This window comes from Oncorhynchus masou, chromosome 17 (genome assembly GCF_036934945.1).
Source record: "Oncorhynchus masou masou isolate Uvic2021 chromosome 17, UVic_Omas_1.1, whole genome shotgun sequence".
In the NCBI taxonomy this organism is placed as follows: Eukaryota; Metazoa; Chordata; class Actinopteri; order Salmoniformes; family Salmonidae; genus Oncorhynchus; species Oncorhynchus masou.
Window position 1 is genome coordinate 18,257,882 of NC_088228.1, and position 288,358 is coordinate 18,546,239.

The 288,358-nt window shown below is 43.9% G+C and overlaps 6 protein-coding genes across 16 annotated transcripts in view; 1 reads left to right on the plus strand and 5 right to left on the minus strand.

Annotated features, from left to right (window-relative positions):
• LOC135558636 (paired box protein Pax-3-like) overlaps window positions 1–5,991 on the minus strand; it is a 45,125-nt gene extending 39,134 nt beyond the window's left edge. The window contains exons 1-4 of the mRNA XM_064992585.1: window positions 5,711–5,991; window positions 4,869–5,104; window positions 4,182–4,308; window positions 3,533–3,679 (exon numbers count right to left, since the gene is read on the minus strand). Of these exons, the coding sequence (XP_064848657.1) occupies window positions 3,533–3,679; window positions 4,182–4,308; window positions 4,869–5,104; window positions 5,711–5,795 (595 nt within the window). The 5' untranslated portion in view covers window positions 5,796–5,991. The remainder of the gene's footprint in view (window positions 1–3,532; window positions 3,680–4,181; window positions 4,309–4,868; window positions 5,105–5,710) is intronic.
• A 12,537-nt stretch (window positions 5,992–18,528) lies between these two features.
• Window positions 18,529–19,982, minus strand: LOC135558171 (uncharacterized). Its single transcript, XM_064991909.1, has one exon. It carries the CDS (start codon window positions 19,687–19,689, stop codon window positions 18,907–18,909), a length of 783 nt encoding a protein of 260 aa, XP_064847981.1. The 5' UTR covers window positions 19,690–19,982; the 3' UTR covers window positions 18,529–18,906.
• A 32,546-nt stretch (window positions 19,983–52,528) lies between these two features.
• On the plus strand, window positions 52,529–74,860 carry LOC135558637 (fatty acid CoA ligase Acsl3-like). 4 transcript variants are annotated; one of them, XM_064992587.1, is made up of 16 exons: window positions 52,529–52,720; window positions 52,938–53,033; window positions 58,650–59,173; window positions 59,435–59,612; window positions 59,721–59,830; window positions 60,663–60,801; window positions 61,090–61,240; window positions 61,500–61,623; window positions 61,759–61,830; window positions 62,025–62,164; window positions 62,756–62,928; window positions 63,111–63,185; window positions 63,378–63,569; window positions 63,703–63,817; window positions 67,954–68,111; window positions 68,308–74,860. In XM_064992587.1, the coding sequence occupies exons 3-16, from the start codon at window positions 58,811–58,813 to the stop codon at window positions 68,463–68,465; spliced, it is 2,148 nt and encodes a 715-aa protein (XP_064848659.1). In that variant the 5' UTR covers window positions 52,529–52,720; window positions 52,938–53,033; window positions 58,650–58,810; the 3' UTR covers window positions 68,466–74,860. The 4 variants fall into 4 exon arrangements, with proteins under 4 accessions (XP_064848659.1, XP_064848662.1, XP_064848658.1 ...); XM_064992590.1 differs by having other exon boundaries at window positions 58,653–59,173; XM_064992586.1 differs by lacking the exon at window positions 52,938–53,033.
• Window positions 74,861–81,010: 6,150 nt separating this feature from the next.
• Window positions 81,011–129,285, minus strand: LOC135558638 (enhancer of polycomb homolog 1-like). 4 transcript variants are annotated; one of them, XM_064992592.1, is made up of 16 exons: window positions 129,007–129,285; window positions 127,380–127,472; window positions 126,469–126,993; window positions 105,406–105,562; window positions 99,427–99,572; window positions 98,893–99,099; window positions 96,456–96,604; window positions 94,442–94,598; window positions 94,045–94,209; window positions 93,670–93,759; window positions 89,956–90,104; window positions 89,367–89,731; window positions 83,750–83,874; window positions 83,440–83,581; window positions 82,706–83,078; window positions 81,011–82,411 (listed from the first exon to the last, which is right to left on the minus strand). In XM_064992592.1, exons 4-16 carry the CDS (start codon window positions 105,539–105,541, stop codon window positions 82,339–82,341), a joined length of 2,277 nt encoding a protein of 758 aa, XP_064848664.1. In that variant the 5' UTR covers window positions 105,542–105,562; window positions 126,469–126,993; window positions 127,380–127,472; window positions 129,007–129,285; the 3' UTR covers window positions 81,011–82,338. The 4 variants fall into 4 exon arrangements, with proteins under 4 accessions (XP_064848664.1, XP_064848665.1, XP_064848663.1 ...); XM_064992593.1 differs by lacking the exon at window positions 126,469–126,993; XM_064992591.1 differs by lacking the exons at window positions 126,469–126,993; window positions 127,380–127,472; window positions 129,007–129,285 and adding an exon at window positions 124,868–125,290.
• Window positions 129,286–132,593: 3,308 nt separating this feature from the next.
• LOC135558639 (integrin beta-1-like) lies at window positions 132,594–174,537 on the minus strand. 5 transcript variants are annotated; one of them, XM_064992596.1, is made up of 15 exons: window positions 174,141–174,537; window positions 153,378–153,444; window positions 152,824–152,909; window positions 144,898–145,120; window positions 144,400–144,570; window positions 143,915–144,159; window positions 143,402–143,557; window positions 139,777–139,962; window positions 138,854–138,994; window positions 137,860–138,062; window positions 137,418–137,656; window positions 136,914–137,136; window positions 136,518–136,753; window positions 135,891–136,057; window positions 132,594–134,036 (listed from the first exon to the last, which is right to left on the minus strand). In XM_064992596.1, the coding sequence occupies exons 2-15, from the start codon at window positions 153,442–153,444 to the stop codon at window positions 133,971–133,973; spliced, it is 2,409 nt and encodes an 802-aa protein (XP_064848668.1). In that variant the 5' UTR covers window positions 174,141–174,537; the 3' UTR covers window positions 132,594–133,970. The 5 variants fall into 5 exon arrangements, with proteins under 5 accessions (XP_064848668.1, XP_064848667.1, XP_064848669.1 ...); XM_064992595.1 differs by having other exon boundaries at window positions 174,151–174,536; XM_064992597.1 differs by lacking the exon at window positions 174,141–174,537 and adding an exon at window positions 169,828–169,869.
• An 11,443-nt stretch (window positions 174,538–185,980) lies between these two features.
• LOC135558641 (neuropilin-1a-like) lies at window positions 185,981–267,341 on the minus strand. The gene is made up of 18 exons (XM_064992600.1): window positions 266,668–267,341; window positions 265,804–265,978; window positions 238,367–238,548; window positions 226,536–226,763; window positions 223,817–223,981; window positions 218,417–218,583; window positions 212,938–213,093; window positions 212,350–212,494; window positions 209,692–209,926; window positions 209,443–209,539; window positions 207,447–207,591; window positions 202,399–202,569; window positions 199,331–199,378; window positions 196,881–197,027; window positions 196,365–196,693; window positions 195,635–195,728; window positions 190,335–190,388; window positions 185,981–190,051 (listed from the first exon to the last, which is right to left on the minus strand). The coding sequence occupies exons 1-18, from the start codon at window positions 266,735–266,737 to the stop codon at window positions 189,762–189,764; spliced, it is 2,898 nt and encodes a 965-aa protein (XP_064848672.1). The 5' UTR covers window positions 266,738–267,341; the 3' UTR covers window positions 185,981–189,761.
• Between the last annotated feature and the right edge of the window lie 21,017 nt (window positions 267,342–288,358).

Here is a 288,358-nt window from a genome sequence, read left to right on the forward strand (position 1 = left end):
CCAATTATTACATGTTGACTGCGTTCACCATGGCAGATTTGAAAGAACTGGGCTTATTCAATTTGGCACCGCAGGACTCCATTTGAAGAGAAGTTATGCCTTTGACTGTTTGTATTTTCTTTTTTCTCCCCTCCCTCCTCTCTCTCTCTCTCTCCCCCATTGTTTTAAATTGAATCTGTAAGAGAAGGCCACTCCTCTATCATGAAATGGGTTACTTTTACTTCGCTAAATGAGGCTAAAGGAGTGTCATTAGTGATATAGTCAGACAGACTATACAGAGGAACGGTGTCATTAATTAGGAGCCACTTACTGGGATAGTATTTATTGATTAATAAATGTAACCATCTCTTCTGTTCTGGAGGCACTTTACATGCCAGTATCCTTTATGGAACTTGCTAATGCAAGATTTGGGTGGATATGTTTCTAGATATTTTTTTCATCAACATTAATTTGTTGTTAAAGATACTATGTATTTCCTATTTCCTGTACTAATGCCTCTCACTGCTACTTCTAGTACAAGGTACAACCGTTTTTATAATGATAACACAACCATTTTAATTAAGGACACGCAGTAAATCAATTGTATATAGTTATATTTTATTTCCGCTAAACTTCATTATTACAGTTAAACAGGAAGTGGAATCATTCAACATCAGATTCATTTCCTGATTAAAAGCGCAACATTTCCTATTTGCTTGGGGGCATCCTTTTCCCAGAATGCTCTAGGTTCCCTGTAATACCATGCAGATATAGTAGCTACGCAGTCCCAGTATAGATACTTTTATCCCGGCCACAGAACTCTGCAGTGGCCTTTTACCAGACAAATAAATCTAAACGGAGCAGCTTTGATCTCGGCACTTAAGGGAAGCCAACAATGGAGGCCGAAGAGAAAGGGGCAGAGAGCAACAGTCCTCTCTCCCACCACTATCGCCTCTACAAACACCTACTTAATCAATATTTGGCCAGAAGACACAGTCCTCATACCCAAAACAGCCTTTTCATATTCTAATTAAGAGCTTTAAAGGACAAAGAAAACAACAAGACCAACTACTTCCACAGACACACAGAAGAGGGCAAAAGGAAAGTCATATTTTGAGATAAAACGTTTCAGATATGCCATTATCAACAGTTGAGTTTGCACTGAGTTTATAAGTTGATGTAGTCATTATGGATAAGATAATGTTGCTAATGCGGGTGATAATGTAACATGAGTTCCAGGTACTGAAAGCAAAATACCTAGAATAATCCTTCCATAACACTAAACTATTTCTGTTGAAATAGATAACACATCAAAACAATTACTTTTAGTTCATTCAGATGTTTGGAATATAATAGGCTGTAAATCATACTGTGCCCATAATAACATTTTAACATCACTTGTTGCAACGTTTTATTATGCCTTGCTGGTCCTGACTTTTTACAATGTCTTCATCCGGTTCATAGGCCTATCTCAGAATATCTGCAAGGCTGTCTAATCTATCTAAACCAGGCATCGAAACGAATAGATTACAGAGAAAATTGGGGAGAATAATATCAGATATCGAAACACAATCATAGGAGCACCATAAATACAACAAAATACAAGCCTACAAATTCGTTCCAACCCTGCAGGAAAGACCTTAACCAAACTGGCAGAGTCACTTTTAAAGGTTAATAAAGTCAATTGACTATCCTGATCTGTATTCGCGATGCCTCGCCTGGAAAGAGGGAGGAAAGCGGTTATATTGCATGAATGCGCGCGCCCCGGGCGAAGAGGAAGGGGGCGGGCTTTGTCCGGAGATGAAAGTGGGGAAAAATAAAAGGTTTGAGTTTAATCTACTAGAAAAGGTTTTCACTGCGATGACTGATGCAGTACGGACTAGTAAAACCATGCGTAAAAGAGTGATGTGGGCTCAATCATTTGAGGATGCTTGGAGGGGAAGTTCAATTGTTTTATATATATGTTTGATAGTTATATATCTAATGTGGCCTAGAAGTATTTGCTATAAGTGGAACGAAATAGATATATTTAATATATATATATATATATATATATATATATATATTTATATATAAACAAAGCAGGCAATGGGCACTGGGCACTTCAGACATATTTTATGAACTACTACATTACCAACAATATTATGCTCACATTTCTAGAATTGTAGAACTATGTAAAAAAAAGTAAATAAGCATGTCGATTCCATTTAGCCTACTATAAGCATAATGGGAAAGGCCTATGATATCATAGAGCCTTCATTCCCCAAAACCCAACAGGTCACCAATCAACAGGTGTTCGGGGAAAATCCAGGTCACAGGGAGAAAGTAGATGCGGTCTCTTTATCTCGGACTCGGAATGGTAAACGCCATCTCCTGACGCTGAGAAACACTCCAAAGTAACATTTTGTAGGTGAAAACGGTATTTTTTTTCTCTGGGCGCGCAGTCTATAAAACAGGCCATATTTGCTATCGGTGTTATCTGAATTATTCATCGCTTATTGCGGGTCCAAAATGTCTTCTCCCAGCCTTTTGTCAGCTCATTTTTTCTCCCTTTCTCTCCACATTTTGAAAAGCTTTGGCGTCTTTTTGTACACCACTGAGCCGCTTGCTATAGCAGACCTTTGTGCGCGAGATGCCGAAGTGTGAGTCTCAATGGACTCTCGCGCCTTTGTCTCCCAAGTTCATCCTCAAGTGCCGGATTGTGTGCAGAGGAACCGTCTCTTTTTATGGGGGACGGAACTGTTGGGCAAATGTTTGATCAACTTCATATGGAAACGTTTGGCTTTTGTAAAAGTTTCGTTTGGAAATAATAGCCTACAGGCATACAATTCAGAACTCAAAATTCATAAACAATAGACTATGTTGCAAAAATGTACATAATAGTTCTCTGTCAAGTGCCATTGGTTTTTGAATGTAACGTTTTTTTATGTTCAAGTTAAAAAATATATAATATACACAAGACTCATTCCGCTTTATAAACCAACCGTAGCCTAAGAAAACAAATTTAAAAAACAATTCTGGTCAACAGATTTACTAAACAATTTCTGGGCGTATATCATTTATTCCAACTTTATTCAATGCATGATTGGAAAATTGCGTAATGAAATGGAATAACTGAAAATGAAAGATAATTCCTATTTCCACAAATCAAATTGTAGGACTATTCCAATTCATGATTATACTTTATTTAGGCTACACCAACTGAGTCTTGTCTATACTCTGAATTGAAAGTATCGTTAAGAGACGTTAAGAGACGATTCCCCATTCTCAATTTCCCTAAATGTTCCACCAACAGACTCAAGAGGCCAACAAATAAACAAACATTTACGAAACTTCTAAAGAATAACTCTACACATATTTTACCACAACCAAATATAGAAAACTGAGAGGGGAAAAAAGTATACGATGGTACTAATTCTGAAATAAAAAATAAGTAGGCCTATCTGTATCATAATTGCACACTTGTCCAATAGAACTCAACATCGTCGCCTAGGCCACATCAACATCGCCAGTGCTCTGCACTGCTTTAAATTAAATTAAAACCATTACTTACATCTATCCCCGAGGATGCCGTCGATGCTGTGTTTCGCCCTTCTTTCGTTCTCTTCCAATTCCCTCTTCTCGATTTCATCATCGTCCTCCTCGTCTTCTCCTGCACCTCCCCCGAATTTACAACGCATGGTGCGGCTGATTGAACTCACTTTCGAAACAAAATATAAAATGATAGGCCTACGTTATTTTTTAAATGCCTGCAGGAATACGGGATAATGAGCAAACTTATGTCAAAACAGGTATGAGACATACTAACATGCCATTCATATTGCCATTATAGCACCGGGTGATTTGTTCACACATGGTATTCATATGTTGTTGTTTTAGGCAATGCATGGCATACTTTTCAACTTTCAGATAAGTTTACATATACATTCAAATACTGTTTTCGTTATTTAGCCAACTGCGGTTATGATTTCTTAGGCCTAGGCTAGTATATCCTCTCTTGCCGAAATATTTGAGGCATTGCCTTTTTTTACTACGCAAACGTTTAGACGATTTCAGAATTTCAAGTAGGCCTATATCCTACCGTTCATGTTTGTTTATTATGAATGACATTATTTGAAAAGTGTAGATATATTCAAATATGCATTTTAGTAATGTTGTACGTATTACAATTTGGTCAAGAAAATCAAATAAAATGTAACTACCTGAGGGGACGTTGTTTCTGTCGCAGATGCCGTCTTTGAGTAATGTATCCCTGATTTCCCAGCTGAACATTCCCGGGTTGTCTCTCCTGTATTCCTCGATCTTCTTATCCACGTCTGGGGTGGATGTCTGCTTCATGCCAAGAATGCATACACATTTCTTTCAATATATTGTTGTCGCAAAATACGGTTTCCTTTCTGAATAAATTAGACATTGCACAATATAAAATAAGTACCCTAAGGGGTGTGCCTATGCTTGCTTCGGTTGAATTTGATTGTTTACTTGGTTTATAAAACCAAGTGTTTTGACTCTACATCCACTTGCTGGGTTAATAGAGTGTGTAAAAGTGCACGTAACCCCCCCCCCCCCCCACACACACACACACACACAGATGTCCTTATCAAATTTTAAAAAGTATGCTATTTCAAATTGGGAATTAATTAATAGCGTATGACAATTCCATAAATTATACCAACTGTAGGCCTACATTATTACGTGTCCTTTTAGATAGCACGTTACTTTTATGGCCTGTCATCTCCCATTAACTCTCTCGTGTCGTTAGTGATGATGACAGTGTTAGAGCATATGGGCTTGGTTTAAAGTTGAAACAATACAAAATAAAATATTCTGCTATTAATTATCGTTGCCTATTTCAGGCAGGTCTTGCAATCCGGTTCTAGGGCCCTCACCTTCGGTTTGCTGCCTCCGATGGCCCCGGGCCTGATGGAGCCGGTCTCCTGATACCGGCAAAGGATTTTGGACACGCAGCCGTGGGAGACTCGGAGCTGGCGGGAGATGACACAGGGTCGAATGCCGTGGTGGGCCATCTCCACGATCTTGTGGCGAATGTGGTTGGGCAAGGGTCTGCCGTTAATAAACACTCCACCGAGTTGATTCACCCGGCCCTGGCCTAACGGGGTAGAGACTGGAAGGAGGGAACGCATGTCATTCAATAATAACAATTACTTCAACAAAAATAACAACAACAGCAAAAAAAAAGCCCAAACAATCAGGCCTATATTTATTCATTCAACCTTTATTTATCCTGATTAAAACGAGGCTGTTTTTCAAGAGAGACCTGTTGCAAGAACATTTGTTGATATCTAAAATACCATTTAATCTAGCTAGATATAGGCAAAGGGTTGATTGGTATTGTTTTTACACTAGACCTAATTAATAGTGCACAGTGTAGCTACATCGATAAATATCAAAATCATAACATGAGCATTGTCGTTGTTTTGATAACAGCTGCTATGTCAATTCAACGGAATCATGGATTGCTACATGGCCTAGTAGTGTAGCCTAAAATGTTTGTCACTGTCAAAATGCTAGTTCGTGTGTAGCCTAATTGTCTGTTGAAAGGCAAACAAAATTATTTGTAGACGAACAACAATTTTGCATCTGTTCGAAGTTGACAAAATATCAACACTTGCTATCTGATTGAATCAATTACAAACAAACAAAATCTTCCAACACGCAAGAAACATGCACTTGGTTCCATTTGGACCCATATTTATTTGCAACTGCCTACCTTCCAGAGAGTAGCCTCCCCGCGGGTAGTTCTGGTGGTGTGTCGGGCGCATCATTCTCGGTATGCCCCCGGCTAGAGCTGTCATGTCTCCTAAACCTCCGCAAACAAAGCTTTGCGCTGGACCAAAATCAACACCAAAACGGGAACTTCAGAACAATTCTGGGATCCCCCAAAAAGTTATAGACTACACTTTGGCTTTGATGGAGCAACAGGACAGCCTCCACGTCCTAGGGAATAGCAAGTTGCTTCGTCAAAATAACAACAACATGCAAATAAAAACACAAGATAAATCCTTTGAGAATGGTGCATTTGTCGATATCCAATATGGAGAGTGAAAATAGTGAACGTTTGACAAAGCGATGTTTGCCTCTGTTGAAATTGGAAGACGCTTAGTTGGAGTTCTTGTTGACACTTGATGTGAATTGAAAAGATGCGTGGAAGTGAAACATTTTAGAAGATGTTTCTCTCCTTTCTACCCTAGTCTTTCCAGGCCTCTGATTGGCGTAGAGGTGAAAGTCCTGAGGGCCGAGGAGACTTTTTGATTGGCCGACAGAGGAAAATGTATCATGTCGTGGCCTCACTGGTTCAAGGCGATGTGTTTAGAGTCTTGCTGTGCCCTCGAGCTTTTTGTTTCACAGGATCTGATCCAGGATCAGCCCTCCATCCAATACATTATATCTGGTCCAACCATGTCGATGGATGAAGATGCGTCTTTCACTGAAGGCTACGCTACCCCCTGAGTCTGTAAGTAAACAATCACTCATGTATCCATTTATTATGATGTGACTAAAATCACATACACAAACACAGTTTGTTAATGCTATGCACAGTGATGCTACAAACACAGGAATTTATTGTACTATTTAGACAGTATTGAACTAATTAGAATAAAAGGAGCATCGCTCGGTCGACCCAGCAGGATATGACGCCGGGAGTGCAGTAAAAGTTGTCTGTAGCGAAAGAAGTACAATTGTGTGAAGACATTATTTATAACTTCATGAGTGTCAACTGCCCCCCCCCCTCTTTCTCTCTCTCTCTCTCACACAATTCAATTCAAATGTTTTTTTTTGGTATGCATGGAAACATGTTTACATTGCCAAACAAGTGAAATAGATCATAAACAAAAGTTAAATAAACTATCAGAAATAAACAGTAAACATTACTAATAAATAAACATAAATATCGTGTTTGTTCACTGGTTGCCCTGTCCTTATCTCTCGCTCTCGCGCGCGCTCTGCATCTCTCTCATCACACACACGCGCGCGCATACGCACAAGCACGCACGCACACAATTCTTCCCAGTTCAGAAGCGCAGTCTTTGTGGAGGCTAATTGAACACGTCCCGTCAGTCAAAAGGCTTCTTCCATTCACCACTCCAATCAATCAAAAGTATCGAGATCATTCCAAAATATGCCTTTGAGTTAGTTCTATGCAAACAACGGTTTATTTGTCTCAAAATTCCACATAGCCTAATATTACCCACCGATTGTTTGGTCACATTTCCAATCAGTAAACTGAACGAAAATACAGTTTTGTATGAGGATATGTATATGAGAGATGTAGGGTGGATCGGGGTTAAACGTCCCCCTCCTGTAATTCTCATAGAAACCACTTTACCTGGATGCCACTCGTCTTGCTCAACTTAACATTTCTCTGTCTCAGCTCAACTTTTTAAATCACTCCAAAAAAACTATTTTGAGGTTCATTTATCTGTTTTTTTGTCATTTAGAAAATATACGACCTGTCCAAAGTATGTGGACATCCCTTCAAATGTGTGGATTCCTCTATTTCAGCCACACCGGTTGTTGACAAGTGCATAAAATTGAGCACACAGACAAGCAATCCCCATAGACAAACATTGGGAGTAGAATGGCCTTACTGAAGAGCTCAGTGACTTTCAACGTGGCACCGTCATAGGATGCCACCAACAAATCAGTTTGTCAAGTTTCTGCCCTGCTAGAGCTGCCCTGGTCAACTGTAAGTGCTGTTATTGGGAAGTGGAAACGTCTAGGAGTAAGAATGGCTCAGCCGCGTCTGTCCTCTGTTGCAACACTCATTACCGAGTTCAAAACTGCCTCTGGAAGCAACGGCAACACAATAACTGTTCATTGGGAGCTTCATGAAATAGGTTTCCATGGCAGAGCAGCCACATTTAAGCATAAGATCACCATGTGCAATGCCAAGCATCAGTTGGAGTGGTGTAATGCTTGCCGCCATTGAACTCTGGAGCAGTTCTCTTGAATCACACTTCACCATGTGTCAGTCCTACGGACAAATCTGAGTTTGGCGGATGCCAGAAGAACCCTACCTGCCCGAATGCATAGCGCTGACTGTAAAGTTTGGTGGATGAGGAATAATGTAAGGGGGCTGTTTTTCATGATTCGGGCGAGGCCCCTTGGTTCCAATGAAGGGAAATCTTAACGCTACAGCATACAATGACATTCTAGACAATTCTCTGCTTACAACTTTATGACAACAGTTTGGGGTAGGACCTTTCCTGTTTCAGCATGACAATGCCCCCGTGTCCAAAGCGAGGTCCATACAGAAATGGTTTGTCGAGATCGAGACCCTCGGTAGGCCAGTTGTGCACAAGTTCTCATTTACAACTGCGACCTGGCCAAGACAAAGCAAAGCGACAAAAACAACGACACAGAGTTACACATAAACAAACGTACAGCCAATGACACAGAAGAAAATAAAAAAATCTATGTACAGGCAATCAATGTAAATCAATGATACCTAATATTAGCATTTTCCAAATCATTGTCCAAATAGTAAGTAACTTCTTTGAGTTACACAATCCATTTTGAGAACTTCAGGATGATTTGGACAGGAAGGGCGAATATAAAAAGAGGGACAGTGGATCAAAACCTCATCATAGCGGGTATATTAATAGTGAGATAGTACAATGCCATTTTGTTCGGATATCTGATTTATCTATTTAAAATAGGATATCGTAGCTATTAAGAGTCAATTATTTAAAAATGTTTTTGCCCGTAGAGGGGGGGCGTTTTGACCTGATAGTGGGGCAAAACGCCCCCTTTCTAAAGATTCTACTTTTATTGAATAACAACAACAACAACAACAAACATTTTTGCCCACTTATTTCCGTTCAAAATGTGTTTGCCTAAGGATAGCCAGTATGCACATATCTAAATATTTTTCTGTCAGAAATTTGACATTTCTTAAGGGGGCATTTCCCCTACAGGCTACTTGTGGCAGTCGTGGCTGTTTGGGGCATGGAATATAGTCAACTTGATCAACAATTCATAATCCCACATTAACTTTTTTGTCATGTTTTTTGTTGTTGCATTAAAGGGATTTAGGCATATCAGCAGCTATTACACTATTGTGCTCTATAAAAGGCCAATAACAACGTGGTCAACTCCAACAGATTGAGCCCTACAACATTACTGTGGTTGATATTCACCACAGCTGAATTTTGTTGACAAAAATACTTCTGTGTATAAACAGAAAAGTGTATTCGAGAGTGGTTTTCCTTCGGAATATTGGATGGCATAATTGCCATCTCCGCATCTCTGAGTGCGCGCCCGGGTGCACCGCGGACCGTAATAAGAGGTGATTATGGAGCGTCGCGGTCCCTGGCGCTCCCTAACCGGATTAAGGCCGTCACTGTGGAGCAAGGAGCCGCCATACCAAGCTGGAATCTCCACAAGGGAGAGCGTCATTGGATCTGATTTTAATTGATTTGCTGGGATAGCTGAACACTAATAAATGCTTCTGATGAGTAGGCCCTATGCCTAAAGCTAATCATAGCCTAGTATTTGCATAATGGTGTCACTTCTTTATCAATGGGAATAACTTCGTTATATGTCGTTTTTAGCGATGTCCCTGAGGTGTTAAAAAAGAGCAACAGATGATTAGTGTCTTATTCATATATCTACATATTAAAAAATACATGGAATATTAAGCATATTATTTTTACTATTATATTTGGGGCTCTTATTATTTCTGATAAATATCAATTAATAATAAAACATTGTATGATTTAAAAAAATCTCACACAATGTTAACTATGGAGATAAACAGGCATAATAATAATAATAATAATAATCGTTAACATTGTTATTGAATATCCATTACTAGTATAGGCTACGGCATTAAAAATCATTAGGAAAGTGGTTGTTTGCGGCTTTTCTTGTTCCATGACCATTGCTGTCGTTTTTGTCACCTGAGATCTAAAAAAACCTAACAGAAGAAGAATGACTGTTAGCCAAAAGACATCTTAGAGATGGAAATGGTGTATCCCATAGTTAATGAAGGCCTGCTTTTACGTTCAACTTTTGGGGAACTGAAAAGTCTCTTCCAAATGTTGTCTTTCTACAATTGAACGCACGAGGGGAATATGGTATGGACACGGGAGTTATTTCACGTGCAAATGGAGAAATTGCTCTCTTTCTCAGAGTTTCAGCACAAAAGTCTACATGTGGAACTTCTTCGCCTAATGGTCGACTAATTCAACATTAGGACCATGCATGACCTATGGTTCAACCACACGTTGGTGTAACTAACACATCCTTGCAAATGTTCGATTATTGACACAGAGACATGAGAGATCATTTGACTGTTTTGTGGTCTTGTTGAACTGTGACAATTAGCCATGTTTAATAGTCGGATGCGTATGCGTTATTTAATCTAATGTACTAATATGGTAAATATATCTGATAACACGATTATTATTCATTTTACGGGCATGGGACTTAACCTTCCAATCGTGCATTAACAAAACATGTTGGCCTGTTAATAACCTAGTAATAATGATAATAATAATGACCAATCATAATACAAATAATAATATATCATAATAATATATTGTGACATTTGAAACATGCACTACAGTGAGATCACTGAAAAGTGTATTTCTTTGCAGTTTTCTAAAGAAATGGCTACTTCTTACAGCAACAATCCCAGCATGTAGCCTGATAATGTTTTTGTTCACAGGGTTCGAGGTGAGATACATTCCCCTTTCCTCCTACACAAATACATCCACGGAACATGAATGACTTACTGAAACTCTATATCGCCATAAAAGATGGAATGGTGCAAAAACAAAGTTATGATACGAAGTTTGATTATCATGAAAGGGATACTGGATATCCGTGTCAAATCAATTAGTGAAGGGGAAAATCTAAGTCAGAAATTTCCTCGATCAGTCAGAAATTTCCTCAACAAAATGCATCGAAAAATAAAGACCAAAATGCCGCAGTGTAGAAAATAAAACTTGTAGTATTCAGTGCAGGCTCAGAACCAACATAACCTTGTGATGTATCAGAGAGGAAAATGAATTTAAAAACAAGAATAACAACAAATCTGTCACGTATAGGTCGGGAGGAAATAAGAAAGTACCGTTAGGAATTTGGTCTGGTTCTGATATCAGAATGATGTCATTTTCGATATAATAAACCCACATCTCATGGTATTTTGATTCATTTATTTATTGACGAGTTCTTTCAATTATGAAAGATGACGTATGTTTTTGGGAAATTGTAGCCTAATATAAATATATTGTTCAAAAGTATAGTTCAATCTGACCCTTTAATAGCAACAATATAACAGTATGAATCAGAAAAAACGTCAATTTTGGAGGTTTCGAGTTTTTCTTTTCAATGATCCCTTTTAAAGTCAGTGGTGCAGAATGTGGAAACCTTATCATTCTCCCATTATGATGACAGAATACCATGCGTTTACAGTCGGAACTTGTTGCTGTGATGACTTTACACACTGTTTTCAGGTCAGTAAAATAAATAAGGAATGGTTGATAGCCATTTCCCATTTACTTTGTGTGTAAACAACGATGTATTACGTCCACAGATAAATGTTTGCCACTCTGACAGGGGCGGTAATTCTCTCATGAAAGTAACATGATTTTATATAAACCAAGTACTGTCATAGCCAATTTTTGTGTAGGCTATAATGTCCCCAAGATATGATATGTGTTAAAACAATAGCCTATCAGCATAGCCCGGTCAGAACTTTAGCTCTCAATGCAGTCATATATGGATATTTGCAAAAAGGTTGCAAACAAAGAATAGCTTCACAGGGACAAAATATTCTTATGGTTATTGGTCAATTGGTTGCCCATATAGCCTGCAGGTAAGGTCGGACTTGTGGGCTTAAGCTCATTCAACAATGGATACGTTATGTCTAATGTGTTTGATGTTATCAATTACATGCAATCTGAGGCCCGTCACCCAGAGCTCAAACTGGGGGCATTTTGCATGACAGTGAGCCATATAAAGTAGACTTGGTGAGCAGAAGAAAGAGAAGAAGAGAGAAAGATGAGTAGAGGGTCATGGGAGCCCTCAGGCCATGCAGCAGTTTACTTTAATACTATTAATGACCATAGATGATGACTGGAGACAATGGTGAGTTTATAGTTTATTATCCCTATGGTGAACTCATATGGCTATACCTACAACCCCATGCATAGCCCTCCATCTATACCCCCAGGCTACTGTGTGAGCACCTTGGCCCTCCTCCTGTATACCCTAAATTAAACCATAAGCTCTCAATTGACCTTTCACCCTGCAGGAGCCTGGGTCATCCTCGCTCTGATGTTGGCATCTTGATGTCAAATACCACTGTATACCACAATATAAGCTGGTTCATTTTAAAATAATTACACTACTGTAATAGTGAATCACATGCTTTCACACCAACACAGTCATGAACATTGCACGACAAAGCATCTTTCTCCTCAGGAGGCTGAAAAGATTTGACATGGGCTCTCAGATCCTCAAAATGTTTTACAGCTGCACCACCGAGAGCATCGTGACTGGCTGCGTCACCGCTTGGTATGGCAACTGCAAGACGCTACAGAGAGTAGTGCGTCTTGGATATAGGTCTTTAATAGGTCTGTAACAGTTTGGATCTAGACCCCTCTTCAAAGGGGAGATGTAGTGAGGGCCTCTTCAAAGGGGGAGACACTCTAGACCCCATCTGTTAAAGACCTATTTCCATCCTGCCCTGCCTTTCTAAAATCTTTGAAAGCCAAGTTAACAAACTGATCACCGACCATTTTGAATCCCACGTACCTTCTCCGCTATGCAATCTGGTTTCCGAACTGGTCATGGGTGCACCTCAGCCAAGCTCAAGTTCCTGAACGATATCATAACCACCATCGATAAAAGACAGTACTGTGCAGCCCTCTTCATCGACCTGGCCAAAGCTTTCGACTCTGTCAATCACCGCATTCTTATCGGCAGACTCAACAGCCTTGGCTTCTCAAATGACTACCTCGCCTGGTTCACCAACTACTTCACAGACAGAGTTCAGTGTGTCAAATCGGAGGGCCTGTTGTCCGGACCTCTGGCAGTTTCTATGGGGGTGCTGCAGGGTTCAATTCTCAGGCCGACTCTTTTCTCTGTATACATCAATGATTTCGCTCTTGCTGCTGGTGATTCTCTGATCCACCTCTACACAGACGACACCATTCTGTATACATCTGGCCCTTCTTTGGAAACTGTGCTAACAAACCTCCATACGAGCTTCAACGCCATACAACACTCCTTCCGTGGCCTCCAACTGCTTTTAAATTCTAGTAAAACTAAGTGCATGCTCTTCAACCGATTGCTGCCTGCACACCTCCCGCCCGACTAGCATCACTAGTCTGGACGGTTCTGAGCTAGAATATGTGGACAACTACAAATACCTAGGTGTCTGGTTAGACTGTAAACTCTCCTTCCAGACTCACATTAAGCATCTCCAATCCAAAATTAAATCTAGAATCGGCTTTCTATTTCGCAACAAAGCCTCCTTTACTCATGCTGCCAAATATAACCTCGTAAAACTGACTATCCTACCTATCCTTGACTTCGGCGATGTCATTTACAAAATAGCCCCCAACACTCTACCCACCACTGCAACCTGTATGCTCTCGATGGCTGGCCCTCACTACATATTTATCACCAAACCCACTGGCTCCAGGTCATCTATAAGTCTTTGCTAGGTAAAGCCCCGCATTACATCAGCTCACTGGTCACCATAGCAACACCCAGCATGCGCTCCAGCAGGTATATTTCACTGGTCATCCCCAAAGCCAACACTTCCTTTTGGCCGCCTTTCCTTCCAGTGCTCTGCTGCCAATGACTGGAATGAATTGCAAAAATCACCAAAGCTGGAGTCTTATATCTCCTTCTCTACCTTTAAGCATCAGCTGTCAGAGCAGCTTACCGATCACTGTATCTGTACACAGCCCATCTGTAAATAGCCCACCCAACTACCTCATCCCCATATTATTACTGACCCTCTTGCTCTTTTGCACTCCAGTAACTCTACTTGCACATCATCATCTGCACATCCATCACTCCAGTATTAATGCTACATTGTTATTATTTCGCCTCTATGGCCTATTTATTGCCTACCTCCCTACTCTTCTATATTTGCACACACTGTACATAGATTTTTCTATTTTTTTTCTATTGTGTTATTGATTGTACATTTGTTTATGTGTAACTCCACAGAGTTGTGTTGTTTTTGTCGCGCTGTTTGCTTTATCTACGACAGGTCGCAGTTGTAAATGAGAACTTGTTCTCAACTGGCCTCCCTGGTTAAATAAAGGTGAAATAAAGCATTGAACTGTTATGCTTATTGTGATATAGTTTGATATACGCAGAATTCAATATAATTCCCAATACAAAAACCAAATGATGCCCCTGGTGCATTTGGAAAGTATTCAGATCTGTTGACTTTTCCACATTTTGTTACATTAAAGCCTTATTCTAAAATTGATTAAATAAAATCAAAATCATCAATCTACACAATACTCCATAATACCCAAAAAATATATATAAAAATATATATACTTATTATTGCACATTCCACCACAGATGTTTCTACAACTTGATTGGAGTCCACCTGTGGTAAATTCAATTGATTGGACATGATTTGGAAAGGCACACATCTGTCTATATAAGGTTTCACAGTTGACAGTGCATGACAGAGCAAAAACCAAGCCATGAGGTCAAAGGAATTATCCGTAGAGCTCCGAAACAGGATTGTGTCAAGGCACAGATCTGGGGAAGGGTACCAAAACATTTCTGCAGCATTGAAGGTTCCCAAGAACACAGTGGCCTCCATCATTTTTAAATTCAAGAAGTTTGGAACCACCAAAGCTCTTCCAAGAGCTGGCCGCCCGGCCAAACTGAGCAATTGTCAGGGAGGTGAACAAGAACCTGATGGTAACTCTGAGCTCCAGAGTTCCTCTGTGGAGATGGGAGAAACTTCCAGAATGACAACCATCTCTGCAGCATTCCACCAATCAAGCCTTTTTGGTAGAGTGGCCAGACAGAAGCCACTCCTCAGTAAAAGGCACATGACAGCCTGCTTAGAGTTTGCTAAAAGGCACCTAAAGGACTCTGAGATCATAAGAAACAAGATTCTCTGGTCTGATGAAACCAAGGATTAAGTTTTTGGCCTGAATGCCAAGCTTCACGTCTATAGGAAACCTGGCACCAGACCGCTGCTCCCGAGTGGCGCAGCGGTCTAAGGCACTGCATCTCAGTAAAAGAGGCATCACTACAGTCCATGGTTCGTATCCAGGCTGTATCACATCTGGCCGTGATTGGGAGTCCCATAGGGCGGCGCACAATTGGCCCAGCGACGTCCGGGTTTGGCTGGGGTAGGCCGTCATTGTAAATAAGAATTTATTCTTAACTGACTTTCCTAGTTAAATAAAATAAAAATGCTGTGGGGATGTTTTTCAGTGGCAGGGACTGGGAGACTAGTCAGTATTGAGGGAAAGTTGAATGTACAGAGAGATCCTTGATGAAAACCTTTTCCAGAGCACTCAGGACCTTCGACAACGACCCGAAGCACACAGCCAAGACAATACAGGAGTGGCTTCGGGACAATGTCCTTGAGTGGCCCACCCAGAGCCCGAACCTGAACCTGATTGAACATCTCTAGAGAGACTTGAAAATAGCTGTGAAATGATGCTCTCCATCCAACCTGACAGAGCTTGAGAGGATCTGCCTATAAGAATGGGAGAAACTCCCCAAATAGAGATGTGCCAAGCTTGTAGCGTCATACAAGACTCATGGCTGTAATCACTGCCAAAGGTGCTTTGACAAAGTACTGAGCAAAGAGTCTGAATACTTATAGTACCAATCAAAAGTTGGGACACACCTACTCATTACAGGGTTTTTCTTTATTTTTACTATGATACAACACATAGGGAATCATGTAGTAACCAAAAAAGTGTTAAACAAATCAAAATATATTTTCTATTTGAGATTCTTCAAAGTATGAATGAGTAGTTGTGTCCAAACTTTTGACTAGTACTGTATGTAAATGTTATATTTCAGTTTTTTATTTTATATTTATTTGCAAAAATGCCTAAAAACCTGTTTTGGCTTCATGGGATATTGTGTGTAGATTGATGAAGGGTAAAAACAATTTAATAAATGTTTTAATAATGCTGATATGTAACAAAATGTGAAAGAAGTTAAAAGGTCTGACTACTTTCCGAATGCGCTGTAGCTACATATTGGTACGATTCCTCATAGAAATAGATACAATTGTATTATGGTTTTCTTGACAGTCTACTAATTTTCGTGGTTGTAAATAGAACTATACGTATTGGAAACGTGTTTATTGAAGTCTGGTATTGCTTCCTTTATTACATGGGTCGAATTTGACCCACAGAAGTGTATTGTGCATATCACAACGAGTTGCTGTACTTATGAGCGGTTTTCTATGTTTGAAGAGGGCCTAAAGGCGTATTTATTTAGCAAGACAGCTGTGCATGGCTGCATCTCACTGTAGCAGGCTGTATGTTTTGGTTATTTAGATCTCCAGTCGCCTTTTGTTTACTGCGTTTGTTTACTGTTAATGTGACAAGCCTAAATATAGCTCGTGACATGCCTTTATGGATCAGATGTTTTGTTTACTGGGCTTATTTGGTACTGCTGTTTTGTTCTGTTCGCATTAACTCGTTCTCATTCACAGTTGTGTCTTTATTCTAAGTCAAACTGTTATTCACTATGTTTGTTTGCATGCATGAATAACAAGGCTACTACTTTCAGCATTTAGTTTGCATTATTTTAGTAAGACAGCTGTGTGTGCGGCTGCATTCACATAAGATGTTTGTAATAGGTGAACTACCCTATCTATCTTGTAGCCTTGCTTTAGTGTGTAGGGCGCTGTCCATTGTGCTGATACAGTACAGCGGAGATAGGCTACAGATTTCGCGTCCACCTGTCACTTCAAAAACCCTCAATGATTTTGGAGTCTCAGCATTTGTTTATTGTTGTATAGCGCGATATAAGCAGAATTCATTATAATTCCAAAATGTTACCCCCTCGCCGATTTCAACTGCCCTCTTAGTCACTTTATCCTGACGCTCAGTCTGGTGTGTTAATTTGTTTGAGTGTGTGTGTCTCTGTATGTGTGCGCGTGTGCGTGTGCGTGTGCGTGTGCGTGTGTGTGTGTGTGTGTGCGTGCGTGCGTGCGTGTGTGCGTGTGTGTGTGTGCAGGGGCGGACTTGGACGAAAAAAATCAGAACTGGCATTTCAAATACACTGATCCATTTTTCCTCGAGGCCCCCATAACGGCCATTCTTTTTATCTTACGGCCCTGGGGCCCATTTTTTCCCTTGAGCCCCACTGTTAGCCAGATAATGATCATTTTGTGCAACAAAAAAAACATATCTTAGACAGGCGCACGAAGCTAAAGATGGACCAGCCCATCTGGCATTTGCCAGAAATGCGTGTATGCGTTTGTTCTTTTTTGTGCGTGCACATGTGTGTACAAAAAGTACTTATCACGTCGTCGTGCTGTAAGAAATGTCCCACCATAGTGCCTCATCAACCTGTAACCGAATACCTTCACCATTGTGGGAGTAGATTTCCCCCATCAACATTGGAACCCCATATCTCTCCCTAATCTAATTGCGAATAATGTCATTATTTCATCTCTCCATCTAGGGAACTCGATGGAAAATGTTTTAGTGTGAACAATATTCACTTTGACATGGAGTGTATTTCCCACCATGAGAATAAGAAAAAGGGATACCAAGTAGAGGACGTGGGTAGCCTACCATCTCTGCTTGATGATGTGGAAAACTCTGCATTGTTCTCTTTATAAGACCAGAACCTAAAACAGTACATTCTGTCAGTGTAAAGGCTTCCAATGATAGGTTTTTATAGTAGCTTAGTGTATAACAGATTGTGACAAGTACATTGAGATTCATGCAGCATCAGTGAGCTGCACAGAATTCAGTCGTTTCATTGTATGAAACATTGTACAGTGTAACTGTATGAGCCACAGGAGGGCGCCAGTGGTAATCCTTATTCTGATTTGAGGCTGGGATTCGCACCCTCTGGGCCCAGTTTTTCAAAGGTTATCTATGCGGAATTCGGCTATCGGATAGGATTAAATGCATAGAAATGGAATAAATAGAACGGCAGTCCCCATTCATGTCAATGATTTGAGAATTCTGTTCATTCTATTTCTATGTATTTAATCCTATCCGATAAGCGAAATCCAGATAGATAACTTTGAAAAAACTGGGCCCAGGTGAGGCAATGTAGTCATAACAATCCATATGAACTACAAATACATGTACACTTATCCAGTAATGCCAGATCAGAAAGGAAGGAAAGGGCTGGCAGATCAAGACTCAAGGATCAATTATATTACAAATATAACACATGAGCACTGCCTGAATCAATGTCATATAAGACCATCTGAAGGGCTACATCCCAGGGTCCGGCTAACTAAGAAACTGCTCTAAATCCTTTCTGCCATCAAATAGTACTAACCTATAACTAACAGCCAGGACAGCAAGGGCAGATGACAATTGTTCATTAGCTTTATTCTTTGGTTAATGTGAATATAGGTGACACATTTGACACAGAAGAACACACAATCTGACTATGAGTCATGACCTAGCCTACATTCAGGGTGACATGACAGGCCCACCAGAGGCAGACGTGGAACACAATGTGATGCAACACTAAATAGGGCAGACATTTTACACAATTAAATTGGTCCAATAATATGGGATCACTAGCATGTGATACACCCCCTTCTATGTCAACCAGGCTACCGACAGGAGTGTATCGTGGCTTATTTGTTTTGTATAACACACTTGAATATATATAGTATACCCTACACTTAATAACTGACACGTCAATAAATTAATACAACGAAGTGAACACATTTTAAATGTAATCTCATAAAACATTTACATGTCTCCTGCTGGCATTGGAGGAGGCAGCACGCCCGGGTTCCGGGTCAGGCCTGTATCTCAACCAGCACACCAACCACGTCATAACAACAGAGAACATGGCCATGATGCTGGCTACAGACAAACAGATAGGGCCGACTGGAGACGGAGGGTTGTTGAAGTTATGCACGAATATGAGTCCCAGAAACAGCAACACAAGCATGGAGACGAAGCCGAAAATGGCGCAAACGCAGCCTGTGGTTAGCACGATGCGCCTACAGTTCTGACAGCTCTCGTATCCAGCACTTTCGTAAGAGTTCGCAGCGGTATTACCTCCGACCACAGCTACAGACGGGATAGCCTGGTCCTGCGCAGCTACGGCTGCCTCGTTCGCCACCTCGCGGCGGTACGCGGCAGTGAGCGCTGGGTGCAAAGGAGGAGGATACGGTGGCAGGATGTCCTGCGGAAGACTGTCGTCCTGGATGTAGAATGGATAAGCATCGGTGACTTTAGTGTTGTTGGGGAGGTTGTGTATCCTGTACTCAGGCACCGGGGTCCGGTGGCGACAGAGAGGGCAGCCGATGCGCCATCCTCGGTCCTCACGAAGGTGGAGAGTATTCAGACACTCCTCACAGAAAGTGTGCAAACATTCCAGAATTTTGGGCGTGCGACGGTCCAGGTCAAAGTAGTTATAGCATATTTTACACTCATATTCCTCATAGAGGGAAACATCTTCATTCACCTGCGCCCCGATTCCTTTAGTTCCTGCTACATTCGGCGCCTCTGCCATGTCATCCTCGAATGTTTACATGCTCAAAATAACTTCTGATGTGATGTAATCAAATTATTTCCACTGCCTCTCACCCGGGATCACACAGACGCAGTGAGTTCCATCGCCGCCATTCTGTGTGGTTTTGTTATCATCAAATCCCGGAATAGAGATATAATACCGTAATATGACGCAATGGGAATTTGATGAGGTAATGCTGGGGGTTTCCTAGCTGAGTCGGTGACGAGGCGGCAGCAGTTTTAGCCCTCTCTCTCTCACAGAGGACAGAGCCGCATTCACGGTTCCCTTCCCCCGCTGCTGAAGCTCGGCATGAACCAGAATCTAGATTAGAGTCGTTCCCCCTGTAGAGCTGTTTGGTTCACAAATCTGGGGCGCAACTGGGGTACTGGCACAACCCAGAACAGTGCCAGATTAGGCTACATGATCAGATTATTCAGGTTTAAACCCGTTTAGATCAAAACCTGTTGCATACTTAAAGGAATTAACCCTTACAGCAAAACACCTAATCTATCCTCCTGCCAAGTACCTATTTGCGTAGCCTACAGCCTATCTGAACAAACAAAAACAATAGGCCTGTTCGTCGTTTTAGAGATAGGCCTACATCTCGTCGTTTGAGTGAAATAGTTAACAATATCTTTATTGTGATCAGTCCGCGCACTGCTGTTTTAGACATTTCAGCACCACACTTGGTGGACAGCGCCAGTGATTCTAATCAGCACCATGCGACGACACCTCCCGCCTGCTCAATCAAATCCTATTTTATTTTATTTGTCACATTCACATGGTTAGCAGATGTTAATGCGAGTGTAGCGAAATGTTTGTGCTTCTAGTTTCCCGACAATGCAGTAATAACCAAGGAGTAATCTAGCCTAACTATTCCACAACTACTACCTTATACACACAAGTGTAAAGGGATAAAGAATGTGTACATACAGATATATGAATGAGTGATGGTACAGAACGGCATAGGCAAGATGCTGTAGATGGTATCGAGTACAGTATATACATATGAGATGAGTAATGTAGGGTATGTAAACATAAAAGTGGCATAGTTTAAAGTGGCTAGTGATACATTTATTACATAAAGATGGCAAGATACAGTAGATGGTATAGAGTACAGTATATATATATGAGATGAGTAATGTAGGGTATGTAAACATAAAAGTTGCATAGTTTAAAGTGGCTAGTGATACATTTATTACATAAAGATGGCAAGATACAGTAGATGGTATAGAGTACAGTATATATATATGAGATGAGTAATGTAGGGTATGTAAACATAAAAGTGGCATAGTTTAAAGTGGCTAGTGATACATGTATTACATAAAGATGGCAAGATGATGTAAATGGTATAGAGTACAGTATATACATATGAGATGAGTAATGTAGGGTATGTAAACATTATATTAAGTGGCATTGTTTAAAGTGGCTAGTGATACATTTTTTACTCATCCCATCCAGAAAAAATGCTTACTCAAATTAGTTTTATGCGATTTTTGCACCCTGTCATAGTTTATTGACCAACATGGGCAGCAAATAATGAAATAACTTATTTTTTTAGCCAGTGCAGACAATCTGAACCAGTATCATAGGCAAATACCGACACAAAGTGAGTCGATGTGGAGTGTGTAGAATGTGATTTCAGAATGTGCAGTGTAGGCTTCTCGCTGTCTGTGTGTATAGCCTGAAGATGCCTTACACTGCATCATACAGTAGGGCAAAAAAGTATTTAGTCAGCCACCAATTGTGCAAGTTCTCCCACTTAAAAAGATGAGAGAGGCCTGTAATTTTCATCATAGGTATACTTCAACTATGACAGACAAAATGAGAAGAAAAAAAATCCAGAAAATCACATTGTAGGATTTTTAAGGAATTTATTTGCAAATTATGGTGGAAAATAAGTATTTGGTCAATAACAAAAGTTTCTCAATACTTTGTTATATACCCTTTGTTGGCAATGACAGAGGTCAAACGTTTTCTGTAAGTCTTCACAAGGTTTTCACACACTGTTGCTGGTATTTTGGCCCATTCCTCCATGCAGATCTCCTCTAGAGCAGTGATGTTTTGGGGCTGTTGCTGGGCAACACGGACTTTCAACTCCCTCCAAAGATTTTCTATGGGGTTGAGATCTGGAGACTGGCTAGGCCACTCCAGGACCTTGAAATGCTTCTTACGAAGCCACTCCTTCGTTGCACTGGCGGTGTGTTTTGTCATGCTGAAAGACCCAGCCACGTTTCATCTTCAATGCCCTTGCTTCTGATGGAAGGAGGTTTTCACTCAAAATCTCACAATACATGGCCCCATTCATTCTGTCCTTTACACAGATCAGTCGTCCTGGTCCCTTTGCAGAAAAACAGCCCCAAAGCATGATGTTTCCACCCCCATGCTTCACAGTATGTATGGTGTTCTTTGAATGCAACTCAGCGTTCTTTGTCCTCCAAACACGACGAGTTGAGTGTTTACCAAAAAGTTCTATTTTGGTTTCATCTGACCATATGACATTCTCACAATCTTCTTCTGGATCATTCAAATGCTCTCTAGCAAACTTCAGACGGGCCTGGACATGTACTGGCTTAAGAAGGGGGACACGTCTGGCACTGCAGGGTTTGAGTTCCTGGCGGCGTAGTGTGTTACTGATGGTAGGCTTTGTTACTTTGGTCCCAGCTCTCTGCAGGTCATTCACTAGGTCCCCCCGTGTGGTTCTGGGATTTTTGCTCACCGTTCTTGTGATCATTTTGACCCCACGAGGTGAGATCTTCCGTGGAGCCCCAGATCGAGGGAGATTATCAGTGGTCTTGTATGTCTTCCATTTCCTAATAATTGCCCCCACTGTTGATTTCTTCAAACCCAGGTGCTTACCTATTGCACATTCAGTCTTCCCAGCCTGGTGCAGGTCTACAATTCTATTTCTGGTGTCCTTTGACAGCTCTTTGGTCTTGGCCATAGTGGAGTTTGGAGTGTGACTGTTTGAGGTTGTGGACAGGTGTCTTTTATACTGATAACAAGTTCAAACAGGTGCCATTAATACAGGTAACGAGTGGAGGACAGAGGAGCCTCTTAAAGAAGAAGTTACAGGTCTGTGAGAGCCAGAAATCTTGCTTGTTTGTAGGTGACCAAATACTTATTTTCCACCATAATTTGCAAATAAATTCATTGAAAATCCTACAATGTGATTTTCTGGATTTTTTTTCTCATTTTGTCTGTCATAGTTGAAGTGTACCTATGATGAAAATTACAGGCCTCTCTCATCTTTTTAAGTGGGAGAACTTGCACAATTGGTGGCTGACTAAATACTTTTTTGCCCCACTGTATATACTTTAACTGTTTAATCCCAGCCCCAGGCTTTAGGTTACACTCAGACTCGGTTTGTTGTTCTGCACACACACACACACACACACACACACACACACACACACACACACACCAATAAGACTAGAACCTCAAATGTATGGATCATCAGGTGAATTTCATGTGTTGATATGTGATATAGATTAGGCTGTATCTGACAAATTGGAGGTAAATGAACACCATACCTTGAATAAACATTTTCAGATGTCATTTTATGTTTTTATTGATGTTCTCATTATTGTATTTTGCCAATATCACAGTGCTGAATGTGCATCTCTTTGACATGATAATTTAAGTGAAAAATGATCCATAACCCTTGACCTGTCTGAGTTAACCCTTAGGTACAGATTTGTATTATGTTGTCAGCCTCCCTGTTAGCTAGGCGTGTTGGAACAAAGCACAGGTTAAGTGTTCAGTGTCTGACAGAGCCTCTGAAGGAATTGGTGTGTGTGATTGTGTTGCATATTCTGTGGGAAGTTGTACATGAAGCTGATGTGTGTGTGTGTGTGTGTTTGGTGTGTGTGTTGTACGTGAATGCATTACTTACGTACACGTTCATATACTGTATGCATCTGTGTGTCTGAATGTAACCTACAGCCTGGGGCTGGGATTATACAGTATAAGCAAAACAGCTTTCAACTCAACTAGCACCACCAGCTGCAATGTAGCCAGGCTACAAACAGCAGGACCTGGTCCCTCCCTGTACCAACCCCATCTCATTTGGGATTAACTCTACCCCAGTTCACCATGGGGTTGTCTGTGCCTGTGGAGGCCATAGTGGAGAGCAAGGCTGATGACTGTAAGGGTTTGTAAGCAAATAAAACTGAGAAGTAGGAGGTGAGAACAAGGAGTGTAATAAAGGTCTTAGGCAATGGAGGAAGAGTGGGCCAGGATCTCCTCACTGCTCAGAACTAGGGTTCATCTGATTCATTTGTGTCAGATATACAATTCTCTTCTACAGGGTTTTACTGGTGGATATGTATTGCTATAATCATCTGGCAACAATGTTGTTTCATTGTAAAGTGTGATTTTTTCATGAATTTGCATAGATCCATTCTCTTCCCAAATTACTCGACCAAATATCATTATGGCCTCTCATGCTTTCTACGGTTGCAACTAGTGAAATATTAATGAGGCTGTGGAATGGGATCTCTTTCTCACTCTTTGTCTCCTTGTGTGTGTGTGTGTGTGTGTGTGTGTGTGTGTGTGTAACTTAATGGCAACATTTCTTTAATGGAGGTAAATCATGGTCATTTAAAAAATAGCATTAGTTGAAGTCAAAATGTCTTTATCCATCTTGTGAAAAGCTATTGGATGAAACGATCATAACAAATGCAGCATAAAGCAGTACATCGCCCTCTATTCTCCTATCAGAGATCTCCATTGTCCCCGGGGGGTAACTGTTCCCCAAACTCTCATTTTAACTAGTCATGTTCCCTCTCTGACTGATTCAGATATAGAACATGCCTGAAAGAATTCTGGCAACAAAGTGGGTATTTGTTTCCCGTTTGGTATTGTTTTAAGAGGAGACTGGGCTGGGTAGTTAAAGTCTGTCTCTTTCATGTCCCTCAAAGGGGCTCCTTCACTTGGTCATCCAGCCGGTGAAAAAGGGCACTTAAATGCCAACGTGACAAAAGCGTGAGAAGAAAGAGAGGGTGCCAGGCTACTGGGCTGCCATTGGGGAGCCATAGATAACACGGTGTCTGGGAAAGGGGGCTTCGTTTGGGAGAGATTGCAGGGCTTAAAGTTAAAGATGACTTTGAAATCTGCACTCCACCTCCTCTCTGTCCTCCTCCCTCTTTCCCTCCCTCCACCAGCCACCCTCTCTCTGAAAAATAAATCTGCCGCCAGAGAGCAGGGGATGTGAGCCAGGAGAAGATCCTCTTTAAGACGACAGAGAAGGATTCTTTTGTTCCCCTAATCCTCCTCGCCTCTCTTATCCCCCTCCTTACACCCCTCCCCTCCCCTTGGCACATTTCAAGCCCAACTGGACGTCAAAGGGGCTGCATGCTCAGGCAGGGACTCAATGGTTACATTTCTCATTCTACTTCATCACTCAGAAGAATGGGATAATCTGAGCGTTATTTTTTTATACATTCCCTCCCCTTGTTTTTTAAGGCTAACAGACACAAATATCTGTATTTGGGACTTTAATTGTATATCTTCATGATTCTAAACTGCTCTCAACTGTAGCTGGCAGTTCACCAGAATTTAGCCAGCATTTACGTTAATAGGAGCTTGATCTTTGCAGTCTTGCTATGGAAACCATACAATCATCTCTTTAACAGTGTCATAGCAACCATAATGAGAAACATCACCCCAATTTCTTGTAATGTAATCTAATTCCAATCATTCATACAATTCCCCATTGACACTTTACCATTCATCATATATTATGGTGGGTATTAGAGAAATGACTAAACACATTACTCATCATCATAATCATGAAGTGATCACATGACATGGGTCAATATTGGTGCTGCTCAGAGTGACTCCCAAGGGAGAGTCTGTCAGCTAGTCTAAGCTTGTCAGGGAGAAGAGGTCATCACCTATGGTTAGGTCTCAGGATACTATGCATTTCCCTCTCTTCCTCTGTCTGCCTTTAGGGTCACCACTAAGTGTGCACCTAGGCACCACTGCAAGCAGCTCAAGTGTGTGTCAGTGTCATTATCAGATTGGACATACATATTTACAGAGGAGACGAAAGTGCTTCCTCGGTTTATAACATCTGCCCTCTGATGGTGGGTGAATCATCTTGATGACCTAGATGAGAAAGGAATAGCCTGGGGACATCTATTACTGCCTCCTTGTACACACAGATGCTGTGTGTGTGTGTGTGTGTGTGTGTGTGTGTGTGTGTGTGTGTGTGTGTGTGTGTGTGTGTCCATTGTTTACATGAGTATGTTGGGGAACCTAACCCTATTAGACACATGGTCAATATACACCATGTGAAAGGATGATCGTTCTTGCTTTAATAAGCATGCCAATGCCCTGGAGATGTTTGGCTGTGCTGAGTGGATATCATCAGTCTAGGGTCAGGGGGTCAAGAGGGGTTACCTGGCCATTTCACTTGCATGTCGTTTCTAAGGTGAGCATTCGCTCTGTAGCTCTTTCCACACGCGAAAATCCGAATTAAATTTCACACTTTCACATTACAACCCTATTTTCAGAGCTGTAGTAGTCAAGGCCGGTCTCGAGACCATATATTGAGTGTCTTGGTCTTGTCTCGGTGTCGGGTACATTTGTACTCTGTTTTTACTTGGTCTCGGACAGTGAGGACTCGTAATTTCTACCCGAGACCAGCCGAGACCAGCGGAGTAAAAAACTCATAATTATCAGTTTCCATTCATAAAACCGCTTCTCCTGGCCAAATATATACACTCATTTCTTGAATCATTAATACAGTATCTTAACAGCCTTTATATATATTATAAACATGTTGGCGAACCTACAGGCCTTCAGTGTGTGACAGGTTCGTGATTCTGAAAGGACAGCAACCCTACTGATGCTTACCAAAGTTGAAGTGGAGGTATAGGACTTATCAATTATGTAGTACAATAGAGAAACCATGCACAAATTAGCCTATACAGTCGCAAATCACGTGAAATATATTCACATGCGCTCCGAACACAGCCTAGTTTCAGCGGAATATTATCTGCAGGCAGGCAGCATGAGTGTGCAGCTCTCAGCTGTTTTTTGTTGGCATAGAGCAGCTCACAGAAGAATGACATCGGTAGCCGGTAGGGTAGGAAAGACGTTTCAACTTATGATATTTACCAGTAAATGCTACCGAAGACAATAATGAGTATGCACACCAGATATTGAAAAAGTCCGAAGTATTGGTTAGAAGGCTATTTGTGATGCGCAATTGTCATCGTGCATCAGGGGCGTAGACATGGATGGGCCTGGGTGGACAAAGGCCCAGACACTGGGGAGCCAGGCCCTGACAGGCCCACCCAAACAGATTGATGTGTTTTAAGCATTGTTGTGGACTTAGACGATCACATTTTTGTATTTTAAAAAAATAACATTATTTTGAGAGTGAAAATCTGAAAAATCTATAGGAAAACTAAAAACGGGGTGCCTTTCCTTTGCTGGGCGGGCCATTTGGAAACTTTTTGGCAGAATTTGAGTATACCCACTTCTCCAGGAACCACTACACCACTGAATAGGACAGATGGGAAGACTGCAGTCACACACAGCATGATGTTAAAGGATAAGAAGTCCATAAACTCAGACATAATAAGCCAGTAGGTTCCAATCATAAGAATACAAAAACACAATCATTAGGCATTTCCCAATATTTGTTTGCTGCCTCCATTCAGGGTGCACTGTTTCAGTTTCAATGACTCACTATTCTGGACAAAAAAACAGACAAATGTAACAGGCTGGGAATGTCAATACAATCAAACTAGCAAGGGCAAAGATCACAAGTCAGTCACAACGTGGCTAATAGGCTAGCGTATCTATTTATATAGCAAGCTAAAAATACGGAGCCTAACGTTAGCTAGCTAGCTATCTTCTAGGAGGATGTCATGTCATGCCATTAGAGGAGTGGGTGAGTGACTTTTAGCTATACACAGCTAGAGATGCAGGTAGAGACCCTGCTTTGCTTCAGAGGCAAGCCAGCAGTGGGATGCAGGGTGGTATGCTGCTGGCATCTGGTGCTGGCATCTTGCCCTGGCAAGCATTTGTTGTTGAACTTGTTGTTGATGTGCATAACTGAGGGAGAGAGAGCCTACCTTGTCATGGTGTGGTTGATCAATAAGACTGTAAAGTTCCCAAATGTAAGAGGACTCCTCCTGTGGTATTTACATATTTGCAGAAATCCATTCAGGTGGATCTTTTGGCAAATGCGTTCTAATGATCTAAAGTCGCTCTGTTGCAACTGCCTGTAAACACACAGTCCAGTTCAAAGTGAATGATGGCAGGTCCTACTGCCTGTAAACACACAGTCCAGTTCAAAGTGAATGATGGCAGGCCTTGCTGCCTGTAAACACACAGTCCAGTTCAAAGTTAATGATGACAGAACCAACTGCCTGTAAACACACAGTCCAGTTCAAAGTGAATGATGACAGAACCAACTGCCTGTAAACACACAGTCCAGTTCAAAGTGAATGATGACAGAACCATCTGCCTGTAAACACACAGTCCAGTTCAAAGTGAATGATGACAGAACCATCTGCCTGTAAACACACAGTCCAGTTCAAAGTGAATGATGACAGAACCATCTGCCTGTAAACACACAGTCCAGTTCAAAGTGAATGATGACAGAACCAACTGCCTGTAAACACACAGTCCAGTTCAAAGTGAATGGTGACAGGCCCTACTGCCTGTAAACACACAGTCCAGTTCATAATGAATGATGGCAGGCCCGTGTGGCAAATGGCTTGTTTGTATAAAGGTCTACTGTAGCTCTGATTGGCTATAGTGCACCAGTTTGTGTAGAAGATGTGAATAAGATGTGTATAAGATGTGAATAAGATGTGAATAAGATGTCATGTTGCTAACATGCTGTCAGTTCCACTTTAAATGCAACAATGCTTCAAGGGTGCTGCAATAGAAAAAAAAACTTCCACTCACCAGGTGATTATCATTTTAAACTTAACTTCTTGTTGAATGTTATTCTTGAAAGGGGAGAAGCTAAAAAATTAGCATCAACATCCTCTTTGGCAACACCTTCTGTAGTTGCTGAAAACTGGCATACAACAAAAGCTAGCTAGCTAGACCATGGGAAAACCACTGATATCGCGCAGTGACCTGTTGTCCTTCAATAAGGCAAAAGTTTCCATAAGTTTGGTAAAAAACGGTCCTATCCATTAAGTCAAAATGTGATTGGTTGATTAACTGTCACTCCACAATGTTCCCCTACACAGTTGAATGGCAAATGCCTTTATCTAGCTTCTGACGGCCTAGCCAATGGCTGATATAGCTAGCTAAATTATTTCCCCATAGACCAGCAAAGAGAAATTCTGATTGGATATGTTTTGCTCTTCAGTGTTAACCCTTTCCTTTCCAACAACTGAAGTGATTAAATCAGAATCATCATTAAAAAATATAAATATAATTGTCATTATTATTATATCATTATAATCATTGTTTTATGAATCCTTAGAGATTTTCTGAAGTTGTAGAAGGCCAATTGTTCCCCACTGTGTTTGGTTTAGTAATCATTTGTAGAGCGTCTCTATTTTACCTCAGCAGCATTTATTAACCATTCTGAATGTCTAAAGAATCCATATGTTGTTCTGAAATATGAACACAGAAATACTGGACATTTTCAACTCGTATTATGGAATTGGACTCGCATTTTTCTGGTCTCGGTCTTGACTCAGTCTCGGACCCCTCAGTCTCGACCCCCCCCCCCCCTTCCGTCTTGGTCTTGAATCGGTCTCACTTTAGGTGGTCTCGAACCCAACACTGCCTATTTTGCTTTATCACCCATCCTCTCCCATCTCTCTTCCTTCCTTTCTTTTTTACTGCTTCCCCCTTCTACTTCCTCTCTCCCAGCATGAACCCCTCCCTCTCTTTTTTCAGGAGCCACCCTGCAGGAGTGAAACCCCAGCCTTTCTGGGGGAAATGAGGAGAAGAAAGGGGAGAGGAAGAGGATGGAAAAAAAGAAGAAGAGGGAGAGGAGGATGAGAGGAGCCTCTGGCGTGGGTCAATAGGCTGATCGTTGTGCAAATGGATCTCTTCTCTCTGACCAGTTACCTTGTTCTATTGTATCAGCTGTACAGCTGTGGGGAGGGAGCATGACACCCAGAGGTATGAGAGCTGCATTGCAACATTTCAAGCTCTTATACAATAGAAATGGACATTAGATTAATTTTCCAAAAGTTCATATACTCTTAAATATAACGGATTGAATCAGAATGATACTTAACCAAAATTTGGAAAAAAAATAATTATATTTTAAAGGAAATGCATTTCAGCAATAGAGCCTTCAGTTATAGACAACGAGACTGAAACAGGAACCACAACAGCATGAGGCTTATTTTTACTGTTTTTTGCTCATTCAAATAACACTTTTACTTTATCCCATGTGTTTTGGGTATTTAGATTCTCTCTTGGATGATAGGTGCAAAACTTTTGTAAGCTATAATTGTAGATCGTGGTTCCCAGCACCAAATGATAATAACAGCTGGTACGCGATGTCTAATATTAAAGAAGTCTCGAGGTATTGCTCGCCTGAGGTAGAGTACCTTATGATAAGCTATAGACCACATTATCTACCAAGAGAGTTCTCATCTGTATTATTCGTAGCTGTCTATTTACCATCACAGAACGAAGCTGGCACAAAGACCTCTCTCAACCAACTCTTTAAGGCCATAAGCAAAGAAGAAAATGCTCACCCAGAAGCAGCGCTCCTAGTGGCAGGGGACTTGAATGCAGGCAAACTTAAATCAGTTTTGCAAAGTTTTTACCAACATGTCACATGTGCAACCAGGGGGGGAAAAATCCTAGACCACCTTTACTCCACACACAGAGATGCATACAAAGCTCTCCACCGCCCTCCATTTCACAAATCTGACCATAATTCTATCCCCCTGATTCCTGTTTACAAGCAAAAACTAAAGCAGGGAGTTTCAGTGACTCGCTCATTACGGAAGTTGTCAGATGACGTGAATGCTACACTACAACACCATCATTAAGTTTGCTGACGACACAACAGTGGTAGGCCTGATCACCAACAACGATGAGACGGCCTATAGGGAGGAGGTCAGAGAACTGGCAGTGTGATGCCAGGACAACAACCTCTCCCTCAATGTGAGCAAGACAAAGGAGCTGATCATGGACTAGAGGAAAAGGGGGGCCGAACAGGCCCCCATTAACATCAACGGGGCTGTAGTGGAGCAGGTCGAGAGTTTCAAGTTCCTTGGTGTCCACATCACCAACGAACTATCATGGTCCAAACATACCAAGACAGTCGTGAATAGGGCACCACAAAACCTTTACCCCCTCAGGAGACTGAAAAGATTTGGCATGAGTCCCCAGATCCTCAAAAGGTTCTACAGCTACACCATCGAGAGCATGCTGAATGGTTGCATCACCGCCTGGTATGGCAAAAGTCTCAGAAACGTGCAATATCTAAAAATGCATTATTAGGCACACAGTCAATTAACTTGAAGTTCAACATCTCTTATCTCTATTCAAAATGTTATCATTTTATTCTCAGAAGCGGGTGATGGGTGATTGATCTCCGTAAAGTTGATGAATGTCAGAGACAAATAGAACTGTACTGCCCAGTTATCAGAACATTATACATTTATAGTGCCTACCTACGGTGCATTCGGAAGGTATTCATATACCCTTCAGTTTTTCCACATTTTGTTACGTTACAGCCTTATTCTAAAATGGATTCAATTGTTTTTTTCCCTTATCAATGTACACACAATACCCTATGACGTCAAAGCAAAAACAGGTTTGTAGAAATGTTTGCAAATCTATTAAAAATAAAAAAACTGAAATATAACATTTACGTAAGTATTCAGACCCTTTACTCAGTACATTGTGGAAGCACCGTTGGCAGCGATTACAGCCTTGAGTCTTCTTGGGTATGACACCACCAGCTGGGCACACCTGTATTTGGGGAGTTTCTCCCATTCTTCTCTGCAGATCCTCTTAAGCTCTGTCAGGTTGGATGGGGAACGTCGCTGCACAGCTATTTTCAGGTCTCTCCAGAGATGGTCGATCGGGTTCAAGTCCGGACTCTGGCTGAGCCACTCAAGGACATTCAGAGACTTGTCCAGAAGCCACTCCTGCGTTGTCTTAGCTGTGTGCTTAGGGTCATTGTCCTGTTGGAAGGTAAACCTTCGCCCCAGTCTGAGGTCCTGAGTGCTCTGGAGCAGGTTTTCATCAAGGATCTCTCTGTACTTTGCTCTGTTAATCTTTTCCTCGATCCTGACTAGTCTCCCAGTCCCTGCCACTGAAAAACATCCCCACAGCATGTTGCTGCCAGCACCATGCTTCACCATAGGGATGGTGCCAGGTTTCCTCCAGACGTGACACAGAGTCCTTTAGGTGCCGTTTTGGCAAACTCCAAGCGGGCTTTCATTTGCTTTTTACTGAGGAGAGGCTTCCGTCTGGCCACTCTACCAAAATCAAATCAAATCAAATTTTATTTGTCACATACACATGGTTAGCAGATGTTAATGCGAGTGTAGCGAAATGCTTGTGCTTCTAGTTCCGACAATGCAGTAATAACCAACAAGTAATCTAACTAACAATTCCTAATCTACTGTCTTATACACAGTGTAAGGGGATAAAGAATATGTACATAAGGATATATGAGTGAGTGATGGTACAGAGCAGCATAGGCAAGATACAGTAGATGGTATCGAGTACAGTATATACATGTGAGATGAGTATGTAAACAAAGTGGCATAGTTAAAGTTAACGCTTCGCGTTCCTACCATAAAGGCCTGATTGGGGGAGTGCTGCAGAGAACATTGTCCTTCTGGAAGGTTCTCCCATCTCCACAGAGGAACTCTGGAGCTTCTTGGTCACCTCCTGAGCAAGGCCCTTTTTCCCCGATTGCTCAGTTTGGCCGAGCGACCAGCTCTAGGAGGAGTCTTGGTGGTTCCAAACTTCTTTGATTTAGGAATGATAGAGCCCACTGTGTTCTTGGGGACCTTCAATGCTGCAGAAATGTTTTGGTACCCTTTCTGTCTCGGCGCTCTACGGACAATTCCTTCGACCTCATGGCTTGGTTTCTGCTCTGACATGCACTGTCAACTGTGGGACCTTATATAGACAGGTGTGTGCCTTTCCAAATCTTGTCCAATCAATTGAATTTACCACAGGTGGACTCCAATCAAGTTGTAGAAACATCTCAAGGATGATCAATTGATACAGGATGCACCTGAGCTCAATTTTACATCTACTATGTAAGTAAGGTATTTCAACAAAGAAAAATCATTCTAAAAAACTGTTTTTGCTTTTTCACTCTGGGGTATTGTGTGTAGATGTAACGGATGTGAAACGCTCGCTTAGTTAGCGGTGGTGCGCGCTAAATAGCGTTTCAATCGGTGACGTCACTTGCTCTGAGACCTTGAAGTAGTAGTTCCCATCGCTCCACAAAAGCCGCAGCCCTTTCAGAGCAAGGGGAACTACTACTTCAAGGTCTCAGAGCAAGTGACGTCACCGATTGAAACGCTATTTAGCGCGCACCACCGCTAACTAAGCTAGCGTTTCACATCCATTACATGGATAGATGAGGAAATTTTAAATTGAATCAATTTCAGAATAATGCTGTAAGGTAATAAAAGGCGGAAAAGTCAATGGGTCTGAATACTTTCCGAATGCACTGTACTTTCTGTGGCAAGTGGACAAAATGATTAAATCACGCTACAATAGCCTACATTCCCCTCTGAGCATTGTTGTTATTGTTCTGCTATTTTTTATTATCATATTGTACATAGACTTCTGTGTGACCGACCGGGCACTGTCAAATAATTTGGTTGCAAAATTTACTGGACTGCCATACACATTAGAAGACCCTGCCTACACCATAGTATAATTATTGCGATGCATAATTGCCATGGCAATTTTGAACGTCCAGTCAATTAGCGTTATGGTTAATGTAGTCATTTTAAATATTCAAAATTGACGCTGAATCTCCCATAGTAACTGTGCCATTCCTAACACAAAAACAGGGTATGCAAGAGGACGACTCGCTTCTTTTGATCGTAAAATGAAGAAAATAGGAGCATAATTGTAGGAGAAGACCCTCCCACAGCTGAGATGCTCAAGGTATTATAATATACAGTGGGATCCGAAATTATTGACGCCCTTGATGAAGATTAGCGAAAATGTGCCTACTATATAAAATAAATAATTCAAATACTGAACTATATTGTATGCAAACATTTTGGCAAAATTATATTATTTTTTAGGCTACTAATACAATTGCTCAGTGAAATAGATTTTGTTTAACAAGTAATATTCGTTTTTCTCAAAAAGGTAGGGGTCAAAAGTATTGACACCCCTGGTTTGCAATACCTTTCAGTACCTCACCTTGTGAGGATAACAGCACTTAACCTTTTTTTATTTGTACCGTCCATCATAATTTACATCCAATCACAGAAAATCGCATGAGCAATTCGACACAAATAAATAGTCAATACACACACACACACACACAAAGGAAACACATCGGAATGTAAAGTGGCCAGTGGCATGTAAGAGGAGAACGTGCTTCTTTTGTTCGTAAAATGAAGATAATTGGAGCATAATTGTAGGATAAGGCCCTCCCGCAGCTGAGAGGCTCAAGGTATTAAAATATGCAGTGGAATCCAAATTTATTGACGTCCTTGATAAAGATGAGCACAGATATTTGTATACAATAAATCATTCAAATAGTGAACTATATTGTATGCAAAAAAAAATATGAAAATTATATTATAGGCCTACTAATACTGCTCAGAGAAAGATATTTTGTTGACAAGTAATACTTTTTCTCTCAAAAAGGCAAGGGGTCAAAATGATTGACACCCCTGTTTTCATTACCTTACCTTGCGAGGATAATGGCACTGAGCCTTTTTCTCATGTTTAGAGAACACTTTGGGAGGGATCTTAACCATCACTCCATACAGAATCCTTCCAGATCTTTGATATCCTTCATCTGCGCTTATGGGCTGCCCTCTTCAATTCTAACCACATGTTTTCAATGGGTTTCAAGTCAGGAGACTGAGATGGCGAATGTGGCCAAAGAGCTACATTTTCATACCATAGAACAAATGTAAAGAGTGTGTAAAGCTATCATCAAGGCAAATGGTGGCTACTTTGAAGAATCTAACGTATATTTTGATTTGTTTAACACTTTTTTAATTACTACATGATTGCTTATATAACACATGTGATATTTCATAGTTGATGTCTTCACTATTATTCTACAATGTACAAAATAGTAAAAAATTATAAACCCTTGAATGAGTAGGTGTGTCCAAACTTTTGACTGGTACTATAAATCCGGAAAGAAATTGTTAATTGGTCACAAAATCACAATTTTGCAATGGCCATCTGTCACATGGGCTGACGCTGGAGAGACGAAGCAGGTACGGGGAGTCAAACATTTAATAAGGAACGGACATGGAACGAGACAGGAACAGCGTCAGCATACGAGTAAACACAGACAAAAAACAATAAATGCAGCTGCCGGGGAACAGACCAATGGAACCTACAAATATAGGGGAGGTAATAAACAGGCGATGAGTGAGTCCAATATCGCTGAAGCGCATGAAGAGGGAAAACAGGTGTGCGTAATGGATGATAGGAGCACGTGATGCAGGGCAGCCTGGCGTTTGAGGGCGGGGGGCGGGAGCAGACCTGACACCATCTCAGTCTCCGGACTTGAAACCCATAGGGGTAGGACTCCATAAGAACAAAGGAAGGACATCAATGATGTACAAAGGATTCGTTATAGAGGATGTGTTCTCCAACTCATGGGAATGTGTTCTCCAACTCATACACCATCTTATGAAAAGGCTCAGTGCCGTTATCCTCACAAGGTGAGGTATTGGAATGTATTGAATACAGGGGTGTCAATCATTTTGACCCCTACCTTTTTTGAACAAAATTACTTTCACTGAGAACTTGTATTAGTATAAAATAATATAATTTCCAACATTTTTTTGCATACATTATAGCTGAGTATTTGAATTATTTATTTTATACAGTAATTTTTGCTCATCTTTATCAAGGGTGTCAATCATTTCAGACCCCACTGTAAATTATTTACAGTTTATAATAATGCCTGGTTGGATCTTGAAATGATCCTAAAAATGTTAGATTTTTAAACTAATAGCCAGCCTATCAATTTATATTCCCGTGTCTATGTTCTTCCTTAATTGGCTGTCAATGTTGTGCAATGTAACTGCTATAGACTAAACGTTTGTTTATGAATAAATTATTTCCTGTTTATAATGGTTGGAATCCAACTTTTGGATGAAGAAATGATTGCAGGCCTATGTTGCAAATGAGCACAAACTAAACCACATGGTTCAATACATCTGACTTGACTGTTGATAGAATGTGTCAATGTTTTAAAACAATACATTGTTTTAATGTATTTTTATTTATTTGTTGGGTCTAATGCAAAACATAGTTGAATATTGTATTTTGCCCTGTGACCCATATTTCCATAAGAAATCAAACACCTCCCTAACGCTAGGCCAATTGTGCGTCATCCCACAGACCTCCCGGTCACGGCAGATTGCAACAGAGCCTGGGCGCGAACCCAGGGTCACAGAGCAAAATACAATTTTCAACTCTGATTTGCATTAGGCTACTACAAATTGAACAACATTTGTAACACATCTGATTAGTGCATAATAAATTCAGAGACAATAACATAATAATTTTGATCTGATTACCATGTAAAATCACCAGGTCGCTATTACAATTATTATTTTTGTCTATTTCTTTGTGCGTTGGTGAGGAAAACAGGTCTACGTAGCCTACTAAGTCTACACTAACGTAAACTCATGTAAACTCGTACATCGCCTTGGTCCGTACAGTTGCCCTTATTTTAGCTCCCAGTACAGCACCCTTAACCACTGCACCACCTGGGAGGCAGTAGTACTTTCTTAGCTACAGTATACATATCTCCCTGGCATATTACATAATTTATGAAGCAGCATACAATACATTTTTGGGCTCACATTGTTGTGCTCGTCTCACTTGAAGAGGAAGGTGGTGCGGCGGTCCTCCAAGTTGTTTTGAGCGAGGCACAAATCATGCTTCATTGACAGCATGGCCAATGTTGAAGTTAATAATTAAAAACTTGGAAAAGAGCCCCTTAATCCCATATTTGGGACCACACAGACACTGTCACTGATTCCTACCAAACCAATCATTGAATTTGCGATTTCCAACTTGTTGTGTAATGTTTATGTCCAATGGCGTAGCCAGGCGTAGATGTTCTGTCCTGACGATGCACGGAAAACGTTGCACGTTGGACAATAAAACGGATGATAGAGGCGGATTACCCACTCACCGACGAATTATCATAAAACACCCCGATCTCCGCCCCCTGTACCTCCGTCTTTTCTTCACGCAAATGACGGTGATTTGGGCCCAGTGACTCATTAAAAAAAGAATCTTTGTCCAGTTCAAGATGAGTAATCACTGTTCTGATATCCAGAAGCTCTGGAAGAGACGGTAGCAGCAACATTATGCAGAAAATAAGTTACAAACAATGCGAAAAAACACAAAATAGCACAGTTGGTTAGAAGCCATAAAACGGCAGCCATCCCCTTCAGAGCCATTCTTTTGGCCTAATGCAAATCAGAGTTGAAAATTGTATTTTGCTCTGTGACCCATATTTCCATAAGGCTTCAAGATCATGATAGGCCTAGTTCAATTTTGAAAATGTACACTTTTACATTGAATTCATGGATTTTTACACCGGAGGGTTCCAGGAATGATTATTTCCCCTATTACCACCCCTGATTACAACTATATTTATTTGGTTGACTGAACTGTGCATTGATATTTTAGTAAGCTTGCCATGGAATAGCCTATCCTATGCTCCCCAGTCAGAGTATGTGAGCAGGACGGAACTTGGAGCAGAGTAAGGAGCGGAGCGTGCCCAATTTGACTGGTGTATGGAGAAAGATTTCAAAGGCTGGAGCCTCGGCCTTCTAGCCCTCTCCATTTCGCTCCCTTCACGAGCTCAGGGCATGCCTGGTCCAGCATGCATTTGTAGTCTACATGTGTGTTGCTATTTCCCCTTTCTTTAGCTACTGTCATGGAGTTAACAAAATAATTTCATACAGAAACTGATAGAATGATACTGATACAAAGGTGCTAAATCAAGGTGACTTACGAAGATGAGGACCAACACCAAGAGAGGGAGTGCGGTGATTTAGTGTCCACAACTAAATAATCATTTTGGAATCTGAAAATACGCTTACGTAGTACTTACTACGTGCACATGCTAAAAGAAAAGAACGAGGTAGGTAGATAACTGAGGGTGTCATTGTAGCAAAGTATTTAGAAACTAAAAATCAGATCTCTTAAACATTTCCTTAGTTTTCTTTCTATTCTCTATACAATAGGACAGGGTTCGTCAACTACAGGTTTGGCCTCGGGACAATTTTTTTCTGAGATAATAGTTGGTGGGCCAGAACATAATTAGTATATAATATTATCACAATGAATTTGTCTACACTACAAATTGAACAACATTTGTAACACATCTGATTAGTGCATAATAAATTCAGAGACAATAACATAATAATTTTGATCTGATTACCATGTAAAATCACCAGGTCTCTATTACAATTATTATTTTTGTCTATTTCTTTGTGCGTTGGTGAGGAAAACAGGTCTACGTAGCCTACTAAGTCTACACTAACGTAAACTCATGTAAACTCGTACATCGCCTTGGTCCGTACAGTTGCCCTTATTTTAGCTCCCCAAAAACGTAATACTTCTAGATCAACTGTAATGTCAATACCATTGTAAAGAACAATTTCACCCTTTCCAACAGAATCTATTACATGACCTAAACGCTGCCCGTTTCTGGATAATTCAAGCAGGCAATGAGCCCCGTCGGGTCATTTTAAAAATGGCAGGTGGGGAAGCGAAACTAATGTGTGATAGTGAGAAGGAGAGATGTTGTGTGGGAAAATTGCTTTTTTTCACTCGATCTGTCCAACTTATCACCTTATCGCTTCTAAAATGTAAATAAAACACTAAAGAGTTTATATAATGTGTCATTACATACCTATTTGAACGTTTGTGTCAAATTTGAATAGGGTTTTTAGGGCGGTGCTAAAGTTATCTTAGAAGTATCAAATCAAATCAAATTTTATTTGTCACATACACATGGTTAGCAGATGTTAATGCGAGTGTAGCGAAATGCTTGTGCTTCTAGTTCCGACAATGCAGTAATAACCAACAAGTAATCTAACTAACAATTCCTAAGCTACTGTCTTATACACAGTGTAAGGGGATAAAGAATATGTACATAAGGATATATGAATGAGTGATGGTACAGAGCAGCATAGGCAAGATACAGTAGATGGTATCGAGTACAGTATATACATATGAGATGAGTATGTAAACAAAGTGGCATAGTTAAAGTGGCTAGTGATACATGTATTACATAAGGATGCAGTCGATGATATAGAGTACAGTATATACGTATGCATATGAGATGAATAATGTAGGGTAAGTAACATTATATAAGGTAGCATTGTTTAAAGTGGCTAGTGATATATTTACATCATTTCCCATCAATTCCCATTATTTAAGTGGCTGGAGTTGAGTCAGTGTCAGTGTGTTGGCAGCAGCCACTCAATGTTAGTGGTGGCTGTTTAACAGTCTGATGGCCTTGAGATAGAATCTGTTTTTCAGTCTCTCGGTCCCAGCTTTGATGCACCTGTACTGACCTCGCCTTCTGGATGATAGCGGGGTGAACAGGCAGTGGCTCGGGTGGTTGATGTCCTTGATGATCTTTATGGCCTTCCTGTAACATCGGGTGGTGTAGGTGTCCTGGAGGGCAGGTAGTTTGCCCCCGATGATGCGTTGTGCAGACCTCACTACCCTCTGGAGAGCCTTACGGTTGAGGGCGGAGCAGTTGCCGTACCAGGCGGTGATACAGCCCGCCAGGATGCTCTCGATTGTGCATCTGTAGAAGTTTGTGAGTGCTTTTGGTGACAAGCCAAATTTCTTCAGCCTCCTGAGGTTGAAGAGGCGCTGCTGCGCCTTCTTCACGATGCTGTCTGTGTGAGTAGACCAATTCAGTTTGTCTGTGATGTGTATGCCGAGGAACTTAAAACTTGCTACTCTCTCCACTACTGTTCCATCGTTGTGGATAGGGGGGTGTTCCCTCTGCTGTTTCCTGAAGTCCACAATCATCTCCTTAGTTTTGTTGACGTTGAGTGGGAGGTTATTTTCCTGACACCACACTCCGAGGGCCCTCACCTCCTCCCTGTAGGCCGTCTCGTCGTTGTTGGTAATCAAGCCTACCACTGTTGTGTCGTCCGCAAACTTGATGATTGAGTTGGAGGTGTGGGTGGCCACGCAGTCGTGGGTGAACAGGGAGTACAGGAGAGGGCTCAGAATGCACCCTTGTGGGGCCCCAGTGTTGAGGATCAGCGGGAAGGAGATGTTACCTACCCTCACCACCTGGGGGTGGCCCGTCAGGAAGTCCAGTACCCAGTTGCACAGGGCCGGGTCGAGACCCAGGGTCTCGAGCTTGATGACGAGCTTGGAGGGTACTATGGTGTTGAATGCCGAGCTGTAGTCGATGAACAGCATTCTCACATAGGTATTCCTCTTGTCCAGATGGGTTAGGGCAGTGTGCAGTGTGGTTGAGATTGCATCGTCTGTGGACCTATTTGAGCGGTAAGCAAATTGGAGTGGGTCTAGGGTGTCAGGTAGGGTGGAGGTGATATGGTCCTTGACTAGTCTCTCAAAGCACTTCATGATGACGGAAGTGAGTGCTACGGGGCGGTAGTCGCATTTTTCCGTTGCAGGCAGTGTCAGTGGCACTGTATTGTCCTCAAAGCAAAAAAGTTATTTAGTCTGCCTGGGAGCAAGACATCCTGGTCCGTGACTGGGCTGGATTTCTTCCTGTAGTCCGTGATTGACTGTAGACCCTGCCACATGCCTCTTGTATCTGAGCCGTTGAATTGGGATTCTACTTTGTCTCTGTACTGACGCTTAGCTTGTTTGATAGCCTTACGGAGGGAATAGCTCCATTGTTTGTATTCAGTCATGTTACCAGACACCTTGCCCTGATTGAAAGCAGTGGTTCGCGCTTTCAGTTTCACGCGAATGCTGCCATCAATCCAAGGTTTCTGGTTAGGGAATGTTTTAATCGTTGCTATGGGAACGACATCTTCAACGCACGTTCTAATGAACTCGCACACCGAATCAGCGTATTCGTCAATGTTATTTGACGCAATACCAAACATGTCCCAGTCCACGTGATGGAAGCAGTCTTGGAGTGTGGAGTCAGCTTGGTCGGACCAGCATTGGACAGACCTCAGCGTGGGAGCTTCTTTTTTTTAGCTTTTGTCTGTAGGCAGGTATCAGCAAAATGGAGTCGTGGTCAGCTTTTCCGAAAGGGGGGTGGGGCAGGGCCTTATATGCGTCGCGGAAGTTAGCGTAACAGTGATCCAAGGTTTTTCCGCCCCTGGTTGCGCAATCGATATGCTGATAAAATTTAGGGAGTCTTGTTTTCAGATTAGCCTTGTTAAAATCCCCAACAACGATGAATGCAGCCTCCGGATAAATGGTTTCCAGTTTGCAAAGAGTTAAATAAAGTTCGTTCAGAGCCATCGATGTGTCTGCTTGGGGGTGGGGGGATATATACGGCTGTGATTATAATCGAAGAGAATTCTCTTGGTAGATAATGCGGTCTACATTTGATTGTGAGGAATTCTAAATCAGGTGAACAGAAGGATTTGAGTTCCTGTAAACAGCGGCTTTGAGAATGATGATCGCATGCAATGATTAGCAAAAAATGACTAGGTATCCCCCCTCACTGTCCATTTCTTGTTTTTAAAGGATGGGAGAAGTGCTACACCTGGTGGAGAGAAATTGTAAGACATAAATAGTTGCTTTATGCTGCTGTACGTTACGACATGACGCCTCGATGTAACTGAGGGTCCGTTTTTTAAACTTTTCTCCAATACTATAGAGCCATTACCATGTCGATCAACGCTTGAATAGAACCTAGTTCACACCCCCGATTTTGAAGTCAACACAGTCGTGACAGTCCCATTAGTTTTCTTTGTAGCTTCGTTTGAATGTCGCGGTTACGCACATTTGTACGGAATGGGGTGAGTTTACGTTACTTTTCTACGTCAAAATTCGTTCAAAACAATTAGCTTGATAGCAAGACAAAAAGTCACTCAAAAAGTATCAAAGAAAGGTAGATAATGAAAATCGAAGTTTCATGGAATAATGTACATGCGTTATCTTACCATCTTTCCCAATGCCAAGCCAGTGTGTCTTATTTGCAATGAAAATGTCGCTGTTTGCAAAGACGTCATTAATTAGCATGTCCGGCCCCGCCTCAGACAGGGCCGGACGCAGACACATTGAAGAGTTAACTGCAAGCTACACACACACACGGTTGACATGTTATGTCACTTAAACGGGTTACATATGCAGTTACAAGGAGGGAAAACAGTCGTGGACATGGTGGAAAAACTTGAGGCCTTTATTATTAGGAAGCTTGAGGTTTTCGATTTGGACATGTCATCTGGAAGACTACTGCATTTCAGCACACTGAAGAAACGACAGGCAGAGGGACCAGGCCACAGCATTGTCACAGAGGTGATGGAAGATTTCATCAAGCAGCTGAGGAACAACTTCTCCACCAGATTTGAAGACTACAGCATGCCCAAGGATATCATTGCGTTTGTACGTGATCCGTGGAGAATTCAATTCAAATCAAATCATATGTTTTTATTTTTTATTGATTACATTCATGTGTTTACCACATGTTATTGCGGGTGTAGCGAAATGGTTGTGATTCAAGTTTCGACAGTGCAGCAATATCAAACAAGTAATAGTTAACGATTTCACAACAAATACCTAATACACATAAATCAAAGTAAAGTAATGGAATTAAGAATATATAAATATATGGAGGAGGAATGTCAGAGCGGCATCGACTAAGATACAGTAGATAGTATAGAATACAGTATATACATATGATATGAGTAATGCAAGATATGTAAATAGTATTATTATTAGTGTCATTATTAAACGTTATTAAATTAAAGTTATTAAATGATCCCCCCCTTGCTAAGAAAATGATACCCTCGCTGGATGAGGCCGAAATTCAAACTGAGCTGATTGAATTCCAGACCGAGCCAAATCAGGGAAGAGCTCAGGAGTGCGGAGTCCTTGTGTGCGTTCTGGGTGACATGCTCAGAGGAATACAGCACATAAAGAAGCGTGCATTTTATGTGGTAACAATGTTTGGATCGACTTACACATGCGAGTCCTCATTTTTCTATATGAACGTAATATAAACTCACGACAGGAATCCGGCTTTCACATAGGTCAATCGAAGAGTACCTACGCATCAAAATCACATCCATCTCACGGTGGATCGCTCATTAATGTCTCAATCAAAATTACGGATTGCCTCTTGTCCGCTCATCCTTCCCTTATGCCATAATTTGTACATCTCAATTGTCAGTAGAACCACATTTTTTAAGCAAGTCAGCCATATCAGCTATGTTTTTTTTAAACATGCAGTAAATTAGGCTGAATGAATTGTTTTGCTGCCAGACAAGGCTCTGTTGATAGGCAGGTGTGGCGGTGGTAAGGATTCACTCCATGGTGCTGAAAAGAAAGCTCTGCTGTTGGGACAGCTTTATGTAGGTCCTAACGGTTTCTGTGCACTGTTTGTCACCGTTATAGTGCAATTAATGTATTGTTTAGTGTTGTGCTGTGGAGTGGTTTTGCTGGCATACATCTAAAAAAAAAAAAAAAATTCTAGCAAGATTTACATTACACAAGATTTAATATCGTTACTGATCTCATGCGACATCCACAAGATCGTGTCCGAGGGGAAATTATTAACTTAGTGGCCTATATGACTGTATTTGGTAAATACTAACATTACTGAGTGCTTATCCAGGGATATTTAGGTCTCAAACTGACAGTATTTTCTGTTTGTTAAAAGAGCAGGGCAAGCAGTCTCTCACGAAACAGATATTCAGACACAGACATTGACTTTTTTTCTTTAAATTATTGTTTTATGTAAGATGCTACATTTTTTTCCGCTCCACAAAATGGGCCGCTGCCTACCTTATTAGTTGACTGTCTCCTGCATACTCTCTCCTTATGAATTAATTGAACATGTAACATTTGTATTGTTTAGGTAGGGTAACTTCCTTCTTTGCATTTGGGAGGTTTTTTTTAAAGTAAAAAAATATTCAGAATACATTTTTTTGGGGGGGTGGGCAAATAATATACCCGAGCCAGCGGGCCGCCAGTTGGGGAACCCTGCAATACGGTAATTGATTTTGGCCCAATAGGCCTGCATATTCCCTCGTTCAATGGGCATTCCGTTTTGATTGGGTTATTTTCCTAAAAACCTTTAAGACTATCTATAGAAAAAAAAACTCTGCCTGTCTGCCCAGCCTGCCCAGCCTGGCAAGTGGCACCATCGCATGAGCCTGAAGCCACAGACTGGCCAAACTGGTGATTCTAAAAATGAATTCTAAAAATGAATTCTAAAAATGAATTCTAAAAATGAACTCAAAGGCATTATTAAGTCATTTTTCGTTTAATATGTATTTCATTCTAAGTAGGTCACTGCCTATATGCGCAATTTATAGACTATAATGATTTAATATAACTAAATGTTGTAAATGCTGAGAGCTTTATTTCCCAAATAGCCTATTGTGTCACCCTCGCAAATGCTTCACAGTGTATTTCTTTGTAGGCTTAGGCTATAGCCTTCAAATAATTGAAATAATATAGCCTAAATAATTCATTTTCGTTCCTTCTTACGCTCCCTGTCTGGCGCCTGACCTATTTAGTGTTCATATGCTGTATAAGGACATGGAGCACCTGAGCGCTCAACTCCGCTCACTTGCTCTGTTCTCAGTACCCAGGTTATAATTTATTGCAGATTCATGTACAGGCGTGTGCCTTTCCAAATCATGTCCAATCAATTGAATTTATCACAGGTGGACTCCAATAAAGTTGCAGAAACATCTCAAGGATGATCAATGGAAAAAGGATGCACCTGAGCTGAATTTCGAGTCTCATAGCAAACAGTCTGAATACTTATGTAAATAAGGTATTTCATTATTATTATTTTTTTATACATTTGGCAAAAATTCTAAAAACCTGTTTTTCACTTTGTCATTATAGGGTATTGTGTATAGATCAATGAGGAGTTTTTTTTTGTATTTAATCAATTTTAGAATAAGGCTGTAACAGAACATTTTGAAAAAGTAAAGGTCTCTCAATACTTCCCGAATGCACTGTATGATAAAATAAGACACTACATATAAACACATTAGAGAAGTATATGTTACATGATTAGATAATGAAATATTGGTTAATTCAAAGTAACAATTCATAGAGATCAATATGTAAACATTACACAAGATCAATACATTTTGGTGTTTGTCTGACTTCCTTGCAGAGGGTACATGGAGGAGAGGCTCCCCTGACAGATTCTCTTAATGCCCTGTTTGGGATCAACGGGGATACAATTCTTCAGGCCCTGGGTGATCAATCTAGCTCTTCTGGCTTACCTGGATTGGCCAGATCTGTTGTCAGAGATGTTGTGAGTCAGGTGAGCCATGCAAGCCACTGAAAAGATATCTGTTATCTCTGCCAAGCTACAATGATTTGGTCACTGGACAGGTTGTGCCACAAGCAAAGACCACTCCATCTAAGGAGGACAGGGACATTGAGGCTTGCCTTACACCATTGTCAGGAGAGATCATGGCTGTCATGGTTGACTCAGGCGAATGCCAGGAAAGAGCAAGGAACAATGGATGTGTTTGTGACATCACACACAAAGTATGTATTTTGGCATTACGGGATTGTGTTGGTCGTCTTAATCTGCAAAAAATCTATCTCTGAAAGCGATTGTATACTCTGGCAACATGTTGAGGCAAAACAATCTCGTACTTTCACCTTCTGCTTGGATCTCCTTTAATGTCAACCATTGAGAAACTCTCTAGTGTTGACCTGAAGTCAGAAGCCTCAATATCAAGAGGTTCTTCTGAGACTTCAAACAAGAGCTTCCAATGTGGTGCTGCCATTTCTGACTTAAAACTTTAGTCAAATCTAATCCAATTTGATTTGTTACATACACATGGTTAGCAGATGTTAATGCGAGTGTAGCGAAATGCTTGTGCTTCTAGTTCCGACAATGCAGTAATAACCAACGAGTAATCTAACCTAACAATTCCACAACTCCTACCTTATACACACAAGTGTACATAAAGCTATATGAATGAGTGATGGTACAGAACGGCATAGGCAAGATGCAGTAGAGTACAGTATATACATATACATATGAGATGAGTAATCTAGGGTATGTAAACATAAAAGTGGAATAGTTTAAAGTGGGTAGTGATACATGTATTACATAAAGATGGGAAGATGCAGTAGATGATATAGAGTACAGTATATACATATATATATGAGATGAGTAATGTAGGGTATGTAAACATTATATTAAGTGGCATTGTTTAAAGTGGCTAGTGATAAATTTTTTACCTCAATTTCCATCAATTTCCATTATTAAAGTGAGCTGGAGTTGAGTCCGTATGTTGGCAGCAGCCACTCAATGTTAGTGGTGGCTGTTTAACAGTCTGGTGGCCTTGAGATAGAAGCTGTTTTTCAGTCTCTCGGTCCCTGCTTTGATGCACCTGTACTGACCTCGCCTTCTGGATGATAGCGGGGTGAACAGGCAGTGGCTTGGGTGGTTGTTGTCCTTGATGATCTTTATGGCCTTCCCGTGACATCGGGTGGAGTAGGTGTCCAAGAGGGCAGGTAGTTTGCCCCCGATGATGCGTTGTGCAGACCTCACTACTCTCTGGAGAGCCTTACGGTTGTGGGCGGAGCAGTTGCCGTACCAGGCGGTGATACAGCCCGACAGGATGCTCTCGATTGTGCATCTGTAGAAGTTTGTGTGCTTTTGGTGACAAGCCGAATTTCTTCAGCCTCCTGAGTTTGAAGGGGCGCTGCTGCGCCTTCTTCACAACGCTGTCTGTGTGGGTGGACCAATTCAGTTTGTCCGTGATGTGTACGCAGAGGAACTTAAAACTTACTACCCTCTCCATTACTGTCCCGTCGATGTGGATAGGGGGGTACTCCCTCTGCTGTTTCCTGAAGTCCACAATCATCTCCTTTGTTTTGTTGACGTTGAGTGTGAGGTTATTTTGCTGACACCACACTCCGAGGGCCCTCACCTCCTCGTCGTTGTTGGTAATCAAGCCTACCACTGTAGTGTCGTCTGCAAACTTGATGATTGAGTTGGAGGCGTGCATGGCCACGCAGTCGTGGGTGAACAGGGAGTACAGGAGAGGGCTTAGAACGCACCCTTGTGGGGCCCCAGTGTTGAGGATCAGCGGGATGGAGATGTTGTTACCTACCCTCACCACCTGGGTAGCACAGAGTATTTATCAGCACCTGCTGAAAAACCTGAGAGTTTTTCAGTCAGCATCCGCAATTGGATCTGAAAACCACTGTTGCATCGATGGCACAAGCCAAGAAAAGCATCATACAAATCTTGGATACCATCCAGAGGACAGGTCTTGGATACCATCCAAGAGGACAGGTCTTGGACACCATCCTTGAGGACAGGTCTTGGACACCATCCTTGAGGACAGGTCTTGGATACCATCCAAGAGGACAGGTCTTGGATACCATCCAAGAGGACAGGTATTGGACACCATCCAGAGGACAGGTCTTGGACACCATCCAAGAAGACAGGTCTTGGACACCATCCAAGAGGACAGGTCCAAGAGGACCTCAGGGGAGCTAGTACGACTCCATGACAATGTGGGAACGGTGCTGGTAAGTGTGGAGCTAGTTCGCAATGAGGACAATAAAGAGAGGGGATTGGCAAGAGCCTCAAAGGCGTTCATCTCATTTATCTACAGTGTCAAAGGCCTCAAGGCCTCAAGGTTGCAGAAATTTTACAATACCCCCATACTCCCAGGAACTCCAATATCAACTGAGTTGCTTGACAATAACTTTCCTGGACAATCGTTAGAAGCACATGTATTGAGTGGCCAAAGAAAAACCATGAATGACGTGGTGAGCATTATCATTGAAAATCCTGAAGTGCAGCAGAAGATTCCTTCTCCAGACTCTGATCTAACAGGGCTGGAAGAACTTATCTCAAAGGAGAAGATTCATATATTGTATCATGACATTGTGAATCAACTTGAGAGCCTCATTCGGGGGCAGAACAGCATCTGACTTATCAAATCGGTGGCATTCGACTATTTAACTGCACAAGGAGAGAAAACCAAGCGGGGAAGCCCTTCTCCTCCAAACTCATCTAATGTTCACTGAGCAGTCAGTGAAGCGACTGCTGCTTCCTTTGATGTTCCATCCAGAGCATCAAGCCACCGAAGCTCAAGTTCCACTACTTCTCAAATGACTGTTCTAGATGGTAGTAGCTCTCTGGTGTCTGGCAGTTCCTCACAGATTCACAATGATACTAAGAAAATGTTCACAAGGGCAATCTGTCACCGAGTAATGGACAACGTATCTGGTGCCTCTAGTGTCACAATGGAGGCGGAACATCATGGAAAAGTGACTCTCCCAGCTGAAATTTGACCAGTTAAAGTGGCCGACAACATCCATAACAGAGAGGCATCTGTCTTAGCCACTGGATTTGAGGAGGCCCGGAGTGATTCCAGTTCTTCTCAGGCTGTGAGGAAAAGTGAGGTTCAGATTCCTCCCAAAGATCACCAAGTTCAGAATAACCTCAAGGTAGGCCTACACCAGAAATGTTCCTGGTTTGAGTTTCATTATGAAGTATTGTTGTAAGTTGTATTAGATATTAATAAAGGTAGGCCTATTTGTTATCTTGCTCCACAGTATGAACATGTAACAAACGTAACAAACTTCATACTTGTCTCGTTTTCAATGAACAACCCTTTGAATTGCTGTTGTACAAGTTATGGGGTTTTAAGAATGTCCTTTGTGATTAATTAACATTTTCTTTCTTTTCCATCAAGCGCGGCAACAAAAAATTAAGTCCAGCCCTCCGAGGAAGCATAGGAAAAGATTAAGGTTCCCCATGAGGAGGAGCATTGCATAAGTAAGTCTGTCAGCTAATCTATAATGTTATCACAGTTCTATTGTTGCCATGACACCCTAGTAGCAGCTGAAGTACCTGATAATTTTGTCTTCTCTCTCTTGCACTCCGCATACTGCCGAAAGCGGGAAATTATTCCATCCACCTCTCAACCCCAGGAGAAGAAACAAAAACCCTCCATCTTTGTCAGGATGTACTCGACCAATAACAAAGGCCTTTGCAACTCCTTCAAAAGTTCGTCCATCAAGTAACAATTGTATCAACAAGAATCCCGGGAAACATATTCCAGTTTGTGTTAGCGAAACAATCCTGTAGCTTAGTATCTGCTTCATCGGACCACTTCCTTATTGAGCACGTCACTGGTACTTCCTGTTTAAGTTTTTGCTTGTCAGCAGGAATATGGTCAGATTTGCCAAATGGAGGGCGAGGGAGAACTTTATATGCATATCTGTGTGTGGACTGAAGGTGATCTAAAGTTTTTTTAGCTTCTAGTTGCACAGGTGGCATGCAAGTAGAAATGAGGTCAAATGTATTTCAGTTTTCCTGTATTAAAGTCACCAGCCATTAGGAGTGCTGCCTCTGGGTGAGCATTTTCTATCAATAGGTCTGTCACCTCTGACTCATTGAAGTAGAAGTCCTCATCCAAATTGAGGGTAGGGATAGTTGTTATGCTGTCCTGAAGCTCTTTTCGGTCATAGGAAACAATGGCGGAAACATTATGTGTAAAAAAAGTTCAGATGAATGCAAAGAAATGGTGGGAGGAGCTATAGGAGGATGGGCTCATTGTAATGGCTGGAATGGAATAAATGCAACAGAGTCGAACATGTGGTTTCCATATGTATGATGTGTTTGAACTGTTCCATTTATTCCATTCCAGCCATTACAATGAGCCTGTCCTCCTATAGCTGCTCCCACCAGCCTCCTCTGAGCTACATGTAGGCGTATCTAATTATAGACAAGTTGGGTAACACAGCCTACCAGATGTCGGAAATTATATGCAGAAAAATATATAAATATGGGTGAAAGTATTAGGCCGAGTTGACTGGCAGGGACCGTGACGTGCACGGAAGGCAGTGGACATCAATCAATTCAGGCTACAAGTATGCCTAATGAAAATCACTGAATGTCATTACACTTTTCATGTTTTAATAGACGTCTCTTTACATTCATCAAATGGCGTGTGCATAGTGCACTGTTTTAGATGCTGGAATCATTATAGGGTGGATCGCACGTGCGCAGACAGCCTACTTTTCAAAGTGATTTGTTTGACAATCAGATAAAAACATCATGCCTGGTTGTGTTCGTGCCACATTAAAAGGTAATACATTTGTACATTATGCTCATTAAAAAAATCACATAGGAGGCCCTACACCCCTGTCAAAAAATTGTTCCGCCATCCCTGCTGTCCAGCTGTTAAATCAAATTTAAAGCCAATTCTGAAAATGCGATCCAGAAGCTTCATATGGAGGGTGTGACGCAATTGCGGAGCCTCCCGAGGCTTGAAAGGAGGCCAAATGAGCTGCATAGTCAATCCAACATCTGCATTGACCATGCAGCATTTACGGTGATAAGGCCTCTGCAGAAGTCAGGGCATTCATATGTCTTGCGCTTATAGGAGCAGTGCAGAGCTGTTGTGAAGGAAGTTGTCAAAGAGGTGAGTCTGTGTTTATACAGGATCTCCCACTCGCACCTACCGCCACACAGTCTTCTCAATGCTGAGCTACACAGAGCTATACGGAGCCCTCCACATTGTTACAAAAGTTGCGAGGCACACAGCAATGTGGTACAGAGCTTGATTTGACCTCTGCATGCCTCCTGAGGCTACGCAATTGCGTTACACCCTCCGTACGAAGCCTCAGACCATATTATGGATAAACCATGAATTGGCTGTAGAAAGTGCTGCATGGCCAATCTGTGTCTGCATTGGACGTGCAGAATTTATGGGGATATGGCCTCTGGACATTCATACTTGCGCTTCGCAGAGCAGTGCAGAGCGGTTGTGAAGGAAGTTGTCAACGAAGTGAATATGTGTTTATACAGGACGTACCGCCCCCAATCATGTCAATGCGGAGCTATACGAAGCCCTCCATATTGTTACAACATTTGAGAGGCGCACAGCGAAGTGGTACGGAGCTTGTTTTGGCCTCTGCATGTCTCCGGAGGCTCCGCAGTTGCGGCACACCCTCCAAAGGAAGCCTCAGACCACATTTTCAGATCAAGCATAAATTGGCTTTTACAATGCGGAGGGCTCCACATATCTCCATATAGCTCCACATTGACATGATTGGTTGACGGTAAGTGAACATCCTGTATAAACACAAACTCAACTTTTTGACAACTTACTTGACAACAAACATGGAGAACTTTGATGAAAGACTAAAAGAACAAGTCCTCAAATAAAAAAAACATTGTTATGATACCTCGTGTTGGGTTTTCAAAGACAAGAATATGAGGGACTGGGGATATATACTGTAAAGAGGTCAATGCAATCCAGACCAATGCAGACCAGGGTTTGAGAAGTCAATGAGAGAAGTAAAAAAGTACTCCTTAGTTCTACATTTTCTCAAAATCTAAAGGCACAACCTAAATTCGAGCCAATGTCTTAAGTAGTTGAACATGTTATTACTCCAACCTTGTGAAAGTGACAAACTGACACATTATAATTTTCATCAAAAACAACTTTATATCAAAGGAGTGCCTTTGACATGACGGCCTGGATATGCACAGTAGGGCGCAAGAGGACCGTTAGACCCGATGATGTGCTTCGACACATGAGCTTAGTTTGCCAATGTCGACATTACATCTCCTACAAGTGTAATCTGGGATTTATATTGGAGAAGCAGTTTTATCTTCATACTGTACTGTCTTTGTCTACAGACTTTCGATCAACGTTCTCCATTGTTTGTTGTCAAGGAAGTAAGTTTGTGTTTATACAGGATGTACCGCCCCCAACTACCGTCAACCAATAATGTCAATGCGGAGCAATATGGAGCCTTCCACATTGTAAAAGCCAATTTATGCTTGGTTTGGAGGTTCCATAACAGGTTGTGACAACACTTCCTTGACAACTTGCTTCAGAACAGCTCTGCTCTGCTCCACGGAGTGCAAGAAGTAGGAATGCCCTAACTTCTGCAGAGGCTGTATCACAGTAAAAGACTCTGCATGTTCAATCAGACATCTGCAGTGACTGTACAGCATTTGCTGTGGTGTGGCCTCAGCATTCATACTTGTGCTTTGCAGAGCAGAACTGTTGTGAAGGAAGTTGTCTTGGAAGTGAGTTTGTGTTTATACAGGACCCCCCACCTCCATCTACCTTCAACCAATCATGTTAATGTGGAGCTATATGGAGCCCTCCACATTGTTGCAAAATTTGTGACTCATGGCAATGTGGTATGGAGCTCGATTTTGGCCCCTGCAAGCCTCTGGAGGCTCCACAATTATGTCACACCCTCCATATGGAGCCTCTGGCCCACATTTTCAGATCAAGCATACATTTATAGATCATCAGATCATTGCACTGGCCTTGCTCTGGCGTGCTGACCCTCGTGAAGTCATGAAGTGGTAGATCATCATCATCATCACTATCGGCACATTCGGCAGGTCCTCTCTGAACGCCAGTAACCCCGTTGACATCACTGCTGCCTCTAGCACGCGCCACTTTCAGCGGTCCAATCGCAGACAGGAGAACTGCCTCTGTCTTGACAACTTTCTCCCCATCACTTCCGGGCTGATAACAAGGGCCATACATGCCCGCAGATTTCCACTAAAATCTCTTAGTTTGATGTATACATTGGCACCATTGCTTTGATGTTTGGGCGTGACATGATGACACAAGCCAGCAAATGATTTTGGTGTATTGACGAAATTATTCCAAGAGCCGCGAGAATAGCGGGCGAGAAAGAGGTGAGATTGCATTGTCTGTGCTCTCGATTCTTGCAGATGTGCTGCAATGTTAGCTAGCTAACGTTAGCTGGCTAGTAATGCCCTTTCGTAGCTTGCTACCTATCTTTCGACAGATCAAATGTTATTCTTTGTAATTGAAATGAGACCAATGCCAGCTGGCTTTGGTCGAAACGTCTTTTTGGTATTAGTTAGCTTGTCGTGTGTCTCTAATCCACAGCACACCTGTAATGCCGGGCTGATGATGGTGATGCTAACGTCGATAGCATTTGATAGGCGCTGTCTTGCGTCCCTCCACCTGTCTGGCAGTGTTAAAGTAAGCTGCTATGTAGCTAGCTAGCATAGACGGTGGTTGTGACAAAAGGGATTCTTCATGGCATTTTGAGTGTATTGATCTACCCATTTATGTCACGTTTGATTGCATTTTATTAGGGTTGTTTGTTAAATAACGTAGGCTATATGTTTTTGTCTGTTTTATCTAACTAGCTAACATACCGGTAGCATAACAGATAGCTATAGTCTGACTGTGTGACCCAGTTTAGGATGGTCAGGTACCTTGATTTGATTAACCTATGCCAGTATGCCAGCAACTGATGCTAATGCACCACATGAGCCATAGTTCACATATAGGTAACTGTTGTGCAAACTGTTTATGATGACGCTGGTGGATGGTGGTGGATTTCTCCAGATTATCTGTCCTTTTTTGTTTTTAATTAACAACAGACACTATCTCTCTCTCAAAGACTCTAGGAATGTTGTCTTTACTTTCTGGTCGAGTGAAGGTAGACAGTTTACACAGCAGAGTATGCCTTCTGGGTGATAGAGAGTTCTGTTTTTGAGAGCAGAACCAGACTTGACCTAGACTTTCCCTAACCTTAACGAAAAACAATGACTCATTTGTTTACATTTACAGGAGTAGGCCTAACTAGATATTTCTGTGCTGTTCGGCCTGAATTTCAGTTTGCATCCCATTAAGCCATATGGTCTGCCAGCCATTATTACTGTGTCATGACTCATGTACAGGGAGACACAGAGTAGCCTAAAACTTGACTGGTTGGTCTTCTGAGGTATGTCCTTAGGCAGTTATTAGCGGGCAATTCCACAGTAATAGAGTGACACCGAGACTCAGATTTTTTTTCACTTTAAAATGTACAGTGCATTCGGAAAGTATTCAGACTTCTTGACTTTTTCAACATTTTATGTTACAGCCTTATTCTAAAATTGATCACATTGATGAGGGGGAAAAAACAATCTACACACAATACCCCATAATGATAAAGCACATTTTTTTGGAAAATGTATTAAAAATAAATATCTGAAATAAACATTTACATAAGTATTCAGACCCTTTACTCTGTACTTCGTTGAAGCACCTTTGGCAGCGATTACAGCCCAGAGTCTTGGGTATGACGCTACAAGCTTGGCACACCTGTATTTGTGGAGTTTCTCTCATTCTTCTCTGCAGATCCTCCCAAGATCAATCAGGTTGAATGGGAAGTGTCACGGCACAGCTATTTTTAGGTCTTTCCCGAGATATTCGATCGGGTTTATGTCCAGGCTCTAGCTGGGCCACTCAAAGACATTTTCCTGAAGACCCTCCTGCATTTGGGGGCGGCGGGGTAGCCTAGTGGTTAGAGTGTTGGACCAGTAACCGAAAGGTTGCAAGTTCAAATCCCCGAGCTGACAAGGTTAACCCACTGTTCCTAGGCCGTCATTGTAAATAAGAATTTGTTCTTAACTGACTTGCCTAGTTAAATAAAGAATAAATAAATAAATTGTCTTGGCTGTGTGCTTAGGGTCAATGTCCTGTTGGAAGGTGAACCATTGCCCCAGTCTGAGGTCCTGAGTGCTCTGGAGCCACTGAAAAACATCCCCACAGCACGATGCTGCCACCACCATGCTTCACCGCAGGGATGGTGTGAGGTTTCCTCCAGACATGAAGCTTGGCATTCAGGCCAAAGAGTTGAATCTGGGTTTCAGACCAGAGAATCTCGTTTCTCATGGTCTGAGAGTCTTTAGGTGGCTTTTGGCAAACTCCAAGCTGGCTGTCATGTGCCACTCTACCATAAAGGTCTGATTGGTGGAGTGCTGCAGAGATGGTTGTTCTTCTGGAAGGTTCTCCCATCTCCACAGAGGAACTCTGGAGCTTCTCGGGGAGAAGGTGACCAAGGCCCTTCTCCCCCGATTGCTCAGTTTGGCCGGGCAGCCAGCTCTAGGAAGAGTCTTGGTGGTTCCAAACTTCTTCAATTTAAGAATAATGGAGGCCACTGTGTTCTTGGGGACATTCAGTGCTGCATATTGTTTTTGACCATCCTTCCCCAAATCTGTGTCTAGACACAATCCTGTCTCGGAGCACTACGGACAATTCCTTAGATCTCATGGCTTGGCTTTTGCTCTGACAAACACGGTCAACTGTGGGATCTGATAGACAGGCGTGTGCCTTTCCAAATCATGTCCAATCAAGAGAATTTACAACAGATGGACTCCCAACAAAATTGTAGAAACATCTCAAGGATGATCATTGGAAACAGGATGCACCTGAACTCAATTTTGAGTCTCATAGAAAAGGGTCTGAATACTTATATAATAAGGGATTTCTGTTTTTATTTTTTATATTAAAAACCTGTTTTTGCTTTGTCATTATGGGGTACTGTGTGTAGATTGATGTGGAAAAAGTTAACTTAATCCATTTTAGATTAAGGCTGTGATGTAACACAATCTGGAAAAAGTCAAGGGGCCTGAATACTTTCCAAATGCACTGTATGTCAAGTAAAAACCAATGATTGCACATTTCCAAAAAATGTAACAAAAAACACATTTACTTGAACAAGGTGCAGATGCAAGGTTTGGTAACAGAATGGCAGTTTGTGCTGTTTGTGCCGTGATTCTGTTATCAAACTTTGCATCTGCACTGGTCTTCAAGTAAATGTGTTTTTGTACACATTTCTGTGGAAATTGTTAAGTTGTTCATGTGCAGAGTTGTAGTGTTTGTTGAACTTTGCTGTCATCGGTTTTTGCTTGACATACATTTTTAAAGTGAGAAATCTGAGTCAGTGTCACACCATTACCATGTAATTGCCCTAACCTCTAGCCTCTCTACTATAGAGGCTGGACCTGTATATCTGCTCTCGGGTGACAAAGCCTTGAATTTCTGGTGAATGAATCAACAGAAATTTGACGAAGGGCTGTGGTACTTTGCATCAGTAGCTTGAATATCTTATAGTATTCTGACTTGGTGATGTGTGCATCAACATCATAGGCTGCTGGTTTAAGAGTCAAGAATGCACGATCATTGACCGGGGTACAGACAGATTTCTCTTCTGGAAGGTCATGGGTTAGTTTAGCCTCAGCCTAGCTTCCCACACAACATGTACAAATACCTACTTATTAAGGGAAGTGTGTGTAACAGGGTTATTCTACTTCTCTACATGCACAACTAGGCCTATAGTCTCCCTTGAGGTTAATTACTTTTTATGGAACAAAATCTCTTGGGAGGAAATCTAGCTCAAGTATAGTAGCAATGCTCTCAATGTGTTATGGAACCCAATCCTAGTTTTGAAGCATGAACACTGAGATAAGGCAAAGGGCTCGACAATTGCAGAAAGAGACACTAAGATGTGATCAAAACAACCACAGATGGTTGAATCACAGCCTTATGGATATAATCTGTTATCTCTTCAATTAAGCATTTGTGATGGTAGTAATTAGAGGTTGACGATTAATCGGAATGGCCGATTTCAAGTTTTCATAACGCTATTTTTGGGCGCCGATTTGCAGATTTAAAAAATATATATATATTTTATACCTTTATTTAACTAGGCAAGTCAGTTAAGAACACATTCTTATTTTCAATGACGGCCTAGGAACGGTGGGTTAACTGCCTCGTTCAGGGGCAGAACGACAGATTTTCACCTTGTCGGCTCGGGGGATCCATTCTTGCAACCGTACAGTTAACTAGTTCAATGCAATAACGACCTGCCTCTCTCGTTGCACTCCACAAGGAGTGCAGGAAGGTAAGTTGCTAGCTAGCATTAAACTTATCTTATAAAACACAATCAAACAATCACTAGTTAACTACACATGGTTGATGATATTACTAGATATTATCTAGCGTGTCCTGCGTTGCATATAATCTGACTGAGCATACAAGTATCTGATTGATCGGTGGTAGGCAGAAGCAGGCACGTAAACATTCATTCAAACAGCACTTGCGTGCGTTTTGCCAGCAGCTCTTCGTTGTGCGTCAAGCATTGCGCTGTTTATGACTTCAAGCCTATCAACTCCCGAGATGAGGCTGGTGTAACCGATGTGAAATGGCTAGCTAGTTAGCGCGCGCTAATAGCGTTTCAAACATCACTCGCTCTGAGGCTTCTAGTAGTTGTTCCCCTTGCTCTGCATGGGTAACGCTGCTTCGAGGGTGGCTGTTGTGTTACTGGTTCGAGCCCAGCGAGGAGAGAGACGGAAACTATACTGTTACACTGGCAATACTAAAGTGCCAATAGTCAAAGGTTAATGAAAAACAAATGGTATAGAGGGAAATAGTCCTATAATAACTACAACCTAAAACTTCTTACCTGGGAATATTGAAGACTCATGTGAAAAGGAACCACCAGCTTTTATATGTTCTCATGTTCTGAGCAAGGAACTGAAACGTTAGCTTTCTAACATGGCACATAGTGCACTTTTTACTTCTCTTGCATTATTTAAACCAAATTGAACATGTTTCATTATTTACTTGAGGCGAAATTGATTTTATTGATGTATTATATTAGGTTAAACTAAGTGTTCATTCAGTATTGTTGTAATTGTCATTATTACAAATAAAATAAATTGGCCGATTTAATCGGTATCTGCTTTTTGGTCCTCCAATAATCGGTATCGGCGGTGAACTATCATAATCGGTCGACCTCTAATAGTAACACCGTAAAGATAAGTACCAGATTCTACAAACCATAAACAATAGCATAGCCCCATGCACTGTAGTCTTATCTAGCAATAGTAGCCTAATAGTAGTAGTAGAAAATGTTGTTATTATTACAAAGAAGGTTGGTAGCACAGGTTGCCAATCTGTTTAATACCAAATAGAAATCGGGAATCCGCATTTGGGGAAAATCTTTAAATGCTGGACTAGACTGACATGTTGTAGCCTATTGGGGAATGGGGAAATTCACGTTGTTAATATTTGAAGAAGTGTTGTTCTGATGTTAGGCCCAGGGTACAGTAGGCAATATTTTCTGATAAGGTTTAGAGAGGTGTGGATGGACATGGGTAGGCCTAAAGTTTTTTGTTTGTTATTCCACTGCAATAGACCACGTATTTGTTTCCCAGCAGTGGCTGAATATCCTTTGTAAACAGTTTGTTATTTCAACCACAGTTATGCTTTGTGTAACGGAGACCCACCAAGCCCAACCCAACCCCAGGTCGTATTTTTTAGGGAACATCGTAGTAAAACATTTTGCAACAGAAAACAAACATTTGTATTTCTTATTGGACAGGTTTAAATCGTCCCACCCTGTTTCTTCCATTTGGTGCCAAATGAATGACCCACCCACCCCTGGCTTTTGTGTCCTTGTGCCAGAGAGAGCGAGAGAGGAAGTGAACAGGAATAGTGCTGCTGACCAAGGAAGAGGCTGAGGAGAGAATAGGGATGTGCCTCCTCCCCAGACATTGATTTATCACATTTTCCTGCCAGTCTACACCCTGTCCCTGCAGCTGGCTTGTACAGATAGTATACAGACCCAAACACAGGATGGTGCAAGATACACAACCCAACAATACAGTTTGGTAGAGCTTTGTCTGCATGCCATATTGTTGATTGGTTGTTGTTTTGTAGGTTCACCGTTGATTAGGTGTTATCTGATACCTGCTTGCATAGCATGACTGCCAGTATTGGTACGTTACTAATGTTTTGTAACCTGACTCTTCTACCTAGCAGTGTCTGTTAGTCCGAGCAGATCCACCAAAGGGACCACCAGTGCATGAGAAGGAACACAACCAGTCTCCAAAAGAAGTATCTGGGTGTGTCCCTCACCCTTCCTGCCCTGCCCACCTCATCTGACTCCACCCCCTGACCCTTGAACCCTGACCTGCAAGATGAAACTGAAAGAGGACATGAACCCGCTGCTGCTGCAAGTCTTCCGCTCAGTGGTCTGGGTCTGCTCTTTCATTACCTTCCTGCCATGGTACTTCCTCTCGGGTGCCGACACCAACCTAGACCGGGCACGGCGGGTCAAGGCGCGGTCGGTGAGTGGGCGTCCAGCGGGCCCTTACCGGGCGACCAACCAAGCGGGCGGTATCCATCAGAAGCTGGTGTGGTCCTTGCACCTGGGGGTTGACACCCTGGACAAGGTGATGGTGCACGGGGCGACCAGGTTCCCAGAGAGGGACTGCCTGGGCACCAGAGAGGTGTTGAACGAGGAGGACGAGCTCCAACCCAACGGGAAGGTCTTCAAGAAGGTGAGGAAGAGAGGGGAAAAGTGGATTTGAATAGCTTTCTGGATGTAATGTGTGATATGTTGTGTTTTATGTTGTGCATGAGAAAGCCTCCTCACTACTGTTGCAGTAGTAGTAGGAGGACATTAGATGGCACTGTCTGACCACTTTTGAACGCTGCAGAGGTTGTGTATGACTCTGGTTTTTATAGTTAATTCTGGGATAATAGTGCTGTCGGTGTGTGACTGTTTAGTAGCGCACTACTAGTATGTGTTATTTGTGAAGGTTATCCTAGGGGAGTATCAGTGGATGTCGTACGAGGAGACCTACCAGGCAGCAGTGTGTTTTGGCAGTGGTCTGGCTGCGCTGGGCCAGAGGCCTCAGTGTAACATCGCCATTTTCTGTGAGACCAGGGCTGAGTGGATGATAGCAGCACAGGCCTGCTTCATATACAACTTCCCATGTGAGTGGTTATGTGACAGACCGTAACACACATTATAACAGCACAGAAACACACTCACACACCTTCTTTCGTAGGATGAATCTCTAACCCAGTGTGTTATTCTACCAGTGGTGACGTTGTACTCTACTCTGGGCGGAGCGGCCATCGCCCACGGTCTCAATGAAACAGAGATCACCCACATCATCACCAGCAAAGACCTGCTGCACAGCCGTCTCAAGGTAGGCTCTGCTCGCCTTGTCCTGATTACTTCCTGCGATGCCATATGAGACAGTACAAACTCCAGCCAGATATTGAAATATGCTCACATTTTAAATGGTGTTACCCCATGTCCTGTTATGGAGAACTAGGTGGTTTATATTGAAAATATGCCCACATGTTATGAATACGTTCACCCATAAATATGCATTGGAACTAGGGCTGTTAACTTTAACGTGAGATGTTTATCGGCTGAATGTTTTGGGATGCTGTTAATTGCGTTTCCATTTCTTCACCGCACGGATCCTTTTAAGCGTACGTGTTTCCGCACGGACCATTTTAAGAGCTGGAGATTGTGTGCCTCTAGCCACAATCATGTAGAAGTTACGCCAAATATTACCGGACCAATGTTTTTTCAACGGATTCGTGCGTGAGCCTCTCTTTTTTTGTTTGTTTTGTTTAGCTAGCAACCTGATAACTGACTAGTCCCCTGACTAGGCTATGCACATATTTGGCACAGGAAGAACTGAAAAAGAATAGGGATACTCAAAGAGATGCTTAAAATGTAGGCTGCATATGCAAGAGTGGTGTGTGTGAAGTTCTCTGAACAGTACAGATGGTTACAGTATTTTCATAAGTGTTGGACAAGTTTAACATTTCTTTGTATCCATAGAGCCAGTTCTTTTCTTTCCTATAGTCACACGTATTTACAATGCCTGACGTGTTAACAGTACTTAAAGCTGTGTGTGTGTGTGTATGTGTGTCTGTCCAACTGCAATGTAGTCGATCTCAAACACGCATTTGATTTACTCAGTCAATAGCTACTTACTCTTTCCTCCTCCCCTCTCCTCCCAGGCGATCCTGTTAGAGGTGCCTCGGCTGCAGCACATTATCGTGGTGGACAGTAAGCCAACCAGCTGGCCTGGCTTCCCCCGCGGCATCATGGTCCACAACTTGGTCGCTGTGCAGGAGCTGGGCTCTCGACCTGACAACAGTAAGGCGGAGGGTGGGGGTGGGTAGGTTGTATGTTGGGGCCTATGTGATGTGTGACACGGTATAGTACTTCTTCCCTGTGTTCTTAGTGACTCTGTACCCATATGGTGATATGTACCCTCTCTGTCATAGCTTATCAGATTGTATTAGCCCTGTGCGTGCGCTCTTGACAGAAAGATATCCGTACTCTGATGCTCCCGCATTGTGCAATGTTCTGACCGAAGGTCTTGGTCTGTGTGACCTCTAACCTCCCTGCTGCTCCCCTCTCCGTCTATGTGGCTGTGTGTAGTGGCGGTGGCACGCCGGCAGCCCCTGCCCTCTGACATCGCTGTCATCATGTACACCAGCGGCTCCACCGGCATCCCCAAGGGTGTGATGATCTCCCATAGCAACATCATTGCGGGCATCACGGGCATGGCAGAGCGCATCCCAGACCTGGAGTACGTACAGAGCACTAGGGTGTCTTCTAGATTCCCTCTCTCTCAATGCCTCTTTCCCCTCATGTGCCCTGATCACTGTCTCTCTTTTTCTCTTTTCATTATTCTCTCTTTGCCAACTTTTCCCCTATAGTATGTCAACCTCCCTCTCTCTCGTTCTCCTCTCGTCTCTCACCTCCTCAGCGTCTCCTTCCCTCTGTAGTATGTTGTGTGTCTGTATGTTTGGCTGTTGAATAAAATTGTTTTGTTTCCATTCGTGCAGTGAGACAGACACCTACATTGGGTACCTACCGCTGGCTCATGTTCTGGAGCTCAGTGCAGAGATGGTGTGTATCTCTCACGGCTGCCGCATCGGATACTCCTCCCCACAGACGCTAGCAGACCAGGTACACACACACGCCAAGCACACACAAGCCAAGAAATAATCCCACGCATGCCAAGCACCACCACCAGATCTCTTCTAAGCTCTCTTCCTGTTCTCTGCCCTCTCACTGATCCACTCTCTTCTCTCTCCATCCCAGTCGACAAAGATTAAGAAGGGCAGTAAAGGAGACACCAGTGTTCTGAAGCCTACACTCATGGCTGCTGTACCTGTAAGCACCCAATCAGACCTCTTTTACATGTCCTTGTCTCCAAAGCTACCATAAAATATATAAACGGTTAATATTAAACACCAGTGCAAATTCTATGACCTGAGTAAGATACACAGAACGTTTTGGCATGGCCCCTTTAATTGAAGTGGTATTTTTCCTCTTTCCTTCTCTGTCCCTCTGTCTCCCTCCTATAGGAAATCATGGATCGCATCTATAAGAATGTGATGACCAAGGTGGAGGAGATGAGCAGTGTGCAGAGAACCCTGTTTGTGTTGGCCTACAACTATAAGATGGAACAGATGACCAAGGGCTACAGCACCCCGCTCTGTGACAGGTAACACACACCTGTTGCGCAGCAAAAAAACGAATGTGCAAGCACGTGCGCATACACACACACACACACACGCACACACAATGAGTAATGATTGATAGACTATAATTCCACTTTTTCCCCTTTCACTTGCTCAGTGGTGCGCACAACACACAAACCAATACTCTCGATGTAGCTTGGGGCGTTGCTGTGGGGGGGTTCTTGCATTAAAAAGAAACATACGGTTCATACAGATTTTTATTGTGTGGTGAATGACTTGTTGTTTGCCTTGGTGTTATAGTTACAGTGCCATCAGAAAGTATTCATACCCCTTGACTTATTCCAATTTTTTTTTTATGAATTTGTATTAAAAAAATCCAAAGAACATAATTCCACTTTGACATTATGGGGTATTGTGTGTGTAGGCCTGTGACTAAAAAAATCTCAATGGAATTCATGTTTAATTCAGGCTGTAACACAACAAAATGTGGAAAAAGTCTGGGGTGTGAATATTTTCTGAAGGCTCTGTATCCTCTATCTCACTGTCATATCCTCTTTTCAGACTTATTTATTTTCTCTCTCCCCCCACCGCTCTCTCTCTCTCTCTCTCTCCAGTCTGGTGTTTAGGAAGGTGCGCTCGTTGTTAGGAGGTCACATGCGGGTGCTGTTGTCGGGCGGCGCGCCCCTTTCTGCCGCCACACAGCGCTTCATGAACATCTGCCTCTGCTGTCCCGTGGGCCAGGGCTACGGCCTCACTGAGACCTGTGGAGCTGGCACCATCAGTGAGAGTAAGAGGGAGGGTTAGAGGGAAGGTAGATGAAGGAGGTCTAATAAGGAGGGAGGGAGGGTAGGATGTAGACTCCCGCTGCCTAGGAGAGCGGGATGGGGCGTGATGGAGAGAAAGCCAAGTGATTGTAAACACTAGTGTGCTATGCTATTTTCTCACACTTATTTTTTCACTCTGTGTCAGTGTGGGACTACAGCACAGGCCGGGTCGGAGCTCCTCTGGTCTGCTCTGAGATCACCCTCAAGGACTGGGAAGAGGGTGAGTACATGGCATTGGGACTGTAGAATGGGTGATCGTAGGGGAGGGCTGGGAAGAGTACAGGTGAGACTGGAGGGTGGATTTCGGTGGGTTCGGCCAGGAGGTTGGAGGTTAGTGGGGTTGGGGGCTTGGGTGAATTGGAAGGGGTGGCACTGAAAATAGCCCTCATCTTCTTCTCCTTCTCTTCCCCAGGCGGTTACTACAGCACAGACAAGCCCAACCCAAGAGGTGAGATTGTGATCGGCGGGCCCAATGTGACCATGGGTTACTACAAGAACGAGGTGAAGAACCGCGAGGACTTCTTCGTGGACAGCAACGGCCAGCGCTGGTTCTGTACAGGAGACATCGGGGAGCTCCACCCTGACGGCTGCCTCAAGATCATCGGTGACGAACCAGGCGACCAAGAGAACATTCTAGACTAGAGACCCCTATCTTAGGCGCAGAACATGTTGTCATCAGTAGTGGAAGGGGGATTGTGGTGTGTGTGTGTGTCTAACAATGTGTTCCTCTTGTGTAGACCGTAAGAAGGACCTGGTGAAGCTCCAGGCTGGGGAGTATGTGTCTCTGGGGAAGGTGGAGGCCATGCTGAAGAACTGCCCTTTCGTAGACAACATCTGTGCTTACGCAAACAGGTAATCATTGCACATATTACTTTATATGCTACCCGTGTGACTAGACTCTATATAACACTCCCATACCTATTTATATGGATGGTGAAACTGACACTTTTAATTTGGCGCTTTACCTCAGCATTTTGGATTTGAGTTCAAATGTCTCACAGTACAGAATGTCACCTTATATTTGAGGGTATTTTCATAAATATCTGTTTTACTGTTTAGAAATGAAAGCACTATTTGAAGGTGTTAAGACAAATGCACTTATATGTAGTCAAAAGTTGACTATTTGTTTCCACAGTCATTGCAGGCAATAACTACATCAAGCTTGTGACTGCATACTTGTCGGATGCATTTTCAGTTTGTTTGGGTTGTTTCGGATTATTTTTGTGCCCAATAGAAATGAACGGTAAATAATGTATTGAGACATTTTGGAGTCACTTTTATTGTAAATAAGAATATAATGTTTCTGAACACTTCTACATTAGTGTGGATGCTACCATGATTATGGATAATCATCATTGAATTGTGAATAAAAAGTGACTCCAAAATTACGCTACATTATTTAGCATTGGGCATGACATAATCTGAAACGCAAACCAAACCAACTGCAAATGCATCCCATAAATGTGTTGCGTGCTAGAAATTTGGGACCAAATACTCAACTTTTGACTACTTTAATAAACTACAAGTGAATTTGTCCAAATACTTGAATCCTTCAAATGGGGAGACTAGATACATAGTGTATTTATTTCCAAACAGAAAACAGATGGGTGTGAAAACACCCTAAAATATAAGGTGACATTCTGTACTGTTGCCTCATATGAAACACTTGATCTCAAATCCAAAATGCTGGAGTACAGAACCAAATTAAAAGTTTTAGCGTCACTGTCCATATATATACTGTACATAGGGGATTTATTAGGATCCCCATTAGCTGCTGCCAAAGCATCACATGAAACATGACATAATACATAGGACAAGGCATTATTAGTCAAGGACTGAAATACTTCCATGTAAAACGTGTCACACAGCCTGCATGTCACTACATACAGGATTCAGAAAGTATTCGGAACCTTTCCTTTTTCCAGTTTTCTTTACTTTACAGCCTTATTCTATAACAGATTCAATTGTTTTTTCCTCTCAATCTACACGCAAAAACTGGTTTAGAAATCTTTGAAAATGTATTAAAAATAAATAACTGAAATATAACATTTAGATAAGTATTCATACCCTTTACTCAGTACTTTGTTGACGCAACTTTGGCAGCGATTACAGCCTCGAGTCTTCTTGGGTATGACGCTACAAGCTTGGCACACTTGTATTTGGGGAGTTTCTCCCATTCTTCTCTGCACATCCTCTCAAGTTTCTCTATAGATATTAGATCGGGTTCAAGTCCGGGCTCTGGCTGGGCCACTCAGGGACATTTAGACTTGTCCCAAAGCCACTCCTGTATTGTCTTGGCTGTTTGCTTAGGGTCGTTGTCCTGTTGGAAGGTGAACCTTGGCCCCAGTCTGAGGTCCTGAGCGCTCTGGATCTGTTTTTCATTCAGGATCTCTCTGTACTTTGCTCTGTTCATCTTTCTTTTGATCCTGACTAGTCTCCCGGTCCCTGCTGCTGAAAAACATCTCCACAGCATGATGTTGCCACCACCATGCTTTAAAAAAATAATTAGTATTTTTTACTTCACTGTAGGGATGGTGCCAGGTTTCCTCCAGACGTGACGCTTGACATTCAGGCCAAAGAGTTCAATCTTGGTTTCATCAGACCAGAGAATCTTTTTTCTCATGGTCTGAGAGTCCTTTAGGTGCGAAGCGGGCTGTCATGTGCCTTTTACTGAGGAGTGGCTTCCGTCGGGCCACTCTAACATTAAGGCCTGATTGGTAGAGTGCTGCAGAGATGGTTATCCTTCTGGAATGTTCTCCCATCTCCACAGAGGAACTCTGGAGCTCTGTCAGTGACCATCGGGTTCTTGGGCACCCCCCTGACCAAGGCCCTTCTCCCCAGATTGCTCAGTTTTGCCGGGCGGCCAGCACTAGGAAGAGTCTTGGTGGTTCCAAACTTCCATTCAAGAATGATGGGGACCTTCAATGCTGCAGACATTTTTTGGTACCCATCCCCAGATCTGTGCCTTGACACAATCCTGTCTCTGAGCTCTACGGACAATTTATTCAACTTCATCAACTGTGGGACCTTATATAGCGAGGAGTGTACCTTTCCAAATCATGTCCAATCAATTGAATTTACCACAGGTGGACTCTAATCAAGTTATAGAAACATCAAGGATGGTCAATGGTAACAGGAATAAAATGTAATTAATCAATTTTAGAATAAGGATGTAATGCAACAATGTGGGAAAAGTGACACACTGTCTAATACATAGTACAATACAATATATATCAAATGGCTCTCTCTTCACAGTCCCCTTTGTGCAGTAATGTGTTCTTTTATCTATTTTTTTAGTGGTTTTATTGTTAGCTAGCTTTTAGTTTTTGAGATATTTAGCACCAGCCTATTGCTAGTTACCCTTTCTAAAACTGACTGGAGCTCTATGTTAAGTAACTGAGTTATTTATTTTACTACTGCTGCCGACGTGTATACTCTTGAGCCATCAGCGTACAGACACACAGGCTTTATTCAAAATCAGTGGAATGTCATTTGTAAAAACAAAAATCAATAATAGTCCTAGCTGGCTGCCCTGCGGTACACCATAGTCAAATGAATTTGCATGAGTGTGGCTTACATTAACGAAAACCCTCTGTTCTATTAGATAAGTAACTCAATCCATAATAAGGCAGAAGATGCAAATCCATTACACCTATGTTTTTCAGCAATAGGTTATGATCAATGACATCAAAAGCTGCACTGAAGTCTAACAAAACAGCTTCCACAATCTTCTTACTATTAATTTCTTTCATCCAGTCATGTGTCATTGCTGACCTTGTTGAGCCCTTCCTATAAGCATGCTGAAAGTCTTAATTTGTTTTCTGTAAAATAACATTCTATTTGATCAAACACACATTTTTCCAAAGTTTACTAAGCACTTGTAACAGGCTGTTTGAACCATTTAAAGGGAGCTCTGCTATTCTTGAGTAGCAGTGACTTTTGCCTCCTTCCTTGTCTGGGCGCGCACTCTGTTTTCTAGTCTTTAATTGAAGATGTGGCAAACAGGAGTCACAATGTATTCCGCTACCAACCTCAGCAATTTACCACCCAGGATGTTGGTACCAGGGGGTTTGTCCTTATTTATAGATAGCAACAATTGTTTCACCTCTTCCACACCCACTTTTTGGAACTCAAAACTACAGTGCTAGTCTTTCATTATTTGGTCCATTATGCGTGAATATGAAGGCTCAGCATTTGTTGTTTGCATGTCAAATTAAGTTTGCTAATGTGGTTAGCAATATCAAAGGGTTTTATGAGCAAGCCATCTGCCTCAATGAAGGATGGAGCTGAGTTTGCTTTTTTGCCTAGAATTTAATTTAAAGTACTCCGGAGCTTTTTACTATTATTCTTTTATATAATTTGTCTTTGTTCCATAGTATAGGTTATTTTTGTTTAGTTACGTGATTTCTCAATTTACTGTGTTTGCCAGTCTGCTGTGTTGTCAAGACTTATTTGCTATTCCCTTATTATCTGTCTCTTTGTCAACTCTTTCCATCTCTATTTCTGTGTCCATCTCCTGTCTGTGCCATCCACGTTCTCTCTCTCCATCCTATATCCTGGGGGTTCCCAACCTTTCCCCCTCATGGACCCCTATTTCAACGAGATGTGTTAAATGCACCACCAGGTTCCTGTAATTCAACGTAGTTTAACATATCTATTGTTGGGTGTGCTATTACATGGTAATAATCTACGAAATTAAGTCTTGCCCATATTTGATGTTATTTCCCTCCCAAATATGTTGTAATATTGTAATTCCCATTCAAAGTGAAGCACCCCCCCTCAAATCAATGAGGCCCTGCTATTCCCCCAGGACACTTTGGCGACCCCTAGGTTGGGAACCACTGCTCTATCCTATTCTGACTCATCTTTCTCTCAATCTCTACCTTTTATTAACTCATAGTATTCTTATTAATCTAATAATATAAAATGGAAATACAGATCTACTGTATTGGCTTAATAAAACTAATGCTACTTCCCTCCTCTCTTAGTGACCAGTCATATGTGATTGGCTTTGTGGTGCCCAATCAAAAGCAGCTGACAGTGCTGGCGGAGCAGAGAGGGTTACGGGGCAGCTGGGAGGAGATCTGTAACAACCCTGACATGGAAAGAGACGTCCTCCGCATCATCACCGAGGCCGCCCTGTCAGGTAGGATGGAGGGAGGGAGGAAAGTAAGCGTTAGTTAGGGAAGACTGGGGAGGGAGGGAAGAGGAAATGGAGAAAGGGGAGACTGATAGAGAGAGGAAAGGGGTTTCTGGTTGTATCAAGAGTATTGTTTCTCCTCCTAACCCTCCCCCATCTTCATGGTCATGACGTATCTAAAGTCCAGTGTTGTTTCCCACAGCCAAACTTGAGCGCTTTGAGATCCCTAAGAAGATCCGTCTTAGTGCAGAGCCCTGGACCCCAGAGACTGGCCTGGTTACGGACGCATTCAAACTCAAACGTAAGGAGCTCAAATCACATTACCAGGATGACATCGAAAGGATGTACGGTGGCAAGTAACACACACACACAGAGGGAGAGAGGAGGAACGACCCATTGTACTTCCTCAACCTCTTGACTTCCCTTCCGACTAGTTACAATCAAACGGAAAATAACTGTCAGTCAATCCAGACCCCCAACAAAGACGGAGAGGCCAAGCCAGTTGGAGTGACATCCGTTGCTTCTCTTCTTCAAAGGTTTTTCTGGGTCTGTGTGTTGCTATGATGACGATGGCATCGTTGACATGACCCGGCGAAGACACAGGAAATTACAAGTTTGTACAAAAGACTGCTTCGGGCACTATGTCCCCCCCCCCCCCCGGCATGTGTGTAGTCCAGACACCCGATGGGAGACTGGTTTGTTGTTGTGTTACTGTGGCCTGAGTCGTGTTCGGAAGAAAACTGACAAACGGAACGACTACCTAAACTTGTCCAATAAGAAACACTTGTTTTCCGTTGCAAAATGTTTTGTTGCAGTAAACACCAATGAATATGACCCTGAAAAAGGAGGCCCTTCGGTTTAAATGTCCCATATCCAGGTTTGAGTCTATGCAGGGATCTCTTTTCTTGTATATGTTTTTTTTGGGGGGTGTAGTGATATTTGTTGTTCTGTTCATGTTTCATTACGGTTCTTTAACTTATACAGTTTGTCTTCATTCGCTTCCGAAGCCATTCAATGAACATCCTGTGTCTGAGAGAAGTGTTTCAAAGCCATGAAAGATTTTTTTTAAAGCAACTTGCGTTCTTAATTTGCTTTTCTTATATTTTTCTGAACGGTTTGTTTCTCTTTTATATTGTTTTTTTCTCCTGTTTCTATTCTATTTCTCTATTGGTTCTATTCTATGGAAGAGTATGTGTTTAGTGATTTGACTAGATGAAGTCCTGTCACTCTTTTTTTCTGTGTTAGTGATGTCATCTCCTTCTGGCTCTGTTCCTCTGGCTGGCTGATGTGATGTGCCTAGGTTGGCTCGTAGAACCTGTTTGTCATAAATAATCAGTGTTGGGGAAACTACTCTGAAAATATAGTTTACCAAGTTACCAATTACTTCATACTGGAAGAAGTTAGGATACACTAAAGCTACCCTTCAGAAAACTATTTCAGTTAGGTAGAATATAGTTAACTGCATATCTAAATCTGAAATGTCAGTTACTACAAATGGCAAGACGGATCACTCTGGAGTCAGATGTTAACTGAATGTGTAAATTTGCCTATTAAAAACAAAAACTGTTTCAAGGGATAATTAGGCAGATCTGATGCTGAAAAAGAAAATGATTTTCTACTTCCATCATAATTTATTTTCACAAAAAATGTAGTATGTAGCCTAGTTTCAGTAGTTAGCTGCACCACTACATGGCAAAAAAGTAATCAACTACTGAAAACACTACCTCCATTTGAATTTAGTTCACCACTAAGCTACTGCAAAATGCTGTTAAATTACTAGTTAAACTACATGTAGTTCACTTCTCCCAAACTCTGTGAATAATGTAGTCTGATCCTCTGACTATTATTGGGATGCATGAGTTAACCAGAGCAAGAAGAACTGATCTGGGACCAGGTTAGTAATGATGGTGAAGTGTCCAAGGTGGCTTCAGGGAAGTAGAATGAAGTTGCCCCCAAAGCTAAGTTTTTCTTGTCTCCCCTGTGGTTGTGGTAAGGATAAGCTGATCCTTGATCTGTGCCTAAGTGCAACTTGTCATCATGGGCTGTCAATCCCACTGAGGCTCTTATTTCTATCACTTAACCAGCAGGGGCCAACATATACATATATACATATATACATACATACACACATATATATATATATATATATATATATATATATATATACATAGTTGAAGTCGGAAGTTTACATACACCTTAGCCAAATACCTTTGATTGTTTTTCACAATTTCTGACATTTAATCCTAGTAAAAATTTCCTGTCTTAGGTCAGTTAGGATCACCACTTTATTTTAAGAACGTGAAATGTCAGAATAATAGTAGAGCGAAGGATTGATTGATTTCATCACATTCCCAGTGGGTCAGAAGTTTACATACACTCAATTGGTATTTGGTAACATTGCCTTTTTAAATTGCTTATTTTGGGTCAAATGTGTTGGGTAGCTTTCCACAAGCTTCCCACAATACGTTGGGTGAATTTTGGCCCTTCTGACAGAGATGGTGTAACTGAGTCAGGTTTGTAGGCCTCCTTGCTCATACACACTTTTCAGTTCTGCCCACAAACTTTCTATAGGATTGAGGTCAGGGCTTTGTGATGGCCACTCCAATACCTTGACTTTGTTGTCCTTAAGCCATTTTGCCACAACTTTGGAAGTATGCTTGGGGTCATTGTCCATTTGGAAGACCCATTTGTGACCAAGCTTTAACTTCCTGACTGATGTCTTGAGATGTTGCTTCAATATATCCACATCATTTTCCAGTGTAGTCATTGTTAATGTTGTAAATGACTATTGTAGCTGGAAACGGCAGATTTTTTAAATGGAAAATCTACAGAGGCCAATTATCATCAACCATCACTCCTGTGTTGTAGCGGCACGTTGTTAGCTAATCCAAGTTTATAATTTTAAAAGGCTAATTGATCATTAGAAAACCCTTTTGCAATTACGTTAGCACAGCTGAAACTGTTGTTCTGATTTAAAGAAGCAATAAAACTGGCCTTCTTTAGACTAGTTGAGTATCTGGAGCATCAGCATTTGTGGGTTCGATTACAGGCTCAAAATGGCCAGAGACAAACTTTCTTCTGAAACTTGTCAGTCTATTCTTGTTCTAAGAAACTGAAGATCTTGTACAACGCGGTGTACTACTCCCTTCACAGAACAGTGCAAACTGGCCCTAACCAGAATAGAAAGAGGAGTGGGAGGCCCCGGTGCACAAATGAGCAAGACGACAAGTACATTAGAAAGTCTAGTTTCACAAGTCCTCAACTGGCAACTTCATTAAATAGTACCCGCAAAACACCAGTCTCAACGTCAACAATGAAGAGGCGACTCCGGGATGCTGGCCTTCTAAGTGACCCCAAACTTTTGAACAGTAGTGTATATATAATAATGTCCAAACGTACAGCTAGGGGTGTGTGTGGTTTGTGCGTGTGGCTGATGTTTGGGTTTGTTTCTGTGTGTGTGTGTACTTACTGCCCTGAGCTTGTTCCAAGTTCCCCATTTTTCTGAAGCCCACTGGATGCCCACTCACATGATCTGTGTCAGTCTGTTACCTTTCAACGTTTTCTCCAGTAAAACAATGGTACCTACCTACACTGTATGCTGCTCAACCAGGTCTGTAGCTCCATAAACCATATCACATGAACTATCTGGCTCCGTAAACCACAAAACCGTGTAAAACTGGCTCAAACCTACCATGTTACTCCTGAAAATGATGTCCAATGTAACTCAAGCATGTCTCCAAGAGAACCAATGAATTGTTGTCCAGATCTGTAGTTGTTTGGAAGACTGTGTGTCATACACTGGCACTGTACTCCATTGGACCCTTCTGATAATACAGTAATACATCCTCCTATTTCTATGTTACAGCTCTGTTACTATGATTGATGAAATATAGATTAAATGTGCAATACTTATACGAAACACAAATTCTAAAACTAAATGATGTACTGGAAAAATGCAGAGAGAGAGAGCCCCTCCACAGTGTATGAATGTATGGGTGCGGGCCTGTCTCTTTCCAGACAGACAGAAGGGCAGACAGTAAACATTGTTATACAAGTAGGAGCGTAGTCTCTATGGAGTGATATTAGTGCCAACAGAAATGTAATCTGAATTCAATCATTTTAAATGTAATCAAATTTGTTGGCACTATTATGACTAAATACCAATTTTTCTGGATTGTGAAAGTACTGTGCTGATGACGATACCCAATTATATTGGGGACTCTGTCGTGAAGACTAATATTTTGGCCTTAAATGTTGTGAATGTAAAAGAAAAGAGACACTAATCAGGTTTCCATCCGAGCTTCTTATGCGAGTAAAGTAGATCAGATAAAAAATGTCACGACAGGCCTGATGGAAACAGGAAATTTGCAAATGTTGACACAACTAAATAGGCCTTGCGTGGGAACTTTTTGTGTCAAACTAATTATGGAGGTGGAAACGCTGTTATGCGCAAATATTGATATAATAACCATGTCTAAGTAAACTTGGAGTCGTGCAATGGAATGTTGTGTGGTCCTCCCACTACGACTTGGAAAAGCATGCAGTTTATTAGGCTACAGATGAAATAAGTTATAATGAACTTCACAGGGTGGTGAAAGTGCACAGTGATGAGCTTGATACTCTTTTCTTATTCTTGTGACTTGATTATCGATGACTGGCTGCCATTTGACAAATAAAAATAACCTCACTCTTTTGTCCCTAATAATCTCATGTGTAGGCTCTACCCGCACTTTATCTGCACGCTGTTGTTTAGAGCGCAAGTGCCAAGCCCAGTGTGCACATTCACCATATAATGCAACATTTATTGTGACAAAACCATCAGTAGTTTAAAATGTGATGGATTTTTAAATATTTTTTATGTACACTATGTCATCACGCATACATCTGTACATCTTTTTATGCAGATTTTAGAATATTTGCATGAAAATCTGTCACTAATTGGATACAACTTTTAGCTAATGATGAAGAAAAAGGTACTGCAGGTGAACAGTGATTTGGGTTACATGATTCCGTGTGAATATATTTACATGAGTTTTATCGATAAGGCCAACTTTGATTAGGTATTTGTCAAGTTATTTTGGATACGCACTTCAAAGGTATGTCAGACATCCTTCCCCAAAAGAACCTTTCTATGGATTTGATTTCAGGAAGATCAAAAACATCATAAATATCTTTGGGTCATATGTATAGGCTGCCTTATTGTATCTGTTGTCTGCAAATGAATTGCTGTGTTTGATTTGTGCAATGTACAGCCTAGAAGAGGAACAACTTGGGTATTCAATATTTTGTCAACGGCTGTACATTTTGAAATGTATTGACTTACATTTCTTGTATTTGGGATTGCAGGCGATTTAAAAATATTTATTTTTAACAAGGGTCAATAACACTAGTGGTTATCCTTAGTCTCAACTGGAGTCTTCAGCTGTCCCAATTAAACATTTCATCACTTGATTTGTCAACAATTCTGGGCAAATAATATTGTGAAGTCCAAAGACAGTTTAGTCTGGTGAATTTGAATTATTTATACTCATTATCTGTGAACACAGCTCTGGTACACTCACAAATCCACTGATAGTATGAACAAAGTCAAAGAAAGTCCCCTTCTCAGAGGTTTGATATCGCTTGGAATATATCAGCATTCAAACACTCCCCTGTTTTGAGTCTAAAATACTGCTACTGTTTACAAATGGGGAACCCAGATGCAGGCTAGTTCCCTTCTTACATTTCCTGATATTTCCTTCTCTGGACATTTCATTGGTTCATTGTATTCAACTCCCAACCAGTCGATCCAATCTGCTGCTCTGCTATCCCATACCAGCCTACAATTGGTGGGTTGCCTTGTTACACGGGTCAGAAGATTTCTACATGGTTCATAGGAATATACAAAGTGTTTTGTCCGAGTGTTTGTCTCTGAGGATACACGTGTATATACATAATGTGTCCTAGTAGTGACGTCATCCACACTACTTTGGCATCCTTTGGCATCCGGTACATCAGTGTGGTGTACAGATGAATTTGACCACTCCTATTGTTTCTCGTACTGTAAATATGTTGGGAGGGGAAGGGTTAATATGATCAAAGCTTTTGAAAATATACCAGTTGTACAGGTGTAATACCTCTGTTGTTGACCAGTTTTGGGGGTCTTTATCATTCTCCTTTTGTGTGGGTTACTGGCCTTTTCACAAGTGTCTCGTTCCTTATTTATTTGTAATTTGGCCTTGTCAAGAAAATACAAGTTTGTGATTGGTATAAAAATGATCATATTTGTATGTGTTCCGTTTCATTTATAGTTATGGGGATTATATAGATTCTTGTGGGTGTCTTTTTGAATGATTCTGTACATGTATGTATAACACCTGTACATTCCATCACAGACAGTGACCCTCACAACGGTCCTAAGGTTAGGAGTATTAATGTAGCAGGTTAGGAGAATTAGGTTAAGAAAAGGGTTAGGGTTAGCTAAAATGCAAAAAAAAATTCAACTTTTGATGTAAATTTGACAAGCTGGATCCCTATTAGCTATGACCAGCTTGAGTAGAATTGTCTTGAAGCTAGCGTTTCTATGGCAACGAAGCCCAGAGGAAGTGTGTTTTTAAAAATATATATAAACTAGGGTACAGGGGAGGAATTCCTACACCGGATATCTTGTTACACCTGTTAAGTCATTGATAATCTGCCATTTTTTTGTAATTTCATTAAGTTATAAGCAGGGTCATAGCTATATTCAATAAAATTCACAAGTTGATTTAACCCTTTATCATGGTCGGTGTCTTGACTGTTTGTCCAAAATCGTATGACATAAAACATGTACTTTTCTGTTCTTGCATTTATGGCTGTATAAATTGTTGTCATATATTAAGCATTAATCAGTTACATTAGACATTGAACTTGAACCATGTAAGAATTCTGGATCTAGCTGTGTCACGAGCTTTTTACTTTAAATATATTTAAATATAGCGATCTCAGAAATGCAGTGTAACTACGTAACATTTTGTGTCTCCTTATGTTACTTGGTAAAAACAGTTTGTGCACACAAATCCAAAATAATAAATGCAGTTGATAAAGCAAATGCTTCAAACCCGAAAGAGACACCTTGATACTTCAAACCTAAATCGATGCTGTCATTTACGTGGTTCTTCAAAAATGAAGCATACTTGTTGGATGCAGTAGAGGTGTCATAAAACCTAGCGGTCCAAGGTGATTTTATGGAAACATTTCAAATAAGGGCTGTGTTTCGTGTAGGTTACCCTGGTGTGCCGTTTTGATAATCATGTAAATCTCTCTCGGACACGGTGACTTTTGTCAATATATTTGGCTCTATTTACTCTGATTCGAAGATGCACATTAGCATCAAAGTAGACATGCAACACTACAAATCCCCGCACGTCATCTGTAGTTGACACCAACAGGTTTGTGTCAATTTAAAACTTGCACAAGACAGTTCACAGAATTTTAAAGAAATGTAGCCAACAGTATTTCCACAGGTTCTTATCGGTTTCTTCCAGATCATAACATGTTGTAGTTCTTTATGATAGCCACATTAGCAGCTAATTAGCATTTCATTTTCGGGGGGTAAATACAGGCGAATACAGTGGGGCAAAAAAGTATTTAGTCAGCCACCAATTGTGCAAGTTCTCCTACTTAAAAAGATGAGAGAGGCCTGTAATATTCATCATAGGTACACTTCAACTATGACAGACAAAATGAGAAAAAACAATCCAGAAAATCACATTGTAGGATTTTTAATGAATTTATTAGCAAATTATGGTGGAAAATAAGTATTTGGTCACCTACAAACAAGCAAGATTTCTGGCTCTCACAGACCTGTAACTTCTTCTTTAAGAGGCTCCTATGTCCTTTACTCGTTACCTGTATTAATGGCACCTGTTTGAACTTGTTATCAGTATAAAAGACACCTGTCCACAACCTCAAACAGTCACACTCCAAACTCCACTATGGCCAAGACCAAAGAGCTGTCAAAGGACACCAGAAACAAAATTGTAGACTTGCACCAGGCTGGGAAGACTATTCAGTGCAATAGGTAAGCAGCTTGGTTTGAGGAAATCAACTGTGGGAGCAATTATTAGGAAATGGAAGACAAGACCACTGATAATCTCCCTCGATCTGGGGCTCCACGCAAGATCTCACCCGTGGGGTCTAAATGATCACAAGAACGGTGAGCAAAAATCCCAAAACCACACGGCGGGACTGAGTGAATGACCTGCAGAGAGTGAATGACCTGCAGAGAGTTACCAAAGTAACAAAGCCTACCATCAGTAACGCAGTAACACACTAGGGGCGGCAGGGTAGCCTAGTGGTTAGAGCATTGGACTAGTAACCGAAAGGTTGACAAGCTGACAAGGTACAAAATCTGTCGTTCTGCCCCTAAACAGGCAGTTAACCCACTGTTCCTAGGCCGTCATTGAAAATAAGAATTTGTTCTTAACTGACTTGCCTAGTAAAATAAAGGAAAAATAAAAAAACGCCGCCAGGGACTCAAATCCTGCAGTGCCAGACGTGTCCCCCTGCTTAAGCCAGTACATGTCCAGGCCCGTCTGAAGTTTGCTAGAGAGCATTTGGATGATCCAGAAGAAGATATGGTCAAATGAAACCAAAATATAGCTCTTTAGGTAAAACTCAACTCGTCGTGTTTGAAGGACAAAGAATGCTGAGTTGCATCCTAAGAACACCATACCTACTGTGAAGCATGGGGGTGGAAACATCATGCTTTGGGGCTGTTTTTCTGCAAAGGGACCAGGACGACTGATCCGTGTAAAGGAAAGAATGAATGAGGCCATGTGTCGTGAGATTTTGAGTGAAAACCTCCTTCCATCAGCAAGGGCATTGAAGATGAAACGTGGCTGGGTTTCTGTACAGCACAATGTGACACCAGCTGATGTAAGAAGGGCTTTATAAATACATTTGATTGAAATTTGATATGTAAACTTCTGACTTCAACTGTGTGTGTGTGTGTGTGCGTGCGTGTGCGTGCGCGCGCATACATAACTGCAGCAGTCTGGTTCGGATTTGTACCGGTCCTTTTGGACAAGTCAGTTAAAATGACATACCTGAGACAATCAGGTCTGACCCAGACCCATGACATTATTTAGAATTCTGGATCCGGACCATCTCAAATCCTGGATAGAGTCTTGGGTATTCGGGTGCAGATGGATCTGTGAAGACCTCCTATAGACCTCTAGACCATAAGTGTCTGTTTCCTCAGCTCACAGGCTTTGTTTTGTGTGCATGTGTTTATGTAGTGTGCACATGTGGTACAGTATATTTAGAAAGTATTCAGACCCCTTCACTTTGTTACAGCCTTATTCTAAAATGGATTGAATACATTTTTCCCTCATCAATCTACACACATTACCGCGTAATGACAAAGCAAAAACAGTTTTGTAGGCATTTTAGCAAATTTATAAAAAATGTAAATACCTTATTTATGTAAGTATTCAGACCCTTTCTATGAGACTCAATTTACCTCAGGTGCATCCTGTTTCCATTGATCATCCTTGATGTTTTTACAACTTGATAGGAGTCCACCAGAGCAAAAACCAAGCCATGAGGTCAAAGGAATTGTCCATAGAGGTCAGAGACAGGATTGTGTCGATGCACATATCTGGGGATGGGTACCAAAAACATTCTGCAGCATTGAAGGTCCCCAAGAACACAGTGGCCTCCATCATTCATAAATTGAAGAAGTTTGGAACCACCAAGACTCTTCCTAGAGCTGGCCACCAGGCCAATCTGCGCAATCATGGGAGAAGGCCCTTGGTCAGGGAAGTGACCAAGAACTCGATGGTCTCTCTGACAGAGCTCCAGAGTTCCTCTGTGGAGATGGGAGATCCGTGGAGATGGGAGATCCTTCCAGAAGGACACCCATCTCTGCAGCACTCCACCAATCAGGCCTTTATGGTAGAATGGCCAGAAAGAAGACATTCTTCACTAAAAGGCATGACAGCCCGCTTGGAGTTTGCCAAAACGGCACCTAAAGGCTTCTCAGACCATGAGAAACAAGATTCTCTCGTTTGATGAAACCAAAATGGAACTCCTTGGCCTGAATGCCAAGCGTCACGTCTGGAGGAAACGAGGCACCTGGCCAATAGGATCCCTACGGTGAAGCATGGTGGTCGCAGCAGATGTTTTTCAGTGGCAGGGACTGGGTGACTAGTTAGGATCGAGGCAAAGATGAACGGAGCAAAGTACAGAGAGATCCTTGATGAAAATCTGCTCCAGAGTGCTCAAGACCTCAGACTGGGGCGACGGTTCACCTTCCTACAGGACAATGACCCTAAGCACACAGCCAAGACAACACAGGAGTGGCTTCAGGACAAGCCTCTGAATGTCCTTGAGTGGCCCAGCAAGAGCCCAGACTTGAACCCGATCGAACATATCTGTAGAGACTTGAAAATAGCTGTGCAGCGACGCTCCCCATCCAACCTGGCATAGTTTGAGAAGATCTCCCCAAATACAGGTTTGCCAAGCTTGAAGCGTCATAAGACTAGGGGCTATAATCGCTGCGAAACGTGCTTCAACTACTCTTTTCTCTGTATATATCAATGATGTCGCTCTTGCTGCTGGTGATTCTCTGATCCACCTCTACGCAAACAACACCATTCTATATAAATCTGGCCCTTCTTTGGACACTGTGCTAACAAAACACCAAACAAGCTTCAATGCCATACAACACTCCCTTCTGAGACCTCCAACTGCTTTTAAATGCAAGTAAAACTAAGTGCATGCTCTTCAACCGATTGCTGCCCGCACCCTCCCGCCCGACTAGCATCACTACCCTGGACGGTTCTGACTTAGAATATGTGGACAACTACAAATACCTAGGTGTCTGGTTAGACTGTAAACTCTCCTTCCAGACTCACATTAAGCATCTCCAATCCAAAATGAAATCTAGAATCGGCTTCCTATTTTGCAACAAAGCCTCCTTCACTCATGCTGCCATACCCTCGTAAAACTGACTATCCTACCGATCCTTGACTACGGCTATGTAATTTACAAAATAGCCTCCAACACTGTACTCAGCAAATTGGATGCAGTCTATCACAGTGCCATCCGTTTTGTCACCAAAGCCCCATATACTACCCACCACTGCGACCTGTATGCTCTCGTTGGCTGGCCCTCACTACATATTCGTTGCCAAACCCACTGGCTCCAGGTCACCTATAAGTCTTTGCTAGGTAAAGCCCCGCCTTACCTCAGCTCACTGGTTACCATAGCAAATCCCACCCAAAGCATGCGCACCAGCAGGTATATTTCACTGGTCATCCCCAAAGCCAACACTTCCTTTGGCTGCCTTTCCTTACAGTTCTCTGCTGCCAATAACTGGAACGAATTGCAAAAATCACATCTCCCTATCTAACTTTAAGCATCAGCTGTCAGAGCAGCTTACCGATCACTGTACCTGTACACAGCCAATCTGTAAATAGCACACCCAACTAACTCATCCCCATATTGTTAATTATTTTGCTCCTTTGCACCCCAGTACCGCTACTTGCACACTCATCTTCTGCACATCTATCACCCCAGTGTTTAATGCTATACTGTAATAATTTTGCCACTATGGCCTACTTATTGCATCACTCCCCTTATCCTACCTCATTTGCAAACACTGTATATAGACTTTCTCTATTGTATTATTGACTTTATGTCTGTTTATTCCACGTGTAACTCTGTGTTGTTGTTTGTGTCACACTGCTTTGCTTTATATTGGCCAGGTTGCAGTTGTAAATCACTCAATCAATTACTGACAGTTGTGGCTGCTGTGTGTGATGTATTGTCTCTACCTTCTTGTCCTTTATGCAGTTGTCTGTGCCCAGGAATGTTTGTACCATGTTTTGTGCTACTACCATGCTTGCTAGGTTGTCGTCTTAGGGCTCTCTATGTAGTATTGTGTTGTCTTTGTCATGATTTGTGTTTTTAATCCCAGTCCCGCAGGCCGTCATTGTAAATAAGAATTCTCTCTTAACTGACATTCCAAATTAAATTAAAGTCCACCACCCAATGAACATCCAGCCCACTTGACACAACTGTGGGAAGCATTGGCATCAACATCCCTGTGGAACATTTGACACCTTGTAGAGTCCATGCCCGACATATCGAAGCTGTTCTGAGAGCAAAAGGGGGTGCAACTCCATATTAGGAAGATGTTCCTAATGTTTTAGACACTGCACCACTTCTGACCAGAGCCGAGCCCCATTACATTTTAATCCAGCGTTTCCCAAACTCTGTCCTGGGGACCCCAAGGGCTGCGCTTCTTGTTTTTTTTGCCATAACACTACACGATTCAATGAATGATCTCAAGCTTTGATTTGAATCAGTTGTGTTGTCCTAGGGGAAAAAAACTAAACGTGCAGCCCTTTGGGTCCCCAGGATCAAGTTTGGGAAAAATGGTTTTAGTCATTTAGCAATGCTCTTACCCAGTGACTTACGGGAGCAATTAGGGCTAGGTGCCTTGCTCAAGGGCACAGATTTTTCACCTAGTCGGCTTGAGGCCTGGTAAGACATTGTTTACTAGATAGGGTTGCCATTTGGTATGTCATTACCAGTTCCAACAAATCTCTATTAAACTGTAGTTTAGATTAACCCATTACCACTAAACTCAGGGTCACACTTAACTAGCAAACAGAAGAAAACCGACCAAAACACCAGAACTTGTCTCATTGGACATTGTTTTCGGTTGCAAAATGAATACAACCCTGCATCTCCTAGGATCTGGAGTGAGGGTTTCCCTAGGTACAGATCTAGCATCAGCTTCCTCTCCTCCAATCCTAACCTTTACCATTAGTGGGGGAAATGCAAAACTAAACCAAGATCAGTGTCTAGGGTAACTTCACCCTACCATGAACACATGGGACAATGTGAATTTGAGACAAAAAAACAAGACATGCTGGTCCAAACAATGCCCTGGGTTTTATTTGTGAGAATTCAGGAGGATTTTCTCATTCATTTAGAGGGTCTCAAAGAAAAAAACTCGTGGATCAATTATGATGCCATTGGAATGGGCATTCAGATTGTGGTACAAAAACTAACCAGTAGCCTTGCTAAGTACCGTACTCTTCACAGAAGAGAGCTTGTATTTCCAAGAGGAAGGCACCCGATACGTGTTGTTTACCTCGGCCTGGCAGCCTTCAGGAGAATTATTCATAAAGCAAAGAAATTTTTATACATTTTTCCTTGTTATGTATAAACTGGAATGATACATGTAGTCAAACAGTTACTGCATTCGTCTCCCTTATATTTCATCAACAAGTAACAAAATAATGAAGTTTCATTAAGGAGCATACAATCATTATCAAAAAAACGGAAGGGGGGGTTACAAAAATATATTTTAAAAAATTCACAAAATAATTGGGGAAGGCATCTTAAACACAGGTAATCCGACAACAAACCAGAGCTAAATCATAAAAGCAGCATTAACCCAAACAAACTAGTGCTTAGATAAGTCAGACAGCAGTGACTTCTGAGAAGAAACTTCATCCTCATTTTGTTACTTGTCTCAAAAACAATTAAAACTGGAAGTTCTTAACAACCGATTACCCACCGACTGACAAACTGATGCCTTAAATCCACAGCCACCAACTCTGTATGAATGCATGTCACCATTTGTTTCCATGATACAATGAACCAACAACCAGGAATCTGTGAGAGGACCACCTGGTTATGTTCACAATACACAAAATACAGAGAAGTTCATAGCTACCTAAACACATTGACTACAGCACGGGAAGCAATGAGGGAAGAGTTTACAAAAAAAATATTAAAACAAAAACAAACTGATTTTTTCCCCCGAAACACTGCACAATAAATAGATAACAGCAGGTTCCACACCATGCACTGACGTGACGACACTGTTGTACAACTCCTCACACCACTTGCAGTTTGTCTTTTGAAAATGTTTAATCCCAAGTGCAAAACATCACAAATGAACAATCTGTATTCAAGTAATGTTATATACAAGGGTGGTAGGGTATTACAATATGCACTACTGTACATACAATTGCCATATTCATAATTTACAAATGTTGATATTTCTTAACAGTAAAAAAAAGAGAGAAAAAGACAAGCATTGCAATTAAGTCCCAACAGTTGCCATGGAGACAGTGTTGCATGCTGTGTGTGCGCATACCACTGCCCCTTCGTTGCATTCACAACTCTATGATGCATAGCACCTAAATGAGTTCCCGGCTGAGCCCTTAGTCCTGCCTGTGTTCGGAGGCTACGTGACCTCCATGGCCACTGTGTTGTCCGATATGCTGTTTAGTGCTGGCTTGTCTTGATCCTGATTTTCCCTGGATACAGGTGGAGAGAAAATATGAACAAATCAAAATCAAAGACTGCTCAACAATATCTACATTCATTATTGACTCAAATGGACTGGTAGGTAATATTCCTGAAGCAGCAGTTTAAGCCACGGTGATCTGAACACTGAGTAATGGTCCATTTCTCTACATTGTGTCCCAAATTGACTATTCCCTCTGTAGTATACTACAGCTCTATCAGAGCCCTGGTCAATAGTGCACTATGAAGGGATTAGGGTGCCATTTGTGACAGGCACACACATCCATTCCCTCTCCCCCTCTCACCTTGGCACAATGTCCATTGACGGGGTGTTTGTGGAGACCTTGGGCATTTGACAGTTAGCGGCCAGCTTTAAGGCAGATGACGACACAGCGACGTGGGCGTGGCTTAGTGTCCGGGGTATGTGGCGCTTGGTGAGGGCCCCCCCAGCAGGACCCCCGAGTGAGGACATGCTCAGACGGAGGTTGTTGTTGTTCCCCATCAGGACCTGAGTGGCGGTGGACTTGGCAGCATTGGTGTGGGGGGTGCCGTTGTTGAAAGTGCTGGGCAAGAGGAAGGGGGAGGAGGGGGTAATGGTGGTCAGAGGGCTAGGGGTGGAGGTGGGGGCAGCAGGCGACAGAGATGCTGTGCTAGTGAGGTTCAAGCCCTTGTAGACACCTGTTGGAAGGGAGAACAGAACACAAATCATTAAGTCTGCAAGGTACTCGCTGAAGCTATACAAGCAGTATCCCCTTTGATCAGTTCCAACCTCTTGTTTGCTTCTGTCAAAGCTCTGCGTTTCATTGGAAAAGCACTTGCACGTCTCAGATTACTTGTTGCAGGAGAGTGGGAATTATTTGATGATATGTTGAAAGAAAAAGAAACTTGCACACTAACCTTACCAGATTGACATTGGCTACATACCGGCCTTATGGCATTGGTCAGTTTACAAAGTAATACCTACAAAAGCAATGTGCGAGTTTCTCTTTTCGTTCAAGCTCTTCTTTTAATACAAACGCTTTGGTGCAGTCAATGTTACCTGAGGGTGAAAGGACCCCGTTGACCCCACACCCCGGCCCTTCCTCATCCTTAGTCTTCAAGGCCAGCAGCTGGTCTGTGGTCACCAGGGCAGTTGCAGCAAACTGGGCACTGGCAGAATCTAACATCTTGGAGACCAGAACCTGGAAGAGGAGGACAGCAAGAACTTATTAACACAAAACTGAAGAGACTACCTGAGAAGGACAGAGAATGGAACATGCATCTCAAGAGTAGGAGTGCAGATCTATGATCAGGTCCCTCCTATATCAGTAATCGAATAATGAATAGCCCAGGTCAGAGAGCAGGCTAACCTGTGTGCTGTTGGCAGTGGAGGAGGTGCTGTTGGCTTGTTGCTGCTGTTGGATCTGCTCAAGCTGCTGTTTCTGCATCAAGGCCAGCTGCTCCTGATGCTGCTGGTATTGTTGGGCGGTGAAAGCTGCATGAAACGGAGAGAGAAAAGAGAACCGGTCACTTCAATATGGGGTGCAACCAATTTTCTGTCCAATCTTTTTGTCACTGTGCAAATTTCAGGTCTGCTGAGCACAAACTTGAATGTTGTGAAAATTCTGTGCAACTTCCAGCATGCGTTTACTGTGAACACAGAGGTTGAACCCGCTTTAAGTTAGTTTCAGACATTGGTCAAGTAGGCTACTGTGGATGATCATAATGTAGACCTACCATAAAAAAACAATGGGGAATGCATCCCATAACATGGAAATAGGTGTTCTATCACTCAGCCTATAATAGCAGCCAATGTAGACCTATATTCCATGAGACTTTTGAAATAAAAACCACGCAGGGCTCGACATTAACCGGTTTATCCACTTGTCCTTCAGACAAGGTGACTGAAAATGTGTTGTTTGATGCAAGAAACCACTTTACAAAATAAAATGCATTTGTATTCCCATACCATTATTTCAAAGAAATCAGAAATGATGCTACCCCTGTGCCCTTTGGCTACTTAGCTTATTCAAGCCAGTCTCAAAATACAACACTGCCGGTTGAAGAACAAAAAAAAGCTCTTTACCCAACTCACTTTTCACATAGGTTTAGAAATGTACATGTCCTGTGTTCTGTACTCTTGTAAGAAGCAATCACTACCCCATTGCTCACTACAAATGAGCTATAACTGGGCCTCCCTAACTAGTAAAGGATATGAACAAATGTGCCCAAGTCGCTACATGCGCTTGTTTTGAAAGCGAGAGCTGCATCTACTCACGACTGCTCATACTAGTTCAAAGTGACTGGCACAGATGCATTATGGCAATGGTCTATTTGCATATAGGCCAACTGCAACTCTGATTGGTTACGACACACCGATCTGTGTAGAGTACGGGCCTGAGTTGTGACTGTCAGTGCAATAGAATCCTACTCCGATGTGTTATGCCTACAACAAAATGTCATGCAAAGTTTTGCACAGTTCCTTTTGTTTCTGGAATGTTGCATTGAAAGCTTAGAATCAACACAATATTGGCCACTAGCATAAGGAATTGTTTTAAGATGGTCATAACAAGGATTATTTATAGTTAGGATCGAGGCAAAGATGAACGGAGCAAAGTTCAGAGAGATCCTTGATGAAAACCTGCTCCAGAGCGCTCAGGACCTCAGACTGGGGTGAAGGTTCACCTTCCAACAGGACAACGACCCTAAGCACACAGCCAAGACAATGCAGGAGTGGCTTCGGGACAAGTCTCTGAATGTCCTTGAGTGGCCCAGCCAGAGCCCGGACTTGAACCCAATCTAACATCTCTGGAGAGATCTGAAAATAGCTGTGCAGCGATGCTCCCCATCCAACCTGACAGAGCTTTAGAGGATCTGCAGAGAAGAATGGGAGAAACTCCAAATACAGCTGTGCCAAGCTTGTAGCGTCATACCCAAGAAGACTTGAGGCTGTAATCACTGTCAAAGGCACTTCAACAAAGTACTATGTAAAGGGTCTAAATACTCATGTAAATGTGGTATCAGTTTTTTTGCTTTGTCATTATGGGGTAGTGTGTGTAGATTGAGGATAAAAATAAATCAATTTTAGGGCTGTACCGTGACAAAATATCCCCTTATTTTAGGCACCAAACTATCTCCATAGATACACTTCCATTCATTTTTCAAAATGGCACCGGGGCCGTCAGACAAGTCTCGAGGCTGCTACTGGCAGAAAAGGCTGTTCAGACTTCAGACGAATCTTGTGGGCATCCAAGAGCAAAAAGGAGAACACCATCGTATTCATGAGAGACTCGTCTTTCAATAGTGGTCATAAATGGTTTAGGCCAAACCGTTTGGACACCACACACCATTTTGTGAAAAGACCCATTTTCGGGATGTCTCATGGTCTGATAAACATCACTCTAGCTCTGCTACCTTTCAGCACAGATGCGGAAGGGAGATATTGACGGATGTGGTGATTGAGACGCAGTGCACGGAACCCGCTAGCGGGCTGAAATTCCACAACATATAGTGATCGCTACATAGTCATATTAAACATTCATGAAAATACATGTCTCCAGTCATGTTTGGTTTCACTGCAATCAACTGGTTTGTTTGTAACTCAATCAAACATGATGGGTCATTTCGCGGGACATATTGACTGAAAGAAACAGATTTGAAGACAAGTCATGACATCATTGTGCACCAATGATTTACCCGCTGTTTCGTTGATTAACTGTATTTTAACCCAATGACCACTGATCGTCTTGAAATCTAGCTGGGTAGATAGCCAATGAGCTGAGCTAAACGGCAATACGCCATGTTTATGTGTTGCAAGACCAACCCATGTAGTAAGCTCCAGTGTAAAGAGAGTCATGCGCTATTGAATTTTCATACTGGAAGGAGCTACACATATTACACACGCATTGGTTGGTGAGCGTGCAGATTCAGTTTATATATCAATCATTATGGCGACTAAGTCAGGGAAAGCTAAATCTAAGTCTAGATATACAGATATTACACATAATTTTAGAATAAATTGATTGGGAAGGTGAGACCGAGATTGTTGTAGAACGATTCATTTAGCGATTGTGCAGGAATATTTTTTGAACGGGAGAGGACATCGTTTTGGACTGGTAAGTTCTTATCATGCTAATGCCCTTGTTTGAAATTAATATAAAATATGTGATTCTTTTTACATTTTAGAAGCAATAAATAAACATGTAATGTCATGAAATGTGAGATGCGTGTGTCTGCCGCCCCACCCAAACCCACATGAAATAGCGTATTTGATGCTGTTGAGGGGAGGGCAGGACCACAATGGCCAAAGTGGAGACAGTAGATACAGCTGGTGTGTTGTAATATAATAAAGACAGTAGATCTAGCTGAAATGTCATAATATAATAAAGACAGTAGATCTAGCAGGTAATAGTAATAATCAATATATTCAACCTTAGATATATATGAGAGAGTTTATCATACCTGTTGATACAGGGCTCATATGTGAAACTATTCTAACTTAACATTTGTCTTTCACAGTGACACGGACTCCGAATGGGAGTCTTATCCGGTGTCCTGTGTGAATTTAAGTATGCTCTCTAATTCTCTCTCTCGAGGACCTGAGCCCTAGGACCATGCGTCAGGACTACCTCGCATGATGACTCCTTGCTGTCCCCAGTCCACCTGGCCTTGCCGCTGTTCCAGTTTCAACTGTTCTGAAGGGGACTGGCAACCCCTCATAGCCTGGTTCCTCTCTAGGTTTCTTCCTAGCCATTGCTTGCTGTTTGGGGTTTTAGGCTGAGGCTATATAAGTAGATTTGAATTGATAAAGGACTGAGGGTCTTCCAAATATTGAAAGTGTATAAATAGTTACCCATGTTATTTTGTAAATATATATATATTTTTTTTTTATCAATAAGTTTTTTTTCCCCTTCCATGGGGCAGGGGTGTTAGAATACCATTTTGGTATTTTGTATATAGTTATTTGTTTCAAAATGTATACCTTCACCAATTTGGCCACTTGGGTACATTTGGGCTACTTGTGTGGGACACCTGGGTGACTTCATGATAAATGTCATGTAGCATTTTGGAAGTTATCATTCTGAAACTTTGCACAAGTACTGTTGCCCTCTTATATTTTTCACTGAAATTGTCCCCATCATCCTATCTGAATGTTTGTTTTATCTTGTTCGTTTTAAAGATAAAACAATTTTAAAACATACGTTTTTTATTTTTGTGTTATATTCTCCTACATTCAATTCACATTGGGGTATGTCTTCAGGCGGAAATTGCACAAAGTAGGGGGGAGCTGTAGAGGTTAATCAGCTTCTTGATATGCCACACCTGTCAGGTGGTTGGATAATCTTGGCAAAGGAGAAATGCTCACTAACAGGGATAAACAAATTTGTCTACACTATTTTAAAGAAATAAGCTTTTTGTGCATATAGAACATTAATGATCAACACTAAATGCTGTGTTCATATTTTTGTGCAGTATACATGTATGCAGGGGTAAAAGTGACAAGGCCATCAGGATGGATAATAAACAGATTAACAGCAGCCTATGTGAAGTATGAAAGTGTGTCTGAATGAGGCATCAATATACGTGTGCAAATAGCCTGGTTAGCCATTTGATCAGCTGTTCAGCAGTCTTATGCCTTGGGGGGTGTAGAGGCTGATCAGGAGCATTTTGATCCCGAAATTGGCGCTCCGGTCTAAGGCACTGCATCTCAGTGCAAGAGGCATCACTACAGTACCTGGGTTGAATTCAGGCTGCATCACATCCGGCAGTGATTGCGAGTCCCATAGGGTGGCGCACAATTCTCAGAAACAGACTCAATGAGGGTGGTATGAGTGCCCGACGTCCACAGGTGGGGGTTGTGCTTACAGCCCAACACCGTGCAGGACGTTTGGCATTTGCCAGAGAACACCAAGATTGGCAAATTCGCCACTGGCGCCCTGTGCTCTTCACAGATGAAAGCAGGTTCACACTGAGCACGTTCTAGAAGAAAAAAAATTAAATTTTTGCATCTGAGCTCCAAGAGTGTGCGGCTCTCTTTTATTTTTATTTTCACACTGAGCACGTGACAGACGTGACAGAGTCTGGAGACGCCGTGGAGAACGTTCTGCTGCCTGCAACATCCTCCAGCATGACCGGTTTGGCGGTGGGTCGGTCATGGTGTGGGGTGGCATTTCTTTGGGGGGCCACACAGCCCTCCATGTGCTCGCCAGAGGTAGCCTGACTGCCATTAGGTACCGAGATGAGATCCTCAGACCCCCTGTGAGACCATATGCTGGTGCGGTTGGACCTGGGTTCCTCCTAATGCAAGACAATGCTACACCTCATGTGGCTGGAGTGTGTCAGCAGTTCCTGCAAGAGGAAGGCATTGATGCTATGGACTGGCCCGCCCGTTCCCCAGACCTGAATCCAATTGAGCACATCTGGGACATCATGTCTCGCTCCATCCACCAACGCCACGTTGCACCACAGACTGTCCAGGAGTTGGCGGATGCTTTAGTCCAGGTCTGGGAGGAGATCCCTCAGGAGACCATCTGCCACCTCATCAGGAGCATGCCCAGGTGTTGTAGGGAGGTCATACAGGCACGTGGAGGCCACACACACTACTGAGCCTCATTTTGACTTGTTTTAAGGACATTACATCAAAGTTGGATCAGCCTGTAGTGTGGTTTTCCACTTTAATTTTGAGTGGGAGTCCAAATCCAGACCTCCATGGGTTGATACATTTGATTTCCATTGATAATTTGTGTGTGATTTTGTTGTCAGCACATTCAACTATGTAAAGAAAAAAGTATTTAATAAAAATATTTCATTCATTCAGATCTAGGATGTGTTATTTTAGTGTTCCCTTTATTTTTTTGAGCAGTGTATATATAGACTTGTGTGCTTGTCTATGGAATGGTGTGTGTGTGTATATAGACGTAGACTGTGTGCTTGTCTATGGAACGGCGTGCGTGCGCAGATAAACCTATAACCTCAGGCCCTACTCACCAGCTGTGGGGGCCGTGTGGCCAGCTCCTCTCAGGGGGCCAGTGGTGCCAGCCAGGGTAGCGGTGATACGACTCTGGCCCCTGCCCAGCCTCCTGAACAAAGGATCTGTGACTGTGTTGTCCTCGTCGTGTAGTGATAGTGTCCGGGGCCTAAAGTGCCTCCATCGGCTCGACTTAATGTTCAACAGTATCCGACTGAGGTCCGCAGAAGAGGAAGAATAAGAAGAGGTTCTGTCCGAGGTATTTGTTTGTGAGGTACTTGCAAACTTGTCTGTGACTGGAGAGTGGGCAGGCAGGTCAAGCATTTCAGAGTCCAGCCCATGAAATACATTGTCAAAGTCTGTGTGCGCCCTGTCCAGCAAAACCCTGAGGGAGAGAGAACAGGGTTAAGTCCTTCTGTTAGCAAGGCATTCATTCATGCCATTGGTCACAGAAAACTATTACATTGATCTCACATCAACAGATCTTAATATGAATTGGAGAGTGGTTATATTTGTCCTGGCCCATCACTCAGCTGTTTACCCAAACAGTGGCGGGGGCAACCCTCCGTTTGAATCCCAGATTGACCCTTTCACCATACAGTAACCTACCTGCCCCCCCGTCCCAGGCGGCGTCGTGCCATGCCAAGGCAGCGTGGTGGCACGGTGAGAGTGGTGAGGCAGTAGCGGTAACGAGTGTCTCCCAGACCTCCCTCTGACGGACTGACCCACGGCCAGCTGCCGCAGTGGTCCAACCGAGACTAGTGAGACAGACACAGGAGGAGCCATTAGACATAGGACAAGTTTTAGACATGGTCTCTAGCTCAGTAGAGCATGGCGCTTATAACGCCAAGATAGTGGGCTCGATTCCTGGGACCACCCACACGTAAAAACATGATGCACTCATGACTAACAAGTCTTGGATAAAAGCGTCTGCTAAATGGCATATATTATTTATAATGCAAGTTACAATACATGGCCAGACAGAAGGCCACAGGGACAATATGATTACATGTGTGTTCAATTTCCTGCATTATGTTTTGAATTAAATACAAAAGTATGTGGACACCCCTACAAATCAGTGACCTCGGCTACTTCAGCCACACCAGTTGTTTGACAGTTGAATAGAATCGAGCAGACAGCCATGTAACCTCCATAGGCCATTCTACTGGCAATATTTGTCTAACTGAAGAGCTCAGTGACTTAACGTTGCATCGTCATAGGATGCCACCTTTCCAACAAGTCAGTTGATCAAATGTCTACCCTGCTAGATCTGTCCCGGTCAACAGTAAGTGCTGTTATTGTGAAGTGGAAACGTCTAGGAGCAACAACGGCTCAGCCGCGAAGTGGTAGGCCACATAAGGAATAATGGTCTGGGGCTGTTTATGGTTCGGGCTAGGCCACTTAGTTCCAGTGAAGGGAAATCTTAACGCTACAGCATACAAAGACATTCTAGATGATTCTGTGCTAGTGATGCACCGATACGGCATTTTTGGCTGATAGCGATATCCAATATTTTTCTTGCACCCAAAAATTATACTAATAACAGATATTTAAAATGTTTGTGGCCTTTTAAGCATTCTAGTACAGTTAAATAGTTACACAGTGGTCTAAGGAACTGCATCTCAGTGTAAAAGGCTTGAAAGACACTTGTTCGAATCCAGGCTGTGATTGGGAGTCCCATACGGCAGCACACAATTGGCCCAGTATCTTCCGGGCCATCATGGTAAATAAGAATTTGTTCTTAACCGACTTGCCTAGTTAATTTAAAAAAAGTTAACCCAAAAAGTTTTGGCATTTACGCATGCCCCCATTACCAGTAAAACATAATCAAAACGTATTACCTTCACTTACTTGCTGTGCTGTTTCGTTCATTTGTTCAGTCGTTTCATTCTCAACCAGGATTTCTATGGAATGCCGTTTGGGTCTTTGCGTGTCAAAAAGAACACAGTAGCACTGCCAAAGCATCATTTGTTCGACCGCAACTCCTGGGGTATCTAGCTTTAGCTTGGTACCTAGCTAGCACCAATACAACCAACCTAAAAACAATGACCAGTAGAAACTGCAGTCATTTTCATTATTCTTAATGATTTAGGAGTCTTTGTGATTAAGTATTAGCTAGGTTGCCACTTGTTGCTCGGCTATTGAAATTGAACTTCAGTTCATGAAAAATAAATACCTAGGCAGCTACTAGCATAATTCTACTATTTGTATTCATTTGGATCACTGTCAATGACATACCTCTATTTGAAGGCAAACCGTAAATTCCACTATTGTGTCTAATCCTTATTGTGGCTAGCGTCACAACATATACCCGGTCCGGTCGAGTCTCACTAACCAGATGAAGCTAGCTGGCTGCTTATAACGTTAGCTTTGGGCAACAGGGTTAAGTAGCTGCCTAGCTATTTATTTTTCATGAACTGAAGTTCAATTTCAATAGCCGGCTTTTCACTCTGGCAACCTAGCTAATACTTAATCACAAAGACTCCTAAATTATTGTTAAGAATAATGAAAATGACTGCCGTTTCTACTGGTCAGTTTTCAGGCTGGTTGTATTGGTGCCAACTACTCCAGAAGTTGCTGTCGAACAAATGCTTTATTACCAACGCGGTATTGTAAATATTGTTCGTGGTCGGTGTTTGCAGACTTTTTTTGTACAGCTTTGACAGTGCTACTCTATCTTTTTTGACAAGCAAAGTCCCAAACAGCATTCCATAGTATGCATATCGTGAAGCTAATAGCAGTGACACTATTACTGTGTAACACCGGTAGGGCAGCATTTGAAAAATAGCGCACTTGGTAGTGTGTACCGGTGCTCGACCTGTCTGCAAAAGCCAACATCACTCACGACAGAGAACGCTTGATTGCAAGGGCAATGAAATTCATTATCTTGGCTTTACTGGATTTGTCTTTGAGTTGTCTTGCCAATATGTTCTTACTCTTTCAAATGACTGCTCGACCCACACAGCAGACGTGTGGGCTAGTTTAAGAATGCTGTGTTGCACGTGTAGTGCAAACTTTTACGTGGCGTTATTACATCATGTACCTACGTTATATAGGTATGCACGGTAGCTTTGACATCGGTTTTTAATATCAGCGTTAACCTCTTGAAACTAGGGGGCACTGTTTATATTTTTGGAAAAATAACGTTAACAAAGTAAACCGCCTATTTCTTAGGACCAGATGCTAGAATATGCATATAATTGGATAGAAAACACAGGCGAAAGCCTAAGAAAAATCCAATCAGGAAGTGACTCATGTTTTGAAACCGTTGTGTTCCTATGCACCCCTATTGGCCACTGAAAGGGATATCAACCAGATTCCTTTTTCTACGCGTCTCCAGCATTTTCACGTAGTTTCATGCCTTTATGTTGAAGAATGAGCGTAAACGACTACATTGCGTCAGTGGCCAGCTGAGGGCTCTCAGAGTGATTCTTGCGTAAAAGACAGAGGTAGTCATTTTTACTCGCTCCTACTGAAAAGCCAGGTTGATATATTATTGAATAGATATTTGAAAAACACCTTGATGATTGATTATAAAAAACGTTTGCCATGTTTGTCTATATTATGGATATATAATGTGTATTTTTTTCGGCGTTGTCGTGGATTTTTGAACATAACGTGACAAACAAACGAGGAATTTTGGGTAAAAAAAAAATCTTTATGGAACAAAAGGAACATTTGCTGTCTAACTGGGAGTCTCGTGAGTGAAAACATCCAAAGCTCAAAGGTAAACGGTTAATTTGATTGCTTTTCTGATTTTTGTGACCAAGCTTCCTGCTGCTAGCTGGACATAATGCTATGCTAGGCTATCGATAAACTTACACAAAAGCTTTTCTTGCTTTGGCTGTAAAGCATAATTTCAAAATCTGAGATGACAAGATGATGGCTAAGCTGTTTTTTCACTATATTTCACTTGTGATTTCATGAATATGAATATTTTCTAGTAATATTTTTTGACCGTTGCGCTATGCTAATTAGTGTAGTTGATGACAATTCTCCCGGATCCGGGATGGGTAGTTCCAAGAATTATTAAACTAGACATCAGAACGATGTTGGCATTTTTAGCTAATGTCGCCCAATTCCGATATGTTCACCAATATATCGTGCATCCCTAGTTCCAACATCTAGTGAAAAGCCTTCTCAGAAGAGTGGATGCTGTTACAGCAGTAAAGGGGTGGACCAACTCCATATTAATGCCCATCATTTTGGAATGAGATGTTCAACGAGCTTTTGGTCATTTAGTATATAATGTACAGATATTGGGTACAAAATTAACTTGTGTAAATGTACAATAATGTTATCAGATGAGTAATTTATACTCACAGCATAATATTGACAGCCTGCTTTCCTTCGGAATGAAAAGGAACCATCAGGGTCATTCTCCTCCTCAGCTTCTGAAGAGCCGGAGTGCATCTAGAGAGGGAGAGCAGTCACAGGTCACCAAAATTACATTATGACCAAATAAAAAAAGTTTCCCACACAGATGTCCAAGGGCCAATCCCAAATCCACCCTAAGCACTTGGAGATTTGACAGATGACAATAATATGGTCATAGCACCATCTTGCCCTCTGATAGTCTAGGTGGAAGTCTCAACATATTGCTTATACTAATCAAATCCTCTCAGATCTACAAGTGCATAGGACGTTGGGTTGCGTCCCAAATGGACCCCTAGGCCCATGTCTAACCGCTCTGCCTACCTGGGAGTGCAGCTCATCATCTGAACTGGGGAAGTCATACTGGTGGACGTCCTTAGCGTTGAACACAGAGGGGCCAGAGTAGTGAGGGGCAGCAGCTGACAGGGGTAAGACTTTAGGCTTCCTCTCATACTTCCTCTTCTGCCTGATGACCTCAGTCTTCTCCGGCTAGAAGGGAAGGACAGACATTTCAATTTGTCACTCACTTGCTAGCAATTTCTTGGGAGGGAAAGCAGGAAAAAAACTTGAGTAATTGGCCCGTAGGATCAGGTCACTGTCTCCATTGTGATCCAAAAGGCAAAGCTGATCCTAGATAAGCAGCACTCCTACTAGGAGACACTAAGTGAATACGGGCCAATGAGAGATCAACCTATTTTTTCTCTCTAACTCACACACCCACCTTGGACTTGTACTCCTTGAGGTCCATGTGGTCCTGATGTCTATACTGGTTGCTGTTGGTCAGCGGCGCCAGGGGAATAATATGGGCAGGCTTGGCCAGAGCTCGCTGGGCCAGCACTTCAGCCATGATCTCACCACCGAAGTCTGACATAACGTTCCTGGAAGGGCAAAGGTCAAAGTCATAATCAACAATTTTAATAAAATGACTGGATTTCAATCAAATCACCAGACAATCAAAACTCTTTTGTAACAGAAGTACAACTCTATTAAACAGATCCTAACTATTCCACTACAGTAGTACCATAGAGATCCTATAGGCCTAATCAATGTTGGCAAGATGTCTAGCAAACATACACTGCTCAAAAAAATAAAGGGAATACTTAAACACAATGTAAATCCAAGTCAATCACACTTCTGTGAAATCAAACTGTCCACTTAGGAAGCAACACTGATTGACAATAAATTTCACATGCTGTTGTGCAAATGGAATAGACAACAGGTGAAAATTATAGGCAATTAGCAAGACACCCCCAATAAAGGAGTGGTTCTGCAGGTGGTGACCACAGACCACTTCTCAGTTCTTATGCTAGCTGGCTGATGTTTTGGTCACATTGCTGGTGGTGCTTTCACTCTAGTGGTAGCATGAGACGGAGTCTACAACCCACACAAGTGGCTCAGGTAGTGCAGCTCATCCAGGATGGCACATCAATGCGAGCTGCAGCAAGAAGGTTTGCTGTGTCTTGTCAGCGTAGTGTCCAGAGCATGGAGGCGCTACCAGGAGACAGGCCAGAACATGAGGAGACGTGAAGGAGGCCGTAGGAGGGCAACAACCCAGTAGCAGGACCGCTATCTCCACCTTTGTGTAAGGAGGAGCAGGAGGAGCATTGCCAGAACCCTGCAAAATGACATCCAGCAGGCCACAAATCTGCATGTGTCTGCTCAAACGGTCAGAAACAGACTTCATGAGCGTGGTATGAGGGGCCCGACGTCCACAGGTGGGGGTTGTGCTTACAGCCCAACACCTGCAGGACGTTTGGCATTTGCCAGAGAACACCAAGATTGGCAAATTCGCCACTGGCGCCCTGTGCTCTTCACAGATGAAAGCAGGTTCACACTGAGCACGTGACAGACGTGACAGAGTCTGGAGACGCCGTGGAGAACGTTCTGCTGCCTGCAACATCCTCCAGCATGACCGGTTTGGCGGTGGGTCGGTCATGGTGTGGGGTGGCATTTTTTGGGGGGCCACACAGCCCTCCATGTGCTCGCCAGAGGTAGCCTGACTGCCATTAGGTACAGAGATGAGATCCTCAGACGCCCTGTGAGACCATATGCTGGTGCGGTTGGACCTGGGTTCCTCCTAATGCAAGACAATGCTACACCTCATGTGGCTGGAGTGTGTCAGCAGTTCCTGCAAGAGGAAGGCATTGATGCTATGGACTGGTCCGCCCGTTCCCCAGACCTGAATCCAATTGAGCACATCTGGGACATCATGTCTCGCTCCATCCACCAACACCACGTTGCACCACAGACTGTCCAGGAGTTGGCTGCCACCTCATCAGGAGCATGCCCAGGCGTTGTAGGGAGGTCATACAGGCACATGGAGGCCACACACACTACTGAGCCTCATTTTGACTTGTTAAGGACATTACATCAAAGTTGGATCAGCCTGTAGTGTGGTTTTCCACTTTAATTTTGAGTGAGACTCCCAAATCCAGACCTCCATGGGTTGATACATTTGATTTCCATTGATAATTTGTGTGATTTTGTTGTCAGCACATTCAACCATGTAAAGAAAAAAGTATTTAATAAGAATATTTTATTAATCTAGGATGTGTTGTTTTAGTGTTCCATTTATTTTTTTAAGCAGTGTATATACCCAAGCAGATATCTACATATGCACTGTTGTATACATTATTTTACCATATTTGATCAGTTTCCAGAATGAACGTTGTCCTGGCTAAGATGACTGGCATCCGAGCAACATGACTTAAAGTACATCTATGAGTAGTACCCACCTCTTCTCTACGATCTCCAGGGTGAGGTGCAGCAGCTCTCTCTTGCTCTTCTCCCTCCTCTTGATCATCTCCAGGATGGTGACGGCTCGGCTCAGGTCCCGCCGCAGTTTCAGCATCTTCTCATACCCAGCCTCCTCGTTCTTACGGTTCTGAGGGGGGCAATTTCACCATTAATTAACTAATCTGCTGTCAATAACCTAGGGTAAGCCTATAATCAGTTGAAATGGAAATGCGTAGGGGTACACATACACACTTGGGGCCAGTTTCCTGGACACAAAGCCTAGTCCTAAACTAAAAACCATGCTCAGCAGGAATTTCTAATGACCAGGACTAGGCTTTATCAGTGTACGGGAATCTTGACAACTACCCATTATAATATTATCAGAGACCTGGCCGTGCGGTGCCAGGACAACCTCCTCTCCCTCAATGTGATCAAGACAAAGGAGATGATTGTGGACTACAGAAAAAGGAGGACCGAGCACGCCCCCATTCTCGTCGATGGGGCTGTAGTGGAGCAGGTTGATAGCTTCAAATTCCTTGGTGTCCACATCACCAACAAACATGGTCCAAGCACAAAAAGACATTCGTGAAGAGGGCACGACAAAACCTATTTCCCCCAGGAAACTAAAAAGATTTGGCATGGGTCATCAGATCCTCAAAAGGTCCTACAGCTGCACCAGAGAGCATCCTGCCTGGTAAGGAAACTGCTCGACCTCTGACCGCAAGGCACAACAAAGTAGAAGTTGACCGATTATTATTTAACGCCGATACCGATTATTGGAGGACCAAAAAAAGCCGATACCGATTAATCAGCCAATTTTTTGTTATTTTTTATTTGTAATAATGACAATTACAACAATACTGAATTAACACTTATTTTAACTTAATATAATACATCAATAAAATCAATTTAGCCTCGAGTAAATAATGAAACATGGTCAATTTGGTTTAAATAATGCAAAAACAAAGTGTTGGAGAAGAAAGTAAAAGTGCAATATGTGCTATGTAAGAAAGCTAACGTTTCAGTTCCTTGCTCAGAACATGAGAACATGTGAAAGTTGGTGGTTCCTTTTAACATGAGTCTTCCAATATTCCCAGGTAAGAAGTTTTAGGTTGTAGTTATAGGAATTATAGGACTTTTTCCCTCTATGCCATTTGTATTTCATTAACCGTTGACTATTGGATAAAGGCACTTTAGTGTTGCCAGTCTAACAGTATAGCTTCCGTCCATTTTCTCGCTCCTCCCTGGGCTCGAACAAGCAACACAACGACAACAGCCACCATCGAAGCAGCGTTACCCATGCAGAGCAAGGGGAACAACTACTAGAAGTCTCAGAGCGAGTGAAGTTTGAAACGCTATTAGCGCGCGCTCACTAGCTAGCCATTTCACTTCGGTTACACCAGCCTCATCTCGGGAGTTGATAGGCTTGAAGTCATAAACAGCGCAATGCTTGACGCACAACGAAGAGCTGCTGGCAAAACGCACGAAAGCGCTGTTTGAATGAATGTTTACGCGCCTGCTTCTGTCTACCACCGCTCAGTCAGATACTTGTATGCTCAGGCAGATTATATGCTCAGTCAGATTATACGCAACGCAGGACACGCTAGATAATATCTAGTAATATCAACCATGTGTAGTTAACTAGTGATTATGATTGACTGTTTTTCACAAGTTTAATGCTAGCTAGCAAATTACCTTGGCTTACTGCATTCGCGTAACAGGCAGTCTCCTTGTGGAGTGCAACGAGAGAGAGGCAGGCCGTTATTGCGTTGGACTAGTTAACTGTAAGGTTGCAATATATTTTTTTTTAAATCGGCGCCCAAAAATACAGATTTCCGATTGTTATGAAAACTTGAAAAATCGGCCATTACAATTAAATCAGTCGACCTCTACTACAGAGGGTAGTGCGAACGGCCCAGCTGCTATCCAGGACCTCTACCAGGCGGTGTCAGAGGAAGGCCATAAAAATTGTCAGACTCCAGCCACCTTAGACTGTTCTCTCTGCTACGCTACCGCACGGCAAGTCTATGTCCAAGAGGCTTCTAAACAGCTTCTTTACCCCCAAGCCATAAGACTCCTTCCTGAACATTTAATCAAATGGCTACCCAGACTATTTGCATTGCTGCCCCCCCTTTACAGTGTTGCTACTCCGTTATTTTCTATGCATAGTCACTAATAACTATACATGTACATATTACCTCGACTAACCACTGCCACCGCACATTGTACCGGTACCCCATGTATATAGCCTCGCTATTGTTATTTTACTGCTGCTCTTAAATTATTTATTATTTGATATATATATATTTTTTTTAACTGCGTTGTTGGTTAGGGCTTGTAAGTAAACATTTCACGGTAAGGTCTACTACACCTGTTGTATTCAGTGCATGTGACAAATAAAATTTGATTTGCCCTGGTCTAGAGGTGGGATCCTACCTTTCTGGTCTGCATCTTCTCCGTCCTTCTGCGAAAGGCCACGTAGGGGTCTGAGGTGCTGGAGCCATCCCTCTTCTCCTGCTTCACAGTGGGGTGCAGCGTGCCGTGCGTGCCGTTTTTCCTCTTCCTGGTCCAATAGTCAAACACTTCCTTAATCAGCTCGTCATCCTCCTTCAACAGCAGCTTGGCCTCCTGTAGGCTCACCGCCTGATCGGGGGAAGAGGTGAGGGAGGAGCAGGGAGTCACATTTGTGAGGCGGCAGGGTCTCTGTTCTGATCCCGATTGTAGAGTAACAATTTCTGGTTTCTGTAGCGTGACACAGCTTGATGTGCAAGACAGTACACCCCCAGGACAGGATGCTAGTCTGATGCTATGACTGCCCATTGTAGGCTACTCCCGCTTATCCCATCAAATGGCACCCTATTCCCTGTGTAGTGCTCTATTTTTGACCAAGGCACTCAGGGCTCCCGTCAAAAGTAGTACACTATATGTAGGGAATAGTGTGCCATTTAGGATGCAGAGTCCAAGACTTACCTGCTGCCCACTGCCTTTCTCCAGACGGTCGACCATCTCCTCAAACTGCAGGAAGGTGATCTCCATCTTCTTCTTTAGCTTGTTCACAAACACCTCGTCTTCTGTGTCCAGGTCATAGTCCGGCTGCTCTGTGTCCAGGGTGAAAGCTACAGGTGAGAGAGGGAGAGGTGAGAACTTCAGACATGAGAATGGAGTAGAGATGGGGTGACAAATCTAAAGTTAGACAGACCATACCGATTATTTTCACAGGTACTTTTGCTGATATTGTTCATGACGATAAGTAGTCTATACTAGAGAAATGTGAAGTTTGAAATGAAATATGTTTGCCAATATGGGTGATTGATTGTTAAGAGACTATCGAACAACTGGAACATTTGAGTAAATGAATGTCTTCTGAGTGCAACCATATGAAGATCAAAAGGTAAGGGATTCATTTTCTCTATTTCTGAGTTGTGTAACTCTTCTGCTTGGCTGGTTACTGGTTTAAAAACCTGTTAGAGCTAGGGCTATTTTTTTCAACATTTTGTTAAAAATCGCGCAAAATTTCAACGTCCTGCTACTCATGCCAGGAATATAGTATATGCATATGATTAGTATGTGTGGATAGAAAACACTGAAGTTTCTAAAACTGGTTAAATCACGGCTGTGACTATAACAGAACGTGTGTTGCGGGCAAAACCCCAAGGAAAACTGATCACCAAAAAAAAAAATATATCAATCCGCCAGTTGCCTGTATTGTCTATGGGAAGAGAAAATAGATGGCTCCCAGTTGACAATTCCTACAGATTCCACACAATGTCGCAAGTCTTGGCAATTGGTGTGAAGTTATTCCTTGGTTAAATGAAGAAAAGGCACTTCCTGTCATCAGGGCATCACAAAGGCAGTTTTGGTAGAGAGAATATCGACCATCATTTCAAGACATGCTGCTATTGAATACAGATCGCCCCGTGATGAATTCAATCGCTTATTAACGTTTAATAATACCTAAAGTTGGATTACAAAAGTAGTTTGAAGTGTTATGTCAAAGTTTATATAGGCAACTTTTTAATTTTAAAAAATGACGTTGCTTTTGAAAGTGTTTTTTCGTGGATCACAGTCTTCATAAATGGACATTTTGGGTATACATGGACCGATTTCATCGAAAAAAAGGACCCAATTGTGATGTTTATGGGACATATAGGAGTGCCAACAAAGAAGCTCGTCAAAAGGTAATGAATGTTTTATATTTTATTTCTGCGTTTTGTGTAGCGCCGGCTACACTAATTGTTGTTTACGTCCCCTTCAGGTATTTCGGGGTGTTGCATGCTATCAGATAATAGCTTCTCATGCTTTCGCCGAAAAGCATTTTAAAAATCTGACTTGTTGGCTAGATTCACAACGAGTGTAGCTTTAATTGAGTACCCTGCATGTGTGTTTTAATGAAAGTTTTGAGTTTTAACGAGTGCTATTAGCATTTGGCGTTGTGCATTTCTTGTTGGCAAGGTGAGACGCTAGCATGTCGGGTGGCTCTAAGAGGTTAATTAACCTCTTGAAGCTAGGGGGCACTATTTTTATGTTTGGAAAAAACGTTCCCAATTTAAACGGCCTATTTCTCAGGACCAGATGATAGAATATGCATACAATTGACAGATTAGGATAGAAAACTCTAAAGTTTTCAAAACCTGGGCTCTGAGTGAATTGTGAAAAGAGAAAGGTGGCCATTGTTACTCCCGGTCCTGGTGAAAAGCCAACTGTCCCGGTTGATATATTATCGAATAGATATTTGAAAAACACTGAGGATTGATTATAAAAAACATCTGACATGTTTCTGTGGACATTATGGATATAATTTGGAATTTGTGTCGACGTTGACGTGACTGCTCTTTCCGGTGGATTCCTGGGCATAACGCACCAAACGAACGGAGGTATTTGGATATAAAAAATATATTTATGGAACAAAAGGAACATTTGTTGTCTAACTGGGCGTCTCATGAGTGAAAACATCCGAAGATCAAAGGTAAACGATTAATTTGATTGCTTTTCTTATTTTCGTGACCAACTTACCGGATGCTAAGTGTGCTTATTGTTTTGTCGAGCGATCAATAAACTTACAAACGCTTGTATTGCTTTCGCTGTAAAGCACAATTTCTAAATCTGAGACGACAAGTGGATTAACAAAAGGCTAAACTGTGTTTTGCAATATTGCACTTGTGATTTCATGAATATTTTCTTGTAATATTATTTGACTGTTGCGCTATGCTATTCAGCGTTGCTGATGACAATTATACCGGATCCGGGATGGGTGGTTCAGAGGTTAAAATCCAAAAACCTCAGTTTTTTCCCGATCTTCCCGATTAAAGCTACATCAGGACTATCTGGACTTGTCCAGTGACTGTTGAGAAAGATCAGCTGACAACAGGGGAAAGTCCTTGTGGCGGCACGGAGAGACGGCTGACAGGAGGGAATAGACCCCACTGGGACAGTCATGGGGTAGCTTCCCATTTTTGTAGTTTCCCATGCTTTGCAGTATGTTGGAAACACCCGCTTTAGCTACAGAAAGTCAACATACGAGAATACCCCTAGAGTCTGCGAGAGTGGGGGCGGAAGATGACTCATTGGCTGACAACATGGTAACGACTGGACTGGAAACGACTACGAGTAATGAGAGCACAGCACAAGAGAACACCACAGCAACTGTCACAAGTTCTGCTGCAACAGTGGGCCACAAACAGATGCAGGTATGTGTCTGTGGTTGGAGGAAAGTTACATCACACCATGGGCTGAGGATCCACCAGGGGAAAAAGGGGTGTTTGGGTAAAGAGAGACAGAGAACTCGCATTGATTACTTTCTGCGAAAGCGATCAAATCAGTCGAATGAAGCACAGCAACTGGACGCAAACCATAGTTTGCAGTGCATCAGTACCACTGTCATGGAGGACATAAACTCAAGCACCGAAGTAGCAACTGAGGTGGAACCAACAACAGGAGTGGAACTCACCCAGCCTCCCAGACCTGCAGTCGAGAGGAGACTACCAGGGCACAGACCGTATGTGAAGTGGCCTGGCGCCAGTGACAAGAAGTTGTGGGAAACAGTGAATACTGACCTTACTTTGACCCTCGAGAGACTTCGAGGCACAGTGGAGAAGAAGTTGGAGAGGATGGGGGACATCATCTATGAGTACGGGACAGAAAGATTTGGCAGAGGCGGCAGAAGGCAGCAGTCAGTGGCTCTGGATGAAGAGGAAAGACCCCAGCTGGGCCCCGAAGTGAGAGGGCCAGGAGGTATGCGGTCAACAATGCTTGACTCAGGGAGGAGGATGCCCCTGCCATGCATAGTCCCATGGGATGTTGGCTATCAACAACAAGGCAACTCCTATGACTAATTGGGAATGGGACGCAAGCGTAGGATTGATCACCCTGTCGCTGGCCGCCTTTGGGGAGGGTGTATAGTGTGAAAGGCCGAAACACCCTAGGAACCAAAGGTACACTACTGACGATGCGCTCCCCAAATTTCACCACGTTCACTGTTTATTAACTCTTGGAAGTGCTTGCACAACGGATAGTAACATCTCATCCTGTGTTCTTGGAATCTACACTTGTGAATCCAGCCAACATGTCAGATTTCAAAAATACTTTTTGGCAAAAGCAAACAATGCTTTTATCTGAGGGTAGCACCACCATATAGAAAGAGAGAAAGCATATTTCAACCATGCAGGCGCGACACAAAACGCAGAAATAAAAATATAAAATCATGCCTTACCTTTTGACGAGCTTTTTTTGTTGGCACTCCAATATGTCCCATAAACATCACAAATGGTCCTTTTGTTCAATTAATTCCGTCCATATATATCCAAAATGTCAATTTATTTGGCGCGTTTGATCCAGAAAAACACTGGTTCCAACTTGCGCAACGTGACTACAAAATATCTCAAAAGATACCTGTAAACTTCGCCAAAACATTTCAAACTACTTGTGTAATACAACTTTAGTTATTTTTTTACAAGTAAATAATCGATCAAATTGAAGACAGGATGATCTGTGTTCAATACAGGAAGAAAACAAACTGACGCTAGCTTTCTGGTCACGCACATCTATCAAACAGTACACATGAAGTAACATTCGTTTTGAACAGGGCTACTTCTTCATTACACAAAGGAAAAACCTCAACTAATTCCTAAAGACTGACATCCAGTGGAAGCGGTAGGAACGGCAAGCAAGTTCCTTAGAAATCTGGATTCCAATGAAAACCCATTGAAAAGAGAGTGACCTCAAAAAATAAAAATCGGAATGGTTTGTCCTCTGGGTTTCGCCTGCTACGTAAGTTCTGTTATACTCAAAAGGCACGCTTCAAACAGTTTTAGGAACTTAGTGTTTTCTATCCAAATCTACTAATAATATGCATATCTTAGCTTCTGGGCATGAGTAGTAGGCAGTTGAATTTGGGCCTGCTTTTCATCCAAAATTCCAAATGTTGCCCACTATCCTAGAGAACTTAAGGTCTACCCACGCCTGCAAAAGCTACGGGTCTATGACACCCCAGTGTAGCTCTCCTGTTACCACTGAGCACACATGCTAACGTAGTAGCATCACAGTAGCCTGGTGCTTAAGCCAATGCATTTCCATTCCAACAGTTCAAAAGAAGAGCTGGATGCTCCCCTTTCCTATTACAGGATACAGGAGAACTTCTAGCCCATCTTCCCAGTTTGACATAATGCTGACTTATGTTCCGAGCCACTAGTATTTCAATTCTGACTAAAGCAATGGTTGTATTGATTGGGGTAAAGTGATTAATTTACATTTGGTCGGTTCAGCAAATCAAGCCAGAGAAACTTTATGGCAGCATCTTGGCAACTGCATTTCAATTTAGCTTTCAAAGCCCAAGACAGATGACAATGCTGAATCCAAAACTAACACACCTTCATATAAATCAATTAAATTCCAATCATGTTAGATTTTTGAGTTTTCGGCAGCCTCTACTAACAAGGTAACGTGAATTAACGCAATTGCCTAGCTATAATGACAGAAAAAGTTGGGGGGGAAATTAAGTTACATATTGCAATATTATTTTGGGAGGATATAGATATTCGACTAAGTAACAATTGTTGTGCTACTGTAGTTAGCAACAACTTTTCAGAACTTATTTCCCTTACTGATCAAAATTAGTTTGAATCTTTCCTCTCTGCAGCAGACATATGGTGAGCAATATGTTGGGAACATCAAAGCACATTACCGAATCGGCACCTAAGTATCGTGATATTATATTGTTGAGTTCCCTGGCAATTCCCAGGCCCATCTCACATTGGACAATAATGACATAAGCCCAGGAAATAAAATTTAGCTGAGCTATTATCTTGAGCAATAACAAATAGTATGATTCATGTACGAGGATTAGGCCTACTAAATTACTACTAAGGCTAGATCCCACAACGCTTAAGAATTATGCCTTACAAGTCTCAACTACTACCAACAAAACTCCTTGCCATAGAGTGGTGGGGAGGAAGAGTCTACTGAAGCAATTTGCCCTTTCATTTTCCAGATTCACTCAAACAACATTTTACTATTGAGTCTCAAAGTCAGCTGTAATTGTATATAGATTGGCTCTCCTTCAATATGTATTAGTTAGTCTCTGAATTGGTTCATGCAACTTTGCCACCAGGGCATAAAACTACTCATCACTATTGCCTAGCAACAGATAAACCACATATTCAGATGTTATCAACACCTCTCCATAAACCAAGCTGAGGTATGACCAAATCCCAAATGGACACCTAGACCCAACTTCCTAGGGACTTGTGGAGATCTAAGAGGATCTGCCAGCTGCAATCAATATGGAAACAGTTCCACCGGGCCCTCTGATAGGCTAGGTGGAAGATTCATCTTATTACTTATACCAATCAAATCCTGTCAGATTGCCCAAAGTGCATAGGGAGAGTGTTTGGGTCGATTTGAGATTGAGCGGTAGTATAGGGTACTAGCCTTGCAGCCAGGTCCACTACTCACGCTGTATGTGAATAAGCTGCTTTGGCATCTTGAACTCTCCGGGGTAGAGGGACTCGTAGTAGGCAATGTTGCCGTCTGCCTCCGGGACAGGGATGACCATGTTGTGTTTCTCTCCATACACCGACTGAGCCGACATGGCCCTCTGGAGATGGTGTTCCTAGAGAAAGAGAGCTTAATAATAAGCAACACATTCAGCAGAAGCTTTTATCTGAAGCGACTTACAATCATGCGTGCAAACATTTTCATGTGGGTGGACCCAGCGGGAAACAAACCCTCGATCCTGGTATTGCAGTCACCATGCTCCATCAACTGTGCCACACAGAACCAGAGAGAGGAGTAGAGGAATGAGGTCAAATGAATGAACATACCTCTGCCCAACAGGCCCTAGGATTTAACGATCAAATCAGACCACTTTAATAGGTCAATTGACAGGGTCAGCTGGAAGTTGAAGTAATTAACGCCTGGAGTACATAAGTCAGAGTGAATCTCAAGCACTGTGCGATCTTATCCGTTTGCTAGGATTAAATCAAGGGTCAAATCATTACTGATAGAAACAGAATCACCTTCAGAGTTTTTAGGTGGTCGTTTTTCTAGTACTCTCTCTCACTAAGGACCGGAAAATTGAAAATAAAACAGCAGGACTTGGCAAGGCCAGGGTAAGTGCTGGAATGGTAGTCAGTCACCGATTTACTAGGCTATTCCCCAGGTGCAAAACCCAAGTACACTTTATATCCAAGGCAATATGTAGGCTTAACTCATATCAGTTTCATAACTAAAAATTCCTATTCTTCGGTTTCAAAGTCTGGGAGCTAGTTTGGACCAGGCACCTGGCAGATTATGCACTTTACAGCAACAAATAATGACCGTCATCTCAAATCACTACAAACCACCATTGGAACAGGGTTTCCATTAGCCGGTAAAAGCCAGCTTATGGCCAATAAAAAATTAGTGATTTATTTTTTTAAATTAAAACGTTTAAAAAAATGCAATCCCATTGCAATGTTTTCCACAAGCACATTGAGTAGCTAGCCAAATTAGAAAAAGTAGTCCGCCAGGCAACCACCGACTGTTTGCTCATTGCTGTTGCTCTAAGATGGCAACGCCAAGCAAATGCACCAATTGAATCTCAACAAGGAAAGTCGGTACTGGTATTTGATTAACAATTATTGAAAAAGTATGAATTTCAGAAAACAAAGATGTGCAAGCAACTAGAGGACAAACATGGGTACACGGTGGGCATTCCATAACTAAACATTTAAGTATTGACCTTTGGTGAATCAATGTATTCAGCGCTAGATTCCATAAAGCCTGGCCTCTTACCAATGTCTGCTTTTTACCTGATCCAAATATTTTTGCAATAATGGTATAACTGATGAAACTTCTGTAGGCCACACACACACACACTATTCTGCCCTTATGAACTAATGTATTTTAGGCCAGAAAAACAACCATGTTTGATTTTCATTAAATCATACACAGGGAAACTCAAGGTATTGTAGCCTACAGTGCGTGGAGGGCGAGTGAGCCGAGGGCTCGACATGGAGCATTAGACCCTCGCAGGCGCGTTTTGCTCAACAAAAAACAGCGTAAGCCCTCCGGTATATTCTAATGCCTTGATTTCATTGGAAATAACAGTAACATGGACTACTTTGGAAAAGTGTGGTATTGTGCTTACAATTGAAAACAGAAAATTAATTTAGTGTATTGCTATTTGTTTTTGGATATCGTCTAGGCCAGGGGCACTCAAGTACTATTTGAGAAGGTCCAGGTGGATCATGTAATTAAAACGGCGTAGTAAACGCCCACCTCACAACCCATGCACCCCCCCCAAAAAAAGCTGTTCACACCCCGCTTGTTGGCAGAGAAAACATTTTTGCAGTTTAAAGCAATTATACACATTTAACATGGAGAAAATATATTTGACGTTTTAAAGGCTAATTTTCTGCAATTCTACACATTCTTCCATGTGTTATGTGTGGTTATATGATACCAGGGGTCTAAGCCCAACCTGGCTTAGGTTCTGGGTCTGGGTCCTGATTTGGTTTACCAGTTGAGTATTGAGGGGGGGGACTCTTGGCTCATATGACCTTTAACACATCTTTTGAGATTAAAGTATTTCACTGCCAGATATGAATTGCCACAAAGATCAGAATATCAAAAAGTGTTTGCAACTCTGGTCTATGAATTGCAGTTTGCCATTTATTTCACTGATCCAGATGAACTCTTAAAGGCCTAATGCAGCCGTTTTTATCTCAATATGGTGAGTGGTGGACGATTCTCCTCCATTGTTTAAATCTCTAGTTTGGGAACACTTCGGCTTCCCAGTAGATTTCAACGGCGATGGACAGAGAGTTATAGATGAAACGTTAACAGTACGTCACCACTGTTCAATAGCCTATGTAGCTGCCAACACCTCTACACTGAAATTACCCCACTTTTCCTACCACCAAAGCAAGACAGAAATACAGACAACAACTTCATCTCCCCTGCATTCAAGTAGCTTTTCACAGTCGATTCTGACCATGCCAAAAAAAATACAAGCGCGATAGGTGTTTATGGGCCCATTCTAGGTGTTTGAGAACGTCATGGAAGTGCAGGCCACGTTCGAAACATCCCTCTCGCACCCATTTCAGCAAACAGGTAGTACCTGCTCTAGCCTATATAAGCAAACCAAAGCTGTTAATTACACTGAACAAAAATATAAAAACGCAACAATTGCAAAGATTTTACTGAGTCACAGTTCATAAGGAAATCAGTGAATTCCTTTGGCCCTAATCTGGATTTTACATGACTGGGAATACAGATATGCATTGTCGGTCCTAGATACTTATTTTTTTTAAAGGTAGGGGAGTGGACAAGAAAACCAGTCACTATCTGGTGTGACCACCATTTGCCTTGTGCATCTCCTTCACATGAAGTTCTTCCGGCTGTTGATTGTGGCATGTTGTCCCACTCTTCAAAGTTGCTGGATATTGGCGGGAATTGGAACACTGTCGTACACGTCGATCCAGACCATATAACATACTCAATGGGTGACATGTCTGGTGAGTATGCAGGCCATGGAAAAACTAGGATATTTTCAGCTTCCAGGAATTGTGTACAGATTCTTGCGACATTGGGCTGTGCATTATCACGCTGAAACATGAGGTGATGGCGGCGGACGATTGGCACGACAATGAGCCTCAGTATCTTTTCACGGTATTTCTGCATTCAAATTGCCATCGATAAAATGCAATTGTGCATGTAGCTTATGTCTGCCCATGCCATAACCCTACGGCACTCTGTTCACAATGTTGATGTCAACAAACCGCTTGCCCACACACTGGGATTCACCTGTGAAGGGCACGGTTCTCCAGCGTGTCAGTGGCCATCGAAGGTGAGCATTTGCCCACTGAAGTCAGACACAATGCCTAACATCAGTCAGGTCAAGAGCCTGGTGAGGAGAACAAGCACGCAGATGAGCTACCGAGATGGTTTCTGACAGTTTGATGAAACTGTGGGTCTGCACAGTTGTCCCGGTGGCTGGCCTCAGACGATCCCGCAGGTCAAAAAGCCAGATGTGGAGGTCCTGGGCTGGCGTGGTCATTATGGTCTGCGGTTGTGAGGCTGGTTGGAAGTTCAGTCAAATTCTTTAAAACAACATTGGAGGCAGTTTATTGTAGAGAAAGGAACATAAAATTCTCTAGCAACAACTGTGGAGGACATACCTGCAGTCAGCATGCAAATTGCACGCTTCCATTAAAAAAACATCCTTGGCAAAAATGTGACCCCAAAAACCCAAAACGAACCGTGGGTTCGGTGAACCACTACACCCCTACCAACAACTACAAGGAAATAACACTGATTGAACGAGCACTAAAAGTGTACAAAAATTTGATCAGTTGCACAATATATAAACCACAGGACAATACATTGACAGCACTTGGACTTTAAAGAATCCTGTACGAGTCTGCCAAATTCCACAGGCTTCAAGCTTCCTTAAGAGGCATTTTCTCAGCCATCTGCAACACAGATTTGACTGAAGAAAGAAGCAGGCATTAAACATGGGCTTTTCTACACAGAAAGGAGCAGTTGACTACTCCACTGTCAACACGGATTAAAATCAGACGACCTACAGTGCCTTCTGAAAGTATTCACACCCCTTCACTTCTTCAAAATGTTACAGCCTGAATTTAAAATAGATTCAATTGAGATTGTGTCACTGGCCTATACACAATACCCCATAATCAAATTACGGACTCCTCTTTAAATCTGCGTATTCCTCCAAAGCTCAGTTGTCCTGAGTCTGCACAACTCTGCCAGGACCTAGGATCAAGAGAGACACTCAAGTGTTTTAGTACTATATCGACACAATGATGAAAATAATCATGCCCTCAACCTTCGAGCCGCATACTAAAAGTGGCCGTAATAAAGCCTCTTGAAAAAGCCAAACCTTAACCCAGAAAATATCTTTAAAAACTACAAATAGGAATCTCCCATTCCTCTCAAACTTTTGGGAACAATCTGTTGCGCAGCAACTCACTGCCTTCCTGAAGACAAACAACGTATACGAAACGCTTCAGTTATGTTTTAGACCCCATCATAGCACTGCTCCTAGACCTTATTGCTGCTTTTGATACCACTGATCACCACATTATTTGAGAGATTGGAAACCCAAATTTCGCTGAAACACAGTGAAGCCCGAAAATTGCCCTCCCTGGAAGCCTGTGTTTTAGACATGTGGATGGCGGCAAGTGTTCTACTTCTAAACTCAGAGACAAAATAGATTCTTGTTCTAGGTCCCAAGAAAAAGATCTTCTGTTGAATCTGACAATTAATCTTACTTTCTGATTTTTTGCAATGTTACTCTGGACGTTGATCTCTTTTGACGAACATATCAAGACTGTTTCAAGGACAGCTTTTTTCCCCCCATTACATAACATTGCAAAAAGCAGAAACGTTGTCCAAAAACAATGCAGAAAAATAATCCATGTTTTTGTTACTTCTAGGTTAGACTACTGCAATGCTCTACTTTCCGGCTACCCGGATAAAGCATTATATACACTTCAGTTAGTGCTAAACACGGCTGATAGAATCTTGACCAGAACCCTCAAAAATGTGATCATATTACTCCAGTGCTAGCCTCTCTACACTGGCTTCCTGTTAAGGCAAGGGCTGATTAAGCTTTTACTGCTAACCTTCAAAGCATTACACGAGCTTGCTCCTACCGGTATTTCCGATTTGGTCCTGCCGTACATACCTACACGTACGCTACGGTAACAAGCCGCCCGGCCTCTTTACGGTCCCTAGAACTTCTAAGCAAATAGCTGGAGGCAGGGCTTTCTCCTACAGAGCTCTATTTTTATGGAATGGTCTGCCTATCTATGTGAGACGCAGACTAGGTCTCAACCTTCAAGTCTTTATTGAAGACTCATCTCTTCAGTCGGTCCTATGATTGAGTGTAGTCTGGCCCAGGAGTGTGAAGGTGAACGGAAAGGCACTGGAGCAACGAAACGCCCTTGCCGTCTCTGCCTGGCTGGTTCCCCTCTCCACTGGGATTCTCTGCCTCTAAACCTATTACAGGGGCTGAGTCATTGGTGCTCTTCCATGCTGTCCCTAGGAGGGGTGCATCACTTGAGTGGGTTGAGTCACTGACGTAATCTTCCTGTTTGGGTTGGCGCCCCCCCTTGGGTTGTGCCGTGGGGGAGATCTCTGTGGGCTAGACTCGGCCATGTCTCAGGATGGTAAGTTGGTGGTTGAAGATATTCCTCTAGTGGTGCGGGGGCTGTGCTTTAGCAAAGTGGGTGGTGTTATATCCTGCCTATTTGGCCCTGTCCGGGGGTATCGTCAGACAGAGCCACAGTGTCTCCCGACCCCTCCTGTCTCAGCTTCCAGTATTTATGATGTGGCAGTTTGTGTGTCGGGGGGCTAGTGTAAGTCTGTTATATCTGGAGTATTTCTCCTGTCTTATCCGGTATCCTGTGTGAATTTAAGTATGCTCTCTATTTCTCTTTCGTTCTCCCTTAACCGGAGGACCTGAACCCTAGGACCATGCCTCAGGACAACCTGGCCTGATGACTCCTTGCTGTCCCCAGTCCACCTGGCCGTGCTGCTAGTCCAGTTACAACTGTTCTGCCTGCGGCTATGGAACCCTGACCTGTTCACCAGACGGGCTACCTGTCCCCAGACCTGCTGTTTTCAACTCTAGAGACAGCAGGAGCGGTAGAGCTACTCTGAATGACCGGCTATGAAAAGCCAACTGACATTTACCCCTGAGGTGCTGACCTGTTGCACCATCTACAATCACTGTAATTATTATTATTATTATTATTATGACCCTGCAGGTCATTATGAACATCTTGGCCATGTTCTGTAATAATCTCCACCCGGCACAGCCAGAAAAGGACTGGCCACCTCTCATAGCTTGGTTCCTCTAGGTTACGACCTAGGTTCTGGCCTTTCCAGGGTCTTTTTCCATGTCACCGTGCTTCTACACCTGTATTGCTTGCGGTTTTAGGCTGGGTTTCTGTACAGCACTTTGTGACATCAGCTGATGTAAAAAAGGGCTTCAAAAATACATTTGATTGATGTCAAAGTGGAATTATATTAACAAAAAAATAATAAAAAGCTGAAATGTGTTGAGTCAATAAGTATTCAACCCCTTTGATATGGCAAGCACCAACAAGTTCAGAAGTAAACATTTGCTTAACTCACATAAATTGTGTCGACTCACCTTGTGTGCAATTATAGTATTTATCATGATTTGAATGACTACTTTATCGCTGTACCCCACATACAATTCTTTAAAAAAGGTCCCTCAGTCAAGCAGTGAATTTCAAACAGTCAACCAAAGACATTTCCCGATGCCTCACGAAGGGGCCCTATTGGAAGATAGTTTAAAATAAAAAAGTTGAAATTGAAAATCATGGAGAAGTTATTCATTACACTTGGTGTATGAATACACACAGCCAATACAAAGACACAGGCATTCATACTAACTTAGTTGCCGGAGGGGAAGGAAACCGCTCAGGAATTTCATCATGAGGCCAATGGTGACTTTAGATCTAATAAGACTAGATTAGTTTTACTGTGGGAGGTCGGACAATGTAATTATGTACACGAGCATAAAAACGCCATCATTAGTCCTGTCCAAATCTGCAGTGGCAGAAATTTTTACATGGGAGAGTAACAAATCCAGCCAGTATAACCTACTGTTTATTGGAAAAAGCCACTGTCCTCTGATAATACTAGCCATGTGCAAATCGACATCCCTGTGTTTAGAAAGTATGTCTTGAGTTTGACAGGGTTGCTCACAGTTTGAGCAAGAAAACTGATTCGATAAATTGAACAAAGTGCTACGCACAGACTATACAGTGCATTCGGAAATGATTCAGACCACTTAATCTTTAAAAAAAGTTAGGTCACAGCCTTGTTTTTTCCACCCTCATCTACACACAATACCCCATAATGACAAAGCAAAGACATTTTTATTAGCAAACATTTCTAAAAAAACCTATCACATTTACATAAGTATTCAGAACAATTAAATAAGTACTTTGTTGAAGCACCTTTGGCAGTGTTCATAGCCCCGAGGAGTCTTAGGTATGACGCAACAAGCTTGGCACACCTGTATTTGGGGAGTTTCTCCCATTCTTCTCTGCAGATCCTCTTCAGGCTCCGTCAGGTTGGATGGGGAGTGCTGCTGCACAGCAATTTTCAGGACTCTCCAGAGATGTTCGATCAGGTTCAAGTCCGGGCTCTGGCTGGGCCACTCAAGGACATTGAGACTTGCCCCGAAGCCACTCCTGCGTTGTCTTGGCTGTGTGCTTACGGTCGTTGTCCTGTTGGATGGGGAACCATCACCCCAGTCTGAGGTCCTGAGCAGGTTTTCATCAAGGATCTCTGTACTTTGCTCCGTTCATCGTTGCCTCGATTCTGACTAGTCTCCCAGTCCCTGCCCAGTCTTGGCATTCAGGCCAAAGACTTCAATTTTGGTTTCATCAGACCAGTGAATCATGTTTCTCATGGCATAAGAGTCCTTTAGGTGCCGTTTGGCAAACTCCAAATGGGATGTCATGTGCCTTTTAACTGAAGAGTGGCTTCAGTCTGACCATTCTACCATAAAAATGCCTGATAGGTGGAGTTCTTCAGAGAATGTTGTCCTTGTGGAAAGTTGTCCCATCTCCACAGAGAAACTCTGGAGCTCTGTCAGTGACCATCAGGTTCTTGGTCACTTCCCTAACCAAGACCCTTCTCCCCTGATTTCTCAGTTTGTCCAGGCAGCCAGCTCTAGTTAGAGTCTTGGGGGTTCCAAACTTCTTCCATTTAAGAATGATGGAGGCCACTGTCTCCTTGGGGACCTTCAATGCTGCACAATTTTGTTGGTACCCTTCCCCAGATCTGTGTCTCAACACAATCCTGTCTCGGAGCGCTACGGACAATTCATTCGAACTTATGGCTTAGTTTTTGCTCTGTCTTCTGTGGGACCTTATATATTAGGCAGGTGTGTGCGCCTTTCCAAATCATGTCCAATCAATTTAAAATGTACCACAGGTGATCCAATCAAGTTGTAGAAACATCAAGGATGAAAAAAAATATAAACTGGATGCAACGGAGCTCAATTTCGAGTCTCATAGCAAAGGGTTTTGTTGGTCAAAAAGTTAGGATACACCTACTCATTCAAGGGTTTCTTTATTTTTACATTGTAGAATAGTGAAGATATCCAAACTATGAAATAACAAATACAATCGTGTGTTTGCCTTTGCCTGGTTGAGGGAATGCCGAGTGCGCGCAAAGCTGTCATCAAGGCAACGGGTGGCTACTTTGAAGAATCTCAAATATAAAATATTTGAGTAGTTTAACACTTTAGTTACTACTTGGATTCCTTGTTCTGTTTCCACTATTATTCTACAATGTAGAAAATAGTAAAAATTAAGAAAAACCCTTTAACTTCTTTGGGACTGAGTAGCTTGGATGAATAATATATGCTATATATGCCAGTTGCTAATATATGCATATTATTATTATTATTAACAGTTTCTAAAACTGTTTGAATGATGTCTGCGAGTATAACAGAACTCATATGGCAGGCAAAAACCTGAGAAAAATCCAACCCGGAAGTAGGAAATCTGACGTTTGTAGTTTTTCAAGTCATTGCCTATCGAATATACAGTGTCTATGGGGTCATATTGCACTTCCTAAGGCTTCCCACTAAATGTCAACAGTCTTTAGAAACTTGTTTCAGGCTTCTGCTATAAAGGAGGGGGGAATGGGAGCTAAATGAGTCAGTGGTCTGGCAGAGCGTCTCAGGCTCGTGACAGGCGGTCCCGACAGAGTTAGCTCTCGTTCCAGTGCTTTTCTACAGACAATGGAATTCTCCGGTTGGAACATTATTGAAGTTATGTTAAAAACATCCTAAAGATTGATTCCATACATCGTTTGACATGTTTCTATGACCTGTAATGGAACTGTTTTTGTCTGGACGTAGTGCTCGCGCCTCATGAAGATGGATTACTGGGCTGAACACACCAACAACAAGTGGCTATTTGGACATAAACGATGGACTTTATGGAACAAATCAGTCATTTATTGTCGAACTGGGATTCATGGGAGTGCATTCTGATGAAGATCGAAGGTAAGTGAATATTTATAATGTTATTTCTAACTTCTGTTGACTCCAACATGGCAGATATTTCTTTGGCTGGATTGGGCTCTGAGCGCCGTACTAAGATTATGCTTTTTCCGTAAAGTTTTTTAAAAATCTGAAAAGCGGTTGCATTAAGGAGAATTGGATCTAAAAATTCCATGCATAACACGTGTATCTTTTAGCAATGTTTATTATGAGTATTTCTGGGATTTGATGTGGCTATCTGCAAAATCACCAGATGTTTTGGAATCAAAACATTACTGCACGTAATGCACCAATGTAAACAGATTTTTGGATATAAATATGCATATTATCGAACAAAACATACATGTATTGTGTAACATGATGTCCTGTGAGTGTCATCTGATGAAGATCAAAGGTTAGTGATTCATTTTCATCTCTATTTCTGTTTTTTGTGACTTCTATCTTTGGCTGGGAAAATGGTTGTGTTTTTGTGACTTGGCGCTGACCTAACATAATCATATGTTGTGCTTTCGCTGTAAAGCATTTTTGAAATCGGACACGATGGATAGATTAACAAGGAGTTTTTCATTTGCTGTATTGTTAATGTGTGAAAGTTAGGTATTTCTAAAAAATATTTTTGAATTTCGCGCGCTGCCTTTACAGCGGAATATTGTCGAGGGGTTCCGCTAGATTTCCACGTTTAACATTTTACTTCATATTATGAGGCACGTCTTATCTTGCTTTAAGGTGGCCTAGCAAAAACCCGACAATAGAAACGTGGAACCAATTCTATTATGCCATTGAAAAAAGTAGCCCATTTCTCTCATGTTCTATTGTTTTTTTTTTTCAAATCAACTCGTTCAGAAGTCAGTGGCACAATCCTAGTCATATTAGCAACCCATCCGAATTGTTGAATATTCAGATGTCCCCTCTTATTTCTCATGGATATTTTAATCTCTGTCACATGAATCCACTCGTATGTGGGGTGAGCTTTTGGAAACTGTTTTCCCGCTAATTGCATTACGGAACAAACATCTGCGCGCAGCCTACTGCCAGGTGTGCATTACTATGCTTATGTGAAGAAATAATAGCACATGAACACTAAACCAAATGTTCTGGTCTGCTGCATCAGCCTGCTTTTCAAAAGTGTATTTTTTTAATATACTGGTTGTATGAATTTGGGCACCATTGTCCCAATTGTTCTACTATGGGGGAATAGTAGATTGAATTAAGCTAGTGATTTTGCTGTTAGTTACTTGTCTTGTTGGCTGAGGAAAAGTAAATGGACAGTTATTTTATCTTCAAAGTGTGCATCATAAATTCAGCAAGGATGAAAACCGTTGGAACCATGCTCCCACCCATACAGTACATCTACTCAAAACAGTGTCTGAGGAAAGCACACAGCATCAAGGACCCCACACAGTTCTTCTCTCCCTTATCAGTTGGTCGGACAGTATCGGAGTGGGAGTTCTGATAGAAATTAGGGGTGCACGATATATCTGTAAGCATATCGTAAATCGGCAAATATTAGCTACAAATTCCAATATCGGCATAGGCCCGACTAGTTTAACGGCGATGTGCAAAACCGATGTCAAAGCTCCTGTGCATACCTATATAACGTAGGTAGATGATGTAATGATGCTACGATAAAGCACTACACGTACAACCGCCCACTGTATGCTGTGTGGATCGAGCAGTCATTAGAAAGAGTAAGAACATTTCAGCGAGACAATGCAAAGGCAAAATCCATTAACGCCAAGATAATGTAATTCTTTGCCCTTGACAATCAACAGTTCTGTCGTGGATGATGTTGGCTATCGCCGACTGGTCGAGCACCGGTACACACTACCAAGTCGGCGCTATTTTTCAAATGTTGCCATACCGGAGTTCAGACAGTATTGTTGAAACGCACATCTATGAGTTAAAGACCCCAGCCACGCCAGTCAGACTGTTCTCTCTACTACCGCATGGCAAGCAGTACCGGAGTGGCCAAGTCTAGGACAAAAAGGCTTCTCAACAGTTTTTACCCCCAAGCCATAAGACTCCTGAACAGGTAACCAAATGGTTAACCGGACTATTTTCATTGTGTGCCCCACACCACCACCACCACTGCTCTTTTACGCTGCTGCAACTCCCTGTTTATCATATATGCATAGTCACTAACTATACATTCATGTACATACTACCTAAATTGCCCAACAAACCAGTGCTCCCGCACATTGGCTAACCGGGCTATCTGCATTGTGTCCCACCACCCGCCAATCCCTCTTTTTACACTTCTGCTACTCTCTGTTCATCATACATGCACAGTCACTTTAACAATACCTACATGTACATACAACCCCAATAAGCCTGACTAACAGGTGTCTGTATATAGCCTTGCTACTCTTTTTTTCAAATGTATTTTTTCTGTTGTTTTAGTTCTTTACTTACCTACACACACCTTTTTCCCTCCGCACCATTGGTTAGAGCCTGTAAGTAAGCATTTCACCGGTTGTATTCGGCGCACGTGACAAAATTTGATTTACTTGCTACGGGCGTCACTGCTATTAGCTTCACGACTGACATTTGGACCAGCGATGTCAGCCCCATGAGCATGCTGAGTCTGACAGCACAGTGGTTCTACTAGGATTTCGTACTGGAGAAAGCCGTATTGCATGCTCAAGAAAGCAATGAACTTTATTTCCAAACTTATTGCACAAGTTGACTGCAGGTACTTAAAAAGTATTTACAAATATTAAAATGTATTAAAACAACTTCAGAAATAGTTTCAACAGTATTGAAAAAGCATTGCGGCTTTATCGAAATACCCCGGTAAACTGCCCAAGCCTACTCATTATACATTACACCCCATCCCCAAAAATTGGACTATAAACTGTGCCTTCCTGTGTTATACTTATGATAAAATGTTTATTATATTCTTTAATTTAAGTACGTATTCTTATCGTTTATTGTGGTTGCATTGTCGAGAAGGAACCTGCAAGTAAGCATTTTGATGGACAATGTATAACATGCACCGTACCCCGTGTATACGACAAATAAAACTTGAAACGCTGCTGCATCCTCGAGTTGCATGTTCTTTTAAGATGAATTACCATCATCTGAATAGGATTTCGGTCATCCTGAGGAAAAGTGCCGGGAGGGTACTGACAGTAGTAAAACTAACGGGCCTCTGGCTCTCAGACCTGGGCATTGTGCCATTGGCAGCCTGTCAAGACAGCAGAAGCACAGCGTGGTCCCAGGTTTGTACATATAATATCTCCGGAGTGTGTGATTATGGTTTCACTGTGCCGCTCGCCACAGCTCTACTCTGGGGTCCCTAGCAAGCTTCAACTAGGGCCCAAGCCTCTGGTCAAAAGTAGTGCACTATAAGGAATAGAGTGCCATTTGGGATGAAGCCATAGTTAGTCCCCTCCAGGATTCCACGATTGATCAACAATTCCCTGCATATACACTAAGTACACCTGCTCTTTCCATGAGACTGACCAGGTCTGATCCCTTATTAATTCCACTTCAAAAATCAGTGTAGTTGAATGGGAGACCAGTTTTTAATCCTTGAGACAATAGACATGGATTATGTCTTTTCAATGATAGTGAAAGTCACATGTAAGTGTCAAGTGTAGACAACCAGAGGGTGAATGGGCAAGACAAAAGATTTAAGTGCCTTTGAATGGTGTATGGAAGTAGGTGACAGGCACACCGGTTTGTGTCAAGAACTGCAACGCTGCTGGGTTTTCACACAACGGTTTCCAGTGTGTATCAAGAATGGTCCACCACCCAAAGGACATCCAGCTAACATTATAACTGTGGGAAGCATTGGCGTCAACATGGGCCAGCATCGCTGTGGAACGCTTTCGACAGCTAGTAGATGCCATGCCCTGACGAATTTAAGCTGTTGAGGGGGAAAAAGGGGCAGGGTGCAACTCAATATTAGGAAGGTGTTCGTAATGTTTGGTATACTCAGTGTAGAGTGGTGAGGTGGTGTTTACCGTGTCCAGAAGAGACTTCATCATTCATTTTCTGTATTCAGGGTTCACTCAAACATCATTTTAAGCTTTGTTTTACTGACAGTTATAGCTGATATTGGGATTGTATATCAATTCGCACTCAAATAAGCATTCTGATTTATTTGTTTCAGTCTCTGAATTGTTTAATCAAACTTTGCTGCTGTCTCCTGATAGCAGGGCATAAAAAGTACAGTCAAGTCTCCTAAATTAGCCTAGTCCAAGCTTGTTTGACAACTTTGCTAGCGCTAGTTGTCAAACTTCATAAATACTACAACTTCAAAACTCCTTTGCTAGTTCTACAGTTATGTAACTCAAATTCACTGGAAAGAAACTTAATTATTTGTTTCGTAATTCTGTTGTATGGTAATGACTGGTTTGAGATATGTCGGAAGACTACAGCGGCAAAGGATATCATGGATGTTTGCTGGATGTTTTTGACTTGGAACTGTGACAACAGGCAGCCTCTCCCCGCTTGGCCTGATGTGATATGTAGTGATTTTGCCAATATAGCCAGAGAGAGATATAGTTATAGCCAGAGAGAGAGATTTTTTTTAAATAAATAAATATATATATAAATAAATAAATAAATATATATATATATATATATATATATATACAAATAAATAAATAAATAAATAAATAAATATATATACACACAGTCTTGTACCCTTAACGTTTTAAAACTTAATGTTGTATTTGTTGATTAAAATCAGACTTTATTAATATAATGAGTAATCCAGGAATGTCACGGGTTAATTGACACAAGAAAACAGCAACTCTACAGAGCATGACTACAATGAATGGCTAAATTACTTCTGGACACAAAGTGTACAACAGAGCTCCTACTCCTCACCACACTATTACGAGGGCTCGCAAATTTGACCAATCACCACAGAATTTCCTCTTAAAACAACCAAAATCATAATAATACCAATAACCTTCAACATTCCATGACAATCACAGCCCTAGTTGTATATGCCAAATAAAGTGAGCTTCCCTCTAGGCTTGGGCAGCATACGGGTATTTGGAAAAAGCCACGGGACGTTTTTTCAATACCGTCAAAACTTGGTCTTTCAATAACTTTTAAAATTTGTAGCTACGTAAGTTAAATACCTGCAGTCAACTTGTGCAATACGTTGGCATTCACTTCACCCGTCACATAATGACGCTTACTGTGGTTCCCCAGAACAGGTGAGCCAGTCGTGTGTTTGTAATTAGCACAACAGGAGAAAGCGAGCTGGTGAGTCTGTAAGTGTTCTTTATCTATCAGCGAGTGTCTGTTATGCAGCTCACATGAGGTGATGAAGTCACACCTGTATGCAATTCACTACTAAATGTTTGCCATCAGATATCTTATGACTTTCTGCCAGAAATCAAAGAGCTCTGGATGAGTTCGGTACAGTTGCCATTTTTCCCCCAGTGCTTCCTAGAGTTTCTTCCCCTTCTCTGTTCTTCTCCCATCTGCTCCGTGTACACATAATGCTCTCCCTTCAGAAATGCATGCGTCACAACTATGTTTATTAGGCACAAATTCCCTTGTAAAATGTCCACTCACCGAAAATAATATTCGGTAGCTACTAGCTATGCTTATATAACTTTATGAGCATGATTTAGCTGTTTACTCCTGCATTTTTTGTGACCCTTGTGTGCCATGCTGGTAATACCATAAATCCAGGGATGAGAGAAAGACGATATGAAAATCTAGATTCCCGCCCTAACCTACTTCTCTCTAGTTGCAAAGGGTTGGCGGTAGCGTAGGTGAAGAGGAACAGAACCCTTCCCATACAAAGCAACGAACACCATCACTGCTGCCCAACCCAGAATATTAGTAATCCTACATGGACAGAGTCACCTGCAGGTTTGCCTTGGCTACAGCACACACAGAGGCTAAATCGATGCCTTAAGTACACACTACAGAAACCTTTGGCTACATCCCGATTCTCCACCCTTCTACCAAAGACTGCAATTGCACACTCTCAGTCATGGTATCTTCCTCCAGCCAATTGGTACTACGTTAAATACATGACTGGGAGTGTAGACTTTGGGAAAAGCGTGGAGAATTGTGATGCAACCTTACTCTTCCCAAGGGCTGAGAATAGTGCATTTCCCAGCAAGTTTGTTCCTACATTACAATAGATATGTGGTTTGCATAGAAATCAATAGACTGTTAGCCTTCTCCAAGGCTTGCTAAGAAAATTGTTGACAACCAATTACATTTTCAGTAGTCTGGAATCGGCTCCAAAGGCCAGCTCCAATATAGGCTATGCAGCTTCTAGACACTTCAGTATTTTCAGTTTCCATTGCATTCATTCAAAGCCTTGACCAGAGCTCTGGTCAAAAGTAGTGCACTATATAGGGAATAAGATGCCATTTCAGACACAGCCCTTCACTTTGTCCCTTCCATACTTGTGTACTTGCATAACTTTGCATGAGGTTTTTTCCCCAGTGAGCATAGCATGAGCAAGCTGATTATTCTCCTCTATAAGATGTTTTATATTGGCTGCAGCATTGGGGGAGGTGGGGGGAGAAGTACACTTGCTGCCAAACGTAAGGACATGTCCGAAACGGCGGTGACTACTAAGCATTTTCTTTACCTTCGTTTTGGGCTGGATTTGTCAATGCGTCGTTCATATATGCATAATCTTTGATCAGAATGACTGTTTTACCTCCACCACAAAATCCCTAGTTTGAAAGCAACCATTTTTCTGGAAGCTGTGCTGCACCATGTTCCCCCATGTGTGCCAGTCTCCTAACAATTGGAGTTGAACCAATGAGCTTCAGCCCCTGGCCATGAGTGACAGCTAGCAAGATGCACCCACCACAGCAGAGCAATGATGTGGTGCACATATTTTACATAGTAGGTAGCCTAGTGGTTAAGTGTGTTGGGCCAGTAACCCAAAAATCTGCCGTTTTGCCCTTGGGCAAGGCAGTTAACCCTCAACAACAACTACTCCCTGGGAGCTGATGACATGGATGACGATTAAGACAACCCCCACAAGTCTGACTGAGGGGTTGCGTTAGATGCAGAAGACACATTTCAGTTGAATGCGTTCAGTTGTGTAACTGGCTAGGTATCCCTCTTTCCACCTAGCATTCCATTTTCAAGGACCACTTTTGGCTTGTGAGCACTACTTTAAAATCTACTGGCTAAAAAGTACCAGAGAATACATTTTATCAAAACACTCCCTTGGTATAGGCTACTTCCCTAGCGATGGCAATGGGCTAGCAGATGATAAACTGACTGAACCATCCGTCTCTTCCTCCTCTAGACCACAACAGTCTATCTAGAAATAGGCTATCCCTTAAAATGTGTATCGATTGCTGTCAGGTCTGCTCTGGGGGCCCACGGCTGCTCCTCTTGTCCTTCTGCCTACCAGGGAGCTACAGTTCCAGCCGTTGTAAATGTCACTTAACATGGCCTGCCACAGGGGGCAGGGACTGAATGACAGGGCCACGGAGAATCAGAACGTCTAGAGAGTAGAATTCATAACTTGACTACTGTTAGACTCTGGATGAGTACCAAAACAAAATGGACCCTGGTGAAAAGTAGTGCACTGTATAGGGTGCCATTAGGGATACACACAGAGCATGTCTGGAGAGAAGAACTGGTTATGTAACTCCACTACTGCGAGACTAAGAAGTGGTCTACACAGCTACTTCTATAAATTGTTCCCTGAAACCATCTGGGGACATATATAATGCACGTCTCAGGGTAGGAGTGCTGATAGCGGCAGGTCCCTTTCAGTCCAAGTAATCTTATTCATTGTGATCTACAAGGAAAAACGCATCCCAAATCAGCCTTTCTACTCTTGATAAATACAGCCCCTGTGCTAATCTCACCAAGGCTCAACACCTCTATGAGGGGAAGATGATATGTCGCTGAATCCCAAAGTGCAGCCATTTCCCCTATGTAGTGTAGTACTTCTGACCAGAGCTCTATGGGCCTTGGTCAAAAGAAGTGCACTACATAGTGAGTAGGTTGCTATTTGTGGCAAAAACCATCTGGCTCTCTCAAAGGATAACAGGTCATAGATTGTCACGCATTCGTGGTGAAACCATTTATCACCTGATTTCAGCTGTATCACAGCAGAGTTTTGGGTCAGGTAGGCTAGCCCATCACGCAACACATTACAGGTGAATGCGGTCACAGCAGTGAGAAACTGGTTGACTGCCAACATGTGTGTGTTCAAGGAAAACTGGCACTCAGACAAAACATATCCCTCCAATTCCCTCTGCATCATGTCTCAGACATTGTGACAGTGAGTTCACCCAACAAACACTGGCTTTGTGGACTGACACAGTTAACCGTTATAAAAAGTTGAGCAGCCAGGTTGAAAAATAAGTCTAATGAGCAATCAATTGGAATAAGGCACACGCATAGCGCAAGCCAGAACGTCAATTCCCCCACCCAAAACATCCATTAAAAACTACTTTGTGACATAAGGTGGATACCATGCTTATCTCATTTCCCATGCCAGTCACTGAGAAGCTGTCTGTTGCCAGACAGCTCCCCTTTGACAGGGTGCTCAGAATACTGCATAAATAAACAGACCACTCCGATTGTTATGTGCCTCTATTATGCAACACAGTACATAAGAATGGAGTGGAGGCTTCTTTGTGAAGAGGCCCACTGCTGGGACTCCTGCTGTGAGCCTCAGAGCATTAAGATACATTGTGTCACAGAGGAATGTCAAGAAGACATGTCCTGGCCTAGCCATAAATAAATCAACACATTCAAGTCGGAATGTGCAATTAAAGTAGTCCTCCAGCGATAAAATAAAAAAATGTTTTAAATAAAACTTCAGTTGAAGTGCGATATCCCAAGTATAAATACAGTAAAGTACACAAAGGGTGAAATAAAAAGGGTATTTTAGACAACTGGTCTGCAGGGAGTGGGAGCATCTTACCTTAGAGAAAACAGTGTAGGTAGGCAATCATTAGAAACAGGTTTCAACTGAAGCATGGCATGTATAAAATATGGAAACAATATATTTTTTTTAACTAATAAAACTACAAAGATGGCTATACAAGTTAGTGCACTGAAATGTAAACACAGACCGGTCCAAGAGACATGACAGCGGATAACAAAAAACAGAGGCTACATGTCATACTGACAGGTACAAACGTCCACATCATAACAAGGCCACGTGCCTAGCCAACACTTGCTGGGACTTGAATCCTTGAGCGTGAAGCCAAATATGAACCTAGAGGTGCCCAGCAAAATACAAAATTGTATATAGCCAACCATATGCTTATTGAAAGTAAAGCAAAACAGTGCAGCCATGAGTGATTGCCCTCATGCATTCGTTGGCGCGCTAATTTATAATGATTCAACAGATCAACCCGTGAGTCAATGCATAGGCTATTTGGAGCGCACACTTATGGTTGAAACTAAAAAAGACAGACGATCCACGCAAGGCACAAACTTTTAATCCCCCTCCACCCCAGTATCGCCATCATCCCACAGGCACAGTTGGAGGACATACACAATTTCCGATGTTTAGCTCCCCCTTGCACCCGTCCTTTGCCATTACGCCAACACAAGGCCCATCCCAAAGACAGACAACAAAATGTCGGATTGACGGGAGTCACGTGATTCCTTTGTACTTTGAAAATCATCTCAAGCGAAAACAACCAGCTAAAACCAGAATATAGTATAATATATATAACTAATAACTCGTAGTGATTTGTAAAGTGTATTAGTGTATTATTAGCATGGTATCTACATCACTTTTTCGTCGTCTTTTTGAAAATACAATTGGCAGCCATTTTGTGCAAACTTGCGCAGAAAAAAAGAGTAACACCTCTCAAAATATACAAATAAATTAACGTGTTTCTTCTCAGAATTTCGAACGATAAAACATACCGATTCCTCTTCTTTTTCCATCCCCGTCGGCATCTGCGGCACTGCCCGGTTAATAGATGCATATTCGTGCAGGTCTGGTAAATCCTCACATCGGAAGACGGGTAGTGGCTTGGACGCGTCCAGCGCCCGTGCCCGAAACGACAATTTACTCATTTTTTATAATTCGAGATGCAACATAAATCTATCCGATCTCCTAAAATTCACAACAGTCTCTTGTTGCGCTTTCATGGATGACTCTGTTGTTTTTCAGAAATCTACGGTTCGACTGGTTGAAAGCTATATTTAGGGCGTCGAACGGAGCCGGGAAGGCCCGGATCTTGGTCGCTCTCTTTCGGTCTATTTTTTCAGAGGCTTCGCTGTCTATCGGTGGTTGAGTACGCCATGGCCAACATGGCGGACATTAAAAACTCTTTATAACGCTCCGTTCGCACAGAGCAGCCCAACCCACCGATCATCGAACAGCCATTCCCACACGGTTCCGAGCGCGTGCGCGACGGTGGGGGTGGGGCGAAGCGCCCCCACAGTGCCCCAAAAGTAAACAAGTAAATAAAACAATTTGGAGAACTAGTTAGATTCTGGTTACATTTGGGATTGCAATAACAAAGGGGCATTAATACTACAGAATATTTCGCTGCATGTCCCTAATTGATTGCAAACTAAATAGCCTACATTTGCCAATTCATCATCAGTGACTAAATAATTCTGAATTGTCACAGTAACATTCTATTTATTTTAACCTTTATTTAACCAGGGAGGCCAGTTGAGAACAAGTTCTCATTTACAACTGCAACCTGGCCAAGATAAAGCAAAGCGACAAAAACAACAAAGTTACACATGGGATAAACAAACTCACAGTCAATAACACAATAGAAAAATCTATATACAGTGTGTGCAAATAAGGTAAGAGTGTACCTGGTGTATTATCATGCACATTTTTCTCCTGCTTCTGTTTTACGTGTGATTTGTACATTTAGAGGGGGTTTGCTGTATCTTGCTGATGCAGTGATCACACCTAGATCCTATATAAAATGTATAATAAAATAAAACCTTTGAGATGAAGCATGAACAACAAGTTTTTTTTTTAAATAACTATATTATAAATGTAAAATAAACCATCACTAAATAGTGATTATTCACTAAATAGTGACTAAATTACCAGTATGGTAAAAACTGAAAAGCTTCCAAAAGTATTTTCAAAGTTTAAAAAAATGTCACCTTCTTGTGATCAATCCTACAACAGTGGCCCTCTCCAACAGAACTGTGGGTCCTCTGTTTCCCACAGTAATTTTAATATTTGGAAAAATTAAGAATCTCAAAATAAAGGGTTCTGGTACCTTGAATAAGTAAGCCTTTCCAAGCCAGAGGCTCCTGCCCTATTGACCAATCTCCAGTTTCTTTAATGTATGCCCAATATTGGACTAAAAGAGCCTAACCTTACTCCTTAGTCCAAGGACCTTACAAGTTCTGTTTGGCTCTAGAAGCCAAAACAGCCAATACTCCCATCTAACATGAATCAATTCTTAATAACGATATCATTCTAGAAACATAAATCCCTCTTTCATATTTCAAAATAACTTCACAAATGCAAAATACATACTTACTGTACACTGTTTTAGCTCAGTTGCAGCCGACAGTATTTTTCAATGACAACACGTTTATGGCGTCCGTCTTCCGTTTACACACTGGTCTTCGGAGGCGCAGACAGCTAATTATCCCTAGTCCACTGACTTCTGTCTGTTTCCGTAAACAAGTGCTGTAACATGGAAATATGGCTATGTGGAAACCCTAACCCAATAAAAGAAAAGGTGTGTATCAGGGCCTCCCGAGTGGCGCAGCAGTCTAAGGCACTGCATCACAATGCTAGAGGTGTCACTACAGACACGGGTTCGATCCCGGGCTGTATCACGACCAGCTGTGATGGGGAGTCCGATATGGCGGAACACAATTAGCTCAGCGTCATCTGGCTTAGGGGAGGGTTTGGCCCGGGTGGGGCTTTACTTGGCTAATCGCGCTCTAGTGACTACTTGTGGCGGGCAGGATGCCGGTCTTGTTAAGAAACGCGGTTTGGCGGGTCATGTTTCAGGGGACGCCTGACTCGACCTTCGCTTCCAGAATCCATTGGGGAGCTGCAGCAATGAGACAATATTGAAGGGGGAGATTTTAAAAATATATATTATTAAACATTGTGTATAAATTTAACCTTTTGTTTTGTGAAATGTATTTCTCTGATGTGAAAGATAAGGTCCTTACGCTTCCAAAACTGTAGCGCATGCGTGTTAATGTTCAGACCGAGCGTCACGGCTCTTAACAAAAAACTCCCTTGTACAGAAGATGCCTTGGTCCAAATGACTGGCGTGTAATTTAATGGATCTGAGAGTCATGATCACAGCGTACTGCTGGAAAGTATGCTAGTCTGTCACAGGGCCTTAACCCTATAACTCCTTAATGCTGAATGGCAAGCAGAGGCATCTGGTGCTAAAGCCCATATTATAAAAACATTATCTGGGCTTACCTATAGTAATGGCAGACATCGGGTCTAGCCAGGATCCAAGAGTTGTAGATTCCACCCCGGGTAATCCATTTCAAAAGAGAGCATTATTGGGATCTGAATGGGAATAAAAAACACATGAGTTATAATTTCTTTGAGTGTTGGTAATTATAGGGGTCATCATGTTGGTAGGATGGGACTGGGACAGCGATTCCAATTGCAAAGAGCAACTTAAATCAAAATGTGCCTCAGAGTAGGAGTGCTGATCAAGAATCCCCCCCCCCATATCATCATGATCTAAAAGGCTAAACTGATCCTAAAATCATCACTCCTTCACCGACATCCTTTAATACAGGCCCAGGACAAGTATAGTGTTTAGTCTCTGACATGCAGGGGTTAGGAGTAGCTTGAGCAAGCCACTCCACAGGTGTATTATGTTAATTACCATCATTCCAAACAACTTGGCATTGGTCATCACAGATTCCTTCAGTCGAATTTCAACTACTAAGGGTGCGTTCATAAATTCACTCTGGCTATCTACTCCAATTTCAGACAAGTGTACCAGAGCTCAGAATAACTAAGGAATTTACAAATGCTCAACACCTGTTAAATACAGCAGGTGTCAATAAAATTCTGCAAAAACACATAATTAAATTGTCAGCAGCAAAATTAGTCACCAATGTTCTGGATAACAAAAAACAGGAGGCTGCTGAGGGGAGGACAGCTCGTAATGGCTGGAATAGAGTCAATGGAATTGTATCAAACATGTCAAAGACATGGTTTCCATGTGGTTGATCCCACTCCATTGACTCCATTCCAGCCATGATTGTAAGCAGTCCTCCTCTCAGCAACCTCCACTGATAAAAACAGCCTAACCAGCACTGCTAGGGCGAGATGTTCTCATTTTGTGTCTGGAAGTAGCTAGCCAACTAGCTTGACTGCTGTTGTGAGGTCAGAACGCTCGGATCAACCTTACTCCTCAGTCTGACCTTCCAGTGTGTGCGTTCTGAATTTACGAACACCTCGAGCGCATTCTGGCACTGCAGATCGAATTTACAAACACACCCTAAATCTGAATGTGTGCAGTTCCTTTTTAGATCACTGGTAGTTGGCTGGCAGTGTTTAGCTATCAAATGCCTTCCTTGATGGCATTAACGTAAACTAGTTAGCTATAACGTGACATTCAAATTAACGTTAGTGGTTATAAAACGTATTAGCCAATTTACAACGGTACTGCCCAGTTGAGACATCAGAATTTAGTATGACACTTTCTGGAAATGACCGTAACGTTAGCTGGCTGACCTTTTTTCCACACAATACAAAAAAACACTTTGTTTTACATTTCGCACGTCAGAACGAACCACCTTTGAAAGCCAATGACAAGTTACAACACAATCGCAAGCCAAACAATAGAACACAGTTTTACTTAGCTAGACAAAAACAATGACGTCAGCTAACTAGCTAGCTAACAATGAAGCTGTCTCGCGACTGTAACGTTAGCCAACCACCGATGTCACGTCGATCAGCAAGCCAACTTGCCATTCGATTAAATTGTAATAACTGTAACTACCCATCTTGCAAACAAACCGATTTTCACGAGACTGTTTTGATCAGTAAATTGATGAAGTCAAAGATATCAGAAAAAACGTACCATTACATTTACTCCAGGATGGGTGATAACATTTCTGATGATCATGAGATTGAATCCCCAAATGGCCAGACGGCATAAGTGAAACGTAGCAAACAGTATCGTCAAAAAATATCAATGGAGTTGTTAGGAAAATACTATTTTCTTTCAACTGATTTTCGTATCGGAAAGCCTCCGCCGAACTAATCCGTTGTTGAAATCGGGATATTACAAGGTTAATTTTAAAGAAGATTAGCTAGCTATCAAAACTAGCTGGCTAACGAATAGGAGAAGATAACTGTCTTGTTGGGGGTTAACAACTTTGCAACAAAAGACGTATCCTGATTGGCCAGCGGCTAGCACCAATCACCTGTAGAGCGCGCTGTGTTGATGAGCTCAAATCCCAAAAGAAGAATGTTCCATCTGTTGTAGCTACATAGTATAGTGAACACGAGTCCTCTATCTATGTGATTACCTTGGGAATGGACTACCTAACGGACACATAAATAATAGACGCATCGAAAAGCAGTCTTTTTCAATTGCATTGTTGCCTGCTGGTGCCTGACTTCATTCAGGTACACTGTACACTACTTACCTCTTCACATAAATCAGTGAATATTACCTGGGATTTACATTTTATGTGATGGAACTATTTAAAAAAAAAAATTCAACCAGGAAGACCCATTGTAGACATTTTCCTAACACTTTCAACCAAAACTAATTTAAACTATTGGGCTTTCTCCCAACCGACATTGGAGTGCAGGTCCCTCAAACCCATTTAATAGAACGCTGTGCCTCCAACTCCTGATAGCAATGTTCAGCACCACTGTATCCTGTGGAATGCCCTTGTTCACCTCAAGCATCCAGTGGTGTAAAAAGTATCCAATTATCACGCTTGAGTAAAAGTAAAAATACCTTACCAGAAAATGACTCAAGTGAAAGTCACCCAATAAAATACTACTTGATTGAAAGTCTAAAAGTATTCTGTTTTAAATATACTAACAGTTGAAGTTGGAAGTCTACATACACCTTAGCCAAATACATTTAAACTCAATTTTTCACAATTCCTGACAATGAATCCTAGTTTAAAAAAAGTCCCTGTCTTAGGTCAGGTAGGATCACCACTTTATTTTAAAAATGTGAAATGTCAGAATAATAGTAGAGAGAAGGATTTATTTCAGCTTTTATTTCATCACATTCCCAGTGGGTCAGAGGTTTCAATACACTCAATTAGTATTTGGTAACATTGCTTTTAAATTGTTTAACTTGGGTCAAACATTTTGGTTAGCCTTCCACAGCTTCCCACAATAAGTTGGGTGAATTTTGTCCAATTCCTTCTGACAGAGCTGGTGTAACTGAGTCAGGTTTGTAAGCCTCCTTGCTCGCACACTTTTTCAGTTCTGCCCACAAATATTCTATATGATTGAGGTCAGGGATTTGTGATGGCCACTCCAATACCTCAACTTTGTTGTCCTTAAGCCATTTTGCCACAACTTTGGAAGTATGCTTGGGGTCATTGTCCATTTGGAAGACCCATTTGCAACCAAGCTTTAAATTCCTGACTGATGTCTTGAGATGTTGCTTCAATATATCAACATCATTTTCCATCCCTCATGATGCCATCTATTTCAAAGTGTACCATACCCTCCTGCAGTAATGCACCCCCACAACATGATGCTGCCACCCCTGTGCTTCTTGGTTGGGATGGTGTCCTTCGGCTTGCAAGCCTGCCCCTTTTTCCGCCTAACATAACGATGGTCATTATGGCCAAGCAGTTCTATTTTTGTTTCATCAGACCAGAGGACATTTCTCCAAAAAGTACGATATTTGTCCCCATGTGCAGTTGCAAACCGTAGTCTGGCTTTTTTTATGATGGTTTTGGAGCCGTGGCGTCTTCCTTGCTGAGCGGTCTTTCAGGTTATGTCAATATAGGACTCATTTTACCATGGATATAGATATTTTTGTACCCGTTTCCTACAGCATCTTCACAAGGTCCTTTGCTGTTGTTCTGGGATCGATTTGCACTTTTCACACCAAAGTACGTTCATCTCTAGGAGACAGAATGCGTCTCCTTCCTGAGCAGTATGACGGCTGCATGGTTCCATAGTGTTTATACTTGCATACTGTTGTTTGTACAGATGAACGTGGTACCTTCAGGTGTTTGGAAATTACTCCCAAGGATGAACCAGACTTGTGGAGGTCTACAATTTTTTTCTGAGGTCTTGGCAGGTTTCTTTTGATTTCCCCATGATGTCAAGCAAAGAGGCACTGACTTTGAACTTTGCCTTGAAATACTTCCACAGGTACACCTCCAATTGACCTATCAGAAGCTTCTAAAGGCATGACATCATTTTCTGGAATTTTCCAAGCTGTTTAAAGGCACAGTCAACTTAGTGTATGTAAACTTCTGACCCACTGGAATTGTGATACAGTGAATTATATGTGAAATAATCTATCTGTAAACAATTGTTGGAAAACTGACTTGTGTCATGTGTAACGGATGTGAAACGGCTAGCTTAGTTAGTGGTGCGTGCTAAATAGCGTTTCAATCAGTGACGTCACTTGCTCTGAGACCTTGAAGTAGGAGTTCCCCTTGCTCTGCAAGGGCCGCGGCTTTTGTGGAGCGATGGGTAATGATGCTTCGTGGGTGACTGTTGTTGATGTGTGCAGAGGGTCCCTGGTTCGCGCCCGGGAATGGGCGAGGGGACGGTCTAAAGTTGTACTGTTACACATGCACAAAGTAGATGTCCTAACCGACTTGCCAAAACTATAGTTTGTTAACAAGAAATTTGTGGAGAGGTTGAAAAACAAGTGTAAATGACTCCAACCTAAGTGCATGTAAACTTCTGTATGCATTATCATACTCAAACATGAGGTGATGGCGGTGGATTAATGGCACGATGTCGTCACAGTATTCTATGCATTTAAATTGCCATCGATAAAATCCAATTGTGTTTGTTGTCCATAGGTTATGCCTGCCCATACCATAACACCACCACCACCATGGGGCACTCACAATGTTAACATCAGCAAACCGCTTGCCCACACAGCGCCATACACGCTGTCTGCCATCTGCCTTCTTGTTTTAAGAGTCTTGTTTCAGTTACAGAAATTTTATTCTGAATGGCTTCTGAAAGGTACAGTTGAAACCGGGATTCCACCGTGAAGAGCACACTTCTCCAATCTGCCAGTGGCCATCGACGGTGAGGATTGCCCCACCGAAGTCAGTTACGATGCCGAACAGCAGTCAGGTCAAGACCCTTGTGATGACGACAAGCACGCAGAGCTTCCCTGAGACGTTTTCTGACTGTTTGTGCAGAAATTATTTGGTTGTGCAAACCCAGTTTCACCAGCTGCCCGGGTGGCTGGTCTCAGATGATCCCGCAGGTGAAGAAGTTGGATGTGGAGGTCCTGGGCTGGCGTGGTTACACGTGGCCTTTTATTGTTCCCAGCACAAGGTTCACCTGTGTAATGATCGTGCTGTTTAATCAGCTTCTTGATATGCCACACCTGTCAGGTGGATGGATTATCTTGGAAAAGGAGAAATGCTCACTAATAGGGATGTAACAAATTTGTGCACATTTCAAAGAAATACGCCTTTTGTGAGTATGGAAAATTTCAGGGATCTTTTATTTCAGCTCATGAAACATGGGACCAACACTTTACACGTAGCATTAATATTTTAGTTCAGTATAGTTCATAGATCAATAAGAAAGAGTTCCAATCCTCTCTTCCTTTCCCCACTTTGACCACTCCCAGACAATAACAATTCTTGCTTGAGAAATTGCTCTTCGCTAAGAAGCTATTTGTTTGTTTTTTATCATTTTAATTGAAAATCACAATCACTTAATTGTTACCCAGAAATGATTGGATATTGAGATAAACACAGCTGCATTGAACCTTTAACTGTAGAAAACATGTGGGTAGCATAAGATGGGCAGTGAGTAGAAAGCTGGATTCCCTGAACATTCCCTGGACATTGTAACCTTGGATACATTCCACTGGATTCTCTCTAAATAAAAATACCCTTTAAAAACAAAGAGCACGGCGTGTTCTTACAACTAAGTGGGATGTTTGAACTTTTACAAAGATCTGACTGACGTCATTCCCATAACACTGATGTTTATAACTGAAATGTAATTACAATTATTCAATGGAAGACGAGTTTGATCAAACCATCAAATTAGAAAAGGATTAAAGGTGAGAATGATTTGACAGCAAAAAAAAGAAAGCTGGGGCTTTAGGTTAAGTAAAAAAACATTCAGAACCCCATTCAGAATTACATTTCTGTAACTGAAACAAAATACTTAAAACGAGAAGGCAGTGAGTTATGTCATATTTGGCATTGCTATTAATGAGGAGTTTAATAGGGACCTGAGTCTTCTTTAAAACAAAACAAATGTAAACCTGAAACCCATAATACCACTACTGTACTTGATGTCATTTCATTTATAAAGATTCACAAATATCGTGACAAACCCCAAAAATGATTAAACTGATTGTTCAGGTTGAAGAAAGTCATTGAAAAGAAACATGCCTTTGCTTCCAGACCTTTTCTGTCACTAAAATATGGCTTAGACAGAATCCATTGCCTACAAACTGTACACATAACAATGTATTGCTGTCCCAATGGCCAGCTATCGCTACATATCTTGTCCAATATCGACATCCAATTTCACCCTCAAAACAGAAAGAATGGCTCCACGGTCCTTTGAAAGGCACAACCTCACCTTCAATGACCCTACCAATCCAGTGGCATAAATTCAGTTTTAAAGGATTCTCTCAAGTTCCACAAACAAGTTAAAACCCAAGTTTATACATACTGTACAATTCAAACAATGCATAGAAAAAACAGTTAGTAAAACATACTGAAATAGTGGCCAAATGCCCTGCTATTATTTGGCAACTAAAAAAACAAAGTGAACATAAAAACACCCCTCCTTCCATGTTCTTTTGCATACAGTGTTGTAATGACAGAGGAAGCTCCATCATTTGCCCTCGTATTTTGGATTGAAAACAGTTGTTACGGCACTCTTGTAGATGGGATTCACTTCCTGCAAAAGACAAGTAAAGAGAGAGAGTGAGGCAAATACATGTCTTTGTCCCAAATGTCCCAATATAGTGCTATATCTTTGACCAGAGCCCATAGGGGAATGAACAGGGTGCCATTTGGAATGTAGCCCAAAAAGAGAATAATCAGGTTGGAGCCAATTCACAAATCACAGTTTGGTTAAAATGAAATCGATCCAGAGCAGCCGCTCCATGGTTTGGACAATAAGATTTTCGACATTTTGTGAACAAAGCAGTCACATGTCCAATAATATAGCATGTTAATGGCACACACAACATGCAGTGAAATACATGTTAAACCTTAACCCATTTATTAGATGTGGTCGTCCCAATGTGAAAGACCACCGTTGATTTTTTCTTTATGTTTTATTCAAAGTTAATTTCTTAGACATATGTGTTGTTCAATTTGCCTCAGTACCATAAACCTTAAACTCACTGCTGAAATGAGAAAATGGTTCTCTTACAGCTTTTGTCTTGAAGAAGAGAATGAACATATGAGCTGAAAACGGGTGTGGAAAACACTCAAGCACAAAACACTCCAAAGGGAAAGTAAAGTGCATGCAGGAAGAAGGGAAAAGAAAGATGGGCAACACAAAATGAGTCTTATAGGACCACGACTTTACTCCCATAGCTTGGGTTCTGGAACTTATTAATAGGGCCCTTGGATATAGGATTCTCTTGCTATGGTCGATAATGAAACAAACAGGGGTTTGAGAAAAGAAAGACAAGAAAGAGCATGAAAAGAAGGTGAAGCAGTAAAAGATGACAGGATGGAAGGATGGTTTGAAACAAAGCAGAAAGTCTTAGCCACCATTACCAGGAACTGGTATAAAGTAGAATCCTCACAATTTGAAGATTGGCAAAGTATAATCCAATAAATGTTTAATATGGAAACTTGACAAATGCCTAAAAAAAAAAAAACAGTATTTGAAAGTAACTGGGAGAAATGGATATCATTCACAAACCAGGAAGACTTTATTAACTAATATCTTGTTAACAATACAACATCACAACTCTGTTTCGTTCTTTATATTATTCTGTACCTATTGGATGGCAAATTCTGTTTGTTTTAATGTATTCTTTAGTAAAAACAAATGTTTGTTTGTTTTTCTACTGTTTTTGCTAAAAAAAAGTATTAAAAAATCCAAGTTGAAGTATTTAGCCTACTAAATAGTGTACATACAGAATACAAACATATCCAACCAAAATGGTATAGCAAAAGCCATGCTCTCGAGACAGAGGTTCTGTTCCAAATAGCACCCTATTCCCATTATAGTGCACTTCCACAACTTTTGACCAAGGCCCACAAGGCTCTGTTCAAAAGTAGTGCACTCTATAGGGAATAGTGTGCCATTTGGCCGTAGACCAGAGGCTATGCTCTCTCTCAGCACACAAGTGCTCTGTCATTCTACTATGAACATGGAATACTGTTGCTATGACTTCAGAGCACACTGAGCAGCTAGATTGAGCTTCTTTTGGTAACATCAGCTTTATTACCTATTATGGACATGTAGTACTGATGAGTGGACAGATGGTGGCAGCACTGCCACCCTAGCCTAGCCTAGCCAGGGAAAGGCCCATAGAGGAAAGGTGAATAAAGTCTGTCTCAGCCTGAGCAGCATGCCAGGGCCATGTTTCTGTGCTGCAGTTGTTGGCACAGAACAGAAAGGAATGGGGAGATTGAGCCAAAGAGATAACCAAGGCACACATATAACAGTTAGTGTTCACACAGAATCCCCTCTGGCCTTCGAAGGCACTGATTTCTGCAATGTAAACAATAAAAAGCATCCACTGCAATTATTTTCTGAAAGCAAGTTTGTTGGTGTGATCCGCCTTACCGTGTCCCACTTCGCGTTCATTTTCTCCTTCTCGAACTTGGCAAATTCCCTGCGGTCATGGATGACCATGAGCAGCTTCCAGATGAGAAGGAGGGCCAGGCCGATCAGCACGATGCCCGCCACCACGCCAGCCACGATGGGGATAATGTCAGGACCCGCTGGGCACTCTGGAGTACAGAAGGGCACACACACACACACACACACACACACACACACACACACACACACACACACACACACACACACACACACACACACACACACACACACACACACACACACACACACACACACACACACACACACACACACACACACACACACACACACACACACACACACACGTGTAGAGTCAATGGCAACATTCTGCATTTACAGTTAATCACATAAAATGGACATGGGCCTACACTGTGTGTGTGGTCATTAATGGATTCTTATTCCCTTTGTAGTGCACAACTTCCTTTTGCAGTACACTACTTTTGACCAGAGACCACAGGGCCCTAGTCAAAAGGTTTGATTAGTGACACAGCCTGTAAAATGAGCCATTAGGGCAGGCTATTCTTAAAATGGATAATCAAATATTTATATTTATTTCAGAGAGTTGAGCAGCAACATCCGTCCACTCACCCAGAGTGTCGACCACGTAGACCTCCCTCTCTGTGTGGTTCCTGACGGCGTAGGTGTAGTAGAACCAGCAGTCGTTGGCGTCCCTCTCCTTACAGTGGGATAGGGGGTAGGACTGGTCGGCTGGCTGGGGCAGCTTGTCCCGGTCCTTCACTCTGATCAGGTTGAAGTAGCTGCAGTCCCTCTCACACGTGTCCTTCTTCTCTCCTGTCTCAAAGGCCCGGCACTGAACACAGTCCCTGTAGAGGACAATCATCAATCAAACAAACCTTATTGTCCCAGAGCTAAATTTGGTCTGTAACCAGGGGTAACATGATAAAAGTCCATACAAAATACCTAAAAACAGATTGCACAAACAAACTAAAAGACTGCTTAGACACCCTGTGTTGTCAGGCTCACTTGTGCTCAGCGCAGACTCCGGGGCAAGTGGGGCAGATCTCACAGGTGGGACCCTGGAACTTGGGGTTGGTGCACTTGCAGACGCCACACTCGCAGGTGCCCCGGCCATTACATATCTGCTTGTTGGCTGCTAGGCAGGTGGAGGTGTCCAGGGAACAGTCGCAGGCGCTGCCCGTGTAGTTGGCATCACAGATACACACCCTGCACTCACAACGTCCATGTCCTAGTAGAGAGGAGGAGGGGAGAAAATAAAAGATTCAATCAATACTAGGCCTACACAACTCAACCACCCATTTGAAGAATCACCAAATCAAAAACATTTTCTTTCAGACCATGTCTGAGGAAAGGGGTGGAGAAAATGGAGGTTCGTTCAGTTGTTTAAATTAGCCTACTCATAATGGCTGTGGTAATGTTACAGTACGCAGCAGTGTCGAATGAATTCAATGTGTCAATGAAAACTTGTATAAAAGTACTCAAACCAAGGGGGCAAGCCACGGGTCCTACCTCCACAGAGTTTGTTGCTGGAGCGGTCACAGTTGAAGTTGTCACACTCGCAGAACTTCCCACTGTAACGTTCTTCTGGGTTCTCTCTCTTTTTACACTCACAGGTTCCACACACACAGTCTCCGTTGTTGCTGCAGATGTCTGTACCGTTGTCCTTCCGACAGTTAGCGTCCAGGTCGTCCGTCCTCACCTCGTCTGTACTGCACTCACACAGTCTGCCAATACGGCCCTCGTTGCACCTGAGAGAAAGCAAGAGACTTAGTATGCATCCCAAATGACACCCGTATCGACACCCTAGGCCTGCAGGGCTCAGGTCAAAAGTAATGCACTATATAGGGAATAGGGTGCCATTTGGGATGCACACATGCACTCAGCGTATGGTTTCAGAACAACATTTCACACCCAAAAAAGTAGAACTAAAACAACGGTTTTTATATCGTACCTGCAGGCTCCACACTCAAAGGTCCCATTGCCATTGTGGCACATCTCGCTAAGAGGTTTTCCATCTTTGGAACATTCACATTCGCAGATGAAGTTGAGGACGATCTCCACATTCTCAGTAAAACCCAGGGGCTTGATTGTAATGGTCTCGGACTTGCCTTGAGGCGGACACTTCTCGGACTTGATGGCAATCTCAAAGGACACCTAGATGATAGGATGAAGGTATTTGGGCGATTCACTCGAAAAGTCAACCTGTCCATGCACAAAATGTTAGTCATTTCCAAACTAAACGTCCATTATGCTGTATTGGGGCAAAAATGGTTTTGTTAGTCTAAATGCTATGTAAAATGGTTGAGTTATATAGTGCTATTCAACTGGTAACTTTCCATGACCGTTTAGTTTTCCTCTTCTCACAGGAGTGATTTGCTGCTGGCTCTTTATCTCTACGGGCCCCAGAGGCCTTGCTCAATGTTAAAATCTTCATGCAGCTGAATAGGCTGTAAAGAACTCATCACGCCCCTCTCTTAGACATGTAGGCTGTGAGAACGGGGGTATAATGCTTTAAGGAAGTGGAGCTAAGTACCCTTCATCTCTCAAGCAGCTCTTTGTGTAAGAAGTATATAATGACTGTGTGTGACTGTAACTTTGGGTTTCCTCTCAGATGTATTCGGAGTGTAATCTCCCTTGCATTTGCTTGAATAAACTCTTATTAACTGGATAATGAGCTCTGCCTGATCCTTGGAATGAGTTTTCCTCAACAGCTGGAATCACCCATCAGTAAACTCCTGGACACTGGCACTGAGAAAGACCTCTTGAGCAGAAAAGTTGACAATAAATAGTCTCAATGATATCCCCTCTTCTTGTTTTTCATTAGTAAACTCCTAAAATGTCTTGGATGGTTTAGACATTTTTCCAGATGTAGCACATTTTTATTCTCAACCCATATTTCAATAGAGACCAGACGACTAAGGAAGGCTGTGCTAGCTCACACTTACCTCATCTCCAATGGAGATGTTCGAGCATTTTCTTCCATTCTCTCCTGTTCCAACCCAACCGTTCTTGCAGATGGACTTGTATGTTATGGATACACCTTCAGGTAGCTTGCCGTTTTCCAGAATGACTTCAGATGACAGAGACTATCACATGACACACAGAGAATATCTTCAGATGACAGAGACTATCACACAACACAGAGAGAATATCTTCAGATGACAGAGACTATCACACAACACAGAGAGAATATCTTCAGATGACAGAGACTATCACACAACACACAGAGAATATCTTCAGATGACAGAGACTATCACACGACATAGAGAGAATATCTTCAGATGACAGAGACTATCACACGACACACAGAGAATATCTTCAGATGACAGAGACTATCACACCACCAATGCTTGACCTGGGCAGGAGCTCACCGGAGCGGAGTACAAGCACCTCTAATGTTCTGCTGCTTGAGTTCCTGTTCCTCTTCTAGAATATTAGATCAAAAGTATTGTGGAGCTCCTGCACCTAAATATAAGCAGTACCGGCATCCAAAATGACTACCGGCACTTATTTCAGTACAAGTCAAGCACTGCAAACAACACACAGAGAAGTTTTCAGATGACAGAGAATATCAAACAACATACAGATAATTTCAACAAAATATGTCAATAGAAGAACAGTAGTGCACTATATAAGGAATACGGTCCAGTGAACAATATAGGGAATAGGGTCCAGTGTACTCTATAGGGAATTAGGGTCCAGTGCACTATATAGGGAAAAGGGTCCAATGCACTATATAGGGAATAGGGCCCAGTGCACTATATAGGGAATAGGGTCCCATTTGGGAACCATCCCAGGTATTTATTTCCTGCACAGTAATTATTAGCTTTACATCAAACAGCCATTCCAAGTCAAAGTTACAACTCACATTGTAAGAATCGATAATGAGCTTGATGACGTTGCTGGAGTTGGAGGACAGAGTTCCTACTGCTGACTTGGGGATGAGGTTCTTCAGTTCCTTGTAAACAGGCTGGAATTCCTCAGTAACAGCAAAAATGGTCTGAATGTTGTTGTCACTCAGTTTCTGGACCAAATGGGCAATAGAGGGATAGTCCTGTCAATTGAAAAGAAATGCAAGATGAAAATGTCAAACAAAGATCCAATGATCCATACCACTGAGACGTGCCAGTCATACAGCATGTTATACCATATACGAGGGGTAGGCAACTAGATTCAGCCGAGGGATGGTTTTTGTCAGAGCGGAGGCGCCGGAACATAATTGTAATAATTTGTACACTGCAAATTGACCACAACTAAGCCCAAAAATGTAATGCATTTGAAAATAACAATAATTTCATACTTCGATAACATTGAGACACGATCATGTCTCTATATTGGTCTGTTTTTTCAATCGATTGGTAGAAATTTTAAAACGTGCATTTTTCAAATAATTGACAAATCCTATGTGTTTAAATCAAATCAACTATATTCACTGAGGTTTTCTGATGCCTTAAGCACACTGTTTGATTAAATAATTAAGACTCACAAAAGACTAAGGGGAACCCGAACAGAAATTGATTTGATTGTGCCGGGCTGGCTCAGAAAAAGACAGTGAGTGACTGTGTGACTAGCACCCATTGTCTCTCTCTGCTGCAGTGACCACCACAGAACATTAGAGTGTTTATCGCGCTGTCCATGTCGCTGCAGTTGCAACATAATAACAGCCATTTCTGACTGAAAAGTTCTGTTACCGAAATCCCTAATTTGTTTAGGAAAAACATTCCCTAATCCCTCAACCCTTGCTCTCTTTAAGTGACACATGCAGGCTATGTATCGCATGCACATGACCAAAGACCTATTTGTATGGGACTAGTATTACTAGAGAACGTTGGTTATGTAATTATTACTCCAGAACGTCCGTTATTCCAAAGGATGATTCAGACAGGATTTGTTTTACCAAACTGTCCCTTGTAAAAAAAAAAACATCTTCTAGAAATTGACAGTTATGATGGAAGCCTGGAGGTTTTTATTCTAGGCATGAAGATACAGTATTTCAACATGTCCAGGTGATCAAATCAAATTTTATTTGTCACATATGCATGGTTAGCAGATGTTAATGAGAGTGCAGCGAAATGCTTGTGCTTCTAGTTCCGACCATGCAGTAATATCTAACAACTAATCTAACCTAATAATTTCACAACTACCCTTATACACAAGTGTAAAGGAATGAATAAGAATATGTACATAAAAATATATGAATGAGTGATGGCCGAACAGCATAGGCAAGATACAGTAGGTGGTATAGAGTACAGTATATACATATGAGATGAGTAATGTAGGGTATGAAAACATTATATAAAGTTGCATTGTTTAAAGTGGCTAGTGATACATTTAATTACATCAAGATGGCAAGATACAGTAGATGGTTTAGAGTACAGTATATACATGTGAGATGAGTAATGTAGGGTATGTAAATATGATATAAAGTGCCATTGTTTAAAGTGGTTAGTGATACATTTATTACATCAATATTTCCATTATTAAAGTGGCTAGATTTGAGTCAGTATGTTGGCAGCAGCCACTCAATGTTAGTGATGGTTGTTTAACAGTCTGATGGCCTTGAGATAGAAGTTGTTTTTCAATCTCTCAGTCCCCGCTTTGATGCACCTGTACTGCCCTCGCCTTCTGGATGATAGCGAGGTGAACTGGCAGTGGCTCGGGTGGTTGTTGTACTTGATGATCTTTTTGGCCTTCCTGTGACATCGGGTGGTGTAGGTGTCCTGGAGGGCAGGTAGTTTGCCCCAGGTGATGCGTTGTGCAGACCTCACTACCCTCTGGAGAGCCTTACGGTTATGGGCGGAGAAGTTGCCGTACCAGGTGGTGATACAGCCCGTCAGGATGCTCTCGATTGTGCATCTGTAAATGTTTGAGTGTTTTTGGTGACAAGCCGAATTTCTTCAGCCTCTTGAGGTTGAAGAGGCGCTGCTGCGCCACCTTCACCATGCTGTCTGTGTGGGTGGACCAATTCAGTTTGTCCATGATGTGTACGCCGAGGAACTTAAAACTTTCCACCCTCTCCACTACTGTCCCGTCAATGTGGATATGGGGCTGCTCCCTCAAGTCCATGATCATCTCCTTTGTTATTTTGACATTGAGTGTGAGGTTATTTTCCTGACACCACACTCTGAGGGCCCTCACCTCCTCCCTGTAGGCCATCTCGTCGTTGTTGGTAATCAAGCCTACCACTGTAGTGTCATCTGCAAACTTGATGATTAAGTTGGAGGCGTGCATGGCCACGCAGTTGTGGGTGAACAGGGAATACAGGAAAGGGCTATGGTTTGCAATTGCACACGAGGACAAAGATTGTACATTTTGGAGAAATGTCATCTGGTCTGATGAAACAAAAATAGAACTGTTTGGCCATTATGACCATCGTTATGTTAGGAGGAAAAAGGGGGAGGCCGAAGAACAAGCAAGCCGAAGAACACCATCCCAACCGTGAAGCACGGGGGTGGAAGCATCATGTTGTGGGGGTGCTTTGGTGCAGGAGGGTCTAGTGCACTTCACAAAATAGATGGAATCATGAGGGATGGAAAATGATGTGGATATATTGAAACAACATGTCAAGACATCAGTCAAGTTAAAGCTTGGTCACAAATGAGTCTTCCAAATGGACAATGACCCCAAACAAACTTCCAAAATTGTAGCAAAATGGCTTAAGAACAACAAAGTTGAGGTATTGGAGTGGCCATCACAAATCCCTGACCTCAATCCTATAGAATATTTGTGGGCAGAACTGAAAAAGTGTGTGTGAGCAAGTAGGTCTACAAACCTGACTCAGTTGCACCAGCTCTGTCAGGAGGAATGGGCCAAAATTCACCCAACTTATTGTGGGAAGCTTGTGGAAGGCTACCCAAAACATTTGACCCAAGTTAAACAATTTAAAGGCAATGCTACCAAATACTAATTGAGTGTATGTAAACTTCTGACCCACTGGGAATGTGATGAAAGAAATAAAAGCTGAAATAAATAATTCTCTCTACTATTATTCTGACATGGCACATTTTTTAAATAAAGTGGCGATCCTAACTGACTTAAGACAGTGACCACTATCCAACATGGGAGAAAGCTTATTTTTTATAAAATAATACTATTTTATTAGTGTTGCACCATTGTTCTTGTGTAATATAACCATATACAATTTCAGTAGCACATGTTTTAGAGTGATGGATTGTGCCATCCCCACAGCCTCCACAATGGATCAGTCCACTCAGATAGGCGCAAATCCGACAGGTGTCTTGTACACCATGATATTATTATAATAATATTTTTTGCTACTGCTCGACTAAAGAAATATCGGTTGACCAACAGCCCATTGACCCAACAATGGACCAGTAAACTAAATGGGGTCAGCCCTAAACTTTATTGTCCGTGTACATGGAAAGTCATTTTGTGAGTTCAGCATGCAAAATACACTAAATCAATACACTACAATAAAAACAAATGCAATACAAAATGTCTGGAAAGTATAGAGTAAGTAGAGAAACACATACATAGTAATGGCTCATGGTGTACATGTTGTTCTCCAGATGACACTTCCCATCGTTGGGCAGAACGATGCCGCCCAGCTTGCCGTCTCCAGCAAAGTGGAAGCCAGCATCAGTGGAGAACACCAGCAGACGTGTGACGTTCCTCCAGCCAATGGCATCCTGCAGGGGGAGGGGTAAAAACACATCCAATTAGAGCCCCCAAAAGAAAACAAATGCAGCCAACTTTTTCAGTGAATCCTAATTATTTGTTGTAATGCTTTGGACTGACTGGCATTATCTCAATCATGAACCATTCTAGCCGATTATGAAGCTTTCTGTACTTCTGGGCTGTTATTTAAAAAGTGTCTTCGATTAGAAGTGCTGATCTAGGATCAGGTCCCCCCGTCCATGTAATCTTATTCATCATGGTCAAAAAGGCTACATTGATCCTAGATCAGTACTCCTACTCTGAGATGCTTTATGATTACAGGCCCTGAAGTGAGACTATCCCACTATGGCCCAGGTCAGGTCACTCACCCCACAGACGGCCACCTGCATGATGGCATCGAATCCTCCCTCAGGGGAGTCCAGGTTTCCAGAGATCTGCTGCTTACTGACCAGGCTGTTGAACTCCTCCCCGTTCTCAGTCAGCTTCAGCACGTTCTTATAGCTGAAGGGGCTGGTGCAGGTGTCGTTGTTGGTGCTGGTGCAGGGGTTCAGCAGTCTGGCTGGGGTAGTGCTGATGTATGGCATCACCGTCTTCTCCACAAAGGAGCCGAAACCTGGTTAGGAAAACAGCCAATGTTGAGAAGAAGAACAACAATATACTTCATTGATCCATTTTCCTTGCAGTCCATTGACATCTGTCTTTTGCTCTAATCCCAACCCCTTACAAAATACACAAACACAGGTTGGAACAGAGGATAGCCACAGTTAAGTACCCAATGAGCGGTTTTACCTTCCTTCTTTCTGAATGACCTTACTTTGAACATTTTGAGTATGTGAAGTTTCATGTCTTTTACCGATCTTGAAGTCTGAGGTGACATCCTTCATCTCACGCATCAGGTCAGTCCCCAGATTCTTGACATTCTCCAAATCGTCTTTCATGGAGAAGGAGAGATCCATCAAGTAGTAGAGGTCGATGGGGTAGTCCTCTGCCCTCTTGAACTTCACCTTAAAGGTCTGGGCCTCACCTTAATGTGAGAAAGGAATGGAACAGATTCAGAGAACATGAAGACTCTTCATCATTCAATATTTTACAAACATCAACAGGATTCTGCCTGAAAACTTGGATTCAGAAAAGAAAGATTGCATATTCTAATATGCCATGTTTAGATAAAGTATCATATAGCTACATGGCCAATGAGCTGGTCAGGTCAGGAGGCAGGGTCCATATTCACAAAACCTCTTAGAGTAGGAGTGCTGATCGAGGATCAGGTCCTCCATGTCCATCTTATTTGTTATGATCTAAAAGGTCAAACTGACCCAATATCAGCACAGGTCAGGAGTCAGGTCATTACCGGATCGGAGGTTGAGGGTGAGTTTCTGAGGTTGGATCTGAGTGATCTGGTCGGCCTTCAGCTTCTCTGCCATGTCCTTTTTGCGGTTGGTGACAGCCTTGTTCTTGTTGATGGAGGTGCTGCCCCTTGGGTTCTCAATCTTGGCCTTAGTGCAGCCCTTCGTGATCAGGGACTGTAGCTCATCACAGCGTGCTGACTTAGACTCTCCCTGCTTCAGGAAGTCCTGCACAGAGACAAATATGACAAATAACCCACATTTTCTTGTTTTTTATGTTATTTGTAATTACTTCTTTGATTGGTTTTCAAAATAGTCAACATACACATGATGAAGTACTCATTGTGATATGACATTTCTGATGATTTTGCAGTTTGAAGAAGGAGCAAGTTCGGTCAGAAGTTTAGTCAGATTCATGCGTGGTTTCAAGTTGGGTGGAAAATATGCTGTCGAGTGGGTGAAGGTAACCCGAAGTGAATTGTCACGTTTGTTTGTGTTTCTTCGGATCAGAGGGAGCAGGCTCTCCGTGCGATGCAACTTGGGGAAAGACCTGTATCTTGCTTTGCGCTAAGGTACAGGGCACTATTAAAGCGAGGGATATAAAGGATACTGTTAAGTGCGGAGGTAGAGCAATTGAAGTTGAAGATTCCTGGTGTTTGTGACGCCTGCCGTTTGGTGTGACTCAGACCCAGTGGAGAGCGTGGTGAAACAGGTGACAGCCTGCTATTTTGAACTTTGATTTAGTCTTTACCTGACAAAGTAATGTTAGGATATATGAGTTATGCTGTTAGAACTTTTGTGCCGACTACACTGCGGTGTTCTAGGTGTCACGTTTATGGACATGTAGAAGCAGTGTGTAGTAGGGGGATTCCAAAATGTGGGAAATGTGCAGAGATGGGACAGAGGAGTGGTGTAGTTTCGGTGGGAAAAGCTGTGGGTCAACTGTAGGGGTGCTCATGTTGCTGGGGATCGGCGGTGTTCGGTACGAGAAAGGAAGGTTGAGGTTGCCAGCCTCAGAGTAGTGCAGAAGGTGTGGTATTCTGAGGCAGTGAAGAAAGTAGAGAAGGGAGGATGAAGGGTAAAGGATTCTGAGAGGATCCTTGTGAATAGTACATCTGTACCAGAACAGATGTATAGGGCAATGAGTGATATACACCACATGACCCAAAGTATGTGGACACCTACTCGTCGGACATCTCATTCTAAAATCATGGGCATTAATATGTAGTTGGTCCCCCCTTTGCTGCTATAACAGCCTCCACTCTTCTGGGAAGGCTGGGAACACTGCTGCAGGGACTTGCTTCCATTCAGCCACAAGTGCATTAGTGAGGTTGGACACTGATGATAGGTGATTAGGCCTGGCTCGCAGTCTGCATTCCAATTCATCCCAAAGGTGTTAGTTGGGGATGAGGTCAGGGCTCTGTGCAGGCAAGTCAAGGTATTCCACACCGATCTCAACAAACCATTTCTGTATGGACCTCGTTTTGTGCACAGGGGCATTGTCATGCTGAAACAGGAAAGGGCATTCCCCAAACTGTTGCCACAAATTTGGAAGCACAGAATCGTCTAGAATGTCATTGTATGCTGGAGCGTTAAGGTTTCCCTTCACTGGAACTAAGGGGCCTAGCCCGAACCATGAAAAACAGCCCCAGAACATTATTCCTCCTCCACCAAACTTTACATTTGGTACTATGAATCGGGGCAGGTAGCGTTCTCCTGGCATGCGCCAAATCCAGGTTAATCCGTCGGACTGCCAATGGTGAAGTGTGATTCATCACTCCAGACAACGCGTTTCCACTGCTTCAGAGTCCAATGGCGGTGAGCTTTACATCACCATAGCTGACGCTTGGCATTGCACATGGTGATCTTAGGCTTGTGTGCGTGCGGCTGCTCGGAAATGGAAACCCATTTCATGAAGCTAACGACAAACAGTTCTTGTGCTGACGTTGCTTCCAGAAGCACTTTGGAACTAAGTAGTGAGTGTTGCAACCGAGGACAGGCGATTTTTACGTACTATGCGCTTCAGCACTTAGAATCCCCATTCTGTGAGTTTGTGTGGCCTACCACTTCGCGGCTGAGTCGTTGTTGCTCCTAGACGTTCCCACTTCACAACAACAGCACTTACAGTTGACCGGGGCAGCCTTAGCAGGGCAGAAATTTGACGAACTGACTTGTTGGAAAGGTGGCATCCTATGACGGTGCCACATTGAAAGACACAGCTCCTTAGTAAGGCCATTCTACTGCCAATGTTTGTCTATGGAGATTGGATGGCTGTGTGCTCGATTTTACACACATGTTAGCAACGGGTGTTGCTGAAAAACCTGAATCAAATAATTTGAAGGGGTGTCCGCTTTGTATGTTTCAGTAAGGTTGGCTTCTTAGTGTTCATAGCAATGGTTATCAACTGTACTGCAGAAATGGAAGGTAAGTCACAGAACATAGATGTTGTGGTGACAGCTGCAGAGAAATATTTACAGGTACGAGATTACTTTTTTTGACCCCTTTTTCGTGATATCCAATTGGTTGTTACAGTCTTGTCCCATCGTTGCAACTCCCGAACGGACCCGGGAGAGGCGAAGGTCGAGAGGCATGCGTCCTCCGGAACACTACCCTGCCAAGTCGCACGGCTTCTTGACACACTGCACACTTAACCCAGAAGCCAGCCACAGCAGGAAATACTGTACAAGTGGTGACGAAGTCTGAGTGCATGAGCCCGGACCGCCACAAAGGGTCGCAAGAGCGTGATGGGACAAGAACATCCCGGCCAGCCAAACCCTCCCCTAACAGGGAACCCAAACCGGTTGGGCGCGTGCGCCATCGTGCACTATCGTGCATACATTTATTTTGTCCCCCTACACAAAACGCGATCACAACACGCAGGTTAAAATATCAAAACAAACTCTGAACCAATGACAACATTAATTTGGGGACATAAAGCATGAAACATGTATGGCAATTTAGCTAGTTAGCTTGCACTTGCTAGCTAATTTGTCCTGTTTAGCTTGCTTGCTGTTGCTAGCTAATTTGTCCTGGGATATAAACATTGAGTTGTTATTTTACCTGAAACGCACAAGGTCCTCTACTCCGACAATTAATCCACACATAAAACGGTCACCCGAATCATTTCTAGTTATCTTTCCTCCTTCCAGGCTTTTTCATCTTTGAACTTATATGGTGATTGGCATCTACACTTTCATAGTATTACCACGACAACCGGCAAAACAGTTAGTCTTTCAATCACCCATGTGGGTATAACCAATGAGGAGATAGCACGTGGGTGCCTGCTTCTATAAACCAATGAGGAGATGAGAGAGGCAGGACTTGCAGCGCATTCTGCATCAGAAATAGGAATGACTTCTATTTTAGCCCTTGGCATCGCAGACGCTCGTTAGCGCACGCGGTGCGAGCGGTGTGGTCAGCCTATAACATGGACGACGCTGGGATAATTTTGCGCCACCTCATGGGTCTCCTGGTCGTGGCAGGCTGTGACACAACCTGGGATCAAACCCAGTACTGTATTGACGCCTCAAGCATGGCGATGCAGTGCCCTAGACCCCTGCGCCACTTGGGCGGCCCGGGGTACGAGATTTGACTTGTGTTGAGTGGTAGTGACCCGTCCTCTCAGGCCGTTGGCCTGGGGTAGGATCCGATAGGGTTAAAGTAGTGGAATAAGGTGATGGTTTTAATGAGTATAGGGTTAGTTGGTAGGGTAATAATATACATATATACACAGTTGAAGTCGGAAGTTTAAATACACTTAGGTTGGAGTCATTAAAACTTGTTTTTAAACCATTCCACATATTTCTTGTTAACAAACTATAGTTTTGGCAAGTTGGTTAGGAAATCTACTTTGTGCACGACACAACACATTTTTCCAACAATTGTTTACAGACAGATTATTTCACTTATATTTCACTGTATCACAATGGGGCGGCAGGGTAGCCTAGTGGTTAGAGCGTTGGACTAGTAACCGGAAGGTTGTGAGTTCAAACCCCCGAGGTAGGTACAAATCTGTCGTTCTGCCCCTGAACAGGCAGTTAACCCACTGTTCCCAGGCTGTCATTGAAAAAATAAGAATGTGTTCTTAACTGACTTGCCTGGTTAAATAAAGGTAAAAAATTAACTTGTAAGTCGCTCTGGATAAGAGCGTCTGCTAAATGACTTAAATGTAAATGTAAATGTAATTCCAGTGGGTCAGAAGTTTACATACACGAAATTGACTGTGCCATGAATTTAGAAGCTTCTGATAGGCTAATTGACATCATTTGAGTCAATTGGAGGTGTACCTGTGGATGTATTTCAGGCCTACCTTCAAACTAAGTGCCTCTTTGCTTGACATCATCACTTGGCAAAACTATAGTTTTGTACTTTATATATATATATATATATATATATATATATACAGTGCCTTGCGAAAGTATTCGGCCCCCTGAACTTTGAGACCTTTTGCCACATTTCAGGCTTCAAACATAAAGATATAAAACTGTATTTTTTTGTGAAGAATCAACAACAAGTGGGACACAATCATGAAGTGGAACGACATTGATTGGATATTTCAAACCTTTTTAACAAATCAAAAACTGAAAAATTGGGCGTGCAAAATTATTCAGCCCCTTTACTTTCAGTGCAGCAAACTCTCTCCAGAAGTTCAGTGAGGATCTCTGAATGATCCAATGTTGACCTAAATGACTAATGATGATAAATACAATCCACCTGTGTGTAATCAAGTCTCCGTATAAATGCACCTGCACTGTGATAGTCTCAGAGGTCCGTTAAAAGCGCAGAGCGCATCATGAAGAACAAGGAACACACCAGGCAGGTCCGAGATACTGTTGTGAAGAAGTTTAAAGCCGGATTTGGATACAAAAAGATTTCCCAAGCTTTAAACATCCCAAGGAGCACTGTGCAAGCGATAATATTGAAATGGAAGGAGTATCAGACCACTGCAAATCTACCAAGACCTGGCCGTCCCTCTAAACTTTCAGCTCATACAAGGAGAAGACTGATCAGAGATGCAGCCAAGAGGCCCATGATCACTCTGGATGAACTGCAGAGATCTACAGCTGAGGTGGGAGACTCTGTCCATAGGACAACAATCAGTCGTATATTGCACAAATCTGGCCTTTATGGAAGAGTGGCAAGAAGAAAGCCATTTGTTAAAGATATCCATAAAAAGTGTTGTTTAAAGTTTGCCACAAGCCACCTGGGAGACACACCAAACATGTGGAAGAAGGTTCTCTGGTCAGATGAAACCAAAATTGAACTTTTTGGCTACAATGCAAAATGTTATGTTTGGCGTAAAGCAACACAGCTCATCACCCTGACCACACCATCCCCACTGTCAAACATGGTGGTGGCAGCATCATGGTTTGGGCCTGCTTTTCTTCAGCAGGGACAGGGAAGATGGTTAAAATTGATGGGAAGATGGATGGAGCCAAATACAGAACCATTCTGGAAGAAAACCTGATGGAGTCTGCAAAAGACCTGAGACTGGGACGGAGATTTGTCTTCCAACAAGACAATGATCTAAAACATAAAGCAAAATCTACAATGGAATGGTTCAAAAATAAACATATCCAGGTGTTAGAATGGCCAAGTCAAAGTCCAGACCTGAATCCAATCGAGAATCTGTGGAAAGAACTGAAAACTGCTGTTCACAAATGCTCTCCATCCAACCTCACTGAGCTCGAGCTGTTTTGCAAGGAGGAATGGGAAAAAATTTCAGTCTCTCGATGTGCAAAACTGATAGAGATATACCCCAATCGACTTACAGCTGTAATCGCAGCAAAAGGTGGCGCTACAAAGTATTAATTTAAGGGGCTGAATAATTTTGCACGCCCAATTTTTCAGTTTTTGATTTGTTAAAAAAGTTTGAAATATCCAATAAACGTCGTTCCGCTTAATGATTGTGTCCCACTTCTGTTGATTCTTCACAAAAAAATACAGTTTTATATCTTTATGTTTGAAGCCTGAAATGTGGCAAAAGGTCGCAAAGTTCAAGGGGGCCGAATACTTTCGCAAGGCACTGTATATACACAGTACCAGTCAAACGCTTGTACACACCTACTCATTCAAGGGTTTTTCTTTATTTTTAAAATTTTCTATATTGTAGAATAATAGTGAAGACATAAATCTATGAAATAACACACATGGAGTCATGTAGTAACCAAAAAAGTGTTAAAAGTATTTTATATTTGAGATTCTTCAAAGTAGCCACCCTTTGCCTTGATGACAGCTTTGCACACTCTTGGCATTCTCTCAACCAGCTTTATGAGGTAGTCACCTGGAATGCATTTCAATGAACAGGTGTGCCTTGTTAAAAGTTAATAACTTATTTCCTTCTTAATGCGTTTGAGCCAATCAGTTGTGTTGTGACAAGGTAGGGGTGTTATACAGTAGAGAGCCTTAATTGGTAAAAGAACAAGTGCATATTATAGCAAGAACTGCTCAAATAAGCAAAGAGAAATGACAATCCATCATTACCTTTGGACATGAAGGTCAGTCAATAAGGAAAATTTCAGGAAGTATCTTCAAGTGCAGTCACAAAAACCCTCAAGCTCTACGATGAAAATGCCTCTCATGAGGACCATCACAGTAAAGGAAGACCCAGATTTACCTCTGCTGCAGAGGATAAGTTCATTAGAGTTAACTGCACCTCAGATTGCAGCCCAAATTAATGCTTCACAGAGTGTCAGTAACAGACACATCTCAACATCAACTGTTCAGAGGAGACTGCGTGAATAAGACCTCCATTGTTGAACTGCTGCAAAGAAACCACTAGTAAAGGACACCAATAAGAATAAGAAACATGCTTGGGCAAAGAAACACGAGCAATGCACATTAGACCGGCGGAAATCTGTCCTTTGGTCTGATGAGTCCAAATATGAGATATTTGGTTCCAACCGCTGTGTCTTTGTGAGACGCAGAGTAGGTGAACAGATGATCTCTGCATGTATGGTTCCCACAATGAAGGATGGAGGGGGAGGTGTGATGGTGTGGGGGTGCTTTGCTGGTGACATTTGTGATTTATTTAGAATTCAAGGCACACTTAACCAGCATGGCTACCACAGCATTCTGCAGCGAACCCCCATCCCATCTGGTTTGTGCTTGGGACTATAATTTGTTTTTCAACAGGGAAATGACCCAAAACACACCTACATTCTGTGTAAGGGCTTTTTGACCAAGGAGAGCTGCATCAGATGACCTGGCCTCGGCAATCAAGCGAACTCAACCCAATTGAGATGGTTTGGGATGAGTTGGACAGCAGAGTGAAGGAAAAACAGCCAACTGGTACTCAGCATATGTGGGAATATGTGGGAACTCCTTCAAGACTGTTGGAAAAGCATTCCTCATGAAGCTGGTTGAGAGAATGCCAAGACTGTGCAAAGCTGTTGTCAAGGCAAAAGGGTGACGACTTTGAATAATATAAAATATATTTGGATTTGTTCAACACTTTTTTGGTTACTACATGATTCCATATGTGTTATGTCATTGTTTTGATGTCTTCACTATTATTCTACAAAATAGAAAATAGTAAAAATAAAGAAAACCCCTTGAATGAGTAGGTATGTCCAAACGTTTGACTGGTACTGTATATAATACATTTTTGGGGTTCCCCTTTTCCCATTTTGTATCACAAAGAGTAATGTATAGTTCAGTTGGCAGCGGTAATGCAACATATTAGATGCCAACTGCCGGTAAACCTCAGGAAGCGTCAGGGTGAGTTCCGTTCCGTGACTCAAGACAGCTCTGATTGACTATATATACTCTGGGCTGGCGGCAACTATTTCACAGCAAGTGCCCATACACTGGTATTCAAATCATATCCCTGCCATTGTTCAACTCCTAACACAAACACTTGTGTTAGCTGCTTCCAGTGAGATAAGTCTCAAGACTGTGCCTCTGCAAGCATGTGCTTTCAAACAACTTACAGTGTCTGTACACCATCCACATTTCTCTGCCACTTGGATGCATTCCCCACATGATTGTGCATTGGCCTTGATGCAATCACTGCCCTCTGAAAGGAAGAAACAATGCATAATTTTGAATACAGCCACAACTATTTGCCAAGAGGCAGCATTCAGAAAATGTGCATTGCAAATGGCACTCTATTCCCTATATAGTGCACTACTTTGCTTTAATATGGGCAAAAAGTAGTGCAATTCATTGTGAATAGGGTGCCATTTGGGATACAGATTTGTAACTACATTTTTCCTCTCTTCCTGGCTCAACATGGTTTTTAATTTCTTCCAATCTGTTCAATTGCGAGTCATGTTGCTGAGGCCAGGCAGCTGGTAGCTGGAGGCAGCTCAATACATGACATCATCCCATTAGTCCAACCTCCTCTACCACAATATCATAGTCTGAAGAATGTCTTCTATTCATTGCTTTTTGATTCACAAAGTAGACTAATGTTTTAGGTGTATAACAAAAATGTCAAATGTAGCCATAAAACAATGTGTGTGTGTAAGTCAAATAACCTTACCTTGCTGTGCACTGCAGAAACATAAGATTCCTAACAATGTTGCTATTGAAAGTAGCCTCAGTTCCATCTGAAAGGAGACACAACAGAGTGGTTGATTCAAACTACTGGACATGAATTTAGTGAAGCAAATCTCATATGGTATACCTGTCTTCAAACAGCACGAAAACAACCACTTAGTATCTTTCCAGCCGCTTCTCTCACACAGATAGCTTTGCAGGGACTGCAAGGACATGTTTCTTTGTTTCACTGGCCTACAGCCTGCTTGATTAACAAACATGGTAAAAAAAAAGTCACATGCTTTTAAGTGTGAGGACGTGTTGTACCGTGAGAACATCAGTCTCGGGAGACCAAGAGATTATACTCTGTTATATTATGAGGAGTTTTGAGAAGTGTGTAATGCATTCAGCACAACATGAACAAAGACTGTTAGTTTATTGCATGGATAGACTGCTGTTTAAGCAAGCCAAAGGTAGTCGGAGAGTGGCAGGAACGTGAATATCTAGTCAGGTCATTTTTAGATGAGGAGCTCCACACCCCAGGGTCATAACAAAGTCATTGCGTTTTCAGAAGCACTTTAAAGACATTGTCTAAGTTCGTGCCACTTGATCACATATAACACAAATAGGCCTGGCCACTAATGCAGCACTCCACCAACGACTCCACCAACGGCACTGAACAAAAGACAGGAGAAGAAAAAGTCATCCACGGAATTCTTCTAATCATTGTCGTCATAAGAGGTCTGCATTTGAAAACACCTAGGAAACAGGCTTGATTATGGCTAACATTCCTATTGGACTATGTCTTTGCAGAACAGACCTAGGCTTTGTCCCAAATGGCATCAATATCCCATATAAAGTCCCCCATGGGCCCTGGTCAAAAGCAGTGCACTATGTAGGGAATAGGGTGCCATTTAGGAAGCAGTCCTTGACAAGTCCACTGCTTCATAACACAGAACAGAGAATGGAGAGGTGCGGATCTGCTACTCCCATATTTGATCAGGCAGCTACACGCCTCCCCAAGTCCTCCTCCTCCTACCCACTCCAACTCTCCCACCAGTGACACATTTCCTCTGATGCCCTGCCCAGTCCTCCTCCTCCTACCCACCCCAGCTCTCTCACCAGTGATACATTTCCTCTGATGGCATGCCCTGCCCAGTCCTCCTCCTCCTACCCACCCCAGCTCTCTCACCAGTGACACATTTCCTCTGATGGCCTGCCCTGTCCTCCTCCTCCTACCCACCCCAGCTCTCTCACCAGTGATACATTTCCTCTGATGGCCTGCCCTGCCCAGTCCTCCTCCTCCTACCCACCCCAGCTCTCCCACCAGTGATACATTTCCTCTGATGGCCTGCCCTGTCCAGTCCTCCTCCTCCTACCCACCCCAGCTCTCTCACCAGTGATACATTTCCTCTGATGGCCTGCCCTGTCCAGTCCTCCTCCTCCTACCCACCCCAGCTCTCCCACCAGTGATACATTTCCTCTGATGGCCTGCCCTGTCCTCCTCCTCCTACCCACCCCAGCTCTCTCACCAGTGATACATTTCCTCTGATGGCCTGCCCTGCCCAGTCCTCCTCCTCCTACCCACCCCAGCTCTCCCACCAGTGATACATTTCCTCTGATGGCCTGCCCTGTCCAGTCCTCCTCCTCCTACCCACCCCAGCTCTCCCACCAGTGATACATTTCCTCTGATGGCCTGCCCAGTCCTCTTCCTCCTACCCACCCCAGCTCTCCCACCAGTGATACATTTCCTCTGATGGCCTGCCCAGTCCTCCTCCTCCTACCCACCCCAGCTCTCCCACCAGTGATACATTTCCTCTGATGGCCTACCCTGTCCAGTCCTCCTCCTACCCACTCCAGCTCTCTCACCAGTGATACATTTCCTCTGATGGCCTGCCCTGTCCAGTCCTCCTCCTCCTACCCACCCCAGCTCTCTCACCAGTGATACATTTCCTCTGATGGCCTGCCCTGTCCAGTCCTCCTCCTCCTACCCACCCCAGCTCTCCCACCAGTGATACATTTCCTCTGATGCCCTGCCCAGTCCTCCTCCTCCTACCCACCCCAGCTCTCTCACCAGTGATACATTTCCTCTGATGGCCTGCCCAGTCCTCCTCCTCCTACCCACCCCAGCTCTCTCACCAGTGACACATTTCCTCTGATGGCCTGCCCTGTCCTCCTCCTCCTACCCACCCCAGCTCTCTCACCAGTGATACATTTCCTCTGATGGCCTGCCCTGCCCAGTCCTCCTCCTCCTACCCACCCCAGCTCTCCCACCAGTGATACATTTCCTCTGATGGCCTGCCCTGTCCAGTCCTCCTCCTCCTACCCACCCCAGCTCTCTCACCAGTGATACATTTCCTCTGATGGCCTGCCCTGTCCAGTCCTCCTCCTCCTACCCACCCCAGCTCTCTCACCAGTGATACATTTCCTCTGATGGCCTGCCCTGTCCAGTCCTCCTCCTCCTACCCACCCCAGCTCTCCCACCAGTGATACATTTCCTCTGATGGCCTGCCCAGTCCTCTTCCTCCTACCCACCCCAGCTCTCCCACCAGTGATACATTTCCTCTGATGGCCTGCCCAGTCCTCCTCCTCCTACCCACCCCAGCTCTCCCACCAGTGATACATTTCCTCTGATGGCCTGCCCTGTCCAGTCCTCCTCCTACCCACTCCAGCTCTCTCACCAGTGATACATTTCCTCTGATGGCCTGCCCTGTCCAGTCCTCCTCCTCCTACCCACCCCAGCTCTCTCACCAGTGATACATTTCCTCTGATGGCCTGCCCTGTCCAGTCCTCCTCCTACCCACCCCAGCTCTCCCACCAGTGATACATTTCCTCTGATGCCCTGCCCAGTCCTCCTCCTCCTACCCACCCCAGCTCTCTCACCAGTGATACATTTCCTCTGATGGCCTGCCCAGTCCTCCTCCTCCTACCCACCCCAGCTCTCTCACCAGTGACACATTTCCTCTGATGGCCTGCCCTGTCCTCCTCCTCCTACCCACCCCAGCTCTCTCACCAGTGATACATTTCCTCTGATGGCCTGCCCTGCCCAGTCCTCCTCCTCCTACCCACCCCAGCTCTCCCACCAGTGATACATTTCCTCTGATGGCCTGCCCTGTCCAGTCCTCCTCCTCCTACCCACCCCAGCTCTCTCACCAGTGATACATTTCCTCTGATGGCCTGCCCTGTCCAGTCCTCCTCCTCCTACCCACCCCAGCTCTCCCACCAGTGATACATTTCCTCTGATGCCCTGCCCAGTCCTCCTCCTCCTACCCACCCCAGCTCTCTCACCAGTGATACATTTCCTCTGATGGCCTGCCCAGTCCTCCTCCTCCTACCCACCCCAGCTCTCTCACCAGTGACACATTTCCTCTGATGGCCTGCCCTGTCCTCCTCCTCCTACCCACCCCAGCTCTCTCACCAGTGATACATTTCCTCTGATGGCCTGCCCTGCCCAGTCCTCCTCCTCCTACCCACCCCAGCTCTCCCACCAGTGATACATTTCCTCTGATGGCCTGCCCTGTCCAGTCCTCCTCCTCCTACCCACCCCAGCTCTCTCACCAGTGATACATTTCCTCTGATGGCCTGCCCTGTCCAGTCCTCCTCCTCCTACCCACCCCAGCTCTCCCACCAGTGATACATTTCCTCTGATGGCATGCCCAGTCCTCCTCCTCCTACCCACCCCAGCTCTCCCACCAGTGATACATTTCCTCTGATGGCCTGCCCTGTCCAGTCCTCCTCCTCCTACCCACTCCAGCTCTCTCACCAGTGATACATTTCCTCTGATGGCCTGCCCTGTCCTCCTCCTCCTACCCACCCCAGCTCTCACACCAGTGATACATTTCCTCTGATGGCCTGCCCTGCCCAGTCCTCCTCCTGCTACCCACCCCAGCTCTCCCACCAGTGATACATTTCCTCTGATGGCCTGCCCAGTCCTCCTCCTCCTCCTACCCACCCCAGCTCTCCCACCAGTGATACATTTCCTCTGATGGCCTGCCCAGTCCTCCTCCTGCTACCCACCCCAGCTCTCCCACCAGTGATACATTTCCTCTGATGGCCTGCCCAGTCCTCCTCCTCCTACCCACCCCAGCTCTCTCACCAGTGACACATTTCCTCTGATGGCCTGCCCAGTCCTCCTCCTCCTACCCACTCCAACTCTCCCACCAGTGACACATTTCCTCTGATGCCCTGCCCAGTCCTCCTCCTCCTACCCACCCCAGCTCTCTCACCAGTGATACATTTCCTCTGATGGCCTGCCCAGTCCTCCTCCCATTTAAATTATGAAGTCAGCCTTTCTCTCTCTTCCTCTTCTTCTTCCTCCCCCTCCTCCCTCCCGGTTTTCTCTCAGCCCGGTAGAAGACACATAGCATACCAGAGAAACAAACAGTGCCGGCAACAACTTGATTAGAGAGCAGTCAGAGAGCATTAACCATTTCTCTTCTTGACATGACCTACAGTATGTCTGACTGAGGGTTAGGAAAGGCTTTGTTCCTGTTCCTCACTAACACGACAAGTATGTCTGTCATCCAAACATATCACTGAAATATGTAAAAAGTACACCCTGAAATGTGATGTTTGTTAACCTTGGAAAAATGATGAGATGGGCAGGAGTTTTGTCTCTAGTTTAGACCACAGACTCTACAGCTATTTGATTTTGTACACAACCATGAATGCAGTCGCGTTGTCTAGCCTATAGAAAAATAACCACGTCCTGTGAATACTGGCCAGGCCATCTAATCCAAAGCCCCCCAAATAGCTTCAGTGATAACCATCAGAGAGAGAGAGAGAGAGAGCAAGCGGACTTCAAATCTTCACTCCGTCACAAGTGGTTTCAGCTGTCCCATCCAAGATGTGAAATAAAAAGTGTAAAAGAGAGAGGGGGATGTTGGCCATCTAGACCTAGCCTAAATCATCAGTAGTGTCTATGAATCACAAGATTGTGAAGGCATAAATGAATGAAAGTGTTTATTCTTATTTTAAATAAATGTTTGTAGTTTATTTCCTTAAAGCTAAGCAAAGATATGTATTCCATCCACTAATGCTAAACGTGTATTTAACATAGAAACATCTCTATTTTTAGGATTTTTATTAGAGGTGTGGTTGTGCATTCTTGAATTGCCATAGTAATGAAAACTGTTGTAGACTCGAGTCACATGAATTGGACTCAAGTCTGCCTCGAGTCACAAATTCGATGACTTGTGACTCGACTAAATCAAAAATTAAATAACTAGACACTTGACTTGGAGTCTCAAGACTCGGGACTCTACTTTGACTTGAGACTGATGACTTGAACTTATCTGGCCAGGTTTTTTAACGTTTTGTCACTCATTTTGTGGCACAGAGTCTACGTTGATTACGCTACACGTAGCCAGAAACAGTGGCCACAGCATCGCCCTTGAAAAAAAACCTGTCACAGGTTGGCTAGTTAAACGCACACTCTGCAATCTGATTGGACCAGCAAACTGTCAGAGGTTGAGTGGTAAACTAGTAAACAGATTGCTGCTTTGCTGAACAGCTAAAGGATCGGGTGCAATGCAAACGTCAAATTATAATTAGAAAATTGCCATAATGAATAAATAAACAGCTCTAAAAACAATTGGTGAGCAATAATATGAACCGTTTACTTTGCAAGCTCACCAGAAAAGGGGCAACAATTACTAGCATAGACCTACAGGTATTTTGGAATGCAACAAATTACTTATGAAGCTTATATTTGGAATTTGTTTAAAATTAATCATAACTGTGGCAACGACTCCAACACCATCATTAAGTTTGCAGATGACACAACAGTGGTAGGCCTGATCACAGACAACGACGCGACAGCCTATAGGGAGGAGGTCAGAGACCTGGCCGGGTGGTGCCAGAAGAACAACCTCTCCCTCAACGTAACCAAGACTAAGGAGATGATTGAGGACTACAGGAAAAGAAGGACCCAGCATGTCCCCATTCTCATCGACGGTGCAATAGTGGAGCAGGTTGAGAGCTTCACGTTCCTTGGTGTCCACATCAACAACAAACTAGAATGGTCCAAACACACCAAGACAGCCGTGAAGAGGGCACGACAAAGCCTATTCTCCCTCAGGAAACTAAAAAGATTTGGCATGGGTCCTGAGATCCTCAAACGGTTCTACAGCTGCAACATTGAGAGCATCCTGACTGGTTGCATCACTGCCTGGTATGGCAATTGCTCGGCCTCTGACCAGAGGGTAGTGCGTACGGCCCAGTACATCACTGGGGCTACTGCCTTCCATCCAGGACCTCTACACCAGGCGGTGTCAGAGGAAGGCCCTAAAAATTGTCAAAGACCCCAGCCACCCCAGTCATAGACTGTTCTCTTTACTACCGCATGGCAAGCGGTACCGGAGTGTCTAGGACAAAAAGGACTGTCTTGGACAAAAAGGCATCTCAACAGTTTTTACCCTCAAGCCATAAGACTCCTGAACAGGTTAAATGGCTACCCCGACTATTTGCATTGTGTGCCCCCCCCCAACCCCTCTTTTATGCTACTGCTACTCTCTGTTCATCATATATGCACAGTCACTTTAACCATGTCTACATGTACATACTACCTCAATCAGCTTGACTTACCTGTGCCTGTATGCTCGCTACTTTTATAGCATCGCTACTGTATATAGCTTGTCGTTTTACTGTTGCTTTATTTCTTTACCTACCTATTGTTCACCTAATACCTTTTTTGCACTATTGGTTAGAGCCTGTAAATAAGCATTTCACTGTTGTATTCAGCGCACGTGACAAATAAACTTTGATTTGATTTGACCATAGGCGCAGCTCTTCACTTGCGTTCTCCAAACTCCCGCCAGCGGAGAGTGCTTTTATGAGAGGCTCCAAGATGGCAGCTTGAACGCACACTTCTTACTGAGCTCTGCATATCAACTTTTGAAAGATAGTGAAAAGTGTATTATTTTGAGCTACCAAACTAATACTTTGCTTGCTAAAAACACCAGGTTATTGATGATTTAAGATTATATTTTCCAAATTGTCACAGCACGCTGACAGAAAGAGAAATCTTATGGCTACCTCCTCAGCTAACAATGCTCCGCCATCATCCAATGTTGTTACACAGGAGGCAAATGCTTTGATTGACAACTGACACAACTATACTGGTCTGACAGACTCTATGACACTTTCTGGGTCAGAAAGGTGAACAAAATTCATCTTGTTTTTTCAGGTTAGAAAATACCACTCTAAAAAAAATACAATTCAACAATTAAATATTAATGGTCTCATCACAGATGATCCCAAATGAATCTCTTACTTTAGTTGCAACTTCTACAGGAATGTATAGAGTTGTAAGTATTGTGCAGTTTCCTCAACTCTTTTCTTTGACTCTCTGGGAGATGTGAAATCAATTGGGGAGGCTGAGAGGGAACACTGTGATGACTCCTATTATAGTTGAAGATATCAACATTCTATTGAACAGCTTACAAATAATACGTCTCCAGGGACTGATGGCATGTCTGAGTTTTACAAAACATTTTCTCAACAGTTGGCCCCATTACTGTTGGAGGTCTTTTCTGAAAGCATTCTGAAAGCATTACAAATAATGCTCTCCCTCCCAGTTTGACTCAAGGTCTGATTCCATTAATACCTGAGCCCAAGAAAGACTTGCTTCTACTCGATAATTGGCGTCCAATCTGTCTGCTCAATAATGACTACAAAATATTAGCCTCTATATTAGCCTCTATATTTGCAAAAATAATGAAGGCAGTATTGGACTCAATTATAGAAGAGACCCAATCTGGCTTCACGAGGAATATACATATATCTAATAATATCCAACTGGTGTTAGACCTTATTGACTATTCTGATCTAATCTTCCAAGATAGTTTTATTGTCTTCTTAGACTTTTATAAAGCCTTCGATACAGTGGAACATTAGTTTCTATTTCTCTCCCTTGAGAAATTTGGTTTTGTGGAATTATTTTGTAGTACTATTAAAACTCTTTATATGAATGGGAACAGTTCAATTAAATTAAAGCATGGCACTTCTAGATTTGATTTGAAAAGAGGAATTAGGCAAGGTTGCCCAATTTCAACTTACCTCTTCCTGTTTGAAACCCAACTTCTTACAAGTTCTGTTAAATCCAGCGATATAAAAGGGATCTCTATTGCTGACAGAGATATTATCATAAGTCAACTTGCAGATGACACAACTCTCTTTTTGAAAGATGCTGACCAGCTTCCTAGAGCAATCAATGTGATAAATATATTTTCCAAAGCATCTGGTCTTTGCCTAAACCTTAATAAGTGTGAATTGTTTACTGTTAAAGACTGTGTGATATCCTCTACATGCAATATTCCAGTCAAGGAAAAAGTAACATACCTTGGGATTACCATATCTAAGGATCAACAGGAAAGATGCTTATTAAATATTGTACTTATTATTGAAAAGAAACAAAAAGAAGTTGATTGGTTGCAGAGGGATTTATCCTTGAAAGGTAGAGTATTGCTTTCTAAAGCTGAAGGTATCTCTAGACTTACTTATGCATCCCAGGCCCTATGCCTTGACAACAAAATAGGTGAAGCGGTTGACCAGGTGCTTTTCAACTTCATCTAGAAAAATCGTACACATTATATATGGTGGTCTCAATTTTTTTTGATTTTCCTACTTTGAAAAATACTTTTAAGATAAATTGGGCTAAACATTTTTTAAAGAATCCAACTTCAATTTGGAATTTCCTCCCTCATATCTTCTCCAGTTTTGGTGGCCTCTATTTTATGTTACTTTGTAACTATAACATTGATAATATTCCTGCAAAAGTATCTGCTTTTCAAAGACAATTATTCTTAGCGTGGTCGTTAATATATAAACATGATTTTTCCCCACATAGGTATTTCATTTGGAACAATAAGGACATTTTGTACAGAAACAAGTCTTTATTTTTTAAGAACTGGTTCCATAATCATATCCTGCTGGTGAGTCTACTTTTTAATGCAGGATTGTTACTCAATTATGAGGAATTTTTATCTCATTACAATATCACCTAGATTCACCCAGAGTTCGCCATAGTCTTGTATGCTATTCCATCTAGAATTCTCATGTTATTTAGAGGTGTAGCCAGACCTCACCTTCTTGACCTACCCTCACTTAATCAAGTAGACTCTCCAATAGGGAAAATATGTTTCTCCTTGCTCCCTCAGAACAACAGATCTATACGTGCTTTATTTCAAAGGGATATTGTATCCAACCCTTATGTTACAAGTTACTGGAATACATTGGTCACTAATATCTGTTGGGAAAAAGTCTGGTTATTACCACACACATACTTTTATGTTAACAAGGTCAAAGAGGTCTCTTTCAGAATTATCCATAAGTATTACACTGCGAATCATTACCTGAAGAAACTTTTAAAAAGACATTAACATTGATTGTACTTTTTGTGTTGAGCATCCAGAAACAGTTTTGCATTTATTTTTGGCATTGTCTCCATGTAAAACAGTTATGGAACTTCTATTATTTAAAACATCAAATAACATCAATAATACTGTGATTGATATTTTGGCCATATCACCCAGTCCTAGCTGTGGTTACTAGAGGAAACCGTTGTGCCCATTGTTTACACACATATATGCCCTCTCATTGGCTAGAATGGTCCCACCTGATCTGGTCTCCTCCTGGCTGCCTTCCATTTTTTTTAAGACATTTATTTTTATTGTTAGAGCGGCGACTAGAGTATCTGGTCAATATAATTGGAGTACGCTGTTGCTGAGTGAGTGAGTGATTGGGAGTCCCATAGGGCGGCGCACAATTGGCCCAGCGTCGTCCTGGTTAGGGTTTGGCCGGGGTAGGCCGTCATTGTAAATAAGAATAGTTCTTAACTGACTTGCCTAGTTAAATTTGGGTCTATGGGGTGCTATCAATAAAGTTATTGACTTATTCATATTATATTACTTGTGTATCTCATTTAGTCCTGAGACTAAATGCCATTTGTAATATGTTTTGATGCAGATATGCGTCTGATAAAGGAACATTCCATAGAATTCATTAAAACAGCTATAACTCATTCACAGTAAAAGATATTACTATTTTCCATCCTTACTAAATAAGGACAACTCAATATGCTCTTAGTTTATTCTCTAATCTTCATTAGGAAGTTGAGTAAATGGCAGTTGTTTAGAATTTTCTTTGTTGATTTTTTTGCATAAAATACACATTTTCATAGGTGTTTTTTATTGACTGATAACCATTTAATTGAAAGGGCTGTTTCTCAGCTTTCAAAATATGCATCATGTTTTCATATTTGGTTTGACATCAGCAAATTTAGCTCAATAATTCATGCAGAGTTCAGGTCTCTCAGCCATTTTTGGGATTCAGCCAGTGATATAACGATGCCAATATGGCGATTTACAGTTAGAGTTAGCTAGTGATCTAAAGCCTAGTGTTTCCATTTCCCTTTAAATGTTATCTAGCTATTATGTCATGTTTTATGCGGACCCTAGGAAGAGTAGCTGCTGCTTTGATAAAATACGAAATCCAAAAGGGAGACATCAGGGTCATAGTCTCTAGTAGACACCAATCAGAAGAAAATGGACTGAAAAAGGGATCTACCTGAACTTCTTTTTCCTTTGCAAAACGTTTTGCTATAGTTTGATGTGCACTAATGAAATTGACAGTTAAACATGATCCAACCCAAAGGCAGCAATGCCAGTCCCTCTAATAATCTAGACTCCTCCCAAACTTCCTGAACAGTATCTTTGTTTACAGCTCAGGGTATCATCTTGTATAGAGCACCAAAAATGTAGGGTGTTGACTGATCTAGGCCGTGTCCCAAATGGCACCCTATTCCCTATATAGTGCAATACTTTTGACCGGGGCCAATGTCAAAGGTAGTGCATTATGTAGGAAATAGGGTGCCATTTGGGACGCAACCCTAGAGCAGTCTAGGTCTACTCCCCATGAGGCTCAGATCGACCGTTGGAGAGAGGGGATATCTCTGGTGAAACAGAGCCCAGAAAACTAAAACATGCACGTTAACCTCTGCACTGATAACAGCAGATAGTACCACATATAGACCCATCCTTCTCATGTAGCCTAAACTAATCCACACTGGAGAGCATGCTAGAACTGGAATGCAGAATTTAGCAATAAGAGACAATTCCGCCAATTGAGCAACATTCTGTCAATGTGTTTATAGTTTAAACCATCTTGATGTGGATTGAGAGGGTAGCATCTCCCCACAGGAGTGATTACTACCTCTGAGGGATTAGAGTTTGAGGTAGTCACCTCATACAAGTACTTGGGAATATGGCTAGATGGTACACTGTCCTACTCTCAGCACATATCAAAGCTGCAGGCTAAAGTTAAATCTAAACTTGGTTTCCTCTATCATAATCGCTCCTCTTTCACCTCAGCTGCCAAACTAACCCTGATTCAGATGACCATCCTACCCATGCTAGATCACGGAGACATCATTTTTAGATCGGCAGGTAAGGGTGCTCTCGAGCGCCTATATGTTCTTTACCATTCGGCCATCAGATTTGCCACCAATGCTCCCGCCCACTGGTTGATGCATATTTATGAAACTCTCTTAGGCCTCACTCCCCCTTATCTGAGATATCTATTGCAGCCCTCATCCTCCACATACAACACCCGTTCTGCCAGTCATTAAAGGTCCCCAAAGCACACACATCCCTGGGTTGCTCGTCTTTTCAGTTCGCTGCAGCTAGCGACTGGAACGAGCTGCAACAAACACTCAAACTGGACAGTTTTATCTCAATCTCTTCATTCAAAGACTAAATCAAGGACATTCTTACTGCCAGTTGTGGCTTCTTTGTGTGATGTGTTGTCTCTACGTTCTTGCCCTTTGTGCAGTTGTCTGTGCCCAATGTTTCAAATCAAATCAAAGTTTCTTTGTCACGTGCGCCGAATACAACAGGTGTAGTAGACCTTACAGTGAAATGCTTACTTACAGGCTCTAACCAATAGTGCGGAGGGAAAAAAGTATGTGTGTGTGTGTAGGTAAGTAAATAAATAAAACAACAGTAAAAAGACATTTGAAAATAAGAGTAGCAAGGCTATATTGTACCATGTTTTGTGCTGCTACCATGTGCTGATGCTATGTTGTCTTGCTACTAGGGTTGCAAATGGTCGGAAACTTTCTGGGAAATTTCCGGATATTTTCCATGGGAAGTTAAGCTGGGAATTTGGGGAATTTAGCTTAAATTCATCAAAAAAGTTAGTTTGTAACAGTGAACCTTTTTTTGTGGGATACACAAGGCAATTCTAGGTCTTGTGGCATATTTTGGTTAAACTATCCACAATTCAATGGAATTCCAACCCTCTGCATGTACAGTGCATTCTTCCATCACATATACAGTGGATTCTCAAGATCTTGCACACTAATGAGATGCTATTGAACCCACACTACTACACTGTCTGAGCCAAGGACTACATGCTTTCTGGTAAGTTTTGATTACAATACTGAATGGGATGAATATACAGTGTATATGACAAACGTGATTTTTTTGTTAACTTCTTCGATATAGGGGGCGCTCTTTTAATTTTTGGATAAAAAAATGTTCCCGTTTTAAACAAGATATTTTGTCACGGAAAGATGCTCGACTATGCATATAATTGACAGCTGTGGAAAGAAAACACTCTGACGTTTCCAAAACTGCAAAGATATTATCTGTGAGTGCCACAGAACTTATGCTACAGGCGAAACCAAGATGAAATTTCAAACAGGAAATGGCCCAGATTCTGAAGGCGCTGTGTTCCAATGTCTCCTTATATGGCTGTGAATGCGCAAGGAATGAGCCTACACTTTCTGTCATTTCCCCAAGGTGTCTGCAGCATTGTGACGTATTTGTAGGCATATCATTGGAAGATTGACCATAAGAGACTACATTTACCAGGTGTCCGCTTGGTGTCCTCCGTCGAAATTATTGCGTAATCTCCAGCTGCGTCCACTTTTCCATTCGGTTCAGAGGAGAAAGGCAACTGCCACAAATTATTTATCATCGAATAGATATGTGAAAAACACCTTGAGGATTGATTCTAAACAACGTTTGTCATGTTTCTGTCGATATTATCGATATTATCGTTAATTTGGAAAAAAGTTTGGCGTTGTAATGACTGAATTTTCTTTTTTTTTTCTTAGCCAAACTTGATGAACAAAACGGAGCGATTTCTCCTACACAAATAATCTTTTTGGAAAAACTGAACATTTGCTATCTAACTGAGAGTCTCCTCATTGAAAACATCCAAAGTTCTTCAAAGGTAAATTATTTTATTTGAATGCTTTTCTTGTTTTTGTGAAAATGTTGCCTGCTGAATGCTCAGCTAATGCTATGCTAGCTATCAATACCTCTTACACAAATGCTTGTGTAGCGATGGTTGAAAAGCTGAGATGACAGTGTTGTTAACAAAAGGCTAAGCTTGTGAGTGAATATATTTCTTTCATTTCATTTGCGATTTTCATGAATAGTTAACGTTGCGTTATGCTAATGAGCTTGAGGCTATGATTACGCTCCCGGATACGGGATTGCTTGACGCTAGAGGTTAACTAGTAAATAGTAGCCTACAGCAAAGTGTGTTTAAATAATTTCTAACTTGTTAACAACGTCTGCTAGGTAGTTTTTGTTACCATGTGGGATTTAGCTTGCTTGAGCCTGCTAACTGAGAAGTGTTAATTCACCTATTTCAATACGTTTCATTTGAAAACATTTATCTTACAAAGTAGTTGTTTAATCTAACTGCTTAACTATTTATCTGTACATGGAATTGTATTTTATTTTTACTTATTTTTTTCTTATCTTTACAAGAAAATTCCACGGGCACTATCTGATGTGTGGAGACATTTCACTGCAGTTAATGTAGAAGGAAAAGCTTATACATTTGCAAATACTGTGCCAAATCATATGTGAAGAATGCAACAAAGGTGCATAATTCTCTGGCTAAGTGCATCAAGTTCCCTCAGCGCTCACAAAAAGCAACCTCTGACAAAAGTCCCTCTACTTCTATTCGAGGTGAAAATGATGAATCAGACACCTTATTGATAGCAACAGCTCATGGTCCTCCTGGAATCAGAAGGTTTTTTGACTCAATGGAGGAACGTCGTCAGAGAAATGCTGATGAATGTCTTGCTTAAGGTGTGTATGCAACTGGTTCACCTCTGATGCTCACAGGCAATGTGTATTGGAAGAGATTTCTTATTGTTCTTTGTCCATCATACACCCCTCCAACTAGACATGCTTATCTACTCATTTTCCAGATGCAGAGTTCAACAGAGTTCAAGTGAAGGTCAAGCAAATCATAGAGAAAGCAGACTGTACTGGAATCATCTCTGATGGGTGGTTGAATGTTCGTGGGCAAGGAATAATTAACAACATCATCTCCACCCCTCAACCAATTTTCTACAAGAGCACAGACACAAGGGACAACAGACACACCAGTCTCTACATTGCAGATGAGCTGAAGGCAGTCATCAATGACCTTGGACCACAGAAGGTATTTGCACTGGTGACAGACAATGCTGCGAACATGAATGCTGCTTGGTCTAAAGTAGAGGAGTCCTACCCTCACATCACACCCATTGGCTATGCTGCTCATGCATTGAATCTGCTGCTCAAGGACACCATGGCACTGAAAACAATGGATATACTCTACAAGAGAGCCAAGGAAATGGTTAGGTATGTGAAGGCTCATCAAGTTAAAGCAGCAATCTTCCTCACCAAGAAAAATGAGAAGAATTAGAGCACCACATTGAAGCTGCCTAGCAACACCTATTGGGGTGGTGTTGTCATCATGTTTGACAATCTTCTGGAGGGGAAGGAGTCTCCCCAAGAAATAGCCATATCACAGTCTGCTGATATGGACAGCCCCTTCAAGAGGATCCTCCTGGATGATGCATTTTGGGAGAGAGTGGTAAGCAGCCTGAAACTCCTGAACCCTAGCAGGAGCCATTGCATGGATTGAGGAAGACAATGCCATCCTGCCTGATGTTCAGACTCTGCTTACCGATGTAAGAGAAGAAATCCGTACTGTCATGCCCACTTCACTGTTGCTAGAAGCAGACGAAATTGCAGTTCTGAAATACATCAAAAAGCGTGAAGACTTCTGCCTGAAGCCCATACACGCCGCAGCGTACTTGCTGGACCCCAAGTATGCTGGCAAGAGCATCCTGTCTGGTGCAGAGATCAACAAGGCCTATGGTGTGAAGGCAAGGTTGAGGACAAGGTTCTTGGCAGTCTGGCAAAATACACTTTCAAAGCAAGGGCTTTGGGATGGAGATGCAATATGACCGTCGTGCCAACATATCTCATCAGCTACCTGCTGGAAGGGACTTTGTGGATCTGAGGCTCTTTCCCCTGTTGCCTCCATCATCCTCCAAATCCCACCAACATCAGCCGCCTCAGAACACAACTGGTCCTTGTTTGGGAACACACACACCAAAGCATGTAACAGGCTGACCAATACAAGGGTTTAAAATATGGTGGCCATCCGGGCAAATTTGAGGCTTTTTGAGCCTGACAACGAGCTATTCTCAACAAGGATGGAAAGTGACAGTGAAGATGAGGCCTCAGAGTCTGATGTTCAAAAGGTGGACATTGAGGAGGTCCAGGGAGAAGACATGGAAGCCTGAGAGGAAGACAACCAAAGCTTTAGCTTCTAGACTATAATTTTACAGATGTATGTTGAAAACGTTTTTGGGAGATGCGATGGATCATTGGGATCATTCAATATTCCCTTTCTTTTGTTGTTCAGTGAAATCATCTCATGTGAGGTCAACTCATTTAATTAAATTTAAATTTGTAACTAAAATTGTTTTTTTAAATTTCTATTGGAAGGATTTAATCATTTGCAATTATGTCTACGTTGTTGTTTTGGTTTTATACTCACGCTGCGCCTTGGTCCGCTCATTTCCAATATCGTGACAACTGAAGACTGAAGGACTTCACAATAACATTCTGGTCATTCAGCAGACACTCTTATCCACAGTGACTTACAGTCAGTGTATTCAATTAAGGTAGGTAAGACAACCACAGCTCACTGCAATGAAAACCTTACTCAAAAAAAATTCTACATTATATTACCACAGTCTACCACTGACCAGACAAATGGATTTCTATGGTCCAAAACAGAGCCCAGAGAGGACACTAGAGGTAACTCAATCCTCTAAGCCAGTGGTCACCAACATTTTCTGAGTCAACATCATTTTCGCAGTCAAAAAGCAAGCAGAGATCAACCGCTCCATTTAAATAAAAACATTACTTCATAAAAAAAAAGAATAACACAAACCTGTTTAGAGAGGGTGAGAAAGTACAAGACCTAACACCTATTCACTAAGTCAGTTGGTTGTGTTTATGGGATGTTTCATCTTAGTGCTAAGTGGTAGCTAAACTATCTAACACTTTGATCTGGTGATGTAGCCACTTGAACCTGACTGTAATTAACAGAGAGCACACCTGCATGGATTTTCTCACGGCCTCACTCACCTCGCTGTTACTTCTACGACGCTGGTTAACCACATGAAAATGTTATCGTCCACGGACCACCTTGGACTGCACGGTGCATACAAAATAGGGAGGAGTACAAAATGAGTACATTTGATGGTATTCGTTATGAAGATTAGCGTGTTAAATAAATGTGTACGTACTTTTGAGTCTATAGATTATCTCAACACTTTTAATGCGGGAATGGTTGCTATGAATGATAACCACACAAAATATGTTTGCATCTTTAATTGTGCTGAGTTAGCAGTCTAAGTAAGGTGAACGAACACCCAACCCCCACTGCCTGTGTCACAGTCCACTCCCTCTGTCCATTAGCTCTCCTAGCAGCAGGGCAGTGAATGAATCCATTTCCTTAATTAAACTGCTGTGCACGCTGTGCTCTCTTAACAGCACTGTGTGGATGGATCAGGAAGGGCATTCAGTTGTACTGGTGAGTACAAGGGAATATTGAGGAAACCCAACCTAAACTGAGGAATTTTTCTTCTTAATCCAGTTAATTTGTATGTTTAACAGGGGGCATCTACCGAGCTACTAGCCAGTAAGCTACTCAATCATGTGAATGAGAGCTGCCTTCTTGAGGTGATATGAGCTGTAATGCAGTGCTGATCAAGGATCAGGTCTCCCCCTGTTCATGGAATCTCATTCACTGTGATCTAAAAGGCTAAACTGATCCTAGATCATCGCTCCTACTCTGAGACGCTTGATACAAAAAGCCCCCTTTTAACACAAAACGTGTAACTGCTCTCAGAAATGGAGTTGGGAGTGGGGGCTGATCTAGCTCGCACTCAGAGAATGAGACAATACATTCCAACTTAATAGGCCCTTGTTCCAGATCCAGACCCCGACCCATGAAACGCAGTGTCCATGACTCATAAGAATTTCCCCCATGAAGAGTCTAGGACCACTCAATTCAGTCAACACTGCCAGGACTGGGGGTCTAGCTTGAAATGTGACTCATATGTGACTGGGAAATCTGAAGGGCATAGTCAACCATCTGTTGAATCAGTCGGACAACTGGGGGAGACATATGTTTCAAGTGTCTCAGAGTAGGAGTGCTGGCATAGGATACGTTTCGGCTTTTAGATCACAATGAATAACATTACATGGCAGGGGAGGACCTGATCCTAGATCAGCACTCCTACTCTGGGATGCTTCATATAGTAATAGGTCCCAAATGGTACCCTTCTCCCTTATAGTGTGCTACATTTGACCAGAGCCCTAGTGCATTACTTTTAAAGTAGTGTGCTATAAAGGGAATAGGGGGCCATTTGGGACACTGTCCTAGGCCAGCCCAGTGATAATGGCGCTGTTAAGTCATAACAATGTAACTAGGGGAAGTGACTGATTGGGTCAGCCCAACAACACCACTAGTTCTCTGTGTGCTATTAACAAGCCTCTGAAGTCACTGTGTTTGTGTGTGTTTGTGTGTGTGTGTGTAAAATCAAATACAAGAGGGGGTTCACTTGTTGACTCCTGTCCTTAAGACAATGTAAATACTATGTTATTAAACATTCTAGTTCTATCTACCAGACAGGATCTCCTAATCAAAGACAGTCCTTTTACCCCACCTACTCTGACTAAGGCCTTTTAACAAGGCCAATTTTTTCCTTAAAACAAGAACATAGCTGTGTGCTGTCTGTGCCACACTTGCTATCAGGATTGGTGGCAGTGCTGTCTAACACAGCAGCTCAACAAATAATTCTGCGCCTCGCATTCGGTTGGACCGTCGCCTGAAGCTCTGGACTGGGGACCGTCGCCTGAAGCTCTGGACTGGAGACCGTCGCCTGAAGCTCTGGACTGGGGACCGTCGCCTGAAGCTCTGGACTGGGGACCGTCGCCTGAAGCTCTGGACTGGGGACCGTCGCCTGAAGCTCTGGACTGGGGACCGTCGCCTGAAGCTCTGGACTGGGGACCGTCGCCTGATGCTCTGGACTGGGGACCGTCGCCTGAAGCTCTGGACTGGGGACCGTCGCCTGAAGCTCTGGACTGGGGACCGTCGCCTGAAGCTCTGGACTGGGGACCGTCGCCTGATGCTCTGGACTGGGGACCGTCGCCAGAAGCGCTGGAATGGGGACCGTCGCCGGAAGCTCTGGACTGGGAAAGCGCACTTGAGGGAGAGTGCGAGGAGCAGGCACAGGACGTACTGGACTGGGGACACGCACCGGACTGGGTGGGGGGAGGGGCGTATGTGTCAAGCGTCTCAGAGTAGGAGTGCTGACTTAGGATACGTTGCAGCTTTTAGATCACAATGAATAACATTAGCTGTGTGCTGTCTGTGCCACGCTTGCTATCAGGATTGGTGGCAATGCTTTCTTACACAGCAGCTCAACAAATCATTCTGCGCCTCGCATTCAGTTGGTGCGGAACGCCATGCAATCGGTGCATCGAAAATCTCTTCCCAACTATTTTGCAATCTACAGAGCATTCGTAAAGTATTCAGACCCTTCACTTTGTCCACATTTTGTTACGTTTCAGCCTTATTCTAAAATGGATTTAATTGTTCTTTCCCCTCATCAATCTACACACAACACTCCATAACGACCAAGCAAAACAGTTTTTTTTATACATTTTTGGACATTTATAAACTGAAATATCACATTTACATAAGTATTCAGACCCTTTAATACTTTGTTGAAGCACCTTTGGCAGCGATTACAGTCTGGAGTCTTCTTGTGTATGACGCTACAAGCTTGTTCAATCTTGGTTTCATCAGATCAGAGGATATTGTTTCTCATGGTCCGAGAGTCCTTTAGGTGCCTTTTGGCAAACTCCAAGCGGGCTGTCATGTGTCTTTTACTGAGGAGTAGCTTCTGTCTGGCCACTCTACCATAAAGGCCTGATTGGTGGAGTGCTGCAGAGATGGTTGTCCTTCTGGAAGGTTCTCCCATCTCCACAGAGGAACACTGGAGCTCTGTCAGAGTGACCATTGTGTTCTTGGTCACCTCCCTGACCAAGGCCCTTCTCCCCCGATTGCTCCATTTGGCCGGGAAGCCAGCTCTAGTGAGAGTCTTGGTGATTCCAAACTTCTTCTATTTAAGAATGATGGAGGTCAGTGTGCTCTTGGGGTCCTTCAATGCTGCAAAAAAAACTGTTGGTACCCTTCCCCAGATCTGTGTCTTGACACCATCCTGTCACCGAACTCTACAGACAATTCCTTCGACCTCATGGCTTGGTTTTTACTCTGACATGGACACTCAACTGTGGGACCTTATATAGACAGGTGTGTGCCTTTCCAAATCATGTCCAATCAATTTAATTTACCAATCAAGTTGTAGAAACATCTCAAGGATGATCAATGGAAACAGGATGCACCTGAGCTCAATTTTGAGTCTCATAGCAAAAGGTCTGAATACGTATGTAAATAAGGCACTGCATCTCAGTGCTGGAGGCGTCAATACAGACCCTGGTTCGATTCAAGGCTCTATCACAACGGGCCGTGATTGGGAGTACCATAAGGCTGCGCACAATTGGCCAGGGTAAGCCGTCATTGTAAATAAGAATTTGTTGCAGCTGACTTGCCTAGTTAAATAAAGGTTAAATAATAAAAAAATATTAATATTTATTATATATATATATATATCAATGAGTGCTGTGAGACACTCCCATGCAAAAGTCTAGCTCAATGAAACAATCTGCCATTTAAGCATCTGTGCGATTACATTAGAAAACTATGTATACTGTACATAATCTACCACATATTGATTGACATGGTACATTTTAGGCTACCTCAGGGAGACACACTAGAAGTGTGGCCACTCAGGAGCCTAATATAGGCTGTAACTATTATTGATACAATATATCCCCTTCAAAATCACCAAATTACATCATGGAATAGGGCCTAGATTTAAGAATAGACTAACCTAACTAGCTTTCAGCCTCTGAAACATGTTAAAGAAAACTCAATTTATGGTAGGGAGGAAGGCCTACGCTGTTATAGAAAGTAGCCGACAGACAGTAGATTAAAATGGGGGACAAACAAATAAAAGTATACCAACCAAAATGCATCAAATTGCCATTAATATGGGCCTACGGCTGGACAATATAGGAACGTAAAGTTGGTAAAGATAAACACAGAAACGTCAATGTAGGCCTATTTAATACGAGTGAATTTCCAAAGTTAATCGGTTTCGCTTAGCCCTTGTCCGACTGCCGCTATCCCCACCCAAAGTTACCCAGCCCATTCCCCATCCCCTTTGTAGAATCTCTTGGATATTCATACATTTTTCGTACATTTTTGACATAGCCTTCATAGACCTACCAGATATGCTGGATAATCATTTTAGAAAATAACGTACATCATCTTACCTTGACTCGTGTTTTCTAATATATATATATTTTTTAAATAATTTCAGAACCTCATTTGAGGCAAAGTATCCCGTGCGCTTTTTCTAGATAAAAAAAAAAAAACTTAACTCGCGGAGGGGTCCCTACTCTGTAGACTACTTTTTTCACGGAAGAAAATATCCCAAGTATCAGTGACGTTGCCTATCCGTAAATAATAATTGCCTCGTACAAAATTGCAAAACGTCGAGGAAAAACGGTCTGTAAAAATTATAACTAGGGGCGGGAGTCCAGCTTGCCCGAACACGTTACAATATGTCCGCAGTGGCTCAGTCAAAGGCTAAATATTTTTCCCTTCAGCAGAGTGGACAATGAATTTCGGGCACCTCTTATTATCTTGAACCTCCCACACAGGACATGCCGACTGTACTTGGAGCGCAATGAAGCAAAAGCTCACAGACAGACAGACCTGTGAACCTTCCTGTGAGTAGGCAAAGTAAAACTACTTAATTACATGAGAAACTGCACTTTGTTCAAAGATGTTGAGGTGTTGCAGGGCACATCCTTTCTTAGAAGTTGTATTTGCTGTGATATGGATGGTTAAACAATGATTCAATATGAAAAACACATTATAAACATGTTTGGAAGGTTCTCCCTACTGATAAGAGCTGTTGCTAAGTGTCGATTCAACACTTGTACCTCAGATAAAGATCACATTCTAGAGATTAACAGTGTGTGAAACTTTACTCTCCAACACTCTTTTTGGGGCATATACTTGTGTTTAAACTACACAAACTGAATGTTGTTTGGTGAAAAATATAGTAAACGCCTCCTAAGAGACAATGTAGTTTAGTGAAACCACTGTTGGCTTGTTTTTGTGATCAGTGAACAAACATGACGCTTTCGTGACCCTTTTGTTGACCCTGTTGCAGAGCATTGTTTATTTGTAAGACAGCATAGTTTAAGTTGTGCTGTCTTACTGCTGAGGAAGCGGTCTCCTGTTTTTTCCCATCAAATTTCACTTCTTCCAAACTGTGACACTAGTATACTATAACATCAACATTTTTACTCAGTTGGTAGAGCATGGTGGGACCACCCGTAAATAAAAAAATGGACTGGGGAGGCACACTGGAGGCCTGATGCTTGGGGCCAGCACAGGTGGCACCGGACTGGTGACTCGCACCTCAGGGAGATTGCGGGGAGCAGGCACAGGACGCACCGGACTGGGAAGGCGCACTGGAGGCCTAGTGCGTGGAGCCGGAACAGGTGGCACCAGACTGGTGACACGCACTTCAGGGCGAGTGCGGGGAGTAGGCACAGGACGTACCTGACTGGGGACACGCACTTTAGGGAGAGTGCGAGGAGCAGGCACATGACGTACCGGACTGGGGACACACACTTCAGGGAGAGTGCGAGGAGCAGGCACAGGACGTACCGGACTGGGGACACACACTTCAGGGAGAGTGTGGGGAGTAGGCACAGGACGTACCGGACTGGGGACACACACTTCAGGGAGAGTGCGGTGAGCAGGCACAGGACGTACCGGACTGGAGACACACTCTTCAGGGAGAGTGCGAGGAGCAGGCACAGGACGTACCGGACTGGAGAGGTGCACTTGAGGCCAGAAGTATGGAACCGGCACAGGTTGCACCAGACTGCTAACCGGATCCTCTGGTTGGATGTTGAGCAGAACACACTTGCACAACATCTCTCTCATCTCACTCTCTCCCAACTTCGCCATTGCCTCCCTGACAGTCTCTGGCTCTTCCCTCTGCTCAGCCGTCAGCTCCATGTGCCTTTCCCCAAAAATCTTGGGGTTGTCCTTGGGCTTTCTGTAGCCGCGAACCCTGTCGTAGTCGCTGTCCTCCATAATATCCTTCCGTCTGTCGCCAAGGAAGGGTTTCGCATCTCCCCATCACTTCTTCCCATGTCCAGAAATCCTTCCCTCTTTGGGCACGCTGCTTGGTCCTGGTTTGATGGGATATTCTGTCATGTTTGTTGGAAGCATACTTGGACCAACGTACAGCGTGATCTGGGTTCCACATCTTTTATTCAAAATAAGTGAACCACACAACAAAACAATAAAGACTAAACGAAACGACAATGGAGTGCTAACATGCAACTACACATAAACAATATCTCACCAAACACAGGTGGAAAAAATGCTACCTAAATATGATCCCCAATTAGAGACAACGATAGCCAGCTGCCTCTAATTGGGAATCATACCAAACACCAACATAGAAAAACTAAACTAGAACCCCAAACAGAAAATAATAACTAGAAAACCCCCCAGTCATGCCCTGACCTACTCTACCATAGAAAATAAGGGCTCTCTATGGTCAGGACATGACAATAATTCAATAAAACTAAATATATAAATTATGAATAAACTATGAAAGGCTAAGTAATGATTCATTAATCTAGGTTCCAATGAAGCTGTAAATGAAAGACATTACGTTAACACAGAACAATAGTCCTTTGTATTCAATTCAATGTATTTGATGATGTTAGGATAATATTATTGTGTAGCCAAATAATTAGTCACAAACAAAACAATATTTTTTACAATTTTCGCCTGAAATGACATACCCAATCTAACTTCCTATAGCTCAGGCCCTGAAGCAAGGATATGCATATTCTTGATACCATTTGAAAGGAAACACTTTTGTGGATGTTTGTGTAAGTGTGAAATGAATGTAGGAGAATATAACACATTAGATCTGGTAAAAGATAAAACAAAGAAGAAAAAAAGAGATGCAATTGAGATTTTGGCCATTAGATGGCAGCAGTGTATGTGAAAAGGTTTAGACTGATCATCATCACTCCACCAATCAGGCCTTTATGGTAGAATGGACAGACAGAAGCCACTCCTCCAGTAAAAAACACATGACAGCCCGCTTGGAGTTTGCTAAAAGGCACCTAAAGGACTCTCAGATCATGAGCAACATGATTCTCTGGTCCGATGAAACCAAGATTGAACTCTTTGGCCTGAATGCCAAGCATCATGTCTGGAGGAAACCTGGAACCCGCCCTACGGTGAAGCACGTTGGTTGCAGCATCATGCTGTGGGGAAGTTTTTCAGCTGCAAAGACTGGGAGACAGGATCGAGGGAAAGATGAATGGAGCAAAGTATAGAGAGATCCTTGATGAAAACCTGCTCCAGAGAGATACAGACCTCAGACTGGGGCAAAGGTTCACATTCCAACAGGACAACGACCCGAATCACACAGCCAAGACAACGCAGGAGCGGCTTCGGAACAAGTCTCTGAATGTCCTTGAGTGGCCCAGCCAGAGCCCGAAATTGAACCCTAATCAAACATCTCTGGAGAGACCTGAAAATAGCTGTGCAGCGACGTTCCCCATCCATCCTAACAGAGCCTGAGAGGATCTGCAGAGAAGAATGGGGGAAACTCCCCAAATACAGGTGTGCCAAGCTTGTAGCATCATACCCAAGAAGACTCGAGGCCTTAATCGCTACTAAAGGTGCTTCAACAAAGTATTGAGTTGTTAAGAACTTGAGTGAAGACCCAAACGCGGTTTTAACAGAAAACAGAGTTCTTTAATAAAAAACAGGAATGGCATAAATCCTCTTCCAACGTAGTCAATGGAACAAAAGAACGTAGTATAATGCAGGTTGCACCTGCCATGCATGCAGACTCCGACAGGACAGGACAAGGTGGAAGCAAACGAGACGACAGCTTGCTTCTGGCATCAAAAAACACAAACAAGAATCAGACACTGAAAGTAGCAGGAACAGAGAAAGAAATAGAGACCTAATCAGAGGGGGAAGAGAGAACAGGTGGGGAAAGAGAGAATGAGCTAGTTAGGGCAGATGTAGAACAGCTGAGGAATGAGAGACAGAGAAGGTAACCTAAAAAGACCAGCAGAGAGAGAGAATGAAGAGAAAGGACAGGAACAGACATAACAAGACATGACAGTACCCCCCCACTCACCGAGCGCCTCCTGGCGCACTCGAGGAGGAAACCTGGCGGCAACGGAGGAAATCATCGATCAGCGAACGGTCCAGCACGTCCCGAGAGGGAACCCAACTCCTCTCCTCAGGACCGTACCCCTCCCAATCCACTAGGTACTGATGACCACGGCCCCGAGGGCGCATGTCCAAAATCTTACGAACCCTGTAGATGGGTGCGCCCTCGACAAGGATGGGGGGGGAGGGACGAGCGGGGGCGCGAAGAACGGGCTTAACACAGGAGACATGGAAGACCGGGTGAACGCGACGAAGATAGCGCGGGAGAAGAAGTGGCACTGCGACAGGATTAATGACCTGGGAAATACGGAACGGACCAATGAACCGCGGGGCCAACTTGCGAGAAGCTGTCTTAAGGGGAAGGTTCTGAGTGGAGAGCCATACTCTCTGACCGCAACAATATCTAGGACTCTTGGTCCTACGCTTATTAGCGGCCCTCACAGTCTGCGCCCTATTACGGCAAAGTGCCGACCTGACCCCCTTCCAGGTGCGCTCGCAACGCTGGACAAAAGCCTGAGCGGAGGGGACGCAGGACTCGGCGAGCTGAGATGAGAACAGCGGAGGCTGGTACCCGAGGCTACACTGAAAAGGGGATAGACCGGTAGCAGACGAGGGAAGCGAGTTGTGGGCGTACTCTGCCCAGGGGAGCTGTTCTGACCAAGACGCAGGGTTACGAAAAGAAAGACTGCGAAAAATGCGACCAACAGTCTGATTGGCCCGTTCGGCTTGACCGTTAGACTGGGGATGAAAGCCGGACGAGAGACTGACGGAAGCCCCAATCAAACGGCAAAACTCCCTCCAAAATTGAGACGTGAACTGCGGGCCTCTGTCGGAAACGACGTCAGACGGAAGGCCATGAATTCGGAAAACATTCTCGATAATGATCTGAGCCGTCTCCTTAGCAGAAGGGAGCTTATCGAGAGGAATGAAATGAGCCGCCTTAGAGAATCTATCGACAACCGTAAGAATAACTGTCTTCCCCGCTGATGAAGGCAGTCCGGTGATAAAATCTAAAGCGATGTGAGACCACGGTCGAGAGGGAATGGGAAGCGGTCTGAGACGGCCGGCAGGAGGAGAGTTCCCAGATTTAGTCTGCGCGCAGACCGAACAAGCGGCGACAAATCGACGCGCGTCACGTTCCCGAGTGGGCCACCAGAAACGCTGGCGAATGGAAGCGAGCGTACCCCGAAGGCCGGGGTGGCCGGCTAACTTGGCAGAGTGGGCCCACTGAAGAACGGCCGGACGAGTAGGAACGGGAACGAACAGAAGGTTCCTAGGACAAGCTCGCGGCGACGGAGTGTGAGCGAGTGCTTGCTTTACCTGCCTCTCAATTCCCCAGACAGTCAACCCGACAACACGCCCTCAGGGAGAATCCCATCGGGGTCGGTGGAGACCTCAGAAGAACTGAAGAGACGAGATAAAGCATCAGGTTTGGTGTTTTTGAGCCCGGACGATAAGAAATAACAAACTCGAAACGAGCGAAAAACAGAGCCCAACGAGCCTGACGCGCATTAAGTCGTTTGGCTGAACGGATGTACTCAAGGTTCCTATGGTCAGTCCAAACGACAAAAGGAACGGTCGCCCCCTCCAACCACTGTCGCCATTCGCCTAGGGCTAAGCGGATGGCGAGCAGTTCGCGATTACCAACATCATAGTTACGTTCTGACGGCGATAAGCGATGAGAGAAAAACGCGCAAGGATGGACCTTGCCGTCAGAGAGAGAGCGCTGAGAAAGAATGGCTCCCACGCCCACCTCTGACGCGTCAACCTCAACAACAAACTGTCTAGAGATGTCAGGTGTAACAAGAATAGGTGCGGATGTAAAACGATTCTTAAGAAGATCAAAAGCTCCCTGGGCGGAAACGGACCACTTAAAGCACGTCTTAACAGAAGTAAGGGCTGTGAGAGGAGCTGCCACCTGACCGAAATTGCGGATGAAACGACGGTAGAAATTAGCGAAGCCCAGAAAGCGCTGCAGCTCGACGCGTGACTTAGGAACGGGCCAATCAATGACAGCCTGGACCTTAGCGGGATCCATCTTAATGCCCTCAGCGGAAATAACAGAACCGAGAAAAGGGACAGAGGCGGCATGAAAAGTGCACTTCTCAGCCTTCACATAAAGACAGTTCTCCAAAAGGCGCTGGAGGACGCGTCGCACGTGCTGAACATGAATCGAGAGAGACGGTGAAAAAATCAGGATATCATCCATGTAAACGAAAACAAAAATGTTCAGCATGTCTCTCAGGACGTCGTTAACTAGTGCCTGAAAGACAGCTGGAGCGTTAACGAGGCCGAAAGGAAGAACCCGGTATTCAAAGTGCCCTAACGGAGTGTTAAACGCCGTCTTCCACTCGTCCCCCTCCCTGATGCGCACGAGATGGTAGGCGTTACGAAGGTCCAATTTGGTGAAAAACCTGGCTCCCTGCAGGATCTCGAAGGCTGAAGACATAAGAGGAAGCGGATAACGATTCTTAACTGTTATGTCATTCAGCCCTCGATAATCCACGCATGGGCGCAGGGACCCGTCCTTCTTCTGAACAAAAAAGAACCCCGCGCCGGCGGGGGAGGAGGAGGAGACTATGGTACCGGCGTCGAGCGAAACCGACAAATAATCCTCGAGAGCCTTACGTTCGGGAGCCGACAGAGAGTATAATCTACCCCGGGGGAGTAGTTCCCGGAAGGAGATCAATACTACAGTCATACGACCGGTGTGGAGGGAGAGAAGTGGCCTTGGAACGACTGAACACCGTGCGCAGATCGTGATACTCCTCCGGCACCCCTGTCAAATCGCCAGGCTCCTCCTGTGAAGAAGAGACAGAGGAAACAGGAGGGATAGCAGACATTAAACAGGTTACATGACAAGAAACATTCCAGGATAGGATAGTATTACTAGACCAATTAATAGAAGGGTTATGGCGCACTAGCCAGGGATGACCCAAAACAACAGGTGTAAAAGGTGAACGAAAAATTAAAAAAGAAATGGTTTCGCTATGATTACCAGAGACAGTGAGGGTTAAAGGCAGCGTCTCACGCTGAATCTTGGGGAGAGAACTACCATCTAAAGCGAACAAGGCCGTGGGCTCCCCTAACTGTCTGAGAGGAATGTCATGTTCCCGAGCCCAGGTCTCGTCCATAAAACAGCCCTCCGCCCCAGAGTCTATCAAGGCACTGCAGGAAGCAGATGAACCGGGCCAGCGGAGATGGACCGGAAAGGTAGTGCGTGATCCAGAAGGAGAGGCCTGAGTAGTTGCGCTCACCAGTAGCCCTCCTCTTACTGATGAGCTCTGGCCTTTTACTGGACATGAGGTGACAAAATGACCAGCGGAGCCGCAGTAGAGACAGAGGCGATTGGTGATTCTCCGTTCCCTCTCCTTGGCCGAGATGCGAATACCCCCCAGCTGCATAGGCTCAGCATCCGAGCCGGCGGGGGAGGGTGGCAGTGATGCGGCAGGTGGCAGTGATGTGGAGAGGGGAGCAACGGAGAACGTGAGCTCCTTTCCACGAGCTCGGCGACGAAGATCAAACCGTCGCTCTATGCGAATAGCGAGAGCTATTAAGGAGTCCAGACTGGAAGGAACCTCCCGGGAGAGGATCTCATCCTTAACCTCGACGTGGAGACCCTCCAGAAAACGAGTGAGCAAAGCCGGCTCGTTCCAGTCACTAGAGGCAGCGAGAGTGCGAAACTCAATAGAATAATCCGTTATGGATCTATTCCCCTGACATAGGGAAGACAGGGCCCTGGAAGCCTCCTCGCCAAAAACAGAACGGTCAAAAACCCGTATCATCTCCTCCTTAAAGTCCTGATACTGGTTAATACACTCAGCCCTCGCCTCTCCCAGACTGCCGTGCCCCACTCACGCGCCCGTCCGGTAAGGAGAGAAATGACGTAGGCGATGCGGGCTGCGCTCCTGGAGTAAGTGTTGGGCTGGAGAGAGAACACCACATCACACTGAGTGAGGAATGAGCGGCACTCAGTGGGCTCCCCAGAGTAACACGGCGGGTTGTTGATCCTGGGCTCCGGAGACTCGGAAACCCTGGAAGTGGGCGGTGGATCGAGGTGGAGTTGGTGAACCCGTCTTGTGAGGTCGGAGACTTGGACGACCAGGGTCTCAACGGCATGTTGAGCAGCAGACAATTCCTCCTCGTGTCTGCCTAGCATCGCTCCCTGGATCTCGACGGCGGAGTGAAAAGGGTCCGGAGCCGCTGGGTCCATTCGTGGTCTGATTCTTCTGTTAAGAACTTGAGTGAAGACCCAAACGCGGTTTTAACAGAAAACAGAGTTCTTTAATAAAAAACAGGAATGGCATAAATCCTCTTCCAACGTAGTCAATGGAACAAAAGAACGTAGTATAATGCAGGTTGCACCTGCCATGCATGCAGACTCCGACAGGACAGGACAAGGTGGAAGCAAACGAGACGACAGCTTGCTTCTGGCATCAAAAAACACAAACAAGAATCAGACACTGAAAGTAGCAGGAACAGAGAAAGAAATAGAGACCTAATCAGAGGGGGAAGAGAGAACAGGTGGGGAAAGAGAGAATGAGCTAGTTAGGGCAGATGTAGAACAGCTGAGGAATGAGAGACAGAGAAGGTAACCTAAAAAGACCAGCAGAGAGAGAGAATGAAGAGAAAGGACAGGAACAGACATAACAAGACATGACATGAGTAAAGGGTATGTAAATGTGATTTCAGTATTTTATTTTAAAATACATTTGCAAAAATCTCTAAAAACCTGTTTTGCTTTGTCACGATGGAGTATGGTGTATAGATTGATGAGGAGAAGAAAACAAAAAACAGGTTGTAACAAAATGTGGAAAAACTAAAAAAGGGGTCTGATTACTTTCGGAATACACTGTAGATAGTGGGGAAGAGATTCCGACGTATCGATTCATGGTGTATGAACTGATACACAAAAAGACGCTGGATTCAAAACTTTGAGTTTTTCCAATTTAAATTATTATACAAAATTATTGCAACCAATATATACAGTTATATACAGTTGAAGTCGGAAGTTTACAGACACCTTAGCCAAATCGATTTAAACTAAGTTTTCACTATTCCTGACATTTAATCGTAGCAAAAATTCCCTGTCTTAGGTCAGTTAGGATCACCACTTTATTTCAAGAATGTGAAATGTCAGAATAATAGTAGAGAGAATGATTTATTTCAGCTTTTAATTCTTTCAACACATTCCCAGTGGGTCAGAAGATTACGTACACTCAACATTTCACATTCTTGAAATTGTTTATCTTGGGTCAAACGTTTCAGGTCGCCTTCCACAAGCTTCCCACAATAAGTTGGATGAATTTTGGCCCATTCCTCCTGACAGTGCTGGTGTAACTGAGTCAGGTTTGTAGGCCTCCTTGCTCGCACACGCCTTTTCAGTTCTGCCCACACATTTTCTATAGGACTGAGGTTAGGGCTTTGTGATGGCCACTCCAATACCTTGACTTTGTTGTCCTTAAGCCATTTTGCCACAACTTTGGAAGTATGCTTGGGGTCATTGTCCATTTGGAAGACCTATTTGCGACCAAACCTTAACTGATGTCTTGAGATGTTGCTTCAATATATCCACATCATTTTCCTTCCTCCCTCATGTTGCCATCTATTTTGTGATTTAAACCAGTCCCTACTTCAGCAATGCACACCCACAAAATGATGCTGCCAACCCCATACTTCACGGTTGGGATGGTATTCTTCGGCTTGCAAGCATCCCCCTTTTTCCTCCAAACATAACGATGGTCATCATTTTATTTTTATTTTATTTCACCTTTATTTAACCAGGTAGGCAAGTTGAGAACAAGTTCTCATTTACAATTGAAACCTGGCCAAGATAAAGCAAAGCAGTTCGACACATGCAACAACACAGAGTTACACATGGAGTAAAACAAACATACAGTCAACAATACAGTAGAAAAATAAGTCTATATACAATGTGAGCAAATGAGTTGAGATAAGGGAGGAAAAGGCAAAAAAAAGTCCATGGTGGCGAAGTAAATACAATATAGCAAGTAAAACACTGGAATGGTTAGATTTGCAGTGGAAGAAGTAGCGATAGAAATAATGGGATGCAAAGGAGCAAAAATAAATAAATAAATACAGTAGGGGAAGAGGTAGTTGTTTGGGCTAAATTATAGATGGGCTATGTACAGGTGCAGTAATCTGAGCTTCTCTGACAGCTGGTGCTTAAAGCTAGTGAGGTAGATAAGTGTTTCCAGTTTCAGAGATTTTTGTAGTTCGGCCTAACCGTTATTATTGTTTCATCACACCAGAGGACATTTCTCCAAAAAGTACAATCTTTGTCCCCATGTGCAGTTGCAAACCGTAGTCTGGCTTTTTTATGGCGGTTCTGGAGCAGTGGCTTCTACCTTGCTGAGCGGCCTTTCAGGTTATGTCAATATAGGACTCGTTTTACTGTGGATATAGATACTTTTGTGCCTGTTTCCTCCAGCATCTTCACAAGGTCCTCTGCTGTTGTTCTGGGATTGATTTGCACACCAAAGTACGTTCATCCCTAGGAGACAGAATGAGGCTGCATGGTCCCATGGTGTTTATACCTGCGTACTATTGTTTATACAGATGAACATGGTACCTTCAGGCGTTTAGAAATTGCACCCGAAGATGAACCAGACTTGTGGAGGTCTACCATTTTTTTCTGAGGTCTTGGCTGATTTCTTTTGAAAGACGCAGTGATTGGAAGGTAGGTCTTGTAATACATCCACAGGTACACCTCCAATTGACTCAAATGATGTCAATTAGCCTATCAGAAGCTTCTAAAGCCATGTCATAATTTTATGTAATTTTCCAAGCTGTTTAAAGGCACTGTCAGCTTAGTGTATGTAAACTTCTGACCCACTGGAATTGTGATACAGTGAATTATATGTGAAATATAATCTGTCTGTGAAATAATCTGTCTTGTTTCATGCACAAAGTAGATGTCCTAACCGACTTGCCAAAACTATAGTTTGTTAACAAGAAATTTGTGGAGTGGTTGAAAAATGAGTTTTAATGACTCCAACCTAAGTGTTTGCAAACTTCCGACATCAATTGTATATAGGAGATACAACCATCGAAGCTCTGCAGATTTTGCTGAGAAGAGACAGAATCATTACATCGTTTTGGTACTGTGCATATGTAGCTGGTTTTTGGTCGCAGGTTCAGGAATGGCTGAAGAATTGTAATATTTACCTGGAGCTAACTCTGCAAATAGCACTGCTGGGTGATTTAAAAAGTCATAGTCAATCGATCAATAATGTAATACTCTTAGCAAAAATGTTTATCTTGAATTTACAATATGTAGAATCTATGAGAAATGAAAGGTTCAGAGCTTTTGAGAAACATCACAGCACAGTTGAAAAATAAATGGCAAATAGAATTTGGGTAGTTCGAGGACCGCACATTTCTAATTTGGGTCTTGAGCTGAAAAAGCTTAAGGACCTCTGGTTTATGGTGATATTAAGAATAGCTCTATATCTGATAGCTCTATGGTGATGGTGGCTTTATCAGGACATTTCTCCTTAACCACACACATCTTCTTCACACATTGGTACAGTATCTCTACCCGTAAACAACTATACTTTACAGGAACTGAGCTGTGCTGGTAATTCACTGTATTTAATCACGTAATACCCCCAATAACTGTATGTGTGAGAAACTGTAACACACTGACAATGCACTAGATTACTTGATTTGTTGCTATTGATTTGGAGTGGCCCGTCACGTGCAGCATTCTATACAACACCGCCCTCCAGTGTTCAATGTGGATATGACAAAGGACACATTAAAAGGGTACAACTTTGGGTATATGATGGGGGCAACTACACAATTATCACTTTCTGAACCAAAACAACTTGAAATAGTTAATCTTATTCAAACTTTTATTTGATCCAATTCTTTGGAATGTAGTAGTCATTGATTAGAGTCAGAAACAACATAGACAGATGGGTCTTGAAGCTGACCAGGGAGTCAAATGGCACCCTATTCCCTACATCGTGCACTACTTTTGACCAGAGCCCTATGGGTGCACTATATAGGGAATAGGGACATTTGGGACGGAGTCCAAGTAAAGAAACATTACTTGAGTCATTAAGGCCTCAACTGCTTACGTCTTTCTTCTTCTTTTTATCTGGGACTGCAAATTACAGAAGCAGTATTGAAAATCAAACGTTTTGTAGAAAAAAAATGGCACAGACATTTGTGACAGTACAAAAAACACAAGGTGATATAACATACCAAGTTAAACATTACGTAAGTAAAGAGACATGTATAGCTTTTTCAATAATGAAAAACATCTCCATAATTGTACATTTCAGAACTATATCATCTGAAACCATATAAAAGAGTTATCTGTAACACTGTCTTATCCTTCTTTTGCTTTCTTTCTCTTTTTTCACAAGTGAATATCATAAACAACACAAAGATCTTTTAAATATATCAGTGCAACATTGTTTTCACATCTAGTGCTGCAGCATCCTGTCCTGTTGACGAAGACAACACCAAAACATTATGCCTTTACAAGTGGTGGAACCATAGAAATAGAATGACTCACCGCATGAAGAAAACATGAAAGAATCTTAACATAGAAGCTCATAGACCCCGTCGGAAGGAATAAGCTACATCACATCCATTGATTAAACCTTGGACCTATGTCTTCGCCATTTCATACAGTGCTTTGTTTTGTCTGAACTCTTCACATTAACATTCAATACAGACAAAAAGGCAAACAAAGGGGATGTAGGCTACAGTACATAAAAACAGCATGATGTCACACGGGTCTCTTTCATTCCATCAAGGGCCATCATTCTACCACAGACATGTAGGGCCGGTTTCCCAGACATAGGTTAAGCCTAGTCCAGGACTTGAAATCATTCTCAAGGAGATTCTGAATCTATGTCTGAGAACCTGGCCCATAATGTCCCAGGTATTGTCAAAGCATTTTCTTCGTAGAGATGCTTCAGCCACCCATTCTGTTGTCTGACTACGTCTCAAATACCACCATATTCCATATATAGTACACTGCTTTCATATAGCCCATAGGGCTCTGGTAAAAAGTAGTGCACTCTGTAGGGAATAGGGTGTCATTTTGGACACTTCTTCACTCTCTCCTTGTTAGGCCTTTGTAGCCAATTGTTGCCCCTATTAATAAGGCTCAATACTGATGATCATGGCTGAATCTGAACATCTCTCAAAAGGCCATAACCATTGGCTATAATAACCCTCATTTCCCAGGCAGCATTGGGAGAGCACCAATGGAACATAACAACACAAAATGCTTGTTACATACATGATGACAGCCAGATAACATCGCCTATGATACATAAACCACAAAGAAAGGATACTGCAGCATTTTGTCTCTTTTTATAAAGGCGCTCAAATATATTAAAACCTATGTACAATAAGTTGGATGTGTCATGTGCTATGGAGGGATGGCATGGAATCCTCCCAATCTGACCCTGCTCTACCAACCTAACGTACTGCTATGATCAGAATTAGACTCTACCAGCTGATGCCTAACGTACTGCTATGATCAGAATCAGACTCTACCAGCCGATGCCTAACGTACTGCTATGATCAGAATCAGACTCTACCAGCCGATGCCTAACGTACTGCTATGATCAGAACAGAATCAGATTCCACCAGCCAATGCCTAACGTACTGCTATGATCAGAATCAGACTCTACCAGCCGATGCCTAACGTACTGCTATGATCAGAACAGAATCAGATTCCACCAGCCAATGCCTAACATACTGCTATGATCAGAATCAGACTCTACCAGCCGATGCCTAACATACTGCTATCATCAGAATCAGACTCTACCAGCCGATGCCTAACATAATGCTATCATCAGAATCAGACTCTATATGTCGATGCCTAACGTACAGCTATGATCAGAACAGAATAAGACTCTAAAATCAGCACAAAATCAGACTACCAGCCAATACCTAATGTACTGCCATGATCAGAACAGAATTAGACAACCAGCCAATACCTAACGTACTGCCATGATCAGAACAGAATTAGACAACCAGCCAATACCTAACGTACTGCCATGATCAGAAAAGAATCAGACTACCAGCCAATACCTAACGTACTGCCATGATCAGAACAGAATCAGACTACCAGCTGATGCCTACGTACTGGTAGGACCAAAACAGAATCAGATTGCAAGCCGATGCCTACGTACTGGTAGGACCAAAACAGAATCAGATTGCAAGCCGATGCCTACGTACTGGTAGGACCAAAACAGAATCAGATTGCAAGCCGATGCCTACGTACTGGTAGGACCAAAACAGAATCAAACTACCAGCTGATGCCTACGTACTGGTAGGACCAAAACAGAATCAGACTCTACCAGCTGATGCCTAACGTACTGGTAGGACCAAAACACAGACTCTACCAGCTGATGCCTAACGTACTGGTAGGACCAGAATCAGACTCTACCAGCTGATGCCTAACGTACTGGTAGGACCAGAATCAGACTCTACCAGCTGATGCCTAACGTACTGCTATGATCAGAATCAGACTCTACCAGCCGATGCCTAACGTACTGCTATCATCAGAATCAGACTCTACCAGCTGATGCCTAACGTACTGGTAGGACCAGAATCAGACTCTACCAGCTGATGCCTAACGTACTGCTATGATCAGAATCAGACTCTACCAGCCGATGCCTAACGTACTGCTATGATCAGAATCAGACTCTACCAGCTGATGCCTAACGTACTGCTATGATCAGAATCAGACTACCAGCTGATGCCTAACATACTGCCTTGATCAGAATCAGACTCTACCAGCCGATGCCTAACGTACTGCTATGATCAGAATCAGACTCTACCAGCTGATGCCTAACGTACTGCTATGATCAGAATCAGACTCTACCAGCTGATGCCTAACGTACTGCTATGATCAGAATCAGACTCTACCAGCCGATGCCTAACGTACTGCTATGATCAGAACAGAATCCGTGGAGAAAAGGCAACAGAAACTTTCAAAAAGGCACTGTGGAACTAGACACAGGTCTAGGGCCAGGGCAAGCACCCTCTGGATGCATACACACATGCATGCACATACACTTGCTCACGCACGCACATCCATGCGTACATGCACGCACACACACACACAAACAAGATGCACAAATCGATGCAGACATACAAACTGATAACATGGCCAGCCGAAGAGCCACGTGTCAAGATAGTGAATATACGTTTCTATGCTCTTTCTGTGAATAATAATGACCTCTGATGAAAAATAAAATATCCTATCCTTCCAAAAGAAAAATAACAAAAACATGATAAATATTTCCATCTCAATTGGTCTCATCACCAGCATCTGATTACAGAAAAACAAAGCACGTCGCAAAACAAACAAAAAACAAAACTATTTTTGCTGTACACGTTTTATTTATACACAGTGCCCACTACGGGTAGGTTCCTTTCACTGCAGCTCCTGAGAATAGCATGGCTCAGTCACAACCTCCCACCATCACTATAGCCAGCTGCATCCCAAATGCCACCCTATCCCCTACATAGTGCACTATATAAGGAATAGGACAACACTTGAGTCACAACTCACAACCCTCCGTCCGGTGGTCTAGTTCCTCCAGCCATGAGGCTGCTTGTGTTCTCTTCCCTCAGAGGATGACGCTCACGCCTCTGAGTAGCTGTTCTGTGCATTCAGCTTGCTGTCCTTCTTTAGCTTGACGCCGTCCACGAGCTCAAAGTTATAGTTCTCCAGAGCCGACAAGTTCCTGCTGTCGGACATGTGGCCGTGCGAGCAGGCACAGTAGAGGACGACACCACAGATAGCTCCCAGGAAAACCCCCAGAGCGCTCATAGCGATGATGGTGATGAGAATGGGGTCCAGGGTTTTCAGCATGTTGCCTGGGCCACCCAGCTCGCTATTCTCCACTTCCTCTGGGTAGTAGGGGTCCATTGCTGAAATAGAGATGGAAAAAAGCACCTTTAGTAGCCTGGGGTGGTCTAGACAAGCAGTTACTACTGCTGCCTTCAAAGCACACGTACTGTATGCCAGTGCTGGCATGGGTTTTAATCTTTCTTTTCCCTCTTCACGTTAGTTGTTAAGGATGGAAGATCCTTTTAAAACACTTTGACAGTTGGATACATACAGTATATGGCCTAGCTTGAGCTCGAATTTAGAATGTTAGAGATTTTTATTTAAATATTACAAGCTCAATGAGCAGTGAGGTACTGCACTCACGGTATATGCAGATCTCTGTTGGCGGGGACGTAGGAGCCTCTGGTACATCTGGATCTGGAGGAGAAACAAAGTTGTTCTACATCATAAGCAGGATCAGTATTGTAACAAACTACCATTCTGGTTACCTTCCCAAAGATGTCCAGAAGTCCTGGTTGAAGGATTTCACATTTCCTGCCTGTTCCCTTCCAATAGGGTTTGAACCTTAGCAGAGTCAAGGTGGGCAGTGACCAGGGTTGATGGGTGGGAACCCATTTACCGGGATTTACAGCCCAAAACCACTCCCTTTTCGCGGGATAAATAGCTGCGTGAATCCGGTCAATTATAATAAATTATTTAAATGTATTATTTATATACAGCATGGCGTGAAATGGAACTGTTAAATTATATGCAATGTTTAAATCTGGCTTCTCTATGGCCTCTGCATGATGAATTATCAATGCTCAGGGCGGGGGCAGACAGCCCATCTCACAACACTAACCTACTGAGGTTACATTCAAAAAAAACTTGGTTAACATAGAGATTCTGGGAACATCAGTAGGTGGGGGGAAATGAACTATATTCTGGTAATCCGAACAATTAAACATATGCAGTGGTACTTAATGAATATGATGTCAGTTCGGTTGTCATCTGAGACATTCTCATCAATGATAAGATGACATAGGGAAAGTCTACACATCAGAGTTATCGTATTCACATGGAATTGTTGTTCAATTTAAATGTTTGAATATGAAATTATTTGTGACGGGATGAAATGTGATTTTAGCTTCTAAAATGTGTGATGTGGGGTTTCATAAGTTAGGGCTGCTCACTCAGTGATCAAGAGCGACATCATTGATATATACAGAGAAAAGAGTCTGCCCAAGAATTGAACCCTGTGGCACCCCCATAGAGACTGCCAGAGGTCCGGACAACAGGCCCTCCGATTTGACACACTGAAGTCTATCTGAGAAGTATTTGGTGAACCAGGCAAGGCAGTCATTTGAGTAACCAAGGCTGTTGAGTCTGCCGATAAGAATGCGGTGATTGATAGAGTCGAAAGACTTGGCCAGGTCGATGAAGACTGCTGCACAGTACTGTCTTTTATCGATGGTGGTTATGATATCGTTTAGGACCTTGAGTGTGGCTGAGGTGCACCCATGACCAGCTGTGAAACCAGATTGCATAGCGGAGAAGGTACGGTGGGATTCGAAATGGTCGGTGATCTGTTTGTTAACTTGGATTTCGAAGACTTAAGAAAGGCAGGGCAGGATAGATATAGGTCTGTAACAGTTTGGGTCTAGAGTGTCTCCCCCTTTGAAGAGGGGGATGACCACGGCAGCTTTCCAATCTTTAGGAATCTCAGACGATACGAAAGAGAGGTTGAACAGGCTAGTAATATGGGTTGCAACAATTGGGGCGGATAGAAAGACAGGGTCCAGATTATCTAGCCCAGCTTTTTTGTAGGGGTCCAGATTTTGCAGATCTTCCAGAACATCAGCTATCTGACGTTGGGTGAAGGAGAAGCAGGGGGCTTGAGCAAGTTGCTGCGGGGGTTGCAGAGCTGTTGGCCTGGGTAGGGGTAGCCAGGTGGAAAGCACGCCCAACTGTAGAAAAATGCTTATTGAAATTCTTGATTATTGTAGATTTATCAGTGGTGACAGTGTTTCCTAGCCTCAGCGTAGTGGGCAGCTGGGAGGAGGTACTATTATTCTCGATGGACTTTAATGAACCAAGAGCTATACAGTTGAAGTCAGACGTTTACATACACTTAGGTTGGAGTCATTAAAACTTGTTTTTCAACCATTCCACAAATGTCTTGACAGAAGTAATTTTTCCAACAATAATGTTTACAGACAGATTATTTCACTTATAATTCACTGTATCACAATTCCAGTGAGTCAGAAGTTTACATACACTATGTTGACTGTGCCTTTAAACAGCTTGGAAAAGTCAATTGGAGGTGTACCTGTGGATGTATTTCAAGGCAAAACAATTTCCAAATGCCTGAAGGTACCACGTTCATCTGTACAAACAATAGTACGCAAGTATAAACACTATGGGACCACGCAGCCGTCACACTGCACAGGAAGGAGATGCGTTCTGTCTCCTAGAGATGAACGTACTTTGGTGCGAAAAGTGCAAATCAATCCCAGAACAACAGCAAAGGACCTTGTGAAGATGCTGGAGGAAACCAGTACAAAAGTGTCTTCAGTGCCTTGTGAAAGTATTCGGCCCACTTGAACTTTGCGACCTTTTGCCACATTTCAGGCTTCAAACATGAAGATATAAAACTGTATTTTTTTGTGAAGAATCAACAACAAGTGGGGCACAATCATGAAGTGGAACGACATTTATTGGATATTTCAAACTTTTTTAACAAATCAAAAACTGAAAAATTGGGCGTGCAAAATTTTATATCTTTATGTTTGAAGCCTGAAATGTGGCAAAAGGTCGCAAAGTTCAAGGGGGCCGAATACTTTCGTAAGGCACTGTATATCCACAGTAAAAAGAGTCCTATATTGACATAACTCGAAAGGCCGCTCAGCAAGGAAGAAGCCACTGCTCCAAAACCACATTTAAAAAGCCAGACTACTGCACATGGGGACAAATATTGTACTTTTTGGAGAAATGTCCTCTGGTCTGATGAAACAAAAAATAGAACTGTTTGGCCATAATGACCATCGTTATGTTTGGAGGAAAAAGGGAAAGACTTGCATGCCGAAGAACATCATCCCAACCAAGAAGCACGGGGGTGGCAGCATCATGTTGTGGGGGTGCATTGCTGCAGGAGGGACTGGTACACTTCACGAAATAGATGGTTTCATGAGGAAAGAAAATTATGTGGATATATAGATATATAGATATATGGATATATCTCAAGACATCAGTCAGGAAGTTAAAGCTTGGTCGCAAATGGGTCTTCCAAATGGACAATGACCCCAAGCATACTTCCAAAGTTGTGGCAAAATGGCTTAAGGACAAAAAAAACAAGGTATTGGCGTGGCCATCACAAAGCCCTGACCTCAATTCCATAGAAAATGTGTGGGCAGAACTGAAAGAGTGTGTGCGAGCAAGGAAAATGCAAATTAAGTACTTAAAAATCATACAATGTGATTTTCTGGATTATTGTTTTAGATTCTGTCTCTCACAGTTGAAGTGTACCTATGATAAAAATTACAGACCTCTACATGCTTTGTAATTAGGAAAACCTGCAAAATCAGCAGTGTATCAAATACTTGTTCTCCCCACTGTAGATGTCCTAGCCTACCTTTTTTCAATGCAGTATTAGCCTTATATTTAGCTAATTAATGATGGGTTAATAATAACAATACGTTTCTAATTTATAACCTTTGTCACTTGTGCAATACGCATGCACCTGTGCTCCGCTGGCCTCTCTTATTAAAAAATGCTCCTTTGCTCTTGGTGTCCCATGCAGGAAAAGCTAGACTAGAATAGCTTGCTGGACATAAACATTTTTTGCACTTGTTATACCAATAGACTATCTGAAGATGGACTCAAGCATAACCACGGGAAGTAGGGGTGCTGAGGGTGCTGTAACACATTGAAAATGCACCTCTGCTTTGTCAAAAAATGTAGTATTTAGTATAATTAAGAACAGCCGGATTCAGATTACAGCATTGATTCTTTATGTGTATGACACTAAAAGCTTGGCACTCCTGTATTTTTTGGAGTTTCTCCCATTCTTCTCTGCAGATCCTCTCAAGCACTGTCAGGTTGGACGGAGAGCGTTGCTGCACAGCTATTTTCAGGTCTCTCTACAGATGTTCGATCGGTATCAAGTCCGAGCTCTGGCTGGGCCACTCAAGGACATTCAGAGACTTGTCCCGAAGCCACTCCTGCATTGTTTTGGCTGTGTGCTTAGTGTCAATGTCCCATTGGAAGGTGAACCTTACCCCCAGTCTGAGGACCTGAGCGCTCTGGAGCAGGTTTTCATCAAGGATCTCTCTGTATTTGGCGCCGTTCAACTTTGCCTCGATCCTGACTAGTCTCCCAGTCCCTGCCACTCGAAAACATCGCCACAACATGATGCTGCCACCACCATGCGTCACTGTAGGGATGGTGCCAGGTTTCCTCCAGATGTGACTCTTGGCATTCAGGCCAAAGAGTTCCATCTTAGTTTCATCAGATCAGAAAATCTTGTTGCTCATGGTCTGAGAGTCTTTAGGCGCCTTTTGGCAAATTCCAAGCGGGCTGTCATGTGCCTTTTACTGAGGCGTGGCTTCCGTCTGGCCACTCTACCATTAAGGCCCGATTGGCCTGAGTGCTGCAGAGATGGCTGTCTTTCTGGAAGGTTATCCCATGTCCACAGAGGAACTCTAGAGCTCTGTCAGAGTGACCAACGGGTTCTTGGTCACCTCCCTTGCTCAGTTTGTCCGGGTGGCCAGCTCTGGGAAGAGTCTTGGTGGTTACAAACTTCTTCCATTTAAGAATGATGGAGGCCACCCTGTTCTTGGGGACCTTCAATGCTGCAGACATTTTTTGGTAGCCTTCCCCAGATCTGTGCCTCGACACAATGCTGTCTCGCAGCTCTATGGACAATTCTTTCGACCTCATGGCTTGGGTTTTGCTCTGACATGCACTGTCAACTGTGGGAATTTATATAGACAGGTGTGTGCCTTTCCAAATCATGTCCAATCAATTGAATTTACCACAGGTGGATGATCAATGGCAACAGGATGCACCTGTGCAGAATTTCGCATCTGTAAATAAGGTATTTCTGTTTGTTTTTTTATAAATAACTTTGCAAAAATGTATAAAAACCCGTTTTCGCTTTGTCCTTATGGGGTATCGTGTGTAATATTTTATTATTACGGCTGTAACGTAACAAAATGTCCTTAAATTTAACTGGTATACTTTTTTTTGTATATCAATTTACAAAAATGTCTAAACCTGTTTTTGCTTTGTCATTATGGGGTATTGTGTCTAGATTGCTGAGGTATTTTATTATATTGAATCAATTTAGAATAAGGCTGTAACGTAACAAAATGTGGAAAAAGTCAAGGGGTCTGAATACTTTCCGAAGGCACTGCCTATTGAAAATTGCTCTATTGGCTTTTTTGGACTTGGTCTCATTAAATGTCTTTAATGTATGGCTCATCAGGCTCAGGTAGCATCAGGCTTGATTTAAAAAAAATCAAAGCTCTAATCAAATCCAGACATAGGCCTATTTATATTCTTTTGGATGGCACTTCCGGTTTTAGCGGGAAATACTGTGTTACCCGGGAAAAAAGTTATTTATTCTCAGGATTGAACATTTGCATAATACCAGTAAAATATTCAACACTAGCAGTGACACTTACCCTTACACTCCTCTGGTGTGAGTCCATCCAGGATCTTTATATTGTCCAGCGCGATGTGTCCTGTGCTCCTGTCTCCCACTCCCTCAATCACCACCTAGGAACAACAACACAAACACACAGGTGAAATACTGCTACATAGTGTGTTACTTTTGACTAGGGCCCATATAGTGCATTACTTTTGACCAGTGACCATACTGCTCTTGTCAAAAGTAGCACACTACTGTTTATAGGGAATAGGGTGGCATTTGGAACGTAACCTAGGTCTAAGAGGCTCATAACCTAGGTCTAAGAAGCTTGTAACCGATGTTAGATCTTAATTTGATCACCCTGTTGCAGGAGACATTTCCTGCAATGTAGGACATTTAAAACTTTTAGTGTATTTGAGGTTTAAAAAGGCTTCTGAAGTTTGTACTTTCCACTTTAAAATTTCAGACTTGATTTTACCATATGAAAAAGTGTTTCAACCCCCCAGAAAATGTCCATTAATTAACTTGGATGCCTGATGAAGACCTAAGGGTCAAAACGTTGTGTAAATAAAATCACCTGGGAGCATGAACAGCATTGTGCAGCGTTTTCCTTTTTTTATCAAAATTTTTATTAATTATATTACCCATAATAATTCACTTTTCCTGTTGCTGCAGGATTTTGTTCCTGCTGGAGCAAACTGGCTCAAATTAAGATCTTACATCCTGTATTTCGAAGAGACTCGTAACCTAGCCTAGTGCTTTACCTCATAGGGTGTGCTGGAGTGGGGCACCAACAGCCGTCCCTCCCTCCATCTGCTGCCCTGGTGTCCACTGACGGTCCAGAGTAGTGCCTCCGCCCGCCCCTCCTCTGTCTGTCTCCTCTGTTTGATGTGCAGGGTGCCAGCGTGCTCCCCGAAAATGTGGTACCAGAAGGACACACACAGGTTGGTGTCTGGGGCGGTGACAGGCAGGCTGGCTAGGCGTGCCACCCTCTCCTCCACCTCATCCTCCTCGTCCTCCTCCTGCTCGTCCTCCTCCTCTTCCATTTCGGTCTCAGCAGCCAGCTGCATGTAGATGAAGTTCCCTGGAACTCCTGTAGAGGGCAGTAAGAGACAAGCTAAGAGACAAGTGAAGTATTTTCTGAGTCCATGTTCATTGTGTTAGTCCTTATTTACTACAGTGTGTGTGTGTGTGTGTGTGTGTGTGTGTGTGTGTGTGTGTGTGTGTGTGTGTGTTTGTGTGTGTGTGTGTGTACTCTGTTCTCTTCTCCTCCCACCCACCTGTGTGGTCCATGTTGGGCCCTCTGTGGACGGTGGGGGCCCCACTGGTCTGAATCATCCACTCAGCACCAGTATCCTTCTCCAGTGTCCAGCCACAGAACGACGGGTTTCCCGCCCAGCCAAAGTCACAAGCAAACCACAGGTACTCTGGAAAAGAGGTCAACCTTGTAAGTAACCACGCTCGTTTCCTTTGGCTAAGTGTAACTATTCTACACAATGTGAAAAGAGGGTGAGGTAAGGAAGTGAAAACATGTCATTTCTAATTTCCTAATAACAATTTAAACTACCACTACCATGAAAATACTTTCACACTGCTGAGGCAAGCCCACAATTTTTCTTAAGAAAAATTACAATTTCTAGTTTCCTTACAGTCTCTTGAAGTCACTCAAACTTAGATACAGTATTTCATTTTTGACTAAAGAAAGATTCACAGAATGAAGGGACCTTCCAGAGAGAAGGAAGAGTGAAGGGACCTTCCAGAGGGAAGGAAGAGTGAAGGAACCTTCCAGAGGGAAGGAAGAGTGAAGGGACCTTCCAGAGAGAAGGAAGAGTGAAGGGACCTTCCAGAGGGAAGGAAGAGTGAAGAGACCTTCCAGAGGGAAGGAAGAGTGAAGGGACCTTCCAGAGGGAAGGAAGAGTGAAGGAACCTTCCAGAGGGAAGGAAGAGTGAAGGGACCTTCCAGAGGGAAGGAAGAGTGAAGGGACCTTCCAGAGAGAAGGAAGAGTGAAGGGACCTTCCAGAGGGAAGGAAGAGTGAAGGGACCTTCCAGAGAGAAGGAAGAGTGAAGGGACCTTCCAGAGGGAAGGAAGAGTGAAGAGACCTTCCAGAGGGAAGGAAGAGTGAAGGAACCTTCCAGAGGGAAGGAAGAGTGAAGGGACCTTCCAGAGGGAAGGAAGAGTGAAGGAACCTTCCAGAGGGAAGGAAGAGTGAGGGGACCTTCCAGAGGGAAGGAAGAGTGAAGGGACCTTCCAGAGGGAAGGAAGAGTGAAGAGACCTTCCAGAGAGAAGGAAGAGTGAAGAGACCTTCCAGAGAGAAGGAAGAGTGAAGGGACCTTCCAGAGAGAAGGAAGAGTGAAGGGACCTTCCAGAGGGAAGGAAGAGTGAAGGGACCTTCCAGAGGGAAGGAAGAGTGAGGGGACCTTCCAGAGGGAAGGAAGAGTGAAGGGACCTTCCAGAGGGAAGGAAGAGTGAAGGGACCTTCCAGAGGGAAGGAAGAGTGAAGGGACCTTCCAGAGGGAAGGAAGAGTGAAGGGACCTTCCAGAGAGAAGGAAGAGTGAAGAGACCTTCCAGAGGGAAGGAAGAGTGAAGGGACCTTCCAGAGAGAAGGAAGAGTGAAGGGACCTTCCAGAGAGAAGGAAGAGTGAAGGGACCTTCCAGAGGGAAGGAAGAGTGAGGGGACCTTCCAGAGAGAAGGAAGAGTGAAGGGACCTTCCAGAGGGAAGGAAGAGTGAAGGGACCTTCCAGAGGGAAGGAAGAGTGAAGGGACCTTCCAGAGCGAAGGAAGAGTGAAGGGACCTTCCAGAGGGAAGGAAGAGAGAAGGGACCTTCCAGAGGGAAGGAAGAGTGAAGGGACCTTCCAGAGAGAAGGAAGAGTGAAGGGACCTTCCAGAGGGAAGGAAGAGTGAGGGGACCTTCCAGAGGGAAGGAAGAGTGAAGGGACCTTCCAGAGGGAAGGAAGAGTGAAGGGACCTTCCAGAGGGAAGGAAGAGTGAAGGGACCTTCCAGAGGGAAGGAAGAGTGAAGGGACCTTCCAGAGGGAAGGAAGAGTGAAGGGACCTTCCAGAGGGAAGGCAGAGTGCCATCAGAACAGAACAGCGTTGAAGACCCAAACCATTTCCAGACCGTACACTACGAGATAGAAACCCGTTCTCCATCCCCACTATGCCAGCTCTGCACAGTAACCATGTGGGCCCTGGGCAAAAGTAGTGCACTATAAAGGGAATAGGGGGCTATTTGGGGCAAAACATTACACGGTGGTGATTAACCAACGCATCCAAATGAATGCTACTGCTATGAATACAAAGAGTTTTTGTTTAGACGTTGCTGTAGCAGTCAGATAATAAGTAACTGTTGTTTTGCCCTCTGGTTGTTGACATATGACCCCTTTACTCAGTTCATTGAAACCCAATATTCCTGTTTCTGTAGTTAAGTTTTTTTCCATCTCAAACACAAAGACTGGTTGCTGGTCAACAGTTATAAAGGGAATTTCAAATCAAATTTGATTTGTGAGCCACCTGCTGAAAGTAGACTAATGTAGAACAGTAACGGAAATGTTCCTTCTCTTTTGTGCCTGGTTGCCAGATCTGTTTGTCCTTTAGCCAACTCCACTGTTGGTCTATGTCATACCCAACATGCTAACAAACAATAGAGGAGTGGGCCAAAGCACAGAGAGAGAGAGATGGATGGATGGATGAAGTGAATGAGGCGGTACTTTAGGGGCGTTCTCACCTGGCACAAGCTCTTCCTCCAGGGTTGGGTCTGCCAATGTGGTGCCACCTGTCAGACACAGACGGGCACAGTCAGGGATGCAAACAAAATAGATCCTGAAGATAGATAGAGGTTGTTAGCAGAGAAGGAGGGATGGAGAGAGAGAGGTCATGAGCAGATGAGCTCCCACATTGTTCAGCATGTTTTAAAAAATAGTTACATTTAGAGTTAGACAAACTTAGATTTTTTTTGGCAGGGACATATTCCAAATCAAAACTCTAAACCTACAACCTGATTTTGGACGGAATTACCTGGAATGCTTCCTACACCAAGGATTATTATTCCCATACAGAAAATGCTCTGTCAAACAAACAGAAACCTGAAAACACCATCCAACCTGGAACTGAGTGAGTAATGCTTAGTCTGAAGCTATTTTTTACTTTCAAAAGCCAAGAAGAAAAATACATTACAATGATATATTTCACTTTATAAGGACTGAATGCTAATGCTACAAAGCTTGCTAGGACAAAGAGATACAACTTCAATTATCACTGATGTGTGAAGCGAGAGGTTTCAAAGCCCTTGAGCCCAACAATGGCAGGAGAGCCCCAACCAAATGGAGAGGCCTTAGAAGCAACCCTCCTGCTGTTCAGAGGTAATTAGAATACAGTACCCTTTGAATGTAAAGAATAATAAGACAAGAAAATAGTACAAAATTAACCTCTTTATGCAAAATCAAGAGGCAATTTTTGCTGACTATTATAAAAATGGGAACATAAGCAACCTTATCTTCCACACAGACCATCCCCTGGCATGGTGCAGTGCTATATTAACACAGTACCCCTCTGTTAAGAGGGGGGGGGGTGTTACCGATGGGTGGAAACTCAGGATACGAGACAACGAGGACTCGGAGTCAGCTAATATAAACCTCTATAAGTCTGGAACAGTAATGGTACAGGGCAACCGCAAACGGTTTCAGATGGACTTTCACCTAATCTAAGAAATAGCTCAGCAGGAGAAGCTCTCCCTTGAGAAAGATACCCCCAACCCAAGAGGGTCAGACCAGACCTCTTCATATCATAACCCCACAGACGAGCAACCCCATGCAGAAAGTCAACCTCCCAGCACAGAGTACTACGCCCTCTTTGAAATGAGGGAGAAATTCACCCAGCTGGAGGTAAGGCAGGTGGAGCTAGAACAGCAGGTGATTACACCCCAGTCAGCACAAACCCAGACAACAGTCCAGCACAACAACACCCCCTTAACTAGACCTGGAGAGCTGGAGGTGGAGAGAGACATATCTGCACTCTGGACTATAGTGAGACAACTTCAACAGGAGAAGAGCAGGAGCAGGAGAACAGAGCACTAGAGGAGAGGATCAGACTGCTGGAGGAGAGGATAAGGGGAATGGCGTGTGACAGACAACCCATTAGCGAGGTGGTCACCCCCGCAGAGAAGCCAGCAGAACAGCCCACCTCAGCTCCCGACAAAAGTCTCGACACCACAGCAGAACAGTCCACCCCAGACCCTGACCACGTCAACAACCCAGCGAGACAGACAAATGAAGAACTCCAAGCTCAGGGGATCTCACCCTCTCTGAGCACCCCTCCCCCTGTCAGCCCTCCTGACACCCCCCCACACCCACTGAGGACATACACAAGACACAGATTGTTCTCCTGATGGACTCAAACAAAAAATATATACAAGTGGAAAAAAAGGAGTGTCTAAACTCTGGTGTCCAAACACCCAGCGCGCCCTAGACCTTCTGTCTGAGGACCAACTAGGTTCACCCAGCGCGCCCTAGACCTTCTGTCTGAGGACCAACTAGGTTCACCCAGCTTCCCCTAGACCTTCTGTCTGAGGACCAATTAGGGTCACCCAGCGTGCCCTAGACCTTCTGTCTGATGACCAACTAGGTTCACCCAGCGCGCCCAAGACCTTCTGTCTGAGGACCAACTAGGTTCACCCAGCGCGCCCTAGACCTTCTGTCTGAGGACCAACTAGGTTCACCCAGCTTCCCCTAGACCTTCTGTCTGAGGACCAATTAGGGTCACCCAGCGTGCCCTAGAACTTCTGTCTGATGACCAACTAGGTTCACCCAGCGCGCCCCAGACCTTCTGTCTGAGGACCAACTAGGTTCACCCAGCGTGCCCTAGACCTTCTGTCTGAGGACCAACTAGGTTCACCCAGCGCACCTTAGACCTTCTGTCTGAGAACCAACTAGGTTCACCCAGCACGCCCAAGACCTTCTGTCTGAGGACCAACTAGGTTCACCCAGCGTGCCCTAGACCTTCTGTCTGAGGACCAACTAGGTTCACCCAGCGCGCCCTAGACCTTCTGTCTGAGGACCAACTAGGGTCACCCAGCCATATATTAATACACACAGGCACAAACCACCTGAGAGCACAGCAGGAAAGGGTGGCCACAGTACTCAAGGGAGTGATTGAAAAAGCTTCTTCTACTTTGCCCATCCTGCTACCATACAGAGGGTAAACGCAAGTATTTCCCGTGACTGTGCCTCAAAATCAAATGTTTACCTGGCCCACCACTCCACCAGGGACTTGAACAGCCTTTATGACCAGGCCCACCTATACAAGGCAGCAGTGTCCACCTTCGCTCAGACCCTAAAGGACATTGCTCTCAAACGCAGCCCCAAACTTCTGACCCACTGGGAATGTGATGAAAGAAATTACAGCTGAAATAAAACATTCTCTCTACTATTATTCTGACATTTCACATTCTTAAAATAAAGTGGTGATCCTAACTGACCTAAGACAGGGAATTTTTACTAGGATTAAATGTCAGGAATTGTGAAAAACTGAGTTTAAATATGTAAACGTCCAACTTCAGCAGTAGAGGATATACATAATACCATTTAAAATGTCTTTATTCTTTTGGAACTTCTGTGAGTGTAATGTTTACTGTTAATTTCACGTTAGTTTATTATCTACTTCACTTGCTTTGGCAATGTAAACATATGTTTCCCATGCCAATAAAGCCCTTTGAATTGAATGGGGGGTTGTGAGTGAGAGAGTGAGAGAGTGAGAGAGTGAGAGAGAGAAAGAGAATAGGAGGGTGGTGGTCACCACCTGTTGTGTCATAGTCCTCCCCTCCTCCTGTTCCACTGTGACAGCTGGCCTCCTGGTCGTCACACTCTGACGTCAGGGTGGGCATGGTCACAGATGCAGTTGTGGTGGCAGCGAACGTGGTTACAGCAAACATGGTGGCTACAGCCGTGGTCGGTGGGAGAGTTGTGGGCTCTGGAGGTAGAGAGAGATAAAGAGAGAGAGAGAGTGAGTTGGTCCCCAACCAAGGAGGGCCTACAGCAGCACCTATATCTTCTGCATAGATTATGTCAGACTTGGGCCCTGACAGTAAATCTCAGGAAGACAAAAATAATGGTGTTCCAAAAAATTATATCTAGACACCGTTGCCCTAGAGCACACAAAAAACTATATATACCTCGGCCTAAAGATCAGCACCACAGGTAACTTCCACAAAGCTGTGAACGATCTGAGAGACAAGGCAAGAAGGGCCTTTTATGGTATCAAAAGGAACATAAAATTTGACATCCCAATTAGGATCTGGCTAAAAATACTTCAGTCATAGAACCCATTGCCCTTTATGGTTGTGAGGTCTGGGGTCCGCTCACCAACCAAGAATTCACAATATTGGACAAACACCAAATTGAGATTCTGCATGCAGAATTCTGCAAAAATATCCTCGGTGTACAATGTAAAACAGAAAATAATGCATGCAGAGCAGAATTGGTCAATACCTGCTAATGATCAAAATCCAGAAAAGAGACGTTAAATTCTTCAACCACCTGAAAGGAAGCGATTCCCAAACCTTCCATAACAAAGCCATCACCTACATAGAGATGAACCTGGAGAAGAGTCCTCTAAGCAAGCTGGTCCTGGGGCTCTGTTCACAAACACACCCCGCAGAGTCCCAGGACAGCAACACAATTAGACCCAACCAAATCATGAGAAAACAAAAATATAATTACTTGAAAAACTGGAAATAATTTACAAAAAATAACAGAACAAACTAACATGCTATTTGTCCCTAAACAGAGAGTATACAGTGGCAGAATACGTGACCAATGTGACTGACCCACAATTAAGGAAATCTTTGACAATGTACAGACTCAGTGAGCATAGCCTTGCTATTGAGAAAGGCCACCGTAGGCAGACATGGCTCTCAAGAAAAGACAGGCTATGTGCACACTGCCCACAAAATGAAGTGGAAACTGAGCTGCACTTCCTAACCTCCTGCCAAATGTATGACCATATTATAGACACATAGAATTTGAAAACAAATCAAATTTTGATCAACTAAAATACCACACGCAGCAAGATTTGGGCAATGCGTGAATAACAAACACCATTATAAAAACAACCTATATTTATGTTTATTTATAAATAAATAACGGGACATTTGAAATGTCTTTATTCTTTTTGAACTTTGGTGAGGGTAATATTTACTGTTTATTTTTTATTGTTTAAACTTTTGTTTTATCTATTTCACTTGCTTTGGCAATGTAAACACATGTTTCCCATGCCAATAAAGCCCCTTGAATATGAAATTGAATTGAAATTGGGTGAGACAGGATAAGAATCCTTCAGGGAAATGATACCTCTGCTGAAGCAAGCAGACAGTCTACAGATCAACCTTCTGTGATTGGATTAGGGGATAAGGGGTTTTAGATGGCAATGTGCCTGACATGGTGACACCAAGCAGGCTTCCAGGCCACATGGTCTGGGTGGAGATAGGAAATGATTCAGTAACATGAGACTATGGAGAGAGGCTGGTAGCTACTGGTAGCACAATCATTACAGATAAACCCTAGTCCGATGCAGGCAGAGAATGGTGGAACAGAGGGTTTGAAATAAAGGTGTGAAGGTGATTTGGGAAATTAATTGGAGTAGATTGCTCATAGTCAATTTTCCAATGCGCCCTTGTGAGTGTGTGTGTGTGCCCGCTCCCTAGTAAGTGTGTACATGCAGATGCTCTTTGATGTGGAGATTGTATTGATTTGGGATAGATCAAAGAAGTTGGAGCGTGTAAGCAGCCAGCCACACTCTTCTTCTACTTTCATTTTTTTTTTACATTTATCAGACGATGTTATCCAGAGTGACTTACCGGAGCAATTATGGTTAGCTGCCTTGCTCAAGGGCACGTCAACAGGTTTTTCACCTAGTCGGCTCACAGATTTCAATGAGAAACCTTTCGGTTACTATCCCAATGCTCTTAACTACTACGCTACCTGCCACCCATTCCACCACCTCTCCCCAACTCCACCGTCTGATTCTTATCCTCCTCCCTACGAGGGTAACCAGATACCCCATACCAGACACAGATATCCCCAACCCTCAGTCACCCACCCACTATGACTGGTCCACCTCCCCTCTCTCACCCTCCCACTATGACTGGTCCACCTCCCCTCACCCACCCTCCCACTATGACTGGTCCACCTCCCCTCCCTCACCCACCCTCCCACTATGACTGGTCGACCTCCCCCCCTTCACCCCCCTCCCACTATGACTGGTACACCCCCTCCCTCACCCTCCCCTCCCTCACCCACCCTCCCACTATGACAGGTCTACCTCCCCACCCTCCCACTATGACTGGTCTACCTCCCCTCCCTCACCCACCTTCCCACTGTGACTGGTCCACCTCCCCTCCCTCACCCACCCACTATGACTGGTCCACCTCCCCTCCCTCCTACTATGACTGGTACACCTCCCCTCCCTCACCCTCCAACCTCTGACTGGTCTACCTCCCCTCCCTCACCCACCTTCCCACTGTGACTGGTCCACCTCCCCTCCCTCACCCACCCACTATGACTGGTCCACCTCCCCTCCCTCCCACTATGACTGGTCTACCTCCCCTGCCTCACCCTCCCACTATGACTGGTCTACCTCCCCTCCCTCACCCACCTTCCCACTATGACTGGTCCACCTCCCCTCCCTCCTACTATGACTGGTACACCTCCCCTCCCTCACCCTCCCACTATGACTGGTCCACCTCCCCTCCCTCACCCACCTTCCCACTATGACTGGTCCACCTCCCCTCCCTCACCCACCCTCCCACTGTGACTGGTACACCTCCCCTCCCTCCCACTATGACTGGTCTACCTCCCCTCCCTCACCCTCCCACTATGACTGGTCTACCTCCCCTCCCTCACCCACCCTCCCACAATGACGGGTCCCCCTCCCTCCCTCCCTCCCTCCCTCCCTCCCTCCCTCCCTCCCTCCCTCCCTCCCTCCCTCCCTCCCTCCCTCCCTCCCTCCCTCTATGACTGGTCCACCTCTCCTCCCTCACCCTCCCACTATGACTGGTCCACCTCCCCTCCCTCACCCTCCCACTATGTCTGGTCCACCACCCCTCCCTCCCTCACCCACCCTCCCACTATGACTGGTCCACCTCCCCTCCCTCCCACTATGACTGGTCCACCTCCCCTCACCCACCCTCCCACAATGACGGGTCCACCTCCCCCTCCCTCCCTCCCTCCATGACTGGTCCACCTCCCCTCCCTCACCCTCCCACTATGACTGGTCCACCTCCCCTCCCTCATCCACCATCCCACTATGACTGGTCCACCTCCCCTCCCTCCATGACTGGTCCACCTCCCCCTCCCTCATCCACCCTCCCACTATGACTGGTCTACCTCCCCTCCCTCCCTCCCTCCCTCCCTCCCTCCCTCCCTCCCTCCCTCCCTCCCTCCCTCCCTCCCTGACTGGTCCACCTCCCCCCCTCACCCTCCCACTATGACTGGTCCACCTCCCCTCCCTCATCCACCCTCCCACTATGACTGGTCCACTTCCCCTCATCCACCCTCCCACTATGACTGGTCCACTTCCCCTCCCTCACCCACCCACTGTGACTGGTCCACCTCCCCTCCCTCACCCTCCCACTGTGACTGGTCCACCTCCCCTTCCTCACCCACCCACTGTGACTGGTCCACCTCCCCTCCCTCACCCACCCACTATGACTGGTCCACCTCCCCTCCCTCACCCTCCCACTATGACTGGTCCACTTCCCCTCCCTCACCCTCCCACTATGACTGGTCCACCTCTCCTCCCTCACCCTCCCACTATGACTAGTCCACTTCCCCTCCCTCACCCTCCCACTATGACTGGTCCACCTCCCCTCCCTCACCCTCCCACTATGACTGGTCCACTTCCCCTCCCTCACCCTCCCACTATGACTGGTCCACCTCTCCTCCCTCACCCTCCCACTATGACTGGTCCACTTCCCCTCCCTCACCCTCCCACTATGACTGGTCCACCTCCCCTCCCTCACCCTCCCACTATGACTGGTCCACTTCCCTTCCCTCACCCACCCACCCACTGTGACTGGTCCACCCCCCCTCCCTCACCCTCCCACTGTGACTGGTCCACCTCCCCTCCCTCACCCTCCCACTATGACTGGTCCACTTCCCCTCCCTCACCCACCCACCCACTGTGACTGGTCCACCCCCTCCCTCACCCACCCACTGTGACTGGTCCACTCCCTCCCTCACCCACCCACTGTGACTGGTCCACCCCCTCCCTCACCCACCCACTATGACTGGTCCACCTCCCCTCCCTCACCCACCCACTGTGACTGGTCCATCCCCCCTCCCCCTCCAGCCCAGTCAGGGCAGCCTGCTCTGGCACGCGTCAGCCTTTCATGTCTTTTATGTCCTAACCCTCCCACATAACACATGCACATAACACACTCATTACACTTCCCACACTGACTGACAGGCAGGGTACAGTATACGACTGTCATCAAGCATGCAGCAAAGGCTAAATGCCCAAGTCTTGCCACTAACGCAGGTCTCGGGTCTGTAGTTAGGAGTAGGTAAGTGAAACCTATCTGGGATTCCATCTGTGTGTGGTCACTATGGTTGATGTCTAAATCTAGACCCTGTCAGAGGGGTCTTTTAATACTGAAAATAACTGAATACTGAAATAACCCTAGCCTGGTCCTAGATCTGTTTGTGCGTTTAGTCGACTCTGTGGCTGTCGTTGTTAAGTAAAACAGTTGCCATGACAATTAATGTGCATGCGTGTGTGTGCACATGTTTGTCTGTCTTTCTATTCGTCTGTGATCGTGTGTGTGTGCTGAGATGTTTGTGCTAACTCACCCTGGATCTCACAGCCCAGCAGCTCCAGTCTGAGCCCCAGGCCCTCGGGGGTGGCTCTCTCTGGGTAGACCCTGAGGAAGCGAGTCAGCAGAGGGCCCAGCGTACGCAGCTCTGGGGTGTCATGGTTCTGGTTCCCAATGAAGATCTGGAAGAGAGCCAGGAGAACAGAACAGCGTTGAATACCAAACCATTTCCAGACCGTACACTACGAGACAGAAACCCGTTCTCCATCCCCACTATGCCAGCTCTGCACAGTAACCCTGTGGGCCCTGGGCAAAAGTAGTGCACTATAAAGGGAATAGGGGGCTATTTGGGGCAAAACATTACAAGAAGGGTAATGTCAGTTCCACACACTGGAGCTGACATTACTTTCTATCAAAACAAAACCTTTGGGAGGATGACATCTAGGATCTAGCAGGGTTATGAAACTAATATTATATCCTTAATATATTATTAATATATTATTATCCTTAATATAGTATTTTAAGTGAGAGGACATGTGAAAATAGTTAGCCCTTGCTGTGTGCAGGTAGCAGATGTCCGGGACACCAGTCCTGCTACCACCATGGTGCCATACGCTACACAGATAACCTTTAAAGAACAGATTAAATCTGTTCTGGGAACATTCTTGTAACATCTCGTGAATGTGTTTTGCACCCTAAAAGAAACATTGTAGAATCATCATCACAGCTGGACAGTTTTTGTATTATGAGAACATTTGCCGTGACTTAACAAATGTTCTGGGAATCTCCACAGAACCAATTTTGGTTTGCTGGGTAGGTTCTTATGTTTCCAATCTAAGTGAAGCCTGAAGTGGCAGTTTGAAAAACACTTTGTCTGCCTCCCAAATGGCTCACTATTACCTATATAGTGCACTAATTGTGACCAGAGCCCCGGTCAAAAGTGGTGCACTTTATAGGGAATAGGGTGCCATTTGGGATGCAACCTGGATGTATAGCTGAAGCCACAGAAATGGACTTACTGTTTGTTCATCTTTGAAGACTGGAGGCTGTAAATGAGCTTTTTAAAAAGACAGGAAAAAGGACAGGGGGATATCTAACGCCGCAACCCAGATTGCACCCTATTCCCTATGTAGTAAGTATATTACTGTTGACAAGGGTGTGTACTACATAGGGAATATGGTGCACTTTAGGACAGATAATTCAAGTCAGACTGTCTTATGAAGGTGACAGGGAGTACAGAGAGTACTGCTGGATGTTTTGAATAGCTAGGTGCTGGTGGTTTGCACACAAACACATTTCATCCTTGACTTTACCAATAGGATATGTTGCACTCTATTCAAAATATTTTTCTAAATTAGCGAGTTAATCACAGGATTTTAAGCTGTAATTCAAGATTTTTCATTCAAAAGCAATTACAAGAATATTGAGATCTTGATTTTTCCCAAAGTAACAGTTAGCAGAATCAGGTAAATAGATAAAGCACACTTCCTTTAACCTCAATGTCAACTTGTTTAGACAGCGCATTGTTGTTTTTTGTTTTTAGCTGTATATATTATGTATTGTGGATGTTTTCAATGTATTTTGAACGCTTTCAGACAATGTGTTTAATCGTCATGAAAAAAAATGTGTGCACTGAACAGTCAACTCTGACAGCCCTACTTTCTACTGATCTGTGGGTCTCTGTTGAAAAGAGAGGAGATGAATGCACAGGATACCTGTCACACCTTGACCTTTGGTTAGGTCGGGGTGTGACTAGGGTGGGCATTCTAGTTTCTTTATTTCTAGGTTGGCTTGGTATGGTTCCCAATCATATTTAGGCAGCTTTTTCCCACCTGTTTGTTGTGGGATCTTGTTTGTGTATAGTTGCCTTGAGCACTGCGGAGCTTCACGTTCGTTACTTTCTTCTTTATTGTTTTTTTGCCGGATCACGTTAAATAAAGATGACGAAACCAACCCACGCTTTATTTTGGTCCGAGTCTTACAACAACGTTTGTGACAATACCAAACATGAATTCCCAGGTTGCTTCCCTTACCTTAGGCCTAGAGCTGTTGTCTTCCTTCACCATAGTAAAGTCAGAGCCATTGTTGCTGTAGCCCACCTTGAACTTCTTCATAAACACATTCTTGTCTCTGTAGAAGAAGAAGAATACTTCATTAATCCATTCTACAGGCCACTGAAGTTAATCTTCTGCCAAGATCCCAACCTCTGCGAAAGACACAAACATACACTGGCTCAAACCCTCCGGTTGCTGACCCGCCTATCTAACCTCCATATTACCTACCTGTGGCGTCCTCCTTGGATGAGCAGGCCGCTGACCAGCTTGTCCTGGCCCAGGTCCACCTGCAGCCACTCGTTCCGGAAGGGATGTCTGGTCTGTTGCTGGGTCCAGCCCGACCTCCCTGTCAGCAACCTGGCGTTCTCTGGTACCCAGCCGCGCTCTGCGTGCGATGACGCGCTGATCTGGGCGTCTGAGATTTGACCAGAGACCATCCCCAGCATGCCGGAGCAAGGGTAGTCTGTGAAATAGAGAGCGAGAGAGAGGGGGCAGGGTGAAGCTGCTGTGTCCTCATGGGCTCTATAAGGTAATAGGATACCATTTCAGACACATCCTGCGTCTGAGTGAGACAGTATGTAACAGCTTTCCCTGTGGAGATCAACTCCCCCTAGTTCCCAGTCATGTGTCATTCTAACCTCTTAATCACCTGGGCCTTGCACAGTAAAACAAACACACACACACACACACACACACACACACACACACACACACACACACACACACACACACACACACACACACACACACACTAGCCCTGCAGTGAGAAAGAGTATAATACCATGATGTTCTCCTGCTGAGAGAAATAAGGGAGGATATGGATCTCTGGAATGAACCATGTGCTGTGCTTTGTAAATACTGTATGTACGATGACTCAACTTGCCTTTTTGCTTTTTTCCATTGCACTTTTACAATAACAACCAAGCATGACCCTCAACCGGCTTAGGAGGCAGTGATTCTTCTTCTTTACAACCAAGAACAGAATATTAGATTTCTTAGCGCACTTACTAGGGAACCCGGTAATAGTATATGGTATATATTAGAAGTTAAAGACAAAATATGCTTATGCAATTGTGTGTGTGTGTGCGCATATGTGCATTTGTGTGTATGTTTGAGAGCTGCCTGGTGATGTCTGCCCTGATGTCTGCAGCTGTGTGTGTGTACCTGATGTCTGCAGCTGTGTGTGTGTACCTGATGTCTTGCAGCTGTGTGTGTGTACCTGATGTCTATAGCTGTGTGTGTGTACCTGATGTCTTGCAGCTGTGTGTGTGTACCTGATGTCTATAGCTGTGTGTGTGTACCTGATGTCTGCAGCTGTGTGTGTGTACCTGATGTCCGCAGCTGTGTGTGTGTACCTGATGTCTAAAGCTGTGTGTGTGTACCTGATGTCTTGCAGCTGTGTGTGTGTACCTGATGTCTATAGCTGTGTGTGTGTACCTGATGTCTTGCAGCTGTGTGTGTGTGTACCTGATGTCTAAAGCTGTGTGTGTACCTGATGTCTAAAGCTGTGTGTGTGTGTGTGTGTGTGTCTGTGTGTGTGTGTGTGTGTGTGTACCTGATGTCTAAAGCTGTGTGTGTGTGTACCTGACGTCTAAAGCTGTGTGTGTGTGTACCTGACGTCTAAAGCTGTGTGTGTACCTGATGTCTAAAGCTGTGTGTGTACCTGATGTCTAAAGCTGTGTGTGTGTGTGTGTGTGTGTGTGTGTGTGTGTGTGTGTGTGTGTGTGTGTGTGTGTGTGTGTGTGTGTGTGTGTACCTGATGTCTAAAGCTGTGTGTGTACCTGATGTCTAAAGCTGTGTGTGTGTGTGTGTGTGTGTGTGTGTGTGTGTGTGTGTGTGTGTATACCTGATGTCTACAGCTGTGTGTGTGTGTGTACCTGATGTCTAAAGCTGTGTGTGTACCTGATGTCTCAAGCTGTGTGTGTACCTGATGTCTCAAGCTGTGTGTGTGTGTGTGTACCTGATGTCTACAGCTGTGTGTGTGTGTGTGTGTGTGTACCTGATGTCTACAGCTGTGTGTGTACCTGATGTCTAAAGCTGTGTGTACCTGATGTCTACAGCTGTGTGTGTGTGTGTGTGTGTGTGTGTGTGTGTGTGTGTGTGTGTGTGTGTGTACCTGACGTCTACAGCTGTGTGTGTGTGTGTGTACCTGACGTCTACAGCTGTGTGTGTGTGTGTGTGTGTGTGTGTGTGTGTGTGTGTGTGTGTGTGTGTGTGTGTGTGTGTGTGTGTGTGTGTGTGTGTGTGTGTGTGTACCTGACATCTACAGCTGTGTGTGTGTACCTGATGTCTTGCAGCCGTGTGTGTGTACCTGATGTCTAAAGCTGTGTGTGTACCTGATGTCTAAAGCTGTGTGTGTGTGTGTGTACCTGATGTCTACAGCTGTGTGTGTGTGTACCTGATGTCTAAAGCTGTGTGTGTACCTAATGTCTCAAGCTGTGTGTGTACCTGATGTCTCAAGCTGTGAGTGTGTGTGTGTGTACCTGATGTCTACAGCTGTGTGTGTACCTGATGTCTAAAGCTGTGTGTACCTGATGTCTACAGCTGCGTGTGTGTGTGTGTGTGTGTGTGTGTGTGTACCTGACGTCTACAGCTGTGTGTGTGTGTGTGTACCTGACGTCTACAGCTGTGTGTGTGTGTGTGTGTGTGTACCTGACGTCTACAGCTGTGTGTGTGTGTGTGTGTGTGTGTGTGTGTGTGTGTGTGTGTGTACCTGACATCTACAGCTGTGTGTGTGTACCTGATGTCTTGCAGCCGTGTGTGTGTACCTGATGTCTAAAGCTGTGTGTGTGTGTGTGTGTGTGTGTACCTGATGTCTACAGCTGTGTGTACCTGATGTCTACAGCTGTGTGTGTGTACCTGATGTCTACAGCTGTGTGTGTGTACCTGATGTCTTGCAGCCGTACACCTCGAAGCGCATGCAGATGCCTATCTCCCAAGACATGGGTCTGATGCGGACGTAACGGGCTAGAGTCTGCTTCGGGAGGAACGACCTTTTTTCCTCTGTAGGATTGTGGTTCCCCTGGAAAATCTGGAGGAGGAGAAGCAGAAGACAAGAACAAGATGACTTTATTGTCCAACAGAAACATATATTCTGCTTTATTCCAGAATAATAGACAATATAGTCACTTTTGTTTAATAGAACTGTCTGAAACAGTTGTGTAAAATATGGCAAAAAAAATGTCTGGCATTATTTGCCCAGAGTACACGAACTCTTGCCTAAATTATTGTGAAATGTGTATTGTGAAATGTCTGGTCTTCATGTTCAGACTGAACTCATTCTTTCTAATAGTTACAATGTATCACTATTCTGCAACCTCTCTGGGTTACACCCTTCTAGGGCATTTTTCCTGACCACTGTGCTCTCGCTTCTGCTTTGGTTGCTCTCTGAGTTCACGGCAGGTTACTTTAAAGCTCTTTGTGACAACTGCTGACATAAAAAGGCTGAACTTATATTTTATCAGTCAGTCTTACCATCTGCTTGGATCCCTCCTTTATTGTGACCCAGTCTTCTCCATTGGAGCTCACGTCCACTTTGTAGGAGTGGACAAAGTACTCCTTCTTCGTCTCCTTGGAGATTGCTCCCTGTGTTCCCACAGCTGAAACAAAACGGAGGAATCCCAGGTCCACCTGGCAACACAAATTAGGCAAGAACATCCAGTTAGCTAGAACCCTGTTAGCTCATGCATTAGGCCAATCAGATTTTAAGAAATGAAAGGCCTGTACAGGGAATATAAGAAGAAAAATGCAAACATGCAATACAGGCCTACTAACTGTGTTAGAAAAGAGCTGACAGAATCCACTTTGAGCTACCTGTCCGGGCCGCTAGTGTTTGTCCCTAAAGTGACAGAGCCACTCACGGTCAGTTAAGATATGGGTTGTAAGTGTTGATAATGTTAAGACACTCTGAATGAATAAACAGAGAGGCTGGGCTTGCATTCTGAGCAGGGCGGGGCCTGCTAGTACAATTGTGGTGGACAGGATGAAACCAGTCGGAAGGCACACAATGCCCCTGACGGTGAGTACAAGAGCGTTGGCCCTTCCTCTGGGAGCAGGGGCAGATCCACAGGAAGTCAGCTCCACTGCCGGGGGAATTCAATTGTCTGTCTGGGGAATTCCTGAGCTGCTGGTCTCTCTAAGGCTGCATCCCAAATGGCACCCTATTCCCTATAGTGCACAACTTTTGACCAGGGCCTATAAGGTAGTGGTCAATATATGGAATATGGGGCTCAACCCTGGTCTCTCAAGGGCACAGGGGCATGGAGGACAGGGCTGCCTGCTGGCTACACTGCTGCTGTTGGCTTCATGTATTAAATATTGATGTGCTGTAAAGTAGCTGGAGCACAGCGTGGTTGGTTGCTATGTGATAATAGTGTAGATGCCTTTGTTTCTGTGCATTTGTCTTGAGTCAGTGATGCTTTTTTGCTTTGTCAAATGAAAGCATTTTCTTTCAAGAGTATCCTCCAAATGAACCGATAGAGTGTCTTTGAGGTAGTATTGATTTATAGACAAAAAACAGTGCAACTCCATGCCTTCTTCTTTTAGGGGGTTTGAATTATGAGGTGTTTTCTAGGTACATCATTTTCCATTTTGTTATGATGAAGTATGCTACAGTAAGTGTCCCACTCCGCAGCATGGTGCAGCTCGCCAGAGGCTAAGTCCCCAATGGCACCCTATTCCCTATAGTGCACTACGTTTGACTAGGGCTCTGGTCAAAAGTACAAAAGGAGTGTACTATGTAGGAAATACAGTCCCATTTGGAACACAGAGTAATGCTCCATTCTTCTTACTTCAGCTGAATATAATGAGTTACCTAATTCATGCATGCGTGCCTTCGCTACATAAAATTATATTATTCATGTGTCGGCAGTTTATATATTATTGATACTATTTCCAGGATACAATTCTCCACCATGTTGTCATTTTAATGTGGCCTGGATGGTGGAGGACAGGAATTGGTGCTTCGACTCCTTTGTTATGAATCTTTGACCATATAGGTATTATGCTGATTCATTGCCTCATCTTGGCTTTTAACCAGTTTCCCCCGGATGCCACAGGTATGAATGAAACTACCAACCCATCACTGTGTGTAATTAATCCCCAACATGGCCGTTATTGTTGTACATAATAGTTGAATTGTAGTGAGATTGACATGGAATTGAACCCTGTGAAGTATCCTCATGCAGGAAAGGTTTCCTTCCTCACCGAAGACAAAGCATTTATAGAGGTTTACTGCTTGAGGAGAAACGTTTGTCATGGGTCTGTGATGTAGGGAACCAGGAAAGGGCTGTACATCTGGATAACACATTTGGACCTGGTGGTGCTGTGAGTGAACATGTTGTTCCAGGACAGAGAGGAAAAGTGAAAACAACCAGTCCTCAGAGACTGTTGGAGGAGCTCCCATCATCCTAAGAGGAAGTGAAGAATGCAATACTTAGTTCGGTCGCTTATGATCCAGTGTCGATGTGCACGTATCAGAATCATACAGTAAAATGTATTATACTTAGGCAGGGCGTGAGTTTTATTTTGGCATTTTGGATGTCTTGGTAGAAGAATGGAAGCCTTCTGTGCTATGCAGTCGTTAACATAATTGCGTTGTTAGTGCAAAACTGAACAGAAGAGATGTGTAATAAGCTCTTTACAATGCATTCAAAGCTGGTCCATGTAGAATATGTTAACATGGCAAAAAAACCGACAGCTCACATCTCAACTGACCTGACCATGATTGACCCTGTCACTTGAGAGAATCTTGTTTAGTGGTAGGCCCAATAAGCTCACCGAACGGAACCACCGCCTGTTCTTGGATGCAACACTCACTACTGAGTTCCAAACGGCCTCTGGAAGCAATCTGGAGCAGTATTTATCCTCGCTGATAATCCTCCATGTGGTCGGAACCCCTTTTCCTGTCCTGATCTTAAGCAGTCTGAACCCAATATTATAGCACGGCACTTTCTTGAGAAAACACGGAGAGGTCTGAAAAAGTGGGTCACAGCAGTCAGTCACAGTGGCCTAGTGCTGATTACAAGCTCTTCCTCTCCTCGCCATAAAAACACCAATATCCTGTTTTGAAGGATGTGCCAATGTTTTTGTTGAATCTCATTTAGTGAAGGTCCGGCTGATGAATGCAGCTGTTTCTGCCTCTTATTGTTTTCTCTATTAAAGGCCTGAGCGGAGGGTTTAATATTCAACCGCAGAGTGTTAGCACTGCCAAGTGTGGAGTAATTAGGAATACGGGAGAGTAATTAGCAGCAGTCTTTTCATAGAGGAAGTCTGGCCAATATGCTTGGCCGGCCGCTGTGGAGCTCATGTCAGATAGAATAGGAGGCGCTGGACAGTGTGTTTGGTTGCTGGACAGAACTTTAGATTCAGAGCCATCTATTGCGATAAAGGGCTCTGGTTCGTTTGAGAGAGCAAGCTGAGACTGAGACTGAAGCTGAGCAACAAGGTATTTCCTGCCAGGACAGTCCAGGACATTGTCCAAAACCCCTCTAGTTTGTACTCAAGCTGCTTGTCTGTCCACCTTTTGGCAAAAATTCTCAGCATTTTTCAATTTGTACAGATTTGTTGATGGGCACTTTGTATACAATGCTGTGCATGATTATGATTCTCAAAGAGATAACAAGTATGTGTATCAAATGTCCAAGTGGCTCAAAGAGTCTAACAGTGGAGCTTGTGTGCTATAAGTAGGTTGCCATTCATTTATAGAAGGTGGAGGGGAATATATAGAAACTCTAGGGATTTTACCAGGATAGGCTACAGTAAGGAACACAACAGCCCAGTTCCCAGGGGTACTCTGTCATTCACACAGTCCACACAAATCCATTCTTCCTCTCCCAGAAAAGAAAGAGGGAGTGCCTTCAGACTACGCTATATATACACCCCTTCAGATTTGTGGACACCCCTTCAGATTTGTGGATTCGGATATTTTAGCCCCACCCATTGCTGACAGGTGTATGAAATTTGAGCACACCGCCATGCAATCTCCATAGACAAACATTGGTAGTAGAATGACCTTAATGAAGAGCTCAGTGACTTTCAACGTGGCACCGTCATAGAATGCCACCTTTCCACAACAAGACAATTCGTCAAATTTCTGCCCTGTTAGAGCTGCCCCGGTCAACTTTAAGTGCTGTTATTGTGAAGTGGAAACGTCTAGGAGCACGGCTCAGCTGAATAGGCTCAGCTGAAAAGTGGTAGGCCCAATAAGCTCACCGAACGGGACCGCCGCCTGTTCTTGGATTCAACACTCACTACTGAGTTCCAAACTGCCTCTGGAAGCAATGTCAGCACAAGAACTGTTCATCAGGAGCTGCATGAAATGGGTTTCCAATGTCAAGTGTCGGCTGGAGTGGTGTAAAGCTCGTTGCCATTGGACTCTGGAGCAGTGAAAACGTGTTCATCATCTGGCAGTCCGACGGACAAATCTGGGTTTTTGGTGGATGTCAGGAGAACGCTACCTGCCCGAATGCAGAGTGCCAACTGTAGAGTTGGGTGGAGGCGGAATAATGGTCTGGGGCTGTTTTTCATGGTTCGGACTAGGCCCCTTAGCTCCAGTGAAGGGAAATCTTAACACTACAGCATACAACGACATTCTAGATGATTCTGTGCTTCCATCTTTGTGGCAACAGTTTGGGGCCATTTCCTGTTTCAGCATGACAATGCCCCCGTGCACAAAGCAAGGTCCATAAAGAAATGGTTTGTCGAGATCAGTGTGGAAGAACTTGACTGGCTTGCACAGAGCCCTGACCTCAACCCCATCGAACACCTTTAGGATGAATTGGACGCCGACTGTGAGCCAGGCCTAATCTTGTCGCTGAGTGGAAGCAAGTTCCCGCAGCAAATTTCCAACATCTAGTGGAACGCCTTCCCAGAAGAGTGGAGGCTGTTATAGCAGCAAATGAGGGACCAACTCCATATTAATGGCCATTATTTTAGTATAAGATGTTCGATGAGCAGGTGTTCACATAGTTTTGGTCATGTAGTGTATGTTACTGCACTATTTTGTGGTAATGTAACGACATCCCACAATTCAAAGAACAAAAGAATTACCATGCAATGGGTTCAAACTATGGAGGATGTCTCATTTGATACATGCTGTGTGTTTTCCTATCAGTTCCTTAAAAGCAGCTATTGCATTTGGTTGTATTAAAATACATTACAATCCCTGCATTATTCCTGGAATTCTGTTCTGTTTCGTGAAACTAGTGAAATCTTGATTGACATGTTCCTGTTCAGTTCATAGTGTTTGGTGTGTGTGTGTCGTGTTACATAACGGCCTTATATAACAATCTACATTTACCACAAGTGGCCTCCCCCTGAGGTTGTTGCTGATACAAAACTAGATTCTAGAAGCCATGTCCCTGTTGGACAGTTTGTTTACAGTGTGCATAGATAGGAGCTTAATCAACCCAAACACCAACTAGTCCAGTCAGTCTGGCCTCTCAATCATAATCGGTGTTGTTTGTGACTTGGTGTTGTTTCTTTTTTGGCTTTTGTAGGTCTGGCGTCATTCACAAACACCCTCATGACCTGTGCTACTACAATCTCTCTCTCTCTCTCACACACACACGCACACAATCAAATTTGCGCAGACACACACTAGTGTATACACACACATGCACACAATCATACTCACGCATGCACACCTACAATCACATACAGTACACACACACTCACTTCACATGACAGTAGCTGAACAGGGAGCTGTAAAGGACTAAACACACTGTCCCAAAGAGTTTGAACACTCAACTCTTGCTCAATCCAGTGCTTACTATGCAGCCATAATGTTTTCTAGGCACCAATAGGATAAGTAATGTCAGTGACAGACACACAGAACCCTATTCCTCTATGTAGGGAACAGTGCTCATAGGGGTAAAAAGGGAATAGGGTGCCGTTTGGGACTCAGACACCACACATGTAACCCAGCTTCCCCAGGGCTGTCTCTCTCTCGTACCTGTATCCACTCTCTAGCAGAGTCTTCTGAGGGGGTCCATCCGTTCTCTTTGTAGTTGAGTCTGGAGCGTTCTGGGGACCAGTTGGGGTTGTACTGAGAGGAGGCAGTGATCTGATCTGAGGTGATCTCTCCTGACTCCATCCCCAGGCCCTCCAGACAGGTAAATTCTGTCAGAGGAGAAATACAACATGAGTTACACTTTATTTGGACATTCCCCTAGAGATGATCAACATAATACTGATTCAATTTTCAACAAATGATCAACTGCAAATCTGTTATTACACAACAACTTGCTGGGGTTATGTTTAGAGTTAGGTTTAGTGTCAGGGTTAGGGTGAGGGCTATGAGACTCCATCCACTTGTCCTGTCGTGTTTGTCTAAAGCAGTGTTCAATTTGTTTCAGCTGGGACACTATTTTTTTCAGGCAGAATTTCAGGGGACCCCATTTTTTCCCCAAATAATTTCTCGTAACCTCAAATCTACATCAACAAATAACCTTCAATTCATTGCATTTTCATCTCTTATTAAAATGAAAGAAACCAATAAATATATTTACTCAATAAAGTAGTATTTGTCTATCTTTCTCAAAAACATTTGTATATTGTCCCATACAATAATCTGTACTCTTAATTTTTTGTTACTTATTTTGAATACCTGTCACGCCCTGGCCATAGAGAGGTTTTTATTCTCTATTTTAGGCCAGGGTGTGACGAGGGTGAACATTCAAGTTTCTATTTCTATGTTGGTGTGCTTCCCAATCAGAGGCAGCTGTCTATCGTTGTCTCTGATTGGGGATCATATATAAATTGTCCTTTTTCATTTGGGTTTTGTGGGTAGTTGTTTTCTGTTTAGTGTCGGCACCTGACAGGACTGTTTTGGTTTTCCCTCTTTGTTATTTTGTTCAAGTGTTTTGAGTATTACATTTATCATGAACACTTACCAAGCTGGGTTTTGGTCCACTCCTTCATACGACGATCGTTACTGAACTACCCACCAAAAAAAGACCAAGCAGCGTGTTCAAGAGGAGCAGGGATCCTGGGCCCGGGAGAAAAGAGAGTGGAGGACATCCTGGACCTGGGAGGAGGTTATGGCAGGGGACAAGACCCTGCCATGGAAACAGGTGGAAACAGGTGGAAACAGCAAAAGAGGAACGGCGACGATACGAGGGGACACGGCTTGCACGGAAACCCAAAAGGCAGCTCCAAAAATATTTTTGGGGGAGGCACACAAGGAGAGTGGCAGAGTCAGGGTTCAGACCTGAGCCACCGTGGGGAGCGTGTGACTGGTCAGGCACCGTGTTATGCAGTATCTCCAGTGCGCATTCATATCCCGGTGCGCTCTATTCCAGCTCCCCGCATTGGCCTGGCTAGAATGGGCATCCAGCCAGGACGGATGGTGCCAGCTCAGCGCTCCTGGTCTCCAGTACACTTCCTTGGACCAGAATATCCTGTGCCGGCTCTGCGCACTGTGTCTATGGTGCGTCTGCACAGCCCAGTGTGTCCTGTGCCAACTCCCCGCATTTGCAGGGCGAAGATAAACATCCAGCCAGGACGGGTTGTGCCAGTCCTACGCTCCTAACCTCCAGTGCGCCTCCACAGTCCAGTACATCCTGTGCCTCCTCCCTGTACTCACCCTGAGGTGCTGTCATCAGCCCAGTGCCACCTGTACCGGTCCCACACATCAGACCTCCAGTGCGCCTCCACAGGCCAGAGCTTCCGGTGACGTTTCACAGTCCGGAACCTCCACCGACGGGCCACAGTCCGGAGACGGTCCCCATTCCAGAGCCGGTCCCCAGTCCAGGGCCTGCAGAGCCCATCCCCAGTCTGGGGCCTGCAGCAATGGTCCCCAGTCCTGGGCCTGCAGCGACGGTCCCCAGTCCGGAGCCTCCGGCTACGGTCCCCGGTCCGGAACCTCCGGCGATGATCGGTGGTCTGGTTCCTCCGCCGATTATCTACGTCCCGCACCAGAGCCGCCGTGAAGGGATGCCCACCCGGACCCTCCCCTTTAGAGTCAGGTTTTGCGGCCGGAGTCCGCACCTTTGGGGGGTAGGGGGGTACTGTCACTCCCTGGGCATAGAGTGGTTTTTATTCTCTATTTTGGTTAGGCAAGGGTGTGACTAGGGTGGACATTCTAGTTTCTTTATTTCTATGTTGGTGTGGTTCCCAATTAGAGGCAGCTGTCTATCGTTGTCTCTGATTGGGGATCATATATAAGTTGTCCTTTTTTGTTTGGGTTTTGTGGGTAGTTTTCTGTTTAGTGTCTGCACCTGACAGGACTGTTTCGGTTTTCCCTTTTTGTTATTTTGTTCGAGTGTTTTGAGTATTAAATTTGTCATGAACACTTACCACGCTGCGTCTTGGTCCACTCCTTCATGCGACAATCGTTACAATACCACTGGTCTACAGAGACTCTCTGTATTAGCGTGACTCATAGAGGTCTCAATCACAAAGACAATTCATGTGTAATGTGATATTAACTGTGTTTTACTGGAAACTAAAAGTGACTTGCTCAAAATCCAAATACAAATACAACAGGTAGACCTTACAGTGAAATGCTCAGAAGAAAAGAAGAGCATTGTGTATCTCAACTGGACATGTTAAAAGATGACCCATTCAGAACATTTTGTAAAGACGCTAGAGCGTACCAAATTCCTCTGATTAGTCGTGGTTGTAAATTCCTCACTCTCAACACCCCCGGAGTAGTACGTCGAATGCCTGTCTTTGTTAGTGTCTGTTTGGTGACCCTTTCCCTAGACACAGGTTCAGGTTAGGTTCACTGCCCTGATGCATGCACCCTTAACCCCAATTCAATCTCCTTAATGCTGAGTGCCAAGCAGAGTGGGACTGGGTCCCATTTCTATTTACTCTTTACCGCTGTAAAATACCAGTGGTTGGTGTTCATGTTCATGTTGGATGACCAAAACTCATCAGGTGGTTGTGCAAAAACATCACAAACAGACTCCACATTGAAATTTCCCCAGACTCTTACAGTGATTTAGGGCCTTGCGACCTGTCCCTCTGATCCTGGTTGAAGGAATGTGTGTATGTGCGAGTGTTTGTTTGTTTGTGTTTGTGGGTGCACACTCACACGGCTCCCATCAGATTGTAAATCTGTCCACATAGCCTTTCTCTGGATGGCTAAGAGTAGTGCTGGTGTTAGAAAAATCTCTAATTATCCCAGATGGCTGTAGAAACACACACACACACATAAATACACACACACACACACCCTCTGTGGCTGGCTAGCTGTGTGTTTTCACAGTGGACCCACACAGAGCAGAGTGATGACTGGTCTTGTCACCAGGCCTCCAGCTAAGCGTGACAGATTGAAATGAAGGCTCCATGGTGAACCCAATCACATTGCCTTTTCCACAGCATTCGCTCCCTATCAGTCTGTTTGGTAGTAGAAATGCCTAAATGTTCTTAAAACTGTTTTGGGAAAACTTCAGATACTTTTTTCCATTTCGTGGGAGGAAGGTTGGTGGAATGTAAAATTCTCAGAAATCAGTATTCCTCCAATTTCCCCGATGGCGTTATCTTATCTATAACAGTCGGAAACACCCCATACTGTGACTTTGATCGCATGAACTGTTGAAATAGTCTCTGATAAGGTCTTTCATTTGGATTGCAATGATATGTGGACATTTTGATGTTCTATCAATGCCTGTTGAGCAAATGGAAGCGAAGGAAACGCATGAATAGAAATTAGAGAATTAGCAGAGCACTGAAGAGAGATGGAAGAAAGAACAGACACTGTTTTGGATTCTCTGCGATGGGAGTAAGTCCATCCTGCCTCTGTGTGTATGAGAGGCATCTAAACAGACCTTATGTCACCAGTCAGTCACACACACATTGTCCCCCCCGCCCCCATCCCTCCTACTGTGGGTGTGTTTGTAAATTCTATCTGGAGTGCCAGAGTTCAGTGTGTGCTCAGAGTGCGCTCTGGGCATTTGTAAATTCTATCTGGAGTGCCAGATTTCAGTGTGTGCTCAGAGTGCGCTCTGGGCGTTTGTAAATTCTATCTGGAGTGCCAGAGTTCAGTGTGTGCTCAGAGTGCGCTCTGGGCGTTTGTAAATTCTATCTGGAGTTTTAGAGTTCAGTGTGTGCTCAGTGTGCGCTCTGGGCGTTTGTAAATTCTATCTGGAGTGCCAGAGTTCAGTGTGTGCTCAGAGTGCGCTCTGGGCGTTTGTAAATTCTATCTGGAGTGCCAGAGTTCAGTGTGTGCTCAGAGTGCGCTCTGGGCATTTGTAAATTCTATCTGGAGTGCCAGATTTCAGTGTGTGCTCAGAGTGCGCTCTGGGCGTTTGTAAATTCTATCTGGAGTTTTAGAGTTCAGTGTGTGCTCAGAGTGCGCTCTGGGCGTTTGTAAATTCTATCTGGAGTGCTAGGGTTCAGTGTGTGCTCAGAGTGCGCTCTGGGCGTTTGTAAATTCTATCTGGAGTTTTAGAGTTCAGTGTGTGCTCAGTGTGCGCTCTGGGCGTTTGTAAATTCTATCTGGAGTGCCAGAGTTCAGTGTGTGCTCAGAGTGCGCTCTGGGCGTTTGTAAATTCTATCTGGAGTGCCAGAGTTCAGTGTGTGCTCAGAGTGCGCTCTGGGCATTTGTAAATTCTATCTGGAGTGCCAGATTTCAGTGTGTGCTCAGAGTGCGCTCTGGGCGTTTGTAAATTCTATCTGGAGTTCAGTGTGTGCTCAGAGTGCGCTCTGGGCGTTTGTAAATTCTATCTGGAGTGCTAGGGTTCAGTGTGTGCTCAGAGTGCGCTCTGGGCGTTTGTAAATTCTATCTGGAGTTTTAGAGTTCAGTGTGTGCTCAGTGTGCGCTCTGGGCGTTTGTAAATTCTATCTGGAGTGCCAGAGTTCAGTGTGTGCTCAGAGTGTGCTCTGGGCGTTTGTAAATTCTATCTGGAGTGCCAGAGTTCAGTGTGTGCTCAGAGTGCGCTCTGGGCATTTGTAAATTCAGAGCGTTGTCAGATTGTCCATTAGTAAAATTCAGAGTGTTTCACTCTCGGAGCGTTCAGAGCGCACACTGGACGCTCTGGCCAAGGGGTAGAGTTGATCCTAGCATTCTGACCTCACAACGGCAGTCAAGCAACCAAGCTTACCGGCTAAAGTTAGCTAGCTAATTCCAGACCATTTTACTCGCCCTAGCAGAGTTGGTTAGGCTGTTTTCCTGTTACCTAGTTGGGGACTGTAACTGTGCTGCTGGCAACAATTGAATTATGATTTTTGCCAACATTTACTGACATATTCAATGCGTGTTGAGCGTTAAAAAATTTGTCAGTTATTCTGTGCTCTGGCACGCTGAGACGAGAGCGCTCTGAAATCGGAGTATATGGCCAGAGAGAATTTACGAACGCCCTGGGCTAGAACGATCCTGGGCCGTAAGGCAGTAGGTCATACTAACCCTCTGGTCCCTGTCGTAGGCTTCTCTCTCTGACAGTGTAGTTGGCTGAGAAGCCCTCTCTGGCAATGGCGTTGTCTGTGTTGATGGTCATAGAAAGGATCCCTGTGTAGGAGATGACTCGGCCAGGACTGCTGTTACCACAGTACCGCCCAATGTGGGGTCCCACTGGGATAGGGAGAAGGAGAGAAGGGGGTGAAAGAGAGAGGAGAGGGGAGAGAAAGAAAGAGAGAAATGAAGAGAGAGAGAGGGGAGAGAGAGGGGGGAGAGAGAGAGGGGAGAGAGAAAGAAAGAGAGAGAGAAATGAAGAGAGCGAGAGAGGGGGAGAGAGAGAGAGGGGAGAGAGAAAGAAAGAGAAAGGGAGAAATGAAGAGAGAGAGCAATGTAAATCCATCACAGCTACAACATCACAATTACTTCCTTCAATATCCCATGTTGCGATTGATTCAGCTTTTCTACAATTAAGCAATAAGGCACGAGGGGGTATGGTATATGGCTAATATACTATGGCTAAGGGCTGTTCTTATGGATACAGCCCTTATCCATGGTATATTAGTCATATACCACAAACCCGCAAGGTGCCTTATTGCTTTTATAAACTGGTTACCAACGTAATTAGAGCAGTAAAAATACATTTTTTCTCATATTTCTGGTATACGGTCTGATATAGAAGAAAAAGAAACGCACACCTATTTGGGCGAGGTGCTGGCTAGTGGAGTAGAAAACTTGAAAATATGGTCTGATATACCACGGCTGTCAGCCAATCAGCATTCAGGGCTCGAACCAACCAGTTTATAATCTGTAGTAATAGCCTAATTTACTGCACAAAGTCTTTATTCTAGAATGAACTTCCCTCCATTTAATGTTTCACTAACTTTCACTCTGTCATCTAACAAAACATTCTATCGTGATCGTGTGACAACCATTAGAGGATAACAGGTTGGAACTTTCCGATGACCTCAGGTCTTACCTCGTTTGTGACTTTACACCTTGTGTCAAAAACAGACGTGACATGTCAGGTAGCAGAGACTATGGCACGTTCACAGTGTTAATCATTAACATGTGTTCACAGCCAACATATAACAGGTCTGGTACAGAAGAAATATCTCTCATCTCCAATTGTGTGTCAAGAATTGTCTGAAGCTTCTCCCTTTCCCTTTTTGTTTCCATTTCAAATACATTGTGTCGCCTACCATCTGGGATGTCAAACATGTACACACCTCGAACACAAAGCTTTGGCAGACCCCGGGACAGAAAACACACAGGTCTATTGGGAGACATGGCCGGCCTGTCATGTTTACAGCACTAACCCAGCTGGTCCTTGTGTGTTTCTATAGGGCTGTTTCCCAAATGGCACCCCATTCCCTATTAAGTGAACTACTTTTGAGCAGGGCCCATTGCGATCTGGTCAAAAGTAGTGTACTAAATAGTGAACAAGGTGCCATTGGAAACACAGCCCTAGCCTGGCAATGCCCTAGTATAGAGGAAGAAGTCTCCGGGAGCCAGACAAAGCAATGTGCCCAGCCAGGCACTCCTCTGATGCTTGTCAATGTACATTTCCTCCCATTCTCCTCAGACCCAATCACACAACAATGGAGACTGTGCAATGCAGTCAGTGAAACAACATCATTGTAGACAATGAATAGTGTAGGTTATGCCTGTCTCCTTAATGTTCTGGGCTAAATCAATCTGTGTGGCCTGGTGGATGAAAAACAACAGCGCTGCTGGCTGGTGAAAAAACTCTCTTTCTCTCTCAATTCAATTCAATTTCAATGTAAGGGCTTTATTGGCATGGAAACATATGTTGACATTGCCAAAGCAAGTGAACTAGATAATAAACAAAAGTGAAATCAACAATACAAATTAACAGTAAACATTACACTCACAAAAAAATCCAAAAGAATAAAGACATTACAAATGTCATATTATGTGCAAGTACTTAAAGTACAAAAGGGAAAATAAATAAACATAAACATGGGTTGTATTTTACACTGGTTGCCCTTTTCTTGTTTCAACAGGTCACACATCTTGCTGCTGTGATGCACACTGTGGAATTTCACCCAATAGATATGGGAGTTCATCAAACTGTGGATCTGTGTACTCTGAGGGAAATATGTGTCTCTAATATGGTCATACATTTGGCAGGATGTTTACTTGCAATATTGTAATTAGTTCACCACTATGGCCTATTTATTGCCTTAACCCCCTTATCCTACTTCATTTGCACTCACTGTATATGGACTTTTCTATTGTGTTATTGACTGTACGTTTGTTTATTTCATGTGTAACTCTGTGTTGTTGTTGTTTGTGTTGCATTGCTATGCTTTATCTTGGCCAGGTCGCAGTTGTAAACGAACGAGAACTATATATATATATATATATATATATATATATATATATATATTAAAGGAGGTTAGGAAGTGCAGCTCAGTTTCCACTTCATTTTGTGGGCAGTGTGCACATAGCCTGTCTTCTCTTGAGAGCCAGGTCTGCCTACAGTGGCCTTTCTCAATAGCAAGGCTATGCTGACTGAGTCTGTACATAGTCAAAGATTTCCTTCAGTTTTAGTTAGTCACAGTGGTCACATATTCTGCCACTGTATACTCTTTGTTTAGGGACAAAGAGCAGTCTGGTTTGCTCTGATTTTTTGTTAATTCTTTCCAGTGTGTCAAGTAATGATCTTTTCTCAGGATTTGGTTGGGTCACACTCTCATTCTCTCACCTGCAGGGAACCCATCCCAGATCTCCAGCCAGTCGTAGCGACACAGTGCCCCGGGTGGAGGGGTGGTGTCAGGCTCCATGTCGAACGTGTCAAAGTCCACCACGATCTCTGACATTTTGGGGGCGATGATCATGAAGGTACAGTCCAGGTTGTTGGGGTACTTGTCAGGGAAGCCTGGTGTCTTTATGATGCCCTTAGACGAGGTGAAGTTTCTAGAACACTCAGGTCCTGATGAGAAGATGGAAAAAAACATCCATTGTATGTTAAACTTTGCATATCTTTATCATGTTTTAGTATATAATATTTGGGTCCATGGCTGTAGTTTTGTGTCTTTATGTTTGTTTTAAATGTATTAATGCTGTTATTTATCACCATAATCACTGTATTTGTCAGTAACACTAATCATACAGCAGTTGAGGATCTGAAAGCAAGCAATATGTTGCCATAACTACAATGTTGTCACTTGGATTTATATAAACCATTGTTAGCAGGAGTTCATGGGTTCCTGAGTCCATTTACTCCATTATCACTGAGGTGTCCACTGAGCCTGTTCCTATTGGTCACACCTTCAGTGCCACTGGCTGGCTCTGTCTGTGTTTTGACTGGGGGGCGCCTGGTATTTACTGACTGCTGCAGTCAGACACAAACACCCTGGGTTGTTTTTGGAGACTTTGTGGCCCGACAAACCCCTCACCCCCACTCCACCGCACTCCAACAAACCCCTCACCCTCACTCCAACAAACCCCTCACCCCCACTCTACCTCTCCCCAACAAACCCCTCACCCCCACTTCACCTCACTCCAATAAACCTCTCACCCCCACTCCACCTCACCCCAACAAACCCCTCACCCCCACTCCACCTCACCCCAACAAACCCCTCACCCCCACCTCACTCCAACAAACCCCTCACCCCTAACACCTCACCCCTACAAACCCCTCACCCCTACCACCTCACCCCAACACACCCACCACCTCACCCCAACAAACCCCTCACCCCTACCACCTCACCCCAACACACCCACCACCTCACCCTAACACACCTCTCACCCCAACAAACCCTCGCCCCTACCACCTCACCCCCACTCCACCCCAACTAACCGCTCACCCCCACTCCACCCCAACTAACCGCTCACCACCACTCCACCCCAACAAACTGCTCACCACCACTCCACCCCAACTAACTGCTCACCCCCACTCCACTCCACCCCAACAAACCGCTCACCCCAACTGACCGCTCACCCCCACTCCCCCCCACAAACCGCTCAACCCACTCCACCCCAACTCACCGCTCACCCCCACTCCAACCCAACAAACTGCTCACCCCAACTGACCGCTCACCCCCACTCCACTCCACCCCAACTAACCGCTCACCCCCACTCCAACCCAACAAACCGCTCACCCCAACTGACCGCTCACCCCCACTCCACCCCAACTAACCGCTCACCCCCACTCCAACCCAACAAACCGCTCACCCCAACAAACCGCTCACCCCCACTCCACCCCAACTAACCGCTCACCCCCACTCCACCCCAACTAACCGCTCACCCCCACTCCACCCCAACTAACCGCTCACCCCCACTCCACCCCAACTAACCGCTCACCGCCACTCCACCCCAACTAACCGCTCACCCCTACTCCACCCCAACTAACCGCTCACCCCCACTCCACCCCAACTAACCGCTCACCCCCACTCCACCCCAACTAACCGCTCACCGCCACTCCACCCCAACTAACCGCTCACCACCACTCCACCCCAACTAACCGCTCACCACCACTCCACCCCAACAAACCGCTCACCACCACTCCACCCCAACTAACTGCTCACCCCCACTCCACTCCACCCCAACAAACCGCTCACCCCAACTGACCGCTCACCCCCACTCCACCCCAACAAACCGCTCAACCCACTCCACCCCAACTCACCACTCACCCCCACTCCAACCCAACAAACCGCTCACCCCAACTGACCGCTCACCCCCACTCCACTCCACCCCAACTGACCGCTCACCCCCACTCCAACCCAACAAACCGCTCACCCCAACTGACCGCTCACCCCCACTCCACCCCAACTAACCGCTCACCCCCACTCCAACCCAACAAACCCCTCACCCTCACTCCAACAAACCCCTCACCCCCACTCTACCTCTCCCCAACAAACCCCTCACCCCCACTTCACCTCACTCCAATAAACCTCTCACCCCCACTCCACCTCACCCCAACAAACCCCTCACCCCCACTCCACCTCACCCCAACAAACCCCTCACCCCCACCTCACTCCAACAAACCCCTCACCCCTAACACCTCACCCCTACAAACCCCTCACCCCTACCACCTCACCCCAACACACCCACCACCTCACCCCAACAAACCCCTCACCCCTACAACCTCACCCCAACACACCCACCACCTCACCCTAACACACCTCTCACCCCAACAAACCCCTCGCCCCTACCACCTCACCCCCACTCCACCCCAACTAACCGCTCACCCCCACTCCACCCCAACTAACCGCTCACCACCACTCCACCCCAACAAACTGCTCACCACCACTCCACCCCAACTAACTGCTCACCCCCACTCCACTCAACCCCAACAAACCGCTCACCCCAACTGACCGCTCACCCCCACTCCCCCCCACAAACCGCTCAACCCACTCCACCCCAACTCACCGCTCACCCCCACTCCAACCCAACAAACCGCTCACCCCAACTGACCGCTCACCCCCACTCCACTCCACCCCAACTAACCGCTCACCCCCACTCCAACCCAACAAACCGCTCACCCCAACTGACCGCTCACCCCCACTCCACCCCAACTAACCGCTCACCCCCACTCCACCCCAACTAACCGCTCACCTCCACTCCACCCCAACTAACCGCTCACCCCCACTCCAACCCAACAAACCGCTCACCCCAACTGACCGCTCACCCCCACTCCACTCCACCCCAACTAACCGCTCACCCCCACTCCAACCCAACAAACCGCTCACCCCAACTGACCGCTCACCCCCACTCCACCCCAACTAACCGCTCACCCCCACTCCAACCCAACAAACCGCTCACCCCAACAAACCGCTCACCCCCACTCCACCCCAACTAACCGCTCACCCCCACTCCACCCCAACTAACCGCTCACCCCCACTCCACCCCAACTAACCGCTCACCCCCACTCCACCCCAACTAACCGCTCACCGCCACTCCACCCCAACTAACCGCTCACCCCCACTCCACCCCAACTAACCGCTCACCCCCACTCCACCCCAACTAACCGCTCACCCCCACTCCACCCCAACTAACCGCTCACCGCCACTCCACCCCAACTAACCGCTCACCACCACTCCACCCCAACTAACCGCTCACCACCACTCCACCCCAACAAACCGCTCACCACCACTCCACCCCAACTAACTGCTCACCCCCACTCCACTCCACCCCAACAAACCGCTCACCCCAACTGACCGCTCACCCCCACTCCACCCCAACAAACCGCTCAACCCAATCCACCCCAACTCACCACTCACCCCCACTCCAACCCAACAAACCGCTCACCCCAACTGACCGCTCACCCCCACTCCACTCCACCCCAACTGACCGCTCACCCCCACTCCAACCCAACAAACCGCTCACCCCAACTGACCGCTCACCCCCACTCCACCCCAACTAACCGCTCACCCCCACTCCAACCCAACAAACCGCTCACCCCAACAAACTGCTCACCCCCACTCCACCCCAACTAACCGCTCACCCCCACTCCACCCCAACTAACCGCTCACCGCCACTCCACCCCAACTAACCGCTCACCGCCACTCCACCCCAACTAACCGCTCACCCCCACTCCACCCCAACTAACCGCTCACCCCCACTCCACCCCAACTAACCGCTCACCCCCACTCCACCCCAACTAACCGCTCACCGCCACTCCACCCCAACTAACCGCTCACCCCCACTCCACCCCAACTAACCGCTCACCCCCACTCCACCCCAACTAACCGCTCACCCCCACTCCACCCCAACAAACCGCTCACCCCCACTCCACCCCAACTAACCGCTCACCGCTCACCCCCACTCCACCCCAACTAACCGCTCACCGCCACTCCACCGCAACTAACCGCTCACCCCCACTCCACCCCAACTAACCGCTCACCCCCACTCCACCCCAACTAACCGCTCACCCCCACTCCACCCCAACTAACCGCTCACCCCCACTCCACCCCAACAAACCGCTCACCCCCACTCCACCCCAACAAACCGCTCACCCCCACTCCACCCCAACAAACCGCTCACCCCCACTCCACCCCAACTAACCGCTCACCACCACTCCACCCCAACTAACCGCTCACCACCACCCACCCCAACTCACCGCTCACCCCCACTCCACCCCAACTAACCGCTCACCCCCACTCCACCCCAACTAACCGCTCACCCCCACTCCACCCCAACTAACCGCTCACCCCCACTCCACCCCAACAAACCGCTCACCCCCACTCCACCCCAATTAACCGTTCACCCCCACTCCACCCCAACAAACCGCTCACCCCCACTCCACCCCAACTAACCGCTCACCCCCACTCCACCCCAACAAACCGCTCACCCCCACTCCACCCCAACAAACCGCTCACCGCCACTCCAACCCAACTAACCGCTTAACCCCACTCCACCCCAACAAACCGCTCACCCCCACTCAACCCCAACAAACCGCTCACCCCCACTCCACCCCAACAAACCGCTCACCCCCACTCCACCCCAACTAACCGCTCACCACCACTCCACCCCAACTAACCGCTCACCACCACTCCACCCCAACTAACCGCTCACCACCACTCCACCCCAACTAACCGCTCACCCCCACTCCACCCGAACTAACCGCTCACCCCCACTCCACCCCAACTAACCGCTCACCGCCACTCCACCCCAACTAACCGTTCACCGCCACTCCACCTCAACTAACCGCTCACCACCACTACACCCCAACTAACCGCTCACCACCACTCCACCCCAACAATCCGCTCACCACCACTCCACCCCAACTAACCGCTCACCCCCACTCCACCCCAACAAACCGCTCACCACCACTCCACCCCAACTAACCGCTCACCCCCACTCCACCCCAACAAACCGCTCACCCCAACTGACCGCTCACCCCCACTCCACCCCAACAAACCGCTCACCCCCACTCCACCCCAACTAACCGCTCACCGCCACTCCACCCCAACTAACCGCTCACCCCCACTCCACCCCAACTAACCGCTCACCCCCCACTCCACCCCAACTAACCGCTCACCCCCACTCCACCCCAACAAACCGCTCACCCCCACTCCACCCCAACTAACCGCTCACCCCCACTCCACCCCAACAAACCTCTCACCCCCACTCCACCCCAACAAACCGCTCACCCCCACTCCACCCCAACAAACCGCTCACCCCCACGCCACCCCAACAAACCGCACACCCCCACGCCACCCCAACAAACCGCTCACCCCCACTCCACCCCAACTAACCGCTCACCCCCACTCCACCCCAACTAACCGCTCACCCCCACTCCACCCCAACAAACCGCTCACCCCCACTCCACCCCAACAAACCGCTCACCCCCACTCCACCCCAACTAACCGCTCACCCCCACTCCACCCCAACTAACCGCTCACCCCCACTCCACCCCAACAAACCGCTCACCCCCACTCCACCCCAACAAACCGCTCACCCCCACTCCACCCCAACAAACCGCTCACCGCCACTCCACCCCAACTAACCGCTCACCCCCACTCCACCCCAACTAACCGCTCACCCCCACTCCACCCCAACTAACCGCTCACCCCCACTCCACCCCAACTAACCGCTCACCCCCACTCCACCCCAACAAACCGCTCACCCCCACTCCACCCCAACTAACCGCTCACCCCCACTCCACCCCAACTAACCGCTCACCCCCACTCCACCCCAACTAACCGCTCACCCCCACTCCACCCCAACTAACCGCTCACCCCCACTCCACCCCAACTAACCGCTCACCCCCACTCCACCCCAACTAACCGCTCACCCCCACTCCACCCCAACTAACCGCTCACCCCCACTCCACCCCAACTAACCGCTCACCCCCACTCCACCCCAACTAACCGCTCACCCCCACTCCACCCCAACTAACCGCTCACCCCCACTCCACCCCAACTAACCGCTCACCCCCACTCCACCCCAACTAACCGCTCACCCCCACTCCACCCCAACAAACCGCTCACCCCACTCCACCCCAACTAACCGCTCACCCCCACTCCACCCCAACTAACCGCTCACCCCCACTCCACCCCAACTAACCGCTCACCCCCACTCCACCCCAACTAACCGCTCACCCCCACTCCACCCCAACAAACCGCTCACCCCCACTCCACCCCAACAAACCGCTCACCCCCACTCACCCCAACTAACCGCTGTAAGGAGATAAAGTCACTCTTGCTTGGCATTGTACACATTATGGCATTTTACACATTCAAGTTCTACAACTGATGTACAAGACGTTCGACACAACATAGTTTGTCTGCACAAAGATGCCTATGATGACAGACACAGTTCAGCTCAGTCCAAAAGTCAGGGAGTCAGTCGACTGTCATAAAATAACATGTGCAAGCCCAGGTTACTGTTGTAATGTTGACTGATGTAGAAAAGATGAGATGACAGACGCACACAGTGTTGATGTGGGTCACTGACCCACAGGAGAGAGATGTGTCTCTCGTGTTGCCGGGCCAGATGTGACCTCTGACACATGAGAGCATGCAACATAAAAGAGAAGAGTAAGGGTTCCTCTCACTTGATGTTCACACAGGTGGCGTCATTATATGGGTGACATGATGAATGGCAGAGGAGAGGCGGGCAGGTTTTGATCTGGCTCAGCTGGTGTGAGAGAGAGTGTCTGTGAGAGAGAACGAGAGAGAGAGTGTGTGTCAGAGAGAGAGAAAGAGAGAGAGAGTGTGTGATCTTGCCTGTACTTTGTGTCTATCAACTAACCTCCTGCCAAACTCCACCCACTTGGACGGAGAACTTTCCCTGTCTAAGCCACAGTTTGATGTGGTCCTGGAAAAATGTCCGTCTTTCAAAACCACCAGACATGTGTTTTTGGTTTGAGGAATGTCAGTGAAACAATAGTGAGAGGAGAGGCCTAGACATATATAGACTCATGGTTCTGTGGAACACCCAGTGTGTATCATTTATAAGACCACTGGTGCATATTATGTGGTCAATGAGGGGAGGAGCTCTGGATATGGCGGCCGGATGTGTTCCAATCGTCTGCATTCCAAATGGCACCCTATTCCCTATTGAGTGCACTTCTTTTGACCGGGGGCCTATAGGACTCAGATCAAAAGTAGTGCGCAATGGAGAGAATAGGGTGCCATTTGGGACACAACCACATTCATCAGTCACCCTGACGATACACTATCTTTAACACAAATGGTGCTTGTCTTCATCATGAGAGCAGTTTATGACAATTTCCAGTGTCACTTTTCTCTCGTCGTAAAGATAGACCTATAGCCAGAGTCGTAGCTTGGCTTGTCACAGTATATTACACTTCCTAAATGGGAACAGAGCCATAGAGGTACCATATAAGGAGCAGAGTCATAGAGGGAACAGAGCCATAGAGGGAGCAGAGCCATAGAGGTTCCATAGAGGGAACAGAGCTATAGAGGTTCCATAGAGGGAACAGAGCCATAGAGATTCCATAGAGATTCCATAGAGGGAGCAGAGCCATAGAGGTTCCATAGAGGGAACAGAGCAATAGAGGGAACAGAGCCATAGAGATTCCATAGAGGGAGCAGAGCCATAGAGGTTCCATAGAGGGAACAGAGCCATAGAGGGAACAGAGCCATAGAAGGAGCAGAGCCATAGAGGTTCCATAGAGGGAACAGAGCCATAGAGGTTCCATAGAGGGAACAGAGCCATAGAGGAAACAGAGCCATAGAGGTTTCATAGAGGGAACAGAGCCATAGAGGGTGCAGAGCCATAGAGGTTCCATAGAGGGAACAGAGCCATAGAGGGAGCAGAGCCATAGAGGTTCCATAGAGGGAACAGAGCCATAGAGGGAGCAGAGCCATAGAGGTTCCATAGAGGGAGCAGAGCCATAGAGGTTCCATAGAGGGAGCAGAGCCATAGAGGTTCCATAGAGGGAACAGAGCCATAGAGGTTCCATAGAGGGAACAGAGCCATAGAGGGAGCAGAGCCATAGAGATTCCATAGAGGGAACAGAGCCATAGAGGGAGCAGAGCCATAGAGGTTCCATAGAGGGAACAGAGCCATAGAGGGAGCAGAGCCATAGAGGTTCCATAGAGGGAACAGAGCCATAGAGGGAACAGAGCCATAGAGGGAACAGAGCCATAGAGGGAACAGAGCCATAGTGGGAGCAGAGCCATAGAGGTTCCATAGAGGGAGCAGAGCCATAGAGGTTCCATAGAGGGAACAGAGCCATAGAGGGAGCAGAGCCATAGAGGTTCCATAGAGGGAACAGAGCCATAGAGGGAGCAGAGCCATAGAGGTTCCATAGAGGGAACAGAGCCATAGAGGGAGCAGAGCCATAGAGGTTCCATAGAGGGAACAGAGCCATAGAGGGAGCAGAGCCATAGAGGTTCCATAGAGGGAACAGAGCCATAGAGGTTCCATAGAGGGAACAGAGCCATAGAGGTTCCATAGAGGGAGCAGAGCCATAGAGGTTCCATAGAGGGAACAGAGCCATAGAGGGAACAGAGCCATAGTGGGAGCAGAGCCATAGAGGTTTCATAGAGGGAGCAGAGCCATAGAGGTTCCATAGAGGGAACAGAGCCATAGAGGGAGCAGAGCCATAGAGGTTCCATAGAGGGAACAGAGCCATAGAGGGAACAGAGCCATAGTGGGAGCAGAGCCATAGAGGAAGCAGAGCCATAGAGGTTCCATAGAGGGAGCAGAGCCATAGAGGTTCCATAGAGGGAACAGAGCCATAGCGGGAACAGAGCCATAGAGGGATAGAGCCATAGAGGTTCCATAGAGGGACAGAGCCATAGAGGTTCCATAGAGGGAACAGAGCCATAGAGGGAGCAGAGCCATAGAGGTTCCATAGAGGGAAAAGAGCCATAGAGGGAGCAGAGCCATAGAGGGAACAGAGCCATAGAGGGAAGAGAGCCGTAGATGGAGCAGAGCCGTAGAGGGAACAGAGCCGGACAGGGAGCAGCGCGTAAAGAGGGAACAGAGCCATAGATGGAGCAGAGCCGTAGAGGGAACAGAGCCGTAGATGGAACAGAGCCGTAGAGGGAGCAGAGCCGTAGAGGGAGCAGAGTCGTAGAGGGAGCAGAGTCGTAGAGGGAGCAGAGCCGTAGATGGAGCAGAGCCGTAGAGGGAGCAGAGTCGTAGAGGGAGCAGAGTCGTAGAGGGAACAGAGTCGTAGAGGGAGCAGAGCCGTAGAGGGAGCAGAGCCGTAGAGGGAGCAGAGCCGTAGATGGAGCAGAGCCGTAGATGGAACAGAGCCGTAGATGGAACAGAGCCGTAGAGGGAGCAGAGTCGTAGAGGGAACAGAGTCGTAGAGGGAGCAGAGTCGTAGAGGGAGCAGAGCCGTAGATGGAGCAGAGCCGTAGATGGAACAGAGCCGTAGAGGGAGCAGAGTCGTAGAGGGAGCAGAGCCGTAGAGGGAGCAGAGCCGTAGAGGGAGCAGAGACGTAGAGGGAACAGAGCCGTAGAGGGAACAGAGCCGTAGAGGGAGCAGAGCCGTAGAGGGAGCAGAGCCGTAGAGTGAGCAGAGCCGTAGAGGGAGCAGAGCCGTAGATGGAGCAGAGCCGTAGAGGGAGCAGAGCCGTACAGGGAGCAGAGCCGTACAGGGAGCAGAGCCGTACAGGGAGCAGAGCCGTAGAGGGAACAGAGTCGTAGAGGGAGCAGAGCCGTAGAGGGAGCAGAGCCGTAGAGGGAGCAGAGCCGTAGATGGAGCAGAGCCGTAGATGGAACAGAGCCGTAGAGGGAGCAGAGCCGTAGAGGGAACAGAGTCGTAGAGGGAGCAGAGCCGTAGAGGGAGCAGAGCCGTAGAGGGAGCAGAGCCGTAGAGGGAACAGAGCCGTAGAGGGAACAGAGGCGTAGAGGGAGCAGAGCCGTAGAGGGAGCAGAGCCGTAGAGGGAGCAGAGCCGTAGAGGGAGCAGAGCCGTAGATGGAGCAGAGCCGTAGAGGGAGCAGAGCCGTACAGGGAGCAGAGCCGTACAGGGAGCAGAGCCGTACAGGGAGCAGAGCCGTACAGGGAGCAGAGCCGTACAGGGAGCAGAGCCGTAATAGGGAGCAGAGCCGTAGAGGGAGCAGAGCCGTAGAGGGAGAAGAGCCGTAGAGGGAGAAGAGCCGTAGAGGGAGAAGAGCCGTAGAGGGAGAAGAGCCGTAGAGGGAGAAGAGCTGTAGAGGGAGGAGAGGCCAATGCAGGCACAATTTTTAAGTCATACATATGGCAGGTATCCTTGAGGTTAGAGTGTTGGGCCAGTAACCGAAAGGTCACTGGTTCAAATACAGGAGACGACAAGGTGAAAAATCTGTTGCTGTGCCCTTGAGCATGGCACTTAACACTAATTGCTCCAGGGGTGCTGGACAATGGTGATCCTGGCTGTGACCCCACTCCTTGTGGGTGTCTCAGGGGGACTTACACACGTGTGATTATTTCTTAAATGCATCCCAAATCGTTCCCTATTCCCTATATCGTGCACTACTTTTGACTACTACTTTTTTTAAACAGTGCATTATATAGGGAATAGGGTGCCATTCGTCTCTCTAACACCCTCCCCCAACACCCCTGTCCTAGATTCAGATTCAGCCTATCTTTGCCAGAGCATTCATCTAATGTGCAGGTCACCCCTGAGCCTCCAAGGATAAACTGTCCATTAACTAAATGAGCCTGGGGCTACCGCACCTGTCGCCCCCCCCTCCCTCCGTCCGTCCGTCCGTCTGTCCGCTCCAGTGGAAAATTCCCAGCTTCTCCCAGCGCGTAAAGAGGTAGATAAACAACACTTCTAGAGCCAAACGGGAGCAGGAACAACTCAGCAGGAAGACTTAGCAACAACAGGAAACCTGCTCCTACTGCATCCATCCCCATTCTCTAACAACCACAAGCACCAGGCGTGGACGGGAGAGATACAGGCAGAGACTCAGACAGCCAGGTAATGCGTTCCAAGCAGTGATGACTGATAGAGGAAGAAATCAGAGGATGGGCTCATTGTCATGAATGGAATGGAATGGAAAGGTATCAAACACATGGTTCCCATGTGTTGGATGTGTTTGATACCTTTCCATTTCATTCCAGCCATTACAGTGAACCTGGCCACCATTGGTTCCAAGAGTCGTAGAGAGGAGTATTTTCAGGAGAGTCAGTGTGTGTTGTACCTTCCTTATCAGATCTGTTATGATTGGCTCTCAGTCAGCTGGATAGAGAGAGACTGGCCGGGCTAATAGGGATTGGATAAAGGACATGGGAATGGGGTTCCTTCCTATAAAGGCTGATATGAATGTTTACAGTACTCTCCCTCTCCTGCATCCTGCCCCCCGAGGGCCATTCAGGGTCCCTGGGTTCATTTGGCTTCAACAAGGGTGACCCACAGTACTGACGCTAGTTGTATAGGAAAGGATGAAGTAGCTTTAACTTCAGCGTGTAAGACCTTGAATAAAAGATTTAGCCTCTTAGCTGCAAATTCTAACTGGCCCTTAGTCTCCCATTGCCGTCAATGCATGACTAAGTGAAAATTCTTCTTAGGTGGAAGTTAGGATTCACCCTTGTCTGTATTTGAACAGAGTGAAACAAGTAATAACACATAATAGTAAGACATTAGAAATGGTTCAAGACCGTATCCAAAGGGGCTGACCTGTCTTGAAGACCTCGTAGCGCACTGAGAATCCAGCCCCGGGAGACTCGTAGTCAGACACAAACTTGATTAGGAGCTCGTTGCCGCTGGAGATGATGGGGGAGGGGGCTATCTTCCCACAGAACTTCCCCAGGGTCGGAGCCTCCTCATTCCCACCGTTAAACACCTCCACATAGTCATACCTGAGGACACAGAGAGGGGAGTAAGACTTACTTATTGTACAACACTGCTGCAGTAGCTAAACAGTAGCTAAACAATAGGTAAAAGGTAGCTAAACAATAGGTAAAAGGTAGCTAAACAATAGCTAAACAATAGGTAAAAGGTAGCTAAACAATAGCTAAACAATAGATAAAAGGTAGCTAAACAATAGGTAAAAGGTAGCTAAACAATAGGTCAAAGGTAGCTAAACAATAGGTAAACAATAGGTATAAGGTAGCTAAACAATAGCTAAACAATAGGTAAAAGGTAGCTAAACAATAGGTAAAAGGTAGCTAAACAATAGGTAAACAATAGGTAAAAGGTAGCTAAACAATAGGTAAAAGGTAGCTAAACAATAGGTCAAATGTAGATAAACAATAGGTAAACAATAGGTAAAAGGTAGCTAAACAATAGCTAAACAATAGGTAAAAGGTAGCTAAACAATAGCTAAACAATAGATAAAAGGTAGGTAAACAATAGCTAAACAATAGGTAAAAGGTAGCTAAACAATAGGTAAACAATAGGTAAAAGGTAGCTAAACAGTAGCTAAACAATAGGTAAAAGGTAGCTAAACAATAGGTAAAAGGTAGCTAAACAATAGCTAAACAATAGGTAAAAGGTAGCTAAACAATAGCTAAACAATAGATAAAAGGTAGCTAAACAATAGGTAAAAGGTAGCTAAACAATAGGTCAAAGGTAGCTAAACAATAGGTAAACAATAGGTATAAGGTAGCTAAACAATAGCTAAACAATAGGTAAAAGGTAGCTAAACAATAGGTAAAAGGTAGCTAAACAATAGCTAAACAATAGGTAAAAGGTAGCTAAACAATAGGTAAAAGGTAGCTAAACAATAGGTCAAATGTAGATAAACAATAGGTAAACAATAGGTAAAAGGTAGCTAAACAATAGCTAAACAATAGGTAAAAGGTAGCTAAACAATAGCTAAACAATAGATAAAAGGTAGGTAAACAACAGGTAAACAATAGGTAAAAGGTAGCTAAACAATAGGAAAAGGTAGCTAAACAGTAGGTAAACAATAGCTAAACAGTAGCTAAACAATAGGAAAAGGTAGCTAAACAATAGGAAAAGGTAGCTAAACAATAGGAAAAGGTAGCTAAACAATAGGAAAAGGTAGCTAAACAATAGGAAAAGGTAGTTAACAATAGGAAAAGGTAGTTAACAATAGGTAAAAGGTAGCTAAACAATAGGAAAAGGTAGCTAAACAATAGGAAAAGGTAGTTAAACAATAGGAAAAGGTAGCTAAACAATAGGAAAAGGTAGTTAACAATAGGAAAAGGTAGCTAAACAGTAGGTAAACAATAGGAAAAGGTAGCTAAACAATAGGAAAAGGTAGTTAACAATAGGAAAAGGTAGCTAAACAATAGGAAAAGGTAGTTAACAATAGGTAAAAGGTAGCTAAACAATAGGAAAAGGTAGCTAAACAATAGGAAAAGGTAGTTAACAATAGGAAAAGGTAGCTAAACAATAGGTAAAAGGTAGCTAAACAATAGCTGAACAATAGCTAAACAATAGTTGAACAATAGCTAAACAATAGCTGAACAATAGCTAAACAATAGGTAAAAGGTAGCTAAACAATAGGTAAAAGGTAGCTGAACAATAGCTAAACAATAGCTGAACAATAGCGGAACAATAGGAAAAGGTATCTAATGTCATGTCTTGTTATGTCTGTTCCTGTCCTTTCTCTTCATTCTCTCTCTCTGCTGGTCTTTTTAGGTTACCTTCTCTGTCTCTCATTCCTCAGCTGTTCTACATCTGCCCTAACTAGCTCTTTCACTCTTCCCCACCTGTTCTCTCTTCCCCCTCTGATTAGGTCTCTATTTCTCTCTCTGTTCCTGCTACTTTCAGTGTCTGATTCTGTTTGTGTTTTTTGATGCCAGAAGCAAGCTGTCGTCTCGTTTGCTTCCACCTTGTCCTGTCCTGTCGGAGTCTGCCTGGCAGGAGCATCCTGCACTATACTAACGTTCTTTTTGTTCCGCTGACAACGTTGGAAAAGGATTTATGCCATTCCTGTATTTTCATTAAAGAACTCTGTTTTCTGTTAAAGCCGCTTTTGGGTCTTCACTCAAGTTCATAACAGAAGAATCAGACCAAGAATGGACCCAGCGGCTCCGGACCCTTTTCACTCCGCCGTCGAGATCCAGGGAGCGATGCTAGGCAGACACGAGGAGGAATTGTCTGCTGCTCAACATGCCGTTGAGACCCTGGCCGTCCAAGTCTCCGACCTCACAAGACGGGTTCACCAACTCCACCTCGATCCACCGCCCACTTCCAGGGTTTCCGAGTCGCCGGAGCCCAGGATCAACAACCCGCCGTGTTACTCTGGGGAGCCCACTGAGTGCCGCTCATTCCTCACTCAGTGTGATGTGGTGTTCTCTCTCCAGCCCAACACTTACTCCAGGAGCGCAGCCCGCATCGCCTACGCATTTCTCTCCTTACCGGACGGGCGCGTGAGTGGGGCACGGCAGTCTGGGAGGCGAGGGCTGAGTGTATTAACCAGTATCAGGACTTTAAGGAGGAGATGATACGGGTTTTTGACCGTTCTGTTTTTGGCGAGGAGGCTTCCAGGGCCCTGTCTTCCCTATGTCAGGGGAATAGATCCATAACGGATTATTCTATTGAGTTTCGCACTCTCGCTGCCTCTAGTGACTGGAACGAGCCGGCTTTGCTCGCTCGTTTTCTGGAGGGTCTCCACGTCGAGGTTAAGGATGAGATCCTCTCCCGGGAGGTTCCTTCCAGTCTGGACTCCTTAATAGCTCTCGCTATTCGCATAGAGCGACGGTTTGATCTTCGTCGCCGAGCTCGTGGAAAGGAGCTCACGTTCTCCGTTGCTCCCCTCTCCACATCACTGCCACCTGCCGCATCACTGCCACCCTCCTCCGCCGGCGCGGATGCTGAGCCTATGCAGCTGGGGGTATTCGCATCTCGGCCAAGGAGAGGGAACGGAGAATCACCAATCGCCTCTGTCTCTACTGCGGCTCCGCTGGTCATTTTGTCACCTCATGTCCAGTAAAGGGCCAGAGCTCATCAGTAAGAGGAGGGCTACTGGTGAGCGCAACTACTCAGGCCTCTCCTTCTGGATCACGCACTACCTTTCCGGTCCATCTCCGCTGGCCCGGTTCATCTGCTTCCTGCAGTGCCTTGATAGACTCTGGGGCGGAGGGCTGTTTTATGGACGAGACCTGGGCTCGGGAACATGACATTCCTCTCAGACAGTTAGGGAGCCCAGGGCCTTGTTCGCTTTAGATGGTAGTTCTCTCCCCAAGATTCAGCGTGAGACGCTGCCTTTAACCCTCACTGTCTCTGGTAATCATAGCGAAACCATTTCTTTTTTAATTTTTCGTTCACCTTTTACACCTGTTGTTTTGGGTCATCCCTGGCTAGTGCGCCATAACCCTTCTATTAATTGGTCTAGTAATACTATCCTATCCTGGAATGTTTCTTGTCATGTAACCTGTTTAATGTCTGCTATCCCTCCTGTTTCCTCTGTCTCTTCTTCACAGGAGGAGCCTGGCGATTTGACAGGGGTGCCGGAGGAGTATCACGATCTGCGCACGGTGTTCAGTCGTTCCAAGGCCACTTCTCTCCCTCCACACCGGTCGTATGACTGTAGTATCGATCTCCTTCCGGGAACTACTCCCCCCCGGGGTAGATTATACTCTCTGTCGGCTCCCGAACGTAAGGCTCTCGAGGATTATTTGTCGGTTTCGCTCGACGCCGGTACCATAGTCTCCTCCTCCTCCCCCGCCGGAGCGGGGTTTTTTTTTGTTCAGAAGAAGGACGGGTCCCTGCGCCCATGCGTGGATTATCGAGGGCTGAATGACATAACTGTTAAGAATCGTTATCCGCTTCCTCTTATGTCTTCAGCCTTCGAGATCCTGCAGGGAGCCAGGTTTTTCACCAAATTGGACCTTCGTAACGCCTACCATCTCGTGCGCATCAGGGAGGGGGACGAGTGGAAGACGGCGTTTAACACTCCGTTAGGGCACTTTGAATACCGGGTTCTTCCTTTCGGCCTCGTTAACGCTCCAGCTGTCTTTCAGGCACTAGTTAACGACGTCCTGAGAGACATGCTGAACATTTTTGTTTTCGTTTACATGGACGATATCCTGATTTTTTCACCGTCTCTCTCGATTCATGTTCAGCACGTGCGACGCGTCCTCCAGCGCCTTTTGGAGAACTGTCTTTATGTGAAGGCTGAGAAGTGCACTTTTCATGCCGCCTCTGTCCCTTTCTCGGTTCCGTTATTTCCGCTGAGGGCATTAAGATGGATCCCGCTAAGGTCCAGGCTGTCATTGATTGGCCCGTTCCTAAGTCACGCGTCGAGCTGCAGCGCTTTCTGGGCTTCGCTAATTTCTACCGTCGTTTCATCCGTAATTTCGGTCAGGTGGCAGCTCCTCTCACAGCCCTTACTTCTGTTAAGACGTGCTTTAAGTGGTCCGTTTCCGCCCAGGGAGCTTTTGATCTTCTTAAGAATCGTTTTACATCCGCACCTATTCTTGTTACACCTGACATCTCTAGACAGTTTGTTGTTGAGGTTGACGCGTCAGAGGTGGGTGTGGGAGCCATTCTTTCTCAGCGCTCTCTCTGACGGCAAGGTCCATCCTTGCGCGTTTTCTCTCATCGCTTATCGCCGTCAGAACGTAACTATGATGTTGGTAATCGCGAACTGCTCGCCATCCGCTTATCCCTAGGCGAATGGCGACAGTGGTTGGAGGGGGCGACCGTTCCTTTTGTCGTTTGGACTGACCATAGGAACCTTGAGTACATCCGTTCAGCCAAACGACTTAATGCGCGTCAGGCTCGTTGGGCTCTGTTTTTCGCTCGTTTCGAGTTTGTTATTTCTTATCGTCCGGGCTCAAAAAACACCAAACCTGATGCTTTATCTCGTCTCTTCAGTTCTTCTGAGGTCTCCACCGACCCCGATGGGATTCTCCCTGAGGGGCGTGTTGTCGGGTTGACTGTCTGGGGAATTGAGAGGCAGGTAAAGCAAGCACTCGCTCACACTCCGTCGCCGCGAGCTTGTCCTAGGAACCTTCTGTTCGTTCCCGTTCCTACTCGTCCGGCCGTTCTTCAGTGGGCCCACTCTGCCAAGTTAGCCGGCCACCCCGGCGTTCGGGGTACGCTCGCTTCCATTCGCCAGCGTTTCTGGTGGCCCACTCGGGAACGTGACGCGCGTCGATTTGTCGCCGCTTGTTCGGTCTGCGCGCAGACTAAATCTGGGAACTCTCCTCCTGCCGGCCGTCTCAGACCGCTTCCCATTCCCTCTCGACCGTGGTCTCACATCGCTTTAGATTTTATCACCGGACTGCCTTCATCAGCGGGGAAGACAGTTATTCTTACGGTTGTCGATAGATTCTCTAAGGCGGCTCATTTCATTCCTCTCGATAAGCTCCCTTCTGCTAAGGAGACGGCTCAGATCATTATCGAGAATGTTTTCCGAATTCATGGCCTTCCGTCTGACGTCGTTTCCGACAGAGGTCCGCAGTTCACGTCTCAATTTTGGAGGGAGTTTTGCCGTTTGATTGGGGCTTCCGTCAGTCTCTCGTCCGGCTTTCATCCCCAGTCTAACGGTCAAGCCGAACGGGCCAATCAGACTGTTGGTCGCATTTTACGCAGTCTTTCTTTTCGTAACCCTGCGTCTTGGTCAGAACAGCTCCCCTGGGCAGAGTACGCCCACAACTCGCTTCCCTCGTCTGCTACCGGTCTATCCCCTTTTCAGTGTAGCCTCGGGTACCAGCCTCCGCTGTTCTCATCTCAGCTCGCCGAGTCCTGCGTCCCCTCCGCTCAGGCTTTTGTCCAGCGTTGCGAGCGCACCTGGAAGGGGGTCAGGTCGGCACTTTGCCGTAATAGGGCGCAGACTGTGAGGGCCGCTAATAAGCGTAGGACCAAGAGTCCTAGATATTGTTGCGGTCAGAGAGTATGGCTCTCCACTCAGAACCTTCCCCTTAAGACAGCTTCTCGCAAGTTGGCCCCGCGGTTCATTGGTCCGTTCCGTATTTCCCAGGTCATTAATCCTGTCGCAGTGCGACTTCTTCTCCCGCGCTATCTTCGTCGCGTTCACCCGGTCTTCCATGTCTCCTGTGTTAAGCCCGTTCTTCGCGCCCCCGCTCGTCCCTCCCCCCCCATCCTTGTCGAGGGCGCACCCATCTACAGGGTTCGTAAGATTTTGGACATGCGCCCTCGGGGCCGTGGTCATCAGTACCTAGTTGATTGGGAGGGGTACGGTCCTGAGGAGAGGAGTTGGGTTCCCTCTCGGGACGTGCTGGACCGTTCGCTGATCGATGATTTCCTCCGTTGCCGCCAGGTTTCCTCCTCGAGTGCGCCAGGAGGCGCTCGGTGAGTGGGGGGGTACTGTCATGTCTTGTTATGTCTGTTCCTGTCCTTTCTCTTCATTCTCTCTCTCTGCTGGTCTTTTTAGGTTACCTTCTCTGTCTCTCATTCCTCAGCTGTTCTACATCTGCCCTAACTAGCTCTTTCACTCTTCCCCACCTGTTCTCTCTTCCCCCTCTGATTAGGTCTCTATTTCTCTCTCTGTTCCTGCTACTTTCAGTGTCTGATTCTGTTTGTGTTTTTTGATGCCAGAAGCAAGCTGTCGTCTCGTTTGCTTCCACCTTGTCCTGTCCTGTCGGAGTCTGCCTGGCAGGAGCATCCTGCACTATACTAACGTTCTTTTTGTTCCGCTGACAACGTTGGAAAAGGATTTATGCCATTCCTGTATTTTCATTAAAGAACTCTGTTTTCTGTTAAAGCCGCTTTTGGGTCTTCACTCAAGTTCATAACAGCTAAACAATAGGTAAAAGGTAGCTGAACAATAGCTAAACAATAGCTGAACAATAGCTGAACAATAGCTGAACAATAGCTGAACAATAGGTAAAAGGTAGCTAAACTATAGGTCAAAGGTAGCTGAACAATAGCTAAACAATAGCTGAACAATAGCTGAACAATAGCTAAACAATAGTAAAAGGTAGCTAAACAATAGGTAAAAGGTAGCTGAACAATAGTTGAACAACAGCTAAACAATAGCTAAAAGGTAGCTAAACAATAGGTAAAAGGTAGCTAAACCATAGGTAAACAATAGGTAAAAGGTAGCTAAACAATAGGTTAACAATAGCTAAACAATAGGTAAAAGGTAGCTAAACAATAGGTAAAAGGTAGCTAAACAATAGGTAAAAGGTAGCTAAACAATAGCTGAACAATAGGTAAAAGGTAGCTAAACTATAGGTAAACAATAGGTAAAAGGTAGCTAAACTATAGGTAAACAATAGGTAAAAGGTATCTAAACAATAGGTAAACAATAGGTAAAAGGTAGCTAAACAATAGGTAAACAATAGGTAAAAGGTAGCTGAACAATAGCTAAACAATAGGTCAAATGTAGCTAAACAATAGGTAAAAGGTAGATAAACAATAGGTAAAAGGTAGCTAAACAATGGGTAAACAATAGGTAAACAATAGGTAAACAATAGGTAAAAGGTAGCTGAACAATAGGTAAAAGGTAGCTAAACAATAGGTAAACAATAGGTAAACAATAGGTAAAAGGTAGCTAAACAATAGGTAAACAATAGGTAAAAGGTAGCTGAACAATAGGTAAACAATAGGTAAAAGGTAGCTAAACAATAGGTAAACAATAGGTAAAAGGTAGCTAAACAATAGGTAAAAGGTAGTTAAACCATAGGTAAACAATAGATAAACAATAGGTAAACAATAGATAAACAATAGGTAAACAATAGATATACAGTAGTTAAACAATAGATATACAGTAGCTAAACAATAGGTAAACAATAGATATACATTAGTTAAACAATAGATATACAGTAGCTAAACAATAGGTAAACAATAGATATACAGTAGTTAAACAATAGATATACAGTAGCTAAACAATAGGTAAACAATAGATATACATTAGCTAAACAATAGTTATAACGATAGGTAAAAGGTAGCTCAACCATAGGTAAACAATAGTGAAATAGATCATTATTTAGGTTTGGCGGTTTGACCACAGCACTGGGCCTCAACCTACTGCAATTAAGGAAAATACATGTTCATAGAGTGGTATGGTGAGCATGGCTGTGTCATGCTCATAACATGATGCAGCCACCACCATGCTTGAAAATATGAAGTGGTACTCAGGGATGTGTTGGATTTGCCCCAAACATAACACTTCGTATTCAGGACATAAAGATACATTCTTTGCAGTTTTACTTTATTGCCATATTGCAAACATGATGCATGTTTTGGAATATTTGCATTCTGTATAGGCTTCCTTCTTTTCACTCTGTCATTTAGGTTAATATTGTGGAGTAATTACAATGTTGTTGATCCATCCTCAGTTTTCCTCTATCACAGCCATTAAACTCTGTAACTGTTTTAAAGTCACCATTGGCCTAATAGTAAAATCCCTGAGCGGTTTCCTTCCTCTCTGGCAACTGAGATAGGAAGGGCGCCTGTATCTTTGTGAACTGGGTGTATTGATACACCATCGAAAGTGTAATTAATAACTTCACCATACTCAAAGGGATCTTTAATGTCTCCTTTTTTATTTTATTTTAACCCATCTACCAATAGGTGCTCTTCTTTGCAAGGCATTGGAAAACTTCCCTGGTCTTTGTGGTTGTATCTGTGTTTGAAATTCACTGCTCGATTGAGGGACCTTACAAATACTTTGATGAAGTTATTTTGGCTTGCCATAACAAATGGGTTGAAAACTTATTAACTAAAGACATTTCAGCTTTTCAGTTTTTAAATTAATTTGTAAAAAATTCTAAAAGCCAAATCCACTTTGGTAGGTAATAGGGTGCCATTTGGGACATATCCTAGGCTTTACACACAGCTACTTCATCAGTTTGCCCAGGAGTTAGTTAGTTTGTTTGATTGATTGATTGATTGATTGATTGATTGACTGTCTGTCTGTCTGTCTGTCTGTCTGTCTGTCTGTCTGTCTGTCTGTCTGTCTGTCTGTCTGTCTGTCTGTCTGTCTGTCTGTGTGTGTGTGTGTGTGTGTGTGTGTGTGTGTGTGTGTGTGTGTGTGTGTGTGTGTGTGTGTGTGTGTGTGTGTGTGTGTGTGTGTAAAAAATTGCATTCTCAACTGAGCTCTCCGGGTTTGGGTTTCTTTGTTTAAATCAGACTGCTAACACATTTATTAATTTGAGTTATTTAACCTTTTTTTTCCCATGTAGGTCAATAAAGAACAAATTCTTATTTGCAATTACGGCCCGTACATGTGGACCAATAGTATCTACTCTAACCACATGAACTCTTAATGTGAACACATTAACAGTTCAGCATTTTATGAATCCTGTATAGTTGTTTCTTCCCAATCCCATGACTGCTGTGTCTAAGCAGGCTTGATGATGACGACAGCTGTCTTTGTTCCACTCAAAAAAAGTTTCCATCCTCGGGTGGATTAAAGAACACCAATAAAGGGTTCCACCTCTCCACTTGTTGCATGGCTGCCTGTATGTAGCCTGGCTGACTGTATGTATCCTGGCTGCCTGTGTGTATCCTGGCTGCCTGTATGTAGCCTGGCTGCCTATATGTAGCCTGGCTGCCTATATGTAGCCTGGCTGCCTGTATGTAGCCTGGCTGCCTGTATGTAGCCTGGCTGCCTAAATTTAGCCTGGCTGCCTGTATGTAGCCTGGCTGCCTGTATGTAGCCTGGCTGCCTGTATGTAGCCTGGCTGCCTATATGTAGCCTGGCTGCCTGTATGTATCCTGGCTGCCTGTATGTAGCCTGGCTGCCTATATGTAGCCTGGCTGCCTATATGTAGCCTGGCTGCCTATATGTAGCCTGGCTGCCTATGTGTATCCTGGCTGCCTGTATGTAGCCTGGCTGCCTATATGTAGCCTGGCTGCCTGTATGTAGCCTGGCTGCCTGTATGTAGCCTGGCTGCCTGTATGAATCCTGGCTGCCTATATGAATCCTGGCTGCCTATATGTAGCCTGGCTGCCTATATGAATCCTGGCTGCCTATATGAATCCTGGCTGCCTATATGTAGCATGGCTGCCTGTATGTAGCTTGGCTGCATCCATATAGCCTAGGTGTCACACTCACATACTTGCACACACACACATAATCACACATAATGTTTTGTCTTGTATACTGAGTACATCATGTACAATTATAATGAATATGCTTTGTTTAACTGATTGAACAAACAATTGACATTTTTTTGTACTTTTTTGGCGTGGTTTTCATATAAGCCCTTTTGGGCTTCCAACCTCACCAGCACACCGTTTTTACCCGTGTTTTCAATCTGTACTGTTATGCCTTTCACTTATTTTCTTTGGTGCGGATAAATAAAGCCTACAAAAAAATCTATGGGAATGGAGAGGGAAGAATGGGGTTGGCCCAATTGAACTGCTAAAGGAGTGGGGGTGGGAGGAGAGGGAAGAATGGGGTTGGCCCAACTGAACTGCTAAAAGAGTGGGGGTGGGAGGAGAGGGAAAATGGGGTTGGCCCAACTGAACTGCTAAAGGAGTAGGGGTGAGAGGAGATGGAAAGATGGGTTAGGCCCAACTGAACTGCTAAAGGAGTGGGGGTGGGAGGAGAGGGAAAGAAAACCCATTTGTTTCTGTCTGCACCAGCAGGGAGGCACAATGTTACATTCTGTTCTAAGACACACCATTTGTAGGGTTGCATCTAATTTTAGGGCCGGGGAGTGACAGAGGGAGATTGCGCTGTGATTGTCTCTCTTGCCTATGCCAACGATGTTAGTTAGACTGTTAGCTAGGCTGTGAGAACCATGAACTCACTTCCTGAACATTTGTAGGTCATATCAAGACTCATCATCACACCCACATTCAGTACGTCACATGTTGAACCCAGAACGAAGGCGAGCTCGGTTAATTGTTTTGAAAGTCTCTGGAAAAGTACTCTATTAAAAAAAGTCTGGTTATTAGCTAGCTACAGTGCCTTCAGAAAGTATTTATATCCTTTGACTTACAGCCTGAATTCAAAATTAATTAAATTAAATAAAAATCTCACCCGTCTACACACAATACCCCATAATGACAAAGTGAAAACATGTTTTTAGAAATGTTTGCAAATGTATTGAAAATGAAATACAGTATCCTATTTCCATAAGTATTCACACCCCTGAGTCGAAACATGTTAGAATCACCTTTGGCAGCAATTACAGCTATGAGTCTTTCTGGGTATATCTCTAAAAGCTTTGCACACCTGGATTGTACAATATTTGCACATGATTCTTTTCAAAATTCTTCAAGCTCTGTCAAATTGGTTGTTGATCAATACTAGGCAACCATTTTCAAGTCTTGCCCTAGATTTTCAAGCAGATTTAACTGTAACTCAGCCACTCAGGAACATTCTCTGACTTCTTGGTAAGCAACTCCAGTGTAGATTTGTCCTTGTGTTTTAGGTTATTGACCTGCTGAAAGGTTAATTCATCTTCCCGTGTCTGGTGGAAATCAAACTGAACCAGGTTTTCCTCTAGGATTTTGCCTGTGGTTACAGTAGTTCCAATCCGTTAATTTTTTTTGTCCTGAAAAACTCCATAATGATTACAAGCATACCCATAACATGATGCAGCCACCCCTATGCTTGAAAATATGGAGCATGGTACTCAGTAATTTGTTGTTTGGATTTGCCCCAAACATAACCCTTTGTATTCAGGACATGTTTTGTAATATTTGTATTGTGTACAGGCTTATTTCTTTTCACTCTGTCAATTAGGTAAGTATTGTGGAGTAACTACAATGTTGTTGATCCATCCTCAGTTTTCTCCTATCACAGCCATTCAAATCTAAGTGTTTTAAAGTCACCATTAGCCTCATGGTGAATTCCCTGAGTGGATTTCTTCCTCTCTGGCAACTGATAATGGATAATATGTCTGCAAAGCTTGATAATGTGTGTGGTGTTAACAGAGAGGTCTATTTTCTGGGTGACTTGACTGGTTAGCAACTAGCTGTCCTCTCAAGAGGAAGCTTCTAACTGTGACTAATGACTGTAACATGACCCAGGTTATTACTCAACCAACTCGAGTGCATTCCAATAGTGTTGGATCTTTGGCATCCACTTGTATTGATCATATTACAGTTTTTAACAATCACTTTGGCACTAATTTCAGAACATTGTGGTCATTTTTCAAAACTCTAGACACAAAACGGTCGTCACTTGTAATACAGGCTGTCCAATGTTCAAATCATTGCATTGTGCATTCATATCTTTAAAGAAACCTTGCACTTGCAGAATCATTGGTTCAAATAACTAATTTATCGTGAAATACCATAGGAACATTCATTTAGATCACCCACACACAAGATACCGCTAGTTTCACTGTGTCGTTGTTCGTACAATCCTTAAATATTGTAGTACATAATATGTGATACATGTTTCATTATCCTACTACATGTAAATGCATCACTGTAAAAGTAGAGAATACTACAGACACAGTGGAATCATTGAACAAAATATGACATTTATTGATGAAATACAATAAAATCACAACATAGGTTTCTTTGAATCAAAGCAAAAATAATTAGCAACAAAAAAATAAAAAACAGTTAACGGTCAACTGCAGGATCCTCACCTGACTTACTGTAAAACAAAACATCACTTGAAGTTCCTCACCTGGCTTACTGTAAAACATCACTGCAGGTTCCTCACCTGGCTTACTGTAAAACATCACTGCAGTGTTCCTCACCTGGCTTACTGTAAAAAGGAACACCAAAGATTGGTTACTGTACTATATTTCCCTCAACCCTGTCTTGTGGATTTGGCCACAGGTTCTCATCCACATCACAATGGATGTTTTCATTAGCCAAACATCTTGGGAAGAATCTTCATGCAAATCCAGGCCTGACACTGATCTGCCGTGATGTTATTACATGCGTCATCCGTGGCCTGGAGAAGGGCGGCTTGTTCGTGAAGGCGCCTATCATGTACCTTCCATCTCCATGTGGAGACAAATTCCTCAATCGGGTTAATTAAGGAAAAGAGAGTTTGGGGGTAAGTACAGGGTGGTAAATTGTGGATGGGCCTGAAACCATGCTTGCACCATTTGAGCATGGTGGAACCTGACATTATCCCACACAATGACATAGGTCATGCCATCAGCTCTACAGACCTGATTTAGCTCATCAAGGAAGGTTGCATTCGAACAGCGAATCATGTGGCTGTCTGCAACTCAATATATAGAGTATATAGTGTAGGGAGCTTTAGATGTTGTTCGACCAAACATTAGAACAGGCAAGATGAGTAATCTAAGCAACTTTGACCGTGGTATGATTGTTGATGCTACACATGGTGATTCCAGCATCTCAGAAACAGCTGCCTTCCTGGGATTTTTACACACTACAGTCTCTAGAGTTTACAGAGAATGGTACGATAAACAAAACACATTCAGTGAGCGGCAGTTCTGTGGGCAAAACACCTTGTTAATGAAAGAGGTCAGAGGAGAATGTCCAGACTCATTCAAGCTAACAGAAAGGCCACAAATGCTCAAATAACAGCTGTTTAAAACAGTGGTGTGCAGAAGGGCATCTCTTAACGTACAACACCGTGAATAATTCAGGCTGTTGTGGAGGCAAAAGGGGGTCCTACCCAGTACTAGATAGGTGTACCTAATAAAGTGGCCGGTGAGTGTACAGTAATATCAAATCTGAAAACATGGTCTGGAAAGTAGTACATGGGACCATAGAAACAGTGTGATAAAGAATGATGATGAAATATTACATCCATAGAAAATGTAATCCAATTGGTTCATTCGTGGTAATTGGTGTCAATGGTTCTCGTTATCCTGAAACTTTCATGATCTAAACATGGAATATTGTTTGTCAGTTTCTGTAAAACTATGCATTAAGAGTAATACAACAGTTACTTATCATATTGAGCAGTTGTATCAATTGATATTTAGATCATTGTAATGAAATGAGTAGACAGTCATCTCAGATATGTGAATTGCATTTTGAAATGGTAATACTTTGATGTTAAGTTGTGTCATTTTGAACAGGTGATTTTAGTTCAATGAACAAATGATCTTAGCTTTATGTGTATTGTATCCAAGCAATTGGGGGAAAAAAGTGTTAAGAGTTTTGAAAAATGTGCATTTTGATCATTGGTTGTGAGTTTTGTGTCTAGAGTTTTGAAAAATTACATCAAGGTTCCGAAATTAGTGCCAAAGTGATTGTAAAAAAAATATATATTGAAAGTCAGTAGTTAACTTGTTCGCTGAAAAATAGCATTGTATTTGGTCAAACACAATCCTCTCCATCAGTTTAGTAAGAACAGTTTATTAAGAATAGGCAGTAAACTGAAAGGAGGCTTTACTATTTTTAGGCAGTGAAATTACCTTCGCTTCCTTCAATGCCTGTGGTCTTTTAGGCTTTGGTTAAAGCTGCAATATGTCACTTTTTGGGCGACCCGACCAAATTCTCATAGAAATGTGTGGTATGTCTGACTGTTTGATGAGTCTACTCTGCCCTAAGGCAGGACCCAGCTGAGACAGAGTGTGTCCGTCTGTCGACAGTTCCCACTTTTCAGCCTGTTCCACACTGCAGCCTGGATTAACCCTGAGTGTGACTAGGTCAGTGGAATAACTAATGCCTTAACTTTCCCAGTGAGAGGAGAGGAGGGAGGGAGGCTTCTAGCCTAGCAGGCACACTGAGTCATTCCGTGTGTGTGTGTGTGTGTGTGTGTGTGTGTGTGTGTGTGTGTGTGTGTGTGTGTGTGTGTGTGTGTGTGTGTGTGTGTGTGTGTGTGTGTGTGCGCAAAGCTCTTACCAGACCATCCTCACAAGAGGGCATGAATAACCTAACCAGTGATTCTACTGGACAATGTGAGGGCAGTTAGGCTATGTTCTGTAGCTGTAGTCTAAGTTTCTATTTAACAAGGGTGAGAGGAAAGTGTTTCAGTTGGTTAATAGGGCTGTCTCAGTGAGCAATGAAAGCCCCAAGTGTGTAGCCATCTGCATACTCTCTCCCCACGGCACTGCTTTTACAGGTCTATCTAAGGGGGGCATGATGCACAGGAATAAAATGCCATACGTACATAACATCACTGTAAGCTAGGCGCTAGTGCTTTACTAGAGGGCACTTCAAATGCTTCCCACAGGTCACATAAAGCCTACTGTGAACAGAATGAATACATTTTATAATGAAGAGTGTACATTTAAGCATTGGAGACATATTTATGCCCTAAGCTGTCTGTGACCAATAAACTGCAGTCAGGTGTGAAGATTGTCGTCATAATTACTGTTTGGAGTGATTGATGTTATTGTTTGATTACGAGGATCTCTTGCCTGATGTGTCAATTACTCCGTGTTTGCATAGTAGACTATGAGCTAAACAAGGCACATGGGCAGAGGATAATAGACAGACTCCCTTAAGGACACGACATGGCATAGCGAATGACAGCCGCACACAGTAGATCACATGCTGGGTGTCGGAGAACAATGTACCATCATTACCTCTTTAACAACAGAATGTTATTTTACAAGGTCTACCAAAGGTGTCCAGAAACAGTGAAAGACACTATTAATGAGCACAACATAACCAAATAGCTGTCTGTTCTGGCATTGAACAAATGAATACAGTCAAATCGAACCTATGGGGCCGACCACATAAAACGTGTCACTATCTATACCCCATGCCTCAGTCAGCGTACCCCATAGGTTTAACAAGCATTTAAAGGGTGTTCCCAAGTCTAAACCCTGAGAAAGGAGACTCATATACCTGGGAGAGGTAAGAGGAAAAGGGCCCTTGCTCAAAAGTAGTGTACTATATATTGTGAATACTTTATATTTGGGATGCATCCTGGACAGACGGACAGACAGGGAGGAGAGGAAGAAGCTGTTACTTTTACACTGAAAGGAAAGCACTGTTATCTAATGGGACTTACTGGGCTTTCTGATTGCAGCCGGCTGGCCACAAACACCTCTGGTTTCAGCCTTGTAGTGTCTGACACAACCAGAGATGGAAACATGAACATGGTGACTGGAGTCCTCATGATGACTGGTGATCAAGGCTTTTTTTCATCCATATTACTGCACAACAACAACACAGTTATCTAGACATTCATGTTTGTCCTGGCAGATCCTTTTAATGCTTGTCCTGGCAGGTCATTTTAATGCTTGTCCTGGCAGATCATTTTAATGCTTGTCCTGGCAGATCCTTTTAATGCTTGTCCTGGCAGGTCATTTTAATGCTTGTCCTGGCAGATCATTTTAATGCTTGTCCTGGCAGTTCCTTTTAATGCTTGTCCTGGCAGGTCATTTTAATGCTTGTCCTGGCAGTTCCTTTTAATGCTTGTCCTGGCAGGTCATTTTAATGCTTGTCCTGGCAGGTCCTTTTAATGCTTGTCCTGGCAGATCCTTTTAATGCTTGTCCTGGCAGATCCTTTTAATGCTTGTCCTGGCAGGTCCTTTTAATGCTTGTCCTGGCAGATCCTTTTAATGCTTGTCCTGGCAGATCCTTGTAATGCTTGTCCTGGCAGATCCTTGTAATGCTTGTCCTGGCAGATAATTTTAATGCTTGTCCTGGCGATCATTATGTAGATGCCAATAATATATTTCTACACCATCCACATGGTTAGCCAGCCAACCAGCCAGCCACACATCAGTAACTCTTATTTTTAGACTGCAGCTGTACTCCAGTCCACTGCTTATTCTGTTTAAATACAGGAGGAAGGCCAGATAGATACATAACCATCTATGGTGATAGATAGTCCTATAGCCCTTCCTAAATACAAGCAGTTGAGTTTTTATTTATTATTTAAAACAAGTTCTCATTTACAACCGCGACCTGGCCAAGATAAAGCAAAGCAGTGCGACACAAACAACAACACAGAGTTACACATTGGATAAACAAACGTACAGTCAATAACACAATAGAAAAGTCCATATACAGTGAGTGCAAATGAGGTAAGATTAGGGAGGTAAGGTGAAATAATTACAATTTAGCAATTAAACACTGGAGTGATAGATGTGCAGAAGATGAATGTGCAAGTAGAGATACTGAGGTGCAAAGGAGCAAAAAACATAAATAACAATATGGGGATGAGGTAGTTGGATGGGCTATTTACAGATGGGCTATGTACAGGTGCAATGATCTGTAAACTGCTCTGACAGCTGATGCTTAAAGTTAGTGAGGGAGATATGAGTCTCCAGTTTCAGTGATTTTTGCAATTCGTTCCAGTCATTGGCAGCAGAGAACTGGAAGGAAAGGGGGCCAAAGTAGGAATTGGCTTTGGGATTAAATATACCTGCTGGTGTGTATGCTACAGGTGAGTGCTGCTATGGTGACCAGTGAGCTGAGATAAGGCGGGGCTTTACCTAGCAAAGACTTAGAGATGACCTGAAGCCAGTGGGATTGGCGACGAATATGAAGCGAGGGCCAGCCAACGAGAGCATAGAGGTCGCAGTGGTGGGTAGTATATGGGACTTTGGTGACAAAACGGATGGCACTGTGATATACTGCATCCAATTTGCTGAATAGGGTGTTGGAGGTTATTTTGTAAATGACATCGCCGAAGTCAAGGATCGGTAGGATGGTCAGTTTTACAAGGGTATGTTTGTCAGAATGAGTGATGGATGCTTTGTTGTGAAATAGGAAGCCAATTCGAGATTTAATTTTGAATTGGAGATGCTAAATGTGAGTCTGGAAGGAGACTTTACAGTCTAACCAGACACCTAGGTATTTGTAGTTGTCCACATATTCTAAGTCAGAAATGTAAAAGTAATGAAAAAAAAAAGTAATGATGCTGGACAGACGGGCAGGTGCGGGCAGCGATCGGTTGAAGAGCATGCATTTAGTTTTACTAGCATTTAAGAGCAATTGGAGGCCACAGAAGGAGAGTTGTATGGCATTGAAGCTCGTCTGGAGGTTAGTTAACACAGTGTCCAAAGAAGGGCCAGAAGTATACAGAATGGTGTCGTCTGCGTAGAGGTGGATCAGAGAATCACCAGCACCAAGAGCGACATCATTGATGTATACAGAGAAAAGAGTGGCTGGGGGGACCTGGTATCCATCCCAAATGGCACCATATTCACTATACAGTATAGTTCACTACTTACGACCAGGGTTATAGCACTACAGATGTCCTATCTTAATTTGACCAGTTTCTCACAGCAGGAAAATAAAGCTGCATCAACAGGAAATGAATATGTGGATTATAATATATATTTGTGTTGGGTTTTTACATTATTAGTTAGGATAAACCAAGTCTGACATTTTAAAGTGGAAATTACAAACTTTAGAAGCCTTTTTAAACCTTGAATACACTAAAATAATTTGTGACAAGCGAGTGATCAAATTAAGATAGCATATCTGTATATAAGGAATAGGGTTCCATTTGGGATGCAGGTCTGATCTCCAACTTCTCCACAGCCGTATCGAGAATGAGTCTCAGCAGTCAAGAATCAAAGACGTCTGCTGTCCTCTCCTCTCCTATAAACAATGCTGCTTTATGAGTTCAGACAGACTGGGGGGTCAGCCTGAGGGCCTGTTCTTGTGTTGGGAGCAGATACAAGGCATTCCTCCATGCCACTCGTGATAGAGAGTTATTATCCACCAGGGTCCCTGCTGTTGGTGGGCGGCTAACCATAACCCTGGCTCCAGAGGATGGGCTTCCTGTCTGTCTGACTCTGGATGAGTCTCAAATGGCACCCTATTCTGTATAGATTTCACTACTGTTGACCAGAGCCCTATGGGCCCTAGTCAAAAGTAGTGCACTAAATATGGAATAAGGTGCCATTTGAGACACCCACTGCAATGCTGAAGTGATATAGACCATTGGCTCACCCTCTCATCCCGAGGACACTAACTGGGTGACGGTCGGACTCCCCTTTGACCCCTTAAGGGACCCTGACCCCAGCAGTAAGAGGTCTCCCTGCATCCCTATGGTCTTTTCTGTCCACTATGAAATCATCTGAAGCTACAATGACATGATCCAAACAGAGTAAAAAGGCACTATTTTTAACTGATTTAGTTCATCGAGTTTGTTGTTCAGTGTCTCATGATTGTTGTTGGCACAGGCACACACACACACACACATCACGTTGCCATGGTAATAGGACAATATTACTATTCACAGTGAACTCTGGAGAAACCCATTATCAAGGGGGACAGACTGTGTACATGCTGTAGACAGCAGACCTGTGTTCAAACACTATTTGAAATCTTTAAATTACTTTGAACATTTGCTTAAGCCTGCCTGTAGTGCCAGATGAGCTGGGTTTACAGTTGTGCTACTATTCTATTGGTCTATGAAAGCCAGGCAAATTCAATCAAGCACAGATGAAGTATTTGAAATTATTTCAAATAATCCTTAAACCCAGGTCTGGTACACAGTTCTTGTGACTCGTGAAGTATTTCCTAAGTCTTGAAGACATCTGGAAAGGGGTGCTTTCTGTCCACAGAGGGACAGCAGCTGTGAGATTGCAGCGCAGCACCGCTCTGAATCTGAGTTTTGTCTTAACTCTCTCCTCATTAATCTGCCCGTTAGGCTGTAATCTGACATGTGTTTTCATTTGGCTGTGCAGAACTTCAGCCTGCTCATGAGTAGGGAGGCAGAGGGCCTCTGGATGCTCTGATTTACTGAAGTGCACTTTAGACTGAAGATGACTAAAGAGCACATTTTAGACCCATTGCCTGTGTCTGTCGGTTAACAAAACACACAAAGCTTTTGTCACAAATGGCACCCTCCCATCAAAGGTAGTGCACCCTATATAGTGCATTACCCATCAAAGGTAGTGCACCCGATAGGGAACATGGTGCCATTTGGGATGCATCCACAATGTTTCGTCTGGTGTAAGCCAAGTGGTGAGTGACAACATTTATTTGGGAAAACGCATCCAAACAATCATGACACCTGCTCTTTCTATGATACCGACTGACCAAGTGAATCCAGGTGAAAGCTATGATCCCTTATTGAAGTCACTTGTTAAATCCACTTCAGTGTAGCTGAAGGGGGGAAGACAGGTTAAAGGAGAAAGCCTTGAGACAATTGAGACATGGATGGTGTATGTGTGCCATTAATTAGAGGGTGAATGGGCAAGACTTAAGTGCTTTTGAACGGGGTATGGTAGTAGGTGCCAGGCGCACCGGTGTCTGTCAGTGCTGCTTGGTTTTTCAAGCTCAACAGTTTCCCGTTGTATCAAGAATGGTCCACCACCCAAAGGACATCCATCCAACTTGACACAACTGTGGGAAGCATTGAGTCAACATGGGCCAGCATCCCTGTGGAACACCATGCCCCTAATTGGGGCTGTTCTGTTATGTTTATGTAAGTGGCTCCAATGATATGGCTATTCAGTGTAAGCCAGTCATAAGGTTAAAAAATGGGTCAACTGCAGTGCCAATGTACAGGGATTAAAATATGCTTGGTGTCCATGGTGTGCACTTTGCACCAATACAGAGAGAGATCGAGATATCGAGATCAAGAGAGAGACAGAGAGAGAGACAGCGAGAGAGAGACAGCGAGAGAGAGAGAGAGAGAGAGAGAGAGACAGACAGAGCGAGAGAGAGACAGACAGAGAGAGAGAGACAGACAGACAGAGCGAGAGAGAGACAGACAGACAGAGCGAGAGAGAGACAGACAGAGCGAGAGAGAGAGAGAGAGAGAGACAGACAGAGCGAGAGAGAGAGACAGACAGAGCGAGAGACAGACAGAGAGATACAGACCGAGCGAGAGAGACAGAGACAGAGAGAGATCGAAAGAGAGAGACAGAGAGAGAGACAGTGTGAGAGAGAGAGACAGACAGTGCGAGAGAGAGACAGACAGTGCGAGAGAGAGAGAGACAGAGAGAGAGAGAGAGAGAGAGAGAGAGAGAGAGACAGAGAGAGAGAGACAGACAGAGAGAGAGAGAGACAGAGAGAGACAGAGAGAGAGAGAGACAGAGAGAGAGACAGAGAGAGAGAGAGAGATCGAGACAGAGACAGAGAGACAGAGACAGAGAGAGAGAGACAGAGACAGAGACAGAGAGAGAGACAGAGATCGAGACTGAGACAGAGATAGAGAGAGAGAGAGAGAGATCGAGACAGAGAGATCGAGACAGAGACAGAGAGAGAGAGAGAGAGAGAGTGATCGAGACAGAGACAGAGAGAGAGAGAGAGAGAGAGAGAGATCGAGACAGAGAGAGAGAGAGATCGAGACAGAGAGAGATCGAGACAGAGACAGAGAGAGAGAGAGAGAGAGAGAGATCGAGAGATCGAGACAGAGACAGAGAGAGAGAGAGAGAGAGAGAGAGAGAGAGATCGAGACAGAGACAGAGAGAGAGAGTGATCAAGACAGAGACAGAGAGAGAGAGAGAGATCGAGACAGAGACAGAGATCGAGACAGAGACAGAGAGAGAGATTGAGACAGAGACGGAGAGAGAGAGAGAGATCGAGACAGAGAGAGAGAGAGATCGAGACAGAGAGAGAGATCAAGACACAGACGGAGAGAGAAAGAGAGACCGAGACAGAGAGAGAGAGAGACCGAGAGAGAGAGAGACCAAGAGAGAGAGATCGAGACAGAGAGAGAGATCGAGACAGAGAGAGAGATCGAGACAGAGACAGAGAGAGATCGAGACAGAGACAGAAAGAGATCGAGACAGAGACTGAGAGAGAGAGAGAGAGAGAGAGAGACAGAGACAGAGAGAGTGATCGAGACAGAGACAGAGAGAGAGAGACAGAGACAGAGAGAGAGAGACCGAGACAGAGACAGAGAGAGACCGAGACAGAGATAGAGAGAGACCGAGACAGACAGAGAGAGAGAGAGACCGAGACAGAGACAGAGAGAGAGATCGAGACAGAGAGAGAGAGAGAACGAGACAGAGAGAGAGAGAGAGAGAGAGAGAGTGAGAGAGAGACCGAGACAGAGACAGAGAGAGAGAGAGAGAGAGAGAGAGATCGAGACAGAGAGATGGCGTGTGGAGAATAAAAACTGGAAACTGATGAGTCAGTTCAGTGTGCACAAAGTACAAAGTGAGAAATGGAATGTCGTAAGAAAAGAGAGAATCCAGATGAAATCCAGAAGTCTGTCCAAGAGGTCATAGTACGACAGCCCATCAGGCTGACTAGCCTATGGCTCTATAACACTCACCACCAGCAGTCTAAATAAGTATTTCATCTGGTTGACCACAATGACCACAGAACAGTGGGGCAGTGGGAATGTCCATTGACCACACTGAGAGGATCATTCAATTAGGGTTGTATCCTTCACTGGACCTATTCCTCTCCTGCAGGACACACTATATCCTACATAGTCCCTACATAGTGCACTACTTCCCCATGGTCCTGGTCAGAAGTAATGCAAAACATAGGGAATAGAGTGCATTTGGGACAGTCACTGTCTCTGACCAGGTTAGTAGCGGCACTGCTGGTTGGGAGTCTGTAGGTCTGCAGCTGTGGTTTAATTTGATAGGTGTCATACCACAAAGGTTATGCCAACTACAGACAACAAGGGAAAACAAGGCAAGAGTAAACATGTCGTCCCCCAAAAATGATGCAGCCCCCCCCCCCCCTTGGGCCAATTGAGATATAACGTGTGACTAACATACTAACGCACGTGCCTCATCCATGTAGTTTAGGAGCCTGCAGGCTGGGTTTAGTCCTGTAATCACCCTACATCCTGGCATTTAGATTTGATTCAATTACATGACTTGAAGTTCAAGAGAGAATAACTTCAGATAAGCACGCCAGTCGCAACTCTGAAGTTCACATAAATCTTTCATTGATGTAATTGGGAGGCTTTAGTTGAAATTAAAATCACGAGCACCAAATATCTTAAATTAGGATTTGTCCCGAAATTCCTACAGCAAACTATCTCTTGGATTTATGAGATTATGTAAAGAGGGGTTTTACAAGAATCTATTTACAACTCGGATATTGTTGTTTTAAAATTGGTATATAAAGGCCGATGTCACGAAATGGGTAATGGAGTAATGGGGTAATGTAATAGTGTTGTTGCAGCTACTTAGTACATGGAGAGAGAAAAAAGAGTCTCCGAAGTAACTTCCATGGTATGGCAGACTCTTAGAGCACCGATCCCAATAGTGGCAGTAAATACATGAAGACAGAGTGCCCTCGTGGGCCTGGACTCAGATTCACAAAACATTCTTTAAGAAGGAATTACTTCTTAACTGACATTGTTTCCTTAACTATAGACTTAAGAAAGTTAAGCAAAGTTGCTGTTCCTCGAAAAGGTTATTGGAAATATTCTTGCGCTATTTCTTATGTTTCTCCTTCAGCAAAAAGTTAAGAAGAAATTTGAGTCTTGAAAATAAAGTTTTTAGAAATGTATTTAATTCCAAGATAAAAGCTAAACCCTAGTCTTAAACTCAGAGCAGTGAGAGAAAAGCTCATGCAAGCAATTGAACACAAACACAACATATAATATAATGATCACCAGAGTAACAACAAATGTATGCATGTGTGTATACAAGTATGTACAATACATGACCAAAAGTATGTGGAAACTTGCTCTTTAAACATCTCATTCCAAAATCATGGGCATTAATATGGAGTTGGTCCCTCCTTTGCTGCTATAACATCCTCCACTCTTCTGGGAAGGCTTTCTACTAGATGTTGGTACATTGTGCTTCCATTCAGCCACAAGAGCATTAGTGAGGTCGGGCTCTGATGTTGGGCGATTAGGCCTGGCTCGCACTCTGCGCTCCAATTCATCCCAAAGGTGTTCGATGGGGTTGAGGTCAGGGCTCTGTGCAGGTCAATCAAGTTCTTCCCCACCGATCTCAACAAACCTTTTATGTATGGACCTCGCTTTGTGCACAGGAAAGGGCCTTCCCCCAACTGAAAGGGCATTCCCCAAGCTCAATGTGTTGGTTTCAATATGGTTGTACCCCTGTCCGGGGGTATCATCAGGTGGGGCCACAGTGTCTCCTGACCCCTCCTGTCTCAGCCTCCAGTATTTATGCTGCAGTAGTTTATGTTTCGGGGGTCTGTTATATCTGGAGTTTTTCTCCTGTCTTATCCGGTGTCCTGTGTGAATTTAAGTATGCTCTCTCTAATTCTCTCTTTCTTTCTCTCTCTCTCTCAGAGGACCTGAGCCCTAGGACCATGCCTAAGGACTACCTGGCATGATGACTCCTTGTTGTTCCCAGTCCACCTGGCTCTGCTGCTGTTCCAGTTTCAACTGTTCTGCCTGCGGCTATGGAACCCTGACCTGTTCACTGTGATTACTATTATTTGACCATGCTGGTCATTTATGAACATTTGAACATCTTGGCCATGTTCTGTTATAATCTCCCCCCGGCACAGACAGAAGAGGACTGGCCACCCCTCATAGCCTGTTTCCTCTCCAGGTTTCTTCCTAGGTTTTGGCCTTTCTAGGGAGTTTTTCCTAGCCAGCGTGCTTCTACACCTGCATTTCTTGCTGTTTGGGGTTTTATGCTGGGTTTCTGTACAGCACTTTGATATATCAGCTGATGTAAGAATGGCTATATAAATACATTTGATTTGAAGTAGAATGACTCTTTCCGACATCTTGTTTTACATTTTCTCGACAGTGGAGGCAAAAACAGGAAGGCCAAGTGTACTATTGGATACAACATGATTTGTTTGAGGTTCGGTTTCTAAGGAAGTAAATTGGGCTATGAACTCCAATAATCTCTTTGTTTGTGCTCAGTTCCATGGGCATTTCCCCTTTATTTCACCACAGTGAAGTTGACAGGGGTCTTAACAGCTAAACTCTATAAGTGACAGAGACTGATTATATTAGAGCCGTAGAGGGTCATGTTATCCTTTGTTTATCTCCCGTCTTGTATGTAAATACCGTTAGTAGCTCTGTTACCGTGCACGTCTTCATGTCTTTACTGTCACTATTGGGATCGGTGCTGTAAGAGTCTGCCATACCATGGAAGTTACTTCTGAGATTCTTTTTCTGTCCATGTACTAAGTAGCTGCAACATAATTGAAAGCAGACAAAAACTCAGATTCTGAGAAAGAAAATGTTCTTTGCGAGCAAAAACTTGGTCATTATCGCACACTTGAGGAAAAAGTTCAAACAACCTCAAAAGAATATGTCTCAGATTACTCTATAATCCATATGTCTTGTTTTGGACTTCTGCTCTAGTTTTTGTTGAGGGATTCTTTTCATCGGTCATGCTATTTTAGTGTCAGTGTGAGGTAAGTCGGTTTTTGATTAGGCTCAGGACTGTGTCCCAAACTGCACCCTATTCCCTATATAGTTCACTACTTTTGACCAGGGCACATAGGGAATAGTGTGTGATTTGCTGGCTAAATAGGGAACAGGGCCTGATTTGGGACTTTGATACTGCTCCACATTGGCATATCGAATGGACAAATTGCACCCTATTCCCTATATAGTTCACTACTTTTGACCAGGGCACATAGGGAATAGTGTGTGATTTGCTGGCTAAATAGGGAACAGGGCCTGATTTGGGACTTTGATACTGCTCCACATTGGCATATCGAATGGACACCAGAGCATCTTCACAAAAGCCCGGTTGATGTTATTTAGATGTCTGACCACTCAAGGAATGTCAAGTGGTCAGTTCCGACTATGATATCAAGGGAAGAGCTCAAGATTGCATAAAAATGTAGCATTTGGAAACATAATTATAGACCAACACCAAACCTGATGTTTTGTTCTATTTGCTTCCTTTGTTTGGATAGCTAGTTAATTACAGCCATATTCCAGGGACATGTGTGTTCTATTTGGTTCTTTAATTGAATGAATAATATAGGGTGGTGATGACATGCGCCTCATGGGTCGCGACCCAAATGGCACCCTATTCCCTATTTAGTGCACAAGTTTTGACCAGGGCCTTGGTCAAAAGTAGTGCACTATATAGGGAAGAGGGTGCCATTTGCGATGCAGCCATGCACTGCAGCTTTCCCGGACATTGTATCTGAAGGAAGGAATTCAGTTGTGACAATACATTTGAATTAAAAGGAGACATTTGAAAAGAGTGGAACCACCATAGGACAATGACCTTAACTGTTGCAACTATGACTTTTATAGATGATATTGAAATATCATGTTTTGGAGTTTGATTAGCAGATGTTGTTAATGGGAGGACAAATTGCACGTTTTTCTCTTAGGAAACTGTGATTTAGCCCAGGCCCCTCATTTGGCATTTTAAACATAGTCTCTTACCACAACTTTCACTTCTGCCAAACAATGACTATGAACTATATATAAATCCTCAAAACAAATATTAGAGTAAACCTATCATCACAGTGAAAAACACAGGCTAGGACAGGCCAGGTTGCCGTCACACAGAACTTAAAGGTACACGTAGAGAATGTCTCCATTCCATGTTGGAACTGGAAGCATCCCAACCATGGTTCCAGAGAACAACAACTATCCTTACAGCTATACACTTTACAGGATCTGTCAGAATGCTAAACACTGCTAACATTTTATAGGTCCCTTGGTGGTGAAACGTGATCCAATAGCAGTTAAGGACCCCAGCGCGAGTCAGTGAGCCTATGATTTACACATAGTTTATGAAGCATTTAAAAAGACAGAGGGACCATAATAAAAATGGGTTTATTTATGGTAAATTGTGAACATATGGGCTTTTGTGAGAAGGCATTCTTACCCCGAGGTGCAGAGTGTGTGTGTGTGTGTGTGTGTGTGTGTGTGTGTGTGTGTGTGTGTGTGTGTGTGTGTGTGTGTGTGTGTGTGTGTGTGTGTGTGTGTGTGCGTGTGCGTGTGTGTGTGTGTGTGTCATACTGTATGTGTAACCCAAATCATAATCAATGATCAGGACTAGATAGCACAGCTCAAGAATGGGACTAGGCAACATTCACCCACAACTAGGCAAAATATACATTATATAATTGACCCAACAATATTGTAGACAGCACAACACAGCAACAAAATATATAAAATCAAATATCAAAACCAAAACACTTCATTCCAATTATATTTCCTCTCAACTGCCAATATCCAGAAGTAATGGATGATGCTCCAGTCTAGTTTTCTTTCATAATCAAATGATCAAATTGATCAAATCAAATTGCATTCGTCACATACAGATCAGTAAAAATCAGTACTGTATGCATCACGCCTCATAGTAGGAGTGCTGATTTAGGATTCGTTTAGCCTTTTGATAACAATCAATACAAATAAATTGGCCAGAGGGGACCTGATCCTAGATCACCTCTCCTACTCTGATACATATGGCCCCAGAGGGAAGGAAGTGAAACATCTTTGAAATACTGAACATTGTTCTTATTTTGACCAATAGGTGGCAGAGTTTCACACTTCATCCAGAAAACAGCGCGTTACTTACTTGCAGTCTCTGTCCTCCAGATCAAAATGAGGGTTAAAGTTGATGAGTATCTTCTGTCCTGGGTCTGGGGCCGATATCACCCACATACATTGTTGTGATGGAGGGTATGAGGTCGGATAGCCAGGAGAGGTGAGATAATCTGCACTGGTTATCTCAATGTTATCTCCACATTTATCTGCAAACAAAAACAGATAGAGATACCTATTCAACAGGGAAATTACACATACAATCTGTTTTATAACAAAATAAAAACAGTAGGGTGATGTGTAGGCCTACAGTCTCCCCTCTAAAAAAATTCAGAAACATTCAGAAACAATATTGATACACTCAGTCAATCCTACATGGAAATAATTAACCAGGGGAATATGTTAAAATACACATTTACCAGTGTGCTTGTTTCAAAACTAGTAGTGAAGCATGTGATATGAATCAGAAATAGGGTACTTTGTCATTTTCATATCCTTCTTTTTTTTCTACATGAATAGTAAATAACATCAAATATGAAGACATGCTCGCAAAAGAACCCGCACGTACACACACCATAAACGATAAAGGACAACCATCAGCTTTTCAAAAACAAAAGTAATTGATTCATGTACAGTATTCCCTCTCTCCGCTGTTGATGGAAAGACACCTTTAAATAAATAACCAAATAATACACTCTCCCGTTTTGGATAACCTGACTTCCAATTGATTTAGAGAACAGGGATAAAGATGCGCCCAGCAAAACCCTCCAGCCTACTGTTGCCAAGATGCACCTTGGTAGACGACCTGAAAACAGGTGAGTTGTGATGACAAATGGTGCAAATTAAGGATTAGGATTAGGCTAATGTTAGAAAATATATTTCAAGAGTCCACACTTACAACTTTGAGTCAATGAAGCCACAAAGAGGAGTTGGGTTGAAAAGAAAAGTATAAATCCACAATACATCATTGTGCTGTAAAATACACACGTGTAAAAAAAATATATATTTGATATGTCCACCTTCTTATAGTGCGCAAAGCAAAATAACAAACGTCTCAGAAATGTCTAAATTCTTCTGAGTGCTTCAGGTCGCAAGCAGCATCCTGTGTTGTTATTCAACTACGGTTTCCTCTCTCTGAAAGTCGTGTATCTCTCCCAGAATAAGAATGTGCCATTTCCAATGAAAATTATAATAATCCAAACGCAGAAAACAATTGTTGATTCAGGAAACCCAGTCACCTAAAGTGCCCCGACAGGTATCAATCGAAAATTGATATTTTTACATGAAAAAATGTAACGAAAAAGTTCCAGAATTTAATAATATCTCATACACTCACTATCCCGTCTAAAATCAACCAAGGCATGAGTTAGCTACAAACACCTGCGTACTGAGAGTGCGAGCGGACTACCCAATTCTTAATCCTCTTGACTGCGTTCCGTTCGGTAAAGGTTCGCCCCTTTTCCGAAGCGCGCTGACTGACCGACAGAGTAGAATGTCAGAGAAGTCACTCTCATTCGACTTGACGCCAACTGTGAAAGTAACAGTGAGTGGTATTTCCACTCCCCAAATTCCAGCTCCAAGACGCGAACACGCACAGACTGATCTCTATGAGACGAGTGGGCAGGAGCGAATGACACCGGTGCGCCCTCCTCCCGCTCGTGCACAGCAGAGGGAGAGGGCTGAATTGGAAGGAAGGAACATAATGGACATCGCACACAAAGACATTCATTTTGATAAGAAACCTAAACTGTTGCAAATGAAAAACAACAAGTGATTAAAATATAACAATGGGCCCTTATAACAACGGCATAAGGGTTCATGGGGAATTGTTACTTCATGCACTCGATGTTTTCCTTTACTGATAGCTCCTTGCACCTGGAATAGGATACTCATTATTCTTATTCAATTACAGTAGTTTAATATCAGTATTTTATATATGTATTGTTATAACACCACTTAAATTCTATACACAAAGAGGAATATTTTGATCTGTGCAAAGCCAGTCTTCTGTTCCTATTAAGAATGCTGCTATGTCCCTAGCAGTTGTTCTGTAGCCTATTGCTTATAAGAGAGTGCGTAGGCCCACTACTAAATTACCATCACACAACAGTCTGTTGAAAAAAGCAGGCTTTTATCTCTGAAGGGAGTGACAAAGAAAGAAAGTAACTCAATCATCAGCACACTGGCTATGAATATCCCCCCCCCCCCCCATATTGTCATGAGTAACATCCTCATTTTGCAGGAATACATCTTAAACCCATATCAGCACCTAAAATAATGTGGTATAACTGTGCAAGCTCTGGAACAACACATATGAACATGCTTGAAACCACAGCAAAAGCCCTCTGTTAATTCAGGCAGGAAACATGGGACGAGCCTCAGTGCCTTCAGAGGCACAGTTTAACCTGTGGGGTGAGTGGGAGGGCAGTGGTGTGTGGAGACTGGCCAGGGGATGGTCCTCACTGTTCAAATCAAATCTAATTAAATAAAATTAAAGTGTAAACAGATTTTCAATGTTGTCGCAGGTGCAGCAAAATGCTTGTGTTTCTATTTCCAACGGTGCAGTAATATATGAGTAATAACAAACCTAAAAGCAACATAGGCACAAAATACAGATTAAAATGATTGATAATAAAGAAATAGCAGAACGAGCTATGTCAGAGACCGGAATATAAATATATATACTATACATACACATATCATGGTGTATATAGACAGAATATGAAGGTGTATACAGTCATCCTGGACTGAGTATGTTGAGTGAAAGGCATGTCATTGTACTGTTACACATTTTATGTGACAGAATTACACTGTGTGTGTGTGTGTGTGTGTGTGTGTGTGTGTGTGTGTGTGTGTGTGTGTGTGTGTGTGTGTGTGTGTGTGTGTGTGTGTGTGTGTGTGTGTGTGTGTGTGTGTGTGTGTGTGTGTGTGTGTGTGTGTGGTGAAAAATGATCTTAACTTGGGATTACAAAATCAATCATGCACAACTTAAAGACACATAATAATAGCAAACATGACCAAGACAGCAGCTTTTTTACCAGTAGATTATATGGTTATGCTGTAATTTGAACCCACTGTTGTTTCACACAAGATGAATGGTAGCTGTAGAATACCATCAGGCACATGCATAGATAGGGCTCTACCTGAGAAGAGTACATGCCTTTTACTCTACCAGTCTCCAAAGTGCGCCTTTGTTATGGGTAAAAAAATATAAATATATTCAGTCTATATATTTATTTGTATAGACTTCTTATCGCTTTTGTCCTGAACCTACTGCCCGCAAGACGTTGTTAAATTAGCTTTAAATGTGTAGTTTAATTAGCCATTAAGATGTGACCATCTATTGCTTTTATGTAATTACATAATCAAAGTCATAATTGTTCAACGAGTCTGTGACTGCAGTTGCCAATTTTTCTTCGAGGGGGTGCACTTTTTATTTTATGTGTGTGTGTGTGATTGAGAGTAGTAACACAGAGAGAAAGAGAGAGAAAAAGAGATTTACAAAGACAGATTTACAGAGAGCGAGAGATAGACATTTATAGAGAGAGAGATTTACAGAGAGAGAGAGAGAGAGAGATTGAGGGAGAGCGATTTAGAGGGAGAGAGACATTTACAGAGAGAGAGAAAGAGATTTACAGAGAGAGCAATTTAGAGAGAAAGAGATTTACAGAGAGAGATTTAGAGGGAGAGATTTACAGAGAGATATTTACAGAGATAGAGAGAGAGATTTAGAGGGAGAGAGATTTACAGAGATAGAGAGGGAGATTTACAGAGAGAGATTTAGAGGGAGAGAGATTTATAGAGAGAGATTTAGAGGGAGAGATTTACAGAGAGATATTTACAGAGATAGAGAGGGAGATTTACAGAGAGAGTGAGCTAACAAGGGATGTGTATGTGTGAGAAGAAGCTCACTATTGTAGCTAGCTAGTTTAGCTCTAAAATAGCCAACCCCCATCCCAGCCAACAGCAGAGCACTGAGAGAGAGAGTAAAGAGAGAGAGAGAGAAAGAGTGAGAGAAAGACAGAAAGAGGGAGAGAGGGTTTCTTTCTCTGGGGAGAGTAGATCAAAGCCACGAGTGCCTCAATGGAGGGAGAACTTCATCAACATAAATTGCATCATTTATGTTTTAGGCCTCACTGATTTACGAAAGACACACACACGCACACACACACGCACACACACACACACACGACAGCTCGACTCTGTCCCCAACGTCGTATTTTAACGGTAATTACACAATGGGTGTGTCCCAAATGTCACCATATTAACTATGTACTCCATTAATTTAGACCAGAGCCCTGGTCAAATATAGTGGACTATTTATACAGGGAACAGTGTGCCATTTGGGCCACACATGTTAGCACACTGATAATGGGATGTTAAGGCTCTTGTGAGGGTTCTTCATAGTATTGACTTCCGTGGGCTCCTCTCCTTGTTTGGGGCGGCGTTCGGCGATCGATGTCACCGGCTTTCTAGCCATCACCACTCCATTTTTCATATATCCATTTGTCTTGTCTTGTTTCCATACACACCTGGTTTTCATTTCCACAATCAATCTACTTGTATTTAACCCTCTGTTTCCCATCATGTTTTGTGTGTAATTGTTTCATGTTATTGCGGTGTTTTATTACGCGCTTTACATTTGTTATGTTCCGTGTTTTGAGCGTGTTTGATTTATGTAGTGCTCTCGTTGTGGAACTAAAATAAGGTGCGCCTGTTTACATCACCATACTCTCCTGCACCTGACTTCGCCTCTTAGACACTCAATGACAAGTATTTCCACATGGTCAGTCATCGGGACACCTGTGCCGTTGGTGTAAATCCTCCTGATAGTGTGGGTTGAACTAAAGGTTGAATACATTCACAATGTTGACATGTATGTGTATGTGTATGTGTGTGTGTGCATTTTTCAATGACTGCCAGGTAATAAGCCAGGAATGACAGAGGAGAGGAGCAGTTTCTGTAATTACATATTCATATCACCATAATTACAGGCTGAGGGACAGTGATGCATTACACAGTTATGGTGGACTTGAGGTGGAATGCCATCTTGAAGGTACCGCTCACAGTGGTGTATAGCCCTGTAGACACACATATCTACACTCACGCCTGTACACATGGAGCAACTCACACAAGTGCTACCTTTTCTGCTGCTGCCAAGAACCTTGTTCTTGTTTGATCTCCTTTAACCAGGTCAAATCACACCACATTTCTAGCAGATGAAGACATCTGGACACATTCAAATAATAGTCCTTCTATTTCTAGGGTTGGACACATCATGAGGTCATATAGCCGTGATAAGAACATAGTGTTTGAGGTGGATCTCATCCAGGGAACTGTCATCGTTTCACACCCAGCTTCGACAAAGGCCAAGCTGCCAGCGGTGCTGTCTGTTGGTGAACCGCCCTGCCAAGACTAGGGATTGTTTCCTAAATGTCACCCTATTCCCTATGTAGTGCACTAGTTTTGATGAAGGCTCCTGTGAAGAGTAATGCAATACACAGAGGACGTGGTTCCATGCGAGACGCAGCCTAGAGCTTCAGGGACCAGTGAGGGGATCAGATAGTGAAACAACCTCCTGTTCAGGCTAAAAGACCCATTGTCATAGGATCCAGGTTTAGCTCACTGTTAAATTCTCTATCATTGACCCAGGCACCATTCTACAGTTAATTTGCAACTCTTATCTTTCCTTGGCTCCTGTCTTTTTGTTGTCTCATTAGTTTGATTTGAATGTGAAGTGGATATATGAGTCTCTTGTCTCCTCTGCTGTGTAGAGAATACTTTTGCCATTGGGCCACAGCCTACCTTTTCAAAATGTTGTCTAATACCATTGAGGGTGTTGCTGAATTAGTGAATTAATCCCAAATATTTTGTAAATACAGTCATTTCAGCTATCACCACCACTGAGAAGATTTCTTTCCTCACATAATTTACATGACAGGTCTTACAGGGTGATATATTAATGTCTGTGACACATTCCTGTGGGAGATTTAAGTCAGCTCACATATTTGAAGTAACAGCTGTTTCAAATGTTCATTTTTCTCCTCGGAGCCTTGGTTATCAACGTTTGTATGGTGAATTTATTATAAGGACTTATATGACATTGCTGTTGTGTATGATAGCTTAAGCACTCTACTCTCAGAAAAAAAGGTGCAATCTACAACAGTGGTGGGAGGAGCTATAGGAAGACGAGCTGATTGTAATGGCTGGAATGGAATAAATGGAATGGACTCAAACATGTGATTCCAATTATTATAATGAGCCCGTCCTCCTATAGCTCCTCCCACCAGCCTCCTGTGATCTATAACCTTTAAGGGTACTTTGGCTGTCCCCATAGGAGAACGCTTTGATGAACCCTTTCTAGTTCCACGTAGGGCACATTTGGTTCCATGTAGAACCCCTTTCCATAGAGGGCCAAAAGACGTCTCATATGGTGACAGAACCCGTTTGTAACCCTTTTGAGATTGTACATCTGTTAACTACTTTCCTACTACAGTCCTCTGTATTTGCCAACCAACACCCCTAAACACCCGCCTTCCTATGACATGATTAATGATATGCTCAAGACATACAGTATGTGCATGAAAACTTGCTTTGGAACTTGCTATGGAAATGTTGTTCTTTTTATAAAAGTGTCTCCAGAAATACAGCATGTGTCATAGGTTTTCAGAGTGAGAGGACGTTGTTGAGGATGTTGATATGTACATGTGTATGCTGATTTGTATGATACACTCTTAGAAAGAGGGTTCCAAAAGGCTTCTTCGGCTATCCCCATAGGAGAACCCTTTTTGGTTCCAGGCAGAATCCTTAATGGTTCCAGGTAGAACTCTTTTTGGTTCTATGTAGAACCCCTCTGTGGAAAGGGTTCTACGTGAAACTCAAAAGGGTTTTACGTGAAACCAAAAAGGGTTCTTTAAAGGGTTCACCTATGGGGACAGCTGAAGAACCCTATTAAGTTCTAGATAGCACCTTTTTTTATAAGAGTGTATGTATGGATACGTATGCTGATATGTATATAGGCATGTACAATATATAATTAACAGTGAATACTGTAGATAGGCCTTAGTATTGTGTCAGTACAGGACATCTTCTATTATTCTTATTTAAAACGTATGTAGCTCTGTCCTTGAACTGTTCTTGTCTATTCAGGTTTTGTATTAGTTATGTTTTGTGTGGACCCCAGGAAGAGTAGCTGCTGCATGAACAACAGCTAATGGGGATCCAAACAAACAAACAAACTATCGAAATATATATACCCAAATATATCGAAGGCCTTCGCATGGTGTCAGTAACCTAATAGACCACACCATGACTGGGCCCGGATCCCACACGGTTTCTTAAATAGTGCACTGCTTTTGACTAGAGATCTATGTCTATTGTCCCGGATCCAATCCCTGCTGATCAGGGGAGATGCTAATGAAGATAGTCCTGCTGTCCTAGTCACACAAAGACAGACAGTGTCAGAGAATAGATTATGTATGGGGGAGTGTGTTTGTGTGCGTTTGTGTGTGTAAATGTTTTCCTACATTACCAGGACCACAATGTCCTGACAAGTCACCAGAATGTCCTGACAAGTCACCACAATGTCCTGACAAGTCACCACAATGTCCTGACAAGTCACCACAATGTCCTGACAAGTCACCACAACGTCCTGACAAGTCACCAGAATGTCGTGACCAAGTCACCAGAATGTCCTGACAAGTCACCAGAATGTCCTGACAAGTCACCACAATGTCCTGACAAGTCACCAGAATGTCGTGACCAAGTCACCACAATGTCCTGACAAGTCACCAGAATGTCCTGACAAGTCACCAGAATGTCCTGACAAGTCACCAGAATGTCCTGACAAGTCACCAGAATGTCCTGACAAGTCACCACAATGTCCTGACAAGTCACCAGAATGTCCTGACAAGTCACCAGAATGTCCTGACAAGTCACCAGAATGTCCTGACAAGTCACCAGAATGTCCTGACAAGTCACCAGAATGTCCTGACAAGTCACCAGAATGTCCTGACAAGGTATAAAAACAAGAAACATTTTGAAAAGTCAGGACCTTTTTCAGGTTAGGTTTCGGGTTAAGGTTAGGGTTATGGTTAGGTTTAGGTTTAAAGTTTGATGTTAAGGTTAGGTTTAGGGTTAAGATTAGGGTTAAGGTTAGGATTAGGCTTTTGGGGTTAAAGTTAGGGTTATTTGTTTAAATCCTGAAATTGTGTGTGTTTGTGTATTAGTGCCGGTTTCAAAGGAGCTGCTGGCAAATCGCCTGTCTGCAATTACCTCTGTTTTAGAGGACTGAAACTTTCAGAAAGTTAAGTCCCTCCCTAGAGGGACCTATAGCTCTGAAGTCTCTGAAAAGTTAGGGTATCGTATGGTGTCTCACAAGTTCTAAAGGCCTACACATTTTTCAAAATAAAACTCTGTATTAGAGAAAAGAACGACAGAGAAGCGTATACACTCTGCCTCAACAAATCATACCATCCCTATTGATCATGTTACCTCTAACTAACTTGTTAGATTGAAAGCATCAGGAAGGATAAGACTGCCCTGAGAAAGAGAAAGCCTATAATTAGTTTAAAATGTAACTTCATTCGGATGAAGTGCCTGAATTCGGTGACTAAACTGGCTTTTTGTGCTGGTTCGACAATGATTTTAATCGAAAAGTCCCCTGTAAGATATAATGGGAGAAAAAGCTACAGCAGCTTCTAGCTCAAAGGTTCACGTTAATAGATGACAGTGGAATCAGTTAGGCAGAGGTCAGCGATCTGACACAGCCTGGTCGTCTGACTGACTGAGACCCTAATTGAGTGGGTTTACCCTGGTCAGATAGTGTGTCCTTACTAGCCTGTTGGTTGGCTTTACCCTGGTCAGATAGTGTGGCCTCACTGGCCTGTTGGTCGGCCTGTTGGTTGGGTTTACCCTGGTCAGATAGTGTGTCCTCACTGGCCTGTTGGTTGGGTTTACCCTGGTCAGATAGTGTGTCCTCACTGGCCTGTTGGTTGGCTTTACACTGGTCAGATAGTGTGGCCTCACTGGCCTGTTGGTCGGCCTGTTGGTTGGGTTTACCCTGGTCAGATAGTGTGTCCTCACTGGCCTGTTGGTTGGGTTTACCCTAGTCAGATAGTGTGGGTCACTGGCCTGTTGGTTGGGTTTTCCCTGGTCAGATAGTGTGGCCTCACTGGCTTGTTGGTCGGCCTGTTGGTTGGGTTTACCCTGGTCAGATAGTGTGTCCTTAGTAGCCTGTTGGTTGGGTTTACCCTGGTCAGATAGTGTGGGTCACTGGCCTGTTGGTTGGGTTTTCCCTGGTCAGATAGTGTGGCCTCACTGGCCTGTTGGTTGGGTTTACCCTGGTCAGATAGTGTGGCCTCACTGGTCTGTTGGTCGGGTTTACCCCGGTCAGATAGTTTTGCCTCACTGGCCTGTTGGTTGGGTTTACCCTGGTCAGATAGTGTGGGTCACTGGCCTGTTGGTTGGGTTTACCCTGGTCAGATAGTGTGGCCTCACTGGCATGATGGTTGGGTTTACCCTGGTCAGATAGTGTGGTCTCACTGGCCTGTTGGTTGGGTTTTCCCTGGTCAGATAGTGTGGCCTTACTGGCCTGTTGGTTGGGTTTACCCTGGTCAGATAGTGTGGCCTCACTGGTCTGTTGGTTGGGTTTACCCTGGTCAGATAGTGTGGCCTCACTGGCCTGTTGGTTGGGTTTACCCTGGTCAGATAGTGTGGGTCACTGGCATGTTGGTTGGGTTTACCCTGGTCAGATAGTGTGGCCTCACTGGCCTGTTGGTTGGGTTTACCCTGGTCAGGTAGTGTGGCCTCACTGGTCTGTTGGTCGGCCTGTTGGTTGGGTTTACCCTGGTCAGATAGTGTGGGTCACTGGCCTGTTGGTCGGGTTTACCCTGGTCAGATAGTGTGGGTCACTGGCCTGTTGGTTGGGTTTACCCTGGTCAGATAGTGTGGTCTCACTGGCCTGTTGGTTGGGTTTACCCTGGTCAGATAGTGTGGCCTCACTGGCCTGTTGGTTGGGTTTACCCTGGTCAGATAGTGTGGCCTCACTGGTCTGTTGGTCGGGTTTACCCCGGTCAGATAGTTTTGCCTCACTGGCCTGTTGGTTGGGTTTACCCTGGTCAGATAGTGTGGGTCACTGGCATTTTGGTTGGGTTTACCCTGGTCAGATAGTGTGGCCTCACTGGCCTGTTGGTTGGGTTTACCCTGGTCAGGTAGTGTGGCCTCACTGGTCTGTTGGTCGGCCTGTTGGTTGGGTTTACCCTGGTCAGATAGTGTGGGTCACTGGCCTGTTGGTCGGGTTTACCCTGGTCAGATAGTGTGGGTCACTGGCCTGTTGGTCGGGTTTACCCTGGTCAGATAGTGTGGTCTTACTGGCCTGTTGGTTGGGTTTACCCTGGTCAGATAGTGTGGCCTCACTGGCCTGTTGGTTGGGTTTACCCTGGTCAGATAGTGTGGCCTCACTGGACTGTTGGTTGGCCTGTTGGTTGGGTTTACCCTGGTCAGATAGTGTGGTCTCACTGGCCTGTTGGTCGGGTTTACCCTGGTCAGATAGTGTGGCCTCACTGGCCCTGGTCAGATAGTGTGGCCTCACTGGCCTGTTGGTCGGGTTTACCCTGGTCAGATAGTGTGGCCTGACTGGCCTGTTGGTTGGGTTTACCCTGGTCAGATAGTGTGGCCTCACTGGTCTGTTGGTTGGCCTGTTGGTTGGGTTTACCCTGGTCAGATAGTGTGGTCTCATTGGCCTGTTGGTTGGGTTTACCCTGGTCAGATAGTGTGGTCTCACTGGCCTGTTGTTCGGGTTTACCCTGGTCAGATAGTGTGGCCTCACTGGTCTGTTGGTTGGCCTGTTGGTTGGGTTTACCCTGGTCAGATAGTGTGGCCTCACTGGCCTGTTGGTTGGGTTTACCCTGGTCAGATAGTGTGGTCTCACTGGCCTGTTGTTCGGGTTTACCCTGGTCAGATAGTGTGGCCTCACTGGCCTGTTGGTTGGGTTTACCCTGGTCAGATAGTGTGGTCTCACTGGCCTGTTGGTTGGGTTTACCCTGGTCAGATAGTGTGGCCTCACTGGCCTGTTGGTTGGTTTTACCCTGGTCAGATAGTGTGGCCTCACTGGCCTGTTGATTGGCCTGTATGCCTGTCCTCTCAAAACATGCCCTGACAAGCACCAAGCGAACAGAGTTCAGAAATATAATGTTCACCCTAAACAATCCAGAAATTACTAATTACCAAATGCCTTCAATTTATTAAGGCAACATTTGAAAATATATATTAAAAGTTCAGGCCTATTTTGACATTAGTTTTCATTTTTCATCACTCCCACAATATCATAGCCATCTATTTTCCATATTAAACCCAGACAGCTGGATGACATAAAAAGATCAAGACTATTTGGCAGTAGCTCATATTTGGCTCAGAGTTCATAGCCATGGCAGGAAGTTTGGGGGTGGGGGGATGCTTACATTTTAGGGGGATCCACACTACAGACAGCTATATTGATCCACTGAGACTAGTAAAGCCCCAGTGTAGTACTTTGTGAAAAAAAAAAATCTATATTTTTGTGATTCAGATTTTCCAGGGGGTGCTGCAGCACCCTCAGCATCTCTACTTCCTATGGCTGTCAGAGTATTAAGGTCATCTGTAGTGTTTTCATTTGTGTCAAATCTCGAAACTGTGGAGGAAGACACTTTAATACAGCTCTATTTGCCATCAGGAGGTAACGTAAACCTCTTTTCTGAAATTCAGTTTTATGTAGCAAGATAGGATGATTGTTGATTTCATTAGAGTTCATGGGTGTTATTGATACACAATGCATGATATTATCAAAGGGATATATTATTATCAAAGGGATATATTATTATCAAAGGGATATATTATTATCAAAGGGATATATTATTATCAAAGGGATATGTGGAAACTTACTGATCTTTCAAAAAAGGGTTGACATTTCAAAGCCAACTTGCCATAGATTTAGTGACTCAATGCTACTTGATTTCAATCGAATACCATTCAGACCATATTAAAAGCATTTGGTACACATTTCAGAAAACAGAAAATGGGAGTAACCCACTTTATTTTCCATAACATCTCCCATTCACTTCAGTTTAGTACCATCAACAGTTCTAAAAGTAGCCCTAGCCAACCACCTGACCAACCTTGCCATAGTATTTACATTTGCGTAATAAATGGCAGTAATGGACTCCAGCACAGTTACTAAATCACCCAGAACGGCCATTCCCAGCTGACAACATTTTCAATTTTTGTGCTGCCTCACCTCATTATTATTCTGAATGTGATGCGTAGTGCCACGGTGCCGGGTTACAGTCTCACCACATGGACAGGAGAGCTGGAATGGCTTAAAGGACCATGCATCGTTCCTGCTCCACTGGCTCCAGTGGTTTCTGAGTTAATGGTTTACTGGGCTTTGAACGAGCACATTTGTTAACTCTCTGAGATGGTCTCAGCTCAGCTCTCCATGGTAAGGTATGGGGGTGGTGAGAGGGTGAGTTTGCTGACAGGGCGTGTGTCCCAAATGGCACCCTATTCCCTTTCTACTGTAGTGCACTATACAGGAAATAGAGTGCCATTTGAGACACAGCCTGGGTCTACATCTCAATCAGTAATAATTTCAGGGAAGCAGAAATGTCTTGTGGAAGCCTCTGCTGTACATGCATGTTTCTATTCCGTTAAAACAATACATGGAGAATAGCTAATATCCTTAACGTTCACTTTCAAGCATTAGGCCATTGAACAATTAAGACATACTACACAGCTTTTCCATTCTGTTCGGTTTAACCCACAGACCATCAGGAGTTTAGTGTTAAAATCCCTTGTGGTTCATTACATTTACCAGCAACAGAACTCCTTTAGGAATACTTCTGTACTCTACCTTCTCTCTGCTGCTTTGTAACTGAATGATGTAACACAAGCCCAGTGTTGGAGGTTAATGAAGACAACAGCCATAGACTCCCTCCTTTACAGAAGACACATCGCCTCATTACACTGTTTCCACACAGTCCATTAGGACCAGACCGTTCCAGGCCACTCATCTGTCTTCTACTCTTTAGGCTATGGAGGGTTGAACAGGTGGAGGTTCACTTACTCACTTAGTTACTGATTCACTGGGGGCAGGTCCAGATCCAGAAATAGGGTAGTTTGGGCAAATGCCAGATGGTCTGGTCCCTATCTTTAGCCCAGTGGGCTGGTCTAAATATATATATTTTTTGGTGTGAAGAGTGATCATTATTTGGCTAAAATGGGGGCCTTGAGGAGGAAAATGGGCAGGTGTGGGGGCCTTGAGGCTATGGGCTGGTGTGGGGGCCTTGAGGAAAGAAATGGGCAGGTGTGGGGGCCTTGGGGAAAGAAATGGCAGGTGTGGGGGCCTTGAGGAAAGACATGGGCAGGTGTGGGGGCCTTGGGGAAAGAAATGGGCAGGTGTCGGGGCCTTGAGGAAAGAAATGGGCAGGCGTGGGGGCCTTGAGGAAAGAAATGGGCAGGTGTGGGGGCCTTGAGGAAAGAAATGGGCGGGTGTCGGGGCCTTGAGGAAAGAAATGGGCGGGTGTCGGGGCCTTGAGGATAATAATGGGCCGGTGTGGGGGCCTAGAGGAAAGAAATGGGCAGATGTGGGGGCCTTGAGGAAAGAAATGGGCAGATGTGGGGGCCTTGAGGAAAGAAATGGGCAGATGTGGGGGCCTTGAGGAAAGAAATGGGCAGATGTGGGGGCCTTGAGGAAAGAAATGGTTCATGTTAGAAACGCCAGAGCAAATTTCTGGTCCCAGTCCATCGCTGGGTGGGTCTGCAGAGAGAAAACATTGACTAGAGAACTGTCAACATTTATTATATAGAATGTGTTTAAAAATAAACCAATTCAGGGTAAGAAAAACACAATCAAACACAACAAACCAACTCATAGCAGCCTTTACCTTCAGGTGTGTAAAATGTTATTGTCATCTCAGTTCTCCATTGATATAGACGTTAGCCCTTTTCATTGATAAAGTTCACTTTATGGCCACTGTTTTTCTCTCAGTCGTGCTGTAAGAAGTGAATGTGGATTTCAGAAGTTTGAGTCTGACTGGGTGGGAGACGCTGGCGTTGGATCAATATTTGAATAGAAGTGCTTTGGTTTCCTCCCCAGTGTGTCCTGCCCTGTGTTGCCCACGGCAGCACTGGGATCAGTGCCAGACGACCCTCGAGAGATGATCAGCGTGGTAATACTTTATGAGCACTCTCCTTGATACATTATGAATGAACTCAGAAATCCAGCCAAAACCTTACACACGCACGTTGCAAGACACACACACACACACACACACACACACACACACACACACACACACACACACACACACACACACACACACACCGTGTGCACCTTTTCAATGGATTCAACTTGACAGAGTTTAATCCACTGAACTCTCTTTGCGTCTGTCACACACACTCACATTTCTTGGAGATGCTCATTATTTGATCATTTGATAACATGTCTCCCCATATCCACATTCTCTGCCTAAAGGTACTGATTCCCTAGCCTTCCCACAGATGTCATTCCCACTGATACAGTATTGATTTCGAGTCTGCTGTAGAACATACCATGTAGAACCTGAACCAGGGAGACTTCTTCTCATTATGGAATGCCTCCAAGTCCTGAGGGATTTTCTAGAGCTGTGAGCTGTTGTTCAATATTTAGAGCATTAAGCGGTCGCCTTGACCAATTAGAGATAGCTAAACTTGCCAAGGTCATTTCTTGATGAACATGATTGGCAAATGAATAATTGAATGAGAAAAAGAGAGACATTGTACAATACATCATCCTCTGTAGATTGATTCTCAATCTCAAGACTCAATTTGACCGCTATGCAGTTTGAGGAGGTACGTCATTTACCGTAGCTATAGCTATGATACAGGAGCATTACAGCATGTTTATGTTGCTATTATGCCCTATATTGATTGTCTGTATATGAAGTGCTTTTGCATGCATTTTACTGTAACTATACTATACAAAACAAACCCCTCCCCATCCACCCACCCTGTGCACTCAAGAGCTCATCTGTCTCAGAGTCCAACATGAAATTAGGGGGCATTCTCTCTCGCTCTGGTTTCCTAGGTAACCACTTAAAATATGAAGGGTTTCTAGCAGGGGAATATCAGCATGCCCATGTTATTTACCACCGGCAGGTTGGAGCACTAATCCTTGACACCCTTGCTCAGTCCCAAACGGTGACCTATTCTATGTAGTGCATTACTTCTGACCAGGGCCGTGCACTATATCGGGAATAGGGAACTATTTGGGATGCATAAATCCTTGACACCCTCCGTGCTGCTATGCCACCTCTCTCTGAAACATCCACCCAGCTCCCCCTCCACACCCAGCACCCACACCACCCCTAACATTCCAGTTCCAGCACAGTAAACACGCAACTCGCCGTTTCCATGGCAATATCGATATTCATCACTTAGCACCAACAGCATCAACAGGTGAGTTGTAATTTTGTCACCTCCCCTCCCTATCCATCAAACTGATAATCAGCCAGAGTTCATTTGCATGGTTCCATTCGAAGTGTTTACCAGATGGGTGTCTTTCTGTAGGAACTAGTTTCTAACATGATTAGTGCTGCATGCTAGCAGATCAGATCCAGTACTAGGATATACTGATTGGCAGGGTTTGGGGGAAAACGATAAAATTACACTGTATTTAGATTGGTGTCAAACATGTACCATGTTAGTTTTAAGGCGCTTCTCAAATGTCACCCTATTCCCCATATAGTGCACTACTGACTAGGGCCCACAGGGTGCTATTTGGGATGCAAACATAGTCCTTATCAGATCAACCCGGCTTGACCAGGTATTGGTGTATCCTAGAAAAGCATTGAATTTATTTCAGATATGGAGGCCAGAGACTCCATTTAGTCGACAACAAATTGTCAAGAGATTCAATTTGTCATGTGTCATTCAGTGGCGTGACATTTCCATTAGTTTGATAGTGAGAGCCGCGACACAACATACAATATGCAAAGTGTGAACGAGAATCCCTAATTGTTGACACATAACCATGTAGGTTCTCATTCACAGCAGACCTCTGTGTCACAACAGACAGTTACTGTCATTATGGCAGCTTGTTTTATGCTACCATGTGAAATTATTAGACAACATTTCGACCACCAGGTCTTTATAATTTAAAAAAACTGACTAGGTCTTCATCATTAAAGCCTGACGAACACCTTCGGGTTGAAACTATGCCCAGTATAAACTGCAGGAGCATTCATGGGTGTATCGACTGTGTCTTTATTTCATTGATCAGGAATGAAGTCCAATTTGTAAGTCGCTCTGGATAAGAGCGTCTGCTAAATGACTTAAATGTAAATGTAATGTAATGTAAGTCAGTTCAGTGGAAAGGGGAAATGAATAGGTTACTAATCATAATGTAATTTGCAACAGTAATATAACAGTTGTCGGAAATGTAAATCACCCTATATCTCAGAGTCAACACCCTACAGTGATGCTTAAGTATCGAGGCTTCAGTAGATTCCTTAGTCTACAGGTTCACCATCAGGTACCCCAGGGATGTCTTTACGATAGAGCTTCTTCGAAATACATTGATTTGCAATTATATTTGCATATTGGATCATGTGAGTTTGGTTGAGGAGAGGGGGGAGGAGGACTCATATACATATAGGTAGCCTCGGGGTTTAGAGTGTTGGTCCAGTAACTGAAAGGTCGCTGGTTCGTATTAACAAGCTGACTAGGTGAAAAATCTGTCGATGTGCCCTTGAGCAAGGAACTCAAACCGTATTGCTTCTGTAATGCACTCTGGCTAAGAGTGTCTGGTAAAATATATTTATGCTAATAAATATAAATAAAATCCGCCCAGAGCTTAACATGGGAGGAGGAGCATTTCAGTGCTTGAACACCACATGGGAGGAGAGGGGCGAATGCCTGAGCACCGTTAGCAACGCCTGGTGCAGCTCTGAAAGATGCAGGGCTTCAGAAATGTGTCTGAGGTGGGGGGAAGGAGATACAGGCATGGGGGTTGACCTTTGCTGCAAGACAAGCAGTGTCATTCTCAGCAATATGACCCTGCTACCTTTCTGGAAGACAACCAAATAATCAATCTCCCCTGCTACAATAGCTAATAACAGGTACCTACTGTAACATTAATAACGATATTGTAGCTATATAGAGTCACAAAAAACCTTTGGTGAAACAGAAAAATGTTTCCATCAAAATGATTTTGTACTTCATATCACTGATACAGAATACTCTCCTTTTGGGAGGGAAATACATGTTCAGTATTGAGAAGAGGAATATCAAATCAAATCAAAGTTTAATTGTCACGTGCTCTGAATACAACAGGTGTAGTAGACCTTACAGTGAAATGCTTACTTACAGGCTCTAACCAATAGTGCAAAAAAGGTATTAGGTGAACAATAGGTAGGTAAAGAAATAAAACCACAGTAAAAAGACAGGCTATATACAGTAGCGAGGCTATAAAAGTAGTGAGGCTACATACAGACACCGGTTAGTCAGGCTGATTGAGGTAGTATGTACATTTATATATGGTTAGTGACTATGATGATGAACAGAGAGTATGCAGTGATTATTGAGCAATACACTGAACCTGCATGAGTATCTCAAAGGAGAATATTAATGATGCTTCTATTGGGTTTTCCTTCCACCCCTGCTGCCATTAATTTGCCTGCAATCTAGTGTGATGAAACAACACAGCTCTTCTGAACATAATTAACGTCTGCAATCACTTTGAACTCAGTGTATTGAGTGCCTGTGATGGAGAGAAATTACACCCGGCTATTGCCACATATTTAATAGACCTGGGAGTGCCAATTAATGTTTGAGAACCTTTTTTCATGTCAACCATTGCTCTATTTATTAAAAACACTTTTCTGAACTGAAGCCTGTACTTTTCATCAATTTCATTAAAGCCTTCAAGCAAGACAATTCCCAGACACCAACTGTGTTCCACCCTGAAGGTGCCCTGCCTCCAATCTACACTGGATCACTACTTGGATATCACTGGCCTTGGGGGATACAGGAGGATGAACAGAGCCACAGATTTCAGTTTTTTTTTGTCCTCTATTACTACCTATTTACAACCGTTATATTTTCATATTCACATCTGCATTAGTATTTTGGTCTGCAAAAGCCATTGGTGTTGAAGATTCCATTTCATGCAGGACCAGTCATATTATCAAATTGTAATATAATGTATCTGCTTTTGTTTATGGCCCTACTGATGAGCAATGACTTCGTCTGGTGAGCAATGACTGTGTCCCAAATGGTACCCCACTATGGGTCCTGGTCCAAAGTAGTGCACTACATAGGGAATCAGGTGCCAGGGATGTAACCCTACTGTTAATGTATCTGTTTTTGTTTATGGCCCAACAGATGAGCAATGACTTCCTATCATCAGACTAGTAAACAATTATTAACTAGTACCCAGGGTTATGTTTCGTACCACTATTGAGTACTGAGTGGGTCCATAGCACCACAGCCCATAGCAGCACAGTGAGCACACATCCCAGGGGAGGGGCAATGATACTTGAACCATACAGGCTACGGGCTACAGATCTGATTATTGTCCAACTAAAGTTATGATTTAATCTACAAGAAGCAGCATATAGGTATCTGGCAAACAGGTATACAGCCACTTCACTGAGAGGGCACCATGCAGCAAGTGGACTAAGTTTCTGACAAAAGGAACTGGGGAACCCACCATTGGAATGTATGTGTATCAGTCTATTGATATAGGGTTGTTCTGATCAATAAGTTCCTGCATCATGGACAGATGTGCTCTGCCTTCTGTCAGGGGTCGTCAGACAGAGAGGGATTAAAGAGCTTATTGGAGCGGACTGTTAAATATTCAGTTAGTCAGCCTTCCGTGATTCGTTCACTCTAATCAAAAACGTGGCAGGCGTCTTGAGTAATTGATGCATAGCTAATGACTTAGTGATTAATTGCCTTGGTGCTGTGGCTTTGCATCACTTGGGCTGATGGCTGATGACTGATGGCTGATGCAAAATCCAGAGGAGGAATTGAAATGAAGACCACAATATATGTTAGTAGTGTTCGATGGCCGTTAAACATCGCCTGAACATTGTAGCATGTGTAAAAATGATCTAATTAGAAGAAAAAACCCCAGCTTAGACTAATGCAGCTCTGTTAGGAAGTGACTTGTGTTAATTAAGTTTGTCCAGATATATGGAAGTTTGCTCTAAGGATTAACACTGCATGGCGTGAAGGACGATGGGGAATTTCTGCCTGGCGTTGGAACACGGCTGCGGCTCCCTATGAACTGAGGGAGCTCCATGGTGACCGTGTACACTACCTATGCGTCCAAAATGGCACCTTCTTCCTTCAGTGCATTACTTTTGACTAGAGCCCTATGTTGGAAAATGGGTCCCATTTGGGAAGCACATTACTAGAGCCTGACTGTTGATTGCTGATTGGACTGAAGAGAGAAATGATGGAGCAAAGGCCTTCTCGGTGATTCAAAGTCCTCTGGTGCCTCAAAACGAGAAATAACCACAGTGCATCCATTCCAAGCATCTTGTTACTCATTGAGCAAAGCTCTTCACTCCAATGTCAAGTGTGCTTTCTGTGCTACAGTATGACTACTATAGTAGTTGATTCAAATGTTTTTATGTTGATTTACACAATGATAATTTTGTATCCACCCATACTCTATAGTGTCACCAAGTTCAATACCAAAACATCTACCATTAGCACAAATAGAATGCAAACGGGAAGTTGATTACAAATTTTTGGACACGGGGAAGAAGGGGGAATTCACCAATCACCTCACAGTCCACAAGTCGTTCACGTTGTCCGTTCCATTTTCCAGGGGTAATCCTCACACTCGTGTTCTCAGACAATCCTGTCCAGTACACAAGGGAGGTAGTCCGACAGTCCAGGTCACAACGGTAATCACACAGGTATTGCTCTCTTCTTCCACTATTTATCATGCACTTGGCTCTCTCCTACCCATTTGTGCAGGCTGCCTCCTCTTTTATCCCCACGCACTCCCTGGCTTAACGATCAAAGCCTTACCTCATTGGGGCCTTGCCTCGTCCATATAAGGCCCAGGAGTGGAGCCAATGGGCTGCCAGATTTCTCCCTTCAATAACCACTCCCCTCAACTCTCCCTGCCATCTGCCACCCCCTCAGCTCCAACCGGGAGGGAGGGAGGGGCGGTCTAGCTCCCTAGAGCATCCCTCCTGGAGAGGCCATTGGCATTTCCATGGGCTGCACCTGATCTGTGGATGACAGAGAAAGCAAAGTGCTGTAAGGATAGGAACCAGCGGGTGACCCAGGCATTACTGTCCTTATTCCGTGACATCCAAACCAGTGGTGCATGGTCCGATGCGAGGGTGGAGTGCCGTCTCAATAAGTAATACTTCAACGTTTCTAGAGCCCACTTGATTGCCAGACATTCTTTCTCCAACGTGGAATATCTTTGTTCCCGCGGCAACAGCTTCCGGCTAATGTACATGACTGGGTGTTCCTCACCTTCTTGGAGCTGTGTTAGGACGGCACCCACCCCTGTTTCAGATGCATCGGTCTGTACCACCAGTGGTTTGGAGAAGTCCGATGTCACCAGCACGGGTCCAGAACACAGTGCTCCCTTTAGGTCCTGGAATGCTTTCTCTGCCTCCTTGGTCCACTTAACCTGGGCGGGCAGACGGCTCCTGGTCAGATCTGTAAGGGGGCTGGCTATGGAGGCAAAGTGGAGAATAAATCTCTGGTAGTAACTAGTCAACCCCACAAACGTGCGTACCTGCTTCTTGGTGAGGGGGCGGGGCCAGTCCCAAATTGCCACCACTTTCTACATCTGGGGTTTGACACATCCCCTCCCAATCATGTACCACAGGTACTCAGCCTCCCGCAGGCCAAGCCGACATTTCTTTGGGTTTGCTGTTAGCCCTGCCTCCCGCAGGCCAAGCCGACATTTCTTTGGGTTTGCTGTTAGCCCTGCCTCCCGTAAGGCCTGCACTACTGTGCACTACTGCACTCACCTTGTTTAGATAGGTCTCCCACTCACTCCCATGGATCATAATATCATCGATGTATGCCGCCGAGTACTTCCAATGGGGTCAGAGAACCCGGTCCATCAACCTCTGGAAGGTGTCCTGGGCCTTGTTCAGTCCAAAGGACAGCTTCTTGTCGAACTTTGAGATTTCATTTACTTTTCTAAAATCCTTACAGAATTGCAAGTGCAATCTGGTTTTGGCACCAACACTATGGGGCTGCACCACTCACTATTCGACTCTTCGATTATATCAGCTTCCAACATAGTTTTACTTTAGTCCTGACAGCCTCTCTCCTTGCTTCTGGTATGCGGTAGGGTCTCAACTTCACCTTTTTCCCAGGTTCGGTGATGATGCGGTGCTGTACCAAATCGTTGTCTACTGGTTCACTGGAGAACACATCCTGGTTTCGGCTGACCAGCTCCCTCAGCTCCTGCTTCTGGGCTTGGCTCAACTGCTCTCCCATTGTCACCTCTGCCGGCTTGGTCTCTGTGGTAGCCTTCTTCAGGGAAATAGAGTAGAGTACATCACATGCATTCCATTTCTTTAGCAGATTCACATGGTAAATCTGGATCAGATGCCTACGTCCCGGCTGTCTGACCCTATAGTTAACTTCACCCACCTTCTCAATTACATCCTATGGCCCGTTCCATTGGGCCAAAAACTTACATTCTGAGGTGGGGACCAACACCAACACGTTGTCTCCTGGCTGAAAGACACTTCATTGTGCCCCTCTGTTGTACACCCTCGATTGGGCCTCCTGGGCCTCCAGCATATGTTCCCGTACCAGGGGCCACAGGATTGCCATCCAATCTCTCATTTCTCCCACATGCTCCACCAAGGTTCGGTGGGGTGATGGTTGCTGTTCCAGGCTCCTTTAGACACGTCCAGCAGTCCTCTGGGTCATCTCCCGTACAGCAGTTCAAAGGGAGAAAATCCTGTTGAAGCTTGGGGCACTTCTCGGATCAAGAACATCAGGTAGGGTAGCAGCTGGTCCCAATTCTTTCCGTCTGCCTCCATCACCTTCTTTAGCATCTGCTTCAGGGTTTGATTGAATCTTTCCACCAATCCATTGTCTGAGGGTGATACACTAAGGTGTGCAACTGGGTTATTCTCATTAGCTTGCATAGATCCTTCATGATTCGTGACATGAACGGGGTGCCCTGGTCAGTCAATATCTCATCGGAAATGCCTACTCGGGAGAACAGCATAACCAACTCATGTGCGATTCCCTTGGTGTCCATGGTGCACAGGGGAATGGCTTCTGGGTACCTGGTGGCATAATCCAAAATCACCAGAATGTATTGGTGCCCTCGGTTTCTCTTGGGTAGAGGTCCCACCAGGTCCATTGGGATCCTGCTGAAAGGAACTGGGTAGGGAATTAAGGGACTGCGGAAATGTGGTTTTGGAGCCACCTGCGGGCACTCCGGGAAACTGCGGCAGTATTCCTCCACTGCTTTCTTCACCCCTGGCCAGTAAAATCGTGCCTTGATTCTGTCTAAGGTGGGAGTGCGCAAACTGCAGGAAAGATGTACAAAGGGACGGGGCACTAAC

What these genes read in the sequence shown, in the direction of transcription:
- LOC135558171 (XM_064991909.1), bottom strand. Translation starts at nt 19,689, where the DNA reads ATGGCAGAGGCGCCGAATGTAGCAGGAACTAAAGGAATCGGGGCGCAG.
- LOC135558641 (XM_064992600.1), bottom strand. Translation starts at nt 266,737, where the DNA reads ATGATGTATTGTGGATTTATACTTTTCTTTTCAACCCAACTCCTCTTT. An exon ending in ACAACAGCTCTAGGCCTAAG is followed by an intron (nt 207,592 to 209,442) that starts GTAAGGGAAGCA and finishes GCTCTCTTCCAG; the next exon opens with ATCTTCATTGGGAACCAGAA. An exon ending in CACACCAGAGGAGTGTAAGG is followed by an intron (nt 190,389 to 195,634) that starts GTAAGTGTCACT and finishes TTTCTCCTCCAG; the next exon opens with ATCCAGATGTACCAGAGGCT.
- LOC135558637 (XM_064992587.1), top strand. Translation starts at nt 58,811, where the DNA reads ATGAAACTGAAAGAGGACATGAACCCGCTGCTGCTGCAAGTCTTCCGC. An exon ending in TGCTGCACAGCCGTCTCAAG is followed by an intron (nt 59,831 to 60,662) that starts GTAGGCTCTGCT and finishes CTCTCCTCCCAG; the next exon opens with GCGATCCTGTTAGAGGTGCC. An exon ending in ATCTGTGCTTACGCAAACAG is followed by an intron (nt 63,818 to 67,953) that starts GTAATCATTGCA and finishes CTCCTCTCTTAG; the next exon opens with TGACCAGTCATATGTGATTG.
- LOC135558639 (XM_064992596.1), bottom strand. Translation starts at nt 153,444, where the DNA reads ATGGAACTGAGGCTACTTTCAATAGCAACATTGTTAGGAATCTTATGT. An exon ending in ACACCATGAGCCATTACTAT is followed by an intron (nt 139,963 to 143,401) that starts GTATGTGTTTCT and finishes TTCAATTGACAG; the next exon opens with GACTATCCCTCTATTGCCCA. An exon ending in TTTGAGTGTGGAGCCTGCAG is followed by an intron (nt 137,657 to 137,859) that starts GTACGATATAAA and finishes GCTTTCTCTCAG; the next exon opens with GTGCAACGAGGGCCGTATTG.
- LOC135558638 (XM_064992591.1), bottom strand. Translation starts at nt 125,020, where the DNA reads ATGAGTAAATTGTCGTTTCGGGCACGGGCGCTGGACGCGTCCAAGCCA. An exon ending in TGGAAAAAGAAGAGGAATCG is followed by an intron (nt 105,563 to 124,867) that starts GTATGTTTTATC and finishes CTCTTTCTCTAG; the next exon opens with GAACACCATCTCCAGAGGGC. An exon ending in TCAAGGAGTACAAGTCCAAG is followed by an intron (nt 94,210 to 94,441) that starts GTGGGTGTGTGA and finishes CTTCCCTTCTAG; the next exon opens with CCGGAGAAGACTGAGGTCAT.